General features: G+C 26.0%; 6 protein-coding genes across 7 annotated transcripts; all 6 read right to left on the bottom strand.

Moving 5' to 3' along the window:
- Positions 1-48,508: 48,508 nt before the first annotated feature.
- LOC145850037 (angiopoietin-related protein 7-like) lies at positions 48,509-57,043 on the bottom strand. The gene is made up of 8 exons (XM_082955181.1): positions 56,983-57,043; positions 56,536-56,634; positions 56,121-56,183; positions 53,599-53,717; positions 52,892-52,988; positions 52,586-52,685; positions 51,908-51,981; positions 48,509-48,768 (listed from the first exon to the last, which is right to left on the bottom strand). Exons 1-8 carry the CDS (start codon positions 57,041-57,043, stop codon positions 48,509-48,511), a joined length of 873 nt encoding a protein of 290 aa, XP_082811307.1.
- A 32,961-nt stretch (positions 57,044-90,004) lies between these two features.
- On the bottom strand, positions 90,005-112,682 carry LOC145850038 (peroxidasin homolog). The gene is made up of 16 exons (XM_082955182.1): positions 112,568-112,682; positions 112,327-112,423; positions 105,802-105,965; positions 103,378-103,555; positions 102,908-103,045; positions 101,768-102,012; positions 100,006-100,169; positions 98,517-98,682; positions 97,849-97,964; positions 97,439-97,591; positions 96,641-96,783; positions 95,537-95,669; positions 92,953-93,159; positions 91,892-92,052; positions 90,427-90,674; positions 90,005-90,186 (listed from the first exon to the last, which is right to left on the bottom strand). The coding sequence occupies exons 1-16, from the start codon at positions 112,680-112,682 to the stop codon at positions 90,005-90,007; spliced, it is 2,610 nt and encodes an 869-aa protein (XP_082811308.1).
- An 8,394-nt stretch (positions 112,683-121,076) lies between these two features.
- LOC145850039 (peroxidasin homolog) lies at positions 121,077-141,626 on the bottom strand. The gene is made up of 16 exons (XM_082955183.1): positions 141,614-141,626; positions 139,366-139,462; positions 136,102-136,265; positions 134,415-134,592; positions 133,944-134,081; positions 132,805-133,049; positions 131,036-131,199; positions 129,674-129,839; positions 129,095-129,210; positions 128,717-128,869; positions 127,927-128,069; positions 126,846-126,978; positions 124,035-124,241; positions 122,965-123,125; positions 121,543-121,790; positions 121,077-121,303 (listed from the first exon to the last, which is right to left on the bottom strand). Exons 1-16 carry the CDS (start codon positions 141,624-141,626, stop codon positions 121,116-121,118), a joined length of 2,514 nt encoding a protein of 837 aa, XP_082811309.1. The 3' UTR covers positions 121,077-121,115.
- Positions 141,627-145,652: 4,026 nt separating this feature from the next.
- On the bottom strand, positions 145,653-166,394 carry LOC145850040 (peroxidasin homolog). Its single transcript, XM_082955184.1, has 19 exons — positions 166,388-166,394; positions 166,009-166,128; positions 165,694-165,804; positions 164,498-164,614; positions 164,258-164,354; positions 160,858-161,021; positions 159,159-159,336; positions 158,688-158,825; positions 157,534-157,778; positions 155,768-155,931; positions 154,281-154,446; positions 153,614-153,729; positions 153,205-153,357; positions 152,425-152,567; positions 151,343-151,475; positions 148,574-148,780; positions 147,518-147,678; positions 146,123-146,367; positions 145,653-145,840 (listed from the first exon to the last, which is right to left on the bottom strand). Exons 1-19 carry the CDS (start codon positions 166,392-166,394, stop codon positions 145,653-145,655), a joined length of 2,853 nt encoding a protein of 950 aa, XP_082811310.1.
- Positions 166,395-174,158: 7,764 nt separating this feature from the next.
- On the bottom strand, positions 174,159-232,544 carry LOC145849913 (peroxidasin homolog). 2 transcript variants are annotated; one of them, XM_082955018.1, is made up of 35 exons: positions 232,276-232,544; positions 223,939-224,010; positions 220,574-220,645; positions 219,689-219,760; positions 219,279-219,350; positions 218,854-218,925; positions 215,835-216,010; positions 215,354-215,471; positions 214,753-214,835; positions 210,810-210,928; positions 208,831-208,957; positions 204,404-204,514; positions 203,940-204,101; positions 201,991-202,101; positions 201,530-201,646; positions 200,707-200,884; positions 195,734-195,864; positions 194,761-194,880; positions 194,447-194,557; positions 193,267-193,368; positions 193,007-193,103; positions 189,758-189,921; positions 188,045-188,222; positions 187,574-187,711; positions 186,434-186,678; positions 184,665-184,828; positions 183,175-183,340; positions 182,505-182,620; positions 182,093-182,245; positions 181,301-181,443; positions 180,221-180,353; positions 177,627-177,833; positions 176,519-176,679; positions 175,074-175,318; positions 174,159-174,812 (listed from the first exon to the last, which is right to left on the bottom strand). In XM_082955018.1, the coding sequence occupies exons 1-35, from the start codon at positions 232,470-232,472 to the stop codon at positions 174,643-174,645; spliced, it is 4,803 nt and encodes a 1,600-aa protein (XP_082811144.1). In that variant the 5' UTR covers positions 232,473-232,544; the 3' UTR covers positions 174,159-174,642. The 2 variants fall into 2 exon arrangements, with proteins under 2 accessions (XP_082811144.1, XP_082811143.1); XM_082955017.1 differs by having other exon boundaries at positions 193,252-193,368.
- A 36,806-nt stretch (positions 232,545-269,350) lies between these two features.
- On the bottom strand, positions 269,351-276,722 carry LOC145850041 (fibrinogen-like protein A). The gene is made up of 8 exons (XM_082955185.1): positions 276,662-276,722; positions 275,668-275,766; positions 275,226-275,333; positions 273,262-273,380; positions 272,320-272,416; positions 272,026-272,125; positions 271,379-271,452; positions 269,351-269,610 (listed from the first exon to the last, which is right to left on the bottom strand). The coding sequence occupies exons 1-8, from the start codon at positions 276,720-276,722 to the stop codon at positions 269,351-269,353; spliced, it is 918 nt and encodes a 305-aa protein (XP_082811311.1).
- Positions 276,723-288,358: the final 11,636 nt, after the last annotated feature.

Raw genomic sequence — 288,358 nt, forward strand, 5'->3', positions numbered from 1 at the left:
AAAGGTAGCCTATATAATGTATTTTATTTTATGAAAAAGAAAGATTTTTCTTTTCAAAAAAGTATGCAGGCTAAATTTAGGAATTTTCTTTAAATATTTATCAATTTAAAATATTTAAACATCTAACACTACAGTATTTGCTTTATCAATCTAGTATCTTTAAAAATTAGTTGTTCCCATTTTTGAACGCTTTATAACTTATTCTTGAGTAAATCTAACATGGTATGAGTAGGAATACTTTATAGCTAATTTCAATGTGTTGTTAAATTTTAACACAAATTTTAGATGCTACTTATACTTTTAAACTTTACTAACGTTAGGAAATTATTTTTTTACAATATATTACAATTTTAAACCTATAAAATTTAGCAATAAAATGTTACCATGATCGAGATAGCAAACAAAATTACAGCTTATTAGTTGCGACACAAGGTTATTCTAAAGCATAACAGTTTAGTTCATAGAAGCAAACAATATATTATCTTTTACAATGTAAAAAGATTAAAATTATACTAATAGAGCAACTATGCAGAACACAGGCTAAGGTCCGTACTATGCACTTTTAAATTAAACCCTTTGATACCCAATAGTGAAAACATATTTTTATTTATACAAACTAAGTACACTTTGTTTTATTTTTCAAAAAATATTTGTTGTAAAATTGCATTAGTTATATTGAAATCATGTTTTTGTTCGTTTAACTTCATTCGTTTACTAAATTTTCATACCGTTTATACTCTATCCACTAGGATGTGTTTCTCTGAAAAAATTCTATCGATGTTTATACTTAACTTATATTTATAAATAGACCTGAGTGATAAACACAGATAAAAGTTTTGCTTATTTGAAATTATAAATTCTTATAAGTATACAAAAAATCTCTAAAAACATTATAGACCAGAGTTTTCAAAATAGGCAATATTACCCCTTTAAAACTATTTTTGCTATCAGAGGGCAATAGTTATTAAATAGGCGAAAGTTTTGTATAATAATAAAGTAGTTAAACAATATGTTTGAAACTGGGTCAGATTTAATTCGAGGCAATGATGATGAGCTAGGAAAACCCTGGTATAGGTATGTATAATACTAGACAAAACAAAGATTTTAATTGTAATTTTTTACACAGTTTCTGTACTGATGAACCTAAAGTTTCAAAACCCTCAACTTAGCGCAAAAAAAAACGTAAGAATTAATCTTCTAAAATTATAGTAACCGCAATAGAAGCATTTAATGATAATAAGGTAATTAAAATGAAACGAATTATAAGTACAGTTTTTTGATAAAAGTTTTTATAAACTGGTCACCAAAAAATAATTTAAAACTATTTAATTTACTAAATAAGTAAAATTTTAAACCCATTTGTTTTAAACTTTCTTTTTTATATAAACATAAGGATAACATAAAAACGATATGACAATATGTTTATAGATTAATTTTATTTTTTAATTAAATGGTCTACAAAGGGTATTTGATTTTCTAGTTTATTTTTGATTTTGTTAGATTAATTTTGGGATTTATCACATTGCAAGAAGGAAGAAAAAAACTAACGTTTGAGAAAACAAAAGTTAATTTTTACCTCAAATATAACTAGAAATAATTTTCTACACTTCAACAGCTATGTTATTGAAAAGGGGGTGTCCAGCGAACGGTCTGCAAACCGTATTCAGCCTGCGTAACGAAAATAACAAATGTTTACAAAACTTAAGTGGAATAAACCTGCGGGCATGTAAATATAGTTCGCTGAATAAATTTTTGAATTTTATATTAAGTAATATGATTTTTAAAACGAAAAGTGAAAATAGTCTTAGGTACAATTTAGAAGAAATTTTAACTTTACTATATGTTGTAAAAAACCACATATATTAATATTATTTCAAAATGCATTAAAATTTAATTATTTTTTGTGAATTTAATGAGACTTGAATGCTCCGCTCCGACAACAGTTGTTTGTTTTATTTTTTTACCATCAAGTAAATATTGCCCAACAATATTGTAGAGTACATTTTGTGATACATTTTTGATTATGTCTTAGTTTTAAAATGTATAATATTACATTTACAAAACTATTAGAAATGAAATGATTTTACTGTAAAGTTTGAAAGTTAGTTTAAAATAATACATAACTTATACATTAGTTGATACTCATATAAATAATGTGCAAACTATATAATTTTGGTTTGAAATTATGGTTAGGTAGAAAATTGAAAACTTTAATGTGTATTTCTGGAGAAAAATCTAATGAAGTTTTCCTGAAATATACATTTAACCTAACTTCTTTACATAGATACACAAATTATAAAACTGGAAACTTGGAAAATAATCTAAAACAAATGCTAAATAATCAAACATAGAGTGACCTTTTGCTAAAAGTTTGACAGTGTTAAAAAAATTAACACAGTTTCCTGAAAAACCTGAAAAATAAATGATTTTTAAATAATTTAGAATTGACAGACACTATATATTACTGTGAAAAGTTTTCAAGTATTACTAAACGTATTTTGTTTTTCATATTGTTTGATACGTTAAATTACTGAATACTATAGCTAATATGTAAATATATACTAGTTTAATTAAATAATATTTTGTTTCTTCAATCTTGAGATTAAAAACAATAACTTATATTAAAAACTAAAATAGTTACCGGCTTGAGAAAATTTTGCTTTTACGAGCAATTTATTAAAATTTAAAGTTTTCACATTTAAAGCAAACAACTTTGATTTATCAAATCGTAACAAAACTAACAACGTGTATAGTTCGTGCTAAAAAAAATTGAAAATTGAAATTTTCAACGACCTTAGGTCACACTTTGTAAATTTGAACTAAGTAGTTGTATTAAAATTCTTTTGTTAGCTCTAAATTTTACGTAACTTCGAATAATTTCTTTGATGTAGTAAGTACTGATATGACTTTATATATACTAGAAAATGAATTTGAAAAAATTTTAAAAACCACTTTGATATGGTAAGCGTTAAAAAACTGGCACACATTACTTGTACAAGATAATGATTGCTCATTACTAATTTTTAATGATCACTTTTGAAAAAAAAAAGAATTAAAAAAACTTTCTTGTTTGTTTTCAAAAAAAATATTTCAAAGTATTTGATGATTACTGATTGAAAAAATATTTTCATAAGAACTATTATCTATTTAAAATTTTTAAATCAAACAAGTTATAACAATGCTTTTCAATAAAAGTATAGTTAAAATGTTAAACTTAATAGACTTAAACTGTACTGTTTTTAACTTATAATTTATTTATTTTCCAGTGAATGGTACATTAACAAAATCCTAGATTAACTTTCTTTTTCAATAAGTTGTTCCTAACTTGAGACAATACTTGATATTTTTAATATTTTTTGGTAAAAAGCAGAACTAGACAGAGTGTTCAATATATATATTTTTAAAATGCAATCAAGTGGTTTGAACATATAAGTGTGGTAATTTATTAAACTATACACATTTTTACAAAATAATCAATAGTTCAAAAAACTTGTTTAAACTTTTATCCATTGCACTTAATAAAATAATTAAACAACATTACTATTACCATTAAGGTTAAATATGCTGTTTATACTACTTGCTGAAAAGTTTGTAGAATATTAACTATTTAAAGTAGAATAAATAAAAAAAGACTAGATGCAACTTTTTTAGTATACAATACCCAAATAATAAAAAAATATAAAACTAATAATAAAGTCAATATCAATCAAACAGGTTTAATTCTAAGACTTTTTTAAAGCATCAAAAGTTAAATTAAAACAAGAAAATTTCAATTTAAAATCGATAATTGTTAAGGTTTGAATTGTTTAAAAATATAACAATCTGAACAGTAAGGGTATGTACTTTGTATTTTAAAAGCTTATATAATTTTATAGTGTATTTGAATAATTTAGAATAAAAATCTACACGTCAACTAAATCTACTATAATTTTAAATAATGAAAAAAAACTCCAACAAGCTTCATTAAGTTCTTTGCTTAAAATCTTAGATTATAAAATTGATTCACTATAGTAAAAAAAAAATTATAAAGTGTTTATTAAAAAAGTTTTCTAAATAGCATTTAAACATTCTACACTTCATAAAAGGTAAAATTAAACATTTAATATTCAGTTTAAACATTAGTTATATATACACAAACACCTTGTTTTTTATAAGATGATAGTATTTATTAATAAAACTGCAAATTAAACATGTTTTTAACAACATAAATCGAAATATATTTGCATTTCATTTTAAATAACAAACAAACATTTACTTTATTTCAAACTAAACTTTGTAATAAATTAAGTTCAAACTTTAAACTTAGTAATTGTGCTTAAACGTCCAATATAAAGAATCCAAATGTTTAAATATACATACTTTACCTTAAACATGACTTTAAAATATACACGATTTTGACATCAAGTCTTAGAAGCTTGACTAACAACTTATTCACAAGTTTGCCAAATAAACCAATAAAGTAAAAATATTGAACAAAATATACATGTCCACTAAAACAGTTAATACGTTTTATTTAACTATAGATTGCCAGCCAACAAATATGTTTTAAATCCAATAAAATTACTAAGATTTTATACTATCTAGATATTATAACCTACAATTCGAGTAAAAACGCTCATATATACACACATACAACAACACTTATGCACAAAATAATCGCTTTGGTAAATGAATACAACATCACGTGCACAAAGCACTCAACCAACTACAGGCGAGTTCTCACAATGTGCCCAGAACCTCCAACAACTCAGTGTGTTTCCTCATGCTTGAATGCGCACCATTGAGGGCGTAAGCCTCTACGTAGAATTCAGGTAGAACTCAGGTAGAATTCAGGTAGAATTCAGGTAAAATTCCAGGTAGAAGACTTGGCGCGCGGCTCGCATCACTCTGCAGGTAAACAAAACCTCACGCCTGCAAGTTAATAATGATTTTAATAAGGTAACAACAAAAAAGAAACCCAGAACCAACAGATCAGTTGTAATCGGACTCTCACTATTCGACATTTAATTAAATAAACAAAGGCTGACAAAGCTTTACAATTAACAATAATTAAATGCAAGAGTGCACAACATTAAATACAAAGACATAAAATATTGATATCAAAATTGGATAAATAACAAAAACTTGCCCAAGTACTTCTGCAGGATAAGTTTCACACTTTCTGATGTTTCGTTCCGCCTCGTTGAACAGTTCTCTTCCTGTTGTGTCTCACCGAACTCATGAAGGTTGGGAAATCCATGCCGTCCAAACTGATGTGAGGAATGTCTATGATCCAGCCACGTGTAGGGAATTAGAATTTTTTGTTATATAAATATAATAGCGCTTTAAAAGCTGTTAATATATACAGCGGAATAAATCTTAAATGCAATATAAGTTGTAAAACAAATAGTTGTAGCCAAATTGTTAGCTTTATTAGAATCAAGTTTCCAATTTGTTCTTAAGCTTTCGTTTTTTAACAACAAACCAGATTTTGGTGAAAATTACCAATTAAAATATTAAAGTTTATACATCTTTGAACATCTTAATAAACCAACACCTACAGCTGTTTAAACGTACACTAGTTCTTTAAACTTATTTACCAGAGCAAAGTCTTTCAAGACACCAAAAATGCTAACAATTAATCTAAGTTATTGAAAAATTTTATTAGACTTTAATTTACATACTTTTTTTACTTAATAGAAACAAGCACGATCAACACCTTGCGTTTAATAAAATATATACAGCAGGGCGAGTCTGTTGCCCCTCAAAAATTTTTTTTTATTTTGCTTAGTAAATTTTTTTGACTTTGGGAAATCACATGAATAAAAAACACAAAAAAAAAAAGCTTTTTTTTTAAGTTTACTGGAGCAAGTTACTTTTGAAAATTTAGTTCTATACTGGTATACTTGTGAAGGGGAAACAAATATTTTGTAATGAATACGTGCATTTTTCATTATTCAAAGTTGAGCTCAGAAAATATTAATAGTTAGATACGCTTCATTGCACTAGCCAATGAGAATCATCTGACGTGTTTCAAAATAATTCTGATGCAGCTAAACATCAGAACGTGACAGGCAGTTTATTTGTAAGCAGTTGGTTAGTTTTGGTGTGCAGCTGGAAGTAACAACTAGATTTAAATAGCTTGTAGTTTCTAAAAAGTTTGTCTTAGTAGTTTATAGTTTTGTATATGCTAGTATTTCTTGTTGTGTTTTATATAAAAGATTCATCATTCAAAACTGTCTGTCTGATTTATATAAAGTAGCCTAGAGTAGCATTAACTAGTGTATAGTTATTATGTCCAACTATAATAATATAAATGAGAAGTATGAACAAAAAGGTCAGGTTGACTATCTGCCCACAGAAATTCAACCTGACCCAACTGAGACTTTAGATGTTGGCCCACAATTTCACTTAAAATCTATTTTCTCCTACGTTCTATTCCTAGAGAAAGGTTCCTTGCCATATTTGGAAAATTCTGTTTCAAAAAACATTAAAATAAAAGTTATGGAAAATTTACAAAACAAATCAGTTATTCTTTTTTATATATTATTTATGTTTTATTTTTTACTCCTTTTAGAATTTTGTTATTATCACTTATTTACTTCACAAAAATTAAATTTCATACATTTTGTAGGGAAAAATAAAATTCTAAATAGAAATAAATTTTCGTTATTTTTGCATAATTTTTTTTTTTACTAGGACAGAATTTTCTAAATATGACAAGAAACATTTCCTAGTCGTTTTAGGTAGTTATCTCCAAAAACGTAAAAGAAAATATATTTTTTAGTGAAATAGTCTTCATTCCCCTTTTTAAGTATTACGGAATAAAGCTAAATTTTCAAAAGTTATTTGCTCCATTAAACTTAAAGCTCAGAAGCTAGTATTTTTATGTGCTTTCTATTCATGTGATTTCCCTACGTTAAAAAATTTTACTAAGCGAAATTCCAAAGTTGGGGCATTAGATTCACCCTAATATACAGTCAACACTCAAGTTAGTAGCTGTAACACAAAAAAATGGCTATAGTCCAAACACATTAGTTATAATAGTTATGTTTATTTTAATATTTTTTAACATGCAAATTGATCAAAAACAGTTCTGGCGTTTTAAGTATAAACATAATTAAACAAGCCGGAAAAAATAATTTAACTCTATAGCACACATTTAGCATGTTTTGTCCATTTGACTATGATGACGTCATAATGATTAGCTGTCAAATTTGCCCATATGTACAAAATTGCTTGAGAGGACAAAGTTGCACAAGGGCACAAAATTGCTCGAAGACAATTTTGCACAGAGATATTTTTGCACATATTGAAATTTTTACTTATTTTCATTTTTTACTTTTTTATTAACTTTTTTTTTTTTTACTTACACTGTTACCACTAACCGTTACCCTCGGTTGGCAGCTTCTTTTTTTACATTTTAATTAATTTATTTTTATATATTCATTTTTCTTGTATTTTTTTTGTAACAATTTTCATTACTTATTTTTAACTTTTACCATCCCTGTTGTCCCTAGCCCTTACCTTCAGTAACTTATTTTTTTAATTTAATTTAAAAATTTTATCATTTTTCTTACTTTTGTGAAAAACTGTAACTCGTGCAAAATTGACCCTTCTTGGTGCAAAACTGTTTTCGTGAAATTTATTAACCTTGTGAAGTTTTATCTTTGTGCAATTTTGACGTGTGCCCACTTATGATATTTACGTTAATTCTAATTTTTTCTAAACATTTAAATCGATCAAAAACAGTTCTGGAGTTTTAAGTATACACATAATTAAACAAGCCAATAAAAAATAATTTAACTCTATAGCACATATTAAGCATGTTTTGTCCATTTTACTATGATGATGTCATAGGTTCTAATATTGAAACAAACATACACTCTACAAACAAAAAAACATAAATTTGCATAGAGATATGCAAAAATAATGACGTCATAACATCATTTTTGTTTTTTATACAACTGTTCAATTACTATTTTAGTTAAAAACACGCATTAAAAGTTTCCAACTTTGCTTAACAATCTGGTCAAAGTATAATTATGACGTCTTACCTGGCATGTAGGGACCGTTTCTCTGCATGTAGGCAGGGTTTTCCCTGTCAAGCAACACTTTGACAATTTGCTCTTCGATGTAAAATCTCACCCTGGCCATTCTTATCCCACTACTGCTTAAATTTCTAAAAAGACCATTAAATTAATTATAAAAATATACTTCAAACATTTAGTTGAATTATTTTCAACAAAATGTTTAGTATAAAACAATTTTAATTATATCAAATTTAAGCCCATAATTTCATATTTTTTATAAACTAAAGTGCTTAAACAAACAAAAAACATTTTGCAGATTAAAAAATATATATAAAATACTTTTTAATATCTCTTTGTACTGATAATACTATACAGTTGATAAAAATGAGAAAGAGCAAATTTGTTGTTGATGTCGACATTGATATGATATAGCGGGAACTTGTACAACTGATGAAAGAACATCTTAACACTGTCTCGTAAGGAGCGATCTGTCCCACACTGATCCTTCTTTTCTGGTGCGCGTAAGAGACCTTCTCATCATCAGTGAGTAGAGAAAGTTGGGCAGGCATTGTTTAAACTAATTTTAATTACCTCTGCAAATTACAGCTGGATAGTATTTAAGTTTAACTATAGTTAGAATAGTTGTAAAGCAAAACCTTACTATACCGAATCCGAAAAGTTCTTAACTATTTTCAATAAAATTACAAATGAATCAAATACACAACTATTATATTTTACAGCTCGATTTAATTTAAACTTATTAATACACTCAAGTAAGTTAAAGTTTCGTTTATTCACTAATACGAAATAGTTATGATTCTTTTTATCAAAAAACATTAGAAGATTAGAAGATATTTATTTTAAAAATCTTAAATATTCTTATTAGTAATATAACTATGAAACTACTAAAATAAATCTTTAAAAATTCAAATAACCTATCAAAATTTAAGTAAATAAGGAGAGTTGAACTAAAATTTTTTAAAATGAATTTTAAAGTTTAAGTTTGTGTTACACAATTAGAGTGTTTACTACAAAATTTTAAGTCTTTACTAGATTAACAAAAACATAAACAATTATATTTAAAAAAGTATTTAAAGACAGCTTTTAGATAAGAACTTTAAAACATTAAGTTTCTAGTATTGTAACATATCATAATTAAGTTTGTTAAAAAAGAAATTGTGTAAAACAAATGTACACTATTAAACCAAAAAAAAATCAAGCTTTATAGTATTCTAAACATGTCATTTAAAACGTATTTTTTACGATATTAAACGATAAAGTATTTTATTTTTGTTTAGTAGTTCAATCAAAATTTAAACTTTAAAACTATAATGTTAATATAAAAAGAAGTATAAGAATTTAGAAATAAACCCTTTTACAAAACTAAATAGTTATAAAAAACAAACTACGACAAAAAGTTCTATTGTTTCCCCTGACTAAAAAATTGAACAACAAAAAATCAACTAAGCTAAAATACTTTAAATATGAATATACTTTACATAATAATATTAAGTTAAGCTCAAAACTTAATAAGTTATATTTTTATGAAAATTTAAGTGTAGAAAAACAGTTAAAAAAAAAACTTAAGTGTTGTCGTTATTTGATTTTTCACAGTCTTAATACAATTTTAAGGTATTAATGTTAAAAAGGATGTTTTTAAAATATTATTTAAATTTAATATTAAATACTGAATAGAATGTTTTTTTTTGATTACGATTTGTAAATAATATTTTTCATACAAATTTGTCCATGTAATATAATTAATTACATTTGAATTAATTTTCAAAGCAGTCTATCAATACTACAGAGGTTAGAAAAAAGAGTTTTAAAATCAATAAATTTCTATGATATCAATAAATTAGCATATTTGTATTACAAACAAAACAAACTGTTGTTTTGTATTAGGACAATCATAGAAACAGGTTTTTAATCTTTTAACAATGCCATTGTTGTAAAATAACAAAAAAAGGAAGGTTAAATTGTTTTAAAAGATAACTATGCAGCTTCTTTACTTACTATTAATAATTAAGACCGATTATTCATTACATATATGTAAAAATAGAATATTTAGCCTTCTCATTAGGGGGATTATTATTTGTCAGTTTGTTTCAATGCTTAGATTGTAATGTTAAGTCTTTAAAGTAGAACCAAAGATTTATATTTATTTTAATTATTTGTTAGTAGGTACTTTAAGTAATAATCAACTATAGCTTTACTTTTTGAAATTTCAAATTTATAACTAGATAAACATTTATTTTAAGTATATCTTAGTGAGTTCTTGAAGTAAGTATTAGTATTTTAATTAAAATAAGTTATAAAACTAAAATATTTTAAGTATCTTAAACGAATTATTGTAAAAATTATTTGTAGTCAAATTTAAATTTAGTAAAAGCTTATTAGTTTAAACTTTGCAAAATTTTTATAATATTTATTTTTCTCTGAACGACAAATGAGTTAAAATTTTATTAAAAGTAAAAAATACATCAAATAAAATAAAAAGAATATTAGTTTTAGAATCAAGATGGAATTTCATGTTAAACATTTATAATGAAGCTTAATGCCACTTATTTAGTTAAAGGCTCTTTACAATTATTTATCACATTTGAAAGTTAGTATATTTATTTTAATTTAAGCATAACAATTAATATTCATACACATGAGAGTTTTACATAATTTAAAAAACAGTTTAAGAATTAGTAGGCATTATTTAAGTTTTCATTTACAATAACTTATAATATATATCACTTTTGAAAATGTACAACAATACAAGTATAAAATAAAAAATTGGCACAATTTTCAAAAAAATTGATTATTTTAGTTTTTTTTTTTGTTTTATATTCTTTTTTTTCAAAGTTGTTAAGATACAAATAATTGGGTATAACTACCTGAAAAAATGTACAAAACTAAAACAATTACAATTTTTAAATAAATAAATATACCTGATATGAAATCCTAAAAACATTAAAATTCTTAGTGTAAACTTGATGAGAAACTTTTTAAACAAAATATACTAGGATTGTTAGTCATAAAGAAATTAATACAACCTATGATTTCTTAAATTAACAAACAACTACTTGGATTAGTATACTGTATAAATGTTTTGTTTTGTTTGAGTTTATACTTTTATGATTAAAAAAAAAAAAAATTATACAATTTTTTAATTCAATGTTAAATTAAAAGTTTTTTTCAAAAATTACGTTTTAATTCCTACTTTATCTATCAATATGTTAACATTTAAATTATTCTATGGATAAAAATCTTCTTTGTTAAATTATGAATTGCACCAAAAATAAATAATAGAAACAAACAGTTATGTTAAATTATTTTTTTTATGCAAAGATTCTGTTTGCTTGGCATCCGAGTGCTTTCATGACTGTTAGCATTTTCTTTGTTTTAAAAAATCCCTTAAATACAACACTAATTAGAAACAAAACCTAAACTATACATTATACAGGGCATAAAACACCACCGCTATTTATAAAAAACCATACATTTAACGGTCATTTGCTAGATTAATTTAGGTCGTCTTGTTTATATTTAAACTGTCAATGTAAAAAAGTATAAAGTTTTAGCTGCTATAAACCAAATTTTGTAGTTTAAATGTGCTTAAATTTACATTAAAAATTACAGCAAACTCGTTGGCAAAACGGTGGTTGTAACTCGGCAGTCGGTATTTTCAGTTTGGTAATTGTCGGTCGTGAAATATTTGAAAAAAAAACGATATTCGATGTTAACAACAACATTCTTGAAAATACCATTATTTTTATTTATTTTTAGTTACTTTTAAATTTTTTGTTTCAATTTCAAACTATATATGTGGCTCTAAGACAAATATTATTTTAAACATTGTTCTATAGTTAATTGCCTTAACTAAAAAAAAAAATATTTTTTGCTTGAAAAGGTCGCAATCTCTTGCCACCGAAACCGGTCGCGAACAAAATATACAACTTGCATAAATCTATTTAAACATTGTTCAAAACTATATAAGTTACGTTTCCGAATTTAGAAACCATAGCATTGTTTTATACACACAAATCCTAAATCGTGGTAGCTACACAGTAAGTATTGACCAGAAGCAAATTAAATGAGTTTCTTATTCTTTAGTTATTTGAATAATACTAATATAATTTTGTATTTACATTAAATTGGAAAAGTTTTTTTGTTCTTTATTTTGGAATTTTAATGCTTTTTTACCCTATGTCTACTTTTTTTAAGATTTTATTTTAAATTAATCATATGCAGTAAGGAATTTGCAAAATAAAGCCAGGCATAACAATCTAAACAGATTTACTTGACAGTTTAGTTATGGAAATTTAGTTTTAAAATAGTGTAAACCGATCACTTCTAACCTGATCACTTCTAACCCGATCACTTCTAACCTGATCACTTCTAACCCAATCACTTCTAACCCGATCATTTCTAACCCTATCACTTCTAACCCAATCACTTCTAACCCGATCACTTCTAACCCGAACACTTCTAACGTAATCACTTCTAACCCGATCACTTCTAACCTGATCACTTCTAACCCGATCACTTCTAATCCGATCATTTCTAACCCAATCATTTCTAACTTGATTACTTCTGACCCGATAATTTCTAACTCGATCATTTCTAACCTGATCACTTCTAACCCGATCACTTCTAACCCGATCGTTTCTAACCCGATCACTTCTAACCCGATCGTTTCTAACAAGATCATTTCTAACTCGATCATTTCTAACCCGACTTAACCCAATCATTTCTAACCCGATCATATGTAACCCAATCATTTCTAACCCGATCACTTCTAACCTGATCACTTCTAACCCGATCACTTCTAACCCGATCACTTCTAACCCGATCATTTCTAACCCGATCACTTCTAACCTGATCACTTCTAACCCGATCACTTCTAACCTGATCACTTCTAACCCGATCACTTCTAACCGGATCACTTCTAACCCGATCACTTCTAACCCAATCATTTATAACCCTATCACTTCTAACCCAATCACTTCTAACCCGATCACTTCTATCCTGATCACTTCTAACCCGATCACTTCTAACCTGATCACTTCTAACCCGATCACTTCTAATCCGATCATTTCTAACCCGATCATTTCTAACTTGATTACTTCTGACCCGATAATTTCTAACTCGATCATTTCTAACCTGATCACTTCTAATCCGATCACTTCTAACTCGATAATTTCTAACCCGATCACTTCTAACCCGATTGTTTCTAATAAGATCATTTCTAACTCGATCATTTCTAACCCAACTTAACCCAATCAATTCTAACCCGATCATTTCTAACCCGATCATATCTAACCCAATCATTTCTAACCTGATCATATCTAACCCGATCTTTTCTAACCTTATCTAACCCGACGATTATTAACCCGATCTGTATTAATACATTTGTTCATTGTTGTTTTAAAATAAGTATTTGTTTTAAAAACAAATTAATCTTAACAAAGTTGTTTTTTAATGAAAATTAGTTAGTTTTGTTTAAAATAAAACTTAATGTTTAGATAGCATTTGTTAAAATTTAATTTTTGACATTTATTGCTATTGGAAGTTTGTTATCCTACGCTAGACCCAGGCATCGAAATCTGGACCACTTAAATTGAATGACACTTAACAAAGAGACGCAAATTTATACACCTTAAAATCAAAAACTATAGTTTTATCTAATATTTATAGACTAACAGCAAAATAATTGAACACTTTAGTAAAATACTAATTGACTTATTTATGATTTGAAGGAGAAGGTTTTTAACAATTTTGGTTTTAACTCCATAATAAGCAAGTTAAATATCAATTCTTCCATCGATCAGTGAGTTATAATAATATTAAACACAGTTGCACAATCTTTCAATTTAGAATTAATTTCTGATTTCTTTTCAACAAAAAAACTTTCTTTTAAAATTTCAGTAACACATATTAAGATGATTTAGTAAATTATTTCAATGATCTTAGTGCAGCTATCAGCAAAATAGTTCATTAAAAGAAGGTTCATGGTTACTTTTATAAAATTCTTTTAGAACATACTAGAATGTCAGAATTCAAACAAACTACAAAATTTCATGAATAAAATTTATTCTTGTTCAAAAATCAACCGGATATACCTGACTTTAGAGTTAGGTTCTGTACATTTGTGTAACCGTTTGGTATTTCATTGTTTTTTTATCAATTATTTTTGTCGCTTTGCCAAAGCATAGTCCATATAATTAAAATAAACATTATTGAAATTAAGGTACAGACAACTAAAAAAAAAAACCAAAAAAAAATAAATGCATTGACAAACCACTAAATTTAAAGTCCAAAACACATTAGGAATACAAGTTAAAACAAGTATCTATCGAAAATATTGAAAAACTTTATATAATTTACAGAGGAAAGGCGCTGATTATAAAATCAAACTATTGAGTTACCCAAATTCTACAAATTATATCAAAGGTATATAATGGTTTATTTTCGTTAGGTTTATAATTCAATTTTTTTTCGTGGTAGTTAATTATTTAAATAAAGTAAAAAATGGATTATTAATTAACTGTAGTTAATTAGTTTTAAAAAGCATTAGGAAAATAATAAGTCTTCTGTATTCTAAAAATTAAGTATTAAGCTTTGATAGTCGTCAATGTAAGAAATATAATGAGTTTTGCAGCCGTTAAAGACTACTTCGTACTTTTTCTTTGAAGAGATTCTATACATTAATATACATTTTTTTAAGTATGGAAACCAGATTGGCAAGCTGCATTTAAATTTAAGGTGAATTTATATAAAATAAAACTGTTTAAGAATATTAATATCAGTATATATGAAACTCGAAATAATATAGTTAATAAAATTTAGTACTTGTAATTAGTATGGTGGTTTCATTTTAAACTATCATTGTTAAATTATAAGTTTTTAAAACAAAAGTGTATACTGTTTAAAAAGTCAAAAGTAGAGGTTGACGTTTTTTAATATTTAGAACCCGTCATTTACTAGAAATAAAATTTAGTTTTCTTTCTTTTAGCCAATTTAAAGATTAAATAAGATATATTATATTACAAACTTAACTATAAAAGTTAAGTGTTGAAAACTTATTATTTTGCTTATCTTCTTTCAAAATATGATGTATATAGAGCAAAATAAATTTACATTTACCAAGAAAATTTGAAAGTTTTAAAAATTAAAAATGCATTACCAGTTTCTTTTGATTATTTATAGAAGCTTCTTTAAATAACATCTTAGTATCTTTTAAAAGTTATTGTTTCACAGGTTTTCAAAAACACAAGAACTTAAGACTATTCAGCGATAATTATATATGAAATATAAGTATAAGTTTTTGATTAATTTATATATTTTCAAAATTTATAATAAAATAATAAAATTTGTTTGTATTGTGAAATTCTAATATAGGTGTCTAAAAACTTAGAGGTGCAAAAATCGTTTTTAGAAATTTAGAGGTGCAAAAAAACACCGAGAATAAAGTCAATAGACTTCAAGCTGGCTTTACTGTAATGAATAGAAAGTAGATATGTTGCGTATAACAATCGTCTGCAAAAACAGTTGGTTAACGGAAACAAAAAAATTGATGTAGTGTTTATAAACTTCTGCTCCTAGTTATACTAGTATAATTAGTTTATTACTCTATTTCAAAATGTTTTTCAGTACTTATTTCGTTTATACTTACGTTATTTTAACTGTTCATAGCAAAGTAAATTTTAAAGAAATTTTTGTCTACTAAAGTACTAATTTAAGTCATAATTAAAACATTTCGAGTATTATATATACTTAAGTTAAGGTTTTAAAGAAGATTACCTGGGCGAGATTTGATTAAACTCGGACTTGTTATACAAATAAACAAGTCTGTTTAATTGTTAGTGACTTTTTTTTGCTCTAGGACAGGGGTCGGCAGGCAGTTGGTGGTCGCGGGCCAAATTTCAAGTTTACAAAGTCTTCGCAGGCCGTAGTTTTAGTTTTAGTGGCATTTGAATAATCTTTTGGTTTTAGTTTTAGTCACACTAGAGAAAAGTTTTACTTTTATTCACCTTATCATTTTAAATAACTTTTAGCTATACATAGAACGACTATTTAAATTAAACTAAATAAAATTAGAATAAAATTTACATTGACTAATATACTTAAGGGTTAATAAACTATGAACTTCCATAAGCACTTACTAAGTTAAATTTAATACTTTTGTAGTTTTACATACAATTTAACTCTCTACAAAAACCAAACTTAAAAGACGATTTATTAGTTACTTTTATATATTTGTTATATTATCAACCCCTTTTTTCATATTTCTAAGAATATTAATTTCAAAAAAAAAATTTTTGCTTGTTAAATATTTTACATTCATTAAAAAATTTAGTAATTAGATAATTTAATAAAATTAATACCTGTTTGTGTTATAGAAAGCTAGAACAAATTCTTTAACATAATTAATTCTCGAATACTTAAATAAAATATCTTATTAGTAACTAGTCTTTTACATGGTTGTCAATTAAAAAGCAAAAATGTCTGAGTTGTATCAAACCAGCCTAAGTTCATTAAAAGTTTAAAAAGCTAGTAAATCGTTGTATATCAAGCTCAAGTACCTAGTAAAAATATCATCATCATTAAAAAGTACACAAAGTGTAAAAAAACAAGAAAAAACTACAATTAGTAAACTACACTACAGTCATAAAAACTATTCTGGGAACTCTAAGATTTATTTAAAGTGTTTGAAATAAAAGTTTCACACACATCTGAGTTTTCAAGCTTTTAAAATAGCCTGTTTGTGTAGCAACCCAGTTAAAACAAAGTTCGCAACATAAAGAAATAACGAAACTTATTAACAGTAAACAAAATACATGCCAAAAAAATATAAGTTAGCTGGAATGGACAATTAACTTTCTTGAACATTTTTAACAAAAGTATAAAACTTAATTAAGTCATTAGCGAAGAGAAAAAACTCTTTTTTATTAAGCATTACAGCAATTCTTTATCTGCAATAAGAATTTAAAATTATTAGTTGTAAAATAAAAGACGAGCAACAAAAAAAAATGTTAGTTAGGAGTTATTGCGAGAAACGATAAAAAACAAATCACCAAAGTCAGTTCCAACAAAGCACATGACTATCTTCAGTAACTACAGAATTATCAGAAAAAAGTTGCTAAGGCAAGTTATAAAGTAGCAAAATTTATTATTAATAATGAGATACCGTTTATAATTGAAAACTTTTTTAAAGAATTTTTATTGGCAGTAATGACAAACTTCTGTTTATTTTTTCAATGACAACAAGAAGTCCTATTTAGGAAATGCATTAAGGTTATAAAGTCGCATAAATCAAATTATGACTTTAATCTATATGTTAAAATGAGAGCACTGATAGAAAAACTATTGCTCATCTGAGAATTTTTATTAGAGATGTTCTTTTAACTTTGACAATTTAGTATAATTTCTTGGTTTAGTTCAAACACGAAGCACAACAATCGGTGAAATTTTACAAGTAAAGGTGCAATGCACCAAAAGTTTTTAGAAGTACAATTCCTTCTTTTATTTTTAGTATAAAGTTTAATTAAAGTTTAAAAAGTGTCTTATAAAGTATATCAATATTAGGAAACACTGTTAAGCTACTTTAGTATATTTTTTAATAAAGAAATGTTTATTTGCTAAAATTTTTGTGTCAAATCGAAATTTCACTACTTTACATGTAAAATTTGTTTGAAACTCCAGGCTTTTTCAAAAATTCTCAAATTCAAGTTTTTTCCAAAATTTTTAAGCATAAATTTTCAAGTTCAAAGCTTGAACTTGATATACTATAACATATATTATAACTGAAACTAACACTTTGGGTTGAGCAAAACTTACATTTCTTTTAAGCAAAAAAGCCAGCCTGAATTAACAAAAACATTCCTGATATTTTTGTATACAAAAAACAATTCTAGCCAAAAACTTATAAAATGACTTAGTTGGCCTGAGATTTGAAGTCTTCAAATAGTGATAGTCTGAGTGTGTGTAAATGTTTATAAACTATCCCTAAGTCTAGTTTATATTTAGTAGGTAGCTCCAAAAAACAGCAAACGTGTGTATTGATATGCAAAGCATAAAAGTTAACTTAGTTTGACAAAATCAAAGTTTGAAAAATGAAAATGTATACCTAACAAAAACTCTATTAGTTTATGTCATATATATAATATATTTTATAAATTTAGATATTACATGTATAAAAAACAAACTTAGAAAATTATGCATAAACTGAACTTAAACTAACTAAAGTATTTTATAAAAAGTGGTTTAAAATATGAGCATTTTTTTAAGTTGGTGTGCATATAAACTAGTTCAAGTGCAAAGAAAACTTCTAAAAAATTAAAATGTGTCAAAACAAAACTTAAATAAACCTTTTTTTCTTATTACTATGTTGTTTTAAATGTTTTTACACTAAAACATAACATTTACAAATAAAAAATATATAAAAGAAATTTAGGTATAAAAAATATTGGAAAGAATATCTAAGCTATAAAGAAATGACACTTTAGTTAATTACTGTGCATTACTTTTGTACAAAATGGAAAACATTTGCATTTAGTTTATTTGATAAATAGGTATAATATAACTAACTTATTAAATTCAAGCACTCTTTTTTTAGATAATTACTTGCTGTTGTAAAATAGAAGTTATTATGAAACTCAGAAAAATATCCTGTTAGAATGCTAATCTGTCTATTTCACATTTTTAAATTAAAGTAGCAACTTCTTCTAATTGTTTTTAAATGTTATACAGAGACTTAAAACAAAACTAAACAAATTAAATCGAATTACCGAAAAAAATTTTACTTGAAATATATTTTTGCTCAGCGGGCCACTTTTACATGCTCGCGGGCCACAAAATTTTCTTTTGCGGGCCGCATTTCATTAAAAAAAATAATGTGCTCGCGGGCCGCAGATTTACCTTTCGCGGGCCGCAATTGGCCCGCGGGCCGCAGTTTGCCGATCCTTGCTCTAGGACTAAGTAGGAATTTATTTATAATGTAAAATCAACGGTCAATCGACGTAATATACTTAAGCAGTTTGTTATACGACATAACTGTTTTAATATCTCGGTTATACTTAAAAATCAGATTTTTTTACTTGATATAACAAAAGTATTTAAGTTCAATTAGTGTTTATATAAATTCCCTTATCTTAATAGGCCTATGCAAGTTATATAACAATTTGTAAAAGTTATTAAAATGAAACTCTCAAATAACCTACTTTAAAGCGCAATAAAACAACATTTACAACAGACTTACATTGTAGTTTTTAGACCGTAATATAACGGTTTTTGTATCTGAATATTACAATTGTAAAGGTTTACTTTTTAAAATTTGCATATGTTAAAACTATTATAGTTACATGAATTATTATAAGATCCAACTTAAATACAGTTATAACTGCTTACTTTAAAATCCTACAAAGAATAGTTCAAAATATTGTAAAGTAAACGATTTAGTGAATTGTATATGATTAAAGAAAAACGTCTGTTAAAGTAGATTGAAAGAACAAAAATATATGAAATAATGAAAAAAAAAAAGAAATTATGTGTAGGATGAAATATCAAAAAATAAGGTGATAAAAAAAATTAAACTTATGTTTAGTTCATACTAAAGTTAAAGTGTATGCTAACAATGTTTTTAACGTAACACATTAAAATCATAATGTTTTTATAAAACTAAAAAAAATACAGTAATAATTTAATTAAGACTAGTTAGTTTTTAAAGAAATCTAGATTAAAATTAAGAAATAAAGTAAACAAGTAGAATGGGTTAGAAATGATCAAATTAGAAGTGATCGGGTTAGAAGTGATCGGGTTAGAAGTGATCGGGTTAGATACGATCGGGTTAGATATGATCGGGTTAGAAGTGATCGGGTTAGAAATGATCGGGTTAGAAGTGATCAAGTTAGAAGTGATCAGGTTAGAAGTGATCTTGTTAGAAATGATCGGGTTAGAAGTGATCGGGTTAGAAATGATCGGGTTAGAAGTGAACGGGTTAGAAATGATAGCGGGTTAGAAATGATCGGCTCCCAGCTACAACTTTTAATGTCATTATACAATGAAAAAATTCTAAAAATTTTAATGTCGTTAACTAATGAAAAAATTTTAAAAATTTCTTACATTAATACATCTAAAGTTTGTAAGGTAATAAATAACACCACTAGTGGACAGAAGAAAGCCATGCATTTTCCGGGAACAGGTCACTTTTGCACGAGCATCACTTTTGCACGAGGGGACACTTTTGCACGAGGGTCACTTTTGCACGAAGGGTCATTTTTGCACAAGGGGACACTTTTGCACGGTCGACTATTTTGCTATTTTGCACGAGCGTCACTTTAGCAGGAGGGGACACTTTTGCACGGCGTCACCTTTGCACGCAGGGTCACTTTTGCACGAGAGGAAACTTTTTCACAGCGAATTTTTTGCACGAACGTCACTTTTGCACGAGGTGACACTTTTGCCAGCGACATTTTTTTAATTTTTTTAACGTAAATAATACTCGCTTTCAAACGCAAGTTGTTGTAAATAACTAAAATGTGGTAGTTTTTTAATGAAAATTTAATTTAAAGTTTTTTTTGAAGTTTTACGTAGAACAATATATTAACGTACCACAATTTATTAATTTATATTTATTAGCTTTATTTAAATAAACTAGTTGAATACACATTTTTAGTTTTAAACAAAAACAATTTTGAATACATTAAATGAAAATATTCTGAATTTTGTTTCTTTTTAAACAGAAAGATAAACTAAATCTAGTAGGGCTTAAAACACGAATTTCGAGTATTATTTTTAGTTATTTTCTCTTAATGTTATAATTAGCATTATATAGCTGTTAAAATATATTTAAAATTTACTTTTATTTCAAACAAATGTTAAATTAAAAAAAAAATTAGTTAGTTTATAAAATGTAAAGGTATTTAATATTTTACCTGATATTTATTTTTATTTTTTAATTTAGCGTGAGAATAAAAAAAGCAATAAAATAGTGCATTTTTCATGATTTAAACTTAGATTATTTCATTACAATAATATTGCATGATCATGATAAACCAATGAGAGAGTAACACTTGGAAGTTTGAACTTATGTTCATCAAAAGTATCCAGTGATGCTTACACCAGCAATCCATGATCATGAAATAAGCCAATTAGAGCCTAACGTTAATGTCTTTGGAGCGTTAGGTTTTTATTTTTGTTGTTAGTCAATGCATTTAAATACTTGATGATGATCGTTCTACATCAAAGCGTAAATAAATATAAGTTTGTGGTTAAAATTTTGCTTTTTATGTTAACCTATAAATTTTATATAATATTTTTTTTATTTTGTTATAATAAATATGTTATTTTATTTTTTCTTAATGTGTCTTCCAGTTTAAGTGGTCTAGGTTTTGATGCCTAGGTTCATCATATGAATAATAAACTTGTAACCGTATAGTAAAATATATAAAAAGGCATAGTTGTTGATTAATATATTAAAATTCAAAATAAGCTAGAACAACTTACTTACACTTAAAGTACTTTTTATCCTAATTTCTAAATGAAATAACTTTATTGTCCCTGGTATGAATCTTTTATAAATAATTTTAATTTATCTTTTCGTTAGTTTGTTTCTAACATTAACTTATACTTTTTAAGATTTTAAATCTTTCCTTTTTTGCCTTTAATATAGGTATATTATAAAATTTTAGTTTTTAGTTTCTTTTTATGCTACAGACTTGGTAGTAGCTAAAAAACTTTTAATCGGCCTGCATGCAAAATTGATTTTTCGTCCGAAAAATTCATCATGCCAAAATGTCGCTGTGCGAAAATTTCAATGTAAAAATGTGACGTTGTGCAACAATGCTGCCGTAAAAAATTCTCATCGTGAAAAAATGTTGCCGTACAAAAGTGTCTCCTCGTGCAAAAGTGTCACCTTGGCAAAAGTGACCCTCCGTGCAAAAGTGACGCCGTGCTAAAGTGTCCCTTCGTGCAAAAGTGACGCTCGTGCAAAAGAGTCGCCGTGCAAAAATGTCCCCTCGTGCTAAATTGACGCTCGTGCAAAAGAGTCGCCTCGCAAAAGTGTCCCCTCGTGCTGAATTGACGCTCGTGCAAAAGTGACGCTCGTGCAAAAGTGACACCTACCCGCATTTTCCACATAGACTAGATGTAAATCAAAAATTTTAAATAAAACTAATTGACATGGTGAACAAACTTAACATTCATTTTTATAGCAAACATCAACACAAGATCAGAACAGTCAAGATCACATTGTGAAAAAGTGTTTTAACCCCATATGCCCTTAAACTTATCCTTACCTACACGGATGCTTACTTCTTAAAGATACTCTTTTAATGTAATAGATAAATATTTTTTTTTTAATTTTTTAGTACCTTACACGGATGCGTACTTCTTAAGGATACCCTTTAAATATAAAACATATATGTTTTAAAAATTTAGTGTGTACCTTACATGGATGTAACCCCCTGGCCTCAACTGTGATTTCATTTTGTCTTTTGGAAGTATTTCCCTTTTCTTTACTTTATGGAAGTATTATAGTTATATGAATAAAAAAAAATATGGAAGTGATTGGCTTTAGACCCCCTACACCCTTAAAAAAAGATCTTTTGGCAAATCAGAAATCTGTTGTTCAAACAATGCTTTAGATCCAAAACAAAGTTATTAAAACAATCAGAGGCATGCGTTACCCTGTGAACTTTATTTTATACACTCATATTAATTTGAACAAATTCTAAAATAAGTTAATAATCACTAATATTTTATTTAAAATTGGATAAAGTTTCACTAAGGGCATAGAACTAGGGTAAATAGTATTATTAAAAATTTAGTCTCATTTTTTACAAATTTTAAGCTACCAGATAGTTTTGCCAATTTTTTTTTTGATTAAAAGTAACTTTTAACAACCAATCGAAGTTAAAGAGTTCAATAGGTTTTTTCTAAAGTGCAAATTCAAAAGGCAAGTACAGAAGATATCACTAAAAATCTATCTTATTATTCTTATTTTCAGCAATTGTTATAAAAATATCTCAGAGTAACAATATAAATTTTGAACAACTGTAAGAAACAATTTTAATTACTAACTATAATAAAAAAAATGATTGTAATTAGAATTATGTTCATAGTTTTTTTAACAGGTTTATCAGAATTTCTTCCAGGTTGTAAAAAGTATGATTTATAAAAAGTCTTAACTTGAAGATGTTTTGCAATCTTACTCATAAACTAGACACTAATGGCATTCACTAGTGAAACTAATTATGAGCATGGTACAAAATGTGTTGACACATTTTTTATCATAAATGTTTTTAAACCCTTTAATTTATAAATTTACTATCTACAAGTTATTGCAATATTAAAAAATACTCTGAAATTTTTTAGTAAACTGCTTTAAAATGAAGGAATAAAATGTTTTTAGTAACCTTTTCTTTGAAATCTAAGAAAATTAGCCTTGGAATAATATAAATTAAATCCTAATATATACTTGTTTGCCACTCTTTGAGTCATAAAATCTTCCGTGAGTAACCTTAAACTTCCCGGAGTTTTTTTAAACCTCTAAATACTTTTAATAAACTATTTAAAGCTTTTCCTGAGGTTTTTTTAAAAATCTTAAAACTTCCCTTAAATTTAAAAAAAAATCAAAACTGCTTTGAGTTTTCCAGAGTTTTTAAAAACTTAAAATTTCGTGAGTTTTCCTGAGATTTTATAATTTGAAATTTCCCTGAGCTCATTAGTGTGTGGCAACCCTATATATATTTTATTACATAAAAGCCAATGTGAATTCGATAATTATTTAGGATGATGTTGCACCAATATCTAACTGAAATTATTTTGTATTTGATGTATTTTTAACTATAATGTTTGGCTAAAATTTTTATTTTATAGGTACATAAATTGAGTTAAATATCATAAACTAATAAAACTTAAATATTTAATTTTATTTATTAAACAAAATAAAGCAATAATAACATTTCAATTGTTTATATTGATTATGATATTGTAAAACAAAATCAATTTGAATATTAATTCATAAATAAATTTAATTCTCACTATGTATTTAAAGCTTGTTTAAATCAAAGTATACTTTTAGGTTAAATATAGTTGGTATAAAACATTGATGTTTAGCCTAAAATAATTGTTAGAAAGACATTAAATTCAATATAACTCCAGCTTAACATATTGGTGCAACTTCATCCTAGGTAATTACTGTGAATTTTTATAAAAAAATAATTGACCCAACCACTCATAACCTTATATTAGCAGTAAAAAATAATGTTCCTAAGTCAAATTATTAATTAATATTTTTTTTCTCATCCTACAGATGTAATAAATTAAATTGTATACAAATTTCTAAAACTAGTAAGGTTTAATATTTGATAACAGACTTTTGAATTTTAAACTAAGTCTTTTGCTAACTTGTAACAACTTGTGGCTCCAAAATATGATAAGTAGCATCAAAATTTACGGTTGGATAGTTTTATCTCTATGAAGTCAGATCAGCCAATCAGCGACACATGTGTAGAATATTCAGCCCTATTTAAGTACTTTATTTAAGCACTTACGAGCTCTTTGAACGAAACTTAGTTTGTAAAATAAAATCTTAAAAGAATAAATTTATAATTTTTTTACCTTAAAATTTCAATAAAAATCTACCAAATTTTATTCATTCAAAACAGCTTTCGTTTTAGAGCGAATATTATTTAAGTTGACAAAAAACAAATATCATTTAAATTTCTATATGAGAAAATAAAAATTAGAAGCGTGCAAAATGAAATTCTGTTCAAAATAAACTGTTTTTTTTAATTTTATGCAGTCATTAAGTATATCCGTGAAAATATAACGCCGTGCGAAAGTGACGCTTTGCAAAAAAGTCGCAATACAAATGTAACGTCGTGCAAAATTTTTGGTGGGTAAAAATGTCCCTGCGTGCAAAAGTGACGCCGTGCAAAAGTGTCCCTTCGTGCCCAAAAGTGACCTGTTCCGTTTTATAAGATATTTAAAGTTTAATTGACAATTGAGGATATATTAACATTTAGCGTCGAAACTACATTATTACGATAAATTATAACTGTAATTTTTAACTGTTAGCACAACTAATAATTTTTATCTAAGATAAATACATTTGATTTTTCCCATTATTTTACAATACAAGTCAAAACATTTATTACTCATAAAATACCAGACTAAACACACATTAAACTTTAAAAAGCAGTGTTTAGTTCCCCGCCTTCACAAATTTATAAGTTTGTTTTTGCTAAATTGGGACTTTTTAAAAACAGCAGACTTTAGATTAAAGTTAGTTTCATAACAAAGTGAGCTTTGCTAACAAAAGTTATTTTTTTTTATTTTTCCTTTTTTTAAATTTCAATATTTTTTTTATTTTTTAATGTGTTAGATAATTAAAAGTTTATCGCAAAAGCATGTATAAAACAGTAAGCCTACTTTTTATATCAATATTTTTATTATATGCATGCTGGAACTGATTTTCATTTGATATTATATCAAGTAACAACATTTTAATACTTGGTTATGTAATTATCACATTTATTCACCATAGTAACTTTGCAACTATTGTTAGAAATATTTCAAAGTGTTAATATAGTTCTAAAAACGTATATATAATCTTAATCTGAACATTTATAGAAAATTAAAGCTACAAAAAATTAAAGCACATAGACTACAAAAAGTATTAATTTTGTGAAAAAATTCTAGTATAATTTTTTCAGTTATAGTGAAGATAAATAATTACTTTAAATTCTTTAAAAAATATAATATTATAATATTTTATAAATAAATTATCAGATGAACAACATTTTTTACTTTTATAATTTAAAAGCAATTTTAAAAAAGTGTTAGCCATACTCAACAAGGGGTGAACAGTTTTTCAACTTCTGAAATTTAAAACTCTTATAGATGTTGTTGTTATGTTTGCAGTTTGTTATAATTTTATATGTTACTTCGATTGTTTAAAAATTAATTATAGAATTTAGTAACTAGATCATTGTTTTTTTTAGATTACATCAATTTTGTGAAATAAGAACAAAATATATTTTAAATCTCTAATGGAAATACTTTATAAAATATCTTTTTTTTTTGATAAATTAGGTCATTAGTGTATTTTACTTTAGTTTTAAACTGCAATTTTTATATTGACCCCTTTAATAATAATGTAAATAATTTAGTGTTTGGACTTTGGCTTGTAATAAATTAAGTGTTAATAAAATTGCTTCTTTTTAAGATATATGTAACAAAAGATTTAATATGGATATAAAACGTTAGTTGCCACCTTATTGTCGATTCAGATTGCATCAAGGGTTGCCATAAACACGAGTTCAGTTGATTGTTTTATTAGTTAAATCTTGTATTCTTTTGAATGATAAAATAATATCAATAAAATTTAAACTACTAGTTGCTAGATCAGCATTAAATCTTTTATTCTTTTGAATGATAAAATAATATAAATAAAAAATAAGCTACTAGTTGCTAGATCAGCATTAAATCTTTTATTCTTTTGAATGATAAAATAATATCAATAAAAAATAAACTACTAGGTGCTAGATCAGCATTAAATCTTTTATTCTTTTGAATCATAAAACAATATCAATAAAAAATAAACTACTAGTTGCTTTATCAACATTAAATTTTGTATTCTTTTAAATGATAAAACAATATCAATAAAAAATAAGCTACTATTTGCTGTATAAAGATTAAATCTTGTATTCTTTTGAATAATAAACCAATATCAATAAAAAATAAGCTACTAGTTGCTACATCAACATCAAATCTTGTATGCATTTAAATCATTAAATAACATCAATAAAAATAAACTACTAGTTGCTATATCAACATTAAATCTTGTATGCTTTTGAATCATAAAACAATATCAATCAAAAATAAGCTACTAGTTACTATATCAACATTGCTGTTAGTCACACAACATGGTCACACATTAAATCTGAGTAGTGTCACTTCGTGCTAGTTTAAATACAATAAACTTAAAGATTTAAAAACTATAGTAGATAATAACTCAGTAGTATTAATGCTTAAAATTTTCCTATAACACATTCGAATACTGGTAGAGTTAAATATATATACATATATATATATATATATGTAAAACAATAGTCAAACATATTTTTTAAATAACATTTTATAGTTTTAATATAATTTTTTTTTCAATTATTTTATTTTAAAAAGAAAAACTTAAAGATTTTAATAATCAACACTATGAGTAAACTTTATTAGAATGCTGGTACGTTTAGTGTGACTATTGGCAATCCAAATATACTTTGCGATCATTCTAATTTTAATATTTAAGTACTAGAACTGCATTTGTAGCAACTAATTTATATAAATTTTTTTTTTTTAATATCTACAAAGTGTTTTGTAAAATATAATATACTTAAACTCGTTATTTTTCTTACATACTTGTTATGTCTCTATTAATAAAAAAAATATTACGAAATGAAAAACTTGTTTATAATCTAAAGATGTCTTTAAAAATTAATTAATTTTTAACAAATAATTAATAATAATGTTTTCAACTTCTTACGAATGTTTTTATCTAAACATAGTTCTTAGACTTACCTTAAAAATATGTTAGTAAATTATATTTTATCAAAAAAATTAAAAATTAAGTATGACTCATATGATTATACCAAAATTATGCATTCATTTTTTATCAAAAAAAAATCATCCTTTCGATTTGTCTTCATACTTAAGCTTAGTTTAAGTAAAACATAACTTTTTTTTAGATTATAATTAAGTTTAGCAATGTTTAAAAAAGTCATTCTGAAAATTGTGGGTTTACAGTGGTTTCTCTATCATTTTATTTTTTATGTTGTGATTGTGTGATATATTTCTATAAATGTTTTTATAACTTAATTCTATAGTTTAAATTCAATTTGAATGATATGTCTATAAAAAATGTATTTTAGATCATTTGTAATTAAGTATACTAAAACTTGTATACTTATTAAAAGGGCTCCAAATTAAAAATCTATAATTTTAATCCTAGTTTTGTTAATGACAATCCTTAGTTTCTTGTCTGCTTCAATATATTTTAATTAATATTTTGTGTTTAATTAGATTTTTTAGTACAAATTTTAAAGTCTCCTATGTTAAGATGTTTTATTATAGAATAGTAAAAACACTAGATTGTTTAAAACATCTTTATGTTTTAGTGTAAAAAATTAAAGATTTTTCTCTTTTTATATTTAGATTTTCTGCTATTATGTTGTTAAATAGTTAAACCTTCTACAACAATGTTTATTTCATAATTTTTATTTACTTTACTGGTAAAACCATTTTAAAATTTTTATACACTTTAAATTACTTTACTCTGATTGAAGTAATGATTAACTTAAGCAAGTTAACAAATATTTTTTTTCTAGTTTGTAATTCAGCTTAGTATATATCTGTTTATATTAAATTGTAAGTCTCTTAATTTAGAAACTATTTTCTAATTAAGAATTAATCAATTTTACAAACTTTTTAAACTGTTCAAAGTAATTTAACTTTTAATTACTAAATAAACTATATTTGTTGGACTTAATTAAGTATATAAGTAAAATCGTATTAAACATTAGTTTAACAAAAGTAACAAGATTATTTATAATTAATTATGATTTTAAAAATATATTGTTATTTTGTTGATGAAACATCTTTTATTACATGAAAAATAAAGTTTTAATCTTTCAATGTTTAAATATAAACAATTTACTTAATAAATTTTTAGATTGTTCACAACGAAATTCGTAAATAATAACTTATTAAATGTTCAAGTAGAAAAAATATTAAACATAAGTTCAACAGTATATTTTCATTGTTTTAATTACTGATATTATTTTTTGAATTATAGAAGTATTTTCAAAATACATCACAACAGCAATGGTTCCAGCGTTTAGTTTAAACCTTTTTTTTTATTAAAAAAAAAAGTTAACGTTTCTTATAACAATAAAAATTCAAACAAAGTCAAAATAAGAGACTAATAAATACACTGTTTCTTTTCTAAAAGTTGAACACTTTTTGTAAAAGAACAAAAGCTTATTTTTTATAGAAGTGCTGTTTGGATTAATAAGTTAACTTTTTTAAGATACAGTTTATTAAATTTAATAAATTGTTTAAGTTTTACAAAACCCGTATTAGCAATAGGTCGCTGATCAATTAGTCGCCATTTTTTTCAAATTTTGTTACAAGTTAAATTATTCACAATTATTTTGCAGCAGTGAATGTTGCTTTATTAACTGATTTTCTACAAGTTTCTGTACTTTTAGTAAATTACAAAAAGTTTTGTGCAGTTATTTTTTGAATCAGTTTTTACAAGTTACAATTTCATTTAGTTTTTATGTTTTATTTCGTAGTAAATTTTAGTGACATTTCATGTTTTTTGGTAGGTGAGTCTGCTTTTTCATTTGTGTTAAATTTAAAGGTGACAAAAGGGTCAACTGAATTGCTAACAATGTTTTCATTTTAACTTTGTATTCGGCTTTTATTACCTTTTCACGTTAATTCAGCAGCTGTACATGTAACTTTTCACAAGCTGTTTTTGACATCATTTTAAAAATCACTAGCCACTAGCGTTTGCGTGAAATACTTCATGATAGGTCGCGTGAGGGTCATATTGTTGTTTCTCACGATTCGATCAAACAGTTTGAAGTTATAGCTCTTGAAATTATTACTGGTAGAAAAATTTCAAAATGTAAGTTCACAAATCGGTCAAATCTTTTATTTCAAGAAAGTTTTCGAAAGTGGAGTGTTGTTCTTGATACCAAAACTTATAAGGTCTAAAAGATTCAAAATATTTTTTAAACAAGCGACACAGAATTGAAAAGTTGATCAAAAGTAGGGCTCTAAAAATATTCACAAAAACAACCACTAACAATTTAATACCTGAATTATTTGTTTTCTTGTTTTTTTGAGTGTTTAGAAATAGCTTGTAATTAGATTCACTAACTTAAAACTTTTTAACTTTAATTAACTCCCTTATATAAAATGTTTAGTTTAATAGTTTTAGCAAAGACGACAAATTTTGTATAATTAAAGCATTTTACTCCAAAATCACCGAGATATAATCAAAAATTTTAATACTTTAGGTAACTCGTTTAAAATTCAAAAAAAGTAGTTTTTTTTATTAAATTTATTTCTATAGCTGACTATGAAATTATTTTCCTTAATAAACCTAATAAACAATGAACTTTACCGCAAGATCAACAACAACAGCATCCGAGACAATCCTACGACCGGTTTCGTCCTTATTAGGACTCACCAGGCAGGAATTGTCTCGGATGCTGTTGTTGTTGATCTTGCGGTAAAGTTCATTGTTTATTATCGATGGCATAAAACATCTCAACATTGTTAATGATGGCCGAAATAAATATTGGCTTAATAAACCTGAAATTTTTTAAAAAATTTCTATTATTTGATTAGTCACACAATATAAAATAATTTAGTAAAAATAGAAGACTTATTGTAATGTTATGAAACTTTAATAAAAAATGCTTAAAAATATATAGAAAGCGAATATTATTTGAGCTGATTTGAACTGTCCAGCAACTTATATGACGTCATCACGTATCTGTTTGCAATTTATAAAACTTCAGTCATTTCTAAGTTTCTCAGTTTTAATTATTTTGCAATTTGAACACAGTTTGCTACAAAAATGCAAACTAAAAACATACTGGTTGGTTTTACTTGTACGATGACACCAAGTTTCATACATTTTGTTTGTTGTTTCTAGTTTTGTATAAACTAGTTTATGTATGGTTGACTGACTAATTATGAAGTTTAAATATAAGATAAAGAGTAAAATTTTCTGACTTTATGTTGATACTAGGTAAAAGGTTTTTCTTTAGTTTTTTATTTACAAAACACAAATGTCATCATGAAATATCTGAAATAACACTTTATTTGGTTTAGTTGCTTAATGGTTTTATATGACGTCAACACTTTTCATTGCGTCAACACTTTCTACACGCTTCACATAGTTTGTTTGTTGTTTCTCATGTTTTGTAAACGAGTTTATGCATGGTTCACTGGTTCAATGAAAATTTGATTTTCTTGATGAGTGTTCTGATTCATTTGTTATCAACTAGATAGACAACCACAACATTTTTTTTTACTTGTCTTTTTTTTTTAGTTTATTAAACTCAATCTTAACAGTTTGCTCAATTAGAAAGTTTAGGCTCAAATTGAAGTACATAGTTATTATATATAACTAAATATTTAAAGTTTTTTTTTTTTGATAAAAGTTTAAATTTTTTAAATATGTTTTAGCCCTAAAACTTTTGAACACTTTGATAAAGCAAAGTAATGTGAATGTCTTATTTAAAACAATTAAATAAATTAGTACAGTTCTTTGAATTTAAAGTGAAGTGGATAGTAAAACATAAGAGTTAGTGCAAATTTAGAAACTGAGTGTTTGTTGTTTAATTCAAACAATATATTTTTTTAGGTTTCTAAAAAAGTTTGAAAAACCATTTTTTATAACAAGTAATTGTTGTATGAAAAAGCAACACAATGACCATTAAACTCAAAACATTCTGAACTTTAAAAACACTAAAACAGATAAAGTCTTACAAATACTATATTATAAAAAACCTTTATTTTTCAGAATTTATTAAATAGAACTACTTTCCAAAATGGCAACTTCAAACCACATGGTCCACTACGTCGATTTCACCACGTCCAGCGTAGGGCGGGTTTTTATGAACAAGCTTGAAAACCTCCCCAACGCCATCAACCGGCCGGGCGCGGTCCTCACCACCATCGAGACCCCGTCGGGCGTCCAAAAGTCCTTCCGGTTCGTGCAGGGGGGCATGAGGACCCCCGCGTTCCGCCCCGACTCCCTGGTGGTCATCTTCGCCGACGGCAAGTTCCTGGACGGGGTAGTCCCCCGGGTCCAGAACGTCGCTGGCATGGCGACGAGGAAGAACAAAGTGCTGGTCGTGGACCACGACCTGGAGTATGTGGGTTCTACAGGCTGGGTGAGGAAGAGCTGGCTGGACAAGCACTACCAGGTGTTCAGGATGAACTGCAGGGAGCTGAACGAGGCGGACATGAACGCTTTGTTGAGGACAGTGGCGGAGGTCGCCTGCAGTGGAGTGTGCTTGGACGGGTCGTACTAACGTTGACTGTGCACGGGAGCAATAAAAACTTAATGATTGTATTTATTGTATATGAGCTTTTGTGATAATGTGTTAAGCACCTGTTTTATAGTTGTATGTTATAGTAATTGTAGTTATTTTTGTATGTTAAATGTATAATGTTTGTTAATATGATTGCTCCATTACGACCGCGTCTTTTTAGATAAAACAAACAGCTAAGTTTAGTATTTTAAAATTTTAGGTTTTTCAAGTAGTTAATTTTCATAATGCAGTCCACCAAGTACACCGTCCGCTACTTAGATTTTACCGACATGGGTGTCGGTGAAATCTTCGGTTCGGGGTTGAAACTTTTACCTGGATCCTCTGGTGATGCAATGATGACCAGCGTGATGACCCCTCTCGGCATCGAAGAAAAATTTATCTTCGAGAAGAACGGGGTGCCGATGCCGACTTTCGGAAGCGAATCGCTGGTTTTGGCTTTCTGCGACGGCCGATACGTCGACGGAGTGATCGAACGTCTAGATTAAATCGCCGAGAAGGTGGCGGGGACCAACAAAGTGCTCGTGCTCGACCACGACATCAAGTGTTCGGCCCGGAAAGGATGGGTCAAAAAGTGCTTGCTGGACCGCTCGTACCAAATGTTCCGCACCAACGCCAACGATCCTGATATGGACCACATACTGAAGACGGTTGGGGACGTGGTCTACACCGGAGTTAATTTGGATGGCTCGTCGTAAGGTGGTTGGTAATAGGGACAACTTATATGTATAGTTTCGCATTAAGCGTAGACTTTAATGGTCGGTAATTAAGTTTGTTTTAGTATATCAAATAGTATTATTGCTTGTTGTTTTTTAGATAATTTGTGTACATGTAAATATATTTATAGAGTAACATATTGATTTCAATCTAATAGTTAAAGTTTTTTATTCTTATTAGGATTGCTCCAATAGACCGTATAATTTTAGATAAAGTAACATATTTTATTACGCTAAATAAAACAAGATGGTAAGTTAAAGTCGTCCAGTCAAGTTTCTTGATGCAATATAAACTCAACAAGCCATTAGATTATTAGATGAAACAGAGAAATCAACAGAAGATTAGATGATTAGATGAAACAACATGGTCTTATTCTACTAAGAAGTCTGCAGTTTAATATGTACAAAATAACTTATTTTAAAAGTATGTTGTTTTAAACTTATTATAAGTTTGTTTGTTGTTTGAAGACTGCATACTTTTTTGTTATGGCTAACTGGTAAGTTACAATAAAAACGAAACTATGTTGCAACGAAAAGGTAAAATGTCTGTTGTTTTGTTAAAGTTTTCTTATATTAAATAAAAACTTTATAAAATGTGTACTTAGAAATATCCAAATTTAAGATAAGTTGATTTGTAATTATTACATTTATAAATTGGGAAAAGTTTTATGTGGTAAGTGTTCATTTTAATAAATGTACCACAACTAAAAGTTTGAAAGTTATTTTAAGAAGTTAAGGTTTTAAGTTTGGTTCATAAACAATAAAGTAAAAGTAAAACATTAAAAAAAAATTGTTATAAAAATTATATCCCATTTCTATCTTCTGGGAATTTTCAGTCAGAATGTTAAAGAAAATCATTTAAAATAAACTGAGCCCAGATTTGTTAAATAAATAAAAAAATTTTTGAAGTTAGTAGATATTATTTTGAAAAAATATAAAAGTCTAGTTTAAATAACATATTTATGTATAACGATTCTTGTAAGCATAGAGTAACATTCTATTTTAAAGTCACTTAAATTAACAACTTAAAGTGGTTTGGTACAACTCTTTAGTTTAGAACATAGTTTATGTATTTAGCAAAAAAGGAATAGTTAAATGTGTAAGTTTTCCAGTTTTAAAGTAAAAAGTATGTGATATTTAATTATATATAATCAACATTTTCAAGGCTGAAATTTTCAATATTATTAGTAATATTTATAGCTTAGATCATTAGATTAGAAGCTAAAAGCAGTGTTAAACTTGATATATATTTGGCACAAATTTTTTTAAAGCATTCAGGAAATATACTGTAGGCAGAGATCTTTTGTTCAAGTAAAGTTAAGTTCCTTGGAAATGTCTATAACAAGATTAAAGTAATGAACTTCTATGAAAAAGTATTAGACTACCATTAGTTTAGATTCAAACGATTTTGTCTACTTTGAAATCGGTACAAAAAACTCCTTTAGCCATATAAATTTATACAATGCATAAAAAAAAGTGTGTACTAGTATTTAAATAAAAACAGCAGTGGAACGTTTTGTTCAAAAACTTTGAAAAAGCTTTATTTTTTTTATTATTTGAAAGTTGATGAAAGCTTAAAATATAAAGTTTTTCTCAAGTGACTCGTGACATTCTATTTTCCTTTCACTTCTGATGCAACTACTATCAATTAGCGTGAAATTATTTTCTTTCATTTCACTTGTTTCGTAACACCTCAAAACTAGCTTGAAATTTTTTTAAAGTTCCATTGTAGTGTGACGACTACCAATTAGCGTGAAGCTTTAATTGAGTTATACTTCAACACATCTTCTGAAAATTCTGTGCAGTTGTTTCGATTTCTGTGACAAAATATTAACTTTCCTTTTGTTTCAAACAACTTGCAAAAGTTTTACAGCAACAGCTATTTTCTTAGCAGTGGTTGTTTTTCTTGAAAACTAGTCATATTTTTACATACTCATAAAGTTTCAATTTTTATTTTTGCAGTAATTACAAAAGGTTATATCAGATTTTATGGTGGTCCATTTGGTCAGTTAAATATTTCTTAATTCTTTTCTACTTTTTACAAATTAAAAGCTTGATTTTATCTTAATGTTGTATTTAAATTTTAAAAACTGAACTTCGATAAAATGTTTGACAAAAGACAGGTTTTGTTTATTAAGTTTACCTAAATTAATTTTAAGAAAATTTATTTCGTAGGCTAGAGACTTAACTTAGTAGGTAGGTAGTTTTAACAAGATTGTTTAAATCAAAAAAAAACTATTAAAAGTAGTAAAAAACTATAGTTTAAAACATACAATTTGACAAAATCAGATGTAAGTTTTTGCCAACTCTTTTCAAATAAGAAAACTATTTAGTTTTTGTGAAAAGAAGTAAAATATCTGGTTTCAATAAGTTTTTTTCAAATGTAAGCCAAAAGTTTAAATAAAACTTAAAGTTATATATAACTACTTCTAAATGTAGCACTATAGTTTTTTTTATTTTAATAAAAAACTGGTTAACCTTTAACATGCTGGAAGTTTAAAAAAAAATCAAATTTAATTGTAAGTTTTACAAGGAAGATTTTTTAAACTTAAGATAAAGATGAAAAAGTATTAACAAGATAGAATTGAGTTATATATATGTATTTAGTTTTAAAGCCCTTCAAGTGGGCTCAGTAGAGGGTGATCAAATTTGAACATAAACCTTATTTTTTATATATGTATTTATGTATATATTGTATAGAGAACAAGTTCTATGAACCAAACATTGGGACCAGACATGTTAAAAAGCTCTGCTTTGTTTACTCAAGCGTGAAATTACTAACTTAAAACAAACCAAAAATAAAACACTTCATTGCTGAATTACCATAGTAACTTTTAGCATTTTAACATCTCTGATTGGGACCATTCCATACGTTCTTACTCAAAAATTTCACAAAACTGGCTATAACTCAAAACGGTTTATATTTTATATTTAAAAAATGTTTATACTATATACTTCAAACTTAAAAATAATACAGACTTTTAAATACAAACCTCTATCTCTAATGCTTGTTTATGGCCTATGCCTCAAAACCTTATTTTTAGCAAATCAACTGCAAGTATAATTAAAGTAGCGACTCTACAAAACTATTAAAACAAATACATGACGTTTATTTTTAACTAAAAAGTTTCACACACAGTTTTGAAAATACTAGACGTTATCGCAACTATATTTTTTTATCGGATTTACCATTACCCATAAAACCCTATTAAATCCCAAAATATAAAACTATACAACTGCAAGTATGTTTGGTACGGTCTTTAAAGTTTTTGAGTTTCATAATCATATCCATTGCCTTGTACGCTAGTTCTTACAAAATTTTTAGGTCAATTAGACATGCTTTTGTTTGGAACGGATTTAGGTGTTTAAAAAAATAGTACAAAAATAGTTAATACTTCCAATTCTTTATTAGCTAAAAAATGTTTGCGAACTCAAAAGAAAGTGTATACTTAAGAGGAAGATTGCAGTAGTGCATTATAGTGTTAGTTGCTGCCCTTTCAAAGTTTGTGTACTATTATGTTGGACACAAAAAAAATCAATGCTTTTATTACTAATTTACAAACTTACTGTAATTTAAATAGATTAAAGTTTTGTTATTTTAAAAGGGGTAAATGTAATAAGTAGACCCGAGTGTCATTATTGCATGAACTTTATAATTTAAAAAACAAGTTTTACAAAACAAATTTAATCTAAACTTTTACAAAAGTTAGAGGGTTTCAAATTTCAAGTAAATTGTATTTTTTAAAAATGAGGAAAATTTTTGTCTGCTAGGTAGCGCCATGAAGTCGCAGTTTTGTACTGAGATTTCAAAGAATTTGAATTGAAAAAAATATATATAACTGTTTTTACGTGTTTTTCATTATTCGGTGTCGCTGTTTTGGCCTTCAAATTCCAATCATCAACCAAAGTAAAACATATATTTAGGGACTTTCAAATTTTTAAAATTTTTTTATAGGGACTAATAGGAATTTTTTTGAAAATACAGTAAATTTATAGCGAATTAACGAGTTGATAGGGAACTTGGAAACCTGTATAATTAAATATTTTTAGAAATTAGCCATTTTTAGTTTTTTTTCAGTTTTTGTCTTCATTAAGGGAATTCTTACTTTATCAAAAAATTTAAAGAATTCAAGTCTAAATTTTTCAAACTAATTGTCACACCAATGCTGAGATAGAAAATCAATATTTGATAACAATCCAATTTCGACCATAATTGTAAATGTTTGCATTTGTCTTTTCATTATAAATAATATTAATTCAGTAGTTTTTAAGTGAAAGTAAGAATCGTAAAATAAATGAAATTATATTATACTAAATAAAATCAGCTCGTGTCAATAAGTTTTAATTTTCTAAAGTGATAATACCACCGTTACTACCGACAAAAATTCGTGTGTACTTCTTGGAACAACTAACATTCAAAGATACAAGACTAAATAAATCAAATACTGTAGTGTTATATATTTAAATGTTTTAAAGTGATAAAATCTATACAGTAAATTCCTAAACTCTTCACACTTTTTTGAAAATAAAAATCGTTCTGTCTTTATAAAATTAAATATCAACATAAGGCTACTTTTAAGATTAACTTAATATTAACAATAGATTTTACATCAAATAATACAGAATTTTATGATAAAATAATATAGTTTTTAAGTGTTAGTTGTGGTCACTTAAACTAGCAGTAAAAACTCAAAAGATAAAATATAAATGAATTTTAAATGATTAAGTTCTTTAAAAAAACTCAAAGATACATAGTTTGTTCTCAATACTTTAAACATGGTCAGGTTTAAGACATTGCTCAAAAATTAACTAGCTGTGCTTTGAGAATCAATTTTTTTACCATTTCTAACAAATTCTTAGATCTCTAAGTTTAAACATATTTAGAATATAATTAGAATATTTTGATACGGGAATTTTAAATAAACCACAACACAGTCTATTGTATTAACTTCAATTGATTTTTTTCTCTTTTAGTTAATATTTTTATTATTTTTTACATAAAAGTACAGTTTATTTTGTCTGTGATTATTAAATTTTTACTTTTTGCACAATTCTATGTATAAGTAAAAAATAGTGCAGTATATAGTTTATTGCATTTCTTACTCGAATCTAAATTATTTTTACTATGTGACTTGTTTTACTATGCATTGTATATGCCTTAGTTAATATTTTTCATTATACTATTTATAGTTGTATATCCATACATAAGTTATAAAAAGATATATTTTTTTTGTAAAATATGTAAAACTACTAAAACTAAGTGTTTTTTTTTTCGTTTTAAGCAGCTGCTTTTGTCCATATAACAATAAATTATGTTCTATAGGTGTATGTTTATTAATTAGTTTAAAAGGTTTTTAATTTATTCTTTTGTTATAGTATGAAAAACTACTTATTTTTTAAGCTTATTTCTTTTTAAGTAATTGCTGTAGTCTATAACAAATTCAGTCTTACATGTTTTATTTATGTTATTATACGTACAATCTTTCTCATTCAATTACTAGCTTACAACTCTAGTTGTGCCTTTATTATCAAAATTACTTATACAAAACCTTGTTTGATTAGATTTTGTTTTTCAAAGTCATTTACACAATTTTTTTTTTACTTAATGTATTTTAAAATATGCTTTAGAACTATAAGTTCAAAGCTTAACATTTCTAATAGAACGAACAGTACACTAGATATTTGGTAAATAAACTTTATTTTCGAATTTTACTTCGGTAATGTGTATTAAGATATCTTTTACTTTTACTTTAAGTTTGACTTGTTTTGACATATTAAAAGTAAAAGTTTTTACTTCGAAAATGTTTTTTATTATTTTATCTTTTTGTAGTACTATCTAAAATATATTTATAGAAACATAATGCTTTAAAATAACTATACTACCTTTTTTCTCACTATTTTTAGCAAACTGAATAAAAAAAAGATGTTGTTGAATTTTTTGTTTACTTGTAAAATAGTAGTGACTTTTGATAAATAACAACTGCTAATAAAGCAAAACTAAATTGAATGTAATAATATAACTAATCTTTTAAATATTTGTTTTTTAGTCGTTTAAATAACTTCGTAGATGTAAAAGTTACTAAGTTTTACAATTTAGCATTTGCTTAAATAAAAAATAAATACAATTTGAAACCTCGTAAAACTACATAAAGCTTTAAGTTTACAAGTAAATAATGTCGTTTAAATTATAGATCTTTATTAGACTTCATTTGAAAACTTTAACTTTTTTGTTTTACTAAGTTAAACCAATTAAAGTAACCGCATGTATATCTCTATCTTTGTTGTTTTATACGCTAAAAGCTTTGTATAAAACTTCAAAGTTAAAACTAGGAATACATTACATTTTTGAAAAGTTTAGCTCTTTAAATAATACATGTAACTTAATAATAAATTTAGTTTTTAGTTATTGTAAGTGTATTTATTTACATGTATAGAACATTTTGTTTAATTTTACCAAAAAGATAAAAAAGAATTTTTAAAACTTTCTTGAACTCAATCAGTGTTGTTTAGACTTAAGTAAAGTATTTACTTACATATAATAATATTAGTTGACCAAATTAACTAAACTTTATGTTTAGTTAATTCAAAATTTATATAAAAACACCTACCGCAGATGGAACATATTTTTAAAAACTAATATAAACAAGTGTATACAGTATACTACCGCTTAAGTACGCACTTTTTTTGGTATGCATCACGCCTTAAGTACGCACTTATCCAGAAAGACAAAGTAAAGGATGTTATACTAGAACTTATAAGAAATTCCAGTTTTTTTGCCTAAATTTTCAATCATCAAGTTTTTCAAGATTATTTTATGTTTCCAGGTAGAATGGCCAACCTGCTGAGTTAGCCTGAGACTTTCACAACTTTTAAACTAGGGTGAGTAATCCTGAGTAGTCTAAAGTAACCTGAGATTATGACAGTCCTGTTATCAAATGTTAATAAACTAAATACTTATGTAGTGGTTGCAGAAAAGTATAAAGAATAATGATATTTGAGCTGTAATGCTATAAAATAAATAAATATAGATGACAAAGTTAAAAAAAACCTACAAATACAAAATAGTTAAGTCATAAATTAATTTAATGTACATACATTGATGTTTTAAAAATGTTTGGTAAACACAATGTAGTTTGGTACTTTTCCTCTAACAAAACAAAATGTAGCTTAATACTTTTTTAAATCATTGACTGACATTGACTTTCTATATTAAATGTATGTATTAATTATGTAGAAACTTTTGATAGAAAAAATAAATCATTTTAAAATTCATTAAAAAATTTTACAAACTAGAATTATGTATTAAATGTTAATTAAATTAAAAAGACTTGTTTGTTTGGCTTAATTATTTGGTGGCTAGTTGTAATAAAGAAAACAAACAACTAAATTTCATATTATACTATGTCGTCAAAAAGTACGCACTACCCGTGCTAAGTACGCACTTTTTGGTCGGGTTCAATTTGCGTACTTAAGCGGTAGTGTACTGTATTTAGTCAATTTTAATAAAATAGTATTAATTAATAGGATTTATTGTAAAGGTTTTAAGGCATCAACATTCACTTTCAGCTTAAATAATGTTATAATTAAATAGAAACTATTGTGCTAAAGTCACTTCTAAATTTTTTAAATGTAGTTGTAAATAAAAGCTCAGATGGTTATTATATGATATACTTCAAATACTGTTTTACTTTAACAAAGTCTATAATAAGCTTTAAAACTGTTTAAAATAAAGTGTAGCAATCGTTACAAACTAAAAAGTATAATTAAGTGTTTACTTCATATTTTCTGTCAGTCGTGTCTATGACCTTTTTTCTTACATTTTGTTTATCTAGTTAAAAATTTCAGGGCCAAAAGACTCTTCATTACAAACTCTAAAACATTCAATGTAGATTTATTATTTCCATTGTTTATGAATGCGAAGTTTTGTTGTACTCTACATTATTAACCTAAAAATATAAAAAATAATATTGGCTCCGTACAGACCCTTGTTTTAATAAATTTACGAAATCTCCATATTACCCCACACTATATATTACCCCCAACTTACTTAAACTATCCAAAAAGAAGCGATGTTGGCCCTACTGGGAAAATATGGTCTATAGTAAATAGTCAAAGAGCTTAATACCATTTACGTTGGCTAAATTAAAAATGTTTCATTAACAATTTATGTATAATTTGTAGCTGTATTTTAATTGCTTGTTAATATACTTTATTTTTATCTTAAAGAAATTTACTTAGTCTTGATTTGATTGACTGGTTAGTAGCCATTGAGTATTTTTTGAAATAAGAATATGGCCGAATCCGAATTTAAAAAGTTACATTAGGCTTGATCATGAATTTCAAAAACTAAGCCGAACTTAGTTGAGCAAAATACAAATCAAAGCAGTAAAAAAAAAACTTATGAAAACAACAAAATATTTTATATAGTATAAACTAACAATAATGCTCTTTTTTTTTAATTATTTACTACCAGTACTGTATTACAGCATAATTATCATAATTTTTGTTGAAAACAGTGTAATATATTATTATTTACAATTAAAACGCTGCCGTATAATATTTTTTTATACAGAACGACTAGTGAGCAATTTTTCTTTGAATTATTAGCACGCTATTTATAAAATATTTTTAAACAAAATCTGAATTTTTAGTTTATTGTAACTCAAATAAGTGTTTTTTTAATAGTTTAAGTACTATTTTTCATGACTAGTACATAAATTTTTATTTTTTTTTATAAGCACTGACGAGGTCTTTGACCAAAATTTAGTTGCTAAACAAAATCTTGGAAGAATAGGTATATAGTTTCTCCACTAGTAGTTGAGATCTTTTTTTTATAAAATTCAAAACATGTAATACCACAATAAGAGTAGAAACATTTTATTTGTAATAACGACATTTTTAGCTTTGGCAATGTTATTCTTTAGTTTCAGTTAGTTAACAATTTTTTGAACAAAATAAGTTTCCCGCTTAACAAAGATGGTCTTAATACTTTGAAATATCAAGAATATTTTCTTTGACTGAAACTTTTAAGAAAAATGTGAGCATTGTAAAGATGTATAATAATAATGTTAAGAAGAACAAAAATAATTCATAGTTAATAATAGTCTAATTTTTATTCACAAATTATTGAAATCAATGTATAAAAACGTATTAAAAAGCACAGAGAATAGAAGTTGGAGTTTTTCTATTTAAAACTTATAATCTTAAAGATAAGTAGTTTGAGATGTTTTAAAATGACTTGCACCGTAGAAAACACATTAAAACTTTTTGTAGCTTTTATTATTGTTTAACGTTAAAGATATTTTTAAGTAAAAACAATTCTCATTAACTTTATACAAATAGTTTTACTCAACACAAAAATATGATACAATAAATAATTTTATATTAACAAAAAAATTTTGAAACTACTTTTGTTTAGACAAGCATATTCATTAATAAAAATTATAAATTATAAAACTATTTAGATTTTCTAAAAGCTTAGACTATTTTGACTAATAACATTACAAAACTTTAAGATATGTCTGTTTTTCAAAAAAAATTGAAAAAAAAAATAAAGAAAAAAAAAGTTAAATTTGTGCAAGTAGCTCTATTATAAAATATAATCTTATTACAAAACTAAAAATAAAATCAAGAAATTTTTTTTGTTCTTTGTATATATAACAATTGATTACAACAAAGCTAATATACAAATTTTTTATTATTGTTATTTCACTTTAAGGCTATCACTAAACACATAGGTTTTAAATGTCTTTTTCTAAAAACAGATCTTTTAAAAGGAGTTTTTTGTTGGTAAAACAATAACAAAATTCAGGGGATACAGCCTTTAATAAGTGGCTTGGAAATTATTTTTAGAAAAGTTGCTTACAGGCTGCAGTTTATAGAGTCTTACGGGGAACGGCTTTATCTAAAACATTTATAGCAATCATTGTAAATACACTACATTTAGGTACATTTGAAAGTGCATAATTATAGGTTTTTACCAAAACATGCTTTACCTAAGTTTTATAGTAAATGTTAATAGCTAAATAAAGTTCTTTGACCCGCTTTTAGCCTTAGTGAATTGCTTTAATATGTTTAACTTGGTTTACTATCATTTCTAACTCGCTATCATTTCTAACCTGATCATTTCTAACCCGATCACTTCTAACCCGATCATTTCTAACCCGATCACTTCTAACCCGATCACTTCTAACCCGATCACTTCTAACCCGATCACTTCTAACGCGATCACTTCTAACTCGATCATTTCTAACCCGATCACTTCTAACCCGATCACTTCTAACCCGATCACTTTTAACCCGATCACTTCTAACCCGATAATTTCTAACCCGATCACTTCTAACCCGATCACTTCTAACCCGATCATTTCTAACCTGATCACTTCTAACCCGATCACTTCTAACCTGATCACTTCTAACCCGATCAATTCTAACCCGATCACTTCTAACCCGATCATTTCTAACCCGATCACTTCTAACCCGATCATTTCTAACAAGATCATTTCTAACCCAATCACTTCTAACCCAATTAAACCCGATCATTTCTAACCCGATCATATCTAACCCGATTGTTTCTAACCCAATAATATCTAACCCGAAATTTATTTAGCCGATCTGTATTAATATATTAACTTATTTTTTTAAGATAAGAATTTGTTTTAAAAACAAATTAATCTCAACAAAATTGTTTTTTTGTGAAATTTGGTTTATTTTGTTTAAAATAAAACCTAATATAGAGATAGCTTTTGTTACATTTAATTGTTGATATTAATTGGTTTATTTATTGTTTTGACAATAAGATTTAAAATTGGATCATTAATTAAGTGTAGTTAATTAGTTTTAAAAAGCATTAGGAAAAGTATAAGTCTTTTTTATTCTAAGGATTAAATATTAAGTTTTGGTAGTCGTCAATGTAAGAAATATAATGAGTATCGCAGCGGTTAAAGTTTATTCTGTACTTTCTTTTGAAATTATTCTATATGGTTAATATATATTTTTAAGTGTAGAAACAAGATTACCATTTTGCCAATTCAGGGAGAATTTATATGAAATACAACTTTTTAAAAATATTAATATCAGCGTTTATGAAAATTTTAATAATACAGTTAATAAAATTTAGTAATTGTAATTATAATATTGGTTTCATTTAAAGTTAATATCATTAAATTCTAAGTTCTTTAAACTAAAGTGTATACTGTTTAATACAAAGCCAAAAGTAGAGGTAGAAGGTTTTTTAAATAATCAGAACTTGTCATTTACTCGAACTTTGATTTAATATTAATTCTTAAATCAACTGGTAAATTGTATATAAAGATTAACTGCAATTAAATTATAATTAATTATAATAAACTTAACTATAAAAGTTTAGTGTCGAAAACTTATTATTACGCGTTTTTCTTTTTCTTTTGAAATAAAATTTATGTAGGGCAAAATAAATTAACATTTTTCATAAAAATTTAAAAGTTTTTAAATTCTAAAATTGCAAAAACACGATTATTCTCACGATTAGTAGTAGATATTTCTAAAATAATTTTCTTGATATCTATTGAAAATTGTTGTTTTACAGGTTTTCAAAAACACAAAAACTTTGGATTATTTAGCGATCATTGATATGAAATGTAAGTATAAATTATTTGAGTAAACTATATAACTTAAAAACTTATAACAAAATAATAAAACCATTTTGTATTGTGAAACCTATTATACAGGTTTAAATTTTTAATAAAGAAAAAACTCATCATATTTATAGAAATTTAGAGGTGCAAAATACCACCGAGAATTAAGTCAATAGACTGCAAGCTGGCTTTACTGTAATGAATAAAAAATAAATATGTTTTGCGTAATAATCGTCTGGAAAAAAAATTGATTAAAAGAAACAAAGAACTTAATGTAGTTTTTATAAAATTCTGCTCCTAATTATACTTAATTTAACTATAATTAATTTATTATTCTAATTCAAAATGTTTTATTTTTAATACTTATTTTGTTTTTACTTTCGTTATTTCAATTGCTTATAATAAAGTAATTTTATAGAAATGTTTGTCAATTAGAGTATTAATTTAAGTCGCAATTAAAACATAAGCGAGATTTAATTACCCTCGAACTTGTTAAACAAATAAACTTGTCTTTTTTACTATTAGTGTTAAACAATTTTTTTTTGCTCTAAAACTAAGTAGGAATTTAATAATGATGTGAAATCTAGACGGTCAATCGACATAACAACTTTTGCAATTTAGTTATATGACATAACTGTTTTAATAGCTGGTTTCTAAAAAACCAGGCTTTTCCACTTAATATAACAAACGTTTTTAACTTCTCCTAATGTTTGTTTGAATTACATTATTTTAATAGGCCTATGCAAGTTGCATAACAATTTGAATAAGTTATTAAAATGAAACTTAAAACTATCCTACTATAAAAGGTTAAAACATTAGTAAGCAATAATAAAACATTAACATTAGATTTTTAATGTCGTTTTTAAACCGTAATATAAAAGTGTTTATGTCTGAATATTACAATTGTAAGAGTTTACTTTTAAGATTTGCTAATGTTAAAACTAATGTAGTCACGTTAATTACAATAAGATCCAATTAAAATATAATTATCACTGCTTATTTTAAAATCCTACAAAGAAGAGTTCAAAATACTTTAAAGTAAAAAATTTAGTAAATTGTATATGATTAACGAAAAACGTCTCTTAAATTGTATTGAAAAAACAAAATAAATAATAGAAAAAAACTAAAATTATATGTAGGTAAAAAAATTAAAAAGTGAGGTAAAAAAAATATATTAAGATTATGTTAAGTTAAAACTAAAATTAAAATTTATACTAAATTTACGTAACACATTAAAATCATTATGTTTTAAAGCAAATAAAAGTTTAATTTTTTTTTAAATAACTTCATTAAAACTAGTTTGTTATTCATGAAATCCAGATGATAAAAAAATTAAAACGTATCATAAGTAAATGGGTTAGAAATGATCGGGTTACAAATGATCGGGTTAGAAGTGATCAGGTTAGAAATGATCGGGTTAGAAATGATCGGGTTAGAAATGATCGGGTTTAATTGGGTTAGAAGTGATTGGGTTAGAAATGATCTTGTTAGAAATGATCGGGTTAGAAGTGATCGGGTTAGAAGTTATCGGGTTAGAAATGATCGGGTTAGAAGTGATCAGGTTAGAAGTGATTGGGTTAGAAGTGATCAGGTTAGAAGTGATCGGGTTAGAAATGATCGGGTTAGAAGTGATCGGGTTAGAAGTGATCGGGTTAGAACTGATCGGGTTAGAAGTTATCGGGGTAGAAGTGATCGGGTTAGAAGTGATCGGGTTAGAAGTGATCGGGTTAGATATGATCGGGTTAGAAGTGATCGGGTTAGAAGTGATCGGGTTAGAAGTGATCGGGTTAGAAGTGATCGGGTTAGAAATGATCGGGTTAGAAGTGATCGGGTTAGAAGTGATCGGGTTAGAAGTGATCGGGTTAGAAATGATAGCGGGTTAGAAATGATCGGCTCCCGTTTAACTTAGATATTTTAATATTAAATTTTACTTCTCTCAGATTATAACTTATTTAGATGTAAAATAATTTTCTACCTTTTTAAGTAGGAAAGTTTGATAGTTTGTACCTAGATAATATTAAATAATTTAAATTTCAACTACGTATTATGACTCTAATACTTCTGATAAACTAACTGTTGATGTTCGAATATATTAAACGTAGTTTTTTAGAGTAATTGATAAACACAAAAATAAAAATTTGTTAAACAATAATATAAAGTTTATTAACTTTTATTACAACTGTTTAAAATAATAAATAATATGTTATTAGTTCTACAGTATATCGCAGGGCATGAATTTTTTTTTGCGAACTAAATTTGGTACACGGGTCGCACGATCTCTGGTATCCAAATATAATGTTGGTTTTTTATTAATACACTTCTTTGAATTATGTTTTTATTTGTTATGATTAAAAGTATTAGTTTAGCTGTTTCGAAGAACGTTAAACTTCATTAACTTTAATTATTTTTAACTGTTAAAACCTTCTTTTAGTTAATCTGAATTTTACTTGTTTAGATGTTATGTACAATGTATTTGTTTTACAAAAACCATGCTTTTTAAGATTAAAACTTCAGTTGGATTATTTTTAATATATTTTCATCAATGTAAACTACCATTCTAAGTTAAAAAATAATGTAAAATAAAAGATTAAGTTAAGTGTTAACACATTTTTTTCATTGTTATTATTGTCGTGGCATGTAAAATTCTATTCAGTGTGAATCTATCAATTTTAAGAATTGAAACTTATAAATTTTAATAAAGCTTCAATTCATATTGTGTTCAGAACAACATAAGATACCTTACATTGTTGTTGTCCTAATAGATTATTTTGCAGTTTTAAACTACTACATGTTTGACTTAAAATATATCTATCTTAATGTGTATATAATTTTAATAAGTATTTTGTTTTTTTATAATTTTTTTTCCAGATTCTTAAAGATTATAGATTTCCTTATATAACATTTTTAGGTATAATGTAATGATACGAACAATTGTGTAAAAAAAAACATTTTTTTAAAATTTTGTACTACTTCTAATACAACAATACTTTTAAATATTGAAACTAAAAACTTAAAACTATATAATTAAAATTCTTTAGTTAGCACTTCTTGTTGAGTTTCCTCCAAATGAAGGTGACCGCATATAAAAATTGAATTGTATTATTTTATATTTTTCTAAATAACTAACCTTTTATAAAAACCAAATATTTATTAAAAATAAAATTTGCATTTTTATCGTGATAAAAAGTTTGTAATATTTTGACTATAAATCAGGTATTAAGTTTATTTTTGTATTTTTATAAAACTTTTTTTTCTTATATACTTTTAAGTTGTATATATTTACTTATAGATATAAGTTTCAAATAAAAACACCTACATTTATAACGAAAAAGTTTTTACTAAAATGAATAGTTTTAATTTGTTTTCTACCTGATCCAAAAGATCGTATCTAGCCGTAATCATACTGGGATCAATTTTTAAATTGAGTAATGGCCGAAAAATATCCGATTTTTTTTTTAATTAACAGAAACTTATATTAAGTTATTTAAATTCTATTTAAACTTTTGACAAACATTTTCTTTTAATAAAAGATTACCCGTTTTACAAATTTATATTCTGTTAAGTATAATGTAAATTTTCTGTATAGTTTAGATTAAGCATTAAAGTTATAATTTTAAGACTTATGTTAGACAATTTTGATTTATTATTAAATCTGACCGAATAAATTAGGCTAAATCTAAAAAAATCATTTTGTTTATTTAAGTATATAAAAATGATACTAATATTGCAGTAAATTTTTTATTTAAACGATTAATAGTAGTAATAATGAATAAAGTTAAAAAGAGTAAGCAATAGAACAAGCTACATTTAAAAAATCTTTTTCAACAAAAACATGTAAGTGTGCTTGAATTGTGTCATAAAGGCGTTTGTCAAAATGTGGTTTAAACCATATTTGAAAAATCAGTTATAACTAAATTATTTGAGCTTGATATTTATACTACGTTTCGTGTACTAACAGTTGAAAATAAAAACATTTTAACAAGTAACTAATTAAAGTACAAAGTGCAGCAAATACTTTAACTATCAAGTGCGATTATTTTAAACAACTTCACGCAGCATCCATCTCATGGTCTTGAGTGCCGTGAGATGATTGTTGGTGTCGAAATTCACCCAAAACATATACTCACCACCTGCGTCTCCATCTGCTCCGTAAATTCCATTCATATTTTGGTTGAGACAGGCTTGATTCCAGTTGCCTCCATTTCCACGAATAGTAGCGCAATTTCCACTGAACTTGTCGTTGTCCACGTCTAATGTGCTGAACTGCATGTTGTTGTGGAACTCGAGTGCGTCATATCCTGTTTGATAAAAACTAATTCCAAAAGTTGGACACATACAAAACTTTTTTATGTATAAAACTGAGTTATGTATGAAACGCATCAAAATCTATCTCATAGCAAACAATATTGGTTTGTTGTTTAATTGTTTAACCGTTTTAAAGTAGTACTTTACATACAATTATAAACGTTCAAAACAACACTAATTTACTTCATAACGTGTTACTATAGCTTAAAATTAGCATCTTAAAAAAACTGAATAAATTTATTTATACTTGACGACTTCGTTTAAGTTTAATTTTAAAGGGTTTTTCTCAAGATTTTTTTATATACATAATAAAAACTTTTAATCCTATTTTTCAGGCAATGAGTTTGATTAGTATAACATTGCCCTTGCAAACAACAACAAAAATGTAAATAACGGTAGACGACCTAGCAATACATTCTAACTAGCAATCATTTTAATCTTCATCATTTTAAAACATTACGATTTTAACTCGATGAAAATTCGATTGTATTCAGTTCCATCGGATCAAACTCAATCGTATCAAACTCCGTCATACTAGTGTTGATCATACCAAACTAAAGCAAATTCGATCACATTGAGTTTATCATTTTTTAAACCAATCATAACAAACTCCATTGCATCAAAATTTATCATACTAAAATAAATCATATTAGAATCGATCAATTATAACCATTTTTAGAAGTTTAGCAATTATTCATATGGTAAGGTAATAAGAAACTTTCTGAGTAAGTTGTATATGTTGTTTTATTATCTTTATAAAAGTTAGTTTACTTATTTATAGTTTTTCTCGTATTGTTACAAATAGTAAAACTGTACATAGGCATTCTAAAAACAATAACTTACTATCAAATTACAATTAGTTTTTGAGTAAGCATTTTATTACCTACTAGAATAATTTTGTTTTAAATAATACTTAAACAACTATATTTAAACTAAAACGGTCAAAGTTATTCTATGTTGTAATGAATTAAGGTATGAAAACAAAGAGTACACTAGATAATTGTATTAATGTTGCAAAAACTGATGGTATCAAATCTGTTATACATTTAGTTTATTTTTCTAAGGTAAACCGACATAAATCTAGCATTAAAAAGTGTTGCTGACTTTATAATTACACAGTTTTTTCCTCGATTCGTCAAGTTTTAACGCTGTTCAAATAACCAGAGTTTAGAAAACTATAATATTTACTTCTGCAAAGTTTAAGACATGATGAAGTTCTGGCACCTATGAATTATATTAGTAGGGACTGCTGATTTATCATCCGCAATTATTTCCTACCCGCGGTCAAATCCCAAAAACACTTGCCTACCAAGCTAAGGGTTAGGAGTAACAGTGATAGTAAATAATTAATAGATAAAAATAAAACAAGAATATTAAAAAAAAGGAACAAAAATGAAAAATGGTGGCAATTGTGCGCGGGTGGGATTTGATCTAGTGGGAAATAACTGCGGGTGGAATTGTCAGTTTATCTGTATCAGTAAAATGTTATAAAATAACGAAAAAACGGTCGACGGTGTTTTAGTCGAATAAAGAAAAATTAAACATTTATAATTTATAGCTATCGGCCGGATCTATATTCAATTCAGTTCGTTAAGTTTTTCTTTCGTTAGTTATTTTAAAAAAGCAAAAATAAAATTGGTTTAATATACAATATATACTTATGTATATTATAATATATAATAGCTATACAATGTATATAGTTACGAAATGAGAAAAATAGTAATTAAAATGATAAAACGTTAGTTGTAAATTTAAAATAAACTAAACAGTTAATATATATGAATAATTTTTCTACTAGTTAACTTCAAGTTATTGCAAAATCAAAGTAAAAAAGAAGATAAATAATAAAATGTATGTTAGAACAGACTATACCTTGTTAAAAATAAGGAATTTATAGAGACTCTAGAATTACTAAAATTTATATAAGTATGCATTTTTTCAAGCTGTGTTGTGGTTGTAATAAGTACATATAAAGTAAAATAATATTTTAGCAGTGGCGGCTACAAGTTTTGTAGGCTAGATATGATAATTTTTATTATAAAGCACTATAAAACTTTCAATAAAATACCTACTAAAATGGTTAAATCGAGTAATAAGTCCTGGTAAAACAAAAAAATCTAAAACAGTTAAAAAAAATTGGAACTAGTTATTGAATTTTATTCTAGTTTGATAATTACTAATGTTTTGTTTAAATTTTAAATGTCAATATCTAATATTTACTAAGCAATTCTGTTATTTTGTATATAAATAATTTATTAAAACTACTTGAAAACCGCTTTAAAATTTCTATTTAAACTTGTATTTGAACTTGAGTTTAACTTGAATATTTTTATTTTAGATTATGTTTAGTTTTAAGTAAAATCAGTAGCGTACTTAATATAGTTCGATAATTTTACTATTGGATGTATCAAACTTTAGAAAAGAATTAGCAATACAAAAATTTTGTTAGACTAAAAATTTAAAGAACATTTGAAATATCAATCAGTAAGTTAAAATTAGAAGGTCAGTTTCAAGTTAGCTATAACTTTTAAATTATCATGTTAAGAAACGTGCAAGGAATATTACAACTATTAAAGTACATTGAATGAAAAAGACAGTGAAGAAAAAGGTGTTAATAAAAACACCAGTCCAGAAATTTACTCAGCAAGAGTTGAGCAAGATTAATGCATTAGCTTACAACAAAGTTTCGAAATTTATTTTTATAAACAGCTACTTGAAGGAATTTAGTAAATAATCGCCCCCTCTACTAGTTTTTTATATATTTGATTTTCAGTTTTAAGTTGGCTATAACTTTTAAAATATCATGTTAAGAAAGGTGCAACGAATAGTACAATTAAATAAAAAATATTTATATGTTTTACTTTTAGAATTCAAAGTTTTACAAGTTAACAAATTAGCAGAAGCTAAACTATTGATATAATGACAAATCTAAAAAAAAACAAAAAAGTTAAAAAAAAATACTATTAAATCGTCTTTGATACAATTTAGTTTAATATGATCAAGTTTAATACGATCGAGTTAATATGAAACAGTGTAAAACAACGCCAGTAGGAGTTGTAGTATACCGTAAATGAAGTTTTAACAATGATTGATTGAACTTAGAAACATATGTTTGTTTTCAAAAGTACTAACCTACGTTACCAGAGAACGAATTCTTTTCAAAAGTAAGTCTGTAGTTGTCCGTACCATCAGCTACTTTGAAGTTTCTGAAAAAAAAATATGCAAAAAGTTCATTATATAGATATGAAACTGTTTTATGTGTTTTCTAAATAAAAAACCGGACTTAAAATAAGATTATCAAAAATGTTATCGTAAATTATCTAATCCTATCATAGAATTTTTAAGAACTAAAAGTTGACTAAAAGTTTATTTTCAATAAATTTTCTGGCTTTATCACTTCAACTCGAATTATTATTTTTATAAAAAGAGGAAAATATTACTTGAGTATTATACAAACTAAAATTTTTTTTATGATGCTTTCTAGTTTCGCATATAAAAGTTACTTTTTAAAAACTCTATTCGGTTTGACAACTAAAATATTTATTGAAAAATGTTAAATATGAAGTTTATTGTCGAAGGCATTGCATTAAATCTTATCTGAATATATGTTTGAAAATATTGAAATTTACATACAGTAAGGTGGTTGTCAACAAATAGTTAATTATATAATTTGTTAATTTTACCTGGTTTTAAATTTAACTAAATAATAAGGAAACAAAAAATATTCAAGTGCTCTATGCATTGACTTTAAATAAATGAAAACAAATTATTTTGTTTGTTGTTAAGATTTTTTTTTATAAGCAAACTAACCTATTTTCAGCATATTTTTTTTCACCTTTGTAGCTTTCCATCTCTATCCTGACTTGATAGTTTCTTCCATCGCTGGTTATTTTGCTGATTGTTTTCAAACCTGTAACGTATAGTTTAACATTAATGAAAAATAACACCTGTAATTTTTTTAATATTATATTACTATTGAACTTCATTATTTATTTGTTTTTACAATCAATTTTGTTTGAAATCAGTTAAAATTGTTAAACTTAACATTTTTATATTAATTAAATTTTTTACTTTCGAACTTTATATTGTTTTTGAAATTAACTAAAGTTATCTTACCAAGCCAGAATTCTCCATTGAAATCTCCGAAGAAATTTTCGTAAGACGTCCAGTTCCTAGCAAAATTGACAGATCCATCATATCTATTGTGCATCACCTTTAAAATGAGAAAGTGTTTTGATTTGATTACGGTAAAAAACTAAAAAAATAAGTTTTTTATGTAATGATAAATTACACATCATATATGCAATAAATTTATAAAATGTACTTGTCAATGTTAAAAATTATTCTCAAAACATTAACACCCCCAAATCACTCAAATTATTTTATTAGTCTTCTAAAATAAGTTTGATCAGCTTTAAGGTTAACACATACAAACTATAAATTCAACTATTTTACAAAAACAGTTAGATTTTTCTTACGTACGAACAAAAAGTGATATAACTGTTAGTACATTTTAAACTAAAAAATCACAAAATATTCAATAACTTTATTAGCATCTGTGAAAATAAAATTGAATTCATTTAATTATCATAAAGTTCAATTTTACAAATTTAAGTTGTTTTTATTTTATCAACAAGCAAAATTAAAATATAAAAACAATGTATATATGTACATATGTAAGTTTTTCTAACTTTAAAAATTATTTAAAACATCTGAAAGTAAATTTTCAGGTACGTAAGCTTAAAGAACAAAGTTTTTAAGCCAACTATCATATACCTTTATTTTTTTTTGAATCTAAATTAAGTAAATAATTAAATACTAACAATCCATCCTCCGTCAGCTGACCTCATTTCACAAAACAGGTTGACATGTTTCTCACCGACTAGAAATTCGTAAACTCCTGATTTTCTACTCATACCCGGTATTTGTAACGATTGACAATCTGTAAAAGTAATTTGTATATAGGTTTGGAGTTTAGCTGTATTTAATGGGTAGCTGTCAAATTTACACGAACGTACAAAATAGCACGAGTGCACAAAATTGCACGAAGAAACTTTTGCACGAATACTTTTTAGCACGAGGAGATAAAATTGCAAGAAAATACTTTTGCACATAGGGCCTTTTTTGCACGGAGACATTTTCGCACAGATTAATTTTCTTTTATTAATTTTTGATTTTTTTATTAAATAAACTATTTTTGCTTTTAGTTTTTATTTATTTTCTATCAATGTTACCCCTAAACCTTAACCTCAGTGGGTAAATTTTTTTTTTTTTTGTTTTTTATAAATTTTTTTTAGTTATTCTTTCTGAATTAATTTTTTTTACTAACACTGTTACCCTTAACCCTTAATATCGGTGGCTAACTTTTTTTATTAGTTTTAATTAATTATTTTTTTATTTATGTTTTTACTTTTAATGCTACACCTAAATATATTGGTCAGTAACTTTTATTTATTAATCTATCTTTTGTTTTATTTATCATTTTTTTATTTTAACTTTTTCTTTCTTTTTAGTTTTACTTATGTGCGTAAATGTAATCTGTGCAAAATTGACCCAAAATCGTCTTCGTTCAATTTTGTGCCCTCGTGTAAATTTGGCTGCGTGGAATGTTGTGCACTCGTTCAATTTTGTTTTCGTGCAATTGAATCCCCTCATGAAATTTAGAAACCTCGCGCAACTTTTTTTGTGCAATTTAGACCCGTCCCCTTATTTAATATACCAACGTATAAATCGTAATTGTTTTTATATCTTTAAATATCCTTAATTTAAATTCGCAAATACTGTTCAATTATCAATAGGGAAAATACATAATGTTGTTCAATTATGTTTTATTATAATACTACATCATAACAATCATTACATTGCATTAATAAAACGTAGCTTGGTTTTATTTTTATTATTAAGTTGGGAAATATAGTTTGTGTTTGTAGTTTGAGTTTTAGTATTTTTGAATAATTTCAAGTTTAGAAATAATATATTTTGTTAAATAATTAATAAATAAACAAAAAAATTTATTCTATGCATTTACAAACATTACTCAGTTTTAATGTAAATAAAAAGTAAAAGCTGTCCTTGTGAACAATTAGAAAATTCTACATTATTTGCAAAATTTTCTTAGTTTTAAAAATTATTTAAACAAAAGTCTGAATAACAGAAATGAACGCCAACAGTGCATATTTTTACTTTTTTTATTATTTATATTTTTTCTCAATTTTTTCTGAAAAACACTGATTTATTTCATCCGATAAGCTAAACTTTTATCATTATACTTATATTAATATTAGATTTTTCATGTATGATATTGTTTTATCCAAACTTCTTTTACATATATATATATTTATAAATATTCTGGTTATTTTGTATACCAGAGTTTTAAACTTGTGTAAATATATTACTTTATGGCTAGCAAACATACAATACGAAAAAAGCACAAAATTCAGGAAAACTATGGGTAAAAACATGCCGTAGATAGTAAGACTATTTTCTAACTTCAGTAAAATATAAATCATAAATTTACTTTGAGGTAAAATGAAATTTATAAGTGTATACATATATTGATAAGACAAATATAAATGAAGAAAAACTTTTTAGGACTGAGCTGAAATTTAATCTATCTATTTAGATCATTTGTGCAAATCAAATTTCTTTAAACCTTTAATTTTATACAGAATCATTAAATGTTTGAATGAGGTAAAATAACAACATTTAGTTTGTATGTATATATAAATTTGATAATTTTTGTTTGTGCATACATTATCTTTTATTTTTTATTAATTGAAAATTAAAAAATATAAAAGGTTTAATCATTTAAAATAATTAAACAAAATGTGTTTCATGAATTTATAATGAAAGATTAAGTAACTATACAAAATAAGTTTGCAAATTAACTTCTTAATTCTACGTTAAAAATGATAAATAGTCTATACTAAATAAGTATAGTATTATATATTTTCATTGATGCCCTTATTCTTTGTTATTACGTTTGATATGTCATCTGTTTAAGTGACTACGATCAATATATATACTTAAGTTTGTAATAATAACAATAATAAAAAAATAAATAATACTACTGATAAAAAGTCATACTAAACATACACTATTATAGTGTTTATGTACTGGTTTAGAACCTTTATTAGTTTTCATAACTTTAATTTATCTATAGATTTTAATTGTAAATTGATATTTAACAAACTATAAATAAAATATAAAAACATTTTATATTAATGTTTATAAACTACTTATTACTTAAGTTTATATTTAAAGTTAAATGAATGCTAGTTTCTTTCTTAAAAACTTTAAACTAACATTTCTTTTTTGGTACACATTTAGATGAGTTTCCACATACCACTGCCAAATCCATTATCTATGCAGTAATTGATGGTTAAGCAAGCATCATCTATTTCGAAACCTAATAAAAGTAATTGGTTGTTAAACTTGTGTAAATTTTGTTTTATTAAGTATTTTTCTAAGAAATTTTTAACAAACTGTAACCTCTTTAAAAAAGAAAAAGACTAAAACGACAAAACAATAAAAATTTAGATCTTTCTGCTTTAAAAAACTAAACTGTCATTATGATGTAAAAGTACTAAATGCTTTTCAATTTAAAACACACATACCGTTTATATTAAAAACTTACACTTTTTAATTATATTTAGGAAAAAATTCGGTTGAGAATTATAAAATATATCGTTTGTATTGTAACCAAATAATAAAGTTTTTAATTACTTAATTTCAAAAAATAAAAATACATGTTTAATTACCTGGAATGCAAGAATAAGTACATTCGCTACCAACTTTATTATCCTGAGTGCATTGTATGTTGCCATTAAAAATTCCATCTAAAGGCGGACAGTCGGTTACTGTTATTAATTTATTATATTAGTATTTATCATAGTTGTTTAATGATTTAAATTTTATAAGTGTGCTTTTGTTGTTAATGGTTAATGACTTACTTTACATAATTATGTAACTAAAAACTTGTATAGTAGCTTTTCTAATCGCAGCCTTATAGTTTTATATATTCATTTAGAAATGCAACTTTGATTTAAAACATTTCATAAATAACTATTTACCTTAACACATGTTCAACTAGTTTTGTAAATAGCAATTAAAAATGAAAATAAATTTTAAGAATTAAAATGTTATTAATAATTAGACTGCAAGATTTTGAATAAGCAATAGGTAAAAAAAATTATATTAAAGCTTACCTTGTACATTATCAGCTCTAACTGATAACAAAATAAAACCGTAGGTGAAGAGAAGCTTCATGGTAATAGAATAAAATTGTAAATAAAACTAAACCTACAAAGATTTTTTTTTCATTCAAAAGTTTTTTATAAGTTTTATTTTAATTTAATTAATACCACTTTGCACCTTTAATTGTTTTTGAGTATTTTAAGATACAAACCAACTAATTATTACTATTTGTAAACAGCCCTCTATGTAACAATTTTAAAGAAAAACTAATAAACATCTTAAGATAAATAATTATTTAATCATTACGTGTAAAATTAAAAAAAAAACAAAACAAAGTTTAATTTTTTCTTTTAAAAGTTCAAATGTTAAAAAATCTGCACAAGTATTTGATTAGAAAAAAATTAATAAAAACAAAACATTATTACTTACGAAACAACTAACAACACATAAAAGTAGAAATTTTTGCATTTCTGTCTAATTAAACGTGTTATTAATATATTTACGTAATTAGATGCTCTAAAAGTATATTACAGTACATAGAATTATATAGTGTTTTACCTTAATACTCAGAGCTTTTATATGTTTTTTATAAAAATATTGCTTTAAAATTTTGAATTTGAAGGTAGTTTCAGTTTTTTTACAAACAACACTACATTTTTGTTTGTTGCAAGTTTTATATGTTTAAACTATATTTTAAAAACTAATAAACAGTACGAAATATACTCATATTTCATTATATGATATTCTTCAATTAAAAGTAATTCTATTAATCCAACTCGAAAATCAGTTTATAAATGATGATATTATTTAATATATTACTATTCAAGTTAAACATTCAATTGTAATTCAAGCGAAAAACTATCAAATAAATTTGCCGAACAAAATTAAACTCAAGTAACTGAATAAATCTCATTAATAAAAGCTGAATTATTATAAATTTGTGTCTCAAAAACAATAAAAAAAACTTTTGCTGCTTGGAAAACAACCAACTATTAAAGCAACAAAGTAATTTTTTTTTTTTTTTGCAAAGCAAAGTAAATTTTACGATACAATGAGTCACAACTTCCTTGTTAAGAAAAAAAACTCAAAAATTTCGCACTAATACCTCTCTAAACGTGTTATTAATATATTTACGTAATTAGACACTCTAAAAAAAGTACTACAATACATAAAATTCAAAAAACTGTAAAACTATTTTATAATATTCAGAGCTAAAATATGTATTTATCTAAAACATTGCTTAAAACTTTTGAATTTAAAGTTAGTTTAAGTTTTTTTATAAACAACACTACATTTTTGTTTGTTGAAACTTTTTTTTAAGCTTAAACTAACTTTGTTGACTAATAAACAGTATAAAATGTACTTATATTTTTTTTAATGTGATTCTTCAATTAAAAGTTGTTCTGTTAATCAAACTTGAAAATCAGTATATAAATGATAATATTATTTAACTTATTATTATTCAAGTAAAACATTTAGTTGTAATTAAAGCAAAACTATTAAATAAATTTGCCAAAGAAAATCATACTAAGGCAAATGAATAAATCTCATCAATAAAAACTCAATTAACAAAAACTTAAATAATATAAACTTGTGTTTCAAAAATAACAAAAAAACTTTTGCTGCTTAGAAAACAACCAACTTTAAAAGCAACAAAGTAAATTTTTTTTTTGCAAAGCAAAGTAAATTTCACCATACAATGAGTCACAACTTCCTTGTTATGAAAAAAAGTCAAAAATTTCGCACTAATACCTCTCTAAACGTATTATTAATATATTTACGTAATTAGACACTCTAAAAGACGTATTACAATACATAAAGTTAAAAAACTGTAATTTTTTGTTTAAATGTTTTACTGTAATACTCAGAGCTTAAATATGTTTTTATATAAAAAAATGCTTGAAAGTTTTGAATTTAAATTAAGTTTAAGTTGTTTTATAAAAACAACACTACATTTTCGTTGATGAAAATTTTTTTATGTTTAAACTATATTTTTCAAACTAATAAACAGTATGAAGTATGAGTATATTTCATACTGTTTATTAGTTTGAAAAATATGGTTTAAATATAAAAAAAAATTTCAACAACGAAAATGTAATGTTGTTTTTATAAAACAGTATTTCATTATATGAGATTCTTCAATTAAAAGTTGTTCTATTTATCCAACTTGAAAATCAGTTAATAAATGATAATATTATTTAACTTATTGGTACTCAAGTCAAATATTAAATTGTTATTCAAGCAAAAACTATTAAATAAATTTAACGAACGAATTCATACTAAAGCAAATGAATAAATATCATCAATAAAATCTCAATTAATATAAATATTTGCTTCAAAAGCAACAAAAAAAAACTTTTGCCTCTTAGCAAACTACCAACCTTAAAAGCAACAAAGTTAAGTAAATTAGATTTTTTTTTTGCAAAGCAAAGTAAATTTCACGATGCAATGATTCACAACTTCCTTGAATAGAAACAAATAAAAAATTTCGCACTACTATCTATCTTATCGTGTTATTCATACATTTACTTTGTTAGATACTGTGCCGAGAATTTTCAAATACGATTAATAACTAATAAAATAAAAAATTAAGTTTTAAGTTTTGTTTATTTTAAAGTTTATTAATTGAATACTCAGAGCTAAATTTTTTTAAATAAAAACTATTTATCCAAAAATATAAAAGTTTAGACTAATTTAATTTTTTTTTAATAAAAAATTTTTCTGATGGTTATAAATTTGATTTTTTTTTTCGTTTAGATTAATGTTTATGATCTATCGTAGTTTTTCATAAAACAATTCATGTGTTGTTACAATTTATACTCGTTTGTACTTAAATGTGCTTCGTTTGGTTTAAGATTATATTTTTTAATATATTTTAGTCATTTATTTATGATAGTCGAAATTAGTTTTATATTGGTGTTTAAGAGTATACATAATTATAAATTTTGCAAACACTGCTATATTTAAGAAACAGGCCGAAATAAATCCTCAATAACTAAAAATTTACTATTTTAAGTTTATGGCGATTAAAATTATAATTATTACACAATAACTAACTAATAATACAAAATATATATATACATATATGTATATATTGTTTATTGAACGATAAAAGAGCGCTCAAAAAGTTTGTTCTAAGGACCTGGTGTACAAAGGAACTTTTTAGTTATCGATTCGTACTCCACATGCCTATAAAGTTTCTTACGAGCTATTACACATATTTTTTGTTATCATTTTAATATTTAAATCTTTAGTAAGGAAACAATCAATAAAACAAAATGAAAGAAAAGAAACAAAAAACTAAACTGAAATTAACTGATTTCTGTGTTTAAAAATGTGTTAAAAAACTTGTTTAGTATCATAAGAACTTAAAAAGTATATATATACCTTTAAATTAACTTATAAAAGGATATAAACTTACGAATTTTAAACATGTGAATACTTGAATGATGAGTTACAACTTCTTTAGAGAAAGAAAACATGTAAACGCTATAATATTTTTATATTAAATTTTATCAGCATGTTATGCTAAAAGTGTTTAACTTTATTTAATATTTTTTAATTTGAATAGATTAATTAACTAATTTATAATTGTTTTAACATTTTTAAAGAAGTGAATTCAACCATAACTGAACTTAACATTTATAAATGAAAATATTAAGATAAGTACTGTAAACTTATGCTTTTATTAAAAAAAACAATACTAATATTTACATCAATAAATCTCGTTCTGATTTAAAAAATACTTTTTTTTTGAATACTTGTCTAAGTCTAATTTGTAATAATAGAAAGCAAATAACATTTTCAAACATTAAAATGAAGATTTTTTTTCTTTTATTGATCAACTATCTCAACTTATTATTTAAATACTCAATTTTTTGTTAAAGTATATATATCAAAAACTACAATGGCATGCTAAAAAAAAACAAAAAAAAAAAGTTTGTTAGTATTCTGAACTCAATTCAAAATAGTAATCTTAAAAAATAATCTAAAGAATAAGCAGATAGAAAATGCTGAATTCTAGTCTGCAAACACTATTATTGTAACCAATCAAATCAACTTTTGATCAAAATAAAAACAAGATAATTAATAAATTTTGGGTATTAAATGACAAACATTATTAACTTCTTAAACAAAAGTAAATAGACGAGTAGCAATGATCATTAATGACCTTAATAATCACTATTTAAAAGACAATTTTTTAATTAATTTTGGAACTTTACAAAATAAATTATATTTTTTAAACATAATGGTTGCTTATTCCATACCTTACTTCCTTGGTAGGAGAGCGATTTATGAATTACTTCGCTGTTGAATCTAGGTAGAAAAAATTTGTTTCTGAAGACCTCGTAAGATAACTATGAACATTTTTTACACTTTTGTAGTATCTATTAAAGTTAACTGGTAACAAATTATTGTTAAACTTTAACATAAACAGACCTAAATCATATTGACACAGACTTTTAACATCTATATTTTTCCGAGTTTTTAATTCTATTACACTATCATCATATTTTTTATAATGTAAACACTTAATTGCTCTGTTTATGAGAACATTGATATCATTTATATATTTTTTATTTGATCTTTTCCAGCTCAACAAGCCATATCTAATATTACTCATAAGCAAAAAATTATAGATTAAACATAATGCTTTTTCATTTAAGAAGTGTCTAGTTTTATATAATACACTCAATGTTTGTTGTAACTTTTTTTTTATAGTTTATATAAGTTCTAACCATTTAAAATTTCTGTCTATAATTATTCTCAAACATTTATAGCTATTTGTGTTTGTTGAAACTGTTTTACCTATATTTTCATTAAGATGTATATTTTTTGAAAAACCATTTTTTGATTGATGTAGAATCATGCTTCTGGTTGTATTAAGGTTTAGTTTAAGTTTGTATCTTGTCATTTTTGCCCTTTAAAACATGGGAAATCTCTCGGAACAGATCGAATTCCAGGTTTACGTTCCTGATCAAGTCCATCTTTTGCAGTTTAAGTCTGAGTCCAGCAGCCCGAAGGAAAACCCCAAAAACGAGATGAAAGCAAAAAGCTCTCCTCTTGAAAATTCTAACAACGGTCATTATTATTAATTTTAATTTCTATGCGCTCAATTAAACTATTATACTTGTCCTACAGCTGACCGTTTATTTATTAACACAAGTGACATAAAAGTCAATACATTCAGATGACGAAGTGAATGTCTATGAAATGCAGACGGCTTCGACCAGATCAAAACTGAAAAGTGGCAACCAAGTCAGCTACACATTCAACTACGAAGTAAAAAGTGTGGAATCAAAACAGACCAACCAGTTCCTTTCAGTGACAACCCTGAAACTACCAAAATCAAGTTCAATTCGACCAACTTCGGCTTAGGGAAATACCCGGGTAGGTTCAAGCACCGCTGATTGTAAGAACTCGCGCCGTCTACTCGCTATCCATCGACGTAAAAGACGTCGACTTGGAAAAAGATCTTGACACCTTGACGGTGTATGATGTTCAGTCAAGCGGAGAGAAGAAGGTTTTGAGCGAAGTGAGCGTTACCAAGCAACTCGATACTTTTTTCAATCGTGTTCTCGCCTTCTTCAAATCCGATTGTAGCATGAGTCGTAGGGGTTTTTCTGCAGTTGTTAATGTTTCCAAAAAAAAAAGTTATTTTTGCTGTTTTGCTGATTTTTTGAAACCTTTAACGATTAGAAAAAAACAGTAATCTTAATTACTTTAATTTGAACTAAAAATTAACTGTGAAAAATAAGACGGTCTGTATAAAAAAGACCAAGTTCCGTTAGAAAAAAATATATAACGAAGTTTATCAACAGTCAATTCTTACAACACGGCATTTTTAGTTTGTTATTGCAAGACTTTGTTTTCTGGACAACACATTTACTCGCATTTATATTTTAAAAAGTTCAAACATTTCTTCTATCAACATACGATTTTACTGAACCAACAAAAAACAACCAAATAAAATATATTAAACACTTTTTAAATGCCAGCATGCGAAATTCCAGAAGACTTGAAAAACGGGTCTTTTGTTGTTTCAGACGGTGATTTAATGTTCTTTGAAACAAACCATTGTTGCTATACAATTTGTCCAACAAAAACACTTTCAACTAATAAAAATATTTTTTATAAGTTAGTAGATTGAAAGCTTTTTTAGGAAAATAAAACAAAACACACTGAAAATAATTAAAGATTCATTTTAGAAAGTAAGTTGTGATGTTTTTTTGATTTCTGAAAATTTTCTATAAAAATACAAATTTAAAACAACCTACTTATTCTTAAAAACAAAATAAAGTAATTTTCCTTAAAAATCATTGTTTAGTTTAATACTAAAATATTTTTTGAAGTACTGTAAGAAAGTTAAAGAAAATTTAAAGTTATCTTAAATTGTGTATAAAGTTTATGAATTCAATATTCTTTTAAGTTACATGTTTAAAAGTATACTTGTGTCCAGTGTACCTATCTGTAAAATGACCTCCTGTCGAATCGATAAAAGTTTTGTTTTTATTTTTATCTTTATTACTTTTATTAGTATTATCGCTGTGCGTGTGAAAAATGCAGTTTTAGCGATGACACTAATAAAAGTAATAAAAATACTAAAATTAAAAGCATGTAAGTAAAAAAAACTGCAAAAGGTTGTCAGGTTTTGACAAGTACTTTGACAGGTATGGTGCCAAACCAGAAATGGGATGGAGCATCCTTCACCACGCCAACAACAACTTTGGTGGCGCGAGCAAGATCTGCCAAATATGCAACCTTGTACGGATTGCAGCAAGATGTTAAACAAGATTAAAACGTGATTAAAACAAGACGTGATTAAAACAAGTGAGTACACAACCGACAGTTCTTTTTAAAGTGATATCTTGCGCTTTCCCACCTTTCACTTTCTCAAACATGAACTCACACACACTCACTTTAAAAATAGTAATGTATCTATATATTCAAAGTTAATAATACACAATTTTTGTTAAACTAATTATCTTTTATATGTTTGTTTTCTTACATTTATAGTACTAAACTAATTTTTAAATTTTAACATTATTTTTATTTTGTCCTTGACAAAACTTTAAACGGTATCCAAGTAGTGTGCCACTCGATAACCGAAAGCTTTTTTCGTGTACCAGGTCCTAAAATCAAATATTTTGAGCGTTTTTCTGTTGTCGTTCAGTAAACAATATATACATGTCATATTTCATTTTCAATTAGTTTTCGTATCATGCTCAACCATAAATTTCATGTTTATTCATGTGTTGAATGACACATTTATTTGGAAGCTTGTATTTACATCACAGATAAGCCGTACTTTTTTAACTACTACGCCCATTAAAAGGGCAAGAGGTTATTTTACTGCAGGCTTCTACTCAGCACATAAGTACCTTATTTGTTTGCATTTATGTTAGTCATAAAAACGTAATATACTATATATTTCAAACAACTGTAAAAGATCTAATTAGTTTTTATATCTGATTTTGATTTTTCTAAACATATTAATAAAATTACCTAATTTGTAATGTTTATGTATTTTTAGTTGTAGTTTATGCACGATTTTGTGACTTAATTAATATAAGTCAATTTTTAAATAGTTAATAACAACTTTAGTTTTGTGTTTTAATGTCTTTTGGATCTGCTTGTAAGTTTTAGTAAGTTTCTATATTAAAATCTTTTTAAGAACTTCGGTTTTCTAAGTGATGCGTTTTCAAAAAATATATCTTTAAGTAGTAACAAATTTAGAACATGGCTTAGTTTGTTAAAGTTAATTTTTATTCATTTTTTATTTGCTCTCGTTACAATTATTAGCTTGACTGTTTTGTCTAGAAGTAGTAAACTAGGTAATTGTCTACATATCATTGATTATATTTTTTTATTATTAAGACAAGTTTATTACAAATTTTAAATAGTTCTTTGTTTTAAGTATCTGAAGTAAAAAAGTTTTCATTTGACATGTTAGCTCCATAATGTAAGGATTTTTTTATACATTGTATACAGTAACAGCACAGAACATAGGTTTATATTTTAATAAAAAAAAAATTATTATTAAGATTTTACATTCTGTTTTACTGGTATTTTTAGATCATTTAAAGTTCAAAAGTTTTTATTTACTTTAGAAAATTTTATTCCTCAGTGCTTTTTATCAATTTTGTTCCAAACAAAAAATGAAGATTAATGATAATGCTCGTAAAAATTATGTTCTCAATTGTTTTATTTAACTGACTTGCAATTTTATTTTCGACAACTTCTAAAGGTTTTTTATTGATTTTTGTATTATAGAATAGATTTATTAAGTTTTTTTCTTCAAAGTTTGAAACAATGATTAATATATACTAAGACTACCTGCAAGTTTAGGTCTTTAATTGCCTATATAAGTCATATTACAAAGTTCGTTACTTTCCTTAATTAATTGAACTGTATGTATAATATATTTGTTTTAAACAACGGATTTAAATTTGATATACAATTTGTAAGTTCATAACTTTTTTCATGTTCTTTTAGTTTTTATTTATCTAAATTTAATACACTATAATAAATAAAAAAATATAATGTTTTTATATTACTACTTATATGTTTTATTTTATTTCTAAGCAGTATAAAATTCATTTTAAACTGAGTTTTTCGGCTAAATATTACGTGGTACGCACAATGCGCACATAACTGGCAGTTCATACCAAAGAAATGCGTACTTAAGCGGCAAGTTAAGAAAAAAAATTGTGAACCCCCTTTGAAAAATGTCTAGACACGCCCCTGTTATAATTTAAAATAAATCATTATTACTGTTTTATTGATTTAAATAACCTGAAGTTTCTATAATTTTAAGTATTTTAAACTTAATGATGTACCGGACTTACTATCCGGGTCCGAAGCTGGCCGGATATTGCCATTTTTGTCTGATATCCGCATCCGGCCGTATCTTGATATGAAAAAAAGACCCGGATCCGGGTTTGGCCGGATTCTAATTTAAAAAAAAAGTTCGGATCCGGGTCCGGTACATCACTACTTAAACTACAATTAAATGATAAGTGTACATCTTTTCGTATTACTGTAATTTTAGTTTATTAATTTATTAATCAATTCATTAATTAATTTCTGTTGTTTTACTTCTTTTTTGTAAAAGATAGATTTAAAATCAAGTTTTATTATGTTGTTATGTATTCAAAATGATTGTAAAAGCTATGTAAAATTAAAGGGGCGGCTATTTTTTGCTGCTTTCCTATTTGTTGAACTTGCCTGTTTGAGTACTTAAGCGTCTTAAACTTCCAAATTAAAATGTTACATGTTAGATATCAAGTTTTAAAAAATTTCGTAATATCACTTTAAAACTGTCTTTTGGAAAACTTGGGAATAAACATGGCCAGTTTTAAGTGAACTTCAAATAATTAAAGTTAAAACAAACATCATACATTAAAATAAAGTATTAATTGGAGTTATCAAACTGAAACAGCGTGTGGGAAATTTATTTAATATAATCTAATTTTAAAAATATAAATTTTCGAATTCCATAAACGACTCTACAAATAAATAAGTAGTGTCTAAACATTCAAACCCTAGCGATGAACATATTTTAATTGACTTAAGTATATAGTTTAAAAATAATACATTACCTTTGTTTGCTAGCGTATGCTAAAATCTGATAACGGGTATTGTATGTTTATTTGTTTTTAAAGGCTATCATTTGCTCCAAGCTAAATTCAGAGTAATCTTTTGATGTGCTTATAGTGCATATATGTATTTAGAGATGTTTTTAAGCTGTTTCTTATACTCTAATGATTTTATACAATTTTACCTTCTAGAAACTTGTTTAGTATTTGAAAGTTTAGTAACAATTTTGATATTTATTATTTAAAAGAGAGAATATGGGTTTTTTAACGTTTGCTGTATAACCTAACTTTCGATGTTTATTGATCACAGAAAAGTTTCAAAAATTTTTATTTTTTGATTTATTACAGAAAATAAACATAAATATCACAGTTTAACTTGAGTTTGTATAGTAGAAAATAATTTTAAAGCATTAATTAATATCAGAATAAAAGTTTATTTTATTTTGTTTTTTATTATTTAACAATTTTTAATAAAGTTTTATAAAATTTATTTTTTCTTTACAACCCTTCAAACTCATTTAACTTTATTAAAAACATATTAGACTTAAATACTTATATTTTTGTATGATTTAGATAGACAAAAATGATAAGTATTTTAATAAACAGTGTTTAAAGATAAGCATGTTTTTAAAGTATAAAGATATAAAATAGCATACAAAATAAAAAGCTAACAATTTTTTTTTGTTTTCCAAAGTTAGTAACTAGTTTGTAAGTTTGTTAATAAAACTAGTATGATGTTTATAACCATTTGTTATTTTCAAACAGGTCAGAACTATTATATTATATTTATTCATTGTTAAGTCTTAGCTAATGAAGTATTACGATTTTAAAACAGACGAAAGTGTAAAACTAATGTTTCCAAGTAATGTTGTTATTATAGACTTATTTGCTAACACATATACAGTACACACAAATTTATCTTATTACTTTATATCTTTATGAAAAGTTGTTTTTATTAATTAGACAGTTTGTTTTAACTTTTTACAAGAGTTTTTTTATTTTAAGATACAAAATCAGAACATTGTAAGTATCAACTATTTCTAAAACGAATTTTATGTAAAGTTTTTCAGAAAATAAATATGATATTTTAAAAATATAAACTGAACAATTGAAACTTGAAAAACTGTTTTAAACTATATTTAAAGAATCTACAAAGTAGATTTTAATGCAGCTACAGTTTGATTATTCACTTCATGTTTGATATCACAATTGAGTAGATTTGTTAGAGCTACTTTCTAGTTAATTTAATTGTGGACCTAATTATTATAGATCTTAATTATGTAAGCAGCATTATATATTTTACATTCATTTAAATTAATATTAAGCATGAATTAAGTTATTTTATATCTACAAATACAAAGAAGCGTTTTGTATCAACTTAGTTTATTAATTAATACGAACAAAAACATAAAGACGCCAAACAAAAAACTGCAATTAAAAAACACAAACACGAAAAAACCAACTAAATCAGATTATAAAACGTTAAGTTTCGCTGTGAAATACAAACGATTGTTTTGAGCATTAATCTTCGTCCATCGGTTTAGCATTTTTACTATTCACCCGGTCTGGATCGTCGTTTGAAGAGGAGTTTTCGGATCGGGTAACACTTTCCTCATCTTGCTTTTCAGCCACAGTTTCTTTCTTCTCTGCACTCTGAGCTTGGTTTTGATCAGCTTGCTGACTTTTCTCATCAGACATTTTCTTGGCTGATTCCTGCGGACTCTTATTCGAAGCTTCGTTCGGAACAGGTGAGCTCGGATCGCCGTCTTTCGAACGGTTGTTTTCGTTTGAAGGGTCTGGTTGGCCTTCACCTGCAGCTCGTTTTCGAAACCATTCCGAAAGAGCTTTTTCCATATTTGGAACATTTTTATTTTTTGCTACCCATTCTAGAACATCCTCTTTAGTAAAAGAGGCGGATTCGGACGTCGAGTTGGCTCTGGAAGAATTTAAAGGATCTTGCTTCTCTGCTTCAGCGTTTGTTTTCTCAGCATCCCGAGCTTGGTTTCGGTCAGCTTCCTCCCTCGAACCTTTCTTCCGCCCATCAGAAGTTTCATCAGAAGCAGCTGGTTCCTGTGGAGATTTATTTGAAACAGGCGAATTCCGATCGCCGCGTTTCGAAGGTTTGTTTTCGTTAGAAGGACCCGATTGCTCTCCACCTGCTACTGAGAGCTCCTTTTCACCTACAGCAACTTTTTGGTTGCCAACATCTGAAGTTATTTCGGGTTTGGTAACATTTCCATCATCATGATCGTTAGCTTCAGTATCTTTGTTCTTAGCATCCTGAGCTTGCTTTTGATTAGCTTCTCGGCTTGAATCGCTCTCCTGCTGATCAGCAATTTCTTCTACTTCATCAGCTGGATCTTGGGAGTTTTCGATCGGAGTTTTAATTGAAACAGGTGACTTCGGGTCGCCGTCTTTCGAATCTTTGTTTTCGTTTGGAGGACCCGGTTGCTCTTCACCTGCTGCAGATGTCTCCTTTTCACTTTCACCATCTTTTGATTGGTCATTTGACGATTTCGATTTATCTGGTGAACGTTTAAAATAGCATTCAATATCGCGGTTAACGTTTTTTTCATCGAGAATATTCGTCACCTCATCTTTCTTTTCACTACGTTTGAGCGAATCTGTTCCAGCATTGCGGCTTGGCGCTTGATCGGAACCGGAGTTTGACTTGGCCGTTGGGCCGGAAGACCCGCCAGTTGGGCTGGGCTCATGTGCAGCATTACTCTTCACTTCTGAGCTGGTGTCACGTTTTACGTTCGGAGTTTGCTTTATGTTTTCAGCGACTCCCGCCTCTCGTTCTTCCGGTTGGCTTTCAGGTTGTGCAGACTCCAAGGTTGAAACCTGGCTGGCAGGAAGGTTCGGAGTTTCGGTATTATTTTCCTGACCTTGGTTGTCAACCCCAGCGTCTTTTTTCATTTCATTCTGATTTTGATTAGCTGTTAATTTTTCATCTGCGTCAGCAGTATTTTTCTTAACTTCTCCAGCAACTGTTTTCAATTTATTTTTAATCGGAGACTTTTTCGTAAGATGGGATTCTGGATTATCGACTGTTGAACTAAGATTCGGAAAATCTGCATGAGAATTAAAATTAGGTACTGGCTGGTCAGGTTCAGTTTCAGTTTTAATCCCCTCCCATTGTCCAATATCCAGTTGACCGGACTCACCAAGAGATTCATTTGACTCCGGCGTAGTCGGTCGGTTTACAGTGGTCTGTGCAGCGCTTGCAGAATCGACAGTCACAGTTTCTGAGTTTTCGGCTTCAGCGGGTGGAGTTTTATCTTCAGGTTTGGCAGGTAGAGTGTTATTTTCACGTTTCGCGGGTGTAGTGTTATTTACAGGTTTAGCAGGTGCAGTGTTATCTTCAGGTTTCGCAGACGCAATTTTATTTTCGGGTTTTGTAGAATCAGTGTTATCTTCGTCTTTAGCGGGCGAAGAAGGTTTAGAATCTCGACTGGGCTGGTTAGATGAAGTCTTATTCTCCTTCTTCGTATTCACATTTGCTGGAGTTACGTCTTGATTTTGGTTTTCCTCAACTGTTCCAGCTTGTTCAGTCACACCTCCAGTTTTCGCAGGTTGAGTCACAACTTCAGACTTAACAGGTGTAGCAACAACTTCAGGTTTGGCAGGTTGAGTCTGAACTTTGAGTTTTTCAGGTTTATGCTTATCGTCGTTTCGACTACGCTGGTCAGATGTAATTGTTTTATCCTTTTGCAAGCTCATAGCTGCTGCTTCAGCTGTGCCCGAACTTCCTGACTGCTTTGGAACAGGAGCTTTAGGCGGGATTTTTCCTGACGGTTTCTTTGATTTAGGTAGCTCAGTAGTCGGTGGTTTAGGTGTTGCAGGTAAAGGATCTTTTACCTTCGCATTTTTATTAATACCTGACAACCCTCTAGTTGGAGTCGATGATTCGGTTTTATTTTCTTGGTCTCTGTTTTTAGAAAATTTCTTGACGGCGCCTTCAGGTGTAGTTTTAATCGCATCTGGCATCGGAGGAAAATTTACTTCATTTTTTTTAAGATTCTCAATTTTATTATAATTATCTATTTTTTTGCGTGTGATATTTTTTGGTTGAGCTGGGCCAGACTTCTTTGCATTATCAGGTCTTGCTGAATGGTCATTTGTTTGCTGAGGAGTAGTTGACTTTTTGTTTCGCAAACCAGTTTTTGATGGTCTTCGATGTGTGTTTCGGACATAATTGTTTGTGTGTTGCCTTGTACGATTAACAGGATTAGCTGGCGTTGTTGTATGTTTGGGTTTCTTAGGGCCATAATTTACTGTTTGCCAAGGCCTTGAATCTTCCTTAATTCTCTTTATATCTTCTTCATCTCCAAAATTACTAATCTTTTTTCTTTCGGGTTTTTCTTGGTTTTCTTTTACCGCCTTATTTTGACTTTCACCATCTAACTTATCGGTTTCTTTTGAGTTCGCTTCACCACTTTTTGAGTTTGACTGTGTAACGCTTAGTTTATTGATATTATCCTCTGCATCACTTTTTGTTTTATCAAGATTAGTGCTCACATCTTTGTAACGGCCAGGTTTGTTTGAAGTAGTTTGAGACTTCAAATTATTTCCTTTTTTACTTTTGCTACTGCCAGTTAAAGGGTTTTTAAACTTACCTCCTTTTTTGCTTTTAGCTTTGTTAGCTGCAGCCGCTTGCTTAACATCAAGTTCGTTTTTTTGTTCATTTTCCTGGTTAACCACTGGTTCACTTTCAGATTTATTATTGTTTAAGGACTCGTTACTTTGATTATTGCTTACAAATAGTTTAGAAGGTTGTACAGTATTTATTATACTTTGTTCTGGACTGTTACTTTTTAGTTCATTTGACCTTATATCAGAGTTATTACTTTTTGGTTCCAGAGGTTCGGTTCCATCAACTGGTTTTACAATTGGTCCTTTTATTTTACTGCTAATTTCAGCTTTTATCTTCTTCTTTGCAGAATTAGGCTGATTTTTATTTAAAACCTTATTCCTTGTCTGTCCTTGCTTATCATCATTTTTAATGGCATTAGCTTTACCACTTTTCGGTGGAACAACATCTGAAACAGGCTCATTAACAGGTCTTGCGGGAAGGTTATTTAAAATTTGCTTCGGTGCAGTTGGTTGTTTGTTGTTTGACATTTCAACTGCATATTCAGGAAGTTCTGATTTATCAGCTGAATTATTGTTTACAATAGATCCTTCTGGGGTTTTAGCTTTAGCTTTAGCCTCCTTCTTACCTAAAGTAGGTTGTTGATTGTCCGAATGTTTCTTATTCAAAGCATCATCACTTGTTTGTTCTAGCCTATCATCGTTCGTACCAGCTTGCGCTTTACCACTTTTCTGTGGAACAACATCTGAAACAGGCTCGTTAACAGGTCTCGAACCGGTAACAGGACGAGGTTTAGGAACATTCGTTGCACCGTGGAGCTTTGGTTCTGAAATCTCTCGATTGGCACCTTCAGCACCTGTTCTAGCAGTTGAGGCGTTTCTACTAGCTCCTTTTGGGTTACTATTAGCATTGTTAGCCCCATTAACCTTTTTATCGGCTCCTTTAGTTTTTTGCGGCTTTTGTGGGACCTTCGGACCAGCGTCTGAAACTTTTAACTGTCCCTGCCTCTTATCACCAGCATTCTTACAATCAGATTTTCTTTTCCGATCCTTAGCCTTCTCGCTTTTTATCGGACGCACGGGCGGTTGTGGAGAAAAGAGGGTTTCCCTGATGCTCTTCGCGCACTTTCCGTCGTTGAACTTCTCGTCGCAGTAGACGAACGCCGTGATGCCCAAGCAGCAGCCGACGATCCGCACCATTTCCCTCCCGCAAACGTCAACTTCAACGTCGAGTTCCAGCATTGTTGTCAGATGTATCAGGTATACTACAAAAACTGAAAAATAATTATTATTGTAAAATATGTACAGAAATAAAAGTAATTATGTTTAGTGTAACATTTTCAGGTATTTACTATCAAGTATCATATATATAGACTGAAAACAAATTAGGTTAGTTGTATAATTTGTCAAAATATACAACTAAACATTCCATTTAGTTCCAACATTGTTGTCAGATGTGTGTATCAGGTATACTATAAACACTGAAAATAAAAAAAAATTAAAATAAATACAAAAATAAAAGTACTTACATTTAAAGTAAAATAATCAGATATTTACTATAGTAATCAGATGCGTGTATCAGATATACAATAAAGACTGAAAACAAAATTAAGTTAATAGTATAAAATAATAATAGAGTTCCAACATTGTTGTCAGATGTGTGTATCAGATGTACAATAAAGACTGAAAGTTAAGTTACTTGTTAATTGTACAGTAAACATTAAAACCAATATATTTTAATGGAAAAATTTCTTGGATATTAACAAATTAATGATACAAATGTATTAGATTTACTACAAGCACTGAAAAATAAATATGTTGATAGTTGCACAGTTAACACTAAAACCACCATTTATTAATAGGAAGTGTGGTTGGTGATTGTCAAACAAGTTATAGAAATTTATTAGACGTACTACAAACATTGAAAACAAAACAATTATTAGTTTTTTAATAAAGTACACAAAAGGAAGTGGTAGTTACATATGCAATATTTACTGGGTAATGTTAATATTTTTGCTATAAATTTTAAAATATTACTAAAAATGTGTCACATAAATACTCTAAATTTGTAAAATATTTACTACAATTATCAAGAGTTGAAACATCAGTTGAAAATAAATGTATACTGAGAAAATTAAGTTTTAATTATAGTAAGTTAAAAGTTTTAACTGTAAGCTAGTAAACAGTAAATAGACAAGAAAATCAGATTTAACATTAATGAAAATTATTGCTTTCAACACAGCATCATTATAATTTGATACATGAAACAACCATGAGTGTAATATCAACAGGTTCAAAAAAATTATAAAATTAAGTTTTCATTTGAATTAAAACTTGATTGTTAATATGTTTACTATAGTTATGAGTTAGCACTTTCATAAATGTTCTGAAAAGCAAATTTCATAAAACAATATAACTAGCAATGCATTAAATTATAGAAATAAAATTTATAATTTTAGGTAATTCTTCTTTTAATTGTTTTGTATTAAAATAACTCAAACATAACTTTCTAGTAAGTCAAATATAGTATCCTTAAAAGAATTAATAATAAAATTTCAAAAATTGTTAAAATGAAAAACACTGCACCATTAAAACTTAACATACAGTTTAAAAAACAATCACCCAATTAACTTTTAAATAACAACCTAAACTAGTTAAGGTATAATGTAACTGTTTTATTTTAATTTTTACATAAGGAGGAACAAGTTTTAACTAAAATATCCTCAAGTTACTTTTATACAGCTAAATGTTAAAGCAAAGATAATATTTGAAGTGTTGTTTGAAACATTGTTGTGTTTTCAAATTTTAATGAACTTCAATAGTCTTGTTTTACATGTATTGCTAATTAATCTTTTGCTAGAATTACTTTTAAACAGTCAACTATAACTAATGACATGAAGTTAAGACTTTCAAAAAACTAAAACTTATTGAAAAATTCAACTATGTCTTACAGATCTAATCTAGACTCACAACTTTAATATTTTATATTAAAATTTTTAAGCTTATATATTTACTTTACATTTCCTAAAACCAGTCACTTAAGCAATAGTATCAATGAACTCAACATCATTTCATCCTAAAATGTTAACAAAATAAAATATAACATGTAAAGTTCAAAGATAAACTTTATAGAAAAATAGTTATAACTGATACATCAAAAGTTTTAATTAGGCAAGCTTAATACTATAAAAATTTCAAATAGAAGAAAACAACCATGCAACAGTTAGGTTTATATGCAAAGTAAAAACGTATAATTCCTATCAACATACACATATAAACAGATTAATTAATCAACTAAAAAAGCTGATATTAATATTTCGTTTCAAAGCTGGTTGTTTTAGTTCAAAAACAAACAATAAATTTACTACTATGGCTATATGGTTTGTTTTTAATAAAAAAAAGTTAGTTCTGTCGTATTAATCGTTAAAGCTCATACAAATAATTTAAAATTGTATATTTTTTAAAATATGAAAATGTATATAACATAAAAATATAATAAACTTTAGAAAATATTTAAATAAATCTTAACCTTCTAAAGACGCCATTAAACTTCATTGAAAATAAAAACGTTATAAAAATACTTTAAGTAGAATACCTTAAATTGTTTTAATAAATTATAAACTCAAACTAAAAAAAAACTATATTTTAACTACATGCAGTTAGTGTTTTTTTAGCTTACAAAAAATATTTGAAATTGGAATATTAATTTGTTAATTGTTCTTTAATCAGCAATACTGAAGATAGTTATATAATTACTTTATATATATATATATATATATATATATATATATATAGTACTCAAGTCTGTTTAGTTTTGTCAGTTTAACTGAGAGTAAACATCTTTAAGTCTTCATTTAATGCAAGTTTAGTTATCTGTTATTTCGGTTAAAATTGATTTGATGGAAATTTATATTTAAAGAAAAAAATATTACAAATAAAAAAGTCAAACGAACTATATTAAGATTTTAAACCTAACATTTGTACTAAATCTCCGTTAAATACATAATACATGCAAACAAACTTTTTTTAAACTTTTGATAAACTTTTATATTGTACTTACCCAAAATCAGTTGAGAAAGCAACTGAAGAAAATGTCAATAAAAAAGCTTCTAATGCTCTAAATGTTTTTAAACTGTTTTTAACTGTTAAAATAGAAAATATGTATTTAAAGAAAAGTTAAACCTTTTTTGTTACTTTCTAATGTGATTTCTACTGTTTATTTTTGTACCTTACTTTATTAACATCTTATAGATAAGAAAAAGAATGTTTATTATACCTTACAAATATTAATTGTTTTGTGTAGTGATGATTTAGTTATTACGAAGTAACTTGTAACTTTTGTAAATTGTGTAACAATAGTTTTAAACTTATAAAAACATACAGTTAATTAAAAAATATTAAATCGTTATCAAAATAATCTTGTTACACCAATATTTTTTGTTTTGAAATCGGTTGCATCTTACTAAACAATTTTTTTTGTTATTTTAGTTAACGTGATTTTGATTGTGCTGTTGGCAAAAATCTTATTTTATTTGTTAAGTTTAATAAAAGAAAAACAACATACGTGTTATAAGACAAAGGTACATTTATACTTAAATGTATGTCAATAAGATTGGTTAACTTTTTCTATATTAAAAGCTTAGTATTTGAACTATTTCATCTTTAAAAAATGTATTTTCGCATATAAAGGTTTTGAAATCTAAAGTTTTAGTAGGGATAATTCATTTGTAACTAACTTTAAGTGAACCAGACGTATTCAATAACTTGAAGTTTCTAATACTTAATTAATTTGTTTATCTTGAGGTCAAGTATGAACTAATACTTATTGTAAGACCACTTTGCTGGTTAATAGGTGATATACATAAAGTAAGCGTAACATATGTTTGTTTTTGTTAAAGTTGCAAAAGTAATAACAGCATGCGTTCATTGAAATTGTGATTTCATTAAATTCGAGTTAGGAGGAAATTTTTTATTCATTTAATGATAAACTACTTGTATGAAAATTTGAATACTTTTTGTATTTAATGTACTTAAACAAATCGTTTTTGCATAAGTTAAAAGGTTAATGATTTGATAGCCGAAAGATTTTTTCGTACACCAGGTCCTTAGACCAAACTTTTTGAGCTTTTACTTTTGTTGTTCACAAACAATAATGTGTATTATTTTCCACATAATTTTTAAAATATCACACATACAACACTTAGCCAGTAGAACTGTAAAAGTCGAAAAAAAAAGTTTTTATATAGATTTTCAGAATATAATATGTTTAAAAGAACATTTTAGTAAAAACATGTATTCATCATATAAATTAACCTACAAAATTGTTCTAAAATTTCAAGTCAAATTTATTCATGCATATTATCATTCTTGTGTGAAACTTTTTGACTTAAAATGTGTTGTAAATAAACTGACTCGTATAAAGGCATTTTTGTAACTCAAAGTGTTTTTAATCACTGTTTTTTTGTTTAATATTTGCTTTTACGTTTGTGTACATTGAAATCATTTAGAGTTGATGCCCACAAAACAAGTATAATCAAATAACATCTGTTAATTTTTTTTTAGAATTGACACTTCATGACGTTACATAAATACAAACAAAAGAACTATTTGGCGACAAATTTCTACTTTAAAGATGATTGTTGTAAAAAAATTTCAAGCTAGCTTAATAAAACAAATACCTGGAATTTTTTTCAATAGGTCGTATAATTACATTAAGTTTGTTTTTTTAAATTATGATCAAACTATTTTGATTAAAAAAATGCCTAAAACTTGTAGTTCAACTAAAGAACATTTTAGCATATTTTTACATAAATTAAGAGAAACAAGTTATGATTATTTAAATAGATTTAGATTAGAAAATTTATAAGCTTTAAACTTAATAGTGTTTTAAAAAGTAAAAGAAACTAAAACTTAAAGAAAATAAACTTAAATCTACTTAATATTATGTATAAGATTTCGTAAATAAACTGTTTTAAATGGTTTATGAATAAAATATTGCAATACAAATTTATTTGACCAAAGTAAACGCGCTATTTAAAGCTATTACAACGAGATTTCATGAATTAAATAAGTAAAACTAGTTAAGACAAACTAAAAGTAACCTGTTTTATCTAGTTCTTTTACCTTTAAAGTTAAGTCGCTGAAGTTTGTTATTATTCGATTATTTTATAAAACGTACAAAATATACACAACACTGTCAGTATTTTATTGTGTTACCTTAAGTTTAGAGTAGCCAAAGACATTAGGATATACTTAACTAACGATTAACACCTAAGTCAAAATAACATCAAAATGTAGAAAATTTAAGTTTGAAAATTAAATGCTAGCGCCTCTCAAATGTAAGTAAAGTAAAAAAAACATATTTTTTAGAATAATATTCATAAAATAACCATGTTTTTAATAGTCTATTGACTAGTTCAATATAAAATAGAATTACATCTTATATCTAGAAGTGGTGCAATGGAAATAAAGCTATTTAACATAAAAGTAAAAAAAACCTTCAATTAACATAAAATTTTCTCACAGTTTCAAAACACTACTTTTAATGTCTATGTTTTTTAATTTCCAAAAAGTGTAATAAATTCTTCAGTAACGTTTTTTTTATTACAAAATTAAGTAACGTCGATGAAATTCCGTTACAATCAATACTTTATGGCATATTGCTAAGGGATGTGGATATTGGACATAGATTATGGTTAAAATGTTTCTTTTAACATTTGTTGATCGTTTAGCTTAATCCAGAGTCTTGAAAAAATAAAACTAACTAAAAAAAAATTGACAAACTGCGAAAACAAGTATATTCAATCATTTACAACACTAAATGTTTTTTTTAATGAGTTACTAATGAGTAAACAATTAGTTTTAAACTTAAAAATATAACAGTTTCTTATTTCTTTGTAACAAACATCTTTTTACAAATAGAAAATAAACCTAAATTTTACGCTGTTCATATACTACTTATTATATTGCTAAAGGATATTTCTAACACTATATGTAGAACGTTTGCAAAGGTACGTAGACTGTTCAGTATTTAATTTTCAACAAAAATTTTTATGAAATACGTATAAAGTGTTTAGTCATTTTAATACGACAACCAAGCTTAAAGTGTGTTGTGTAAAATTTTAAAAGCTACCAGGCAACAAAGAAAATTGGCACACTAACTGTAGAACGTAAACGGTTGTTTATACAGTCTAGAGTGCAAGGACCTTTCGTTTTATGTAAATTTAAACTAAAATAATTATAACATTTTCTTTATTTCAACGTATTATTTGTTTACTTTTATTCTTGCAAGTGCACAAAAACGTCAAATTATTTGTAAAATATTTCAAACAAGACAAACTTTAACTTCTAATTTAACGTTTTCGTTTATTTATATAATAAAATTTTTGAACTTCGAATTTCGAACTTGTATAATCATATTTTTTAGAAAATTTTAAAATATATGTTTACTATTTAGTTAAGTACTTTTAGTACAATATATATTTTGCGAATACATATAAACATTTAATCACTAACAATACAATTAAGCTTGTAGTATGTTGTAGGAAGCTGTAAGAGGTACTTGACAACAAAAAAAATTGGAAGCGTTTTAATACAACGTTAATGATTGTTTATAAAGAGTGGAGTTCAAGAACCTTTCTTTTTGTGTAAATTTAAACTAAAATATTTTCAAGTGGTTATATTCTTTGTTAGAACACAAAAGCGAACTCATTTAAACTATGTAAACTATAAACCGCTGAAAACTGGATTTTTTGTTATAGGAATGAAGTTTTTAAGCACTAAAAAATAATTATGTTCTAAATTTTTTTAACTTGATTTTTATGATTTATATCAAATAACGTATATTTTTTAAATACTTTACAGTGAATAATTTATTTAGCTATAAGTTATTAACAAATATTTCATAAGTGTTCATTTGTCGGTTTTACTCATTCGACTAAAACTAATATGCTTATAAAGTAATGTATAATAAATGCATGTTATCTTTAAAGTAAATTATTTCTATTATGTATTGGTAATACTTTTTTGTTTTTCATAAGTAAAGTTTTTATAATTTTAATACGTTTATAGAAATGTTATAAATATTGTTTAACCATCATTGACAACAAGTCCATTTCTTTTGATCTATATTGCTTTATATTTGGATTGTTTAAACAAATATTAATGACTTTCTCAGTGACTGAAATTCTTTTTTTTTTCGATAATTATTTCGCTATTAGCGTTTTACCAAACTAACTTTGTTTTTCCGAAACATGTTTAAGCTAGGTTAAGATCACAGATCAATTTTTTTATTTGTTGGTTATATTTATATAACTAAACTGTTTTCCATTACATATACATGTTAGTAATTTTCCTGAAAACAATAGTGCAACAACTTTATTTTGTTTATTACATTTAACTTTCAACAACGACAACAAACACTTTTTATTTTAATAAAAGGATTTTTTATCACAGTGAAATGTAAATTTTAAAGAAATTGCTGATGTAAATAAAGCTCATAAATTAAATGTTATCTAGCTGTTGTATTTTAATTACAAAGTAATGCATTTGAATGTACATAGGTGTGCTAAATATTGCCAAAAAACATAACTAGCTTTTTCACTGTTACTGTCTTTATATCTCCAATAAAAAATTGTTCAACACTAACTAAAACTTTTTTTTTCACGATTTCGCAATAAACTAAATACTTTGATTTTTTGCACAACTTTATATAAAATTTTGAAAAAATCTTGTCAAGTTCATTTATATTTTAAATGATAACTATATCATAAAGGTTGTGGTCAAAACCAAAGTAAAACAAAAAATCATTACAAAACAAAAAAACAAAAAACATTTGTTTTATAGAACTATACCAATTATAAACAATATGAATGTATATATATGTACGTATTTACATTTGTACCACCTAGAAACACTATATGTGTGCATATATACTTACTACAATTGTACCACCTAGAACAGTTTCTGTGCCTAGACACAGTAACCACAAACCCCACAAAAGTTAATTTATAGCTGAGACGTGCGAATTTATCAGCTGCTTACTTGTAATATTCAATGTCGCAGTAAGTACGGCACGTGTATACGTTTGAATGAGACAAAGCATAATACAGCACGTGTAAGAAACTATAGTAGATATATTTTGCTTGTGTTTGGGTTTAAACTGCTGAACAAAAAAGTGTGACTATTGCCTCATCCTATGTAAACTATTTTGTGGGTGACGTCATAATTATCTGTCGACTTTTTGATTTTGACAATCGTGTAATTTCAAACGCTATTCACTCCGATGACTAAAATAATCAAACTAGTAATAAAAGAAATACTTCTAAATAAAATAAATAGTTGTTTCAGACTAAAATTCAACAAAATTTTTATTACAGTAGTGAATTTGTTTGAATTTATTTAAAATGTTTTAGAAACATATAGTTTTGTTAAATTAAAGATGTTTATAATTTTTTAAACTATTGAACAACTTTAGTTAATATCATTGATTTATTATATGATAAAAATTACGTAAACAAACTTAATCCCTTAATAAACAATCTTTAAACCATTAATCTCTGCTCTTTTTTACTTGGCTTTATAAGATCTTAAATTACGGTGAAAAGTGTATATTTGAAGCATATTGAGATTTATTACTCGATTTATCAAGTAATTTGATATAGTTTGGAATTTACTAAAATTGAAATAAATTGTATTAAAACCATCATTGGTTAAAAAAAACAAAAGCTTTTAATAAAGTGTTTGTTTATGGGTGCTTTTTTTTGTTAAACTTGTTTGTTAAATTTCTTTGTTGTAGGTAAGCTCAAACTAAATTTTTTAAAACTTTATACAAGTTATACTTTTTTGACGACTACCAGAATATTTAAATAACATAAATCTTGTGCATCGTATAAAAATATGAAGTTAAGATAATTTGAATTTTACCAAAGTTCGGAATTGGTTGTTGCATTTGTGCCGTGATATATAAAAAACTAAAACTTATTGTAAGACCACCTTGCTAGCTAGATGTGTGACATATTCTATATATAAAACAGGCGTGAAATAAAATACGATTTATATAAGACTTATGGAGGGGATAAGACAGGCGTTGGTGAAAAGTACAATTCTAACAGCAGCATATGTTAGATTGTGAGATAAATCAACTCTGATAGAAAAAAAATAATATTCAGAATAAAAACTTGCATTTTAGAACTTTTGAATGTGTTTTAAACCTGTTACTAATATGTTTTTTTCCAATATTAGCTATTTAATAAAATAAAAAATTATAGTAATTAAAGGTAACGCTACTAACAATTAAAGAAGTATTATCACAATTTTATAGTTTACAAATAAAAAAATTACTAACTTGTCATTTGAAGTACATAAAAGGTTCGATATAATATTAAAACTAGTATTTTTTAGTTTTAAAGCGAGTTTCCTCTTCTTTTAACCTCTAAAAAATATGGGTGTTAAAAATATATTTTGATCTAAAACACTAAGACAATTCGAATAACCTATTGTTTAAGAGAATTGGTGAGTTTATTGCCAATTAAAACAAACAGTAATCTCCAATTTATGTAGATTGCTTAAATAAGTAATATCCTTTACACAAAACCTACACTAGATTTTTAGTAAGGTTATAAAAAAATTTTAATATTTTCTTCATGTTTATCAAAAGTTAAAAAAACAGAATGATATATTGCAAAGTAATTACGATTGATTACTACTTTGCGTGTTTGACTTGAATATTATTGCATACATTAATAAACAACCTTTTTTATCATTGATTGCTTTTGGTTTGTAAAATATTTTTATTTGTGCTCTATAAAACCTGAGGAAGTTTTTAGAAATTATAAGCTTTCTAAATCAAAAGTATTACTGTTTAACGGCTTCAAAATAAGTTTTAACCTATTTAATCTAAACACTTACTTCTTAATGAAATCTTAAGAAGTCGATTACTATAATATATATTTTTATTTGACTTAAACTAGTCTTTAAACTTTTAATGTGATGTAAAAAAGTTATTTATACTTACCTCTAAAGTTTAGCTTCTTTCAAATAAACTTTATAAAAGTCTTAAAAAAGGTAGTTTACTATACACATACCATTTTAGATTAAGTTAATTATTGTTTAAAGTAACTTATTTATCATTGAGTGTTCATATTGTATTGTTAATTGCTCTGTTAACGACTAAATGGGCTCTTCTAACAACTGATACATGGTTATTATCGATGTAAAAAGTATTAGTTGTATAATTATTTACTATGTTGTAGTTATTATTGTGTTTTTGTTAATTTTAGTAAAAAAGCTTCAAATATCACAGTCGTAAATTTATGAACTATTTTAATCTTAATTACTTATATGTGTTTACAAACCACTTTGTTTCTTTTATCTAATATTAAATCTGTTTTCTCCAGTTGTTTCTTCTCTTATCAAATCTCTTTCGCCTAAATTGAAAAATGCATCCAGTATTAATTGATCATCAGTCATTACAAAAAGGTTTAGAACATAATGTTTTTCAAATAAGTACAGTTGCAATAGCAAAATTAATGAATAGTTACATAAAGTAAAGAGTGTAGAGATAAATTTTGGGTTTAGAAAAATGTTCAAAAGTAGCTAATAAATTAATTTAAAACTTTGAAGTCAATGATAAACATAAATGTATAATAGTTTACTAGATCAGTTTTTATGAGATTAACTTTTACTTAAAGCATTTTCTAAATAAAGTTGAGAGTTTGATTGGCAGCTTCCTATATGTAAATTCCTTATATGACCAAAACAAATATAAACCATTATTTAGTGTTTTTAAAATAAAATATCTATAAAATAAGTCAGTTCAAATCAGATTAGACGTGAATTTTTATTGGTTTATTAAATGTGCCGAATTTAGCTGAGTATTTTCTATAAATTTTTATTAATTGACAATTATAACCAAACGCTTTTTTATACTTATATAAATTAAGCATCTTGATTAAATGTCAGCATGATGAGTTACACAGCTGTAAACTTTTATGAAGATTAATTTGGTTTGCAAACAATTAATGCTGTGTTTCGCAATTTCAGTATCAGATCGATTTTCTTAAGCGAAGAATTTTAAACAAGCTTTTAAACATTTCTACTCAGCTTAATTTTTTGTAATTTAAGGTCTTGCAGTAAATGTTTAAAACGTTTTTTGTATATTTGTCATTTTATAAACAACAAATTAGACCACTAAAAGACTTAAATAATAAAATATAACATTTAAAAGCCTAACAAGCAACTAAACTCAAACTTGAAGTGTACGCAAGCAGATACATGTTTAACAAAAAACATTATTTTTAAATAAAGCGAAAATAATATATATATATATATAAACGAGCGTGTCTTATTTTTTAAAATTATTCATTTAGTGACGTAATAGTCCTTATAGTTTATGTTTTTAGTTTCATATGCATCTTAATTTATATTGTATTATATTATTATAAAAAACTGACTAAGTATCTGTTCTGTCTAATAAAACATTAAACAATTATGTAACTAAAAAGAATTTAGTGTTAAATGTACATACATATCTTTTTTTACCTTACAATTTTCTTAAGATGAGCAGCCCTTTTCAAGACATCCAAGAGGTAGAATATCCGCAAGATTGCCCGTGGAGCTACTAGTTCTTACTTTCAGTATCATAGCTGTTGACATAAAATTTTAATACCAAATAAGTAAAAAAAAAATACCATACCAACTTTAACAGTTTTAACTAAGACATAAAACTAACTTATTAACCTAAATACAGTTAGAATTTTTATATTTTGTAGATTATAATTTCAGCAAGTGTTTACTATACATAGAAAAAAATAATTGTGGTTTTCACGTTCAGTATCATTGCTGTATAAACGAGTTATTTATATTGAAACTAATTAAGTAGTACAAACCGTATTTATTGTCATCACTGTTAAGATAATATGTTAAAACTATATAATTCATATAAAACGCTTTTGAGAGTTTTAAAACGTAAACTTTAGTTAAAATTTAAAAAACTTTCAGAGCTGGTATATGTTTGTTCAAAAAGATTTAGAAAATGTTTGTTATTTAAAAAAAAATATAATACTAGTTCTAACTGTATTAATAAAAAAAAAGTAAGATTATATATAACAAATAATACTATAACACAAAAAAGCTAAAATGTGTATACTTTTAAGTAGAAATTTATTTAATAAGTTTGAATTCTTCAATTTGTTTGTATTTTAAAATACACTAAGGCTCTATTGGAAAATTTAAGTATTTTGAGCGCTTTTAAAGTTTTTATAGTATGGTTATTATAGTTATACTAATAAGAACAAAAACTGCTATTCCTAACCTTGCGTTCCTCATTTACATATCGATATTTATATATTAGTTATTATCTATATAAGACTTTACCTACAAGAAGAACTAGCGTCATGTCCACTACTAACTACTTCGTACCTCCCCTGGTCAGATTGACCGACTTTCCTGATTATCAGGAGACTAAAGGGTGCTGATAAGAAGCTGAAACTTCTTCCTGTGACGTCATGATTGTTATAAACAAATTTTGATTGATCAACAGTGTATAACAAAAGTATAAGATAGAAAATGGTTTCAAACAACATGTTAATAAAGTAGTGTTCAAAATACTTAACTACATTAGTTAATAATTTCTGTATTAAATTCATTTTGTGCAATTGGTTTGTCGTTTTTAATACTTTAATTACTACAGCTAGAGCCATCGTAAAAACGCTTTGCATTATGTTTGTATAAAATTTCTCAGATTTTTTTTTTTATTCCGCACAAAGGTAAATGTTTTTAACTACATATGACTTGTTTAAATTTTAAATTATTTATGTTTACACGAGTTACATTTTTTAAACAAATTATTTTAAACTTCGAGCATATCTAAAGTTGTGAAAATCATCTTAGTTTTTTTAATAATCTTACCATATAGTTTATGTGCTTATTATACAAGTATTTTATCAACATGAAAAGTACAAATAGAAAAAAAAATGATGTCAATCAAATAAATCGCTGTATGTATGTGATAATCTTACACTACATTTTTTGTACATTTATCTACAACATAAAACTAAACTAATTTTACAAGAATTGTATAAATTGCATTAAAATTATCAATTCTATAATTTATTTTGATTTTAATACGGTTAGCAGAAGTGATTTAGTTAACATTGACTACGGTAATAAAACCTTGGAAAAATTGATGAACTTCCTTTGCGTTTAAAATATTGTGCTGATAAATTTTAAAGAAGCTTAACAAATAAAGCTATGTTAAGTGAGTAAAATGATAAAACATTTATCTATCAATAAAACTATTTAAATATTTGAGTTCACTTAAACTTGTAAAACTTTTATTGAAGTTATCAGCACTTAAATGTATGTTAGAATGTCAGTATAGAATATTAACAGTATCTGTTTGTAGTAAAAAAGTTAGTTGCTTTAAATTGTATACGTCTTTAAAATTATACAAAAAATGTTTTTTATTTACGTTAGAGATTTATATTTTTTATTAACAATCGACTGTGTAGCGCTATTAAACTTCTTATATTATGAGAGAAACGAAAAAGAAGTTGAATTTCAAAGTAGATGTCTACAGATTAGAAAATAAATTGTATTGTAACATATGTTTAAATGGTTGTTACAATGATATGATCGTCAAGAATCTAAAGATTCATAATTGTTGATTTAATCAAGTTAGGTAAAGTAAATTCTATAAAGTTGACATTAAATGGTGTAGTCATTAAATTACTTTAGAACAAAAGACTTTTAATTTTGGAATTACTTTTGTAATACCCATTCTACAAGTTGTTTACATGAGTATTAAAGCATTACATGGTTTTAAAATGTTTCTGAGTAAATAATTAAGAAAGTTTATTGTCCGTGTTTAATCAAAATAAATACTCTGTTTTTTGTATGTAACGATCAAAATACCTTGAAATAATACTTTTTCTTGGTATTTGATAGTTTTAATCATGTTTTTTTTTCTTAATTACACTAGTTCTCTGTTGTTTTAAGCATCTAAATATATTTTAACTAACTGTGCTAAATTTAAAATAACTACCAATTAATATTCGGATGTACAAAATTTTCCATAAATCATTTATCAAAACTTAAAGATTTTCATATGCAAGTTTAGTCGTTACTTACTAAATATCTTTAAACATTTCATAGTTAAACAAAACAACTATGTAACTTAAAACAAATAAACAAATATAATTCTCTATGACTTTATGGCATGAGAATTTAAAGTTTCATAATCAAAAATTTATCTCTTAACTAATTTAAACAATTAATTGTGTATTGTATATATATATATATATATATATTACGAATGAACACAAATTTGAATACTATACATATATGTTTTTAAAGCAGTTTAATAATTTTAAATTAATTCAGCATATATTTAAAATTTAAAATAATAATTAATGTGTTTAGGTTTTTTTTGTGTTTAGATTTTTTTTGCAATAACATCCTAGATAGCAATAAAACTAGTATACTAAGCATAAAAATTAATAAATGCTTGTCAAAATTTTAAGTGACTTAAATAGTAGACTAATAATGTTGTACAGCTGTTTCTACTCAAAACAAAAACATTATTTGCCTCTAAGACCTCACAGTAACACAAATAAATTGCGCTACCTAGAAACATTATATATGTATATATATATATATATATATATATAAAAAGGTTTATTCAAAGATGAAAACTCGAAGAACTCAAGTTTCGTGATTTTATTAACAAAGCCCTCAAGGTGGGCTCAGTGTGAAAAATTTAATTTATTAAGTTAAATAATTTAATTCTATATATATATATATATATATACTTATTCACAATTGTAACACCTAGAAACAGTTTCTATGCCTAGACACAGTAACCACAAACCGAAGAAAAATTGATTGATGCATCAGAAGTGAAATGTTAACATAAAGTTTTAAGTTTTTGCAAGAAATGTAATACGTGCAAACGATTAAATGTAAAACAAAAAAATATTTTCGGCAAGTGATGTAATTTGAATTCCATTCAAACAATTGTTTATGAGGATGTAGCAACTGCATAAACATACACCAATTTTTTTAGTCATAATCATAAGTTATTTTGTTTTGTGCAATTATTATATGTTTGAAAATATACAACGTTAGAGCTTTCAAAAAGAGCCCTTTAAAATAATATTTAGGTACAATAATAACGTTTGTCTGAATTTTAAACAAACTTTATTTAAATTTGACTATGGTTTAATTGTAAAGAAGTCTAAAAAATTGTACTTAAGAATTATATAACTGTGCTAAGAACTGCTTGTTTTGAGTAGCAATAACAATACAAAACGACATCGAATAAATGAGTATTTTTAAATTTAGGATCACAGAAGAAATATAAATTAGTCAAAACTTGAAACCTAATACAAGCACATTTTTGACTCTTAACCTCTGGTGTATCTATTCGGCTTTATATGATCTTAAATTACAGTGAAAAGTTTATATTTAAAGTAACATTAAGATTTATTACTCGCTTTATCAACTAATTTAATTTAATATCGAATTTACTGAAACTAAAACACATTTTCTTGAGACATAACACCTCCAATATTAAAAAACATACTTTAAGTTTAAGTAAATTTTATGATTTCTTTTTCGATGATTAGATAGTTCTGTGAAAGAAAACTGTTGAATACATAAAAATCTACAAATTTAATTAAAAGTAGAAGTACAATTTAATATTAAATGTTTCTTACAATTAGGCTAGTAGCATAAGCTAGATTTGACCTAGCTATTAGTCTAAACACTGAAATAAAAGTAAACATTTAAAGGTATAGCATTGTGAAGTGAAAACTAAGCTTGAATTTAATAGCACATGGTCGATTATTTTTGGGCCATGAGACCAAGTTTAATTTGAAATTTATTGTAAGACCACACCTGTTAAGTAAGTGACATATTTTATATGTAATGCAGGCGTGAAATAAACACGATTTATATTAAACTTATGAGGGTATAAGTACCAGCTTATATGAACAGTGAAGCTAAACCTGAATTATTTTTGATTTTGTGTGAAAATTTTTTTTTGAAAACGTTTATTTGAAATTTTTAAGTACTGTAAATTTTTTTAAAGATAACTTTGTCTTATTAATTTTGATAAACAGTGACAAACGTAATTCGCAAATATTTTAAAAGTTAGATTGCTCAAAAAGTCTATAAAGGACATTAGTCAAAATATTTTAATTCTTTTTTTAAGTAGTTAAATCTGATACAATGTTTCTTTTTAATCAAACCTTTATTATTTTTATCACAAATTGACTTAAATATAAATTTCGTACAAATAAAAACAATTATAAATTTCAATCTCGTTTAAATATATTTTTTAGAAACATCATTTTGTTATTACTAAAGAAACAAGCTGGTTTGCAGACATTTTTATCGCTAGCACTTTTGTCGCTTGAAAGATATGCAGAATCCCGTATTTTTAAGAGTTTTGTATAGTTTAACATTTTGTATTTAGTTGAGTAATTTTTTGTTAACGACTGATTTAAACAGAATTACGTTTAAAAAATCAATTTTTCAGAGTACTTGTTAATTAGTTTTACTCGTTAACCAATAGTATGCATATCTGCAAAATATCATGAATTTATAATCTTTTGTTGGTGTTGTCAAGTTAGTAACAAAAACCTATATACGACAATGTCCTGTATAAAAACTTGATAAAATAAAATACTTTGAAGCTTATGATTTTTATAGCTAATAAGAAATAAGAAATAAGAGTTTTAGTGTTTTTGATTTTGAAATAATTGTGTTAATCTACATTAGGTTAGTATTTTTTGTTATTTTTTCATCTAACATTTTTCTTAAAGTATAAACTCAATTTACAAATAAGTTAAATTTTGATCAATAATTTGTTTATATGGTCTAAAACTTCAAATTTAAACAAATAACTTTGTTTGTCCTATTAAAAAATAAAGAATACTTGTTTTCTATGAGTAAAATAAAACTATAATAACTTACCTGTATTATAAAAATATATTAGTTATTAAACTAAAAATAAACGTTTGTAACTTAACACTGATAAACAAGTAGTTTATTATTAATAAACAACGTAACATATGACAAACTTTTAAATAAAAACACAAAGGACATAATTATTATGCTGAAAAAAAAGTAATAAAACGTATACATTAAGTCTTGTGTAAAAAATTAGCTCAAACAAATAGTAACTTTTTTTTTATAGTAATAAGGACTTGAAAATATAAAATTTAAGGCAACCTTAATGAGGCAGATAAAACAAATACCAAAAATGTTGTTTCTAATAGAAAAAAGGTAATAATTACTTATTAGACAACTTAATTAAAATGCAGTTTTGGCCAATAAACTTTGGTTTTGTTAGTCAAAAGAATAGTGTGAAAAGAAAACACTTCGTATTAAAAAATTAGTTCTAGGTTTACATTACAGATTTGAATAAATCTTGGAAAAATAAGAAGTTTACAAATGAAGTCACGGATAGAAATGATTGTGTAAAAACTTTTAAAAACATTAAAATAACTACGGATACAGAAAATTATACACAAGTTGTGAAAATAGAAACAATTTACAAGACTTTGTAATTTATTAATGCGATGTTAAAAATAGTTTTTAATAATATTTATGAGAATGTGTTTCTCTAAAAAATTTTAGATAAATTTTTTTCTAACTAATGCTTAAAGCGTTTATAATAAAACACATTGACAACCTAAGAAAAAAATTACATACACGAGCTCAAAAGACTTCTTCAATCAACTGATGTTTGTCTACATTTTTGTAATACAAACAATCTTTGTATGTTCTTCCCTCATATCAGACGATCTCTAACAATCTGGATCTTTGGGATTTTTTTTTACTGCTCTTCTTCAGTGAGCATCTTCACTTTATCTTGCAACTTCTTCATCATCACCATCATGTCTTTCAACTCTTTCTTCAGTTTTTCCACCGTCTCCTCTTTATTTTCTTTCTCTTCTTTTTTGTCTTCTTTCTTCTTTTTGTCTTCTTTCGATCGTCGAGATCTCGATCTCAGATGACCTGGAGTAACATATAACTAATAATACAAACTACAATAAATGTAAAAGCTTTGACAGCTTGATTTTAAGTTTACTAAACGAGGGTTTATGTTATTATAGTCTGTAGAGATACTTAAAATTTTCTGTATTATATTAGATTCTTTAAAGTTGAGTTTATTTTTTTCAACTTAACAGGTTTAAAACCCACATAAACAACTGTAGTTATATACCAAACGTAGATGTTTATAAATATATGACAAACCAGATAAAGTCTCAGTATGATCACTTTCATCATCATCAGAACAAAATCCGTCGCATTCTTTCCACGGCGACAAATCGACCTGAGGTATCTGGTCACATGACACGAACTCCGACGATGATTGGACCAACAAGAACACGTCACGCGGAACGTTTGTGACTTCATCGGTGTTGCGGCATATGACGTCAGCTAATGAAGTTTGCTTGAGTGACGTCAGCTGGGCCGGACTAAATATTCCCGGGTTTTCGTACCTTGAGAAAGTTGTTTACAACAAAAACTTTTAATATAGTAATTTTATGTTTTAAAGATTTTTCAAAACTTTCAATTTTATGACTTATTTATGGGTTTTGTGCCCATATATATTTGCCAATTCATTGTATTGTAAATTATATGATTTACTTTTACTAGTTTTAAATATATAAGTTAGTTACTTTAAACACCTATGTTCAACATATAACAAGGTTTCATACAAAGCTTTAGCTTACTAGTGTTTTTAAGATTTTTAATAAAGATTTAATAAACTAACTTATTAATTATATAATTAGTTTGTAAAACTTGTAAGAACATAGTAATTAAGCTTGGTTGAGAAACCATGAAAATTTAACTTAAGTATTTCGAAATAAAAAAAAAATGGTACCCACTCCCTTTTAACAATTCTTTGAAAACAAGCAATGATAAAAATTTCATGAACTAAATATTAACTTAAATAAACGCAGTTCTTATATTTTTTCTAACAAACAAGGTATAAAAAAGTTTTTAGTGTATTGAAAATTCAAAAGAAGATCATTAACAAAAACAAACAAATAAGACAAAAATTTTTCCGAATTAACTAAACTTTTACTTTTGCTTAGCATTAAAATAATTCGCTATTTTAAATTATTATTTTAATAGTCGTTGTATGCAACTTAAACGTCGCTGTGTCACGGGTAATTGTCCAATAAAGAGGTAATATTTTTCACAAATTAAAATAGTTTTGAGTGATACACTTCACTGACAATAGTGACATTTGTAAATGGTTGAAATAAATCATAAATTTGACATTTAATATTGTCTATGAATATCTTGAATATTATCATTCCGTAACGGATTTTCCCTTGACTTAAGCTTTGTTCATTTAAGTTTTTGAAATTATGTCAAAGTTCAAAGTTTCAGACAACTTTTACATAACAAACGAGAACTTGTTAATATTAAGCATTTTATTTTTAAACTAGCTTTCCTGAACATATTTAAACGTTTCTTTAAGTTTCGTAAAAGTAATTCAAAATATGAATGTAAAATAACTATAAAAACACTTTAAAAGTTTTTTTGATGCTATGCCACTTATATTTAAAAATATAGTTCAATAAAAAAATTACTGTTACTCACTTTTACCCCAAAAAAGTATGTCATTTATTGGTGGTGAAACTAAGTAAAATTGTTATATAAGAATTCAAAACTAAGTTTCAAAGCAAAATTAAATAAAACAAACCAGAATCTGTCTCCGTCCCTCGTCCTACTGAACTGTTCTTTCAACAGACATCTAAGAGTGGGTCCTACTCTGGATCCTTCCAAAATGTCTTCGAGGATCATTCCAACAAAAGGATCGATGTTGTGCGGAGTTTTGTACAGCTCTTGAAGTTTGTTGCGTACCTAAATGTTTATTATATTTTAAAATAAATTTTATGAATTATGTTTGTATGTATATATTATACTGTGCGGGGTTCTGTACAACTCTGCTAGTTTGTTGCGCATCAAAATCACAAGATACCAGTATATCTATTTTAATCTGTCGTTCATAAAATTTGTTTTATGTACAAAAGAATCAATAAAATTTCTTTATACTTCATTTAGTTCGTCTTGTAAACTTTCTAAAAGTTTTAAAAAAACACTTCTAGTTTAGTACGTACTTAAGTTATTTGTTGTTTAGTTTAAAGAAAAATTAAAAACAATTAAAAAATCTTTTACTTAATATCGAAAAATAATTTTTATATTAAATATCAATAACCGAATACAAGTAGCATTTTATTGAATTTTATTTTATGAATAAGTTTTAGTTTTTTGTGCACCTTTAAAAAATAAACTGTATTTTATTTTTCAGTTGAAAAAAAGGTAAATATTTTACGAATTTATAACGCCTAAACTTTAATTTAATTTGTTATGCCTTTGTGAAAGTGTTTTCTGAACAAGCGTAAAAGTTGTCAAATTCTTAGCAAACTTTCTTAGTTGTGTTTATTGAGTAACTAATATTGTAAAAAAGCTTAAAAGTTTGACAAAATTAAACACATATAAAAGTTCATATATACATTAAAGTATTCATACAAACAAAAAATTTATTAAAATTTTAGGAACTACAAAGGTTTTCAGATTTAATAATGTCATACAGAATAAAATAATGCATTTTGTTAAAAGCTAACAAATTATTAATATCAAGGTATTGAAATAAATTTCAAAATGATAACTACATTTTTTAAAGCTACAAAAAGCAATTAAGGTATCATGGATAATGATACAACTCACAAAACCTATTCAAATAAAGTTGTAAACACAAACCTGTTCGCTTTTAATTTCTTCTCTAAGATCATCGAAAGTGTTGGCGAATGTGAGGTTGCAGTACTGTCTCCACTGATTGTAGAAGGGAAGAGCGTGATCCCTACCTCTCTGCACGTTCAATGCTCCCAAGTCTAATGCAACACTCTCCGCCAAAGCGAACAACCTCTCGATCAGTTCAGCGTTCATCGAAGAATCCGTATCTCGTTTCTAAAGAATAAAGAAATTTTTTTACTTGTATGGTTTACATTAATTAATTAGTTCATCAGTTTCTATTTTCTCGTTAGTAGGTTTAGATAGACTAATCTTTACCTAATTAAAGTATTAAGTTAACTATTTCTGAAAGAATTGTGTTTATTTTACTTAGGATGTACACCAACAGCTAGATACTTTATTGTTAGCTTGAGTTATCCAAAAGCTTTATATACTTAATGTGTAAGCTTTGCCAACAAAAGCTATATTTAAATTCTATAATCTAATGGAAACTAATTTAAGAATTATCTATTTTTCATAACTATGACCTGTAACAGTAGTTATATAAGTTTGTAGCGAATTGTTCTCAAGAAAAACAATGAAACTTTATTTAGACTGTCATCAAACTACCAAAACAATAAACTACTGGTAAAAACTACCAAACAATAAACTTGTAGACAGAAAAAATAAGTATAATACATAGCTTTATTGTGATATAACAGGCAAGATAAAATTGTTGATAAACATTTAAAACTGTTTGATCGTTAGAATTATATAACAAACTTAAATATTTGACATTTTACTGTATTATTAAGTTTACTAAAGGCTACGTAATTTACATTTACTTAAAAACCTATCACTAAAAGACTCAAAAAATTCTAAGTGATTTATAACAAAACTTTTAGCTTAAAAAACTTAAACATAGATGACAGACCTTGGAAACTTTTAAATAAGTTCAAAAAACAACTGTATTTGTTAAAATATTTGTTGTTAAACACTTTTTTGTGTTCAAGTTATGCACAAATAAAAACACGTGTCTTTTTAAGTCATATGGATTTGTTAAGATAACAAAGGCACATGTTTTTAGACATTGTTTAAAAATATGATTTTCTGTAGACAGTATTTTCGTGATTATTTATCTATTTGTGTGTAAAGTGATGCATTTTTTCACTTAGATCTTGCGGGTATTACTTATTAAATTTATGAAATATAATAACTGCGCCAAAGTTTATGTTGATTTACTGATGTTGTTTTAGGGCTTTTACCTTACAAGTTTAGTTACTATGTCAGAATACGTTCATACCTAATAACTTTTTAGAAAACAATATTTAATTTAGTAGCTTACTTATTGTAAAACTTTTTTTATAGAACTTTTTAGTTTATTAATTTTTTAAGCTACATTTGTTTTTTTTTATTTAAACATAAAACAGAGAATATATTAAGTTTAATTAACAATATATTTCAAATATTTTGTTGAGTTCCCTAAATGTACTTGTTCTAGATATTTGTTTACACAGTTTTCCTAACAAAAAAAACTTCAAGTTTTTAAAACTAGTCCTACATTTCTTATTTAGTCATTTTAAATTTAACTAGTTTACAACACCCTTAGGTTTTAAGCTGTCAGAATACTATGCAAAATTTATTTTTTTATATTTATCAAGATAATTTGGGGATAAAGTGAAAAAATAAATATTACTAGCCTGTTACAAAAGTTTTACTTAAAGTTTTGTTTAGATTCAGTAAAAAAGTTGTTGATCATTATTATATCAAAAAATTAACTCCAAAAAAGAAATGACTTCCAAAAAAATTCAAATATGTCGATTATGACGTATTAAGAACCGATTGTAAATGTTAGTGGTGAATTTACAATAGAGCCATTGATAATAGTAAACTCATACAAGTGAAATAAAGTCGATTGATAATAAGTATCAGGATAATTGAAGCTTTTAAAACAATGGTAAAACATACTAACGAAAATAGTTTAATTTACTTTATTTGTTATAGAAAAGTTATTTATATTTGAATGTTTAGTAATAAAACTAAATTCCCAAGGTAAAAAATGTGCTAAGTTCGTCTAATTATTCTAAAATTACGACTTTCAGCTGTGTTTTTACAACAAAAATTTTCGCGGTTATTTTATTCCCCGCACTGGTGATTAATACTAATGATGACGTAATTGTTTTAAACGTTCACAAATTGAAATAAAATTTTTTTTTAGAACTTTGGACAGCGGCTTTGCTAAAGTGCTGCAATTAATATTAAATTATTAAAAATAAAGTTAGTACTTATAATTGATCAGGTGGTCGCTTAAAGCTATAAACAACATTTTTAAGTGCTTACTAAATATAGTAATGGCAAAATTAAATTAAGTAATTATAGAGTAAAAAAACTATAAAAAAAGTTCAGTCTTTTTTCTCTACCATACGGATATGCATTTTAAGCTATAGGACTTAATGATAAAAATAGCAATACATTTTAAGTTAAGTGGTAAAGTTTAATACATAAGTTTTTTTAAACTTGTAACTTTTATCAAAATCTTTAAATTTAATTGTTTTCAATAAGTCAAGGTACGTTCGTTTAAAATATTTTGTAACAACACTACTCAAACACCAACTTTCATGGGTTTAGCGATGAGACCCCTCAACAGAGGTTCAATTCCCCCCTCATGAACGATTCTGAAGGGTGCGAAGAACGCGTGGTGTAGTTGTAAGTGACCCAATGGGTGTTCCTGCCATGTTGAGTTTAACCTAAATAAATCATTGATAGTTTAATAAACAACTTTTACATATCTGTATGGTGTTTTTATTTATCTTATATCAGACATTTTTTTAATGTTTTAACATTTTTTGAGCAATAAGCACTACATGTAAATATTCCTCAAATATTCCTCAAATATTTACATGTAGTGTTTATTGGTCGACAAAGCTTTCATCACGTGTTAGTTTAAGAATTTAAAGTTTTTTATTAGTTTTTCTACCGAAGTCATGAGAATATAGATGTAAATTCAAAAAAGCATAACTTAAATAAAAACTCGTAAGCAGTAGTAAAATATTGTTAAAAAATACAAAATATATAGATTTTTGAACATAAAAATCTATACAAAATTACAAATAAGTTTTCTGTTTGAACTGCTATTAAAATTGATTCAACCGACAAAACTGTTATTCAATTTCATGTCAAAATGGATTACTGTTCACGCTCATAATCACTCATGTGTGAACTTATTTGACGTTCGTTACTCAAACAATAAGCAAGTAAACTGACTCATATGAAAGCAAAATAACAGTGATGTTTTGAAAATCAAAGTGCTTTGATATACTGTTTATTTTTCTTTCAATCTTTGTTTTTATGTTTGTTTACATTAAGATCATTCAGAGTTTAGCTGTCGACTAAGTTAATACGATTATATATCACTAAACTAAGTCTTTGTTCTTCACATAATTTTTTGCTTAAAAGGTGTGAATGTTTGTGTTAAAACAAAAACTTATTTTTTTTATTTGATCTTATCACCACTATAAAGATTATCATTTTTTTATTTATAGTTAAATTTTGTAACAAAAAATATCTCGAAAGAAGTTTGAGTTACCCTTTCTGTACAATAAAATCTTTATACTATATCTAGCTGAAAATCTAACAAGTTTTTGTAACAGGTATTTTAACAATGTAAATAAACACATAAGTTAACGCAAAAAAACTGTAGTTAGAATAATTTACAAACCTGTACAGTATTGGGTTGATCATTGTGTGTCCGAATCTGTAAGCAGCAGTGGCAAACACATTAACAATCGAGGATGGTTGGTTCGGGTTGTAGCCCCCATAACTTTCCATTGCATCGTTACCTAGCAACTTGGGTAGCCAGTGCTGTTTTGAATATGTTTGTTAATTCTTTTTTTACATAATAATATGTTTGGTTTGAAAATTAGAAAAAATTATTTTTCAGAAAATAAAACTATATTAAGTTTACATTGTAAAAATTGTTTACGTTTATTGTAGTCTTATTTGTACGCTTTTGGTTTTTTTACTTATTTAATTTTAAGTGTTCACAAAATACTTATATCCATTATTTTTATAGTGTTTAATAACCAATTTTGCTAAATTTAAATGTGTTTTTAACTTAATGAAAAAACCCAAACTGGTTTCAGACTTTGGAATTCTCGAAAACACATCTCTTTTTAAAAGTTTGGTTTCCTACAATCTACATTTAAAAAGCTTCTAATTTAGTGATATATCAGGTTTACAAAAGACTTAGTTTGATCCTATGATTGAAAAGAACTGCGGTTTGAATAATAAATTGACTAAAATTTTTCAAAGTTCCCTTATTCAATTTTACATGCTAATCTAGTATTATTCTTCATTTAATGATAAACTTGTTTTCGATCAAAGTTATACAAAAAGTAAACTAAGTATCTCAAAAATAAACATTAGTTTCTATTAACTAATTAAAAGCTTAAATGTAATCAAATTATAAAAATAGGGATGTTACAAATTAAAACAAAGTAAATACAAAGTAACAAACATTGTAAGTGATGTGCTGCATTTTGGCGCCAACAATTTTCCTTGCTTCCGAGTAAATTACATCACCTTCCCAATGAGGGTTGAGTCTTTTCAGGTACCTCGCAATCCTGTTGTGTTCCCGCATAAACAATGTGTGCATGGTCGTTAGCCCCACCTAGTTGATATTTTATTTTTTTTCGATCCAATAAAAAGATCATTTTGTAAATACATAAAACAAATGAAGCTAGTTTCTATACATAATTTAAATAGACTGATAGTATCTAAAACTAATTATTTTTCTTTAAAAAGTCGTTGCTAAAGCTCGCTTTTGTATATTATAATCTTAAAAGTAGTTTATGGAACATTTATACACTCTTAGCAGTCGTAAAAAAAAAATTAGTTAAAATAAAGATACGGTATTTTTTTACTCACATGTTCATTAGCTCTGAGGTCACCAGCAAGAAAGCACGGAACACTTCTCTGTCTTGCTGTTTCACTATCTCCTCTTCTGCACTCTATAGGAGCAACTGGACGAATTACTGAGATCTCTGAAAGTAATATTCATAAATTAAGTTTTGAAATTATTTTTGAGAACATTATACAAGTTGTATATAATTTGAGAAAATCTTTATAAACTACTTGTTTTAAAATTTACTGAAATTGACTTTAACTTTTAATTATGTGCACTTGATTTGTAAAGTTGTTTTACTCTTTTTGATACAGAATGTATAATGAATGAGTCAAAATTTATTTGTTACTCACAAGCTTCTTTTACTGTTAATTCCGATAAATTAAAAGTACAGTAAACAAATTTAAAAGTACCACAAGGACCAAGGTCGCTGTATTTATTATATGGTAGGAGTGGTTGGTGTTAATTAAATAACATTTAAAAGTTTCATATATACATATACTCTAACTATAATATATATAAATTGCGTCAGAGTGTTTTTTGTTTTTTTGTATAACTTGTGTATCATTGTTTGACAAAGTACTATTTATTTCAAACCGTACTAGCTAATTACTAAGGAGTTTAGCTTTATGAAGCATATATTCTGTTTTTTTAACTACTTTTCTAAATAAACTATATAAATGAAACATACCAGGACCAAGGTCGCTGTATATGTTATAAGGTAGAAGTGGTTTATGTCCTGTCTCAAGAGCTTGCCCCTCCTTCAAAAGTCCCTCCTCATTTGTAAGCTCCCTCAAATTTCTACCTTCCTCTTCAGTGTTTCCGTAAACGTTTGACGCATCCAGGTACGATGTGATCTATAAAATATATATATATATAACTCCCAAGTCTTGATTTTATTTAAGCACATGAAAAAGTATAACGAAAATACAATGTTACATATAAAAGTTTGTTGAAAAAGTTTCATAGTACTTTGATAATGATCAGGTATTTACTTTTAAATAAATATACAAAAAACTAAAGAATAAAGTTTTTACAATCTAGTTGCACCAAAAAGCTTATTTATTATAAACTACTGTAAGTTTTTTTTAAATCGAAACATAACTAATATTGTTCGAAAGTTTTTAAATTCCTAAAGAGCGTTTAACTCGTTTATAAGCGATTATCGCTGCTTTAATGTGTTTATACGAAAACAACAATTACTTAACTTAATGACACATTACATGGTGTGTAAATACTTCATGTATAAAATGTTTCTTTATGCTTTAATTTATTTCTTTATGACATGCCAAGTATTAACTCATCTTGCTCACAATTTAAATTTTAGAACGTGCTGGGTAGTACTTTAAATAAAGTTTTATTTAAAAAAAAGAATGATAAGTGTCTAATTATCTATTCAGTTGAGACTTTAAAAGATAATGATGACATAATCTTTTGAGTTGTGAATTTTGATCAATTTAATATGTCACGAACTAAAAATTACTTGAAATTTTGCAAGCATGACTAATTGTATCTAGAGTTTAGATTTTATGTTGCACTTATTTTTTTTTAAAAACTAAAATAAGCAATAAGTATATCAATATTTAATGTATATATGAACTTAACTTTAGTGGAAATAGATGAATTCTAAAGTTAAATTACTAAATATTTCTTAAAGATAGGCATATTTTCTTTAATTACTTTAATTTATAGTTTTAAAATAAATAACAGACTTTCTTTTTAGGAATACTTATAGGAATACTAATGTAAATTATTTTAATGAGTTTTGTCTGGTACTAACTTTTGAATTTTTCCATTACAAAAAGTTCTAAGTGAACTTTTAAAAATAATAAGCTTTAAAATTTACAGTAAATGTTCGAAAATTGTTTATAATCTAAACGATAAAATACCTATAATATTTTATAGCCGAATTCATGAAAAAATAGCCAATGAAATTAATGAAGTAATGTATCACAGTTTCTAACTAAATCACAGTATTTTGTTATCATCTTCGTAAACGCCACCTTGTCAGATTAAAAAAAAAAACAAAGTAGCACTCTTGTATTGCTCCTTAAGTATTTAATTTATTATCTTGTTTGACAACTAAAAAAATAACGCTTCCTGATAGCCAAAACTATTTAAAGAGGCAACCAACTTTGGTACACTCTTGCTTAAATGCACAAGTTTCATGTTTTTCTTACCTGATTGATTTGTTCCCTCCTACTCAGCACGTTAAAGAAGACGGATGTGATCCCACTTCCACAGACCGCGGACGATCTGGTGAACTCCATGCACCCTCCCCCGTTGCCATGGTTACCGTGGTGACCGTGGTGGAACCTCCCGTGATGGGGGTTTTCCCCGTCCACTGTTGAGAAATAAAACTATATAAGGTCTAAGATTCAAAGTGTTTAAACTGATAAAACAAACTAGTTTGTTGATTTTAAGCTTACTGTTATGAAAAGTACAGGTAGCGTTTATTAGAATATGCAAAACTTAATTATTAAAAATTGACTTAATTATCTATGTTATACAACTAATGTTTCATTTTCCTTGTACGTTAAGTTTAAACATTCTAACAATTTAATAAACTACCTCTTAATTTCAATCTTTTTCAACCAAAACTTGTAATAAATACTTTATTAATGTATATTTCATTACAAAATTAAGTAATTTCGATAAAATTTTATTTAAATTTAATACTTTCAGGTATATTGGTAACGGATGTGGTCACTGGTTAATGTTTTTAGTTACAAATTGTTCTTACTACATTCTTTTTGCTCAGAGTTTAATGAAAAGAAAGCGTTTGAAGAAATAAAAATTTTAAACAACCGGCGCAAAAAAAGTATTTTGAATAGTCTACAACACAAAATTTATAGTTTATAATCAATTACTTTTCATTTTTAGATTATTCTTCGAATTCTTGTCCAACATTTTACTACTTATTCGAAATACAAAATATTTATAGAAAAAAACTATTTTTCAGTAGTTTTAATTTTTTATGATGTTTTCATTACAACGAATACTTAAAATCATTATTTTAGAACGATTTAAACTATACGTTTACTAATAATTTTTTAAATTTATCAGAAATATATTAAATAAATATAAATAATTATTCACTAACAATAAAATTAAGCTTGTAGTATGTTGTAGGAAACCGTAAGAGGTACTTGACAACAAAGAAAATTGGCAGCGTTTTAATACAACTTAATGATTGTTTATAAAGAGTGGAGTTCAAGAACCTTTCTTTTTGTTTAAACTTAAACTAAAATATTTTCAAGTGGATATATTCTTTGTTAGAACACAATAGCGAACTCATTTAAACTGTATGAACTATTAACTGCTTAAAACTTGAATTGATGTTTTTATATAAGTTCAAGTTATAATTATTTCTAAAATTAAGTACAAAGTTATTATGATTAATTTTGTACTAAGCAATGATCGTAAAAAGAATAAAAAAGGGTTAATAGCCAAAAACTTCTTAACATTACCTACGATATGTTTACAAAAATCTAAATAGCTTTGATTTTGTTATTTTATTCGATTGTTTAATACCGTATACAGATGTTGTGGTAAAATCAAAATATTCATAAACTTAAGTCTTACAGAATGAAATGTCAACTTTTAAATAGTTATTTTTTATAACAATTTAGTAGTTCAACATTTTTAATTAAAAAAATTACTTAAGATATATGCTTGTAAATACAAATTAAAAAGAAGCCTAATATATTTTTGAAGTTTTTTTTTGAAATTAAAGCACGATGCACAGTAATGCATAGTTACCAACCATAAATAGGTTAACAAGGTGCCTCTTTGTCAAAAGAAACTTCACAAGCCGTAATAAGTAAATATTATATGAAGTAGTATCATTATCTAACCATGAATGGAAACAAGGAGCTTACTCTCACATAAGTCCTTGCAAGCCCTAACAAATAAATATAATTTGTTGTTTTGTTATCTTACCGTGAATAGGAAAGCACGGAGCTTCTCTCTCGCACGAATCCTTGCAAGCAGTTCCGGGATCGGAGAACCTCTGAATGCTGGGTGCCATGGCAGTGAAATCGAGGTCGTGATCCAGGAACTGTCCCCACTGCATGACCATGTGTGTGAGTTGCTGGTCACTAGAGGCGCTCTTTCCCATCTCTCCGTTCGACATCAGCACCCCGTACGACACTGACCTTGGCGAGGGTAGCGGGTGGGAGTTGTACCTTTTTGTTATTATTCAAAATAAAAAATTAATTATATAAAAAGTGTATTTTAAAGGTTTTTTTTGTTTATACTTAAGGTTTACTACTACTTATTTAGGGATGTGAGTTTGTTATCAGAGATATTGAAACTCAACATAATTAGAAAGTGTATATTAAATAGTACTGCATACGATTCTTATCAACTATAAAAACTGTTTTTTCTTGTGCCAAAGATAAAACTAACTTTAAAACATTTTAAGTTTGTTGGTCATAGGTATTTTTTTTATGAATAAATTTGACGAAAATTTATCTTAAAGTTTTACAAAGTTTTAGTTTTGTTTAATATAATTAGTATAATCTTATAGTTCATTAAAATAGTTACGCAAAGACAAAAATCTGTTTTAGATCTTTTGACGTCAGAAACTTTTAAGAACAAAGGAGTTTTTGTCTGCTTTACATGTAACCAGACGTTTGAGCTTGAGAGTTGTGTTAAATGTGTCATTTAATCAAAAACAGATGTCTGGCTAAAAACCTTTAAGAATCTATAAAAATAAAGTCTAAATTTTTAATTATTGTTATCACTTATGAAGTTTGTTTTTGTATTCGAATAATAACTATTAGTCAACATAAATACGTTTAGAGTGTTTTTTAAAGTTAACTTTATGGCTGTAAAATATAGTTTTACGTAACATTCATATAATCGCATACTTTGAAAATGAAATCGCTTGAAAGTATGTCACCTAACATCGCAAAGTATTTGAAATGGGTAAAATATTAATATACTGCAAAACAGTTTAAACATATTAACGCCTTGTTGTACAACTACTCAGTTTTAAGTTGATTGAAATAAAGTAAAAAGTATAAGCTAACAATTTACAACAAACAAAAATTAACAGACAAATTAAGAAATACTTACGTTTTGTTAGGATTCCAAGCGATAGGATTATTGAAACCATTTTCATAAATGGGTTGCAGGACTCTGTGAAACGGGGTCAAAGATGCTCCCCACATCGGGTGTTGTAAATTGTTGCAGGTTCCATCTAGTGTTCGGTACCTAAGTTTTTATATTAATTTTACTTATAAATAAAAAATAGTTTGTATAACTTTGTATGCAATAATGTATTAAAATACAAGATATTATGTGTATTAGGTTAATATTTGTTTAGTTTAATACGCTGTACACTTTCAAAAGTCTATATGTATCTGATGTCCATAAAACATAGTGGTTATTAAACAAAAAAATAATGAAAACAATTTAGTACAATTTTATACGCAAACATAGCATGTTAATAAAATTAAGTTTTTAATAATAGAAAGTTTAATATACATATAACTAATAGCTAACTTATTAAAATGTATAACAACTAACTAAAAAAAACAACTAACTTTCTGTGATAGCAGAAATTTTTCGAACAGTTTGGTTGTGTCCGATACGTGGAACATCCAGATAAATTTGCTACTAATTCGATAACTTCCGGCCGGATAAACGAAATTACGTCATTGTCCTGTGACGTGATTATTGTTTCTGTTTCTGCTGTTGTTTCGTCATCAACTTGGTTGAAATCTTTAATTCATTTAAGTTGTTATTAGAGCATAGTAAGTCCCTACTTTTTTATTAAAAACTAGTTGTTGTTGAATAACTGTTAAAAATACAGACTATGTTTGCATTTTCGATAAATTATTAATGGATTGTAGTATAATTATTTTTTAAAATTGTTAAAATAAATGTTTCAAATTACCCATGACATCTACAAAAAAATTGTTTTGCAATACATTTATGAGACAAAATTATAGAAATTATATTTGTAGAATTTTTCTAGAAACTAAAGTTTCATTTATAAAAACTACATAATGACATATACACTTGAATAGAATGTTTTGTTACGCTCTAATTTTATAATATTATTATGAACTTAGTTGTACATTCAACGTTTTTACACATATATTTTGCAATGAATTAAAGTTTAAAGTGTAGTAATACAAAACTTTTATGAATACTACATAAATATAAGTTTAAGCTAATGAAACTATGTATACAATTTTTATATAATGCTTACGTTTAAAGTGTGACAAATGTTGAAGTCATATACGAATTGACTAAATGTTGTACTGATATATTAAAGTAACAGAATAATATACCATTTATTTGTGTCACTCATAAACTATCTTTCTGAATTTAACTAATTCACTGCTTCCACACAGAACACTACATGTTAGTATTAAAAAGATCACTTTAATCGGCTATAGCTTAGTTTGAGTGGATTTTCGGTATTAAGCGGATTTAAAATGTCGCTTTCAAGGAAAACCTTTAATTGGTCATTAGTTGATTCTTCGATGCAGAATAATGTTGTAATTGACCTATTTTAAACACAATGTAGGCAAAAATTACTTATGTTCACATTTTCTTTTTTATAGTATTTAAGCTTTACTAACACTTACTCTGAGTTATATCAACACTAAACTTTCGTAACTTGTATAAAAAAAAAGTATGGAATTTTTTAGGTGTATAATACTTGCAATAAAATTAAATCTTAAAGTAACCACATTATTTTTACAGTTGTATAAGAACCATAGCCTTTGTAAAAAAATATATATTTAAAGTTTTTGTTAAACAAATATTTTAACTCTTAATTAAGGCTGTCTCATTCGACAAAAAAAAAACAACTAATTTGGTCAATACAGTGCTTCCTCGCTAATCCGGTCCTCGCTAATCCGGTTCCTCGCTAATCCGGCCGGTTTTAGTCAAGAAGTCGACTTTATTTACTTTAGCGTTTAATTTCATTTTACTTCGAAAAAGTATTCAATTTACGTTTTATAAGTATGCAAATAATATATTGTTACGTCATAATAAAGTATCATTTGTATAATCTTAAGTTTTTTTTCATACTTTCCCGCTCAGTTGTAACAAACTTGTTTATTATTCATTTGCAATTTTTCTGTCTTTGCTAAGCAAGTTACACTTTAATATACTACAATCAACATATCTGGTTAAAAAATGGATAAGACAGCAAAGAAACGAAAACGCGTTCAACTAACAATTGAAAACAAGTTATAAGTTTGCGAAATGGCAAACAATAATGTGCCTAAAGCTGTTATAATGAGCCAGTTTAACATTGGTAAGTCAACTTTAAATGACATTTTGAGAGGCGAAGAAAAGTTCAAGTTCGAAGAAAATATTGAACTTATAAAATTTTGTTTCGTTTAGTTTTGTCTATTTTAATTCTTTTTTCTTTGAATAAAGTAAAATAGATTAAATTAACAGAAATTTTATAGTACGTTTTGTTATATACATTCATGATATAACTAAGGTAGATAATTTGTAAAAAAAGCGATATTTTGATCTTATCCGGCCAAAGGCAAATCCGGCCGTATTTTCAAAAAAATCTTGCCCAATTTGGCCGGATTAGCGAGGAAGCACTGTACTATAAAAAATATTTCAGACTTTTTGTTTTACTTTTGTAAAGTTTTTATTGAAATTAAAGGAATAAGACTTATATAGAATCTAGATCAGGGTTTTCAAAAGTGGGCTATAAGCATTAAAGAGGCCAAAGGGGGGAGGATCGTGTAAGTAGTAAAAAGGCCACAGGGGGACTATGAAGTCATAATTTAAAACTTAAATTAGATATTTAGGAGTTAATGATGAGAAGCAAAAATAAAAACTTAGGAGTATATGGTGTTAGTTTATGAGAATTTTTGTCAAAGGGTACCATAGCTAATTTATTTCTTTAAAGGGAGCCTTATGAAAAAAGTTTGGTAAACCCTGATCTAGATGCTATACTTTTTTTTTACGAATTAACATTCAAAACTAACCAACGACTGCTTGAGGAGTGTCCCTCCTAGCCCTTCTAACGCAACACTCGATTACTCGAAGTGAAACATCGAAGACTTCCGCAGCTTTTGCCATATCAACAGCTAAGTTTGAGGAGGGAAATCTCATCAAGGATAGTAGATCACCTGCTGTTTGCTTGTGTTTCCTGTTTGTATTGTGGGTATATGTTTATATTTTTTCAAAATAAAGTTTTTATAAAGTTTAGATGTTTATTGAATTGTACCAAATAAGTTTAACAATGATTAGCAACAAGTCTACTGCTGCTTGCTTGTGCATGTTGTTGTATGTTGTTTTAATAATTCAATTGTTTTGAAATGCTCAATCATTTATTAGCAACTTAAATGTGTATTTCTTGTTTTCCTTAAACATTGTTTCATTGTCATAGTTTTAGTGCACTGAATTTATTTTATGTTTAACTTAGTATACTGTCTTTGATTTAGTTCGATCTCTTGTAAGTTGTGTTTATATATTTGAATTCTTTTTCATTGCATATATAGGTTAGTGATGTTCTTAAAAGATTATAGTGCAACAACTATGTTTTGCTAAGTAAATTTGAGTTTTTTCAACGATAAAAAATACTTTTTTCTTAAAATGATAGGACTGTTTATAACACAGTAAATTAGATTGCTTTTTCGTAATTTGCTGATTTACATAAAACTAATCAATAAATTTTATATAGTTTAGAAGTATAATTACAAGGTAATGCATTTAAATGTACATAAATGTGATAAAGTTAACTAATAAACAATATCAAACTTGTTAACTGTTTTTGAATTTAAATTTACAATAAAGAAATGTTTAACACTATTTGAGAATTAAAACCTTTGTACTTTTTTAAAAATTTTGTATTATACTAAAACTTTAAGCACAATTTACTAAACTACAACTTTATTTTGTCAAGTTTATTTATTTTTTAGATGATAACTATAACATTTTTTTGTGGTCAAAACCAAAACAGCAACAAAAAATATCATTAGACCTCACAGTAGAACACACATAAGTTTTTGAAAATTGTACCACCTAGAAACATTATGTGTATATATATATATACTTATTCACAATTGTACCACCTAGAAACAGTTTCAGTGCCTAGACACAGTAACCACAAACCCCACAAAAGTTGATTTATTGCTGAAATGTGCGAATTTATCAGCTGCTTACTTGTAATATTTAATGTCGCAGTAAGTACGGCACATGTATACGTTTGAATGAGACAAAGCATAATACAGCACGTGTAAGAAATTGATTGTAGATATATTATGATTGTGTTTGGGTTTAAACTGTTAAACAAAAAAGTCTGACTATTGCCTCATCCTATGTAAACTATTTTTTTGTATGACGTCATGATTAACTGTCAACTATTTTGTTTGTGAATATCGTGTAATTTAAACGCTTTGCACTCGGATGACTAAAGACTTGTAAAAAAAAAGAAAAAACCCTTAAAGTTATTTAGACTTGAAACAATTTTAAACATATGTTCTAAAAGTAAACTCGTTTGAATTATTTCTAAATATTTTAAAATCATATAATTTTGTCAAGTGAAAGATACTTATAACTTTTATTATTTTTAAAATAACTTTAAGTTAAATGACTTATTTATGATATGATGGAAATAAAAACTAAACCCCTCAAAAAACAACCTTAAAACTATTAAGCTTTGCTATTTTTACTCGGCTTTATAAGATCTTAAATTACGGTGAAAAGTGTATATTTGAAGTATATTGAGATTTATTAGTCGCTTTATCAAGTAATTCGATATAGTTTGGGATTTACTGAAATTGAAATAAATTGTATTAAGACCACCATCGGTTAAAAAAAACAAAAGCGTTTGATCAAGTTTTTATTTATGGGTACTACTTTTGTTAAGTTTGTATGTTTAAATATTACTGTTGTATATAAGGTGAAACAAAATATTTTAGAATTTTATTTAAGTTATACTTTTTTGGCGAGTACCATAAAAATTAAATAACATTAAAGAAGTATTATAAACATTAAAAAGCAAATCACTTACGTACTTACACTACTATAATAAAAAACAAGAAATGATAATTCGAATTTTATCAAAGTTGAATATTGGTTATTACATTTGCGCTGTGATGTCATATAAAAACTGAAACTTATTGTAAGACCACCTTGCTTGCTAGATGTGTGACATATTTTATATATGAAACAGGCGTGAAATAAATACGATTTATTTTATACTTACGAGGGAATAAGACAGGCGTTGGTGAAAAATATAATTCTAACAGCAGCATATGTTATATTGTGATATAAATCAACTAGATAGAAAATAAGCTAATGTTCAGTATAAAAACTTGCATTTTAGAACTTATGAATATGTTTCAAACCTGTTTTAAAAATACTTTTTTTCAAATATTAGCTAATTAATAAAACAAATAGTTATAGTAACTTTTAAGTACACTAGTATTTTTGAGTTTTAAAGCTAATTTCCTAGTTTATCTAATTTTTTTAGATATTTGTTTTATAAATATATTTCTATCTAAAACAATAAGACAATTTATTTCATTAAACTATTTTTTTTTAAGAATTAGTGAGTATATTGCAAACTAAAACAAACAGTAATCTCCAGTTTATCTATTTCTTTTTAAAATAATTAAAATCTTTTACACAAAACCTGGTTAAGATTCGTAAAAAGATAATAAAAAATTATAAATATTTTGTTCATATTTATCAAAATTTTACATCACAGAATGATTTATTGCAAACTAATTACGATTGATTACTGATTTGCGTGTTTGACTTGAATATTATTGTATACATTAAATATATATAGTTTTTTTATCATTGATAGCTTTTGATTTGTAAAAAAAAATATTTTTGCTCAATAAAATCTGAAAAATTTTTTGTAAATTATAAACTTAATAAATTATAAGAATTAGTGTTTAATTGCTTTTAACAAGTTTAAATCTAACTAATCTAAACATTTACTTCTTGATGAAAACTTAAGAAACTGATCCCTATAGTATATATTGAAATTTCACTTGCTCTAGTCTTTAAGCTTTAATGTGATGTAAAAACATTTTTTAGACTTACTTCTAAAGTTAAATTTCATTCAAAAAATGTTTTAAAACTTTTTAAAATAGTAGTTTACTATATACTTGTAAGTTTTAAATTAAGTTAATTATTGTTTAAAGCAGGGTTTCCCAAACTCATTTACTAAATCGCCCCCTTTTCAGTAATTTGAAAAAAAATCGCCCCCCCCCCCCCTGATTTCACAAAATAGTTTTTCTTTTGAGTACAAACTTTTGAGCTAAAAAAAGTTGTGTTCGAAAAGTATTTTAATCTGGTACTTCTTATGCACGCACTTTTGTGTTCAAAGTAGTTTACAGGGCTTGAAAAAATAATTTACAGTTATTTTTTTAGAAGCCCAGTAAAGTGTATTACAATACTTAATTATTAAAAAGCCTTGTGTTATCTGTAATCAATCCTGTTTAAATATGAACTGTTTTGAAACTAATGAAACTTTTAGGTCAGTGGTGGACAATTTTTTTAGTCAGCGATTCATATTTACTAAAAAATGTTTTCTATTTTCAACTCGTTAAAAAAATGTAATTGCGGGCTGCATGATTATAAAAAAATAACAAATAAGAAAATTAAAAAACTCGAGCAAAATTGTAATAAACTCATGTACTACTATTGTGATCTAGGAAATAATATTGTGAACTGAAAGCGAAACGAAAGCGTATTTCAAAATATTAAGTATCAAAAAACTAAATTTTATTTATTATGCACAAGTAGTTTTCAATTTACTTAGCGAGTCGAAATTCGACTGGATCTGCGACTGGAACTAACCTTACGTTACCCATCTGAAATCTTAACTGTAACCTGACATTACAATAATATCTCATTTAACAAATTTCGGAAATTAAGAAGTTAATACTAAGTAACTTATTTAAGCCGCACAAAACTCTTAAATTATTTTATAAATAAGCATATTTTAAAATAACTATACCAGAGATTAAAAAAACTAAAAAAATGAACAGTTTATTATACACATAAATTCTAGTTTGAGGAAGTTTGACCGACTGGTTGATTTTCAGACATGAAAAGTGGTTTCATCAACAGCTTCAGTTAATGCAGTAAATTTATTAATTTCAATACAAGATATATTGTAAGCAAGTTAGTTGTAAAATTAAAAATTTGATTTTAAACTTTTTAAACTGTTTGTTTCGTAGTAGAATACCATGAAATAGTACTTGATTTGGAATAATATTTAGGAAACTAAACCTTAATTCTAACAATTTTTTTTCTTTATTTTAATTAAAAAAAATCCAATGTTTTACACTTAATTCTGTGAACAGAAAGTAATCAATTAAAAAAAACTTTTAACTAGGCTAAAATTTTGTTTTGTAACTGTAGCAGTCTTTTTGATGGCTTATTTAATTCTGTTTAAAAAGTTTTATTTTTCTAGCTATTAGCCTATAATAATTTAACAGAGGAAAATAGTGAAAAACTAAAAGCTAGTGGTGAAGTATTAAAATAAACTAAGTATATTCCAATTGCTAATATAATTGAATTTAGAAAAAACAAATAACAGTTGTATTAATAGTCTAAAACTCCTTATATAATAATACTTTTTCAACAATAAATCAAGTTAGAAAATAAAATTGAGTTTAAGAAACTTTTAAATGAAAGAGTAGAAGTCATTTAAAATAGAAACCTCAAATTTATAATCTTTTAAAATAAAAAAATTCTTTTTAGAATTTAAACTTTAATGGTTATCAAAATTTTACAATCAGATAATAGTTATATAGTTATATAAGTTATATACAGATTAAACAAGTAATAACAAAAACCTGTCAAATAAAGGTCTTTCAAACAAACATTTTAATTTTATCACTATGCTATAAAAACTTTTAGTGTAATGTAAAACGACGAATATGAACTACAAAATTAACCAGGTCAAAATAAAACTATTAACAACTTTAAAACATAAACCATTTAATAAACATAGCAGACTTCCGCTTAAGTTTGCACTTTGAAAAAAATTAAAAAGTGCAAACTAAAAATATTTTTACCATATTTATTTTTACAAAATGACAAATTTCAATATGCTATATGCAATAATGTTATGAATAAACATGAAATCCACTAAAACATAAAACAAACTTTCATTAAAATAAAACAGATCTATTGAGCTAACAAATACTATATATATTTTGTTTTATTAATATTTGGTTAGTAATAGACTTTACTTTAGTTATATATTAGAAAATATAAATTTGCTCTTTTTATTTGGGTAAAAAGTGCAAACTAAACAGGAAGTCCACCGTAATTAATATTTATTAGGCATTATGCAAACCTGTTGTAGAACAAATAACTTAATAAGGTTGTTATTATAAAAAGACTACTTAACTACAATACAAACCAGGTTAAATAAGAAGTTTTCAAAAGATCAAATCAAATTAAAAAACTTTCATAAAATAATGTCTGCTACTGAAGTCTAATATAATGTGAAGGATAAGGTTCATGACTGCTTGCAAGTTTTTCTAATATGATTCTAAATCAGTAAAATAGAGCCTTAAGTCACCTCCTTTATAAATATCTAGATTAGATCTTTTGCTCAAGATGTTGATAACTGAACTGAAAGCCTTCTCAACAACATAGCTAGAAGAAAAAGCTATAAACAACAATCTAAATTCCTCTTAAATGATTGGATACTTTTGCCTTAGTTTTTGTTGAGTCCAAAAGCTTTCATATCGTTCTTTGGAAGAATTTACTTTAAGTTTAAGGTCAGTTTGTAAGTCAGAGAAGGTTTCCTGTATGTCATTTATTTCAAAAGTATCTGCCTCAAGGGGATCCATATTTTTATCTATATGATAGCTTTTTTGTGTCAAAATTAATTGTACTACTTAATATGTTAAAATCGTTAAAAATTCCAGATTTTTTCCAGGTTTTTTTTTGCCGAACTTGTCAAGTTCCAGGTTTTTCCAGGTTTCTAGGTAAATTGGCAACCATGTATAGTTTTATTTCATAGTCTAACTTGGTGACTTTTCAAAAAACAACTGGATATATCATGAGGTGATAGTTAATAAAAAATGACATAAATTTTTACAAACCATTTATGATCCCAAATAACATATATGTAAGGTTATAAAATAGTGAGAGAGATTTCAATCATCTATGATATATGTAATTGTTAAACAAGGAAATATATGAATGAAAATGTAGTATTTACGTGAAAGTAGGAGTCATAAGCACTTGATTTTTTTTTCTATTTTTTACATAATTAAAATTATCTTTTTTGTTTAAGTTTTACCTCGGGGTCAAATAATTGATAGCAAGCTAAAATTAGTAAAATAGCAAGAAAAAAAGTAAAAATCTCATGACAGCCCAAAATTTTAAAATCGCCCCCTTTTCGCCCCCTTACTAGTTATCGCCCACCCTTTCGCCCCCTTACTAATTATCGCCCCCCAGATTACTAAAATCGCCCCTAGGGGGGCGGTATCGCCCACTTTGAGAAACCCTGGCATAAAGTAACTTACTTATCGTTGAGTGTTGATATTGTATTGTTGATTGCTCTGTTCACGACTAAATGGGCTCTTCTCATAGCATGGTTCAACGAATCAATTGTTACTATCGCTGTAATAAGTATTGATTGTAATATTATTTATTATGTAGTAGATTCTTTTATTCTTTTTTTGCATTTGATAAAAATGCTGTAAAGATCACAGTCGTAAATTTGAAAATTAAACTTATCTATGTTACTTATATTTGTTTACAAACCACTTTGTCTCTTGTTTCTGATATTAAATCTGTTTTCTCCAGTTGTTTCTTCTCTGATCAAATCTCTTTCGCCTTCGTTGAAAAATGCATCCAGTATTATTTCATCATCAGTCATAACTAAAATGTTTATAATATAATGTATTTAAAATAAATACAGTTTTAATACCAAAGTTAATAAATAATTACATTGAGAGTATATAGCTTAAAGTTTTGTTTTAGAGAAATTTTCAAAACAAGCCTATAAAGTAGTTTCAAAACTTGAAGTCAATAACAAACATAAAAACAAATATACAATAGTTTACTAGTTTACTAGGTCAGTTTTTATGAGAATAACTTGTACTTAAAGCATGTTCTAAATATAGTTGCTAGTTTGATTGACAACTACCTATATGTAAATTCCTTTTATGACCAAAACAAATGTAAACCACTATTTAATATTTTACAAAAAAATATTTCTAAAATAAGTCAGTTCAATTCAGATTAGACGTGAATTTTTATTGGTTTATTAAAAGTGCCGAATTTAGCTGAGTATTTTCTACAGATTTTTATTAATTGACAATTATTACCAAACGCATTTTTTATAGTTAAAATAAATTAAGCATTTTGATTATATGTCAGCATGATAAGTTACACAGCTGTAAAATTTTATGAAGATTAATTTGTTTTGCAAACAGTCATTGCTGTGTTTCGCAATTTTTAGCATACCTACTATTGTTTTTAAACTGTCAGTGCAATTCAATGTGAACTACAGCAGAAGATTATTTAATAGTTTACCATTTTAATGAAACAAATGTACTGTTCGTTTTAAGTCCACATATTCGCAATCAACTATTTAAAAGCCCTTCCTGTAGGCTTTGTGGAAGATTATTTAAAAATCATATTATTTTCTATATAAGTAAAAAATATATAAAGAAAAGAAGAGAAACTAAACAACCTTTCAAATAGCTCACTTAGAGGGTTTTAAATTTTCAAGTTCAACAAACAATACAATAGTGTAATACAAACTATTGCTTATAATCTTTAGTTGTTTAAGTTTGAAATTAATTTATTTTACATTAGTTAAATACACAAATTACACAGGAAAACAAAAACGTTGTGACGTAATTTTTAAATTTCGTTAACGACGAACTAAAACAGTATTTCTATATATATATATATATATATATATATAGTTGGAAGTGTATATTTTAGTGTTAACTAACAATTTTCTTCAGATGAGCAGCCCTCTTCAAGACATCCAGGAGGTAGAATGTCCGCAAGACTGTCTACAATCTGCTCCGTGGAGCTACGAGTCCTTACTTTCAGTGTCATTGCTTTTAAATAATAAAAGTTTTATTTTTATATGTTAAAAATATATATTTACAAAATTACAGCTAAAACATTAACTGATACTTTCAAGCTTTTTAAACAGCTTACATTTATTTAATGGTTTAATGGTTAGTATTTAAAACACTCATATAAAACATATCACTTATTATAAATTTACATTAATAATTTATATGTAACTTATACTTACAAGAAGAAATAGCGTCATGCCCACTCCTAACTCGGCATTCATACCTCCTTTGGTCAGATTGACCAACTTGCCTGATCGTCAGCACACTAGATGGCGGTGATGAGATGCTGAACCTTCCTCTTGTGACGTCATAATATATTAAGCAAGTTTTACAATTATCAAAGTTTTGGAATACATCTTATTTTATAATATAAATCAATGTATGTTATAAGTGGAAAATACATATTTATGTATAAAAATAGTTTCTAAACTACTTCAGCTAAAACAGTGAACATCTTTACAACACTTTTATTTATCAAATTCAACTTGTGCAATCGGTTTCTTGTTTAAATGATTTAATTTATAGTATGTATATTATAAGTTATAACTAAGACAGCCGTAAAAACGATTTGCATCATAGTTTTTTAGTCTTTTCCAAAAACTGTTTTCAACTCTTCACAAAGGTAAATGTTTGATCTAAACTACATATGACGTATTTAAATTTTTTGTTTTAATATTTACACGATTTACTCGTAAATTTTGGTTTATAAAAGCGCGTAAATCATTAAAAACTTGTTTATAAAATTTAATTGCTTGTCAGATTACTAAACTTAAAATGAATTATTTTTAAGCACAACTATTAATAACAAGTAGATATTAAATTCTCTCTATATGTTTTAAACTTCTATCAACATCTAACTTCACAGTATTATATTTTACAATACAAAGTTCTAATTATATTGTTTTAACAGAGTACAACTTATATAAAATTTTTACAGTACCTGGTTTTATAAATACTTTTTTCAAATTTCATTGTTAGTTTTTCAACAATTTTAAATAGAAGAAAATTGGATATATTTGTACATAAACGAACTCAATTTTCAATATTTTATAATATACAACATATTTTTTTGAACCTCTAAACCTTTTCTGTTTTTAATTTAGAAACGCAACCAACTAATAATGTTTAAGTAAATTTAAATTTAAAAAACGACTTACCATTAGTTGGGATTATTTTGACGTCATCCTTGACCCAAACTACGTTTATGACGTCATCATCTGCAGCCCCTCTGACGTCACAAAGAATTCTAACCGTGCTGCTCGCGTCGACTTCCTGATCTTCCAGAGATCTGTTGAAAATGTTTTTAAAAATACAGTTTTTAAGTTATGTTATACAGTTCATATAAACATTCTACAATTTAAGGATATTCTTATTTATACAAAGTCTAAAATTTTAGACTTAGCTATCTATTTGATTGCTAAAAGAACAATGTTTATGACGTCATCATCTACAGCCCCTCTGACGTCGTAAGAGACCGTGCTGCTCGCGTCAACTTCTTGATCTTCTACAGATCTGTAGAAAATTATTAAAATTAGCTTTCGGATTTTTCAGTTATGATGTATTGCGCACATAAGTACTAACATGCTGAATATTATCCACAGAAGTAACTTTTAATGTAAGGATTTTATCTTTTTTCAGAAAATATAACTTCCAGACTTAGTTAATTATTTCATTGTTTAATGAATTCTATCTTCCCCAATGTCATTTAATTACACACCTAAATTGAAATAGTTAGTCTTAACTCTTTTTACTGTTTTATTACAAGGATTAACAATCTCAGCACTTATTTCAAATCGTGTTTGAAAACTCTCCTTTTTTCTCCTACAAACGACTACGTTGACTTGGTTATTGTAGTTAATGTATAAATTTTAAATTAATATATTAAGCAAATTATTTTAAACTTCGAGCATATATAAAGTTGTAAAAATCATATAATTTTTTTTTAATAATCTTATCATATAGTTTATGTGCTTATTATATGAGTATTTTATCAACATGAAAAGTACAAATAAATGAAAAACTGATGTCAATCAAACAAATGGCTGTATGTTATAAAAATCTTACACAACACTTTTGTACATGTATCTACAACATAAAACTAAAATAATTTTACAGAAATTGTACAAATTACATTAAAATTATCAATTAATTTTGATTTTAATACATTTAGCAGAAGTGATTTAATTAACGTTGTCTACAGTAATAAAACCTTAGCAAAAAAGATGAAAATCCTTTGCGTTTAAAGTATTGTGTAAATTTTAAAGAAGCTTAACAAATAAAACTTTGTTAGGTAAGTAAAATTATTAAAGTCTTATATATAAATTATATTATTTATCTATTTGAGTTTAAGTAAACTTGGAAAACTTTTATTAAAGTTATTAGCACTTAAACTTATGTTAAAACGTCAGTATAAAATATTAACAGTACCTGTTTGTAGTAAAAAAAATACTTGCTTAAAGTTCTACACGTCATTTTAAGTACAAAAATTATTTTTAATTTTCGTTAAAAATTTGTAATTTTTATTAACTATCGACGGTTTGGCGATATTAAACCTCAAGTTATGAGAGAAGAAAAAAAGAAGTTGAATTGCAAAGTAGATATCTACAGCTTATAAAATAAATTGTATTGTAACATATGTTTAAATGATGGTTGCAATGATATAATCGTCACTAATCTAAAGATTCATAATTGTTAATTTAATTAAGTCAGATAGAGTGAATTCTCTAAAGTTGACATTAAATGGTGTAGATATTTAATTACTTTACAACAAAAATCTTCGAATTTTGGAATTATTTTTGTAATAACTATTCTACAAGTTGTATACATGAGTATTAAAGTATTACATGGTTTTAACATGTTTCTGAGTAAACAATTGAGAAAGTTTTTTATCTGTGTTGAATCAAATAAATACTTTGTTTTTCGTATGTAAATATTAAAATACCTTTAAATAATCTAATCCTTTTTCTTGATATTTCATTGTTTTAATCATGTATTTTTATTTTTTTTTAATGATACTAGTTCTCTGTTATTTTAAGCATCTAAATATATTTTAACTAACTGTGCTACATTTAAAATAACTACCAATAAATATCGTATTCTGGTGTACAAAACTTTTCTAAAATTATACATTAAAACTTAGAAGTTTTTCATTATCAAATTTAATCGTTGCTCACTAAATATCTTCAAAAATTTCATAGCTAAATAAGAAAACTATATAACCTTTAACAAATAAACAAATAGAATTCTATGACTTTATGGCATGAAAATTTAAAGTTTTATAATCAAAAAGTTATCTCTTAATTAATGTACACATTTAATAATATACTTTTAATTAACAAATGAACACAAATGTGAATATTATTTGTACTAAAAGTTTTTTAAGCAGTTTTATAACTTTAAGTTAATTCAGCATATACGTAAAAATTAAAATGAAAAATAATATTTTTAGGTTTTTTTTGCAAGAAAAACCTAGATTAAAATAATTAAATGCTTGTCAAAAACTTTAAGTGACTTACATAGTAGACAAATAATGTTGTAAAGCTATTTCTACTCAAAACAAAAACATTATTTGTTTCTAAGACCTCACAGTAACACAAATAAGTTGCGCTACCTAGAAACATTATATATATATGTATACTTATTCACAATTGTACCACCTAGAAACAGTTGTTTCTATGCCTAGACACAGTAATCACAAACCCGAGAAAAATTGATTGATGCATAACAAGTGAAAAGTTTACATAAAGTTTTAAGTTTTTGCAAGAAATGTAATACGTGCAAACGATTAAATGTAAAACAAAAAAATATTTTCGAAAGTGATGTAATTTGAATTCCATTTAAAGAGTTGTTTATGAAGATGTAGCGACTGCATAAACGTACACTAAATTTTTTAGTCATAATCATAAGTTTTTTTTTGTTTTGGGCGATTATTATATGTTTGAAAATATACAACGTTAGAGCTTTCAAAAAGAGCCCTTTAAAAAAAAATATCTAGGTACAATAATAACGTTTGTCTGAATTTTTAACAAACTTTTTTTAAATTTGATTATCGTTTAATTGTAAAGAAGTCTAAAAAATTGTACTTAAAAGTTATATAACTGTGCTAAGGACTGCTGGTTTTGAGTAGCAATAACAATACAAAACGACATCGAATAGATAAGTATTTTTTAAATTTAGGATCACAGAAGAAATATACGCGTATAAATAAATCAAAATTTGAAACCTAATATAAGCAGATTTATAACTCTTAACCTCTGGTGTATCTATTCGCCTTCATAAGATCTTAGATTACAATGAAAAGTTTATATATGAAGTAACATTGAGATTTACTTCTCGCTTTATCAACTATTTTAATTTAATATCGAATTTACTGAAACTAAAACTCATTTTCTTGAGACATAACACCTTCAATATTAAATAAAAGTACTTTAAGTTTAAGTAAATTTTATGATTTCTTTTTCGATGATTAGATAGTTTTGTGAAAGAAAACTGTTTAATACATAAAAATCTACAAATTTAATTAAAAGTTCAAGTACAATTTAATTTTAAATGTTCCTTACAACTAGGCTAGTAGCATAAGCTAGATTTGACCTAGCTATTAGTCTAAACACTGAAATAAAAGTAAACATTTAAAGGTATAGCATTGTGAAGTGAAAACTAAGCTTGAATTTAATAGCATATGGTCGATTATTTTTGGGCCATGAGACCAAGTTTAATTTGAAATTTATTGTAAAACCACACCTGTTAAGTAAATGACATATATTATGTATGAAGCAGGCGTGAAATAAACACGATTTATATTAGACTTATGAGGGGATAAGTACAAGCTTGTTTGAAGTGTAAAACTAAATCTCCACTATTTTTTATTTTCTGTGATAAGTTTGTTTTTTTCGTTTACGTTTACTTCAAATTTATACATATTATACGTATATTTAAGTATCTTTGTCTTAATAATTTTAATAAATAGTAACAAAGGTAATTCGCAAAGATTTTAAAAGTTAGATTGCTTTTAGCATTAAATTTTGTACAAATTAAAATAATTGAAAACTTTAATCTCGTTTAAATATTTTTTTATTGTTTTATATTCAAAGGTAGCATGTAAACCAAACGAAAATCCAAAGTAATTAGTATAAAATCATTGCAAAAAGTTTAAACTAAAGGTTTATTTTTAAGTTACAGGTTTAAAATAAGTTTATCATGTACAAAAATATGTTTTAAAACGATTAAATGTTAGATTGATAGTTGACTATTTAAAAGCATTTAATATACAATAAAATTTTAAATATTTTAAAAGAAATGACTGAACAGACTAACTTAAAACAAAATATTTGTACAAAACAAAGAGTCTAATAAAATTTGCAATTATTTCTTTTATTGCTTTATTATTTGCGTATACACACATTTTGCCTCGGATAAATTTTCTAAGGAATTTATTAATTGACAATTAAAGAAAAGTGTTAGCATTTTATGAATTAAAACAAACTATTAAAATTTTATTGAAATAAATAAAAAATCTTGATTGAATGTCAGCATGATAAGTTACACAGCTATAAAATTTTATGAAGATTAATTTGTTTTGCAAACAATCATTGCTGTGTTTCGCAATCCTGTTAATTTATCTTCAGTTTTATAATGTTATGACCACTACAATCAGTTCATAACATTTTTTGTTAGCTTTATTTGTTTTACTTTATTCGTCAAAGCCTTTTAACTCAGCTTAACGCAAACTTTAATAACTATAATATATTTTTAGAAATATAATTTATTGTTACTATTGAAACATACATATACGTCTATGGGTCTGCAGACAATTTTATTGTATCTAATTTTGTCACTTGAAAGCTTTGTAGAGATCCGCAGCGTCCCTTGTTTATACGAGTTTTGTTTAATTTAACATTTTTCGTTTAGTTGAGTAGTTTTTGTTAACGATTGATTCAAACAAAATTTATAATTTAAAAAAATTAATTTTTCAAACTATTTGTCAATCATTTTTACTCGTTAACCAGAATAGTATGCTTATCTGCAAAATATCATGGATTAATGTTTTTTTATTCGTATTATACAGTTAGTAAGAAATAATCTGTACATGAATATGTACTGAATAAAACTTTGATAAAATAAAAACTGCTTTTAAGTTTATCGTTTAAAAAGATTATAAAAATAAATGTGTTAATCTATATCAGGTTTGTATCTTTGAGTTTCACCTAAAATTCTTTCTAATATAAACTCAATTTACAAATAAGTTAAACTTTGATCAATGATTTACTTAATTTTAAATAAATAACTTTCTTTGTCTTATTGAAAAAAAATATTTGTTTTCTATGAGTAAAGTAAAACAATAATAACTTATATATACTATAAAAATGTATAAGTTATTAAACTAAATACAAACTTTAAAAATATAACACTGGTAAACAAGTAGTTTATTATTAATAAACAACGTAACATACGACAAACTTTTAAATAAAAACACAAAGGACATAATTATTATGCTGAAAAAAAAGTAATAAAACGTATACAGTAAGTCTTGTGTAAAAAATTAGCTCAAACAAATAGTAACTTTTTTTCTAGTAATAAGGACTTGAAAATATAAAATTTAAGGCAACCCTAATGAGGCAGATAAAACAAATACCAAAAATATTATTTCTAATTGAAAAAGGTAATAATTACTTATTAGAAAACTTAATTAAAATGCAGTTTTGGCCAATTAACTTTGGTTTTGTAAGTCAAAAGAATAGTGTGAAAAGTAAACACTTTGTGTTGAAAAATTAGTTCTAGGTTTACATTACAGATTTAAATAAATCTTGGAAAAATAAGAAGTTTACAAATGAAGTCACGGATAGAAATGATTGTGTAAAAACTTTTAAAGAACATTAAAATAACTACGGATACAGAAAATTACAGACAAGTTGTCAAAAATAGAAACAACCTACAAGACTTTATTAGTTGCTGATGCTATTTTCAAATCAAATTTCAATATATTTAATGTGAACTTATTTTTCTAAGTGATTTCAGATAGACACTTTTTAAGTTTTGCTCAAAACGTTGTTTCAAAAAAAAAAACAGATTGACAACCGAGGAAAAATTTAAATGCACGAGTTCAAAATAGTTCTAACTAATCGATTATTTTCCGAATGGTTTTTATTACAAACTACCCTAGTGTTCTTCCCTCATATCAGACGATCTCTAACAATCTCGATCTTGGGGATTTTTTACTGATCTTCTTCAGTGAGCATCTTTACTTTGTCCTGCAACTTCTTCATCATCGCCATCATATCTTTCATCTCTTTCTTCAGTTTTTCCACCGTCTCCTCCTTATTTTCCGTCTCTTTCTCTTCTTTTTTGTCTTCTCTTTTCTTTTTATCTTCTTTCGATCGTCGAGACCTCGATCTCAGATGACCTGGAGTAACGCATAACTAATAACAAAACTACAATAAATGTATAAGCTTTGACAGCTTGATTTTAATTTTACTAAAAAAGGGTTTATGTTATTATAGTCTGTAGAGATACTTAAAATGTTCTGTATAATATTAGGTTCTTTAAAGTTAAGTTTTGTTTTTTCAACTTAACAGGTTTAAAAACTACATAAACAACTGTAGTTATATACCAAACATAGATATTTATAAATGTATGACAAACCAGATAAAGTCTCAGTATGATCATCTTCATCACCTTCAGAACAAAATCCGTCGCATTCTTTCCACGGCGACAAATCAACTTGGGGTATCTGGTCACATGACACGAACTCCGACGATGATTGGACCAACAAGAACACGTCACGCGGAACGTTTGTGACGTCATCGGTGTTGCGGCATATGACGTCAGCTAATGACGTTTGCTTGAGTGACGTCAGCTGGGCCGGACTAAATATTCCCGGGTTTTCGTACCTGGAAAAAATTATATACAATTAAAAACTTCTAACAATATATTTAAACTTTTTCAAGCTATTTTGAAACTTCTAACTTTATGATTTATTTATGGGTTCTCGTACCCATAAATATTTGCGAATTCATTGCATTGTGAATTATATGATTTACTTTTACTAGTTTTCAATATTTAAACTCAATACTTTAAACACCTTTGTTCAACATATAACAAGGTTCCATACAAAGCTTTAGCTTACTAGTGTTTTTAAGATTTTTATTAAAGATTTAATGAACTAACTTATTAATTACATAATTAGTTTGTAAAAGTTGTCAGAACGTAGTAATTAAGCTTAGTTGAGAAACCATGAAAATTTAACTTAAGTATTTCGAAACAAAAAAAATGGTACTAACTTCCTTTTAACAATTCTGTGAAAACAAGCAATAGTTAAAATGTCTTAAACTATGTATTAACTTAAATAAACGCAGTTCTTATAATTTTCTAACAAAAAAGGAATAAAAAATTTATTAGTGTATTGAACATTCAAAGAAGATCATTAACAAAAACAAACAAAAAAGACAAAAAACTTTTCCGAAGTAACTAAACTTTTATTTTTGTTTCGCATTAAAATTATTCGCTATTTTAATGGTCGTTATATGCAACTTAAACGTCGCTGTGTCATGGGTAATTGTCCAATAAAGAGTTAATATTTTTCACAAATTAAAATAGTTTTAAGTTATACACTTCACTGACAATAGTGACATTTGTAAACGGTAGAAATATATCAAAAACTTGATATTTAATATTGTTTATGAATATCTTGAATAATATCATTCCGTAAAGGATTTTACCTTGACTTAAGCTTTGTTCATTTAAATTTTCGTAATTCTGTTAAATTTCAAAGTTTCAAACAACTGTTACATAACAAACGAGAACTTGTTTCTATTAAGCATTTCAATTTTGTATTAGCTATCCTGAACATATTTAACGTTTCTTTAAGTTTCATAAAAGTAATTAAAATATAAATGTGAAATAACTAAATACATATTAAATCTTGAAAATATAATTTAACAAAATAAACTACTGTTACTCACTTTCACCCCAAAAAAATATGTCATTTATTTGTGGTGAAACTGAGTAAAATTGTTATTTAAAAATTCAAAACTAAGTTTCAAAGCAAAATTAAATGAAACAAACCAGAATCTGTCTCCGTCCCTTGTCCTACTAAACTGTTCTTTCAGAAGACATTTTAAAGTGGGTCCTACTCTGGACCCCTCCAAAATGTCTTCAAGGATCATTCCAACAAAAGGATCGATGTTGTGCGGAGTTTTGTACAGCTCTTGAAGTTTGTTACGTACCTAAATGTTTATTATATTTTCAAATGAAAATTATGAATTATATTTGTATGTATATATTATACTGTGCGGGGTTCTGAACAACTCTGCTAGTTTGTTGCGAATCAAAATTACAAGATAACAGTATATATATTTTAATCTGTCGTTAATAAAATTTGCTTTATGTACAAAAGATCAAAAATAACTGCTTAATACTTTAAATAATTCGCCTTGTAAACTTTCTAAAAGTTTAAGAAAAATCATTTCAAGTTTAGTACGTACTTGAGTTATTTGTTGTTTAGTTTAAGAAAAGTTAAGAACTATCATAAAAACTTATACTTAACATCGAAAGTTAATTTTTTTATTAGATATCAATAACCTAATATATAGTAGCATGTTATTTAAATAGCGTCGTTTTTCTTTTATAAATAAGTTTTAGCATTTTTGTGCACCTTAAAAAAATTAAACTGTATTTTCTTTTCAGTTAAAAAAAATAGTTTATAAATTAAGAAATTATAAAACCTAAGCTTTAATTTTATTTGTTATGACTTTGTGAAAGTGTTTTCTGAACAAGCGTGTAAGTTGTAAAATTTTTAGCAAACTTTCTTAGTTATGTTTATTGATAATTAATATTGTAAAGTAGCTTAAATATTTAACAAAATTAAACACATATAAAAGTTCATAAATACATTAGAATATTCAAAACAAACAACAAAAGTGTTATTGAAAACATTTTTATTAAAGTTTTAAGAACTAGAAAGGTTTTCAGATTTAGTAATGACATACAGAATAAAATAATGCATTTTGTTAAAAGCTAATAAATAACTAATAACAAGATAAACTACATTTTTTAAAACTACAAAAAGCAATTAAGGTACCATGGGTAATGATACAACTAACAAAACCTATTCAAATAAAGTTGTAAACACAAACCTGTTCGCTTTTAATTTCTTCTCTAAGATCATCGAAAGTGTTGGCGAATGTGAGGTTGCAGTACTGTCTCCACTGATTGTAGAAGGGAAGAGCGTGATCCCTACCTCTCTGCACGTTCAACGCTCCCAAGTCTAATGCAACGCTCTCCGCCAAAGCGAACAACCTCTCGATCAGTTCAGCGTTCATCGATGAATCCGTGTCTCGTTTCTGAAGGAATATGTAAATTAAGTAGCTCATTGTTAAATAAACTATCTTTATTAATGGTAATTTGGAGGAACAAACGGTAATAAGTTTAGTCTAAATACAAGGTTAAAGATTATCTCAGTTATAAAGTATATATGGTTTTTTTTTATGGTTTGGTTGAACATTATATTTTATGATATTTTTTAGTTATCATACAGTAGATGATCGCCTAGTCTAGTTTTTAAACTCAATCGTTTTACCTTGAATGTTATTTTAAAACTTTGTATTTTGTATTTGTATGATTTACATAAATTAACTTATTTATCAATTTGTATTTTCTTGTTTATAGGTTTATAGAGACTAAGTTTGTACTCGTCAAAGTATTAAGTTAACTATTTTTGAAGAAATTGTGTTTGTTAAGCTTAGGATGTACATCAACAGCTAAATATTTTATTGTTAGTTTGAATTATCCAAAATCCTTGTATAGTTAGTGCGTAAGTGTTGCCAACAAAAGCTTAGTATTTTTTTAATTTAATTTTTATAGTATAATGAGAACCAAATTAAGAAATAGCTATTTTTCATAACTATGACCTGTAACAGTAGTTATATAAGTTTGTAGCGAACTATTCTCAAGAAAAACAATCTAACTTTAATTTTACTGCCATTACTGGGTAAAAACTACCAAACAATAAACTTGTAGACAGAAAAATTAATAGCTTTATTGTGGTATTACAGGCCAGATAAAAATTTAGATAAACATCTAAAAACATTTAACATCTATTTATATAACAAATCTAAACATTTGACAGCTTACTATATTATTAAATTTACCAACGGTTACGTAAATTACATTTACTTAATAAACTATTACAAAAACTACTAGAAAAATTCATAAAGTGATTTAGAATAAAAATTCTAGCTCAAAATAGTCAAGAATAGATGACAGAACTTGTAAAATTTAAAATAAACTTAGTAAACAACCGTATATATAAAAATGTGTGTTGTTAAACACTCTTTTGTGTTCAAGTTATGTACAAATAAAAACACCTGTCTTTTTTAAGCCATATGGATTTGTTAAGATAACAAAGGCACATGTTTTTAGACATTGTTTAAAAATATGATTTTCTGTAGACAGTATTTTCGTGATGATAAAACTATTTGCTTGCAAAGTGATGCATTATTTCTTTTGCTTAGACGAGTATTACTTATTACACTTAAGAAATATACTTACTGCGCTAAAGTTTATGTTGATTTACTGATATTGTTTTAGGGCTTCTAGCTTACAAGTTTTGTTACGGTGTCATAATACGTTCATACCTGATGACTTATTAGAAAACAGTATATAGTTTAGTAGCTCACTAATTGTAAAACTATTTGTAAAGAATTTTTTAGTTTACTACTTATTAAGCCACCTTTGTTGTTTTAGTTTAAATAATAAACATAGAGTATGTTAAGTTTAATTAAAAAAAAAAGTTCAAATATTTTGTTGAAATTCCTAAGATGTACTTGATATAAATAATTGTTTATCTAGGTTTTTTAATAAAAAACACATCAAGTTTTTAAAATTACTCCTACATTTTCTCATCTAGTAATTTCAAATTTAACTAGTTTATAACATCATTAGGTTTCAAGCTGTTAAAATACTATGCAAAAGTTTTGTTTTTTTTAATTATTAAGTTATTCGGTTATTAAACGAAAAAATAAACATTACTGGCCTGTTACAGAAACCAAATTTTACTTTAAGTTTTGATTAGATTCAATAAAAAAGTTGTTGATCATTGTTAAATCAAAAAGTTAATATACAAGAAAAGACTTTTAAAAAATTTCAATGATGTCGATTATCACGTATTTACAACCGATTTTAAATGTTAGTTGTGAATTTAAAATAGAGCTATTGATAATAGTAAACTCGTACAAGTGAAATAAAGTCGATTGATAATAAGTATCAGGATAAGTAAAGCTTTTAAAACAATGGTAAAACATACTAACGAAAATAGTTGAATTTACTTTGTTTTGTTGTATAAAAGTTATTTTTATTTTAATGTTTATGATAAAACAAAATTCCAAGAAAAAAATGTGCTAAGTACGTCTAATTATTCTAAAATTACGAATTTCAGCTGTGTTTTTACAACAAAATTTTTCGCGGTTATTTTATTCCCCGCACTGGTGATTAATACTAATGATGACGTAATTGTTTTAATCGTTCACAAATTGGAATAATTTGTTTTAGAACTTTGAACAGCTGTTTTGCTAAACTGCTGCAATTAATATTAAATTATTAAAAATAAAGTTAGTACTTATAATTGATCAGGTGGTCGCTTAAAGCAATAAACAACATTTTTAAGTACTCACTAAATATAGTAATGGCAATATTAAATTAAGTAATTATAGAGTAAAAAAATTATAAAAAAAAGTTCAATTTTTTTTCTTTACCATACAAGCATGCATTTTATGTTATAGGACTTAATGATAAAGATAGCAATACATTTTGAATTAACTGGTAAAGTTTCGTACATAAATTATTATTAAACTTGTAACTTTTATCAAACTCTTTAAATTTACTTGTTCTTAATAAGTCAAGGTACGTTCGTTTAAAATATTTTGTAACAACACTACTCAAACACCAACTTTCATGGGTTTAGCGATGAGACCCCTCAACAGAGGTTCAATTCCCCCCTCATGAACGATTCTGAAGGGTGCGAAGAACGCGTGGTGCAGTTGTAAGTGACCCAATGGGTGTTCCTGCCATGTTGAATTTAACCTGAATAAAACATTGATAGATTAATCAAATATATTTATATTTCTTTATGGTGTTTTTATGACTTTATCTAACATCAGACATTTTTTTTAATGTTGTAACATTTATTGAGCAATAAGCACTACATGTAAATCTTTCTTTAAAACAACAAAGCTATTATCATCAGGTGTTAATTTAAGAATTTAAAGTTTTTTATAAGTTTTTCTACCGGGGTCATGAACATGTAGATGGAATTAAAAAAAAAGAAAACTTCGTAAAAAAATTGGAAGCAATAATAAAAAAACTATTAATAAGTATACAATATATACATTTTTCGACATAAAAATCTATACAAAATTACAAATAAGTTTTCTGTTTGAACTGCTATTAAATTTGATTCAACCGACAAAACTGTTATTCAATTTCATGTCAAAATGGATTACTGTTCACGCTCATAATCACTCATGTGTGAAATTATTTGACGTTCGTTACTCAAACAATAAGCAAGTAAACTGACTCATATGAAAGCAAAATAACAGTGATGTTTTGAAAATCAAAGTGCTTTGATATACTGTTTATTTTTCTTTCAATCTTTGTTTTTATGTTTGTTTACATTAAGATCATTCAGAGTTTAGCTTTCGACTAAGTTAATACGATTATATATCACTAAACAAAGTCTTTGTTCTTCACATTACTTTTCGCTGAAAAGGTGTGAATGTTTGTGTTAAAACAAAAAATTTATTTTTTTTTATTTGATTTTATCACCACTATAAAGATTATCATTTTGTTATTTATAGATACACTTTGTCAAAAAAAAATCTCGAAAGAAGTTTGAGCAACCCTTTCTGTACAATAAATTTTTTATACTATATCTAGCTGAAAATCTAATAAGTTTTTGTAACAAGTATTTTCACAATGTAAACAAACACATAAGTTAACACAAAATAATTGTAGTTATAAAAATTTACAAACCTGTACAGTATTGGGTTGATCATTGTGTGTCCGAATCTGTAAGCAGCAGTGGCAAACACATTAACAATCGAGGATGGTTGATTCGGGTTGTAGCCCCCATAACTTTCCATTGCATCGTTACCTAGCAACTTGGGTAGCCAGTGCTGTTTTGAATATGTTTGTTAGTTCTTTTTTTACATAATAATATGTTTGGTTTGAAAATTAGAAAAAAATATTTTTCAGAAAATAAAATTATATTAAGTTTACATTGTAAAAATTGTTTACGTTTATTGTAGTCTTATTTGTACGCTTTTCGTTTTTTTACTTATTTAATTTTAAGTGTTCACAAAATACTTATATCCATTATTTTTATAGTGTTTAATAACCAAATTTGCTAAATTTAAATGTGTTTTAAACTTAATGAAAAAACACAAACTGGTTTCAGACTTTGGAATTCTCGAAAACACATCTCTTTTTAAAAGTTTGGTTTCCTACATTTAAAAAGCTTCTAATTTAGTGATATATCAGGTTTACAAAAGACTTAGTTTGATCCTATGATTGAAAAGAACTGCGGTTTGAATAATAAATTGACTAAAAAATTTTAAAGTTCCCTTATTCAATTTTACATGCTAAACTAGTATTATTCTTCATTTAATGATAAACTTGTTTCGATCAAAGTTATACAAAAAGTAAACTAAGTATCTAAAAATAAACTTTAGTTTCTCTTAACTAATTAAAAGCTTAAATGTAATCAAATTAATAAAATAAGTGATAATACAAATGAAAACAAAATAAATACTAAGTAATAAACATTATAAGTGATGTGCTGCATTTTGGCGCCAACAATTTTCCTGGCTTCCGAGTAGATTACATCACCTTCCCAATGTGGGTTGAGTTTTTTCAGGTACCTCGCAATCCTGTTGTGTTCCCGCATAAATAACGTGTGCATTGTTGTTAGTCCCACCTAATGGATAGAAGTTTTCTAGTTAAAACATTAAATCTTTTAAATTTTATTTAAACGTGAAAAAGTGTCAAGAACACGCAAAGCTATGTAGTTGATATAAAAACTTAAAAATGTAAATTTTGTTGAAAAAGTAACCTTAAAATTGTTTGTATTTCATTTTTCTTTAGTAGCACAATCCAAAAAAAAAAACGAAAACATATATAATAGTGATTAATTTTTACTAACATGTTCATTAGCTCTGAGGTCACCAGCAAGAAAGCACGGAACACTTCTCTGTCTTGCTGTTTCACTATCTCCTCTTCTACACTCTATAGGAGCAACTGGACGAATTACTGAGATCTCTGTCATTACAAAAAACATTTTTTAATCAACTTTTTTAACTTCTTTTTTTCAAAAACATTTAATTATTTTTGTTTATTTTTAAAAACTACTGTCTTGGAAATTAGCAGATACTCACATTTACACCTCATTATGATAAATAGGTAAAAATTCAATTGAATTGTTGTAAACTTTTTGGTAAACAATATATTATGATAAAAACATCTTATGATGAAAAAAGATCTATAAATGAATTAAAATCAATTTGTTTCAAGCACAAATTCAGATAAATTAAATGTTCAAAAACAAATAAAAAATATATTTTAAAGTTATCAAAATTAAGACAGATATAAGTAATTAATATTACAAATTAAAAATACTTACTAGGACCAAGATCGCTATAAGGTAGAAGTGATTTATGTTAGTTATCGATTTTTAAAAATTATAAAGATATTATACTTTGTATAAAATCATTTAAAATCATACCAGGACCAAGATCGCTGTATATGTTATAAGGTAAAAGTGGTTTGTGTCCTGTCTCAAGAGCTTGCCCCTCCTTCAAAAGTCCCTCCTCATTTGTAAGCTCCCTCAAATTTCTACCTTCCTCTTCAGTGTTTCCATAAACGTTTGATGCATCCAGGTACGATGTGATCTACAAAAATCGTGTTTATATTTTCAAGCCTTTTACCATTGAATGTCAAAGAAATATTACACGTAGAACCAAGTCGAGGAAAAAGTAATATGCGTTTTCATTTACATTGCTTCGTTGTTACTAAAATGCATATTTGTGAGTGAATAAAGACAAGTAAAAACATGTAAAGTTTATATAAAAACTTTAGAACTAAAAAACAGTTTTATGATGATTCACTTTTCTAGTTAAATTAACGTAAATTTTTTCTAATTAATACAAACATAACTTTATATTGTTTGAACGTTTTTTAATTCCTAAACAGCGGTTAACTCGTTTATAAGCGATTATCGCTAATGTAATGTGTTTATATGAAAACAACAATTACTTAACTTAATGACACATTACATGGTATGTAAATATTTCATGTATAAAATGTTTCTTTATGTTTCGATTTTTAATCGCAAACCAAGTTTTATAAACTCAAATAACTCACAATTTAAATATCAAAACGTGCAGGTTAAGACTTTAAACAATGATCTTTTTTTTATAAAAATTTGAGTTCTTAGTGTCTAATTATCTATTTAAGTGAGACTTTAAAAAATAGTAATGACATAATCTTTTGAGTTGTGAACTTAGATCAATTTAATATGTCTCGAACTAATAATTACTTAAAAGCTTGCATGTATGTGTGACGCATTTTATTTACAATTTAGAAGTTACTTTTGAGTAGACTAAAACATGCAACATATATAGTATATACAAATAATAAAATTGTGAACTTAATAAAAAACAGTTAAAATAAATTGTAAGAATGATTATGATTAACATTTTATCATGCTGAAAACTTTCTTACAGTGAGGCATTTTTTTTTATTTATGATATTGCCAGAAAATACTAAAACTTGCTAAAGTTTAACACTTTTAAACGAACTAAGTACTTTCTAGTTATGAATACTAATGTAAATTATTAAAAAAAAAATTTTTTGTAACAAATATCAAACTTTTGTTTTACACAAAGTTCTAAATGAGCTTTAAAAATCAATTAGCTTAAAAATTTATAATTAAATTACTTAAAAATCATTTTATTTTTTTAAACGAACAAATATCTCTGCTTTTTTTTACCTCACTAATTAATACCCTCTGATAGCCAATAACGCCCCTAAAAGTTCAATATTGCCCTGTTTGGTATATTAAGTACAAGTTTCATGTTTTTCTCACCTGATTGATTTGTTCCCTCCTACTCAGCACGTTGAAGAAGACGGATGTGATCCCACTCCCACATACTGCAGATGATCTGGTGAACTCCATGCACCCTCCTCCGTTGCCATGGTTACCGTGGTGACCGTGGTGATACCTCCCGTGATGGGGGTTTTCCCCGTCCACTGTTGAGAAAGAAAGATGTAAAAGGTCTAAAATTCAAAGTGTTTAAACTGATAAAACAAACTAGTTTGTCGATTTTAAGCTTACTGTTATGAAAAGTACAGGTAGCGTTTATTAGAATTTGCAAAACTTAATTATTAAAATTTAATTTAATTATCTATGTTATACAACTAATGTTTCATTTTCCTTGTACGTTAAGTTTAAACATTCTAACAATTTAATAAACTACCTCTTAATTTCAATCTTTTTTAACCAAAACTTGTAATAAGTACTTTATTAATGTATATTTCATTACAAAATTAAGTAATTTCGATAAAATTTTATTTAAATTTAATACTTTCAGGTATATTGGTAACGGATGTGGTCACTGGTTAAAGTTTTTAGTTACAAATTGTTCTTACTTCATTCTTTTTGCTCAGAGTTTAATGAAAAGAAAGCGTTTTAAGAAATAAAAATTTTAAACAACCGGCGCAAAAAAAGTATTTTGAATAGTCTACAACACAAAATTTATAGTTTATAATCAATTACTTTTCATTTTTAGATTATTCTTCGAATTCTTGTCCAACATTTTACTACTTATTCGAAATACGAATTATTTATAGAAAAAAACTATTTTTCAGTAGTTTTAATTTTTTATGATGTTTTCATTACAACGAATACTTAAAATCATTATTTTAGAACGATTTAAACTATACGTTTACTAATAATTTTTTAAATTTATCAGAAATATATTTTAGGAAATAAATATAAATAGTTATTCACTAACAATAAAATTAAGCTTGTAGTATGTTGTAGGAAGCTGTAAGAGGTACTTGACAACAAAGCAAATTGGCAGCGTTTTAATACAACGTTAATGATTGTTTATAAAGAGTGGAGTTCAAGAACCTTTCTTTTTGTTTAAGCTTAAACTAAAATATTTTCAAGTGGATATATTCTTTGTTAGAACACAATAGCGAACTCATTTAAACTGTATGAACTATTAACTGCTTAAAACTTGAATTGATGTTTTTATATAAGTTCAAGTTATAATTATTTCTAAAATTAAGTACAAAGTTATTATGATTAATTTTGTACTAAGCAATGATCGTAAAAAGAATAAAAAAGGGTTAATAGCCAAAAACTTCTTAACATTACCTACGATGTGTTTACAAAAATCTAAATAGCTTTGATTTTGTTATTTTATTCGATTGTTTAATACCGTATACAGATGTTGTGGTAAAAGCAAAATATTCATAAACTTAAGCCTTACAGAATGAAATGTCATTTTTTAAATAGTTATTTTTTATAATAATTTAGTAGTTCAACATTTTTAATTAAAAAAATTACTTAAGATATATGCTTGTAAATACAAATTAAAAAGAAGCCTAATATATTTTTGAAGTTTTTTTTTTGAAATTAAAGCACGATGCACAGTAATGCATAGTTACCAACCATAAATAGGTTAACAAGGTGCCTCTTTGTCAAAAGAAACTTCACAAGCCGTAATAAGTAAATATTATATGAAGTAGTATCATTATCTAACCATGAATGGAAACAAGGAGCTTACTCTCACATAAGTCCTTGCAAACCCTAACAAATAAATATAATTTGTTGTTTTGTTATCTTACCGTGAATAGGAAAGCACGGAGCTTCTCTCTCGCACGAATCTTTGCAAGCCGTACCGGGATCGGAGAACCTCTGAATGCTGGGAGCCATGGCTGTGAAATCGAGGTCGTGATCCAGGAACTGTCCCCACTGCATGACCATGTGTGTGAGTTGCTGGTCACTAGAGGCGCTCTTTCCCATCTCTCCGTTCGACATCAGTACCCCGTACGACACTGACCTTGGCGAGGGTAGGGGGTGGGAGTTGTATCTGTTTGTTATACGTCATGGTAAAAAAATATATCTAAAAAGTGTATTTTAAAGGTTTATCTTTATTAATACCTAAGGTTTACTACTACTTATTTAGGGATGTGAGTTTGTTATCAGAGATATTGAATCTCAACATAATTAGAAAGTGTATATTAAATAGTACTGCATAGGATTCTTATCAACTATAAAAACTGTTTTTTCTTGTGCCAAAGATAAAACTAACTTTAAAACATTTTAAGTTTGTTGGTCATAGGTATGTTTTTTATGAATAAATTTGACGAAATTTTATCTTAAAGTTTTACAAAGTTTTAGTTTTGTTTAATATAATTAGTATAATCTTATAGTTCATTAAAATAGTTACGCAAAGACAAAAATCTGTTTTAGATCTTTTGACGTCAGAAACTTTTAAGAACAAAGGAGTTTTTGTCTGCTTTACATGTAACCAGACGTTTGAGCTTGAGAGTTGTGTTAAATGTGTCATGTAATCAAAAACAGATGTCTGGCTAAAAACCTTTAAGAATCTATAAAAATAAAATTTAAGTTTTTAATTATTGTTATCACTTATGAAGTTTGTTTTTGTATTCGAATAATAACTATTAGTCAACATAAATATGTTTAGAGTGTTTTTTAAAGTTAACTTTATGGCTGTAAAATATAGTTTTACGTAACATTCATATAATCGCATACTTTGAAAAAGAAATCGCTTGAAAGTATGTCACCTAACATCGCAAAGTATTTGAAATGGGTAAAATATTAATATACTGCAAAACAGTTTAAACATATTTACGCCTTGTTGTACAACTACTCAGTTTTAATTTGATTGAAATAAAGTAAAAAGTATAAGCTAACAATTTACAACAAACAAAAATTAACAGACAAATTAAGAAATACTTACGTTTTGTTAGGATTCCAAGCGATAGGATTATTGAAACCATTTTCATAAATGGGTTGCAGGACTCTGTGAAACGGGGTCAAAGATGCTCCCCACATCGGGTGTTGTAAATTGTTGCAGGTTCCATCTAGTGTTCGGTACCTAAGTTTTTATATTAATTTTACTTATAAATAAAAAAATAGTTTGTATAACTTTGTATGCAATAATGTATTAAAATACAAGATATTATGTGTATTAGGTTAATATTTGTTTAGTTTAATACGCTGTACACTTTCAAAAGTCTATATGTATCTGATATCCATAAAACATAGTGGTTATTAAACAAAAAAATAATGAAAACAATTTAGTACAATTTTATACGCAAACATAGCATGTTAATAAAATTAAGTCTTTAATAATAGAAAGTTTAATATACATATAACTAATAGCTAACTTATTAAAATGTATAACAACTAACTAAAAAAAACAACTAACTTTCTGTGATAGCAGAAATCTTTCGAACAGTTTGGTTGTGTCCGATACGTGGAACAACCAGATAAATTCGCTACTAGCTCGATAACTTCCGGCCGGATAAACGAAATTACGTCATTGTCCTGTGACGTGATTATTGTTTCTGTTTCTGCTGTTGTTTCGTCATCAACTTGGTTGAAATCTTTAATTTATTTGAATTGTTATTAGAGCATAGTAAGTCCCTACTTTTTTATTAAAAACTAGTTGTTGTTGAATAACTGTTAAAAATACAGACTATATTTGCATTTTCGATAAATTATTAATGGATCGTAGTATGATTATTTTTTAAAATTGTTAAAATAAATGTTTCAAATTACCCATGACATCTACAAAAAAATTGTTTTGCAATACATTTATGTGACAAAATTATAGAAACTATATTTGTAGAATTTTTCTAGAAACTAAAGTTTCATTTATAAAAACTACATAATGACATATATACTTGAATAGAATGTTTTGTTACGCTCTAATTTTATTATATTATTATGAACTTAGTTGTACATTTTACGTTTTTACACAAACGTTTTGCAATGAATTAAAGTTTAAAGTGTAGTAATACAAAACTTTTATGAATACTACATAAATATAAGTTTAAGCTAATGAAACTATGTATACAATTTTTATATAATGCTTACGTTTAAAGTGTGACAAATGTTGAAGTCATATACGAATTGACTAAATGGTGTACTTATGAATTTAAGCAACAAAATAATATACTATTTATTTGTGTCACTCATAAACTATCTTTTTTAATCAAAGTCATTCACTGCTTCCACACAGAACACTACATGTTAGTATTAAAAAGATCACTTTAATCGGCTATAGCTTAGTTTGAGTGGATTTTCGGTATTAAGCGGATTTAAAATGTCGCTTTCAAGGAAAACCTTTAATTGGTCATTAGTTGATTTTTCGATGCAGAATAATGTTGTAATTGACCTATTTTAAACACAATGTAGGCAAAAATTACTTATGTTCACATTTTCTTTTTTATAGTATTTAAGCTTTACTAACACTTACTCTGAGTTTTATCAACACTAAACTTTCGTAACTTGTATAAAAAAAAGTATAGAATTTTTTAGGTGTATAATACTTGCAATAAAATTAAATCTTAAAGTAACCACATTATTTTTACAGTTGTATAAGAACCATAGCCTTTGTAAAAAAATATATATTTAAAGTTTTTGTTAAACAAATATTTTAACTCTTAATAAAGGCTGTCTCATTCGACAAAAAAAAACAACTAATTTGGTCAATACTTTAAAAAATATTTCAGACTTTTTGTTTTACTTTTGTAAAGTTTTTATTTAAATTAAAGGAATAAGACTTATATAGAATCTAGATCAGGGTTTTCAAAAGTGGGCAATATGCATTAAAGTGGCCTATAAGCATTAAAGAGGCCAAAGGGGGAGGATCGTGTAAGTAGTAAAAAGGCCACAGGGGGACTATGAAGTCATAATTTAAAACTTAAATTAGATATTTAGGAGTTAATGATGAGAAGCAAAAATAAAAACTTAGTGTTAGTTTATGAGAATTTTTGTCAAAGGGTACCATAGCTAATTTATTTCTTTAAAGGGAGCCCTATGAAAAAAGTTTGGTAAGCCCTGATCTGGATGCTATACTTTTTTTTTACGAATTAACATTCAAAACTAACCAACGACTGCTTGAGGAGTGTCCCTCCTAGCCCTTCTGACGCAACACTCGATTACTCGAAGTGAAACATCGAAGACTTCCGCAGCTTTTGCCATATCAACAGCTAAGTTTGAGGAGGGAAATCTCATCAAGGATAGTAGATCACCAGCTGTTTGCTTGTGTTTCCTGTTTGTATTGTGTTTATACGTTTGTATTTTTTTAAAGTGAAGTTCTTATAAGTATAATGTTTATTGAATTGTACCAAATAAAGTTTAACATTTATTGGCAACAAGTCTACTGCTGCTTGCTTGTGCATGTTGTTGTATATTGATTCTATAATTTAATTGTTTTAAAAATGCTTAATCATTTATTAGCAACTTAAATGTGTATTTCTTGTTTTCCTTAAACATTGTTTCATTGTCATAGTTTTAGTGCACTGACTTTATTTTATGTTTAAGTTAGTATACTGTCTTTGATTTAGTTCGATCTCTTGTAAGTTGTGTATATATATTCGAATTCTTTTTCATTGCATATATAGGTAAGTGATGTTCTTAAAAGGTTATAGTGCAACAACTATGTTTTGCTTAGTAGATTTGACTTTGCCCAACGATAAAAAATATTTTTTTTCTTGAAATGATAGGATTGTTTATAACAAAGTAATTTAGATTTTTTTTTTTGTAATTTGCTGATGTACATAAAGCTAATCAATTAATTTTACGTAGTTTTAGAAAAATAGTTACAAGGTAATGCTTTTAAATGTACATAAATGTGCTAAATTTAACTTATAAACAATATCAAACTTGTTACTGTTTTTGAATTTAAATTTACAATAAAGAAATGATAAACACTAACTGAGGCTTAAAACCTTTGTACTTTTCTTAAGAATTTGCATTATACTAAAACTTCCAATTTTTGCACAATTTACTAAACTACAACTATATTTGTCAAGTTCATTTATTTTTTAGATGATAACTATAATAATTGTTTTGTGGTCAAAACCAAAATAGCAACTAAAAATATCATTAGACCTCACAGTAGAACACACAAAAGTTTTTGAAAATTGTACCACCTAGAAACATTATATGTCCATATATATAAATATATATATAATTATTCACAATTGTACCACCTAGAAATAGTTTCTGTGCCTTGACACAGTAACCACAAAGTTGATTTATAGCTGAGACGTGCAAATTTATTAGCTGCTTACTTAGAATATTCAATGTCACAGTAAGTACGGCACGTGTATAAGCATAAATAAAATAAAGCATGAAAACAGCACGAGTAAGAAACTAATTGTAGATATATTCTACTCGTGTTTGGGTTTAAACAAAAAATTGTGACTATTGCCTCATCCTATGTAAACTATTTTTTGTGTGACGTCATGATTATCTCCCAACTATTTTGTTTGTGAATATCGTGGTTTTTTAAACGCCCGCACTCGGTTGACTAAAGACTTGTAAAAAAAGTGAAAAAAAATTAAAGTTATTTAGACTTGAAATAATTTTAAATATATGTTCTAAAAGTAAACTCGTTTTAATTGTTTCTAAATATTTTAAAGTCATATAATTTTGTCAAGTTTAAGATATTTATGACTTTTATAAGTTTTAAATTAACTTTAAGTTAAATGATTCATTTATTATATGATTGAAATAAAAACTAAAACCCTCAATAAACAACCTTAAAATCATTAAACTCTGCTTTTTTTACTTGGCTATATAAATCTTAAATTACGGTTAAAAGTGTATATTTGAAGTATATTGAGATTTATTACTCGCTTTATCAAGTAATTTGATATAGTTTGGGATTTACTGAAATTGAAATAAATTGTATTAAGACCACCATCGGTAAAAAAAAAACAAAAGCGTTTGATCAAGTTTTTATTTATGGGTACTACTTTTGTTAAATTTGTATATTTAAATATTACTGTTGTAGATAAGGTGAGACAAAATATTTAAAAATTTTATTTAAATTAAATTTTTTTTTGGCGAGTACCATAAAATTTAAATAACATTAAAGAAGTATTATAAACATTAAAAAGCAAATCACTTACGTACTTACACTTCTATAATAAAAAACAAGAAATGATAATTTGAACTTTTCTAAGTTTGAAATTGGTTGTTACATTTGCGTCGTAATGTCAAAAAAAAAAAACTGAAACTTATTGTAAGACCACCTTGCTTGCTAGATGTGTGACATATTTTATATATGAAACAGGCGTGAAATAAATACTATTTATATTAGACTTATGAGGGGATAAAACAGGCGTTGGTGAAAAATATAATTCTAACAGCAGCATATGTTAGATTGTAAGATAAATCAACTAGATAGAAAATTAGCTAATGTTCAGTATAAAAACTTGCCTTTTAAACCTTTTGAAACTATATTAAACCTGTTTCTAAAATAATTTTATTCAAATAATAGCTAACTTATAAAAGAAATGATTATAGTAGTTGAATGTTACGCTACTAAGCATTTAAGAAGTATTCTCACAGTTTTATTATTAATTAAAAGAAAAAGCACTAACTTTTTTGTAGAACATAAAAAATTTGATGCAATACAAAAACTAGTATTTTTGAGTTATAAAGCTAACTTTATCGTTTATTAAACTTTTAAAGATATTTATTTTTAAATTTTATTTTATCTAAAATAATATAACAATTCGAATTACCTAACATTTTAAAGAATTGGTGAGTTTATTACCTATTAACACAAACAGTAATCTCCAGTTTGTCTAATTTTTTTTCAAATAAGTAATATCTTTTATACAAAACCTGATTTAGATTCATACAAAGATGATAAGAAATTGTTAATATTTTGATCATGTTTATCAAAATTTTAAATCACAGAATGATTTATTGCAAACTGATTACGATTGATTACTGATTTGCGTATTTGACTTGAATATCATTGCATACATTAAATATATAGCCTTTTTTTATCATTGATAGCTTTTGCTTTGTAAAAGATTTTTATTTTTTCTCAATAAAATCTGAAAAAATTTTTAGAAATCTTAAACTTACTTCATTAAAAGTATAACTGTTTAATGGCGTTAAAATAAGTTTCAGTCTACTTAATATAAACACTTACTTGTTGACGTTATCTTAAGAAACTGATTACTATAATGAATGTTTAAATTTCTTTTAATCTGATGTAAAACATTAATCTAGACTTACTTCTTGAAGTTTATTTTCTTTCAAGAAATGTTAAAAAATCTTTAAAAAATTAGTATACTATATACTTATCAAATTTTAAATCAAGTTACTTGTTGTTTATAGTAACTTACTTATCGTTGAGTGTTGATATTGTATTGTTGATTGCTCTGTTCACGACTAAATGGGCTCTTCTCATAGCGTGGTTCAACGAATCAATGGTTACTATTGCTGTAATAAGTATTGATTGTATTATTATTAAATATATTTTAGTAATTTTTTATTTTTCTTTGCTTTTAGTAAAAAATAGTTCAAAAATCACAATCGTAAATTTAAACAACATGTTAAAAAAATAGTGTCTACAGTATTTAAGTACATTAGTTAATAGAGTTCAAATTTTTGCATTAAATTCATTTTGTGTAACTAGTTGGATGTTTATAATACTTTGAATACTACAGTTTTTAAGAAAATACAGCATTAACCACTGTAAAAACACTTTGTATCGTATTTGTATAATGTTTCCCAAGACTGTTTTTTATTTCGCATAAAGGTAGACGTTTGAAATACTTTAAACACAAGGATTAACAATATCAGCCTTTATTTCAATTCGTGTTTGAAAACTCTTAATTTTTTTCCTACAAACTACTACGTTGACTTGGTTAGCGTAGTAAATGTATAAATTTTAAAACAATATAATAAGAAAATTATTTTAAACTTCGAGCACATCTAAAGTTGTAAAAATCAAATAAGTTTTTTTAATTAATCTTACCATATAGTTTATGTGCTTATTATACGAGTAATTCATCAACATGAAAATTACAAATAGAAAAAAAAAATGATGTCAATCAAATAAATCGCTGTATGTATGTAACAATCTTGCACTACACTTTTGTACATGTATCTACAAGATAAAACTAAAATAACTTTATAAAAGATGTATAAACTATATTGGAATTATCTATTCTACAATTTATTTTGATTTCAAACATTTAGCAAAAGTGATTTTAATAGCATTGTCTACGGTAATAAAACCTTTGCAAAATTGATAAAATCCCTTTGCGTTTAAAATATTGTGTTGTATAAAACTTTTAGCAGCTTAATAAATAAAACTTTTTTAGGTGAGTAAAATGATAAAACATTTATCTATCAATAAAAATATTTAAATATTTGAGTTCGCTTAAACTTGGAAACTTTTATTGAAGTTATCAGCACTTAAATTTAAGTTAAAACGTCAGTATAGAATATTAACAGTATCTGTTTGTAGTAAAAAAGTTAGTTGCTTTAAGTTATATATGTCGTTAAAAGTAAAAAAAATATTTTTGATTTACGTTATAGATTTATATTTTTTATCAACAATCGACTGTTCGGCGATATTAAACCTCAAGTTATGAGAGAAGCAAAAAAGAAGTTGAATTGCAAAGTAGATATCTACAGCTTAGAAAATAAATTGTATTGTAAAATATGTTTAAATGGTTGTTACATTGATATAAACGTCAGAAATCTAAAATAATTGTTAGTTTAATCAAGTTAAGTAAAGTAAATTCTATAAAGTTGACATTAAACGGTGTAGTCATTAAATTACTTCAGAACAAAATACTTTTAATTTTGGAATTACTTTTGTAATAACTATTCGACAAGTTGTATACATGAGTATTAAAGTATTACATGGTTTTAACCTATTTCTGACTAAACAATTGAGAAAGTATTTAATCCGTGTTGAATCAAATTTAAATAATCTGTTTTTCGTATGTAAAAATCAAAAATACCTTTAAATAATCTTATTTCTTAGTATTTCATTGCTTGAAACATGTTTTTTTTTAATGACACTAGTTCTCTGTTGTTTTAAGCATTTAAATATATTTAAAATAACTATGCTACATTCAAAATATCGTATTCTGATGTACAAAATTTTTTAAAGTTATTTATTAAAACTTAGAAGTTTTTCATATGCAAATTTAATCGTTGCTCACTAAATATATTTGAATAAGACAACTATATAACCTAAAACAAATAAACGAATAGAATTCTATGACTTTATGGCAAGAGAATTTAAAGTTTTATAATCAAAAAGTTATATTTTAATAAAAAAAGTGTAATTAACAAATGAACACAAGTTTAAATATCATTTATACTGTATGTTTTTTTACGTAGTTTAATAATTTTAAATTAATTCAGCATATACGTAAAATTCAAAATAATAATTAATTTGTTTAAGTTTTTTTTGCAATAAAAAACAAGATAGCAACAATAACTGTATACTAAGCACAAAAAACTAATAAATACTTGTCAAAAACTTTAAGCGACTTCAACACTAGACTAATAATGTTGTACAGCTACTTCTACTTAAAACAAAAAAAAAACTGCCTCTAAGACCTCACAGACCACAGTAACACATATGGATTGTACCACCTAAAACTATTGTATATATACATATATATTTATTCAAAGTTGTACCATCTAGAAACAATGTTTGTGCTGAGACAAAGTAACCACATGTCTCACAAGAACTGATTGATGCTTGTTAAGTGAAAAGATAACATAAACATTTGAGTTTAAACAAAAGTAACAGGTGTAAACGATTAAAAAACTAGTTTCGGCGCGTTACTAGAATTTAACTTCGCGCGCATTAACACAATTATTTACGAAAGTGTGACAATTACGTAAGTTTTTCAATTATATTTTGTGACGTAATAATTATAGATTAAGTTTTTTATACGTGGCGATAAATATAAGTTTTAACCTTTATAATGTATGTACTTTCATAAAGAGCCTTTTAAAACAATATTTAGGTACAATCTTAATGTTTATCTGAATTTGAGTTAAGCATTAATTAAACTTGATTATAATTTAGTTGCAAAAAGTCTAAAAATTATAAAATTGTACTAAGGGCTGTTTGTTTTGTTTAGCAATGACACGACAAAGCTACATCGAATAGAGTGTGTCAATTTTTGAAGCCAGGAGTACAAACTTAGTTATACGCATATGAATCAATCAAAACTTGAACCACAAGAGCAAATAATCCAAAAATAAACAAATTTATAACTCTTAATCTCTGCTATTTTTACTCGGCTTTATAAAATCTTAAATTACGGTAAAAAGTATATATTTAAAGTTTCATTGAGATATATTGCTTGATTTATCAAATAATTTGATATAACTTCGGATTTACTGAAATTAAAGTTCATTTTACTAAGACAGACCACCTTTGGTTTTTAAATGAAATAAAAGAGCGGGATTTTAGTTTAAATAAAGTTTTATTAGAGGTTTTATCTCTACGACGTTTAGAAAATAAAAATATTATATAAAAACCTACAAATTTTAAGAAAAAATTAAAGTACAAAATAAATTCATATGTTCCTTACAGTTAGGTTAGTAGCATAAGCTTTATTTGTTTCAAGATGTTAGTCTAAACATAAAAAAAGATTAAACTTTTAAAATAAAGCAGTTTGTAGTAAAAACTTAACTTTAATCTAATAGCCCATGTTCGATTATTTTTTGCACCATGAAACCAATTATAAACTGAAATTTATTTTAAGACTACCTTGCTTGCTAGATGTGTGATATATTTTATACATGAAGCAGGCGTGAAATAATTTTGATTTATATTAGACTTATGAGGGGATAAGTACAAGCTTGTTTGAAGTGTAAAACTAAATTTCAAGTATTTGTGATTTTGTGTAATAAAGTTGTTTATTTTTAAAAACGTTTATTTGATATTTATGCATACTGTAAATTTTGTTTTAAGTAACTTTGTCTCAATAATTCTAATAAATAGTAACAAACCTAATTCGCATAGATTTTATAAGTTAGATTGCTCAAAAAAATCTATAAAGGAGGTTAGTCAAAGTATTTCAATTATGTTTTTAATTAGTTACATCTGATACAATGTTTCTTTTTATTTAAACCTACATCTTTTTGGTCATAAGTTGACTTGAATATAAATTTTGTGCAAATTAAAATAATTATAATTTTAATCTCGTTTAAATACTTTTTTAATATTCAAAGGTAGCATGTTAACCAAACAAAAATTCAAAGTAGATAGTACTAAAACATTGTAAAAATTTTAATTTTAGGTTTATTTTTAGGTTACAGGTTTAAACTAATTCATTCTATTATGTACATAAAGCATGATTTAAAACAATTAAATCTTTGATTGACAGCTGGTTATATAAAAACATTTGTAAATACAATAAAATTCAAAATATAAGATAATTGATAGTTTGAAAGAATTGACTAAACTAATTAACTTATAATAAAGTTTTTGTACAAAACAAAGAGTATAATAACATTTGAAATAAAATCTTTTATTGCTTTATTTTTTGCGTATACACACATATTCCATCAGATAAATTCTTAAGGAAATTCAAAACTGAGAATTAAATAAAAGTGTGAGCATTTTATGAATAAAAACAAACTAAATAAAAACATGTTATACGGTAATCTTCCTTTATTGTACCAACATATGTTTCTAAGTGTTAAAGAATCAACACACTTCAACTGGGTTTCAATGAAAAAAATAATTCAGTGATTCGTTAAAACACAGAAACATATGTTGGTACAATAAAGTAAGATTACTGTATAACTTGTTTTTATTTAGTTTGTTTTTATTTATATTTCAGTTAACTTGTTTCACTAGGATCTTTTGTTAGCAACCGATTAATTCTATATTTTTAACAGTAAAAACAAACTAATAAATTTTTATACAATAATTTAACATCTTGATTAAGTATCAGCATGATAATTATAATAAAATTAAATTTTATGAAGATTAATTTGTTAACAATTTTTCAAACGTTTCCCAATTTGATTGCCAGTCTATTAATATTTTTATAATTTTATAAACACTACAATCAGTTCATAACATTTGCTGTTAGCTTTACTTATTTTTCTATGTTCGTCAAAGTCTTTCAACTCAGCTTAAAGCAAAAAAAAAGTCAACTTAGATATATTTTTTAGAAACATCATTAATCGTCACTACAGATACAAATTGGTTTGCAAACAGTTTTATGGTATGCAATTTTGCAACTTGAAAGCTCTGTAGAGATCTGAATGTTTATAATTTTTGAATAGTTTAACATTTTTCATTTAGTTGAGTAGTTTTTGTTAACGATTGGTTCAAAAAAAAAATTATAACTTAAAAATTAATTTTCAAACTATTTGTTAATCATTTTCACTCGTTAACAAATAGTATGCTTGTCTGCAAAATATCATGAATTAAAATTCTTTTATTCGTATTATACAGTTAGTAAGAAATAACCTGTACATGAATATGTACTGTATAAAACTTTGATAAAATGAAAATATTTTAAAGTTTATCGTTTAACAATGATCTAAATCATAAATGTGTTAATCTATATCAGGTTTGTATTTTTGAATTTCACCTAAAATTTTATTTTAAGTATAAACTCAGTTCACAAATAATTTAAACTTTGATCAATGATTTATTTCTATGGTCTAAATTTTTAAGTTTGAATAAATAAAGTTTGTTTGTCCTATTGAAAAAAAGAGAATACTTGTTTTATATGAGTAAAGTAAGACTATAATAACTTACATGTATTATAAAAGTATATAAGTTATTAAACTAAAAACAAACTTTAGTAACTTAACACTGGTAAACAAATAGTTTATTATTAATAAACAACGTAACATATGACAAACTTTTAAATAAAAACACAAAGGACATAATTATTATGCTGAAAAATAATTTAAAGTAATAAAACGTATACAGTAAGTCTTGTGTAAAAAAATTAGCTCAAACAAATAGTAACTTTTTTTAAAGTAATAAGGAGTTAAAAAATATAAGATTTAAGGCAACCCTAATGAGGCAGATAAAACAGATACCAAAAATGTTATTTCTATTGAAAAAAGGTAATAATTACTTATTAGAAAACTTAATTAAAATGCAGTTTTGGCCAATAAACTTTGGTTTTGTGAGTTAAAAGAATAGTGTGAAAAGAAAACACTTTGTGTTATAGAATTAGTTCTAAGTTTACATTACAGGATTAAATAAATCTTGGAAAAATAAGAAGTTTATAAATGAAGTCACGGATAGAAATGATTGTGTAAAAACTTTTAAAAACAGGAGAATAACTACGGATACAGAAAATTTAGACTAATTGTCAAAAATAGAAACAACTTACAAGACGTTGTAATTTATTAATGCGATGAAAAAATAGTTTTTAATATTTTAATTTATGAAAATGTACTTTTCTTAATAATTTTAGATAGATTTTTTTAAACTTTTCCTTAAAACGTTGTTAAAAAAAAGCAGATTGACAACCTAAGAAAAAAATTACATACTTATATTCAAAAGACTTCTTCAATCAACTGATGTTTGTCTATATTATTGTAATACAAACGATCTTTGTATGTTCCACCCTCATATCAGACGATCTCTAACAATCTCGATCTTGGGGATTTTTTACTGATCTTCTTCAGTTAGCATCTTCATTTTGTCTTGCAACTTTTTCATCATCACCATCATATCTTCCATCTCTTTCTTCAGTTTTTCCACCGTCTCCTCCTTACTTTCCGTCTCTTTATCTTCTTTTTTGTCTTTTTTATTCTTTTTGTCTTCTTTCGATCGTCTAGACCTTGATCTCAGATGACCTGAGGTAACATAAAGCTTATAACTCATAACAAAAACTACAATATATACATAACAAATTCACTGCTTATTGTTGAGGAGGTATACTGAAAAATGATTTACGATTTTATGACCTAAAGAGATGGTTAATGTACAAGTACCTAAAATGTACTGTATTATGTACTTAAAAAATTTCTTTTTAAGTTTTACAGGTTTAAAAACCACATAAACAACTGTAGTAAGATACTAAATATGTATATATATAAACATATATTTATTTATTTATTTATGAATGTATGACAAACCAGATAAAGTTTCAGTATGATCATCCTCATCATCAGAACAAAACCCGTCGCATTCTTTCCACGGCGACAAATCGACCTGAGGTATCTGGTCACATGACACGAACTCCGACGATGATTGGACCAACAAGAACACGTCACGCGGAACGTTTGTGACGTCATCGGTGTTGCGGCATATGACGTCAGCTAATGACGTTTGCTTTAGTGACGTCAGCTGAGCAGGACTGAATATTCCCGGATTCTCGTACCTGGAGAAAATTGTTTAGAACTAAAAACTTCTAATTTTGTATTTTTATTTTTTCAAAATTTTTTGAAACTTTAAATTTTATGATATGGTTATGGGTTTTCGTACTCATATATATTTTCTAATTCATTATACTGTTAATAATATGATTTATTTTTACCGGTTTTGTATAATTTAGCTTATCACTTTAAACACCTATGTTTAACATATAACAAGGTTCAATACAAAGCTTTAGCTTACTAGTGTTTTTAAGATTTTCAATGAAGTTTTAATAAACTAACTTATTAATTATATTTTTATTAAGAATGTAGTAATTAAGCTTGGTTGAGAAACCATGAAAATTTAACTTAAGTATTTCGAAACAAACGAAAAAGGTACTAACTCCCTTTTAAAAATTCTGTGAAAACAAGCAATGGTAAAAATGTTATAAATTAAGTATTAACTTAAATAAACGCAGTTCTTATATTATTTCTAACAAACAAGGTATAAAAATTTTTTAGTAATTTCAAAGAAGATCATTAAGAATACAAACAAAAAAAACAAAAAACTTTTTCGAAGTAACTGAGATTTTACTTTTGTTTCGCATTAAAATTATTCGCTATTTTAATGGTCGTTATATGCAACTTAAACGTCGCTGTGGCACGGGTAATTGTCCAATAAAGAGGTAATATTTTTCACAAGTTAAAATATTTTTAAGTGATACACTTCACTGACAATAGTGACATTTGTAAATGGTTGAAATATATAAAAAATTTGACTTTTAATATTGTCATTGAATTTTTTGAGTATTATCATTCCGCAACGGATTTTCCCTTGACTTAAGCTTTGTTGATTTAAGTTTTCGTAATTATGTCAAAGTTTAAAGTTTCAGACAAGTGTTACATCACAAACGAGAACTTGTTAATATTAAGCATTTTATTTTTAAATTAGCTTTCCTGAACACATTTTAACGTATCTTTAAGTTTTATAAAAGTAATTCAAAATATATATGTGAAATAACTAGATACACTTAAAAATTTGCAAACATAATTTAAAAAAAAAACTACTGTTACTCTTTTTCACCCCAAAAAAATATATCATTTATTTTGGTGAAACTGAGTAAAATTGTTTTGTAAAAATTCAAAACAAAGTTTTAAAGCAAAATTAAAACAAACCAGAATCTGTCTCCGTCCCTCGTCCTACTGAACTGTTCTTTCAGAAGACATTTTAAAGTGGGTCCTACTCTGGATCCTTCCAAAATGTCTTCAAGGATCATTCCAACAAAAGGATCGATGTTGAGCGGAGTCTTGTACAGCTCTTGAAGTTTGTTACGTACCTAAATATATTTCATTACATTGTAAATATGAAAACTTTTTAATGTACAAGAGAGTTTTACAATTTTTCTGAACTTTGACCAATTTATTTTTCTAGCATTTATACAACCCTATTAGTTTATTTCGTACCACTACTGTTTGTATATAATTTTTTTTATATATTTGTATCAATTTTGCAGCTTAGTAGTATTAAAATAAAATAAATAAAATAGTTTATAGTTTAGGTAAATTTATTTTGTTTTATACAAACTGTTTACTAAGCAAACTAGAATGTTTTTTTAGGTAAAGCAAACATTCTGAGCTTTGTTTATTCAGTATTTATAGTAGCCTGGAAAAATGACTAGAAAGAAGTAAAATATTTAAACAAATAAAAACAAAAGTTACTCGTTACTTTTTCTTTAAAAAGTTGTTTATTTTTTTACTGCTTTCTTATTAGTAAAAGTTTATATAGTAATAAAAATAAATGAACAACTATAAAACAAGAATGTAAAACAAAATACAATATAATTAAAATCTTGTATTTGTTTAACAAGCATAGCACTAACGACCACACATTATTTAAAATGACTTCTACATTACAATAGTTAACAAAATGCTGTGTTGTTTTTTGATATTTAAATGAGATGATAATCATAAAACAAAAGATTAGCATTAGTGCAGCTTTATCTGATTAACAAACATAGTACTTAAGATAGCATAAAGGATGCAGCTAAAAATATTTGATAACAGAAAAAAAAACATTTTGTTAAGAGTCGATAACTCATTAAAAACAAAATATTAAATCAAGTTTTAAAAATACTAAACTAAATTTTTAAAAGACTTAATAAGCGTTTTAAGGTAGCTTATAGTATCATTCAAATTACTTAATATATTCAAACAAAGTTTAGAATTACCAACCTGTTCGCTTTTAATTTCTTCTCTAAGATCATTGAAAGTGTTGGCGAATGTGAGGTTGCAGTACTGTCTCCACTGATTGTAGAAGGGAAGAGCGTGATCCCTACCTCTCTGCACGTTCAGCGCTCCCAAGTCTAATGCAACGCTCTCCGCCAAAGCGAACAACCTCTCGATCAGTTCAGCGTTCATCGAAGAATCCGTGTCTCGTTTCTGAAGGAATATGTAAATTAAGCATCTCATTGTTAAATAAACTATTTTTATTAATGGTAATTTGGAGTCTTATAACAAACGGTAATAAGTTTAGTCTAAATATAAGGTTAAAATTATCTCGTTTCTGAATAAAATAAGTATTCCTTTATGGTTTGGTTGAATATTATATCTTATGATATTTTTTAGTTATGCAGCAGTAGATGACAGCCTAGCCTAGTTTTTAAACTCAATCGTTTTACCTTGAATGTTGTTTTAAATTTTGTGCGAGGTACAAAGTTATAAGTTTAATTGTACTATTGGTAATAGAGCCACATGTTTTATATATGTTACTTTGAGCTAATTGATATACATTGATCATGTATAAGAATGATTGTATAGTTTAAGTTAGGTTCCAAAACAACAATATACATTTTGCCTCTCACGTCTAGTTTTTATCAGAATGTTGAAGTAACACAGTTTTTTAAAGGACAGAGTTCGTTCAGTGTAATTCACCTTAGTAGCTATATATTTTATAGTTGGTTTTACACTGCCTTTAATTGTTTAAGCGTTGCCTAAAAAGGCTAGATATGATTTTAATTATAATTCTATAAACAAATTGTAACACTGGGTAAAAACTACTGAATAGCAAATTTGGAAACAGATAGATACAAAAAAGCATAGTGAATAGCTTTATTGTCATGTTAAAAACCCAATAATATTGTTTATGATTATATACAAGTATTTGATTGTTAGATTTATAAAAACTTTGACAACAAATCTCAACCTTGATAGTGTAATATAAATTTGAATGTTATAACAGTTACGTAATTTTATTGAAAACAAAAATAAAATAATTTACAAAAGAATGTAAAGTAAAACTTAGCTGAATTCTAACATATTAAAAAATAGAATACAAAACATAAACATTGTTTTGTAAGCTGAGAAAACAACTGTATATATAAAAATATGTGTTCTTTAATTTTCTTTTGTATTCAAATTAAGCACAAATAAAAACACGTGACATTTTTAAGTCATATGGATTTGTTAAGAAAACAATGGCTCATGTTATTTAGACACTTTTTAAAACTCACGATTTTATCTAGACAATATTTTCGTGATGATAAAAACACTTGTATGTAAAATAATACATGTTCACTTTTCTTTGACAATTATTGTTTATTACACTTGATAATCAAACTTTGCCAACTTTTTCTTTAGTTTTAGTTTGTTAAAAAAAAATCTTAAAGGTCTAGCTTACATGTGTTGTTATTATAACACTTTAAATTCATACATACTGACTTTTTAGAAATAAAAGATTATATAATAGACACGTTGTAAAGCTGCTTTTGATAAAGAGTTGATAGTTTATTATTACCTTAAGCAACCTTATTTATTTCTTTTTCTTGTAATGAGTAGATATATGAAAGTAAAAGAAAGAAAAAGTTCAAATACTTTGTTGAATTCCCAAGTGTGCTTTTTACAGTACATTTGTTTGTCACTTTTTTCTGTTATTGAACACTTCAAATTTTTTAAAACGAATGGTACACTTTCTTACACAGCCTTTTTAAGTTTAACTAGGCTTTTTAAATTCATAGAACACTATTTAAAATAATTGCAGTTTTAATAGGATATAACATTATTACTAGCCTGATAAAATGTCTAGAAAATTTTATTTATCTTTGTTTAGAGTTGATTAAAAAAATTACAATAGTTGTCTAACTAGAACTTCAATGTATCAATAGTGTTAAAATCATTAGAAAAAATCCAAATAGATGCAAATATGTCGATTATGACGTTTTAACAACCGATTGTAAACGTTAGTGGTGAATTTACAATAAAACCATTGATAACAGTAAACGCATGTAAGCGACCTGATACCGATAGTTAACAAGTATTTAATATAGGTGAAGCCTTTGAAACAATGGTAAAAACGTATTTACTTAAATGTTTAAAAAATGTTCTGTTTTGATGCTATAAAAATTATTTTTATTTGAATGTTTAGTGATAAAACAAAATTACCAAAGAAAAATGTGCTAAGTATGTCTAATTATTATAAAATTACGACTTTCAGCTGTGTTTTTACAACAAAAATTTTCGCGGTTATTTTATTCCCCGCACTGGTGATTAATACTAATGATGACGTAATTGTTTTAAACGTTCACAAATTGGAATAATTTGTTTTAGAACTTTGTACAGCTGCTTTGCTAAACTGCTGCAATTAATATTAAATTATTAAAAATAAAGTTAGTACTTATAATTGATCAGGTGGTCGTTTAAAGCAATAAACAACATTTTTAAGTACTTACTAAATATAGTAATGGCAAAACTAAATTAAGCAACTAAAGAGTAAAAAAATCTATAAAAAAAGTACAATTTTTTTTCTTTACCATACTGACATGCATTTTATGTTATAGGAGTTAATAATAAAGATAGCAATACATTTTAAGTTAACTGGTAAAGTTTAGTACATAAATTATTATAATACCTTGTAAATTTTATCAAACTCTTTAAATTTACTTGTTTTTAATAAATCAAGGTACGTTCGTTTAAAATATTTTGTAACAATACTACTAAAACACCAACTTTCATGGGTTTAGCGATGAGACCTCTCAACAGAGGTTCAATTCCCCCCTCATGAACGATTCTAAAGGGTGCGAAGAACGCGTGGTGCAGTTGTAAGTGACCCAATGGGTGTTCCTGCCATGTTGAATTTAACCTGAATAAAACATTGATAGATTAATAAACTACTTTTACATATCTGTATGGTGTTTTTATGACTTTATCTTACATCAGACATTTTTTTTAATGTTGTAACATTTATTAAGCAATAAGCACTACATGTAAATCTTTCTTTAAAACAACAAAGCTATTATCATCAGGTGCTAATTTAAGAATTTAAAGTTTTTTATAAGCTTTTCTACCGAGGTCATGAACATGTAGATGGAATTTCAAAAAAAAGAAAACTTAGTAAAAAAATTGGAAGCAATAATAAAAAACTATTAATAAGTATACAATATATACATTTTTCGACATAAAAATCTATACAAAATTACAAATAAGTTTTCTGTTTGAACTGCTATTAAATTTGATTCAACCGACAAAACTGTTATTCAATTTCATGTCAAAATGGATTACTGTTCACGCTCATAATCACTCATGTGTGAAATTATTTGACGTTCGTTACTCAAACAATAAGCAAGTAAACTGACTCATATAAAAGCAAAATAACAGTGATGTTTTGAAAATCAAAGTGCTTTGATATACTGTTTATTTTTCTTTCAATCTTTGTTTTTATGTTTGTTTACATTAAGATCATTCAGAGTTTAGCTTTCGACTAAGTTAATACGATTATATATCACTAAACAAAGTCTTTGTTCTTCACATTACTTTTCGCTTAAAAGGTGTGAATTTTTGTGTTAAAACAAAAAATTATTTTTTTTTTATTTGATCTTATCACCACTATAAAAATTATCATTTTGTTATTTATAGGTACACTTTGTCAAAAAAAAAATCTCGAAAGAAGTTTGAGTTACCCTTTCTGTACAATAAAATTGTTATACTATATCTAGCTGAAAATCTAGTAAGTTTTTGTAACAAGTATTTTCACAATGTAAACAAACACATAAGTTAACATCAAATAATTGTAGTTATAAAAATTTACAAACCTGTACAGTATTGGGTTGATCATTGTGTGTCCGAATCTGTAAGCAGCAGTGGCAAACACATTAACAATCGAGGATGGTTGATTCGGGTTGTAGCCCCCATAACTTTCCATTGCATCGTTACCTAGCAACTTGGGTAGCCAGTGCTGTTTTGAATATGTTTGTTAATTCTTTTTTTACATAATAATATGTTTGGTTTGAAAATTAGAAAAAATTATTTTTCAGAAAATAAAACTATATTAAGTTTACATTGTAAAAATTGTTTACGTTTATTGTAGTCTTATTTGTACGCTTTTCGTTTTTTTACTTATTTAATTTTAAGTGTTCACAAAATACTTATATCCGTTATTTTTATAGTGTTTAATAACCAAATTTGCTAAATTTAAATGTGTTTTAAACTTAATGAAAAAACACAAACTGGTTTCAGACTTTGGAATTCTCGAAAACACATCTCTTTTTAAAAGTTTGGTTTCCTACATTTAAAAAGCTTCTAATTTAGTGATATATCAGGTTTACAAAAGACTTAGTTTGATCCTATGATTGAAAAGAACTGCAGTTTGAATAAAATTTTTCAAAGTTCCCTTATTCAATTTAACATGCTAATCTAGTATTATTCTTCATTTAATGATAAACTTGTTTTTGATCAAAGTTATACAAAAAGTAAACTAAGTATCTCAAAAATAAACATTAGTTTCTATTAACTAATTAAAAGCTTAAATGTAATCAAATTATAAAAATAAGGGATGTTACAAATTAAAACAAAGTAAATACAAAGTAACAAACATTGTAAGTGATGTGCTGCATTTTGGCGCCAACAATTTTCCTGGCTTCCGAGTAAATTACATCACCTTCCCAATGTGGGTTGAGTTTTTTCAGGTACCTCGCAATCCTGTTGTGTTCCCGCATAAACAATGTGTGCATCGTCGTTAGCCCCACCTAGTTGATTTTTATTATTTTTTCGATTCAATAAAAAGATCATTTTGTAAATACATAAAACAAATGAAGCTAGTTTCTATACATAATTTAAATAGACTGATAGTATCTAAAACTATTTATTTTTCTTTAAAAAGTCGTTGCTAAAGCTCGCTTTTGTATATTATAATCTTAAAAGTAGTTTATGGAACATTTATACACTCTTAGCAGTCGTAAAAAAAAATTAGTTAAAATAAAGATACGGTATTTTTTTACTCACATGTTCATTAGCTCTGAGGTCACCAGCAAGAAAGCACGGAACACTTCTCTGTCTTGCTGTTTCACTATCTCCTCTTCTGCACTCTATAGGAGCAACTGGACGAATTACTGAGATCTCTGAAAGTAATATTCATAAATTAAGTTTTGAAATTATTTTTGAGAACATTATACAAGTTGTATATAATTTGAGAAGATCTTTATAAACTACTTGTTTTAAAATTTACTCAAATTGACATTAACTTTTAATTATGTGCACTTGATTTGTAAAGTTGTTTTACTCTTTTTGATACAGAATGTATAATGAATGAGTCAAAATTTATTTGTTACTCACAAGCTTCTTTTACTGTTACTTCCGATAAATTAAAAGTACAGTAAACAAATTTAAAAGTACCACAAGGACCAAGGTCGCTGTATTTATTATATGGTAGGAGTGGTTGGTGTTAATTAAATAACATTTAAAAGTTTCATATATACATATACTCTAACTATAATATATATAAATTGCGTCAGAGTGTTTTTTGTTTTTTTGTATAACTTGTGTATCATTGTTTGACAAAGTACTATTTATTTCAAACCGTACTAGCTAATTACTAAGGAGTTTAGCTTTATGAAGCATATATTCTGTTTTTTAACTACTTTTCTAAATAAACTATATAAATGAAACATACCAGGACCAAGGTCGCTGTATATGTTATAAGGTAGAAGTGGTTTATGTCCTGTCTCAAGAGCTTGCCCCTCCTTCAAAAGTCCCTCCTCATTTGTAAGCTCCCTCAAATTTCTACCTTCCTCTTCAGTGTTTCCGTAAACGTTTGACGCATCCAGGTACGATGTGATCTAAAAAAACTATATATAACTCTCAAGTCTTGATTTTGTTCAAGCACATGAAAAAGTATAACGAAAATACAATGTTACATATAAAAGTTTGATGGAAAAGTTTCATAGTACTTTGATAATGATCAGGTATTTACTTTTAAATAAATATACAAAAAACTAAAGAACAAAGTTTTTACAAACTAGTTGCACTAAAAAGCTTATTTATTATAAACTACTGTAAGTTTTTTTTAAATCGAAACATAACTAATATTGTTCGAAAGTTTTTAAATTCCTAAAGAGCGTTTAACTCGTTTATAAGCGATTATCGCTGCTTTAATGTGTTTATATAAAAGCAACAATTACTTAACTTAATGACACATTACATGGTGTGTAAATACTTCATGTATAAAATGTTTCTTTATGCTTTAATTTATTTCTTTATGACAAGCCAAGTATTAACTCATCTTGCTCACAATTTAAATTTTAGAACATGCTGGGTAATACTTTAAATAATGTTTTATTTAAAAAAAAGAATGATAAGTGTCTAATTATCTATTCAGTTGAGACTTTAAGAGATAATGATGACATAATCTTTTGAGTTGTGAATTTTGATTAATTTAATATGTCACGAATTAATAATTACTTCAAATTTTGCAAGAATGCCTAATTGTATCTAGAGTTTAGAATTTATGTTGCACTTATTTTTTTTAAAAACTAAAATAAGCAATAAGTATATCAATATTTAATGTATATATGAACTTAACTTTAGTGGAAATAGATAAATTCTAAAGTTAATGTACTAAATATTTCTTACAGATAGGCATATTTTCTTTAATTACTTTAATTTATAGTTTTAAAATAAATAACAAACTTTCTTTTTAGGAATACTTATAGGAATACTAATGTAAATTATTTTAATGAGTTTTGTCTGGTACTAACTTTTGAATTTTTCCATTACAAAAAGTTCTAAGTGAACTTTTAAAAATAATAAGCTTTAAAATTTATAGTAAATGTTCGAAAATTGTTTATATATCTAAACGATAAAATACCTATAATATTTTATAGCCGAATTCATGAAAAAATAGCCAATGAAATTAATGAAGTATTGTATCACAGTTTATAACTAAATCACAGTATTTTGTTATCATCTTCGTAAACACCACCTTGTCAGATTAAAAAAAAAAACAAAGTAGCACTCTTGTATTGCTCCTTAACTATTTAATTTATTATCTTGTTTGACAACTAAAAAAATAACGCTTCCTGATAGCCAAAACTATCCCTAAAGAGGCAACCAACTTTGGTACACTCTTGCTTAAATACACAAGTTTCATGTTTATCTCACCTGATTGATTTGTTCCCTCCTACTCAGCACGTTGAAGAAGACTGATGTGATCCCACTCCCACATACTGCGGATGATCTGGTGAACTCCATGCACCCTCCCCCGTTGCCATGGTTACCGTGGTGACCGTGGTGAAACCTCCCGTGATGGGTGTTTTCCCCGTCCACTGTTGAGAAAGAAAGATGTAAAATGTCTAAAAATCATAGTGTTTAAACTGATAAAACAAACTAGTTTGTCGATTTTAAGCTTACTGTTATGAAAAGTACAGGTAGCGTTTATTAGAATATACAAAACTTAATCATTAAAAATTAATTTAATTATTATGTTATACAACTAATGTTTCATTTTCCTTGTACGTTAAGTTTAAACATTCTAACAATTTAATAAACTATCTCTTAATTTCAATCTTTTTCAACCAAAACTTGTAATAAATACTTTATTAATGTATATTTCATTACAAAATTAAGTAATTTCGATAAAATTTTATTTAAATTTAATACTTTCAGGTATATTGGTAACGGATGTGGTCACTGGTTAAAGTTTTTAGTTACAAATTGTTCTTACTACATTCTTTTTGCTCAGAGTTTAATGAAAAGAAAGCGTTTTAAGAAATTTAAACTTTAAACAACCGGCGCAAAAAAAGTATTTTGAATAGTCTACAACACAAAATTTATAGTTTATAATCAATTACTTTTCATTTTTAGATTATTCTTCGAATTCTTGTCCAACATTTTACTACTTATTCGAAATACGAATTATTTATAGAAAAAAACTATTTTTCAGTAGTTTTAATTTTTTATGATGTTTTCATTACAACGAATACTTAAAATCATTATTTTAGAACGATTTAAACTATACGTTTACTAATAATTTTTTAAATTTATCAGAAATATATTTTAGGAAATAAATATAAATAATTATTCACTAACAATAAAATTAAGCTTGTAGTATGTTGTAGGAAGCCGTAAGAGGTACTTGACAACAAAGAAAATTGGCAGCGTTTTAATACAACGTTAATGATTGTTTATAAAGAGTGGAGTTAAGAACCTTTCTTTTTGTTTAAACTTAAACTAAAATATTTTCAAGTGGATATATTCTTTGTTAGAACACAATAGCGAACTCATTTAAACTGTATGAACTATTAACTGCTTAAAACTTGAATTGATGTTTTTATATAAGTTCAAGTTATAATTATTTCTAAAATTAAGTACAAAGTTATTATGATTAATTTTGTACTAAGCAATGATCGTAAAAAGAATAAAAAAGGGTTAATAGCCAAAAACTTCTTAACATTACCTACGATGTGTTTACAAAAATCTAAATAGCTTTGATTTTGTTATTTTATTCGATTGTTTAATACCGTATACAGATGTTGTGGTAAAAGCAAAATATTCATAAACTTAAGCCTTACAGAATGAAATGTCAACTTTTAAATAGTTATTTTTTATAACAATTTAGTAGTTCAACATTTTTAATTAAAAAAATTACTTAAGATATATGCTTGTAAATACAAATTAAAAAGAAGCCTAATATATTTTTGAAGTTTTTTTTTGAAATTAAAGCACGATGCACAGTAATGCATAGTTACCAACCATAAATAGGTTAACAAGGTGCCTCTTTGTCAAAAGAAACTTCACAAGCCGTAATAAGTAAATATTATATGAAGTAGTATCATTATCTAACCATGAATGGAAACAAGGAGCTTACTCTCACATAAGTCCTTGCAAGCCCTAACAAATAAATATAATTTGTTGTTTTGTTTTCTTACCGTGAATAGGAAAGCACGGAGCTTCTCTCTCGCACGAATCCTTGCAAGCCGTACCGGGATCGGAGAACCTCTGAATGCTGGGAGCCATGGCTGTGAAATCGAGGTCGTGATCCAGGAACTGTCCCCACTGCATGACCATGTGTGTGAGTTGCTGGTCACTAGAGGCGCTCTTTCCCATCTCTCCGTTCGACATCAGCACCCCGTACGACACTGACCTTGGCGAGGGTAGCGGGTGGGAGTTGTACCTTTTTGTTATTATTTAAAGTAAAAAATTAATTATATAAAAAGTGTATTTTAAAGGTTTTTTTGTTTTATACTTAAGGTTTACTACTACTTATTTAGGGATGTGAGTTTGTTATCAGAGATATTGAATCTCAACATAATTAGAAAGTGTATATTAAATAGTACTGCATAGGATTCTTATCAACTATAAAAACTGTTTTTTCTTGTGCCAAAGATAAAACTAACTTTAAAACATTTTAAGTTTGTTGGTCATAGGTATGTTTTTTATGAATAAATTTGACGAAAATTTATCTTAAAGTTTTACAAAGTTTTAGTTTTGTTTAATATAATTAGTATAATCTTATAGTTCATTAAAATAGTTACGCAAAGACAAAAATCTGTTTTAGATCTTTTGACGTCAGAAACTTTTAAGAACAAAGGAGTTTTTGTCTGCTTTACATGTAACCAGACGTTTGAGCTTGAGAGTTGTGTTAAATGTGTCATTTAATCAAAAACAGATGTCTGGCTAAAAACCTTTATAGTAATTATTAGTAATATCTATAAAAATAAAGTTTAAGTTTTTAATTATTGTTATCACTTATGAAGTTTGTTTTTGTATTCGAATAATAACTATTAGTCAACATAAATATGTTTAGAGTGTTTTTTAAAGTTAACTTTATGGCTGTAAAATATAGTTTTACGTAACATTCATATAATCGCATACTTTGAAAAAGAAATCGCTTGAAAGTATATCACCTAACATCGCAAAGTATTTGAAATGGGTAAAATATTAATGTACTGCAAAACAGTTTAAACATATTTACGCCTTGTTGTATAACTACTCAGTTTTAAGTTGATTGAAATAAAGTAAAAAGTATAAGCTAACAATTTACAACAAACAAAAATTAACAGACAAATTAAGAAATACTTACGTTTTGTTAGGATTCCAAGCGATAGGATTATTGAAACCATTTTCATAAATGGGTTGCAGGACTCTGTGAAACGGGGTCAAAGATGCTCCCCACATCGGGTGTTGTAAATTGTTGCAGGTTCCATCTAGTGTTCGGTACCTAAGTTTTTATATTAATTTTACTTATAAATAAAAAAATAGTTTGTATAACTTTGTATGCAATAATGTATTAAAATACAAGATATTATGTGTATTAGGTTAATATTTGTTTAGTTTAATACGCTGTACACTTTCAAAAGTCTATATGTATCTGATATCCATAAAACATAGTGGTTATTAAACAAAAAAATAATGAAAACAATTTAGTACAATTTTATACGCAAACATAGCATGTTAATAAAATTAAGTTTTTAATAATAGAAAGTTTAATATACATATAACTAATAGCTAACTTATTAAAATGTATAACAACTAACTAAAAAAAACAACTAACTTTCTGTGATAGCAGAAATCTTTCGAACAGTTTGGTTGTGTCCGATACGTGGAACAACCAGATAAATTCGCTACTAGCTCGATAACTTCCGGCCGGATAAACGAGATTACGTCATTGTCCTGTGACGTGATTATTGTTTCTGTTTCTGCTGTTGTTTCGTCATCAACTTGGTTGAAATCTTGAATTTATTCAAGTTGTTATTAGAGCATAGTAAGTCCCTACTTTTTTATTAAAAACTAGTTGTTGTTGAATAACTGTTAAAAATACAGACTGTATTTGCATTTTCGATAAATTATTAATGGATCGTAGTATAATTATTTTTTAAAATTGTTAAAATAAATGTTTCAAATTACCCATGACATCTACAAAAAAATTGTTTTGCAATACATTTATGAGACAAAATTATAGAAATTATATTTGTAGAATTTTTCTAGAAACTAAAGTTTCATTTATAAAAACTACATAATGACATATACACTTGAATAGAATGTTTTGTTACGCTCTAATTTTATTATATTATTATGAACTTAGTTGTACATTTTACGTTTTTACACAAACGTTTTGCAATGAATTAAAGTTTAAAGTGTAGTAATACAAAACTTTTATGAATACTACATAAATATAAGTTTAAGCTAATGAAACTATTTATACAATTTTTATATAATGCTTACGTTTAACGTGTGACAAATGTTGAAGTCATATACGAATTGACTAAATGTTGTACTGTTAGCATTAAGTAACAGAATAATATACCATTGATTTGTGTCACTCATAAACTATCTTTCTGAATTTAACTAATTCACTGCTTCCACACAGAACACTACATGTTAGTATTAAAAAGATCACTTTAATCGGCTATAGCTTAGTTTGAGTGGATTTTCGGTATTAAGCGGATTTAAAATGTCGCTTTTAAGGAAAACCTTTAATTGGTCATTAGTTGATTTTTCGATGCAGAATAATGTTGTAATTGACCTATTTTAAACACAATGTAGGCAAAAATTACTTATGTTCACATTTTCTTTTTTATAGTATTTAAGCTTTACTAACACTTACTCTGAGTTTTATCAACACTGAACTTTCGTAACTTGTATAAAAAAAAGTTTGGAATTTTTTAGGTGTATAATACTTGCAATAAAATTAAATCTTAAAGTAACCACATTATTTTTACAGTTGAATAAGTACCATAGCCTTTGTGAAAAAATATATATTTAAAGTTTTTGTTAAACAAATATTTTAACTCTTAAAATAGGCTGTCTCATTCGACAAAAAAAAAACAACTAATTTGGTCAATACTATAAAAAATATTTCAGACTTTTTGTTTTACTTTTGTAAAGTTTTTATTGAAATTAAAGGAATAAGACTTATATAGAATCTAGATCAGGGTTTTCAAAAGTGGGCTATAAGCATTAAAGTGGCCTATAAGCATTAAAGAGGCCAAAGGGGGAGGATCGTGTAAGTATTAAAAAGGCCATAGGGGGACTATGAAGTCATAATTTAAAACTTAAATTAGATATTTAGGACTTAATGATGAGAAGCAAAAATAAAAACTTAGGAGTATATGATGTTAGTTTATGAGAATTTTTGTCAGAGGGTACCATAGCTATTTTTATTTCTTTAAAAGGAGCCCTATGAAAAAAGTTAGGTAAGCCCTGACCTAGATGCTATACTTTTTTTTTACGAATTAACATTCAAAACTAACCAACGACTGCTTGAGGAGTGTCCCTCCTAGCCCTTCTGACGCAACACTCGATTACTCGAAGTGAAACGTCGAATACTTCCGCAGCTTTCGCCATATCAACAGCTAAGTTTGAGGAGGGAAATCTCATCAAGGATAGTAGATCACCAGCTGTTTGCTTGTGTTTCCTGTTTGTATTGTGTTTATACGTTTGTATTTTTTTAAAGTGAAGTTCTTATAAGTATAATGTTAATTGAATTGTACCAAATAAAGTTTAACATTTATTTGCAATAAGTCTCCCGCTGTTTGCTTGTGTTTGCTGTTGTATAGTGGTTATATGTTTAAATTTTTTCAAAAAAAAGTTTTTATAAAGTTTAGATGTTTATTGAGTTGTAGCAAGTAAAGTTTAACTATCATTAGCAACAAGTCCACTGCTGCTTGCTTGTGCATGTTGTTGTATGTAGTTTTTATAATTAAATTGTTTTTAAATTTCATTAATACTTTCTTAGATACTTAAATGTGTATTTTCTGATTTCCTTAAACATTATTTTATTATCGTAGTTTTGGGTCACTAACTTTATTTTATGTTTAAGTTAGTATACTGTCTTTGATTTAGTTCGATCTCTTGTAAGTTGTGTTTATATATTTAAATTCTTTTTCATTGCATATATAGGTAAGTGATGTTCTAAAAAGGTTATAGTGCAACAACTATGTTTTGCTTAGTAGATTTGAGTTTGCCCAACGATAAAAAATACTTTTTTCTTGAAATGATAGGACTGTTTATAACACAGTAAATTAGATTGTTTTTTTTCGAAATTTCCTGATGTACATAAAGCTAAACAATTAATTTTATATAGTTTTAGAAGTATAATTACAAGGTAATGCATTTAAATGTACATAAATGTGCTAAAGTTAACTAATAAACAATATAAAATTTGTTAACTGTTTTTGAATTTAAATTTACAATAAAGAAAAGTTTAACACTATTTGAGGCTTAACACTTTTTTAAATGTTTTGTATTATGTTAAAACTTTCGATTTTTGAACAACTTACTAAACTACAACTATATTTTGTCAAGTTCATTTATTTTTAAATGATAACTATAATAAAAGTAGGAACAAAAAATATCATTAGACCTAACAGTAGAACACACATAAGCTTTTGAAATTTGTACCACCTTGAAACATTATATGTGTATATATATATATATATACATATATATGTATATATATATATATATATATATATATATATATATATACTTTTTCACAATTGTACCACCTAGAAACAGTTTCTGTGCCTAGACACAGTAACCACAAACCCCACAAAGTTGATTTATAGCTGAGACGTGCAAATTTATCAGCTGCTTACTTAAAATATTCAATGTCACAGTAAGTACGGCACGTGTATACGTTTGAATGAAACAAAGCATAATACAGCACGTGTAAGAAATTAATTGTAGATATGTTCTGCTTTTGTTTGGGTTTAAACTGTTGAACAAAAAAGTGTCACTATTGCATATCCTATGTAAATTTTTTTTTGTGTGACGTCATGATTATCTGTCAACTATTTTGCTTGTGACTATCGGGTTATTTTAAACGCTTCGCACTCGGATAACTAAAGACTTGTTGAAAATTTAAAAATAATTATAGTTATTTATACTTGCAATTGTTTAAATAAATGTTGTAAAAGTAAACCCGATTGAATTGTTTTTAAGCATTTAAAAACATGAAATTTTGTGAATATAAAGATTTTTATGATTTTTTCAACTTTAGAATAATTTTAGTTTAACTGACTGATTTATGCTATGATTGAAATAAACTTAACCCCTCAATAAAAAAATTTAAAGCCATTAAGCTTTGCTATTTTTACTCGGCTTTATAAAATCTTAAATTACGGTGAAAAGTGTATATTTGAAGTATATTAAGATTTATTACTCGCTTTATCAAGTAATTCGATATAGTTGGGGATTTACTGAAAATGAAATAAACTGTTATAAGACCACCATCGGTTAAAAATAAAAACAAAAGCGTTTGATAATATGCTAGTTTATCGGTGCTATTTTTTGTTAAAGTTTTATTTTTAAATATCGCTGTTTAGATAAACTAATACAAAATATTTTAAAATTTTATTTAAGATTATAGAAATATTTAAAACATTGAAAAATTAAAAAGAAAATCACTTAAATGTAATACACTGCTTATGCACCGTATAAAAAAGCAAGAAATGATAATTTGAACTTATCTAAGTTTGTAATTCGTTATTACATTTGCGTTGTGATGTCATATAAAAAGCTAAAACTTATTGTAAGACCACCTTGCTTGCTAGATGTGTGACATATTTTTTATATGAAACAGGCGTGAAATAAATACAGTTTATATTAGACTTACGAGAGGATAAGACAGACGTTGGTGAAAAATATAATTCTAACAGCAGCATATGTTAGATTGTGAGATAAATCAACTCTGATAGAAAATAAGCAAATGTTCAGTATAAAAACTTACATTTTAATACTTTTGAATGTGTTTTAAACCTGTTACTAAGATACTTTTTTTTCAAAATTAACAAAAAATAAAACAAATATTTATTTTAATTGAAGTTTACGCTACTAAGCAGTTAAACGAAGTATTTCAAACTTTATTGTTTGTTTATAAAAAGAGTAATATTTTTTTGTACTGCATAAAATATTTGATACAATACTAACACTAGTATTTTTGAGTTCGAAAGGTAATTTCCTCGGTTATTAAACTTTTAAAAATATTGGTTTTAAAAATAAAAATGTATCTAAACAATAGAAAAAGTTAAATAACCTATTATTTTAAAGTAGTGTGAGTTTATTGCTAATTAAAACAAACAGTTATCTCCAATTTATCTAGACTTTTTCAACAAGTAATATATTTTACATAAAATCCGCTTTAGATTCATAGCAAGATTATTAAAAATTATAAATATTTTATTCATATTTATCAGAAGTTTAAATCACAGAATGATTTATCGCAAACTAATTACGATTGATTACTAGTTTGCGTGTTTGACTTGAATATCATTGCATACATTAAGTATATAGCCTTTTTTTATCATTAATAGCTTTTGATTTGTGAAAGATTTTTATTTTTACTCAAAAAAATCTAAGAAAGATTTTTGAAATCTTAAACTTATTAATTCATAAAAATTACTGTTTATTGGCCTCAAAATAAGTTTCAAATTACTTAATCTAAACTTTTACATCTTGATGATATCTTTGAAAACTTGATTACTATTATATATATTCAAATTTAATTTTACCTAATGTAATAAAGTAATTTAGACTTACTTCTAAAGTTTAGCTTCTTTTAAAAAAATGTTTTAAAACTCTTTGAAATAGTAGTTTATTTTATACTTAGTAATTTTTAAATTAAGTTAGTTATTGTTTATAGTAACCTACTTATCGTTGAGTGTTGATATTGTATTGTTGATTGCTCTGTTCACGACTAAATGGGCTCTTCTCATAGCGTGGTTCAACGAATCAATGGTTACTATCGCTGTAATAAGTATTGATTGTAATATTACTTTTTATGTAGTAGTCTTAATTTTTTTTTTTGGCTTTTAATGTAAATGTTTCAAAGATCAAAGTCGTACATTTAAAAATTATATTAATCTAAACTACTTTTATATGTTTACTAACCACTTTGTCTCTTGTTTCTTATATTGAATCGGTTTTCTCCAGTTGTTTCTTCTCTTATCAAATCTCTTTCGCCTTCGTTGAAAAATGCATCCAGTATTACTTCATCATCAGTCATAACTAACAAGTTTAGAATATAATGTTTTTCAAATAAATACACTCGTAATAGCGAGGTTAATAAATAATTATAAAGAGAGTATATAGTTTAAAGTTTTGTTTTAGAGAAATGTTCGAAAGAAGCCTATAAAGTAGTTTCAAAACTTGAAGTCAATGATAAACAAAAAAACAAATATATCATAGATTACTAGGTCAGTTTTTATGAGATTAACTTTTACTTAAAGCATGTTCTAAATATAGTTGTATATTTGATTGACAACCACCTATATGTAAATTCCTTATATTACCAAAACAAATGTATACCATTATTTAATATTTTTACAATAAAATAATTCTAAAATAAGTCATTTCAATTCAGATTAGACGTGAACTTTTTTTGGTTTATTAAAAGTACCGAATTCTCAGTTGAGTATTTTTTACAATTTTTTATTAATTGACAATTATAACCAAACGCATTCTTTATACTTAAAATAAATTAAGTATCTTAATTGAATGTCTGCATGATAAGTTACACAGCTGTAAATTTTTATGAAGATTAATTTATTTTGCAAACAATTGTTGCTATGTTTCGCAATTCGTTAGCAAACCTAGTATTGTTTTTATACTGTCAGTGCAATTCAATTTGAACTACAGCTGAGATTTCAAAACTATTTTATTGTTTTAATGAAACATATGTACTGTTCGTTTTAAAACTAAATATTCGCAATCAACTATTCAAAAGTGCTTCCTGTAGGCTTTGTGGAATGTTATTTTAAAACTTTCTAACCATATTATTTTCTATATAAGTAAAAAAATATATAAACAAAAGAAGAGGAACTAAACAACCGTTCACATAGCTCACTTAGAGGGCTTTAAATTTTCAAGTTCAACAAGCAATAAAACTGTGTAACACAAGCTATTGTTTATAATCTTTAGTTGTTTAAGTTTGAAATGAATTGATTTTACATTAGTTTAATACACAAATTACACAGGTAAACAAAAAACGTAGCGACGTAATTGTTAAATTTCGTATTGGACGAACTAAAACAGTATGTTTATATATATATATATAGTTGCAAGTGTTTATTTTAGTTTTAACTAACAGTTTCCTTCTGATGAGCAGCCCTCTTCCAGACATCCGGGAGGTAAAATGTCCGCAAGACTGTCTACAATCTGCTCCGTGGAGCTCCTAGTCCTTACTTTCAGTGTCATTGCTGTTAAAAAAAAAAGAAATTATTTTTATATATTAACAAGATATATTTAGAAAATTACAGCTAAAATATTAACTGATATCTTCAAGCTTTTTAAACAGCTTAAATTTATTATATGGGTTCAAGTTAAGTGTTTAAAAAAACCAATACAAAATGTATCATTTATTATAGATAATATAATATAACTTTTTTGTAATTCATACTTACAAGAAGAAATAGCGTCATGTCCACTCCTAACTCCGCATTCGTATCTCCCCTGGTCAGATTGACCAACTTGCCTGATCGTCAGCACACTAGATGGCGGTGATGAAATGCTAAACCTTCCTCCTGTGACGTCATAATATATTAAGCAAGTTTTACAAATATCAAAGTTTTAGAATACATCTTATTTTTTTAAATAAAACAAAATATTTTAAAAGTGTAAAATACATATTGATGTATAAAAATGGTTTCTAAACTACTTCAGCTAAAACAGTGAATATCTGTAAAATACTTTTATTTATTAAATTCAATTGGTGTAATCGGTTTTTTGTTTAAATGATTTAATTTATGATGTATATACCAAGTAAGTTACAACTAAAACTACTTTGCATTATATTCTTACAATGTTTCCAAATTACGTTTTTGTTTTGGCACAAAGGTAAATGTTTGAAATACTTATAACTATATATGACGTATTTAAATTTTTAGTGATTTATGTTTACACGACTTACTCGTAATTTTTTTTGTATAAAAAATCATTAATCATTAAAAACTTGTTTATAAAATTTAATTGCTTGCCAGACTACAAAACTTAAAATAAATCGTTTTTCGAGAAAACTATTTATAAGAAATAGATACTACATTCTGTATCTGCCCAACTTCTAGCAACATAATACTTTACAAATAAAAGTTTTGTTTGTAATGATACTAAATTTGCACAACATATATAAAAGATAATAAAGATACTAGTTTTTATAAAAGGTTATTTTAAACTAAATTTTTATTGTTTTTTTTTAAGAAGGAGAATAGAATGTTGTTGCAAGTAAATGATTTCAAACTACATTATTTGGCGAAGTATTGCAGATATTTTTGAGTTTTAAAGTTTTTTTCGAAACAACAACCAACTGTTTTAATACATTTAAACTAACACAAACAACCTATTATTAGTTGGGATGATTCTGACGTCATCCTTGACCCAAACTACGTAAATGACGTCATCATCTGCAGCCCCTCTGACGTCACAAAGAATTCTAACCGTGCTGCTCGCGTCGACTTCCTGATCTGTTGGAAATTATTAAAAGTAGCTTTCGGGTTTTTTAGTTATGATATTTTGCGCGCATAAGTATTAATATACTACATTATGTAACTTAAAAACAACTTATAATGTAAAGGTTTCGTCTTTTTAAAAGTATATTAACTTCTAGACTTGGTCAATTATTTTATGGTTTAATGAAGTTTATCTTCTCCAATATCACTTAATTATACACCTAAATTGAAATAGTTAGGTTAACTCATTTTTACTGTTTTATTACAAGGATTAACATCTCAGCACTTATTTCAAATCGTGTTTGAAAACTTTTCTTTTTTTTCTTACAAACGACTACGTTGACTTGGTTAGTGTAGTAAATGTATAAGGTTTTAAATTAAAATATTAAGCAAATTATTTTAAACTTCGAGCGTATCTAATGTTGTGAAAATCATATAAGTTTTTTTAAGGATCTTATCATATAATTTATGCACTTATTATACGAGTATTTTATCAACATGAAAATTACAAATAGATGAAAAACTGATGTCAATCAAATAAATCGCTGTATGTATGTAACAATCTTACACTACATTTTTGTACATGTATCTACAACTTAAAATTAAATAATTTTATAAAAATTGTATAAATTGCATTAAAATTATCAATGCTAAAATGTATTTTGATTTTAATACGGTTAGCAAAAATGATTTTAATAACATTGTCTACGGTAATAAAACCTTTGCAAAATTGATGAAATTACTTTGCGTTTAACAAATTGTGTTGTATAAATTTTAAAGAAGCTTAACAAATAAAACTTTTTTAGGTGAGTAAAATTTATCTATCAATAAAACTGTTTAAATATTTGAGTTCATTTAAACTTTTATAAGTTTTATTGAAGTTTTCAGCACTTAAATTTATGTAAATACTTCAATATATTAGAATATTAACAGTATCTGTTTGTAGAAACAAAGTTAATTGCTTTAATCTCTATACGTCGTTAAAAGTACAAAAAACATTTTTAATTTACGTTAAAAATTTGTAGTTTTCATTAACAATCGACTGATTGGCGCTGTTAAACTTCAAATAATGAGAGAAGCGAAAAAGAAGTTGAATTTCAAACTAGAAGTCTACAGCTTCGAAAATAAATTGTATTGTAGCATATGTTTAAATGGTTGTTACAATGATGTAATCGTCACGAACCTAAAGATTCATAACTGTTAGTTTAATCAAGTTAGGTAAAAGAAATTCCATAAAGTTAACATTAAATGGTGTAGTCATTAAAAAACTTCAGAACAAAAGACGTCTAATTTTGGAATTACTTTTGTAATAATTATTCTACAAGTTGTATACATAAGTATTAAAGTATTACATGGTTTTAACCTATTTCTGAGTACACAATTGAAAAAGTTTTTATCCATGTTGAATCAAAATAACTACTCTGTTTTTCGTGTGTAAACATCAAAATACCTTTAAATACATCTTTTTCTTGGTATTTCGTTGCTTAAAACATGTTTTTTTTTTCTTAATGACACTAGTTATTTGTTGTTTTAAGCATCTAAATATACTTTAACTAACTGTGCTACATTTAAAATATCGTATTCTGATGTACAAAATTTTTCAAAAGTTATTCATCGAAATTAAAAGTTTTTCATATGCAAATTTAATCGTTGCTGACTAAATATCTTTAAACATTTCATAGTTAAATAAGACAACTATATAACCTAAAACTAATAAACAAATAAATTCCATGAATTTATTATATTATTTTTATGAGAATTTAAAGTTTTATAATCAAAAAATTATCTCTTAATTAAAAAAAGTGTAATTAACAAATGAAGACGAATTTAAATATTATTTATACTATACATTTTTTTAGGCAGCTTAATAATTTTAAATTAATTCAGCTTGTACGTGCAATGTATAATAATAATTAATATATATTTTTTTTTAATACAAACCAAAATAGAAACAAAACAAGTATACTAAGCACAGAAAATTAATAAATACTTGTCATAAACTTTGATTGAATTAACTAGTAGACAAATAATGTTGTGTAGTTATTTTTACTTAAAACAAAAAAAAAAGCCTCTAAGACAGTGGTTCCCAACCTTTTTGATGCCCTGCACCCCTAAAGTCACTTAATTTGATCTCGCACCCCAAACACTATATGCTATAATTATTTATTAGTAATTTGATAAAAAAATCATTGATTTCATTAACTATAAATTGTATTTTAATTTTTATGATAGTGTACTATATTAACAAAAATAAAATACTTTGAAACTTAAAAACATAATAAACTATATTTGAACAAGCTTTATCTATTTTTTATAAGGTAGAAAACATCAGAACTCACTCTTACCTCTACTGTTTCTTCTGCAACGATAAATATTTTCTGAAGCAAGTGATTTTGGAGCTCATCACTTGTAAATATACATGCTCATTTTTAAACTAACTAAAAAAATTAATTACTATTCAATTAAACGAAAAAAAAAAACAAACCTATACTTATAAAAAAAAATAATTCTTTTTTTCAATTAACATTAGCAAAAACTAAATTAATATCATATATTTAATAAAAACATCCTAAATGACTTGTCGTTATACTCACAAGGTATTTAACAAATTATTAAAACTCTATTCATGCAATATTATTTTGAAAATATTAAGAACTTAATTTTAAATCTACTCTAAAGTTAATGACTTTTTTGTTCCTGTTTATTGCACAAAACTTTCTGAAAACGTGGCATTTTGTTGCTGATGGCAATTCGCATGTCTGCCTGTGTATTCAAACTGTTTCTTGATTTAGTTTTTATTGGTAAAACAGTACTAAATCCAGACTCACACAAGTAAGTCGTTGCGAATAGAATGAGAGTACTAAGTGCTTTTTCACCAAGTTTTAGAAACATATTCGTTGAACAACACCAATATTGTTTAAGAGTTTTGCTTTCAAACTGCATTTTGAGAAAACGGTTCATGATCTATAAAATTAGTTTCACAGTAGCTAAAAACAAGTTTTCTTAAATGGTATAACATACAGTAATTGCTGTGAACTGTACAATTTACTGATGTTAAATCTTTAAGCATCACTTTCTGCACAACTAAGCTTAATAAAAGATTACATTATAAATGTAATAGACTTAACAGAGCCCGTTCTTAACAGCTAATATAAAACCTGCTGAAGATACTAATTTTTATCTATGTATTTCAATTAAAATAGAAGCTAGTTCATAAACTGTTTTATATAATTAATGGCCAGTTAATAAAATAAAATATTTAATGAATAGATGATTAAAATTCGCAGGTGTAAAGCTCTAAGAAGGCTTTACTCAAATGTTAATTCTAAACTAACAACTATTAAATGAAATTAGTAAAATGAATTTACTTCTAGAAAAGCGCTCTTGCTCTATGACGTATTAAAAAATTAATATATTAAGAAAAATAGCACCAACTTTTTTTTATAACAAAATGTACTTTTTACTTTATAAACTTTATCAGAGAGTGAAAATCTCCTTATTTATCATACAAAAATAAATAGCCATCTCGCACCCCCTGGAATGCTGCCTCGCACCCCCAAGGGGTGCGAGTACCTTTGGTTGTGAACCCCTGCTCTAAGACATCACAGTAACACATATGAGTTGTACCACCTATAAATATTGTGTATATACGTATAAATTTATTTAATATTGTACCACCTATAAACAGTGTTTGTGCTGAGAGAAAGTAACCACATGTCTCACAAGAATTGATTGATGCTTGTAGAGTGAAAAGATAACTAAAAATTTTAGTTTAAACAAAAGTAACACGTGTAAACGATTAAATGTAAAACAAAAACAGGTTTTGGCACGTTAGTAGAATTTAAATTCGCGCGCATTGAAACAGTTATTTACGAAAGTGTTACAATTACGTAAACTTTTTAGATTATGTTTTGTGAGGTTATAAATATAGGTTAAGTTTTTATTTGTGGCGACACACATAAGTTTAAACCTATTTAAAGTATGTATTTTCATAAAATAAAGAGCCTTTTAAAACAATATCTAAGTAGAATATTAATGATTATCTAAACTTGAGTCTAGCATTGATTAAACTTGATTATAATTTAGTTGCAAAAATAAAATTGTACTAAGGGCTGTTTGTTTTGTGTAGCAATGACACGACAAAGCTAAATCAAATAATACATGTCAATTTTAAAATTTAGGAATAGAAACTTAGTTGTACGCATATAAATCAATCAAAACTTGAACCCCAAGAGCAAATAATTCAAAAATAAACAAACTTATAACTCTTAATCTCTGCTACTTTTACTCGGTTTTATAAGGTCTTAAATTACGGTGAAAAGTGTATATTTGAAGTAACATTGAGATATATTGCTTGATTTATCAAGTAATTTGATACAACTTCGGATTTACTGCAATTAAAGTTCATTTTCCCAAAACAGACCACCTTCGGTTTTTAAAATGAAAATTTGAATAAGGATTTTAGTTTAAATAAAGTTTTGTGAAAGATTTTTTTGCGACGTTCAGACAGTTCTGTGAAATAATTTTTTTTATTACATTAAACCTATAAGTTCGAGAACAAGTTAAATTAAATATTTTTTATAGTTAGGTTAGTAGCATAGGCTATATTAGTATCTATATTTTAGTCTAAAATAAATAAAAAAAACTTTTAAAATAAAGTAGTTTGTAGTAAAAACTTAACTTGAATCTAATAGCCTATGGTCGATTGTTTTAAGCGCTATGAGACCAAGTTTAAATTGAAATTTATGATAAGACGACCTGTTAGATGTGTGATATATTTTATATATGAAACAGGCGTGAAATAAATACGATTTATATTAGACTTATAAGGGGATAAGTACAAGCTTGTTTGAAGTGTGAAACTAAATTTCAAATATTTGTGATTTTGTGTTATAAAATTGTTTATTTTTAAAAACGTATATTTGAAATTTATGCATACTGTAAATTTTTTTAAAAGTAACTTTGTCTTAATAATTTTAATAAATAGTAACAAACGTAATTCGCATAGATTTTAAAAGTTAGATTGCTCAAAAAAATCTATAAAGGAGGTTCGTCAAAATATTTAAATTATGTTTTTAAGTAGTTATATCTGATATAATGTTTTTTTTAATTAAACCTACATCTTATTTTTTCATAAATTGATTTAAATATAAATTTTGTGCAAATTAAAATAGTTATAAATTTTAACCTCGTTTAAATATTTTTTTAATTTAAAGGTAGAATGTTAACCAAACAAAAATCCAAAGTAAAAAGTACTAAATCATTATAAAAAGTTTAAATTTTAGGTTTATTTTTAGGTTACAGGTTTGAACTAATTCATTCTATCATGTACATAAAACATGGTTTAAAACAAATCTTTGATTGACAGCTGGTTATATAAAAACATTTGTAAATAGAATAAAAATTAAAATATAAGATAATTGATAGTTTGAAAGAGTTGACTAAACTAATAAACTTATTACAAAATATTTGTACAAAACGATGAGTATAATAACACTTGCAATTATTTATTTTATTGCTTTATTATTTGCGTATACACACATATTGCCTCAGACAAATTTTTAAAGAAATTCTAAACTGAGAATTAAAAAAATTGTAAGCATTTTATGAATAAAAACAAACTAAATAAAAACAAGTTATACAGTAGTCTTCCTTTATTGTACCAAAATATGTTTCTTTGTGTTAAAGAATCAACACACTTAAAACTGTGTTTTTAATGGAAAGAATAACTCAGTGATTCGTTAACACACAGAAACATATGTTGGTACAATAAAGAAAAATTACTGCATAACTTGTTTTTATTTATATTACAGTGAACTTGTTTCACTAGAATCTTTTGTTAGCATCCGATTGTTTCTATATTTTGATCAGTAAAAACAAACTAATAAATTTTTATACAATAATTTAACATCTTGATTAAGTACAAGCATGATAAGTATAATAGAATTAAATTTTATAAAGATTAATTTATTTCGCAAACAATTTTTCAAACGTTTCCCAATCTGATTGCCAATCTAGCAATATTTTATAATTTTATAAACACTACAATCAGTTCATAAACATTTGCTGTTAGCTTTACTTATTTTTCTATGTTCGACGAAGTCTTTCAACTCAGGTTTATGTAGAAAAAATCAGCTTATCTATATTTTTTAGAAACATCATTTATCGTCACTACAAATTGGTTTGCAGACAGTTTTATGGTATTCAACTTTGTCACTTGAAATTTCCGTAGAGATCCTCCGAATCCCGTATTTATACGAGTTTTCTATAATTTAACATTTTTGTGTCTAGTTGAGTAGTTTTTGTTAACGGTTGATTCAAACAAAATTTATAATTTAAAAATTAATTTTTCAAAACTTTTTGTTAATCAGTTTTACTCGTTAACCAATAGTATGCTTATCTGCAAAATATAATGAATTAATAATCTTTTATTGGTGTTGTCCAGTTAGTAAGAAATTTATTATATAAATATGAATATGTCCTGTATGAAACTTTTATAAAATAAAAACTGCTTTTATGTTTATCGTTTAACAAAGATTATAAACATAAACGTGTTAATCTATATAAGGTTTGTATCTTTGAATTTCACCTAAAATTTTTCTTTAAGTATAAACTCAATTTACAAATAAGTTAAACTTTGATCAATGATTTATATAAATTAAAAAAAATAACTTTGTTTGTCTTATTGAAAACAAAAGAACATTTGATTTCTATGAGTAAAGTAAGACTATAATAATTTACATGTATTATAAAAATATATTAGTTATTAAACTAAAAACAAACTTTAGTAACTTAACACTGGTAAACAAGTAGTTTATTATTAATAAACAACGTAACATATGACAAACTTTTAAATAAAAACACTAAGGACTTAATATTATGCTGAAATAAGTAATAAAACGTATACAGTAAGTTTTGTGTAAAAAATTTACCTCAAACAAATAGTAACTTTTTAAAAAATATTAAGGACTTCAAAAATTTAAGGCAACCCTAATGAGGCAGATAAAACAAATACCAGAAATGTTATTTCTAATTGAAAAAAGGTAATAATAACTTATTAGAAAACTTTATTAAAATGCAGTTTTGGCCAATAAACTTTGGTTTTGTGAGTCAAAAGAATAGTGTTAAAAGAAAACACTTCGTGCTAAAAAATTAGTTCTAGGTTTACATTACAGATTTGAATAAATCTTGAAAAAATAAGAAGTTTATAAATGAAGTCACGGATAGAAATGATTGTGTAAAAACTTTTAAAAACAGGAAAACACTACGGATACAGAATGTTATAGACTAATTGTGAAAAATTAAAATAACCTACAAGACTTTATTAGTTGTTAATGTTATGTTTTAAATAGTTTTAATTATATTTTATGAGAATGTATTTTTTTAAGTGATTTTAGATAGATTTTTTCTAACTTTTGCTTAAAGCGTTTAAAATAAAACAGATTTACAACCTAAGAAAAAAATTACATAAACAAGTTCAAAAGACTTCTTCAATCAACTGACGTTTGTCTATATTATTGCAATACAAACGATCTTTGTATGTTCTTCCCTCATATCAGACGATCTCTAACAATCTCGATCTTGGGAATTTTTTTACTGATCTTCTTCAGAGAGCATCTTAACTTTGTCCTGCAACTTCTTCATCATCACCATCATGTCCTCCATCTCTTTCTTCAGTTTTTCCACCGTCTCCTCCTTATTTTTTGTCTCTTTCTCTTCTTTTTTGTCTTCTTTCGATCTTCGAGACCTCGATCTCAAATGACCTGGAGTAACATAAAGCTTATAACAAATAACACAAACTACAATATATACACAATCATTACACTGCTTAGTGTTAAGGAGGTATACTGAAAAATGATTTACGATTTTATGATCTAAAGAGATGGTTAATGTACAAATACCTAAAATGTACTGTATTATATACTTAACAAAAATTTTTTTTTAGTTTTTCTGGTTTAAAAACCACATAAACAACTGTAGTTAGATACCAAACATAGATAAATATTTATAAATGTATGACAAACCAGATAGAGTCTCAGTATGGTCATCCTCATCATCAGAACAAAACCCGTCGCATTCTTTCCACGGCGACAAATCGACTTGGGGTATTTGATCACATGACACGAACTCCGACGATGATTGGACCAACAAGAAAACGTCACGTGGAACGTTTGTGACGTCATCGGTGTTGCGGCATATGACGTCAGCTAATGAAGTTTGCTTGAGTGACGTCAGCTGGGCCGGACTAAATATTCCCGGGTTTTCGTACCTGGAGAAAGTTGTTTACAACTAAAACTTCTAATTTTATATTTTCATTTATTCAAGCTGTTTAAAACTTTCAATTTTATGATTTAGTTGTGGATTTTCGTACCCATATATATTTGTCAATTCATTATACTGCTAATTATATGATTTACTTTTATTAGTTTTAAATATTTAAGCTAATCACTTTAAAAACCTATGTTAAACATATAACAAGGTTCCATACAAAGCTTTAGCTTACTAGTGTTTTTAAGATTTTCATTAAAGATCTAATGAACTAACTTATTAATTATATAATTAGTTTGTGAAACTTGTAAGAACATAGTAATTAAGCTTGGTTGAGAAACCATGAAAATTTAACTTAAGTATTTCGAAACAAAAAAAAATGGTACCAACTCCCTTTTAAAAATTCTGTGAAAACAAATAATGGTAAAAAGTGATAAATTATGTATTATTTTAACTAAATGAAGTTATTCTATTAAAAAAAAAATCAGACAGAAGGTTTTTGTGTATTTTATATTTTAAGAAGATCATTATTGAATACAAACAAAAAAGACAAAAAACTTTTCCGAAGTAACTAAAATTTTACTTTTTTTTGTACAAAAATTATTCGCTATTTTAATGGTCGTTATATGCAACTTAAACGTCGCTGTGTCACGGGTAATTGTCAAATAAAGAGGTAATATTTTTCACAAATTAAAATAGTTTTAAGTTATACACTTCACTGACAATAGTGACATTTGTAAATGTTGAAATATATAAAAAACTTGACATTTAATATTTTCTATGAATATCTTGAATATTATCATTCCGTAACGGATTTTCCCTTGATTTAAGCTTTGTTAATTTAAGTTTTCGTAATTATGTCAAAGTTCAAAGTTTCAAACAACTGTTACATAACAAATTTACTAATCATAAGCTTTTTGTTTTTTATCTAAGTTTCCTAAACACATTTAAAAGTTTTTTAAGTTTTATAAAAATGATTTAAAGTTTAAATGTGAAAAAACTAAATATATTTTGAAGGTTGTTTTGATGCTATGTCAGTTATATTTAAAAATATAATTCATTATAAAATTTACAGTTACTCAGTTCCATCATAATTAAGTGGAGTTAAATATGTCATTAGTTTGTGGTGAAATTAAGTAACTGTAAATTGCTATACCAAAATTCAAAACTAGGTTTCAAAGCAAAATTAAATAAAACAAACCAGAATCTGTCTCCGTCCCTCGTCCTACTGAACTGTTCTTTCAACAGGCACCTAAGAGTGGGTCCTACTCTGGATCCTTCTAAAATGTCTTCAAGGATCATTCCAACAAAAGGATCGATGTTGTGCGGAGTCTTGTACAGCTCTTGAAGTTTGTTACGTACCTAGATGTTTTTTATTTAAAAAAAATTGTGAATTGTTTATGTATAATGTTGTATACAACTTTTAAATTTTGATGCGTAAATAAAACATATTCAAAAAGTAAATCGTAGAAAGTATATATATATTTTTGTTATATTGTGCGGGTTTTGTTCAATTTTGCGAACTTGTTGCGTATCTATATATCGTATATAAAAAAATTTATGAAGAAGAGTTTTTATTAATTTCTAACACGTAACTAAAGTACAAGATAAAAATATTTTCTACTTTTATCTATCGTTGATAAAAACTGTTTTATGTACAAGAGTTTAAAATAATTTTTGATTTAATTCGTCTTGTAAAATTTCCAAAACACTGGTATCTCGTTACGCACCTGAGATATTTGTTGTTAGGTAGAAAAAAACATTTAAGATCTATTATTACATCTGTCACTTAAAATCAAATAAAAATGTTTATATTGAATATCAATTAACAACTAAGTACTAAACAGCATAGTTTTTAACATGCTTTGTTTTGCTTTTATCGAATACACGTTTACTTTTAGGTGCACCTTCGATTAAAACAAAGAATATCAATTTTTAATCTTCAGTTTACAAAAATTATTTATTAATATTTATTAAAAAAGGTACTTTGTCTGTTATCTAACTAAAAATTTTTTTTTTCATTTATTAGTTTTGTTTGCTGAGCGACCTAAAAACTTTAAATTGAAAACTAACAATCTGAGTTGTGTATTTAGTATTTAAAGTTTTAAATTGATTTAAAATAAGACAAAAGTAAACAAATATAAATTCAAAATTACCTTAAAATACTTCCACAAACAAAACAATTTTACTCAAGACTTTTTGATAAAACTTTTAGTTACTTTAAAGTTTATTTTTAGACTTACTAATGACATAGCATATAGAATCATACAAATTAGTAAATATTAAGAATTAAAGTTTTACACACAAACCTGTTCGCTTTTGATTTCTTCTCTAAGATCATCGAAAGTGTTGGCGAATGTGAGGTTGCAGTACTGTCTCCACTGATTGTAGAAGGGAAGAGCGTGATCCCTACCTCTCTGCACGTTCAATGCTCCCAAGTCTAATGCGACGCTCTCCGCCAAAGCGAACAACCTCTCGATCAGTTCAGCGTTCATAGAAGAATCCGTATCTCGTTTCTGAATAATAAAAGTAATTTTTGTACTTGTATGGTTTACATAAATTAATTAGTTGATCAGTTTCTATTTTCTCTGTAGTAGGTTTATGGAGACTAAGTTTGTACTTATAAAAGTATTAAATTAACTACTTTTGAAAAAAATTGTGTTTGTTAAGCTTAGGATGTACATCAACAGCTAAATATTTTATTGCTAGTTTGAATTAATCGAAAATCCTTGTATAGTTAGTGCGTAAGTGTTGCCAACAAAAGCTTGGAATTTTCCAAATTTAATTTTTATAATCTAATGGAAACCAAATTAAGAGTTAGCTATTTTACATAACTATGACCTGTAACAGTAGTTATATAAGTTTGTAGCGAACTGTTCTCAAGAAAAACAATCAAACTTTATTTAGACTGTCATCACTGGGTAAAAACTACCAAACAATAAACTTGTAGACAGAAAATATAAGTATAATGAATAGCTTTATTGTGGTATAACAGGCAAGATAAAAATTTTGATAAACATCTAAAATTTTTGATTGTTAGAATTATATAACAAACTTAAACATTTGGCATTTTACTAAATTATTAAATTTACCAACGGTTACGTAATTTACATTTACTTAATAACCTATCACTAAAAAACTCAAAAAATTCTAAATGATTTAAAACAAAACTTTTAGCTCAAAAAACTTAAAAATAGATGACAGAACTTGGAAACTTTGAAATAAATTCAGAAAACAACTGTTTTTATTAAAATATGTGTTGTTAAACACTTTTTTGTGTTCAAGTTATGCACAAATAAAAACACGTGTCTTTTTAAGTCATATGAATTTGTTAAGATAACAAAGGCACATGTTTTTAGACATTGTTTAAAAATATGATCTTCTGTAGACAATATTTTCGTGATGATAAAACTGTTTGCTTACAAAGTGATGCATTATTCCTTTTGCTTACACGAGTATTACTTTATTACTTATTACACTTAAGAAGTATACTAACTGCGTCAAAGTTTATGTTGGTCTACTGATATTATTTTGGGGCTTCTAGCTTACAAGTTTTGTTACTATGTCAGAATACGTTCATACTTGATGACTTGTTAGAAAACAGTATATAGTTTAGTAGCTCACTAACTGTAAAACTATTTGTAAATAATTTTATAGTTTACTACTTATTAAGCCACCTTTGTTGTTTTAGTTTAAATAAAAAACATAGAATAAGTTAATTTTAAATAACAAAATATTTCAAATATTTTGTTGGGATCCCTAAATGTTCTTGTTATAGATATTTGTTATAGATATAAGATTTTGATAATTCCTAACAAAAAAAAATCAAGTTTTTAAAACTAGTCCAACATTTTTCTTATTTAGCAATTTCAAATTTAATAAGTTTATAATATCCTTATGTTTTAAGCTGTCAGAATACTATGCAAAAATTTTGTTTATTTATATTTATCAAGATAATTTAGGGATAAAGTGAAAAAAATAAACATTACTAGCCTGTTACAAAAGTTTTACTTAAAGTTTTGTTTAGATTAAGTAAAAAAGTTGTTGATCATTATTATATAAAAAATTAACTCATAAGATATGACTTCCAAAAAAAATCAAATATGTCGATTATGACGTATTAACAACCGATTTTAAATGTTAGTGGTGAATTTACAATAGAGCCATTAGATAATAGTAAACGCATACAAGTGAAATAAAGTCGATTGATAACAAGTATCAGGATAAGTGAAGCTTTTAAAACAACGATAAAACATACTAACGAAAATAGTTGAATTTTTTTGATTTTGTAATTAAAAAGTTATTTTTGTTTGAATGTTTACTGATAAAACAAAATTCCCAAGGAAAAAATGTGCTCAGTACGTCTAATTATTCTAAAACTACGACTTTCAGCTGTGTTTTTACAACAAAAATTTTCGCGGTTATTTTATTCCCCGCACTGGTGATTAATACTAATGATGACGTAATTGTTTTAAACGTTCACAAATTGGAATAATTTGTTTTAGAACTTTGGACAGCCGCTTTGCTAAACTGCTGCAATTAATATTAAATTATTGAAAATAAAGTTAGTACTTATAATTGATCAGGTGGTCGCTTAAAGCAATAAACAACATTTTTAAGTACTTACTAAATAAAGTAATGGCAAAACTAAATTAAGTAATTATAGAGTAAAAAAAAACTATAAAAAAAGTTCAATTTTTTTTCTTTACCATACGGACATGCATTTTATGTTATAGGACTTAATGATAAAAATAGCAATACATTTCAAGTTAACTGGTAAAGTTTAGTACATAAATTATTATAAAAACTTGCAACTTTTATCAAACTCTTTAAATTTACTTGTTTTTAAAATCAAGGTACGTTTGTTTAAAATATTTTGTAACAACACTACTAAAACACCAACTTTCATGGGTTTAGCGATGAGACCCCTCAACAGAGGTTCAATTCCGCCCTCATGAACGATTCTGAAGGGTGCGAAGAACGCGTGGTGTAGTTGTAAGTGACCCAATGGGTGTTCCTGCCATGTTGAGTTTAACCTGAATAAAACATTGATAGATTAATAAACTAGTTTTACATTTCTTTATAGTGTTTTTATAACTTTATCTTGTAGCAGACATTTCTTTAATTATTGTAATATTTGTTGAGCAATAAGCACTACATGTAAATCTTTCTTTAAAACAACAAAGCTATTATGATCAGGTGTTAATTTAAGAATTTAAAGTTTTTTATAAGTTTTTCTACCGAGGTCATGAACATGTAGATGGAATTTCAAAAAAAAGAAAACTTAGTAAAAAAATTGGAAGCAATAACAAAAAACTATTAATAAGTATACAATATATACATTTTCGACATAAAAATCTATACAAAATTACATATAAGTTTTCTGTTTGAACTGCTATTAAATTTGATTCAACCGACAAAACTGTTATTCAATTTCATGTCAAAATGGATTACTGTTCACGCTCATAATAACTCATGTGTGAAATTATTTGACGTTCGTTACTCAAACAATAAGCAAGTAAACTGACTCATATAAAAGCAAAATAACAGTGATGTTTTGAAAATCAAAGTCCTTTGATATACTGTTTATTTTTCTTTCAATCTTTGTTTTTATGTTTGTTTACATTAAGATCATTCAGAGTATAGCTTTCGACTAAGTTAATACTATTATATATCACTAAACAAAGTCTTTGTTCTTCACATTACTTTTCGCTTAAAAGGTATGAATGTTTGTGTTAAAACAAAAAATTATTTTTTTTTTATTTGATCTTATCACCACTATAAAGATTATCATTTTGTTATTTATAGGTACACTTTGTCAAAAAAAAATCTCGAAAGAAGTTTGAGTTACCCTTTCTGTACAATAAAATTTTTATACTATATCTAGCTGAAAATCTAATTAGTTTTTGTAACAAGTATTTTCACATTGTAAACAAACACATAAGTTAACACAAAATAGTTGTAGTTATAAAAATTTACAAACCTGTACAGTATTGGGTTGATCATTGTGTGTCCGAATCTGTAAGCAGCAGTGGCAAACACATTAACAATTGAGGATGGTTGATTCGGGTTGTAGCCCCCATAACTTTCCATTGCATCGTTACCTAGCAACTTGGGTAGCCAGTGCTGTTTTGAATATGTTTGTTAATTCTTTTTTTACATAATAATATGTTTGGTTTGAAAATTTGAAAATATTATTTTTCAGAAAATAAAACTATATTAAGTTTACATTGTAAAAATTGTTTACGTTTATTGTAGTATTATTTGTACGCTTTTCGTTTTTTTACTTATTTAATTTTAAGTGTTCACAAAATACTTATATCCATTATTTTTAAAGTGTTTAATAACCAAATTTGCTAATTTTAAATGTGTTTTAAACTTAATGAAAAAATACAAACTGGTTTCAGACTTTGGAATTCTCGAAAACACATCTCTTTTTAAAAGTTTGGTTTCCTACATTTAAAAAGCTTCTAGTTTAGTGATATATCAGGTTTACAAAAGACTTAGTTTGATCCTATGATTGAAAAGAACTGCGGTTTGATTAATAAATTGACTAAAATTTTTCAAAGTTCCCTTATTCAATTTTACATGCTAAACTAGTATTATTCTTCATTTAATGATAAACTTGTTTTCGATTAAAGTTATACAAAAAGTAAACTAAGTATCTCAAAAATAAACATTAGTTTCTATTAACTAATTAAAAGCTTAAATGTAATCAAATTATAAAAATAAGGGATGTTACAAATTAAAACAAAGTAAATGCAAAGTAACAAACATTGTAAGTGATGTGCTGCATTTTGGCGCCAACAATTTTCCTGGCTTCCGAGTAAATTACATCACCTTCCCAATGTGGGTTGAGTTTTTTCAGGTACCTCGCAATCCTGTTGTGTTCCCGCATAAACAATGTGTGCATGGTCGTTAGCCCCACCTAGTTGATAATTTTATTCTTTTTTCGATTCAATTAAAAATTAATTTTGTAAATACATAAAACAAATAAAGCTAGTTTCTATACATAATTTAAATAGACTGATAGTATCTAAAACTAATTATTTTTCTTTAAAAAGTCGTTGCTAAAGCTCGCTTTTGTATATTATAATCTTAAAAGTAGTTTATGGAACATTTATACACTCTTAGCAGTCGTAAAAAAAAAATTAGTTAAAATAAAGATACGGTATTTTTTTACTCACATGTTCATTAGCTCTAAGGTCACCAGCAAGAAAACACGGAACACTTCTCTGTCTTGCTGTTTCACTATCTCCTCTTCTGCATTCTATAGGAGCAACTGGACGAATCACTGAGATCTCTGTTAGTAATATTCATAAATTAAGTTTTGACATTAGTTTTTAGAACATTATACAAGTTGTATATAAATTGAGAACATCTTTATAAACTACTTGTTTTAAAATTTACTCAAATTGACATTAACTTTTAATTATGTGCACTTGATTTGTAAAGTTGTTTTACTCTTTTTGATACAGAATGTATAATGAATGAGTCAAAATTTATTTGTTACTCACAAGCTTCTTTTACTGTTAATTCCGATAAATTAAAAGTACAGTAAACAAATTTAAAAGTACCACAAGGACCAAGGTCGCTGTATTTATTTTATGGTAGGAGTGGTTGGTGTCAATTAAATAACATTTAAAAGTTTCATATATACATCTACTCTAACTATAATATATATAAATTGCGTCAGAGTGTTTTTTGTTTTTTTGTATAACTTGTGTATCATTGTTTGACAAAGTACTATTTATTTCAAACCGTACTAGCTAATCACTTAGAAGTTTAGCTTTATGAAGCATATATTCTATTTTTTTTTAACTACTTTTCTAAATAGATTATATATGTAAAACGTACCAGTACCAAGGTCGCTGTATATGTTGTAAGGTAAAAGAGGTTTGTGTCCTGTCTCAAGAGCTTGCCCCTCCTTCAAAAGTCCCTCCTCATTTGTAAGCTCCCTTAAATTTCTACCTTCCTCTTCAGTGTTTCCGTAAACGTTTGACGCATCCAGGTACGATGTGATCTATAAAATATATATATATATAACTCCCAAGTCTTGATTTTATTTAAGCACATGAAAACGTACATCAAAAAGACAATGTTACATATAAAAGTTTGATGGAAAAGTTTCATAGTACTTTGATAATGTTCAGGTATTTACTTTTAAATAAATATACAAAAAACTAAAGAATAAAGTTTTTACAAACTAGTTGCACCAAAAAGCTTATTTGTTATAAACTACTGTAAGTTTTTTTTAAATCGAAACATAACTAATATTGTTCAAAAGTTTTTAAATTCCTAAAGAGCGTTTAACTCGTTTATAAGCGATTATCGCTGCTTTAATGTGTTTATATGAAAACAACAATTACTTAACTTAATGACACATTACATGGTGTGTAAATACTTCATGTATAAAATGTTTCTTTATGCTTTAATTTATTTTTTATGACAAGCCAAGTATTAACTCATCTTGCTCACAATTTAAATTTTAGAACGTGCTGGTTAATACTTTAAATAATGTTTTATTTAAAAAAAAGAATGATAAGTGTCTAATTATCTATTCAGTTGAGACTTTAAGAGATAATGATGACATAATCTTTTGAGTTGTGAATTTTGATCAATTTAATATGTCACGAACTAATAATTACTTGAAATTTTGCAAGCATGACTAATTGTATCTAGAGTTTAGATTTTATGTTGCACTTATTTTTTTTTAAAAACTAAAATAAGCAATAAGTATATGAATATTTAATGTATATATGAACTTAACTTTAGTGGAAATAGATGAATTCTAAAGTTAATTTACTAAATATTTCTACAGATAGGCATATTTTCTTTAATTACTTTAATTTATAGTTTTAAAATAAATAACAAACTTTCTTTTTAGGAATACTTATAGGAATACTAATGTAAATTATTTTAATGATTTTTGTCTGGTACTAACTTTTGAATTTTTCCATTACAAAAAGTTCTAAGTGAACTTTTAAAAATAATAAGCTTTAAAATTTACAGTAAATGTTCGAAAATTGTTTATATATTTAAACGATAAAATACCTATAGTATTTTTTATAGCCTAATTCATGGAAAAATAGCCAATGAAATTAATGAAGTATTGTATCACAGTTTATAACTAAATCACAGTATTTTGTTATCATCTTCGTAAACGCCACCTTGTCAGATTAAAAAAAAAAACAAAGTAGCACTCTTGTATTGCTCCTTAAGTATTTAATTTATTATCTTGTTTGACAACTAAAAATTAAGGCTTCTTGATAGTCAAAACTATCCCTAAAGAGGCAACCAACTTTGGTTCACTCTTGCTTAAATACACAATATCATGTTTATCTCACCTGATTGATTTGTTCCCTCCTACTCAGCACGTTGAAGAAGACGGATGTGATCCCACTCCCACATACTGCGGAGGATCTGGTGAACTCCATGCACCCTCCCCCGTTGCCATGGTTACCGTGGTGACCGTGGTGAAACCTCCCGTGATGGGGGTTTTCCCCGTCCACTGTTTAGAAATAAAGTTATTAAAGGTCTAAGATTCATAGTGTTTAAACTGATAAAACAAACTAGTTTGTCGATTTTAAACTTATTGTTATAAAAAGTACATGTAGCGTTTATTAGAATATACAAAACTTAATTATTAAAAATTAATTTAATTATTTATGTTATACAACTAATGTTTCATTTTCCTTGTACGTTAAGTTTAAACATTCTAACAATTTAATAAACTACCTCTTAATTTCAATCTTTTTCAACCAAAACTTGTAATAAATACTTTATTAATGTATATTTCATTACAAAATTAAGTAATTTCGATAAAATATTTCATTTACATTCAATATTTTTAGGTATATCACTAACGGATGTGGTCACTGGTTAAAGTTTTTAGTTACAAATACTTCTAACTACATTCTTTTTGCTTAAAGTTTAATGCAAACAAAGCTTTTTAAGAAAAGAATTAATTAAACAACCGGCGCAAATAAGTATTTTGAATAATCCAAAACACAAAATTTATAGTTTTTAACCAATTACTTTTTATTTTCAAAATATTTCATTGAATTCCTTTTAAAGCATTTTACTACTTGTTCGAAATACGTACTGTTTTTAAAATTGAACTGCTTTTAAATAGTTTTAATTTTTTATGATGTTTTTATTACAACGAATACTTAAAATCATTATTTTAGAACGATTTAAACTGTACGTTTATTAAAAAGTTTTGTCATTTTATAGAAATATAATTACCCAATAAATATAAATAATTATTCACTAACAATAAAATTAAGCTTGTAGTATGTTGTAGGAAGTTGTAGAAGGTTCTTGACAACAAAGAAAATTGGCAGCGTTTTAATACAACGTTAATGATTGTTTATAAAGAGTGGAGTTCAAGAACCTTTCTTTTTGTTTAAACTTAAACTAAAATATTTTCAAGTGGATATATTCTTTGTTAGAACACAATAGCGAACTCATTTAAACTGTATGAACTATTAACTGCTTAAAACTTGAATTGATGTTTTTATATAAGTTCAAGTTATTATTATTTCTAAAATTAAGTACAAAGTTATTATGATTAATTTTGTACTAAGCAATGATCGTAAAAAGAATAAAAAAGGGTTAATAGCCAAAAACTTCTTAACATTACCTACGATGTGTTTACAAAAGTCTAAATAGCTTTGATTTTGTTATTTTATTCGATTGTTTAATACCGTATACAGATGTTGTGGTAAAATCAAAATATTCATAAACTTAAGCCTTACAGAATGAAATGTCAACTTTTAAATAGTTATTTTTTATAACAATTTAGTAGTTCAACATTTTTAATTAAAAAAATTACTTAAGATATATGCTTGTAAATACAAATTAAAAAGAAGCCTAATATATTTTTGAAGTTTTTTTTGAAATTAAAGCACGATGCACAGTAATGCATAGTTACCAACCATAAATAGGTTAACAAGGTGCCTCTTTGTCAAAAGAAACTTCACAAGCCGTAATAAGTAAATATTATATGAAGTAGTATCATTATCTAACCATGAATGGAAACAAGGAGCTTACTCTCACATAAGTCCTTGCAAGCCCTAACAAATAAATATAATTTGTTGTTTTGTTATCTTACCGTGAATAGGAAAGCACGGAGCTTCTCTCTCGCACGAATCCTTGCAAGCCGTACCGGGATCGGAGAACCTCTGAATGCTGGGAGCCATTGCTGTGAAATCGAGGTCGTGATCCAGGAACTGTCCCCACTGCATGACCATGTGTGTAAGTTGCTGGTCACTAGAGGCGCTCTTTCCCATCTCTCCGTTCGACATCAGCACCCCGTACGACACTGACCTTGGCGAGGGTAGCGGGTGGGAGTTGTACCTGTTTGTTATTATTCAAAGTAAAAAGTTAATTATATAAAAAGTGTATTTTAAAGGTTTTTTTTGTTTATACTTAGGGTTTACTACTACTTATTTAGGGATGTGAGTTTGTTATCAGAGATATTGAATCTCAACATAATTAGATAGTGTATATTAAATAGTACTGCATAGGATTCTTATCAACTATAAAAACTGTTTTTTCTTGTGCCAAAGATAAAACTAACTTTAAAACATTTTAAGTTTGTTGGTCATAGGTATGTTTTTTATGAATAAATTTGACGAAAATTTATCTTAAAGTTTTACAAAGTTTTAGTTTTGTTTAATATAATTAGTATAATCTTATAGTTCATTAAAATAGTTACGCAAAGACAAAAATCTGTTTTAGATCTTTTGACGTCAGAAACTTTTAAGAACAAAGGAGTTTTTGTCTGCTTTACATGTAACCAGACGTTTGAGCTTGAGAGTTGTGTTAAATGTGTCATTTAATCAAAAACAGATGTCTGGCTAAAAACCTTTAAGAATCTATAAAAATAAAATTTAAGTTTTTAATTATTGTTATCACTTATGAAGTTTGTTTTTGTATTCGAATAATAACTATTAGTCAACATAAATATGTTTAGAATGTTTTTTAAACTTAACTTTATGGCTGTAAAATATAGTTTTACGTAACATTCATATAATCGCATACTTTGAAAAAGAAATCGCTTGAAAGTATGTCACCTAACATCGCAAAGTATTTGAAATGGGTAAAATATTAATATACTGCAAAACAGCTTAAACATATTTACGCCTTGTTGTACAACTATTCAGTTTTAAGTTGATTGAAATAAAGTAAAAAATATAAGCTAACAATTTACAACAAACAAAAATTAACAGACAAATTAAGAAATACTTACGTTTTGTTAGGATTCCAAGCGATAGGATTATTGAAACCATTTTCATAAATGGGTTGCAGGACTCTGTGAAACGGGGTCAAAGATGCTCCCCACATCGGGTGTTGTAAATTGTTGCAGGTTCCATCTAGTGTTCGGTACCTAAGTTTTTATATTAATTTTACTTATAAATAAAAAAATATTTTGTATAACTTTGTATGCAATAATGTATTAAAATACAAGATATTATGTGTATTAGGTTAATATTTGTTTAGTTTAATACGCTGTACACTTTCAAAAGTCTATATGTATCTGATATCCATAAAACATAGTGGTTATTAAACAAAAAAATAATGAAAACAATTTAGTAAAATTTTATACGCAAACATAGCATGTTAATAAAATTAAGTTTTTAATAATAGAAAGTTTAATATACATATAACTAATAGCTAACTTATTAAAATGTATAACAACTAACTAAAAAAAACAACTAACTTTCTGTGATAGCAGAAATCTTTCGAACAGTTTGGTTGTGTCCGATACGTGGAACAACCAGATAAATTCGCTACTAGCTCGATAACTTCCGGCCGGATAAACGAAATTACGTCATTGTCCTGTGACGTGATTATTGTTTCTGTTTCTGCTGTTGTTTCGTCATCAACTTGGTTGAAATCTTGAATTTATTTAACTTGTTATTAGAGCATAGTAAGTCCCTACTTTTTTATTAAAAACTAGTTGTTGTTGAATAACTGTTAAAAATACATACTATATTTGCATTTTCGATAAATTATTAATGGATCGTAGTATAATTATTTTTTAAAATTGTTAAAATAAATGTTTCAAATTACCTATGACATCTACAAAAAAATTGTTTTGCAATACATTTATGAGACAAAATTATAGAAATTATATTTGTAGAATTTTTCTAGAAACTAAAGTTTCATTTATAAAAACTACATAATGACATAACACTTGAATAGAATGTTTTGTTACGCTCTAATTTTATTATATTATTATGAACTTAGTTGTACATTTTACGTTTTTACACAAACGTTTTGCAAGAATTAAAGTTTAAAGTGTAGTAATACAAAACTTTTATGAATACTACATAAATATAAATTTAAGTTAATGAATCTATGTATACAATTTTTATATAATGCTTACGTTTAATGTGTGACAAATGTTGAAGTCATATACGAATTGACTAAATGGTGTACTGATAAATTTAAATAACAAAATAATATACTATTTATTTGTGTCACTCATAAACTATCTTTCTGAATTTAACTAATTCACTGCTTCCACACAGAACACTACATATTAGTACTAAAAAGATCACTTTAATCGGCTATAGCTTAGTTTGAGTGGATTTTCGGTATTAAGCGGATTTAAAATGTCGCTTTCAAGGAAAACCTTTAATTGGTCATTAGTTGATTTTTCGATGCAGAATAATGTTGTAATTGACCTATTTTAAACACAATGTAGGCAAAAATTACTTATGTTCACATTTTCTTTTTTATAGTATTTAAGCTTTACTAACACTTACTCTGAGTTTTATCAACACTAAACTTTCGTAACTTGTATAAAAAAAGTATGGAATTTTTTAGGTGTATGATACTTGCAATAAAATTAAATCTTAAAGTAACCACATTATTTTTACAGTTGTATAAGAACCATAGCCTTTGTAAAAAAATATATATTTAAAGTTTTTGTTAAACAAATATTTTAACTCTTAATTAAGGCTGTCTCATTCGACAAAAAAAAACAACTAATTTGGTCAATACTATAAAAAATATTTCAGACTTTTTGTTTTACTTTTGTAAAGTTTTTATTGAAATTAAAGGAATAAGACTTATATAGAATCTAGATCAGGGTTTTCAAAAGTGGGCTATAAGCATTAAAGTGGCCTATAAGCATTAAAGAGGCCTATAAGCATTAAAGAGGCCAAAGGGGGAGGATCGTGTAAGTAATAAAAAGGCCACAGGGGGACTATGAAGTCATAATTTAAAACTTAAATTAGATATTTAGGAGTTAATGATGAGAAGCAAAAATAAAAACTTAGGAGTATATGATGCTAGTTTATGAGAATTTTTGTCAAAGGGTACCATAGCTAATTTATTTCTTTAAAGGGAGCCCTATGAAAAAAGTTTGGTAAGCCCTGATCTAGATGCTATACTTTTTGTTTACGAATTAACATTCAAAACTAACCAACAACAGCTTGTGGAGAGTCCCTCCTAGCCCTCCTGACGCAACACTCGATCACTCGGAGTGAAACGTCGAAGACTTCCGCAGCTTTTGCCATATCAACAGCTAAGTTTGAGGAGGGAAATCTCATCAAGGATAGTAGATCACCAGCTGTTTGCTTGTGTTTCCTGTTTGTATTGTGTTTATACGTTTGTATTTTTTTAAAGTGAAGTTCTTATAAGTATAATGTTTATTGAATTGTACCAAATAAAGTTTAACATTTATTGGCAACAAGTCTACTGCTGCTTGCTTGTGCATGCAGTTGTATATTGATTCTATAATTTAATTGTTTTAAAAATGCTCAATCATTTATTAGCAACTTAAATGTGTATTTCTTGTTTTCCTTTAACATTGTCTCATTGTCATAGTTTTAGTGCACTGACTTTATTTTATGTTTAAGTTAGTATACTGTCTTTGATTTAGTTCGATCTCTTGTAAGTTGTGTATATATATTTGAATTCTTTTTCATTGCATATATAGGTAAGTGATGTTCTTGAAAGGTTATAGTGCAACAAATATGTTTTGCTTTGTAGATTTGAGTTTGCCCAACGATAAAAAATACTTTTTTCTTTAAATGATAGGACTGTTTATAACACAGTAAATTAGATTGCTTTTTCGTAATTTGCTGATTTACATAAAGCTAATCAATTAATTTTATATAGTTTAGAAGTATAATTACAAGGTAATGCATTTAAATGTACATAAATGTGATAAAGTTAACTAATAAACAATGTCAAACTTTTTAACTGTTTTTGAATTTAAATTTACAATAAAGAAATGTTTAACACTATTTGAGAATTAAAACCTTTGTACTTTTCTAAAGAATTTGCGTTATACTAAAACTTTAAGCACAATTTACTAAACTACAACTATATTTTGTCAAGTTTATTAATTTTTTAGATGATAACTATAACATTTTTTTGTGGTCAAAACCAAAATAGGAACAAAAAATATCATTAGACCTCACAGTAGGACACACATAAGTTTTTGAAAATTTACCACCTAGAAACATTATGTGTGTATATATATATATATATACTTATTCACAATTGTACCACCTAGAAACAGTTTCTGTGCCTAGACACAATAACCACAAACCTCACAAAAGTTGATTTATAGCTGAGACGTGCGAATTTATCAGCTGCTTACTTGTAATATTCAATGTCGCAGTAAGTACGGCACGTGTATACGTTTGAATGAGACAAAGCATAATACAGCACGTGTAAGAAACTATAGTAGATATATTTTGCTTGTGTTTGGGTTTAAACTGTTGAACAAAAAATTGTGACTATTGCCTCATCCTATGTAAACTATTTGTGTGTGACGTCATGATTATTTGTCAACTATTTTGTTTGTGAATATCGTGTTATTTTAAATGCATCGCACTCGGATGACTAAAGACTTGTAAAAAAGTAAAAAACACTTAAAAATATTTAGACTTGAAATAATTTTAAATATATGTTCTAAAAGTAAACTCGTTTGAATTATTTCTAAATATTTCAAAATCATATAATTTTGTCAAGTTAAAGATATTTATGACTTTTATCATTTTTTAAACAACTTTAAGTTAAACGATTCATTTATGATATGATTGAAATAAACTTAATCCCTCAATGAACAATTTTAAAATCATTAAGCTTTGCTATTTTTACTCGGCTTTATAAAATCTTAAATTACGGTGAAAAGTGTATATTTGAAGTATATTGAGATTTTTTAGTCGCTTTATCAAGTAATTCGATATAGTTTGGGATTTACTGAAATTGAAACAAATTGTATTAAGACCACCATCGGTTAAAAAAAACAAAAGCGTTTGATCAAGTTTTTATTTATGGGTACTACTTTTGTTAAGTTTGTATGTTTAAATATTACTGTTGTATATAAGGTGAAACAAAATATTTTAGAATTTTATTTAAGTTATACTTTTTTTTTGGCGAGTACCATAAAATTAAATAACATTAAAGAAGTATTATAGACATTAAAAAGCAAATCACTTACGTACTTACACTACTATAATAAAAAACAAGAAATGATAATTCGAATTTTATCAAAATTGAATATTGGTTGTTACATTTGCGCTGTGATGTCATATAAAAACTGAAACTTATTGTAAGACCACCTTGCTTGCTAGATGTGTGACATATTTTATATATGAAACAGGCGTGAAATAAATACTATTTATATTAGACTTATGAGGGAATAAGACAGGCGTTGGTGAAAAATATAATTTTAACAGCAGCATATGTTAGATTGTGAGATAAATCAACTAGATAGAAAATTAGCTAATGTTCTGTATAAAAACTTGCCTTTTAAACCTTTTGAAACTATATTAAACCTGTTTCTAAAATAATTTTTTTCGAACAATAGCTAACTTTTAAAAGAAATGATTATAGTAATTGAAGGTTACGCTACTAAGCAGTTAAGAAGTATTCTCACAGATTATTATTAATTAAAAGAAAAAATACTAACTTGTATTTTTTTTGTAGAACATAAAAAAACTGATGCAATACGAAAACTAGTATTTTTGAGTTATAAAGCTAACTTTATCGTTTATTAAACTTTTAAATATATTTATTTTATCTTAAATAATAAGACAATTCGAATTACCTAACATTTTAAAGAATTGGTGAGTTTATTGCCTATGAACACAAACAGTAATCTCGCGTTTGTCTAAATTTTTTTCAAATAAGTAAAATCTTTTACACAAAACCTGGTTAAGATTCATATAAAGATAATAAAAAATTATAAATATTTTATTCATATTTATCAAAAGTTAAAGATACAGAATGATTTATCGCAAACTAATTACGATTGATTACTGATTTGCATGTTTGACTTGAATATCATTGCATACATTAAATATATAGCCTTTTTTATCATTGATAGCTTTTGATTTGTAAAAGATTTTTATTTTTGCTCATTAAATGAAAATAAATACAAATCTTAAACTTACTTCATTAAAAGTATTACTGTTTAATGGCGTTAAAAAAAGTTTTAGTCTACTTAATATAAACACTTACTTCTTGATGTTATCTTAAGTAACTGAGAACTATAATATATGTTTAAATTTCATTAAATCTGATTTAAAACATTAATCTAGACTTACTTCTTGAAGTTTAACTTCTTTCAAGAAACGTTAAAAAATCTTTAAAAAATTAGTTTACTATATACTTAACAAATTTTAAATTAAGTTATTTGTTGTTTAAAGTATCTTACTTATCGTTGAGTGTTGATATTGTATTGTTAATTGCTCTGTTCACGACTAAATGGGCTCTTCTCATAGCGTGGTTCAACGAATCAATGGTTACTATCGCTGTAAAAAGTATTAATTATAATTTTACTTTTATGTAGTAATCTTTTTTTTTTTCTTTTTTTTTTTTGCTTTTAATGTAAATGTTTCAAAGATCAAAGTCAAACATCTAAAAGTATATTAATCTAATTACTTTTATATGTTTACTAACCACTTTGTCTCTTACTTCTGATATTAAATCTGTTTTCTCCAGTTGTTTCTTCTCTTATCAAATCTCTTTCGCCTTCGTTGAAAAATGCATCCAGTATTACTTCATCATCAGTCATAACTAAAATGTTTATAATATAATGGTTTTAAAATAAATACAGTTTTAATATCAAAGTTAAAAAATAATTACATAGAGAGTATATAGTTTAAAGTTTTGTTTTAGAGAAATGTTCGAAAGAAGCCTATAAAGTAGTTTCAAAACTTGAAGTCAATAATAAACAAAAAAATTAATATATTATAGATTACTAGGTCAGTTTTTATGAGATTAACTTGTACTTAAAGTATGTTCTAAATATAGTTGCTAGTTTGATTGACAACTACCTATATGTAAATTCCTAATATGACCAAAACAAATGTAAACCATTATTTAATATTTTTAAAATAAATTATTTCTAAAATAAGTCATTTCATTTCAGATTAGACGTAAATTTTTATTGGTTTATTAAAAGTGCCAAATTTAGCTGAGTATTTTAAATAAATTTTTATTAATTGACAATTATAACCAAATGCATTCTTTATACTTGAAATAAATTAAGCGTCTTGATTAAATGTCAGCATGATAAGTTACACAGCTGTATAATTTTCATGAAGATTAATTTGTTTTGCAAACAATTGTTGCTGTGTTTCGCAATTTGTTAGCAAACTTAGTATTGTTTTTATACTGTCAGTGCAATTTAATGTGAACTACAGCTGAGGATTAAAAACTATTTTATTGTTTCAAAAAACATATGTTCTGTTCATTTTAAATCCAAATATTCGCAATCAACTATTTTAAAGCCTTTCCTGTAGGGTTTGTGGAAGGTTATTTAAAAATTTTTTAACCATATTATTTTCTATTTAAGTAAAAAATATATATACATAAAGAAAAGAAGAGAAACTAAACAACCTTTCACATAGCTCACATAGAGGGCTTTAAATTTTCAAGTTCAACATACAATACAATAGTGTAATACAAGCTATTGCTTATAATCTTTAGTTGTTTAAGTTAGAAATGAATTATCTTTACATAACTTTAGTACACAAATTACACAGGAAAACAAATTACGTTGTGACGTAATTGTAAAATTTTGTATTGGACGAACTAAAACAGTATGTTTTTACATATATAGTTGTAAATGGATATTTTATTTCAAACTTACAATTTCCTTCCGATGAGCAACCCTCTTCAAGACATCCGGGAGGTAGAATGTCCGCAAGACTGTCTACAATCTGCTCCGTGGAGCTACGAGTCCTTACTTTTAGTGTCATTGCTGTTAAAAAACAAACAATTTATTTTTATATATTAACAAGATATATTTACGAAACTACAGCTAAAACATTAACTGATATCTTCAAGCTTTTTAAACAGCTTATATTTATTTAATGGTTTAATGGTTAGTATTTAAAACACTCATATAAAATATATCACTTATTATAAATTTACACTTATAATTTATATGTAATTTATACTTACAAGAAGAAATAGCGTCATGTCTACTCCTAACTCGGCATTCGTACCTTCCCTGATCAGATTGACCAACTTGCCTGATCGTCAGCACACTAGATGGCGGTGATGAGATGCTGAACCTTCCTCCTGTGACGTCATACTATATTAAGCAAGTTTAACAGTTATCAAAATTTTAAAACAAATCTTATTTTTTTAAATAAATCAAAATATGTTAAAAGTGTAAAGTGCATATTTATGTATAAAAATGGTTTCTAAACTACTTCAGCTAAAACAGTTAATATCTGTACAGTACTTTTATTTATTAAATTCAATTGGTGTAATCGGTTTTTTTTTTAATGATTTAATTTATGATGTATATACCAAGTAAATTACATCTAAAATAATCGTAGAAACACTTTGCATTATATTTTTATAATATTTCCAAATTACGTTTTTTTTTGGCACAAAGGTAAATGTTTAAAATACTTTTAACTACATATGACGTATTTAAATTTTTAGTGACTTATATTTACACGACTTAATCGTAAATTTTGGTGTATAAAAACTCGTTAATCATTAAAATCTTGTTTATAAAATTTAATTGCTTGTTAGATTACTAAACTTGAAATGATTTTTTTTCAAACAAAATTATTAATAACAAGTAGATACTTAACTCTCTATGTGTTAAACTTAAAAGTATTATATTTTAAAATACGAAGTTATAATTACAGTGATTGTTTTAACAGAGCATAATTTACATAAAAGATATTACCCGTAACTGGATTTTATAGAAACTACTTTTTGATTTTATTGTTAGTTTTTTAACAGTTTTTAAAAAAGAAGTAAAAAAGGATATTGTTGTACATAAACGAAGTCAAACCTCATTAATTTGTAATATACAACAGATTTTTATAAGCCTAAAAAAATTTTTTGTTCTTAATTTAGAAACGCAAATAACTATTATTGTTTTAGTACACGTAATTTTAAGAATACAACTTACCGTTAGTAGGGATGATTCTGACGTCATCCTTGACCCAAACCATGTTTATGACGTCATCATCTGCAGCCCCTCTGACGTCACAAAGAATTCTAACCGTACTGCTCGCGTCGACTTCCTGATCTTCCAGTGATCTATTGAAAATTATTAAAAGTAAATATATATCCAAATTAAGAGTTAGATAAACTTTTTGACTATTAGATTTAATTATCTTAGCACTTCTTGCAAACAGCGTTTCAATTTTTTTTTCACAAACGCGTACGTTGAATTAGTAAGTTATAATTTAAATTTTTATATTAGCAAGTCATCTTTAAAATTCGACCAAATCTAAATTTTGACTGGCTTATAAGTTATTTTATTGATCATATCATGAAATTTATGTGCTTAAAGTACAGGTATGTTATTACCATGAAAAACATATAGCAAAATTGATATCAATCAACTAATCGCCCATAAAAAGTGTTTATGTTTGTAAATTACAAAGCATATTCTGTGCATGTATCTACAATATTAAAATAAAATACCTTTACGATAAACTATATAATTAAATCTGAAATTTTTTTAAATACTTATAAGTTTACTATAAGTAATTTAATTAATACTTTATACATCAATAAAACCTTAGCAAGTTGATAATATTCCATCGCATTTAAAAATCTTTGTTGTATGAATATAAAAACAAGCGAACAAATAAAACATTGTTAACTAAGTAAAATGATAAAATACTTTATATGTCAATAAAGCTACTTAAAATTTGAGTTCACTTAAACTTGTAAAATTTTATTCAATTTGTTAGTACCGAAAGCTATATTTAAACATAAATTTAAAATATTAACAGTATTTTTGTAGTAAAAAAGTAAACTGCTAAAAACTCTTTGGGTCATTGAAAGTACCATAAAAAGTTTTTTAAATTTACGATAGAGTTTTGCAGTTTTTATAAATAAAATAAAACTAAATTCTTACAAGTATTACTAAATCTAAAGGTTATCATGGTGTTTATAATTATGATAAAAACTATGATTTTCTTTTTAACTCAAATATTTTCTTAACTTTTAGTACTTGAAAATAATACTCAAATTTTTATCTTTAAAATATTTCACATTTTTACGGTGATCTTTTTTGAAATCACTACTGAACTTATGAGTCAATTAAGTTCATTTAGAACAGGGATCGGCAAACTGCGGCCCGCGGGCCAAATGCGGCCCGCAAAGGGTAAATCTGTGGCCCGCGAGCACGTTAATTTTTTGAACGGAATGCGGCCCGCGAAAGAAAATTTTCTGGCCCGCGAGCATGAAAATGTGGCCCGCTGAGCAAAAATTTATTTTAACTTTTTTAATAATATTTTTTATTTAATATATAAATTTGTTTAATTGATTTAGTAATAAGTCCCTGTATAACATTATAATATAATTAAAAGACTTTACTGATTTAGCTTAAAAATGTGAAAAAGACAGGTTAGCATTGCACAAGGTTATTTTTCTCAATTTCATAATGATTTTATTTTTACAACAGCAAATTAATTTCTGTAGAAAGAATGTAAAAAGTGCTTTGAATTAGTAAGATAGTTATATAATACCTTTTTAGTAAATAAACTAAATGCAAATATTTTCGTTTTGTACAAAAGTAATGCACAGTAATTAACTAAAACCTCATTTCTTTACAAATTAAGTATTTAGTTTATAATGTAATTTATACCTTTGTTTCTCTCATAGATGTTTTATAACTATATGTTATATTTAAATGTGCACGAACACATTAAAAATTACATAATAATAAAAACTTAGGTTTGTTATACTTTGGTTTCGACACATTTTGATTTTTTATAAGTTTTCTGTGTACATTAAATTAGTTTCTATGCACACAAATGAACTCAGATACTCATTTTTGAACCACTTTTTTATTTAGTACTAAGTTAGAATGAGTTAAGTTTAAAAACAATGTATTATTAGTATTATTATTTCCATAAGTGTGTATAGACATGCTTAAAATGATATATATATAACAAAAACTAAAGTAGTTTTTGTTAGGTATATATTTTCAATTTTCTAACAATATTTTTTGGCAAATTTTTGTTTCTTTTGCCATTTTTTCGCTTTTTTTAATAAGCTATGGTACTCCATAATTTACAAAATAAGAAAAAAATTCAATCAAGCTATTGCATGTATTAAACTTTGGTTGTAAATGTGCGCTACACTTTAAGAAAATAAATTTTTGTGGAAGTTTTATAGGATCTGAATTTTATTTAATAGTTGATGGTCAGAAAGTCAGTTTGAAAATTCGTCTGATAAGTTAATAATTGCATTGAAAATGTCAACATCTGTTGTTAGTTTGATGCTTTTAAAGGTTGTGGAATTTTGTATAGTTTTTTTTCTTTTATCTGAAACTCCTATAGTCTAACTTTGTTACTCCTAGTTTTTTTTTCTGGTAAAACCAAGTTAGGTTTTTAAGTTGCGATGTACAAAATACCAGAAATGCTAAAAATAGTATCAAGTTTTTATCTTTATAAGCAGTATTATTCATATGCTTACTTTTAAGAAAAGATAAAATTTCATTTCTAAACTCATAGACTAATTATAACATCAAACGAAATCTTAACCAAAGAACAAGCAAAAAGTAAACAGGTCAACGTATTGACTTTTCGTTTTTCTACTATTTTTTGAAACTGTCGGTGGTAAAGTTTGTTTGACAAAATTGTGTTCACTACTTAAGTTATTAATTTCATAACTTCTTATGCTTGTTATCTTCGCTCATAATGCTTCCTGGTTTATTACTAAATGAAGTAATGATAAACAACATAAGTTCAAGATCTGGTTTTAAACAAAATCATATTACCATTATGTATCTAGCAATAATTGCAGTAGTAACATTGTTTACAAAAACTTAAAATCAACACCCATTATACTGGTGCACTGCACCTTTGCTATTAAACTAACTTTATCTATTTTTGTGCTTTGCATTGGAATTAAACCTAGAAATTCTTCTAAAATTTCAAAGCTAGTTTAAACACCTCTTATAAAACTTCTCTAATGAGCAGGATCTGTTGTATCAGTGGTCTTATCTTAACAAATTGATTAAATTCTTAATTTGATTATTATTACTTTATAATCTTCAGAAATCTTCTAAACAAGATTTTTTTTTGTTATTGAACAAATAAACAAAAGTGTTTTACTATCGCCAAAACATTTTCTTTAAAAAAGTTTTCAATTCTTAACGGTATCTTCTTTTTAGTAATCACTTTTGCTACTTTATAACTTGCCTTAACATTTTTTTCTACTAATTCTGTAACTACAAGAAGATAATCATGTGCTTTGTTGAAACTGACTTAGGTAGTTTGTTTTTTTTATTTCGTTTCTCGCAATAACTCCTAACTAACGTTTTTTTAATTCTTATTGCTCGTTTTATATTTCACATTTACTCTTTTAAAACCCAATACTTTATTGCAGATAACAAATTGCAGTAATGCTCAATAATAAAATAGTTTTTCTACTTCTTTAATGGCTTAATGAATTGTATACTTTAGTTAAAACAATTTAAGAAAGTTAATTGTCTATTCAAGCTGACTTATAATATACTTTTTTTAATATATTCGATGAATAGTTGGTAAAAATTTTTATCTCTTTATTTTGTAAACTTTATTCTAAACAGGGCTTCCAAACAAACAGGCTAGTTTAAAAATTTGAAAAACTCATACTAGGTTAAAACTGTTTAAGACATCTTTAAAACTCGGGTGTGTGTCAAATTTTTATATTTGAATAAATTTTTGAATTCTCATAACAGTTTTTATGATTATAGTGTAGTTTATTGATTATTATTTTATTCTAGCCTACTTACATATTATGTACTTTGTTTAATGATGATATTTTAGTTAGGTATTTAAGTTTGATTAGCAGCAAGTTTTTAGCTTTTTCAACTTGTAATAAAATAAGAATGGTTTGATATAACTCAGTCATGTTTGCTTTTTAAGTGGTGATCATGTAAAAGACTAATTTATTGTCAAAAAGTTATTTTATTAAAGTATTTGAATATCAATTTTGTTAAAATATTTTTAAAGTGTCTTTACCTTGTAAAAAGTTATAAATATATTTAGTTAACTTATTACTGAATTTTTAAAGAGTAAAAACTATTTAAAACGCAAAAGTCATTTTTAAAGGTTAATGTTTTACAAAATATGAAAAAGCGGTTCATTATATAAAAAATGTGTTAAAGTACCGCCCCAAAAATGTTTTTAAAGCTCGGTTTTCATAGAGAAATAGATTGTAAGTAAAAAGTAAAAGCTTTAAATTAAATTTATATAGTCGTAAAGACAGTACGTAAATTTTTAAGACTTAAGTTTTATTTTAGTCATTGTAAATTTTATTTCGATAAGTATGTATAACTTAAATAGACGGTTTATGTGTAGCTAAAAGTCAATTAAAATTTAAACTTAATAAAAGTAAAACTTTCTTTAGTGTGACTAAAACTAAAACCAAAAGTTTATTTAAAGTTCACTAAAACTAAAACTGTGGCCCGCGAAGATTTTGGAAATTTTCAATTTGGCCCGCGAGCACCAACTGCCTGCCGACCCCTGATTTAGAAGAAGCTAAAAAACCGTTGTTTAGCAAACTAAATTTACTTTAAAACAAAATTTCATATTCATTTAAGTTTTTCTGACTACTACTAAGCTAGAAAGTTTTTATTCGTATTTAAAAATTAAGTAAAAACAAGTAATATATATAAAATATGATAATTTTTTACTAAATTTGCAACTCATAAATCTACCATCGGTTAACTTCCTTCGCCGGAACAAGCCAAGTTTAACCTATTAACATGTCTATTTAAGTTGATCTGACTACTATTAAGCTAGAAAGTTTTTATTCGTATTTTTAAACCTAGTAAAGACAAGTAATATATTTAAAATATCTTAATTTTTTACTATATATCAACCTCATAAATCTACCATCGGTTACTTTTTATAAACAAATCACTATCTAACAAACCTAGCGAAAGCAAGAGGAGTTCTTTCAACAACCTCCAACACAGCAGTGGTTTCAACAGATCCCACAGAATTGGCTGCCTCGCATTTGTAATCACCGCTGTCACTGGGGAGCGCTCTTGAGATCCTCAGTGTCCCAGATGGGAGAAGGGAGAATCTCCTCTCGTCGGGTATCGCACGGCCTATTAGTTACTTTTTTTAAATATTTTGCTTTAATTTATACATATTTTTAAAATAAGGTATGCTTTGAAAAGTAATTTAAAACTTTTCATAAATCTTCCACATACCAAGTTATATAGTTGCTATACTCGACTCACTCATCATTTTGGGTAGCTGTGAAGTTTTAAAATTTGCACGAGCATACAAAATTTCACAAAGACATGGGTTGATTTTTTTTTTAGTATTTTTAATTCTTTTTTTTTTTTGATTATTTTATTTACTTTCACTGTTACCCCAAACCCTCGGTCGGTAGCTTTTTTTTCTCTTTGTTTTTTTATCTCTTTATTTATTAATTTTTCTGTTTTAATTCTTACTCTCGTGCAAAATTGACCCTTGGTGCAACTTTGTCTTCGTGCAATTTTGACCCGTTTCCAATTATCTTATATTGCAAAAAATGCTTTAGCATAAATTTTTATTTTCAAATACTATTTTTTGAATTAACTTTTCACCAATCACTGGTTTCACTATAAAAAACATCTAATTTTTGCTGTTTTTATCGTTAAATATTTTTTTACTGTTTTCAATAATGATAATTTGAATTAAACAGTATATAGTTTGATTTAGTAGTTAATGTAGTTAAGTTAGTGTAATATAAAACTACTTCTTACCATTAATAGTCCACACAATATGGGGTTGGGGTCTCCCAGTGACCTGACAGTTGAAATCCACCGAGGACTCCTGAAAAACTCTCCTGTTTTGCGGCCTCAGTGTGAATGTGGGTGGTACTGTTGAATAAAAACGGTTTTAAAATTCTTTTTAAAGGTTCAAATATCAAAAGACATATAGTGTGCTTTGATTAACTATTTTATAGTTGACTTTAATAAAAATGCTAAAACTGCATTAAAACAAAAATCGACAGCACTGTTTTAAAAAAAGTTATAAACAAAAAAACAGTTAAATGATAAATACCGAGTTATAAAAAAGTTTATAAAACGTGTTAAGTTTGTTTATGTTAATTCTAAAAACATTATGAAAATTTGAACATTTTTTGTTGCTGTTTAGTGTATACTTATTTTATTGTAGTATTAACTTACATAAGTTATCAATGAACTTTAACTATCTTTTTAACCTGTAATTCTCAGACTAGCTTGCACAGTGGTTTTACCTCCTTCGTTATTTGTAGCTGTACACTGGTAAATACCCTCATCTGTAACTCGCACTTGCCTTATTAGCAGGGATCCTGTTGTTGTGTAGCTATTTTAAAAGATAAATTAAGAAGAGATTTTTTTCGTATAAGGTTTCCTGATTTTAGAAAGTAGGCTGTGGTTTATTAAAACTCTAAAAGTTTTAACAAAAATTCCTGAGAATTTAAGTGCCAAGAAACTTGTAAAGTCGTGTTTTTAATGATAGATATTCTTTGTTAAACAAATATTCTAGTTTTTTTGTTCTATTTTAGTACATATTTACAAAGCTTTTGGCGAGGTATTGTGATGACAATTTTTAATTAAGCTGTCAAAAACGTCCATCGTTCAATATGTATTTTTGCCATACATTAAAAAAAATGCGCGCTAAACACCGAATAAACATTTCAATTGATCTTTCTGGTCGCTTTTTAATTAAACCATCAAGCTGGTATGTGTGAAAGCGTTTAATTTGAGATGTCTGTGTGGTGTCAGAACCCCACTTTGAACTTCAGACCACAGCTTTGTACTTAATACTTCGCCGGCCACTACAAAGCGGTACCCCATGTTTACTGAAAACTCTTATCTGCTGTTTGCCCAATATGTGAGCTTTTATTTATATTGTGTGAAGTTTAATTGACGTGCGAATTTGTTGTTTGCTATCATTTTTTATTAAAAGGTTTGCAAAAGGTATTTTATTGACTTTTTACTAATTTTTATCTATGAAGTTTGTGTACTTGCTTTTCTAGTTATTTTTTTAATTAACTTTTAACAATAAAACTATTTTGCTTGTGTTTCGTTTCAAACAACTTTTAGTATTTTTAAACTGTTTAAAATATATCATGATTTTTTAGTGCTGTGTTATAAAACATGAAGTTCTACTATTTATTTAAAGTAAAACTAAGTATCACCTAGTAACACAGTTTGTAATAAATTTAAAGCTAATTTTTTAAATGTTGCCAGAAAAATTGATAAATTGCACCTTAAAATTGTATCATTAATAGCTTTTTAAAATTTTCCAAATTAAAGTTTTCTAACAAACCCCGGATATAATAAAACCCATTGTTAAATATTTGACAATTTTTTATGGCTAGACGTAAAAACTCTATAAATAAAGCTAATATTCATACGCTATTACACTAGTGAAACCGGAAAAAGAATATTCTATTTCTAAATTACTGCAATTACTCTGTATAGATTTAAGTGACATTTGTAAATTGTTACTTTCATGAAACTTTGACAGATTGTTTATTAAAATTTAAATTTTGTACCATCCTAAATTAAGCAAAATCAACTCCGACAGAAAAAATTTAAGTAAAAGTTTATGTAAATTGATAGTGTTATTCTAATTTAAATATCTTTAGCATATGTTTCTCTTCTTATTGATTTATAATGGAATTATATTTATACTCCCTTACCCGTTTATAAAAAATGAAAGTAAATTAGCGTTTAATCAAACAAACCATTAGAAAGTAGAAAATGCATCTGAAACTAAATGACAGTAAATTATCAAAAATTTATCAAAGAGTTTTATATTATTATCTAACTTTTAAAGTTATAATTTCTTGCAAAACAATAGGGTTTTTGTAAAACTGGTATGTAGCAGTATGCTTACAGATGCTTTGCAATTAAATTCTTCAACTCTTCTTTTAAATAAAACTTCATACAAAAATTCCAACGATTCTTCGTTGTTAAGACTCATTTTAAATTTTTAGTTTGAAATTTTATATAAAATATTTAAGCTAATGGACAATCTCCTCTGCGAACATTCGATTTTCTCATAAAATCAATAAATTAAATTTAAAGTTAAGATTAAGTTAAAAGTTTAATACAAAGAACCGAAACAAATCGTCTTTTATTGAATTACAACATAAAAAAAATCCAAATAATAAATTACCTGAACTGATAATCAGTCTCCGCTGCGAAGACTCGACCTCCTCTTCCCCAAACTTCCACGTGATCCTTGGTTGGGGATTACCCGATGCCCGGCACTCCATGGTTACCGAGGAGCCCTCCTGAATCACTTGGTTGCCAGGCGCCGTTGTTATGCGCGGTGGGTCTGAAAATATAAAACTTTTCAGTTGTTTTTTATATAGTTTTAGTTTAAAATCAGACTTTTTGAAAATTTCCATAAACTAAATAAAATTTAGATAGATGTTTAAAAAAAAAAAATCATGTAATGTTATAAAAACTGTTTTAAAGTTTTTTTTAATAAAAACCTATAGTCAAAAATTAGGCTTGTAAAATTATAACTTATTTTTTCTATAAAAAAATAAATTTGGAGCTAATTATCACTTCTTTATTTTTTGCCAAGAAAGAATTATTCAGTATTGATAAAAAACATGGTTATTATATGCTTACTTCTAACGGTAACAACGGCAGAGGCTTCCACGCTTCCAAGTGAATTTGCTGCCATGCAAGTGTAAGTTCCATTATCAAGAAGAGAAATACTCCTGAAGTGAAGGTTTCCAGCTGAAATATTTTATAATGAATATTAAATTAATTTGTTACTTTAGTTTGAAAAAAAATTATGAATAGTGGTAACAAAATACTATAAACCTTTTAAGTTTATGATTTGTCAACTGGAATAAAAATAATCAATTAAAAAAAAAAAAAGTTTAACCAGTGTTTTTAAAACACCATGGTTTACAAGTGTTATTTATTTTTATGCAAGTTAATATTTGTAAGCCGTTAAGAAACTTCGCAATTAAATCACTATTCTCATCATAAAAAATTATAAGATAACAAAAATATTTTTGCTCAGAATTTACCTTATAACTTTAAAACATTTAAGCTTGTTTAAAAAGTTTACCTTTCATGTTTGCAGCTAGTATTTAGAGCAAAAAGTATTTCAAAATGTTATCCATTAGCACTTAAAATAGCTATAGCATTGAATATTAAGTCGGGAAGGCTTAGAATTCTCCAATTATTTTTTTCAATTTTGTAATGTCACATTTTTACGAAATTAAAATAAAGTAGCAGTCAAAAACGCATCATTAGTTTTATTTTTCTTGGAAATCTTTCTGAGTAATAAGTCATTCCTTTTCAAGCAATACAAAAACTATGTTGACCCCTGAAGGCTTACAAAAACAAAATAGTTTAACAAACAAACAGATTAGTCAGGTGGCAAGCATTTTCACACAAAAACAATGGAGGCACTTGTGATAAGAACCAGAATTTAATCCCGTCACTTAGACAGCTGCAAGTTAAGCAGGTTTACAAGCGAGTAAGTGCAAAAAAATCAGGGATAATTTGCGCCGAAATTCGGCTAAATGAGGCGTAATTCGGCTGAAACGATATCTGCAACTTCCACCTATTAAATAACCATCTCGCCCACTTACGGTAGCGAATTCATCACTTATCAGGGCCGAATTGAATTACTGCCGCTTAATCCCCGCTACAAATAATTTTCTGGCACCAATCTATATTGGTTCAATACGCTTGTTTATGTTTCCTCTTTTAAAAACAACAAAAATACTTAAACCAGCCAATAATTAAACAGTTTTAAGGCGCTAAAAGGTGAATTTTGTTCAAAAGTTTTGTTTGCTTAAAATCTTAAAATTTGAACTTCAACTTTTTAATGGCTAGTAATTTAATTAAGGTTGTTTATTTTTGCTAAAAGCAACCCTAAGTTGCATTGCCCCTAAAAGAAAAACAAATTAAGTTACGAAAATAAAAGCTTAAATTGTAATAAGATAAATTTAGTAATTTTTATGTTTTACTAGTTTTAAGTCCTACGGTAGGTAGCGAAAACTAAATTGGTATCTATAAATTAAATTACCAAAATTTATAACAAATTTGGACCCAATAATAAAAAGGTTAAACTGTTAGAGAAGTTTTATTTACGGTTAACATCTAGATTAAAATTTTTTGTGCAAGTATTTAGACATTTGGTATGTTGCTTAGTAATTTGATTAAGTTTACTATTTCCGCAAATTTTGATTATTAATTTTAAATACAACACAAATAAGTACCTGTTATATTAGTAGCTGTTAGTTTTTTAGCAAACACAATATTGACCGATCGGTAACTTTTTTGAGTTCTAGCAATTTACAGAGGCTTTCTCTATATATTTAAAATTTGTGTATTACGTTTTACCAATTGTTAAATACATTAGCTAATAAAAAAGTATATGGACTAAATAAAGTCTTTATTTTTCTACTTTAGTTTCTTACCCCAGAGTACAAAAAACATTTTAAATAAACAAAAGTAAAGTTTGTATTTTGATATAAATCGATTTAGACTAACTAAATGTTGAACAAGTTTTGTAAGTCATTTGCAAAGGTTAAATATTTTAAGAGTTTTGTTTGTGTAAAGTTTGAAGTGTGAACCTTAATACAAGTTTGATGAGCCAATTAAGTTTGTTTGACTTAAACAGACTCAATCTTAGTTAAGATCTTAAGATACAGATAATTGAAATCTTTTAAAAGCATAAAGAATTTGTTTGTTTTATAAAAAACAACCATAAGATTGTTATTTGTGTAAAGCCTTTAAAAATTTGATATGACAGTTAAGTTCGTTTGATTTTAAAAGAACAATCTCGAAAAACAGCTATTTAAAGCCCGTATTAAGCCTTAAATAAGGGCAAGGTCTTTTATAAACAAACTCCGTAAAAAAAGTTTGTTTGTCCAAAGTTTTAGTAATGAACTTCACCTCGTAGAGTCTTATAAGTCAATTAGGTTCACATATTTGTAAGATTCGGTCTCGAAAAACAACAGATTTAAAGTTTTTAAATATTTGAACACTTGTTCAAATCTCTTAAAAGGTGAGACGCTGTTTGTATAACAAAGTGATGATTTAAATCCTTCAGATGGTATTGAACTTTACAATAAGCCAATTAAGTTCAAATTAATCGCGAGATTCAGTTTCAAAATAACACTGGAGCCGTTGATAGGTTAAATACTTGAACAAATCCTTTAAAAGGTTAGCTCTTTGAAAAATCCTGTTCGTGTTGACTTTAGTGATTTCAATCTCTCAACTGAAATTGAACTTTGCAATTAAAGTTTGATAAGCCAATCAAGTTTAAATATTTTGTGAGATTCAAAGTGCAAACACGTTTGTTTGCTCTTGCTAAAGATCGAAGTGCGAAGACTTTTGCAAACTGTGAAGACGATTTTAATTTAAAACAAATATTAACTCAGCTGCAATGTGAATGTGCGAATTTATCATACAACAAAAGGATTGCGTATCTGACGTTTAACTTTTGTGTTACGAAAAAAATCAAGAAAATTTGTTTGCATACATTGATGGTCGAAGAATATGTTTAAAAACAAATTATTGTAATTTTGTATATGTTATACATAAAATCTTAATTTTTCTACCATTAATAATTGGTAAAAACTTTGTGGGTCGCAGACAAAATCATGTACAGTAGACTACCGCTTAAGTACGCAAATTGAACCCGACCAAAAAGTTCATACTTAGCACGGGTAGTGCGTACTTTTTGGCGACATAGTATAATATGAAATTTAGTTATTTTTCTTCTTTCTTACAACTAGCCACCATATACTTAAACCAAATAAACAAGTCTTTTTATTTTAAATAAAATTTAACACATAATTCTAATCTGCAAAATTTTTTAATAGATTTTGAAATGATTTATTTTTTCTATAAAAGTTTCTACATAATTAATACATACATTTAATATAGAAAGTCAATGTCAGTCAACGATATAAAAAGAATATTAAGCCATATTTTTCATATTTTGTTTTGTTAGAGGGAAAGTACCAAACTACATTCTGTTTACCAAACATTTTCAAAACATCAACATTTAAATTAAATTATGACTTAACTGTGTTGTATTTGTAGGTTTTTTTTAACATTGTCATCTAGATTTATTTGTTTTATGGCATATATATTTATATTAATATATAAACAATTTATAAAAAAAAATAAAAAAAAATTAGAATTGTTTTATCTTTCTGGATAAGTGCGTACTTAAGGCGGGGTGCGTACCAAAAAAGTGCGTACTTAAGCGGTAGTCTACTGTATTTTTTAACAGTTTTTTTTAATGTTTAGGCTTTTTATAGTTGTTAGATATGAGCCATATATTTTACGCCTATCAGAAAATTTGGAGAATCAACTTAAAAGACTTTAACATATTTTTTAAACAAATAAAGTCATTTTAAAACCGTTTAATGCTAACTCAGTGTAAAATTGATTAGTTTATACAAACAAATAGGTTGATAACACAACGGAAAACCGATAACAGTAATGCGTAAAAACTAATCTATTTTTTAAATTTAATCGCATTATACTTTGATAACCATAAGCTGCATAATGCAGATTATAACTAAAAAACAGATTAACTGATATTTTTAATTGAAACAAAAATTTATAACAACCAACTATTCGTTTTGTCTAAAGTATTTAAAGGAATAAAATACAAAGATTCAAATAGGCAACTCAATACTTACACTGGTACAATACAAGCATGATGTTTTATACACAAATAGCTTATTGTATACTAGAAAGTATCGAGAAAAATAATACTTGTAATTGTACATTAATACATTCTAATAAATTAAAATAAAATTGAACTGAAGAAAGTTTACATCAGCGACAATACTTTTTTTTTATTATTTAATAAATACACCAATTACTAAAAATTTACTTTTGCAGCATACTTTATTGAACTAAACTTTGAGTTGTTATCTTACGTTTGTGTATAAGTGAAACAATACTTATATATTATGACGTCATAGAAACGAATCTAACATATCATGACGAAGTAGTTGGGATCACAAAACGATAATTACATATTATGATGTCATAAAAACGAAACTAACAGATCATGACGAAGTAGTTGGGATCGTGGGTCGGCGGGAACCTCTCCGTGTTCCTGTACCACTGAATAACGGGTTCGGGGGATCCGTTCGTCCGGCACGGTATCGAAATCTCGTCTCCTGAGTGGACCTGAGTAAAAAAGTTTAAACATTAGATTATCAAAAAAAAATCAAAAGTTAAAAGTAAGAAAAGTTAAATTACTTATATTAAACAATTGAAGTAATAAAACTTTGAAGGGTCTCGTCTCCTGAGTGGACCTTGGTGAGATAACAAGTATAAATACTGACAAGTTTTTGGATCAGCAACATAAAAGTATAAACGTAGACATTTAATTTGAGTAAGTATAAACATATATTTAAGTTGATATTTATGGTGATTTTTTATGTTACTTTTTAAGTTGTTTATGTAAATAAATAGTGTTAAAAAAAAACAGAAAATCTTTATACACAAAAGCTAAAGTTCGGATTTCACCTTAGGCAAGCTTGGTTAAACGTGTATTTTAATTCACAAAACTTTATTTCTTTTTTAATTTATATAGGACACACGTAAAAACAAACAACAGTTTTAGAAATTCACTTAAAATTCCGCAGTTGTAATCGTAAAGTTTTTATAGTGTTTGTCTTTTACATAAACAGTTGAAAAGTAAGTTTGTATGTCAAAAACTTACACAACAATACATGTGCTGATAAATACGCAGGTGTACTGTCTTAAGTTTATTGAGGATAAAAGTCAAGTTTGACAATTGCAGACTAATTGTTTGCTGTAAGTCGTTTAACTTTACGGTGGGTTGCAATAAACTAAGAAAACAGGGTGTAGCTTTTTTGTTAAATGTTTGCGCATTGTTTTAACCTAGGAAGTGCTTAAATTTAACCTTACTAAACAAACATTCACATTGAAAGTTTAATTTAATTTTCGAAAGTATTTTAAAAGCCATTTTGAGCACCTTGTTTCCGGTGAGCTTTGCCAAACATGACAGTTTAAAATAAAATTTACGCAATAAAAATAGAAGCGTACTTAAAGTTTTTCTAAAAATACAATTTTTGTCATTTGTTTAATTGAAAACATTAGTGCAACGAGTAACAATAAAAAAAAAACAGAAAAAATAATATATATTTACTATAATAAGAATATTAAAATTAGTCAATATAAGAACTTAAGAAAAGTGTAACAAACATATATAAAAAACCTTAATTTAAAAATATCAAGAAATACTTTAAATAACTTCATTACAGCATGTTTTAGTGTTCGCGTGTTTTTCATACACAGATACGAACTGATAGGAGTGATAAGAAAAATCATGGCAATAACTCGGCTATTACAGCATAATTTCTGATAATTTCAGATCATTAGACCTCATGTGAGTGACATCACTAATTCAATTACTTTCCTGATCGTTCCTCAGATGCCCAATTCGATGAAAACCGCGAAATTTTATTTTTCACCGCACAGAGTGATGAATTAACTTTTGGGTGCAAAATTAACGATTTAGTGCAACTTTAACGTATTTACTACAAAATTAGACTGAAGTTTGTAATCTCTTTATATCTGAACATTTTAAACGTTTTTAGGGTTAATAGTCGTACTTAAGATATATTTTTTATTGAGGTTTGCTGAACAAGTTTAACTCATAACAAAGGAATTGATGATAAAAAACATTATGACGTAAATACTTTTATTAATAAGATAAATATACAAGTAGTAATTTTAAAAGCTTTTAAACTGTTTGACAGCTAACTTAGAACATTTAGTTTAACAAGTTTAACATTTTTAACTATTCAAACCTCTAGATTAAAACAATTAAACAAGCTAAGATAGTTTGAAATTTTTTTATAAGTTGATCATAACAAGTTTTAGTTTGAAGCAAATTTAACCGAAACAATCGCTGTTTTGAAACTTCACTAAAAGTATGTTCAAACTAAGAAAAGCAAACTATTAAATATAAAACTGTAGCTTAAAAATAAAATAGAATTTATTTACTCACCAGTATGTCTTGCGGCCTCTCGATGAACTCCGGTTTCCCGTCCGGACCCTTGTAGTCCAGCGACACCTGCCTGCTAGTGGCCGACCCCAGGGAATTCGTCGCCACGCACTGGTACTCACCTGCAACATTGTGACGTCATAATACAGTGTGACGTCATAACGAGTCCCGTGAGACGCCAACGGACGTTTCTCACGGGTGGTAATGTAGAGTGACGGTTTATTAAAATTTGAATGGTGTGAGAATGTTTTCTTATAAAGAGTCGAGTATTCATTTTTATAAAGTTTCTGTTGGACAAGAAACTGTTGGCGGAATTTTAATATTATTTCGGTTTTAAAGCTATAAAAAGTTAATTTGTGTTAATGCGACTGTTTATTGAAAATGCTTTCCAAGAAAGAGTCAATGTGTATTCATTGCAGTAAGTTGTTTGGTGGTATTTTTATATTTAAATCTTGCTGTTTTTGTTCAACTTGATTTTCTATAATGCCATGATGGTTGAAACTAAATTCTAGCTGACTAGTGTGAAATCTTAATTTCGACAGCAACTTTTTTATTTTAATGTTATAATAAAAGTTGCTACAATTTTAATACTTGTTTTGCAATCGTTTTTATAATTTTTTATAAACGAAAATGTGACGTTTTATTAAAACTGACTCTTTTGTATTGGTGGACAACTTTCCATTCAATAAAAAATCCGTGGTATACGTAAAATTTACACAGGTTTACAAAAAAAAAATAAAGAAATATTTCACTGTATTTGTTTATTTTTTGCATGCTAGAGCTATATTTTTTATTAAATTTACTTACGACATGATGAAAACTGACTCTTTGTTGGTAGTGGGAAAATTTTACTTTAGTTGAGAGTATCACACTGAAAATTTATTAGGTTTTATTACTATTCTCTCATTGCATTTATTTATAGCCTTTCGATGATGTAGGGATAGTTGTTTCGCACGTTAATGTTGGAATTTTTCAATATTAGTCATATGTGGTAAAGTGAATTTTTATTAAAACTTATTCAATAACGATGAGGGAATGTTTAATACTTTACTAACAGTCATTGTTTAACGTTTTTGATAACTAATTAGATTATTAAGGTTAGTTTTTTGTGGTAAATTTTGTCGTTCTAATTTTATACCCTTCATTAGCTGACAGTTTTTCACTATTGACTCAATAAAATAAAGGAAGATTAACTCTTTAGAAACAATCTAGTTCTTAAGTCTTTTATTTTGTTTTGGTTTAGCACATGAATCTATTTTTAACGTTAACAGCACTAAGTTTAAACTTTAAAGTTGTAATAATTACAATGTGTCTCAGAGTGAAAATTAGTTAAAAATGATTTAGTAAGAGTAAGATAAAACAACAAATACATTTCTTAAGTTTTATAAAATAAACTTTTTGTAAGTGGTATTGTCTTTTGAATGTTACAACGTCAGGAAAAAATATTATACAGACAACAGGTAATTATTAATTAAGTTTTGTTCTGAACTCTACATTTAATTTTGTTTTTGGCTTATCCACTAAAAGCTCATTGTAGAATTTACTATGTTTCGTTATTGTGATGGTTTATTTAAATAAAGGCAATTACAGTGAAGAAAATTAGTATGCAAACAAGTTCACATATTGATTCCGCTATGACGTTTTATCTATAATGCTGGTAGAAGTTTTTGAATTAAGCATTATTTTTAGAATTTAAATCTATTTATTATGGTTAAGTCGAATAACTTGTTGACGGCTGTAAATTTTAGCTTTATTAAATAATCTATAATTAAGTGTTTATTACTTAAAAGTTTATTTTGATACCACAGTGGTATTTAAGGCTTGTTTTTCTTATATTTATTTGATGGGTTTTTGAAAACTTCTAAACTTTTGCTTTTAAAATTTGTGTTGAAGTTAGTTTAAAACAAAAAAAAAAAAATACATAAACTTTACTAGTGTTTAAACAATCAACGTAAATAAAATAAAACTTATCACAGCATTTATGAACAACACATTAGTACTCGATAAAAATGTAATTGACTTTAAATTAATGTCTAAAAGTCAATGCTGTGTTTTGAGAATTGTTTTTATTTCAACGATTCAAGTTTTTTGTCAACACGTTAACAAAGTTTCATTTCCTGATTAGAATTTATTAAAATCTATAGTAAAATGATATGTTCCCACGAAACTACCACCGACAAACAAGAAATACTAATAACAACAAAAACTCTTGCTGCAATTAATTACTGTCAATTAATTACATTTGTAACTATGCCTTTTCATTTGAAAATTAGAAAATTATTTATTTTAAAAAGAAGTATGTTTTAAATCGAAGGCATGAAATTAGTTTATATGTTTTGTTTAAGGGTGTACTAGGTAGTATAAACTTAAAACCCTTGTAATATTTTGAGTCGAAAACAAAAACATTTATTAACAAAGTTTATAAATGTTAAATATGCCTAAGTATTTACAATATTCGAAAATATCTTGTAAACTTGTTTACCATTGACCTGAGCTACATGTAAATTAACTTCATTTGAAAAATTTCACATCAACAGTTTTGCTTCTAAAATGTTTTTCATAATCAATCACTATATTGTTAACAGAAAATCTCGTCAAACACAAAATTAAATTGCAACTTGTTTTTATCAACTTGAAGTTGTCAACATGACACTTTAGAGTTTTCTCGTTAAAATTAATCACTATTCACATTTGCATCTTACACCGTACCATAAATTAAAACTTTGACTTTTATAGATTACAACCTTTATGCTAAAAACATCTACCAGAAAAGAAGTTTGTATAAAAGATAGCATGCATTGTTATCATAATTGCATTCGGTATTATAAGCGTATAACTGTACTTTAACTACTTTCCTTTAACTAAGATAAGCAATAACAATAGTCTAATCTATTTATAATAAAGCGTTTTAATTTTGACAAGATAGGCTGATAGATTTACCTCCCATATAAATTTTAAAACTTATTATTTGTTAGAAAAGCTAAAGGACCTGATTAAACTTTTTTAACTAGTCAAGAAAGTCTTATTCAACATAAATTAATCTTAACTTACGCTTGTAAAGCCTAGATTTTAATTTAAACCATTATGATATCTAAAACTTAATATATAAAAAAATTAAAGAAATTACAAACTACAAAGAGAATGATCATCTTGAATGTCAAAACATATTAATGAGTAGTATCAGAGTTTTGTAAAATTAATACAAATTTAAATCTAATCAAAATTTTTGAAAAATTTTCATCAACATTGATTTTTTTTTCGATGAAAAGTGTAAACAAGGACAGATAAATCTAGTTACAATCAGTCATTATTAACTTATCAGTACTTGAACCTTGTCAATTTTGTCACAATTTATACCTTGACTTAAAATTGGTATCTTTTTACTTTAGGTCGTAATATTTACAAAGTTTCAATCAATCATCGTTGTTTTATCTCAATCTTTATTATAGAGATGTATCAAAAAACATAATTAATAACTTTTTTAAACTTAAAAAAATAGACTGAATTTATTTAGTTGTTTTTTTAAGCATCTTATAGTATACAAACCAATCTATCACTACTATTTATCGTAGAATCTTGTCAAAACAAAAGTTATTTACATAATAACTCGTCAACCTAGCATTGTTGAAGTCAACTTTTACAAAGTTCTACCGTCTAAGATAGTGTTCTATATCTATATATTTACGATCAATCACTTAAGTGGTAAGAAATAAAGCCTACTACGTTTACTAACTGCTTAATGTTATTCATCAGTTTTCTAAATCATTTTATACTATTTCATTGAATAATTAATCATTGTATTTATTTTAAGAATCTAACTCTCTAGTTGAATTAATCATTTTTATCTTATCAATAAGAATATTTTTTAATCTTCATACAATGTAATTTTTGCAACTTTTTTTTTGTATGATTTGTTCGAAAAGATGTAGATATGATAAATCATTACCTGCATCGGCCTCCCTGGCTGATTGTATCAGTAATGTCCCGTCGGCCAAAACTCGAACCCTACCGTCCAACTGAATCGATGCCCTGATAGTTAGTATCATTTAAAGTTACAACAATCGCAATTTATAACTTTGTTGATATCACAAAAGTACATTTAGCTATTATTTAATTATTTTAAGATTATAAAGTTGTTTGTTCTCATAATGTTGTAGTAATAACAGCAGTTTAAATATACTAAGTAAAAGTTTTATCTTTCAATATTTAACCATAATTTATCTTTTATTTAAAAAAATTAGTTTATTCGTATTTGTTACAAATTGCTGTAAAAACAGTGTGTCACCTAATATAATACGAGGTATTGAGATTCTACTTAATTTTCACTTTATAATGTAAACTTTATAACTTTTCAGGTAAAAAATTCACAATTTGAAAAGTTTGTCAATTTTTATTATAAATATCTTACCCATTAGATTTCCAAATAGTTTTGAGAGTTGGGGTGTAAAATACTTTTTAATTTTTTAGGTTATATAAAAACCAAATACTTTATTCTTAATGGTAAACATCGTTCATATTATTTTATTATTCATTATAAATAAACATACCCGTTAAAATTCCAGGTAATTTCGGGTGTTGGGGACCCGCTCGCCTGACACTTGAACCTGATTATATGGCCTTGTGCGACTTCTGCATTGTGGGGAGGGACTTCTATTGAGGGTTCGACTGAAAAAATTAACTTCTAGTTTAAATTTAATTAGGTACTTTTTACTTTGCTTTGACTTGAAACTTTGAATTCGTTAAAGCTAAATAAGATAAAGTGGAGTGTATAGATAAATGAAACAAAAATAACTTATTTATCTTTAATATTTTGTAAAATAAAGCTGCAGACGTTTTTTATTTGTTTGCAACAGTAACAACCGACATTGTAATAACTTTAAAGTGTCAAGAAAAAAAAAAATTGTGAGCTATTTCAAAATACAAAATAAAAACGAATTATTTTATTCATATGATTATTTTTTTTTTATTGTTTTTAATGTTTTGTGATGTAACACTTAAGTTTATAAATATTTCTATGACGCAACAAACCATCGGAACTTCCGTCGCATGTGAACTGCTCGAGCGGAACGTCCGCCAGCTCGTGATTGGTCACGTGACGCGGGGTGACGCACTTTGCAAGCAGTATGACGTCATCGTGAACTTCTCCCCACTGACGCAACCACGCCAGGTTGCAGTCGCACTGAAGGGGATTCCCTCCCAGTTGGCTGTAGGTAAGTTTTAGTTTAAAAAATAAGAAGTTTAGAAAAACTTATTACATATAGGGGTTGGATTGATCAACATTTTAAGCTAAAATAACCTTTGTATAGCTGGTGTAAAGTTGTTTCACTTTAAAACATTATTATTTTTTTTTATTTCTTAAAATAGTTTTCCTCACTAATACTATTTAACACAGAAAAATGGTTAAAAAGGTAAATTAAATTTAAAAAAAATAAACCTGTTAGATTAGGGGCTAGAACTATAGTCTTTTTTAAGTTAAAGTAACGACTAAACACTTTCCCATTTGCCTGAACAGTTATTTGGTTTCAAAGTAATGTTTGATTTTTATTAAAACTTTCATAAATTTTCTACTCTTATGTTGATACTCAAGATTGTCAACTTTAGTTGTCTGAGAAGTAGAAGGATGATTTTTAGATACATGAAATATAAGTATATAGTTATCATCATAAACATTTATTAGCTGCGTGACTCAGCTGCCTGAGGAGGTGTTGATGATATTAAGCTGTATTTATTAAGCATATGTGCACTAAACAAGTTATTTATACTGCATAACTTGGCTTAACTGTTTTGCTTAATAATTGAGAAACAAAAAAATTCTTTCTCTAAAAAACGTTAATACTTAACACTCAACAGTATAAAAGCAGTTGTTGTAAGTAGAAATCATCACGCTTTTTATTTTATTTTTGATCATTTTAATTGTTTTTAAGTCTATTATTTAAAGAAAGTTTTTTTTTTACAAGAAGCTTTACATAAAATTAAGAAAACCAAAAATAGCATTGAACGAGTTTATTGTTTCGAAAGGGTTTACAAAGTATTTTTGACATTAAATCACTAAACAACTCACGTTTTTGTAAAATGAATTAAACATCGAATTACGTATTACACGAAAATCTAATTTGTAGTAGGTCTTATTTGTTTGCAAAAAATCAAAAAGTACAAAAATTTGTGTGTAGGTATTAAAACTTACATTGAATATTTAAACACAAAATATTTTTTAACTGGTTAAGATACTTAAGTTACAAAGGGATTAAGTAATTATGGTAGGAAATAGAACAATAAAATCCAATAATTTTTACAATTATATTGAGCTTAAAACAAATAAACACAGTTATGTCGTTACAAAAATAACTTCAATTCCCTTAAGAGCGTAGATTAATTTAAAAAAAAACGTTAACAATACAACGTTCAGAAAGAACATGGCACGATTTACATTATAGTTACGTAATAACCGACTATGCCTTAAACAATTATCTGGATATTTTGAATGTTGAACTTTCCACTAGTTGATTGACATGGATAATCTGACATGGATTAGTAGAAGTGAAGTTCTACAGATGAACGGAAAATAATAAAAATCAGTGTGAGAATATCTTTAATTAATAAATTTTGGGTTGTTTTTAAATATTTATCTGTTGCGGTTTTTTTTTTATATTACGTCCTAACAGTGAGTTGTTTCTAAAGAACTATCGCTATGTAAATTTTAATTTTAAATAATATTTAAATATGCTAATATTGGTTAGTATTGTCCTAAATTTGGATTCAGCTATACTATTTTTAAAAGCCACATTTATATATATATACCTAACTGGTTTACTTAACTTCGGTTATTTTTATTTTAAGCATTTTTGATTTAAAACTATCTATTCATGCCAAAACTAGCTAATATTTTGTAAGTTCAAATTAAGTTCAGCATATATTTTTTTTTAAACATTGACAAAAACCGTTGAGACACAAACAAACATTTAGGTTGGAATTCGCTCACGAGTTTGGATTAAATTTTTGTAAACAAAATAATTTCACGTACGATTTTGCACGTGTATTTGTGTGTACATTAATAATTATCTATTTGTTGACAAATGATGTAATGTTGTGCAGAAATGCGTAATTGCATGAACTAGCTCAAGTGGGTTTATAAATGCTTAAAGCGACAAACATTACAAAACCTTTTAAAACGTTTATGAAATTTTTTTCTGTGATTTGTATTAGAATTAAGATAAAAGTTGTCAGCAAAAAGACAGATGTTTTATGAAATTTCGAGCAAAAATTTTTACGTAGTTTTTTTTATAAAAATATGTGTAAATAAAGAACGAAAAGAATAAGAAAGTTCTAAAACATAACATTTTTTGCAGAAAATTAACTTTAGTAAATTTTGAAGCAAATATTTTACAAGGTTTTAAAGATAAAAATGTACAAATCAAAGTAAAAAGAATAAAAAAGCTCTAAAACACAAAATTTTAAAACTTTCACAGCATCTAAACCACATTAAAGCTCAACTTCAAAAAAGTCGAAATAATCGTGTTAGCAGAGGCTCAGAAAACCCAATTTAATTTCTGTGATTTCAGCTGAAGATTACAACTGTTCGGATTACAAAACTGATTACAACTTTCTCAATACTTTTGTAGCTATAAGCCTGGCTGTTTTACCGCTTAATTATCTCATTTTCTACAAATTGCGCCCATGCAAATTGGCTACCAAATTACTTATTTGTGTGTCTCAATAAGTAATGATGATTTACTGTTTTGTTTTTGAGATGAAAATTGAAACTTTAATCTAATTTAGTGCTTTTGGATGATTACAATGTCTTAGAGGAAAGAAAAGTTTTGAGCTAACGTATAGCAGAAAGTTTCACACTAAATTTTTTAAATTAAGAAACATTTTCAAATAATAAGAAGTAGATGGTATTTGTTTGTCATATTTTTATTTTAGTTTTTAAATTAAATTATATCTAAACACCCAGATTTAAGTTGATCGCGTGTCTAAAAGCAGAAAGGTATAGTTTTTTAAGATATTTCATTATTTTTTATTTATTTTATTTTTTTCCAAAACTTACACTTTGTGTATGCTTTCCAGTCTTGAAAAAATTCGAGTTGGCAAAGTTGTCAGTCGGTTGTTTGAAAGAAACCTGAAAAAAAAAAAGTTTTGATAACAATACACTGTAAACAGTGTGCTGAATTTGTAAGCTTAAAACTTATATTGTGAATACATACGTTGTAAAAGTGTTTAGATTCTGGTGTAAGCTTTTGCATAAGTTTCAGGTAAATATCCAAGTTGAGCTTAATAACTTTTAAACTCGATTTCAAACAAAAGTTAAAAGATCTAAAGTAAAAAAAACAAGTTACACAGAAAACATTTATTTAGCTTCTTAGATGTAACTTTGTCTAAAACTAATAAAAATTAAAACCTTAAATCATATACTAGTAAAAACAAAATGATAAGTAAGTAAAAAATTTTTAAGTCTACAAATACATTACTTACAATCTTTCTAATTTGTTCAATGGCCAGAAAGTCGTAGGAGCTATTGAAACTATCTCATTGGCGTGCAGATATCTGAAAAAATTATAACGTTGCTAAAAACTTAAGTGTAACATGAACTTTAATGCAACAAAACTATTAGCAAACTGGCAAATGTTTGTTTTGTTCATACTTAGATTCTTAAATTCATTTAGGAGAACAGAGATACATTAAGTTTAGTTTTTATTTTACACCATATGCACAAAAAGAACATCAAAAACAAACAAAAAACATAATCGAATTAGCTCGTTAAATTTTTAAAACTGGAATTTTGATAATAAGAGAGTTAAAATTTAATAAAATTAAACCAGTGTCACTATCTTTTAAGGTCTTTAATATTTTTCTTTAATATTCAAGTTAAAAACAAAACTCACAGTTGTTTTAGCGAAGTGAGACTTCTTAAGCTGCGCTTGTGAATTGACTTAATTCTGTTTTCGTACAAGTACCTGTAAAATTAAAAGTTTGGAAATTACGTGTTTGTGTTGGGATTAGGCGAATTTAGGGTGCGGTGACCCCATTACAAAGTCGCTCGCTTTTAAAATTAGAACTCCCCTTTCATCATGTCTTTTGTGCCCAGCTATTAAATCTTTGATGCAAGACAAAGGCGTAAGAGTTCACGCATTCGGAAATTATTTTTTACTTAAAGCTTTTTTTTGAGCTGTTTACTGGTTTTATTGACCTTTTGAACTAAGTGAAACGCTTTTGTTCGGCTTAGAGTTTAATCTGCTCGATTTTAGTTTTGCGCAGAAATGTTTTTGATGTGCAAAATTTATACTTATAAGCATAAAGTAAGTTGTAATTTAGTTTTTAGTTAAGCTTAAGATAACTTGTTTCGAATAAAAAATCTTTAAAAAAAATTTTACCGTGAATAACTATATAAAATTTATAAAGTACAGTTAGTTTCCAAAATTAATGCAAAAAAACTAAATTTTTCAACAACAACTAAAAATATTAATTATGTGTTTCAATAAATTTTACACACAAATTCAACTATAAATCCAAGCTTACTTAAACACAGCTTAAATTAAAGATAAAGACAGAATTTAATAATTATTAATTAGTTTAGCAAAAACAAAACACTACTTGTTTATAATTACTTTTTATATATCGTTTTAACTTATTAAAAGTTTAAACTACGTTATCATTTATTTTAACAAACTGAAGTATTTAAGATGTATAATTTAGTCTTTACTGTTTCCAAAAAAGAAATTAATCATATTGAAAGTTTAAGATATAGATAAAAAAAACATTAAACTTACAAGTATTGCAGGTTGTTTAGTCCGTCGAAGGAAAGTTCTCCAATTCCCCTTATTTCGTTGTGGTCAAGAAGTCTGTAAAATGTTTAATTTTGTGAGAAAGTTTGTGTGATTGAGACGTAAACACAATCCACAGCTCAGTCGGCTGTACAACCGCAATTTCAGAATACACACAATGTGGTTGCATACAGAAATATTTGAAAAACAAAACGTGCTTAGCAAATAAAGACATTTCATAAAAAAGTTTAAGTTTTACAAACTTATGTGTGATCATTGACAAAAAAGTATGAAAAATATAAAAATAACTGAAAAAAAAGCCTAGTCTAAGATAAGCAAGTTTAAAACAATTTTAATAAAAAGACAAACAACTCTTAATAAATGATAACATATCTAAAAGGCTAAATATAAGTTCAACTTCAGAATACACATAACATTGGTTACATTACAAACAGGAAAAACGTCTTACAAATAAAAAGTGCCGGATAAAAAAAGTTTATTATCATTAAGCTTATAAGTTTCATAGAACTATGTACAAACAACAGTAAAAATATGTTTGAAAATAAGAAAAAAAAACCATTAAAAAAATAGTTTGAGATAAGCAAGTTTTGAAAAGTTGATAAAAAGATAAATAACTTTTAAATATTGATAGTGTTTCAAATTACTAAATATAAATTAAAGTGTACTAATATAACATCATCTCTTTCAAAGTTAAAAGTCAAAGCATCTAATTTACAAAACTAAAAGAAATCTACATGCGTATATACATAATCAATGAAATTGAAAAGTTACAAGTTGTTACTCTTCATTGAGACAAACTCTACTGTCACGACAAGAGAATGTTTTTAAGAGGCTTCGTCTAGACATAAATTCTACTTGGTAGCAACGAAATAAACTATTTAAAACGCTTCAAGTTTGTTCAGTTATACTGGAGGTTCTATTGTTTGTTTTTGTTTATTCATGCGCAGTCAAGACAGCGGGTTTGTAAACAAACAGAAGCTGATACGCACTGTTGCATATTAAAAAATAAATCCTTTTATGGCTTTGTTTATTTGAAAGTTTCAGAAAGCTTGATTTGGTAAGTTGCTTTGTGTATTGCAAAGTAACGCACTTACATTTCATGGTTGGGTTTGTAACTAAATCTTAAAGTTGAAATTTGATAGAATTTTTCGTTTAAAATAAAAACAAATTTTAAGTAGTGTGCTTTTACAAGTCTCTAAACTATATAAATTAGCTTAAATTTTTTTTTCATTGAAATAATTAAGTTGCAAAAAATCAAAAAAACATTTTAAATTTTGACAGTTATAATACTTTTTTATTTGTTTTAAAACTAAATAAGCTTTTAACAAAATATCAGCAGTAAATTATTTGATGTTAACGAGATTGACAGGTGAGTATTGCTGTGAGTTACTACAAAAAAGTTTTTAAAGATCAGTGGGCAGATTATCTGGGAGATTAACCAAGATTGTGTGAATTCCACAACTTGCCAGAAGAATGTTAATTGTGCCAAGTTTTACATAAAAACTGAAGATTGTTTACATTGCAGCTGTCAGTAAGCGCCAAATAAAAATTTAACGTAAACATTACGAACTTTTAAACTATTTCAAATTATATATTAGGCTTGTTAAGTAGTTTCAAGCGCTAAATAGTTTACAGTGAATATTTAAGGAATTCATACTTGCGGTTATTAAGAAATATTTTCACACTTGTTGACGTTTGCAAGGCTTATTGCTGCATTTATTGGTATTTTTACGAGCCTGCCTTAAAACTTTTACTTTATTTAGAGCAACTATTTATTATTTTTGCTGAATAGTGTTTTGTTTAAATTATTACCATAATTTAATATTGCAGCTTATATTAATGTTTTAATATTTCCTGAATTTTGATATGATGTTAACAAAAATGTTCTTTATAAACAAACAACAAAATAGGGTGAGTTTGTTACACTACCATCAAGTAAACACTGAAGTATTTTAATTAGTTTCACGACTCTCGAGCTAACTTGAAAAAAAACTGGACTTCAATAAAACTTAATATAGTGTAGTTATAACCAGGCAAGATGTGGTTTTAATGCGAACTGCAACCGCAACTTCCTACTTTGAAAATCTCCGGTGCCCGGGATTAAAGAAACCATTTGTTTGAATGCGGGGCGGAAAATATATATTTAATAGGATTATTTAGCTGGAAAATTCTTAATTTGCAGACTGTATCAAACCAAAAACATTTAAGTTGCTTACTAAAGCTACAGGCAAACTTTTGTGCCTGGCCATGACAATTGTCAATGAAGGTATTTTTCTCCACCAAACTAAATAAATTAGCCCAATGGCACTGTTGAGTTACATTGTTTAAAATAAAATTCTTGTAATTGAAGCTGCTGCAAAAAACTAAAATTAGCAAAAAAATTTGCACTTGTAAATTAGTTTCGAAATGTTACCTTTCTTTACTTTCCATTAATTATAAACAGATTAAAGAAACAAAATAAACTTATAAGTTTTTTAAATGACTATTTAAAAAACAAAAACTGTTTGTGAATATTTGTATCAAACATTAAACATTTTTCAAAACGGTCTGAACACGTAAGTTGAGATATATAATAAAATAAAGACTGATAAAATAGAAAGAAAAGGCTGAAAAGATAACAAATACGTGTAATACCTTTTTAGTTTTACCTAATCAGCAAATTTTATTTGTTAAATCATTTTTTATCAACGTTTCAAAGAAGTGCTTTAATGTGGATAACTTGTAAATTAGCAATCAATCAATTACTGAATAGTTATCTTTATGCTGCTTTAATCAAATTAATCTTTCGGCAGGAAACAAGCTAATTTTGTTAACTTGTGCTAAAATCACAAAAAAAAGGTCAAATGAGAAAAATTAAGTTGAAAATAACTAAACAAGGGCAAAAACTGATTATAAAACGTACTTTAAAACAAGTATTTAAATCTTTTTTAAAATAAAACAAAAATAAGTTGGATTTTTTTATTTTTTTGCTTTATTCCTTTTAAGCATAAGGTTGTTGATTTATAAACGTCCTAGTTTTTTTTAAGTTGTCACATTTCAAATCGTTATAACTAAAAAAAATAAATATCTAATAAAAGAATAGAACAAACTTCTTACTCTAAATGGTATAAATTTCAAATAGTAATGAATAAAATAAAGAAAAATTTGGAGAGTTCTTTTAATAACGTTTGATGAGGCTACCTTAAAAAATTCTTTTAACAAACTTAAATAAAATATAGATTTTAGCTACATGCTATAAGATCTTAAATTGCAAAAAAAAAACTTTTAAAACTTATAAGAATCAAACTGAGAAGAAAGTAAGTTGTAGAATGTTGAACAACTTTATTTATATATATAATTAACAAACTAACAAAGATGTGAGATTGTAGAATGGTGAAAAGTGTCTTGGTGGAAGCTGCCTAATATTGTTGTTCCTCAAGTCACTGAAAATTAAATTAAATTTGTAAATTATTAACATAACTTTTTTAAACGTGTACTTAGTTTTTAGTCTTTTATAGTTAACTGTTTATAGATTACTGTTGGTTTAATTTATTTTTAAATTTTTGTTACTCCCTTCAGAAAATTCATTCAACATTTCTCTTAACTAAAGTTTAATACTAATTTCTTACCTAACCTCTATTTTTTTGTATATTATATAGTCAGAACTTTATAAATTCCTAAATTCATTTAACTGTTGCACAAACTCAATATCAGCAAACAGTTCATTCAGTTCAAAGCATGTTGTATATTGAATTATTTCATTGTTGTTTTAATAATTCCCTTTATGACAACTTCATCTTGATAAGGCAAAAACCTTTTAATCTTTTCAGTAATAACAGCTTTCACATCTTTTAAAAGATCTTTTAAAAACACAAAACAACTTTGAAGTCTGAAAGCGTCAAAAGCTTCATTGTACTGTAAAGACAACAAACTCAACAAATATTGAAAGTATTTACTAACTAAACGCCATCGCTCAATTAAATTTCAATTAAGCCATTGAAAAGTGAATCTTTATACTTCCAGGTGCAAAACTCGCTTCAGATGTGGTAGTTATCTTGTTTGTGATAAACAGCCAAGGTAATGATGATTTCTTTTAAAACTAAAAGGTATGCACTTTAATTTTATTTTAATTAAGAACAGAGCCTCAGTTGTGGTAGTTACCTTGTTTGTGGTGAAAATAAAAAGGCTGCTGTAGAAAGTACAAAGTCAATGTAAAAAGCTTGATGGTTCAGAAAACGATTTATGCTACTTTGCAGCTTAAACGTGGGATTATACCGTTCAAGGTAAATAAAAAAGGCTACTGTGAAAATGATTTAAATGTGAATGTAATGACTGCGCTTTTAAAGCTGCCCTTTTCGAAAAATTGCCTTTTAAACTTTTATAGAAACCTTTGATGTGGCTTGTTAATGTTTACGGTAAAATAAAAAGTTAGGTTTGAAGATTATTTAGTTTCTAAAGTTTATACTTTGAAACAATACGAGCGTTTAGTATTTTTTTGTTTTGTGTACACAAGATCACATCAAAACGGTTTAAAATCTCTCACGACCAAGATAGATTAAGAACATTTAGGTCAGCGTGGATTATAAGCAAGATATTAATTGATAAGAGTCCATCTAACGAGATAACGAATGACACTAATCAAACATTCTATGATCCGCAAACAAGAGTTAAATTTTGAAGTTTTGTTTTTGAGACGTTGTCACATGTAATCTTTAAATGAGCCGAAATGTTTGTATAAAGCAATTGTGTCGTCTAATTTTAAGTAAGTTTGACAAAAGATTATACAAACAAAAACTAAGTTCGAAAAATATAATTTTTATTTTGAAAAAGCAATGAATTTTAAATAACTAATTTATTAAAAAAAATTGATAGAAAATATAATTTTTTTGTTACTCTTGATTTAATATATTTCAACAATTTTTTTTTATTATCATAAAAATTAAGACTTTTATAAAGAAACAGCTGGTTCTATAGAAGCTAAACCAATAATTACGCACAAACTCAATGTTTAAATTTCGTGTTAATACATATATTCCTAGCTTTTAGTTGTACGTGGCAAAAAATCCCACAACTTCCAAGACTGGGAACAACTTGTAAAACTTTTAAATTAAATTAACTAACAATCGCATTTTCAAATTAACGCAAGCTCAGTTGTGTTTGCAAAAATGTTAATGAATTAGCAGACAAATTCAGCTAGTTTAAAATTGACCAGAAATATTTTAAAGTACACGGAAAATACACGATTTCATTCCAAATTTCCCAGACACAACTACACCTACTGGTACAGCTAGCAGAATTTTTATTTTGTCAGAAGCTTTTATTATTTTTAAAGCTTCCTGTATGGAAAGGGCACTTAAAAGCAAATATAACTCATTGTGTTTTATAATAAAGCTACTGAATCTTTTCAACAAAGTGCTTTTTTTATTGTTAACAAAACGCCAGCACAAGCCAATTAAACATTATAACAGCAAAGCAAATAGTCCTGATCAAATAACTGATTTTTACAATCAGCTTTTTTAATATTGTAATTGTAGTAATAATGTTTGCCAATTTTGTCATAAAAACATATTTAAAAAAAACTTTGTACGCACTACATATTAATATCAAATGCAATTTCTTTGAATAAACCAAAGTACAAATAAGTGTCAAAAGATCATTTATTTGAATCAATTTGCAGCTAAATTACACGCCAGAAGAGAGCATATATAATTTTAAATTGCACACATTCTTATGTGCAATATAACAATTTTAAAATTTTCTTGGTAATTGATAACAATCTTCATTTTAATAAAACTTAAAAGTGATTTTTTTTTAACTTATTTCAATAAATTTCAAAGAAAACAAACTATTTTAACTGTTTTAGAGTGCTTAAAACAACTCAACTTACTATAAAAAAACAATAAAGTATTTTCGCTTATTTATTGAAAATCAAACTTATTTTCCTTACATAGTGGCAGGCCTTCTTTTCAAGTTGGCCACGGCCTTCAGACCGTACCTGAGGCATTTGACCCTGGCCCCGTAACAATCGCAGTTTTGGGGGCAGTTTCTGTGGGGACCCCTCCGGTGCAGGTGGGGCCTGTGGCGACGCTGGCAGTTGCCTAGCAACAGCAACGTTGCCAACACGACAAATGTTAATAATCTCATCTGAACAAATTAGATTGCTGAAAGAAATATGTTTATCTATACATGTTTTTTTTAATAATACCAAAACTGAAGTTTTTTTTTTCACTAGAACAAAGTATTTTTATAAACAAATAATTTTTATGTGTTGTACTCAAAAGTTTATAACTCTACATAACAAAAACGTATGAAATATTTTAAAGTTAATACTTGTTTTTAAGCTTATTTTTCAAAAGTAATAAAACACTTGCTAGAAACAAACACTTTCAACAACTGGCGTTAAATTACGTTAATAAAAACGTTGAAAATTTCTTTTTTTCTCAGCATTTAAAGCTGACAGATGTTTCAGTTTATAATCTCTCATAACTTTGCATCAACAAAAAGCAAATTACTTGTCTAATTTGAAGTGAATGTCTGCCTTTTCGAATGCAAACAAAGCTCTTCACTTTGAAACTTTGCTCTGTATTTCTTTAACTAAGTAAACAAAACAAAACGCAAACAATGAAAATTTTCATAAAAACTAGCAGACAACTGTGAAACGAACAAATGTGTTAGCAAATAAAACGTATGTATTTGTTCTATGACATTAAAACTAAAATAATGCAAATAAAAAGTTTAAAAAAGCACTGCTTCAACCTAATACGTGGTACAAACATTATCACTTTGAACTTTAAGCAAAGTGCACTAAAGTTTAATAACTGAAAAAACACTTTCTTTTCACAAAAACTCAAACTTAATACGAAAGAAAAATATCATTTTTTTATCAAAATGCCAGATTTTTTTCTAACTGAAACTGATACTGCAGCATCACAGTTGCCACGCAACCTACTTTTATTTATCAGCACGCAGTATTAATTCTTGTCACTTACACACAGGAAAACATAAAACTTTTTCGCCAACAAACGAGAGGTGTTTTAATTTCGCCCCTCTTCAACGCAATCACTTAAAAGCTTCTTTTCTTTCCCCTTTTTTGTTCTTTTTTTTTATTTGCACTTCCTGGCTTTTCGGCTCCAGCACCCTGTGGCCGCTTAAAACACCAATACATACTTGGTTGGATGCGCCGAACAATTAAAATTTTGAGGGCCTATTTCGGCACTCGACTTATTTATAATCTGCTGAAACGTCTGCAATCACTTTTTTGCACACACAAAAATGATTGCAGATATTTTAATCTGGAAAAAAAATCTTTTAAATACTTTCAATAAAACACTAAAAGTCTAATACTTTCACTCCTGCTAGATAATTATAAAAAAAAACATCAAATCTGTCTGAACGACAGCGAGCCGCGAGCCGCAAAAAAACTTGTTGAAAAAAAAGTTCAGTCTACCGGCGTCGAAGCACTGAAGCGAGTTTTCGTGAAACCATCGAAGCATGACGACTTCCCTCGCTGCCCTTCTCGCTTTCCTGCTCGTCGGCCGCCTCCTACACAACGCTACATGTCGCGCACCTCCCCCGACGAATTTCTCCTCGAAAACGAGATGTTTGCATTCGTGCGCTGCTGCTTGTCAGCATTGATGCTTTTGTTCGGTTTGCTTGTTGAGATTTTTCGTACAAAGAAAATGACAGCCAGAAGATTTGAACTTTCTGTTTATTGCTCACTAGGCCATACAAAACAAACTTGGTTTTATCTGTCTGCAAAACTAAAATAAGGCTTTTTTGTTGCGTTAAAATACATATAAACTTAAAACAAAAAGCTTCTTTTCTTACAACAAATGAACGCGCTAATTTTTGGTAAAACAAGAAACTTTTGCCTCTCCTTAAATTTATACCCTCAAAAGTTGCTCTTTTTTCTTCGGTTTTTTTGGTGGTTTTTCAGCCGCTAATTAGAGGGAAACGTAAACAACAATTCCATTGTATTTCGGTTAACCGGCTTTAAATCAACTTGTTTGTCTTTGCACTTAAACTAAGTTGATCTTTTAGGTTTTCTTGGACGCGAAACAATAAAATTTAAGTGATGGCATGAAACGTAATTAAAAAGTTGTCAGGTTATGCTCGCCATACTTTGACGGATCTGAGAATTGCAGTTTGTTAATTGCATTGATGTGAGAATGAACTTTTTACGAGCAATCGGATACAAATAATACGATTGTTATATACTTTTCAGACCTCTTTTACAATATAATTGAATTATTAGTTGATTACTTATTCAACTGATTCTATGAACATTTTATGATTTCAATGTTTGATATACTAGCCTATGTTGTTTTGCGGTAATAATTAATAAAACATGTTTGTTATCCAATATTCCTTACTTGTTAACCACATATACGTAATTAAATAATTTAATTTATTCCGGTAGCTGTAATTGTGATTAAGTAAGATTTAGCTAAATTATTAGCTTTGATCTTACAAACGAGCTTTTACGAGAACAAAATATAAACTTAAAAGAATTATCTGTTGTTAAATGTTAAAAAATTTTAATTTTAATTTGTTCAAAATAGTTCATTGGTACATAACTGTTTATAATTGCTAGTGGTAAGCAGAACATTTTTCGTTTAAAATTTATTATGACGTAGTAAAAAACTGCTAATTTTTAAAGTCGTTTGATTTTTTACCATCAAAATATAGAAAAACTTATCAACTCAAACTGAAAATAAAATAAAAAAACTTCTAACACACAGCAAAATTATGAAACAACCTTTAACTGAGTAAAATAAATTCAACAACAATTTTACATAGCATACTTCTAAACAAAACAACATTGTTTTTTAATAACTTGTTGTATTGTATGAAAATACATGTTTTGCAGTCCAATGTTTAATAATTTGAATACAAACTTTTTTCTACCTTCATACCTTTCAGTTTCAATAAATTCAGCTTAAGTGGATTTTAAAGTAATCTCTGGAGAATAGAACTTAACTCTAAGAATTAAACTGCTAACTTTGAGATTATCGGTAAATTACTAACTACTTAACCGTCAGGTCACACAGTTCACATATTCTTCTAAAAAATTTCATTCGTAAATATTAAAATTTAAATACGTTAACGAGTTTAAGAAATACTTCCAGGAAGTATGTACTAATTGTAGTGTTAAAGTATCCATTACAGTGTTAAATTATGTAAGTTTTATTTTGCAAGCAATTACAACTTGGTGCTTTACCAAATAATTGCTATTTATGTTTGATATAACAACAACAATAATATTTTCAAACAATGTTTTTTTTGGATCAAGTAAAAAAAATAAGCATTAATTTACGTTACTTATATTGTTCTGACTTTATTAAAACGACAAAAAATAATAACAAATTCGTCAACGTTTTTTAAGACGTAAGTAGAAACAAAAGCTTTTTAAATTATACATCTATCTAGAAGATTTATGTAAACATATATAATAAACTTATATAAAATATAAATCTTTTTTAGAAGCTGTGAATATATGAATATAGTGCAATAAATGTTTCATAACTAGTTTTTCAAAAAATTGTCAGCTTTTGAAACATTTTAAAAATAGTAACTTTTTATAAAAAGAACTTTAACAAAATAGCAATATATTTTGTTTGCTGTATAGAAGACTTTTGTACTCTATTCAAAATAAAAGTATAAGGTTTTTGGTACAAAAACACTATTCCGCAGTAATTTTTTTTTTCAAACTTATTTTATCCAGCTGGTTTAACGAACTTTTGAAGTACTAAGCACTCGCATAAATTAAAGTCTCAAGCATACTTTGAGCAAAAACATTATTTTATGAAAAATTACTCATCTAAAAGATCTACGATTTTTTTTAAATGTCTATTTATTATTTTTCTAAAACAATCTGTAAAAGTTTTATATTATGTATACAAAACATAAAGGGATTAAACTATTCTAAGTATCTGATTTTCTTAATAATTATTTTCTTGTAAGATTTTTAAATAAGCATGAAGCTGCTATGATATTTAAACATGTATACTTGAACAAAATTAAACCATAGCTATAAAAAAAAGGCATTTTTGAACTTTAAAGCATATTTTATAAATAGTTTTTAAGTTCTTGATTACAAATTAGTTATAAAACTTTAAATAAAAAGACAAGTGTTACTTATTTCAGTAACATTATTTTATATAAATATATTAGCCGTTAAACTTTGAAGAAAATATAGTTTAATTTCATTAATTAAAGTATACTTATGTCAAGTATTAAATATTTATTAGGTGGTAAATCAACACAAAAGTATGCAATATACAAATAATTTTCAAATATTTTTGTTTACCGAGACAAATAAGCCGCTTATTCCAAGAACAAGCTCAATCAATCATTTTCATAGCTAGCTTTGATCGCGCCGACAAAACTTATAGCAAAGTTTTTAGACTTTAATCTTTTTACTTTAAAATTTACGTAAACAACTTTTGCTACAATACATCAAACATTATTTTAGATATCCTTAAGTAATGTTGTTCATACGTTTTAAGGTTAAAAAAGTTTATAACTTTGACTGTCAGATATTTTAATACTAAACTGAAGTTAAAAGTTTTTAGTTATAAAAAAAGTCAATCTGTTAAAATTACTATTTCGAACAGCGTCTTAAAAGCGATAAAATAAAAGTCTAAAAATACAATTTAGCATCAAAGAATTTCCTTTATATTTCCAATGTTGGATTACTGCTAATCTTGCGAACATTGTCAAAGTTTGATCAATCGACCAGAAGAGATAAAATTTACTAAATATTTTGCCAAAGATAAAACTTCACATTAAAGTCTAGACTAGAAAATAAAATGACCAGTAATAATTGCTTCATTTGTCATTCATTATTATTTAAAATTGTTGGAATTTAACTGAAAATTAGACATGCAATTCTGACGTTTGTTTTAAAAAGCTTTTTTTGTCTAAAAGTTCAGTGTTTTTGTCAAAATATAAAACTTAAATGATACACTACTTTAGAAACAACATAAAAATGGGTGTTTTCACTACACACAAAGGTTAAATTCCAACACATAAACAACATATTTTAAAAGTATATAGCGTGTTCGACATACAGCAAGTTTAATTTGTCCATTAATATCTTGTTTTTAGTTTTTGACTATTGTTATCACACTTTAGCTTCTAATTTTTAAAGCAAACACCAAATGTTATCAGCATACTAAACAAAATAACTTCAAAGAGCAAATAAAAGCACATATTTTAAATGTTTGCTTCCACTTAATCCAGCCAATAGAAAGGCTTCGAAAAACTTTTGTGTGTTTGCACAAGTATATTGCTTTGCAAAATATTCAGCACAAGTTGAAAGCGCGGTAATTTTTCTTGCAAATATGATAAGTCGACAAATTATTTTTAAATTTGCACGCTCAATAACTCAATCAGGTTATTTTCAATTTTTACTTTTCTGACTGGTAGATATAAGGCTACTTATCTTTTTGATAAACTACGTAATGCTCATTACGGCAAGTGCTCAGGGTGAAAAGTGTAGAGGCAATTTACATTTTTCAAAAGCAATTTCAGTTTTTTTTTAGTGCAAACTAGACCAAACCAAATATCCACTTGATTATTTTATTAGTTATTAGATTAAAATTTTGTTGCTTAATTTATTCACTTTTGAGGCTTTTGGTGTTTCAAAAAAAAGTACAATCACAAAAACCCTAAAATTAACAAAAAATCACGATCAACAAACTAACATGGTACTCGGTCGGAACCTGAGGTAGGATATAAGGTGCATGCCGTTCCTGGAACACCTGACGGTGGATCCCCTGTAGCAGGAGCAGTACCTGGGGCAGCGGTGCCTGTGCGCCCTATACCTTCTGTTTTGCGCCTCATTGCAGGTAATTAACGTTGTGGCGATGATAAGTAGCAGTTGAAAGGTGGACGGCTTCATTGCATGGCAGTATCAGGTGGAGATTGTTTGACTTTTTTTTTAATATTTAATTAAACAGTTTGTATGCTTAGAAACTCTGGATAAACAGTTACTATAATACTAATCAGCTTTTAAAAAACTTTCTTAAAATATTTGATCTCAACTAAAGTCTAATTTTTTATGTGCATTGTATATTTTTTCAGGTTTATAAAAAAAGAATAGTCTAAAAATAATGTTTAACTAAAATTAATATCAAACCTTTTAGTTAAACGAGTTTTTGTTAATGTTCTATTAAACCTGTTGTTAAGTAGCAAATTAACAAAACTACTCATCAAAAAATCTTAAACACAAAAACTTTTTAAATTGACCGTATTCTTCCGCTTATTTGATTTTACTTTGCCTGTGACGTAATTTTAAAAGTTATTTATAACTCAAAATACCTTGCGCTTGAAATGCAACAGTCAATCAACTAAATCCACGTTAACTTTCTAAATTATCACTAAATCAAAACTGCTAGAAACTTTACATCTTAAAAACTATCTTATTTGTAAAAAAAAACTCTAACAACGGCTGCAACCGGTCAAAATAATCTCTTAAAAAACGTTTGTCTTTAACGATGTATTTGCACAGCTAAGCTTTTGTTTGCGAAATAGAACTGGGCAAAAAAAATGCTGTCTTACAATCTTGTAATGAAAAGCTACACTGCTCAACGCGGGAAAAATTCGCCTCACCACTAAAGCTGGCTACTTTACAGTTGAGCAACTAAACTAATTAGCATAAGAAAGTCTTTCGAGTCTTGAAAGCTTTATCGACTGTTACAAGATGTTGTCTTATCCAAGCTGAGCAGTCTTGTGCGAAATTCAACTTCTTTTTCACATCGCTTCTCTCGTAACGGAAAGCTGAATAGCGCCACATAGCGGATTGATTTTTCTTTATGTTAGTTGAGGTGTAGATAAAGCTATGTTTGAAACAAATCAGTAGAACAACACTCACGAAAAACTTCAACTAACGGTAAACTTTGTTCAGCTTACAGTTAGTATGTATGTATTCTTAAATTCACAAAATTTTAAAAGTTTTAATTGCCTTTTTTAAAATTTTTAGTTTATTTATTGTAAATTTAAAATACAAAAATGTTTTTTTTTGTGTTGAACAGGTATAATATTTTTTCTAAACTTCGTTTTTTAATTCTTAAATTATAATACAAACTTTAAAAAGAAACTTATACACTGGTATTTTTTTATTAAAACGTACTTTTTTGTGATTTATTAATAAATTTATGACTAATTAATTTCATAATTAGTAGTTTTCTTACAGCAAAAAATACTGCAAATTTTTACAGTAAGAGTTATAGAAACTTTTTAGTTTTCAAACTTTTCTGAAGTTGTTTTGTGTGTCAGCATTATAAAATGTTAATTATCTAAAATAAGTACGTTTTTTTTTATTTTTTGTTTTAATTGAAACTTACGTGAAAAATTCCTGTTAAGTGAGTTTGTAAAACAGAAGTCATTAATTTGGAATTTTGTACCTGTATAACCTTTAGTTAAAATTTAAATTATACTTAATAAACTTGGCAATAATTTTTTTTAGTTTCTTTATGTAACTATTAAAGGTCTTTTACACCTATTGTTCGATAAAGAAATAAAAACAAATTATTTTTGTTAGATAAAATCTTAACCTAGGTTATCTCATATAACTTATAAAAGAGATCTATTAGTATTTTACTGTCTAATATATTGTGTTTATGTTTTAGATACTTTTGTATAAATAAACTAAATATATAAATTAGATTAATTTACTGAAAGATTGTAGGGAAAAGTTTAAAACAGTTCTAAACTGATTAATAGTTGGTAAAAAAAATCAAAATGTTATATTACGAACTTTTTTTTACGAATTACATGATACTGTTTTAAATTAAAGTATTTACTTTTTATTACACATATGTTAGTTTTTGGATGTGAAAAAAAACTAATTTGAATTTTTTTGTTTTATTTTCAAATAATATCAAAATTAATTAAAAACTTGGATTAGTTTCTTAAAGATATTGACAAATTTGTTTTTTTAAAACTTGAAGGTTATAATTATTTATTAGGACATGATTGTAAAAAAACTTTTTTTGATCAGTGCAAAAAAAAATAGACATGCAAATGATTTAATGCTCACCAAGTTTAAATTTTCTTTAAACAAAGTAAATAAAAGTTTTAAAAGTTCAACTTAAATTAAATATATGTTATAGATGACCAAGTTTGCGTCAATAGAAACAAGATACACTTTACCAAAAAAGTAATTAATACAAAAATACTTTTTATACGTTTAGTTTAAAATTTTACAAGTAACAACTAGTTATAGCTCTTACAAACTTAAACAAAAAACTAAAAAGTAAATTATAAAAAACATATAAAATTAGATAATCGCAAAATTAAAAAAAAAACAACGCACTTTGCAAACTGATTAATATTGTTTTTGATTTAGCCTATTGAAGCTTAAACTATTTTACCTACCTACATAAATTTGAACGCAGAATTAAATTCATTCTTTCAAAAGACTTAAGCAAAACTTAAATTGTTTTGTAAAATTAGTGTTATATAAAGTAATAAAAATTTCTTTTGTATGATAGGCATTCGTAAACATTTAAGTTTTTAAACTCAAACAAACAATAAAAACGAGTAAAGTGTTTACTATTATTTGTGTGTAAACAAAATGGCAAACAAAACATTATTTGATTGAAAAAATGCCTAACACAGCAGTAATTGTTTGCAAAACTGATTAATCATCATGAAATTTTACAGCTGTGTTAGTTTATATGCTAAAAGTATTTCATAAGCTGCTGAAAAATCATTTATATAAATTTTGAAATCATTTTGCTTTTATTAAGTTTAATGCGATCAAATATTAAAATAAAGTTTAGCTTTACCGTATTATTTGATTCTGTCAAAACAGCAGTGTAACTTGTAATGTTAGAAAATATCTGTTTTAAAGTAATTCGCATTAAGTGGTATATATCGAATAAAAATCTTAACTTAAAAACGAAAAGTTGTTTTTATAAACCAATTAATTCTGTCAACACGTCACTCTAATTTAAAGCACTTGATATATATTTGTTTAATTATATTACAGCATTAAAAAAAAACCTTTAGTACAGATGTTTAGTTAAACTCGTTTAGTTGTAGTATAACAAAAGGTTTAACTTATAACTATTCACCGAATTAAGAACAAAACTAGATATCAACAAACAATACTTTAAACACCAGAGCTTATGTTTAATTGAGGCTAAAAGTTCATTAAACTTTATTAAACCTTTCATAAAACAGCTTACTATTGTTTACATTACGAACAGTGCGTGAAATTTGAAAAATTTCGATTAAAGAGTTAAGTTTATATTTGAGCTGTTAACTACGTGTGTGTTCTAAAATAAACAAAAGTTACTGAGGTTTTGAATTCACATAGCACTTTAAATGCTAATAAAAAGAAACTTATTATAAGATTAAGTTATTTATTTTCTAGTCAATTGTGATATAAATAAATAAATAAAAATATTTGAAGACTAACTGTTGCTTACATAATATAACGTTTTTAAAAACTTTTGGTATCAAAAGTTTACCATAATTTTTCAAAGATACATTAGAATTATGAAGGTTTGAGTAACTCGTAAGCAATCTAAATTAGTCAGTATTAAAAAAAATTACTTAGTATGATAGAGTTTTTAATATTACAAAAACCTCTGTGGCCTTCTACGAAACACCATAAAAAAAATTAATATAAAGTATCTGTCACAGATTCAACAAGCTATGTGGTCTTACAATAAGTTTCAACTTATACTTCACTTAAGGGGGCAAAAAATAGTTAATCATCTGTTTTATAAGAGTTTTTTTAGAATATTTGTTTAAAAAATTTACCAATGATATACTTTTTTGTATTTAGGTCCTGTGATACAATTATAAGTTTAACAAACAACTTTTAGCTCTTAAAGTTTTATATACAATTTTTAGAATATATTTTGACTTTAACAACTTCATAAACATACATTTATTTAGGTTCGGCAACTTCTAAAAATTAAAAGGTTTTATATAAATTCAAGTTTAAAACTATTTTAAGGTTACATGAAAACTCAAATTCAGACTTCTCGAACTCTGAAAATTCAAATTCTAATAAAAAATATTTAAAAGACTATATATTGAAAAGTACTATAAATTTGAAAAAAATTAAAATTGCGTATATAAATCTTATTAATATCTACAAGCCACCTTTATCTATTTTTGAAAAATCTAAAATATTTTAAAGATATTTTAAAATTAATAAAAATAACTATATTACTTTAACATATTTAAAAATTACTTTAATAAAGCCATATTAAAAAATATTTAGTTTTTATCATACACATTTCTTTATTATTTTTATCACAATTTTTTATTAAGGGTTTGAATTGTCGGCATTTGAATTTCCGATTTTTTATAGTGGTGCAGCCTATTAATATGCTAAGGTTTTGATTTTTAATCAAGTTTACAAAGTAAACTAAAAAGCCGAAAATTATTAAATGATTCAAACCTTACAACTTGTACTACATACATAAATGTCGTTTTAAAACTCAAGCTATGACTTTTTTTCATTTAATGATAGCTCAAAGGTGGTCTAGATTTAAATTTCTACTGAGCTGAATAATACTGAATTACTTTATGTAGAGAGTAATAAATCTCAATATAGATTCAAATAAACACTGTTCACCGTAAATTGAGATGTTTCTATGTCGAGTAAGAATAGCCGAGATTAAAGGTTTAAAAAGCTTTTACTGAGGGTTTTTCTCTTAACAAGTTAGATTTTTAGGTGCCGAGCTTATTTAATCGTTTTGTTTTTGCTTTTCTAGAAAGTAGTCATTATATTTTTTTTTCAGTTTTAACACTTTACTTTTGAACAAAATTGTCTAATATTTTTATAAGTTTTGATAGTGAAATTTTTTATTAAAGGTATAGTTTTTTGTTTAAATGTTGTTAATCTTCAAGGTCATAAAAGTCTTAAACTCTAAAATTAAAACTTTATTTAACATTTAGTATTGTTTATTTTTGCACAAAGACTCTTACTACTTTTTAGTAAGCAACCCATTAATTATCAAAACATCATTTTAATTTGAAAATAAACTTAGTAAACGTTTACTAAACATGTTATATAAAAAAGCTTTAATTGTACCAAGTAGAAGTATAGTATAGCTATATATTGAAAATTTGGACTATAATAAAACTTAAGCTAAGATTACAACATAATTGAGTATCATAAGAAAATGTATTTTTAACTCAAAATTAATAGTTAGTCCAATAGTATACAAAGTTAGTATTAAATTAAATTTACTTTAATCTTAAATTTAAAAAATTAAAGCTTACTTTAGTTTAAAAAAGATTAAAAATGTTCTAATTTAAATACACTAAAATAGTATAAAACCATTTAATGCTTTACAATGCATGTGAACAGAATTTTCTGAGAAGATTAAGTAGTTTCAACAAATACTATGAAGAAATAATTTAAGTGTATTTAGGGTTAAATGTCAACCCAGTTAAACCGATATGGGATTAATTTTTCATGTGACAATTAGTTTGTAACGAATTTTTTAAAGCAGATTAAGACAGCTTTGAAATTATAGCTTTTAAGAACATATATAACACAAAGTAAAAAAATACATTTTTGTGTAAACCAAACTTCACGTACCATAAAAAATGTTCAAGTTTTGCTAATACTTTACAGCTAAAGTTTTTAGCTTTATCATGACATTATTGTTAAAAAATTCCCTAAATAGTTATTAACAAACTATTTAAATTTTGATTTAGTAATTTTAATTTTGAAGTTTCTTAAATTAAGAACTACTGCTGAATAATGTTCTATTGAAATAAAAAACTAAAGTGTTACTTTTTTAAAACACTTCCAAATAGAACTATTTTTTTTAACTTGAATACTTTGCGTGTTAAATAACAAACCAAATAATCTGCTATTTTTATACTGTAATGCTAAAAAAGCGTGTGAATATTTAGTAAACAATTTCTAATAGAAGAGTTTTTCTTTTTGTATACACTCAGCAACTCAAATTATTTAAACAAGTTCGTTATTGTGCTATTAAGAACAAAAATATTTACTCAAGTACTTTTAAACTTAACGACTTAAACTTTTCTTGCTGTAAAAGTTTATTTCCCTTCTATTGATAACTTTAAGTTTCTTTTGTTTTTAACTACTATTTATAGTACAATAAAACGTAATTTAAGGCATATTTTTTACTTACTTTAGTTTTTAATTTAGTATTCGCTACTTATTTGTGTTGGCTAGAAGTAAAGACTTAAAAACCTAAAAACTTAATTTTAAAAGACGTTATCAAATCTATATGTTTCAAAAACTATTTCAAATATACCCTAACGAAATGTTTTTTTTGTATTTGTCAAATAAAACCAACAAAATTTGCTAAGCTTGTGTCTAATATTGTTTTACATATTTTTTAAATGTAAAAAGCTTTTAACGACAAAACTGTCGTGTTTTCAATTAAGGTGTTTAAATAAATTCTGTAAAACATTTTGATTAAAATATTTTTAGTTTCCTAGCTAAAAACTTAAATAAGATATTAGTTTATTTCATTAAATTTCAAAGTATTTATTGTTATATTTTAAACTAAGCTGGTTAATTCTTTAAATTCATTATTTTGCTTTTAGTCAAAAGGATTAGTAAGTTTAATAATACAATAAAACTTGGTTTTGAATTATATAACTTGTTACAAAACCAATTATTCGTGGCAAAGTACAGCGATTGATTTCAATAAGTATAATAAACAAATTTAAAACTATTACATTTAGTCTTTTCTTAACTAAATTATTAATTTTTAGTTGTATTTGTTGTTAAAACAGTTTTTTGATCTATTGTAAGCATTACGTTAGGGTCATAACTATATATATTGTTATAAAAGCTGTTCTAGACAAGACGTTAAAAGGAATCCGTAGTATGCGATTCAACAACCGATAGGTTTGTTCCTAGGATCCACCAGGTCCTAGGATCAAATATTTTGAGCTTATTTGTTGTCGTTCATATAGTTGATAACACTTTCAAGACTCGAAAGAATTTCTTGTGCTAGTTAGTCAAGTTGCTCAACTTTTAAGTAGCCAGGCTTACTGTTTAGGTTTAATATCAAAGTTTAAAAAATCATTTTTAAACTTTAGACACTGTTCACATCCTTTATACAAGATATTGGAATAAGGTCGTGAACTATTTTATCCAATGTTTATTTGGCGTAATTAGCTGCATAAAGTAGTGTAACAGATCTATTCCGGTTGAAATATTTGGGCTGTGTCCAAAGTGTGTATAAAAAAGAAACAACTAAAATTTAAATTTTTAATTTTAAAATCATCTTACTGCGTATGCAAGCAAGATGAAGCAAAAAAAAATTAAATATTACAAAAATAATTCTTCAGAAATATATGAAACTGAAATATTTTAAAGCCTTTAACAAATTTTACCCGATATCACAGCATCATAAACTAAAATATTTTTCTTTATAAAATTAAAATTTGAAGCTACGAATGATACTATTTATAAAATTGTTTTTACTATACTTTAAATATTATACAATTTAATTCTCATATACATTACCGAGATTAGTCCGTAACTATACTTTAATTTTTTTTTTAATTTCTATAGATCGTCTACCGGTTGGTAAAAAAGCAACTATCATGTAATGTGTTTATATAAAAACGATAGTTACTTAACGTAATAAAGATTTTAACTAAAATTAAACACAATACAATTTTTCATTAGTTTATTTAATGTATATGACATTTTATTACTATAGTCTAAGTTTAAAGTTTTATATCATAATGCGCTTTTGTGTAAATCAAGTGTAAAGTTGTTTTGTAAACGTTTAATTTTTGTAGTTTTTTCATTATAATAAAAGTTTTAATTTTTTTTATATATTAATAACACCGCATATTAATAACTTATTTTTTTTGCGAGTTTGTTAGTTTTTATCAATATAATTTAAAATAAGTTTTATTTTAGTTCCTCCTAAAGTTTAAATTTTAGTTGGTAACCTTGACAATTTAACATCATAAATAAGTTTTCAGTTTTTGATAGTTTTAAATTAATTTTTTTAGTTTATTATAAAATTTAGTAATTTAAAACTTTCTGAATTTATTTTATGTGCCGTCAGCATTATACAATGTTAATTATGTAAAATGAGTAATTTTTTTTAACTTCTGTTAGTTTTATTTTACGTACAAAGTCTTTTTTTTCCTGTTAATTGAGTTTGTAAAATAAAAGTCATTAAATTTTGTACCTGTTTAAACTATACCTGAAATTTACGTTGTATTCAATAAAAAATATAAATACTTTACAACCTTTTTTTAATTTTCTTTTTCTGATAGTTTTAGGTATTTTACGCCTACTACCTCAAACATAAATAAATAATTTTTTAGATTAAATTTTTTCATATATTTTCTAACATTGCTTATATAAAATATTAATTTTTAAATGCTTATAATTTTGTTTATACTTTTAAAATACTTTTCATAATTAAACTAGATATTTAGATTAAGAAAATATACTAATAAGAAAAAAAAATTAAGATTACAGCAAAGCGTATGAAATAGTACTAAATTAACTTTTTGTCGTAAAAAAAATATAAAAATTATGTTATCAACATTATTCGTGTTAAACAATTAGATAATAATGCATGAGTTTATAGTGTTATAAATTGAAATATTTTTATTAAACATATGCTAGATTTGTATATAAAACAAATTAATTTGAATTATTCTTTTTCCTTCAAACTTCATTTATATAAATTAAAAACTTGGCTTAGTAACTTAAAGATATTGATAAACTTGTGTTTTAAAACTTAAAAGTTATACTTATTTATTAGGACATAATGGTAAACAAATGTTATAGATTCCAGCCAGAAAAATAAAACATATAAACGTTGTAATGCATTTTAGCTAAGTTTAAAAATTTCAATTCAAATTTTAGAAAAACTATATTTCACCAAGTTTGCATCAATAAAAACAGAAATAATTATTAAAAAAAGTCCTTGATATATAAAAAAAGTATGTGTTTAATTTAAAGTTTTCAAATAACAGCTAATTATTACTTTTATAAACTGTAAAAAAGTACATACTAATTATAAAAAATACATAAAAAAGTTTTATCGTATAAACTAAAAAAAAGACGTTTAATTTAAACTACTCAATATTTTTTTAGACTTAGTTTAATGTAGCTTCAACAATTTTACTGAATTAAGATATCAATTTAGAAACACAATTGAATAATTTTTTTAAAAAGACTTAAACTAAAATTTAATTCGTTTTATAAAATTAGTGACTGGTAGAGTAGTAAAAACTGCTCTTGCATCTTAGATATAAATACTGATGTAAATAAGCTTTGGAATCAAACAATAAGTTAAAAACAAGTAAAGTGTTTACCGTTATTTTTATGCAAGCAAAATAGCGAACAAAACATTATTTGATTGAAAAATGCCTAACACAGCAGTAACTGTTTACAAAATAAATTAATCATCATGAAGTTTTACAGCTGTGTAACTTGTGATGCTAAAAATATTTCATAATTTGCTGAAGATCATTTAAGTTTAATCATTGTTTTGCATATATTATATTGAAAGCAGTGAAAGTGCAGATTAAATTTTATAACAAACTGTTGTTACAATGAATAAATTTATTCTGTCAAGACAGTTAGGTAAGTTGTAATATTGAAAATTATCAAGCTGTTTTTAAATAACTTGCATTAAGTCTAAAAAACATTTATCGAGTGAAAAGTTAAAGCAAAAGAAAAAAAAGCTTTTATAAACTAGCTAATTCTGTCTAGACATCATTTAAATTAAAATTATTTTATTGATTGGTTTCAAATATTTTATAACCTTTTTTCTAAAATAATTTTTAGTACAGATGTTTATTAAACTCGTTAAATTAAAGTATAATAAAAAGTTTTAACTTATAACTCATCCCCAAGTAAACACCAAAACTAGATAATAAAATACACTACTTTTGACATCAAAAATTTTTGTTTGGTCGAGGTTAAAAGTTCATTAAATTGTACTAAACCTTCAATAAACCAACTCATTTTTGTTTACATTACGGGTAGTGCGTAAAATTTGAAAAATTTCAATTACAGAGTTTAGTTTATACTTGAGCTTTTAACTATGTGTGTGTTCTAAAATAAACAAAAGTTAGTGATATTTCAAGTAGATGTTGTACTGTAAATGCTGATAAGTAGAAAGCTATTAGAAGCTTAAGTTTTACAAGTAATAATCAAACACAATATAAAGCAAATAAGTTACTTATTATATAGAATAACTGTATCTTACATTACATAAATTTTATTTTAACTGTTTTTTAATACCATTTTACTTTTATTTTTCTTGAACACTTTAGTTTAGGTGAACTATTAAGTAACTTGTTAACAATCTAAATTAGTCAACATTTAAAAAATTACTTAGTATGGTAGAATCGTTAACATTACAAAAACCTCTATGACCTTTTACGAAACACCATAAAAAAAATTTAATGCAATGTATCTGTCACAGATTCAACAAGCTAGGTGGTCTTACAATAAGATTCAACTTTTATTTCACGAACAGTTAAGCTTCTGTTTTGTCTGAATTTTTTTAATGATATTAGTTTAAAGAATTTATTGATGGTTTACATTTTTGTATTTAGGTTCTGAGATGCATTTATAAATCTAAAAAACAATTTTAAGTTCTTAAATTTTTATACTTATTTTTTAGAATACATTTTGACTTAAACAAGTTCATAAACATACGTCTATTTAGGTTTGGCAGCTCTTAAAAATATAAAGAATTTATAAAAACTCAAACCTATAACTGTTTTAAGTAGTTATTGGTTGATTTTTAATCAAGTTTTTAAAGTAGTTTTTTAAACTTTCAGTTGAGCCAAAAATATTAAAATAATGCAAAGTTTACAACTTAAATAAAATTATAAAATTTTCGTTTAAAAATCTCAAGTTATGATTTTCTTTAATTTTATTTATAGTTCAAAGGTGATCTATTTTCAATTTTTACTGAGCAGAACAATATTAAATTACTTTTTTTAGAAAGTAATAAATCTCAATATGGTTTTAAATATACACTTTTTAATGTAATTTGAGATTTTATTAAGTCGAGTAAGAATAGCCGAGATAAAGGTTTTAAAAACTGTGATTGAGGGATTTTTTTCATTTGGGTAGTTTTTTAGGTTTCAAAATTTAGTTATTCGTGTTGTTTATTTCTACAGAAAGTAGTTAATATTTTTTTTTTTAGTTTTCATACTCTAATTTTGAATAAAAGTATCTAATGTTTTTATAAGTTCAGATAGCAAAATTTAAATACTTATACACTTGTAACAAATCATTAAATTTTTACGTATTTTTCTTAAAACTATTTTTGGTTATTTTTGTAGCTTTGTTTTTACAGTTTTCTTATAAATGTTTTAATTAACTTTCAAAAAAAAAAATTAAATTTTCAAAAAGATAACAACTTTACAATTGTAAAGTTTCTAAATAAATAAACTACAAACGGATATATAAAATCAGCTTTTTTTATACAATTGGCAAAATGTTTGTTTTAACTTTTACGTACTCTATTCTTTTATTGACATCAATGTTTTCAATTGCCAAAAATTTTACAATGTTCTTAGAAATTACTGATCACAATTCGTTTGGCTAGTTGTTTTGTGTTTCGGCACAGACACTGTTTCTAGGTGGTAAAAATTTAGATACGTGTTTTTATATTATGTTTCTAGGTAGTACAACCCATACGTTTTACTGTGATGTATTTAAAGGCAACTTGTTTTTTTTTTGTTGAGTAGCAATAACCTCACAAGCTTTATTCATCTACTATATATGTCACTTACACTGTTTATAAAATTTTTGATAAATATAGCTTATTTTCTATGCTCAGTGAACTAATTTTGTTATTGTTTCGGTTTTTATTGCATAAAAAATTCAAACAAATTTATTGGTATTAAAAAATTATTATTTTAAAAGAATCATATTTTTATAAATCTATGTTTAATTAATGTATAGTTTTTAAATTGCTCTGAAGACAAAGTATGAAAATATTTTGTTTTAATTTGTCGATATTACAACTTTATTTTACAGGCTATAGTTTTTCGATTATAAAACTGTAAATTATCACGCTGCACAAGTTTTAGAGTTTCAATTATTTGTGTCAAACAAGTTTAATCATTCTCGTAGCTTATTTAATTATAAAGTACTTGAAAGTATTGAGTGAGCAACAACTAAACTTGCATACGAAAACCTTCAAAGACAGTTTTGATAAACAATTTTTGAAAAGACCGTACAATAGTTACGATGATTAAGAAACAGCATAGTGGTTATCGTATATGTGTAGCATTATTAACAAAAATACAATTTAAGCAACGAAACACAAACAAGTATGTAATTAAACTTAATTTTTCCTAAACAAGTTCAAAATACACAGATTAATTTCATAACACTGATAAAAAACTTTCCCGTTTATTTACTCATAAATAGTTTAAAACGTTGTAATGCTTTAATACTCATGTAAACAAGTTTTAGAGTGAGAACTACAAGAGTAATTTCAAAACAAGATAAAAAAACTTGTTTAAGTTTTTTTTAGGTTAACTGACAAAACAGTTTAAATCTTTTGATGTGCTATGTATCCACTAGTGAACAGGTGAAGACAGTATTACAAATACAGCAGTAAAATATGAGCTTTGTTTTAAAGTATACATTCTAATGCTGTGTGTTTAGTTTTACGAAATATTTTTGAAGCTTAAACTAACATGCTTTACAACTTTTATATCAAAATGATACAAACAAATGATATTAATAAAACTGAAAACAGTTTATAAAGTTAATATTTATTTTACAATGATTTTTCACTATAATAAAATAATGTTAGTTTAGTAAAAGAAGTTTTAGTTAAACCATCAAAAAAAAACAGTTTTGCACTAAAATATTCAGTAAAAAACTAAAACGAGTAAAATTATTGTAAGTCGTAAATTATAGTTTTTCTATCACAATCAAATTCTTTTAAATAGGTAAAATAAATGTAAAACACTTTTTAAAATATATTAAGTATTATCCGATAATGTAAGAACTATATTTTAATCAGTGTAATGATTAAAAAAAGCATCACATTGTTTAATAAAAGTTGCAAAAGTTTTATTTTAAAACTACTTTTTGTATTACTAATTTAAAATTGTTTAAACAATAAGGTTTTCGAGTAATTTCTTAATTAACTTAAATAACTTTTTTAAATACTAGCAATCATTGATTTAAAGAAGTGCCGACCTAATGGGTTTCAATTTGAAGTAGGAAAGTTCTAAATATTTGTATAACTTTCAGTGTTTGATAAAAACAAAACAATTTATTGTATAAGTTTATAACAAAAAAGCGCGGTAGAAAATAAAAAAAAATATTTTTGAACTTTATTTTATTATTTATTAACATAATTTATATTTTGAAAGGAAATTCGCTGCTGTGCATACAAAATGTTTAATTAGTTACTTTATATGCTTAACCTTTTTTTTAATTCAAGTTTTAAAAGTTAAAATATCTTTACTTTTAATATTTCAACTACTGCTTTTTTTAAGTAATACTTAAGATCAAAAAAAACATTATGGCTTTTTAAACATTAACGCAATCCTTTTAGATTAAAAGTGTAAAACACATCTGTTTTTTTTCAATTTTATATTTCTGTCACTTACAAATAAACTTATTTTAAGTTCATTATGATAATGTTTTAATTCTTGTTACATATTTTTTTATAAATCATTGTAACATAACATATTTTAATATCTTTGTAAAACATTTTGTGCAAGAGTCTACAACTCTTACACTTGATAAATTTGTAAATACTTTTGCTCTTTTTTTCAAGTCGAATAATCTTACGTCAAACAAAACTGTTAATCAGTTTTATGTTGTTTTTAGACAGCACAAAAATAAACTAAACTCCTTTCAGTAAAGTTTTAAGGATTATGTTGTAATGTATGTAACTTTTACATAATGGTTTTACATAATTTCGTGACAAATTGACTTAACTATAATCAAAAGTTGAAAGAAGTAAATTTACTATATTTTACAGTTAGTCTTTGCTGACCAGTTAATAAGCTGCCTAGCTATGATTAAACATAAAAAAACTAAATGCTTTTTACAACACGTTTTAGTCACAAATCCGAATGATATAACTGTTTATTATTAATTACTATTTAACACTACGGTATATGTTTTTACTTAGTATGACGTATATGCTGTTTTCATATTTAAAATTTTTTTATAATAGATATTTTTGATAACTAATAATTAATTTAATAGTTTAAATATTTAATTACTAATTAAATACTTTTTAAAAGTTTAAGCGTTGTATTAAAAAGCATGGTTGCATACAAATTTTAACTAAGCATTTTCAAAACAAAAACAAGTTCAAATAAGTTATAGGTCTCATTTTTTACAAAATTTTGTAAGTTTATGATTTACAAACAAACGTTATAGAACTCAAAATAATGTTATGTTTTATAACTGTAGTAATCTGTATAATATTTATTGTACATTGGTACTACAAAAATTAATCTTATAATAAATTGGTTTACTTTTTAAAATATTTACTATAAGCTATAAGTTTTCCGAATATAATTAATATTAAACTAAATTTTAAGAATAGAATGTAAAATTAATTAGTAGAAACGTAAGTTCTAGACATAGATAGTAAACAACAAAGTTATAATATAAATATTAAGTCTAAAATTTTAATAAAATGCTGGCGGAAAGATGAAACAAATTTACAAACGGATAAATGTTAAAAACCATTCATTTATTTGTTTTTTTATTGTCTAGTTTTAAAACCTTGCAAACTTTAAGTCTCTTTACTTCCACATTGTTCAATAGTTACATTGTAACTTCAACTGGAACATTTAAGACGGGTTTTTATGACGACATAATTGACGTATTTGCTTCTTAAAATTCTTGAACTGATACTAAAATTTTTATTGTTAGTAAACCAAAATTTTTTATTTAATCAATTTTTTTGTTTCACTGTAATTCTAAAAAGAAGTGTTAAATGATACTTAATTACTAATAATAAAATAATTTATCTAGAGAAACAAAAAATAAAAACTATATTGAATACTATAGACAGTACTATACTAAATAGCAAGCTAGTTTTAAACTTTTTACCATAGGTTTTCAGTAGATGCTTATAAAAACAAAATACCAGCTAATTAATGTAAAGCAGGGTTTCCCAATAAAAGGCAAAATGCCCTTTTAGAGGCGGTTTGGCTAACAGCGGACTTAAACTGGTACAGCTAAAATGTAATTGATACATTGACTGTTAAAAACGATTCCTTTTCTAACTTCTATCACGGAAGTATTTTTTAAAACAAGTTTGGGAAACACTGATTTAAAGTAATAGTTTTGCCTTAGCTGCAATGTAAGTTAATCTTTTCAAATTTTTTTTTTTTTTTGAAATAACAATTTATCTTTTTTTAATCATTTAGTTATTATTTAGTTTTTCAAACATATTAGCATACAAATGTTTTTAGAGTTTTGACGGTTATAACAACTATTACAATACAATCTCAAGCTAACAAGCTAAGCAGACTTTTAACTAAATTCTAATAAAATTCATAACTTTTACATCATTTCTCTTCATAATTCGAGACTGAATAGCGCCACACAGTGAATTGTTTTTTGATAATTCGTTAACTTAGCTGCACAAAATATTTTCTGCAAATAAAAAAGAGTATGTTTTAGGCAACACTTTGACTTTTGGGAACAAATTTTATACATTCAAACTTAGTATGAACAAAAGTAATTCAATTACTAGTTGTTTATTTTGTTTTTTATATCTTTCAAAATAACACAGGTATTTCAAACCAAAAATGTTTTTTACCAGTTTTAAGTTGAATGGTCAAAACATTGTAAACAGATTTAATTTGACCCGGCAAAAAAAAATAAAACAATGTAATGCATTTAAACTGAGATTGGTAGATAATTAAGCTGTGTTAAAAACTTTCAATTTAAAAATAAAAAAAAGTAAAAAGCTTAGCAATCAAACTTAGTGTTAGAAATTAAAAACAATATTAATTTCTTAGACAAAAATACATATATGTTTACTTACAAATTCTTCAATTAATACCTTATTACCACTCTAAAGTACTAAATTAAAAATGTGAAAACTCAATTATGAAAAACTTATAAATATTTTTTTTCGTATTTACTTCAAAAAAACTAATTTATTCAATGTATGTTTTTATATTTAGTCTATTGTAACTTCAAGTTTATTACTAAACTATAGTAGAATATTTAAAAATGGATCTAAACTAGTTACAAAAGAAGTTAATCAAAACTAAACACATTTTGTATAAGTTTTGTATAAGTTTTGAATTAAAAAAAAATTAACTGTATGCTTTATATGCAGTCATAAATATTTTAGTTTTTAATATCAAACAAACATTAAAAATACAAACTCTTTCAACAATCTTTATGCATACAAAACTGCTAACACAATAGTTTTTGATTTATAAAACAAAAAATGCCTTACACAGCAATAGTTGTTCGCAAAATAAACTTATCTTTATGAAATTTTACATCTGTGTAACTTGTAGTGCTATAAAAATATCAAACTAATAATTTGTATACCGTGTTAAAATCATTTGACTTTATTGCATTAACAGCTACTAAATTTAAAATTTAAATTTAAAATATTTCAGTTGTTATTGTAAACTAATTAATTTTTTCATACCTCTATAAAAGTTTAATTTTTGATTTGTTGGTTTTATAAAACTTAACGTCATTTTTAAACCTAAAATATCTTTATTATACATTTTATTTAAACTTTTTGAAGTTAGCAAAAAAACAAAATCCAGTTTACGTTTTTTTTTAGCTAACAATAAAACTAGTGATAAAAATTACTAGCCTTATCACTAAAATTATTTCATACTTAGCATAAACCAACTTACTTTTGTTCACATTACGAGTAGTGCGTAAAATTTGAAAAATTTCGATTACAGAGTTTAGTTATATTTGAGCTGTTAACTATGTGTGTGTTTCATAATAAACAAAAAGTTAGTGATGTTTTAATATACATTATACCTTTAAGCTTAATTATTAGAGTTCTTTTAAGATTAATGTTATAATTATTAGATTAGAATCAAAATAATAACCATTTTTATAATTGGTTAAATGTTAAAACATTGAATTTATTCTTTCTAATTATTTCTCATCCAGTAGTTAAGATCTCTATTTGTTTTCTTAAAACCAAAACATAAAATAGTAAAAGTTAAAACTATAATATTACATTTGTTTAAAACTTTTCTTTATAGTTAAAAAAAACTAAGAATTTTCAAAAGTACACCAATATGAAAAATTTTTAGCAATTTAATAATAGTTTAAAGTTGACCTGTTATATATAAAAACTGTTCACATTAATTGTATTTCAAACATTAAAAATTCATTATTTTTGTTTACACAAAGTAACATAGCAATTTGTTTTTTTCCATACGTAGGAAATATGGAACTATAGTTATTCAAAGTCTATTTTTATTAAAGTTAATTAATTTTTGAAATTGGATACAAAACAAAGTAAATATTTCGTTTACCATTAAAATATCTTTCTAAGACACAACAGGCTAGGTGATCTTATACTATAGTTTATTGAACGAAAAAAGAAGACACTCAAAATACTCGGTCCTAGGACCGAATGCACAAAGAACCTTTTGGTTATCGAGTCGCACACCACGGATACCTTTTAACGTCTTGTCCAGGAATTATAATGAGTTAAAACTTATATTTTAAACTATTCGAGTAGAAAATTGATGCCTAATAGTTTTACCTGAAGTTTATAAGTTTATTTGGTGTATTAAAGCAAATTACCAATAGTTTTCTTTTTAGTATTAAAAATTTTAGATGCATTTACAAACTTGGAAAACTTTTTTTTTAATTTAATACTTTATATTTATTGTGTACAATAAAGTTTAATCTATAAAAGTCTATAAAATACTTTTTAGCTTTGTTTTGTAGGAACATATAGAATCTAGTTCAAATATTTTAGAAGATTTATCTATAAGAATATTTTTAAATTGAATTAGTTATTAATTTCCAACTATATTACTAAGTTGGTATTATTATAAACATAATGTTAGGCAAACAATTTTATACTACTATATCTTAGTTATAAAGCTTAAACTAGAAACTTTAACATCGTTTAACCAATTCAAAACATTATATTCTTTGACTTAATTCAATTTCAAAAAGTGGTCTTATTTTGATTTTTTATTAAATGAAAAAAATTAAAATAACTTGATGTAGAGAGTTACAAATCTGAGTATTATTTCAAATATACAATTTTCGTTGTAACTTTAGCTTTTATAGAACTAAGTAAAAATAGCAAAAACTAAAATTGAGACTATTTATTTAAGAAGATAGTTTTTAATTTTCAAAATTGAAATTGACAATTATTTTTCTTAGTTTTATTAATTAAAATTTCTTCTAGTTTTAACACTTGAACTTAAAAAAAGACACTAAAAGTCTTAAAAGTTCTAATAATAAAACTTGATTTCTTTAACCATTCCCAGTTTCAACTTATACATATAAATGTAATTTTATGTACATTTTTCATCAATAAGTTCTTATGTTTGCCTTATATAATTATATTTTGTAACAAAAACAGTCACTTGAAAACTATTTTATTACCAAAAACTAATATTATTAATGATAGTTCACAATAATCAAAGTATAACTTCTTCAAAAAGTACAAAACTATACCTAAAATTTTTTTACAAGTGAATTAATAATTACTTTTAGTTTCTACACCCATCATACTTCAATTGAAATTATAAATTTTAAATTATTAGGTGGGGAATTTTACTTTTTCAGTATAAATGACAACTTTGTAAAGTTTGTGGTTTATATTTTTCGGCATACCACTGTTTCTAAGTGGTACTATTGTTAATATATATGTGTTTTTATAACGTGGTAAATACAATTCTATTGTTGCTGTTTTAGTTAAGACTTAAAATAAAATATGAAATTGCATGTTTTTAAGATAATACTTGAATTTTAAAAGTGTTATGTATTGATGTTCGGATTTTATTTGTAAAAAACCACAAAACTACAAACTTGAACTATTTATAACTGATATCATTTGTCAAACAGTTTAATTTAGTTTGCTTTCTTATTTTCACACTGTCAGCTTTATTAGTCAAAATAGTATAGAGTCTAAGTCTTAGTTTTATAACAAGTTGTCTTAGATTGACTTAATTTTGACAATATCTAAATGCAACTTATTGTAAATCAAAAATGAACATTTATAAGTTTTTATTGCATCAATAAAATTTACAGCGTTTACATAAAACGCTGTAAAATAGGTCAAAAAAAAATCAAGTTGTTGTAAAAAAATGTACTTTAACAAAATGTGTAAAAACTTACTCAAGTTAATTGTAGCTTGTTTGTGCTTTTTAACTTGTGAAATATTTTAAGATAAAAAGTTATATGTATGTTAATCTACTTTTTTTAGTTTTTTTTTAATTAATCTAGGTATTTTAAGTTAAGCTTTTCAAAAATGTCTTTTAGTTTGTAGTTTTGTACTTGTCTTTTCTGTGACAGTTGACGTTTCTTCTGTTGAAGCAATGACACGCCACGTCAATGCTTCCATGTGATTAACTGAAAGTTTTTAGTACTTAATACCAATTACTACAAAGAGTTGTAGAAAGAATATTTTAGCTTTCAAAAAGTGTTGCATAAAAAGAAGTGTAAATGTCTTAATACTTAACTGCGTAGCACGTTTAGTTTATTTATTATTTTTAGTAAAAGTATTTTTTTTGCTGGAAAACGAGATTAAAAGACAATATAACTCATTTTAAACATTTTTTGTCTTAATTTTATTAATTTTAAATTACCTAACAAAATAAGTAGAATATTACAACACTATCACCACTGTTTATCAAAGACCATCGAATATGTTTACCAGTCGTCAATACAAGTATGTAAAAAATGTTCTGTCAAAGCAAAAACCATAATTTTCTAAATTTATATTTTGTTAGGCTATAAACATAATAAGATAAAGTATTTTTTAGATTCTAATAGTTACATATACATTGAAATTAAATCAAAATAATATTATGTTGTTAACACAGTATAACATTTCTCAATCGTTTAGAAAAAAACTGTGTTAACTAACAATTATTGTTTTTCAAACACTAAACCGAAAGAAATTAAAAAAAAAACAGACTTAGTTTAACTTAACAATATTTTTGTTTTGCTTACCTCTTGAGTTTATAACTTTCTTATTTATTAATTAGTGTCGTCTGTTCCGTTTGATCATTTGTGCTAAGCTAATTATACATACACTCTTACAAAAATTTCTATACGCTGCATATACAATTTAACCTGTTAGCTTCATTATTAATTTGATTTAGTCAAGTTAATCTTATCATTAAAAGCTAAACACATACGAATTCATAAAGTTTACAGTTAGAAATAAACATGTACTCAACAACTTTATATAAAGTTATAGTAAATGTATGATATATCTACTGTTTATATCTCCTACCAATATAGTAAGTTTGTCATATATTTTAAGTATTAATTGATACATGTGTTATACATATTTGTTACATTTAAAGTATAAATCTAACAACATTTTACCTGAAAAAACTCGTAGTAAATATATACTAATATATTACATGTCTGATTTACTTGTAATGAATGTTTGATACACATATAACATGTACCTGACAGTTTGAGGTAATTACCCCGTACATTCATTAATATCTGACGACATGGTAAATTTACTTTTAAGTGTTTGTAAATATGTCAAAAAAGTTAATACTCAACCCTGATGACTCTGAGGAGCAGAAGGGAGCAGCAGCTCTTGAATTTTTCGAGAACGAGTTCAAGAAAACTCGGCAAGGCTTCGACGAACTCCGCGACTCCTGGAATAAGGCCTTCGACTACCTTGTGCCTAAAAAAATCAGCGAAGGTGCCGAGGTGAACAATGTCCCGGGTATTAGAACGGACGGTAAAAAAGTGCCTGGAGCAGCTCAAAAAACTACGACTAAGCACGCAAAACCTAAAGTTGTGACCAAACATACAGAATCTGAAGTTGTGACTAAATCTGTAACACCTGAAGTTAGGAATACAACTACAAATCCTGAAGTTGTGGCTGAATCTGCGAAACCTGATATTGTTGCTGTACCTGCGAAATCTGAAATCTTAACAGAATTTGCGAAACCTGAAGCTCCGATTACACCTGCAAATCCTGATGTTAAGAAAATAACTACGAAAACTGAGGTTAAAACTGCACCTGTAGAAGGTGACGATTCAACTTCTGTCAAGGTAGTTTCTACAAGCGCTGTGCGGACTGCTGTGGACCGGCCACCTGCATCAAACTGTGATTTATCCTTTGATGATGGCGTTGTTGCATTGCATGAAACGGTGAATGATACAAAGACTGAAGCACCAAGTTTTAAAGGTCATATGCGTGTTCCAGATCAATCTGTTGAAGTAGTGGAAAATACTGTTGAGCAGGTGAAAGATCAAACCGATGTAGCTAACCAAAACCAAACTCAGTATGCTGAGAAAACAGACACTGAAGCAAAAATCCAAGATGAAGAGTAAAACTGACAGACAATCTGATGGATAAAGAGTAATGCTTGAAATAAATGATAATATTTTACAGTAAAACTAAATGTTTTATAATCTTGTTTAGTTGTTTCATGTTTGTGTTTTTCAATTGCAGTTTTTCGTTTAGCGTCTTTATGTTTGTGTTCGTATTGATTAATAAACTAAGTTGACACAAAATGTCCTCTTTTTAATTTTCAATTGGTTAATTAGCTTAAAAGTTCATCCTTTTTAGTATTTGAAAGAATGAAAAGTGTGTTTTGCGGCTTATATAAAACTAATGATCAACAAACAGCTACATAACTAGATTAATTCAAAAAAACTTAAAGATAGTTTCAAGAAGTTTGAAAAATTCATTAAGTAGTGTTTTTAAACCAAACTAAGACCGAAAAATGTGAATCTTTGAACTAAACTTTTAAATGTATTTGATTTCTTAAAAATTACATAATGCTTCCCTAGACTTTAGTTTTGGTCACTTCATAGAAGCCTTAATCTAATTCAGCTTATTTTAAAAGTAACAATTAGTTTACTACCTAACCAAGTTTTGAATTTTTAAAAAATATAAAATATTGTATCACTTCAACATTTAAAAATAGAGTTAAGAAAAAAGAGGCAAAAAATTAAGAGTAGAAAAAAAGGTGGTAGCAAGTTGATAAATAGCAAAAAAACAAATTTTAAGTTCTTATATGACATTTTTCTTGAATTTGATAAATTTTTAAGTAAAATTCTGAAAATTAGTTCGAAAATAGATTGTTGATGTTTTTACGAAGAGTTTTAAACTTATGTTTAGACAATTCTTTGTAACAAATAGTTTATAAATATCATTCTTGAGAAATGTAAGAAGTTCAATAAATGTTTATTTTGTGTTATGAGCTAAAATTAAATTCCGAAATTTGATTTTGTAATTAAATATAGTGGTAAAATTTATCTTTTGTATAATTTCTTGATTTAGTGACGCATTAAGACTTAAAAGTGTAATAAAAGAGTTCAATGTAAAAACGAGTTTAAACTATTTGTTTTTTTATTTGAAACTAAATTATTTAAATGATTGAGTTGAAATCGTTTAATACCTACACAATAGTTTATTGCGCTAAAGACAAAAAATACAACAAAAAAGTGAACAAGAAGTTGGAAAATTGTCTTGAAAACTTTGTGGTTTAATTTTATTATAAATATTAAATGGAAAAATGAAAAAATTACAAAATTTTATAAATGCTTATTTTAATTAAGTAAAAATATTTTTAATTGGCTGCCATATTTTATTGAGTAAGTCTAATAAGCTAATTACGAATATATCACTAAATAAATTGTTTTTTAGAATAGAATTCTCTAAGTGTTCGCATTCAATATAACTTGTCGTGTATTTTAAGATTTTTTAAATTTATATGGTTATTTTTCATTTTCATTTTTTTTTAATACTTTTACTTCTGTTTATCAGGAGCGATTTCTCCCAATGTTCAGTGTCTTGCGGGGACGGCGTGAAAGCGAGGACGAGGTCCAACACCTGCAATCCGGGGGAAATCGAATCCCAAACTGTCAAGTGCTCCAGCAGGGTTTGCAGCAAGAACTGCGAAGTCAAGTGGACGGACTGGACAGACTGCAATGATCAGTGTCAAGGTTTTAAAAATAAAATAATATAAATAAATAAGTTGGTGGTTTTATGAGATATTTGGACTGACTCTAACGATCAGTGTCAAGGTTTGGAAGATAAAATTATATAAATAAATAAGTTGGTGGTTTTATGAGATATTTGGGCTGAATCTAACGACCAGTGTCAAGGTTCGAACAGAAAAAAATGTATAAACAAGTTTTATTGTTGGTGGTTTTCTAAAATATTTGGATTGACTCTAACGATTAGTGTCAAGGTTTGGAAGATAAAATAAAATGTATCAATAATTTTTAATGTTGGTGACTTTCTAAACTATTTGGACTGATTGAAATAACTAATATCAACTAAAAAATGATGTAGACATACTAAGTCAAGTTTTATAGCAGTAGAAATATTATTTTACATCAACTTTTAACTTTGAAGTATTTCATAGTTTTAATTTTAGTTGCACTGATAATTTTTGTTGTATTAAACTTTTAGTGTTTAGTTTATGAATCAAACAAGCCAATTGTATAAAATAAACACTTTTTAGTTTTGAAATTCATCAGATAAATATTACTATACCGATATTTACAGTATCTTTTCAATGTTGTTATACTACTTAACACAGCTTTTTACTTTAAATTTAAAATAAAAATTTAACTAAATACGTGTACTTACTAAACCCTGGCACTTGGATGGAAAAAAAATTAGAAAACCTGGATAAAATGTGCCTAAAAGCAATGGCAACCCTGCTAACCAAATCTTTTAGAATTAAAAAAAAACTATAAAACCAAATATCTCTTTATAAAATTTAAATATTATAAATTCAAGCTTTATATTGCATATATATATGTATATATATATATATATATATATTGTTTTTTCACAGGCGAAAGAGTTAGAAGATAGTAAGTTCTTGTAACGGGAATGTTATCATGGAGCAAAAACAAGAGTTCTCTGAAATAAGTAAGCAAATATTTTAGTTCTAAAATAGTTATGATACAACCAACTGTGTAAATTTTGTTTTGTTTTTAAGGTAGAAAAAATTTCTCGATAACTTTAATACTGTTGAATCAGTAAAAACTATCTAAATTAGACACTGACAGAAAATTCTAAAAAAAACAACTTCTGTATATCAACATACGAGTGCCAACTATTATATCCTTCTGTACAAACTTATAAATTTCAAACCTTTTTACATAAATATATATATATTTAACTGTTTAAAATCTAATTTACTAAAAGTTTTACAAAAAACCATTGATATTTTCTAAAAGATAGTTTTGCGTATATGTATTGTTAACTATTAATATTTTTTAATACTTTTCTTCACAGACACATCTGAATTGACAAATTGGACTCCTTGGTCGAGTTGTTCATCCGTTTGTTACTCAGGAACTCAGAAAAGAAGCAGAAAACAAATTTGTCCCGCTTTGACTCAAGTGAGAAGCGTTTTTGTATTATTTTTTTTACGTTTATCTGAAGCGAAGTTGTGGTAAAGAGAAAAATATTTAACTCAATATAAGAAGCATTTTTAGTACGTCTTGGAGTTTTTAAAACAGTTGAAAGCAAAAACTACTTTGTTGATAACGGCAACAAAAAAAACATACCCGTGTTTAATCAATAAAATACATTTTAAGTATATCGTAAACGTTTAACTATCTGTACAATATATCAGTATATATAACGTTTTTATACCTTTCGAGATACTTTAGAGTTTTGTGTGAAATTGATCTCAGTTGAAAGATTTTTAGCTAATAATTTTTTTTTTAAAACCCAAAAAATCAAACCGTTTTCGGTTTAAAAATATAAAGTATAACAACAATGGGTTTATTTAATTTACTAAACAGGTTTTATTTACAATTTTACAACTCAAGTACAACAATTAACAGCAACAAAAGTAGAAAGTCAACTAATGTGTAAACTGTCAAAAACAGTACTGTGGAAGCACTTATGTTAAACCTTTTTTCGTAGTTTGAAAAAAACTTTAGTATTGTAGCACTTATAACAAATACTATTTAGTAAAACTAAGAACAGTACTATAGAAGCACTTTTAACAAATACTATTTCGTAGCACCAAGAACAGTACTGCGGCAGCGGAGCAGGTTGGGGCGAGTACTCGAAGTGGTCAGTTTGTTCGGTGAGCTGCGGGCAAGGAGTCAGAAAGAGAACGAGAACACATCCCTGCCGTGAGTAACTACCTTAATATGCTAATATGTGTTTATGACGTATGGTATAATGAATTACTTTTATGTAGTAAATAATTTTCAACTGTAAGTGACATTTTATAAAAGCGTAGAAGTTTCTTAAATAATATTTTTTAAAAACTCAAAGTTCAGCTCAAAGTGTCATTTGACAAAATTAAAGTTTTTTTATCACACATTAATAAATCAACTTCAACAAAAATTGAAAATTTAACTTCACGCTCGAATGAACAGCCGATGACGTCATGGGGAGCGGTGCCGAGGATCAAACAGAAATTTGCCGAGGCGAATGCCGAACTTCATCGGACGTTCAGGCGCTCCCCTCCGTCATCAGCTTCGACCCCAAAAAAGATGACGTCACAATGCATCATCACCATCACGACGGATCGGGACATCACCACGGGGACGAGGCGGGTCACAGCGGCAGCGAGATGGATCGCCATGACAACGGGGCGTTGGGGGCGGCGGAGAAGGTTTTGGGGTCGAAAGTCGAGGACACGAGCGTGCAGGACGTTTTGAAAATAATACAAGCCCAGTTGGTCGGGTGAAAATAAATAAAATATAATCAAGTATTTTTGTTTATTTGTTTTTGTTGTAACGCTTTCGATGTGCCCATTTCAAATGCTAACAGTTCTCTAAAAATCTAGCTTTTAAGTCAGATGGTATTAAGTTTAACATTTTCGAATTTCTTTTGTAGTTCATTTGAAAGTATTTGTTTTTATAACACTAGACCAATAAATTAATTTTAAACGTTTCTATTTATCGTTTTTTCAAAATTTTCTGTTTTCCTTTACTTTTTTCAATATTCTTTAATTAAGCTAAAAAGAGAATAAAATGGTTAGACATCTATGTTTAATAACTAAAGTTTTTTTACTAGAGCCAAAAACAAAACTAAAAATGTAGTATCTATTAATTCACTTAAGCATACACAAATAACACCAATTTTCAGTAAAATTTTTATTTACATGATTAATAGAAATAATGAATAAAATGTAAATGAGTATGCAGTAAATTGAGCTACAATTAAATAATCAGTTTCAATAAAATTCTGTAAGTCAATTGTGTCATAAAGGCGTTGTCAAAATGTAGTTTAAATCGTTTCCGAAAAATCAGTTGTAACTAAATTATTTGAGCTAAGTATTTCTACTATGTTTAGTGAACTAACTGTTAAAAATAAAAACATTTTAACAAGTAACTAATCAAAGTTCAAAATGCAGCAAATACTTTATTACTAAATTCAATTATCAAATGTCAAGTGTGATTGTTTTAAACAACTTCGCGCACCATCCATCTCATTGCCTTGAGTGCCATGACGTAATTGCTGGCGTCGAAATAATCCCAGTGCATAAACTCACCACCTGCATCTCCATCTGCTCCGTAAACCCCATTCATGTTTTGTGAAAGACAGGCGTTGAACCAGTTGCCTCCATTTCCCCACGAAGTAGCGCAATTTCCATTACTCCACCCGTCGTTGTCCACGTCGTACGAACTGAATTGCATGTTGTTGTGGCCCTCGAGTGCGTCATATCCTGTTTGATAAAGTTTTATTTCTAAAGTTGAACACAAACAAAACTTTTATATAAAAAACTGAGTTATATATAAAACGCATCAAAATCTGTCTTATAGCAAGTATTATTGGTTTACTGTTTAACCGTTTTTAATAACTATTGAACATACTATAATAAACTTTAAAAACAGTACTAAGTTGCAGTAGTCCTCCGGAGGAACTCTTGCTCCCGGACTTTTGCACAAATAACGAAAGCCGTCCTTTAGGCCAGGTCCTTATGCTGGTCGGCACCTAATTAGTTTTTTGTTTGATGTACGAGTAAGTGTGCATCTTAGTCAAAACTAAATTTAACTATCACTTAACTAAAAGTTGAATTATTCATTATAACTATACTATAACATATAAATAAGTTAATGTAATACACTGCATTGTTAACAATACAAATCATATACTTTTGTAAGTTGTATCTTTTGTGTAGAAGGTTTATACCTTGTTAGATAGAAACAAAGCTAAATTTACATTTTCAATTTAAAAATTTAATACTTAGGTCTTAATTTGTATAAATAAAGTTTGTCCATTTTTGAAAATTAGAAACTAACGAAATACAGTTTTTGTCCACAATTTTTCAAGTAATCTGTTATTTTCAATTATTACGTCATCCGGTAGTCTCAAGTAATTTTTGCTGCATCTTATGTATTGAATTATAAGTTATCAAGTTTTCTTTTAAATTGCTCTATATTTTTAATTTAAGTAGTGCAAATTTTATATTGATTAATACAGTCATTAATAGCACTAATTATATGTACATAATAAGTATTGGATAAGGTGTATCTTAATTAAATTAATATTTATAAATATGTATGGCAATTAACCCTCAAATATTCTATTGCTGCGTAAAACTTAAACTAATTTTAAAGTTACAATTAACTCTTAATCATTAACTATTAACTTCTTGCGCTGGATTATATGATTATTTCTAGTTTTATGTCTCAAACACTGTATGTATTTATCTATACATTTAAAACATTGTCTCTTTTAAGTAATAATTACACTTTAATTATACATCCCATTTAGAGGCTTTATGAGTTTTAAGGTATTTTTAACATCAACCATTGTATAAAACTTTATTTATCATTAAACGTGTTTAGCAAAATTAATAATGGTAGTTACTAGCTCTGTACTTTTGATATTATAAATCAAATACCGTTACTCCAACTAACTCTTATTTTGAGGTTATTATATTTAGTAACTTTCTACTTTTAGCAAATTTTTTTCAATTAAAGTAATTAATTTTTTTTTACTTATTGGTATAGAATAGAACAAAATTGTGGGATAAGTTGTCAATTATGTCTTAATCGTTATTAAACATACCTTATTCTAACAATATTGAAAATAGATGAAATTTTGTAATTTAGTTGGTAGTTCATTATTTTGTTCGTATTGTTGTAAAGTTAATTAAAAGTTTATTTAATAAATATTCTCTCTCGTATATTAATAGCGTTTTTTATATTTCTAGAACGTTATTACATTTCAATTTTGTTGCTTCGTAACTTAGTTCTATTTCTAACTAAATACAGTCAATTATTACTATTTTGTTATCAGTCGTCATGTTGCTCTGGTTTGTATGATCATTTCTTTATGTCTTAAACAATACTTATTTAACCTTTTAGTAATGATTACACTTAAATTATAGTTGTTATTTAAAAGCTTTAAGAGTTATTCAGTCCAGTTTCAAGGTCTACATCAAATCTATTAAGTTGTTCAACCGTTATACATGACTTGCTTAATACTGATTTCGTATCTTTATCTAAAAATAAATAGTTTTTAAAAGACAGCTAGCTTAAATTAAGTTTTGTTTTTTAATTTTAATAAATTCTCAATCCAGAAGCCATTTTAGTTTTGAGGTTTAGTTTTGTTACCTTTTACAGTAGTTTTGTAGTGCCATTTAGTAATTAAATATATTTTCAGTTTCTAGTGATTCCTTGCTTTGCTTAAATTAGACTTTTATTAAAAATAACTATCAATATCCTAATTATTATTTTATTGCGCTGTTTTATATGATTATTTCCAATGTTATGTCTTAAAAAAGTTGTGTTTAACTTTAAATTTTCAAGATTAAACTGTCCACAAAAGCGCGTATCTAGGAAATTTCGATCTTTAACTACCTACAACTCAACCTAATACAAACATGTTTATTATGTTTGTATATTTAATAAAATAATGTTTAAACAGTACTCTTTCTTCATTAAATTAATACATGTTTCTGTGAAATGATAAAAGAAAGTAAAAAAGTAGTACTGGTTGAATTGGTTTTTTATTATATTTTCCATGGAACTTGTTTCGCTAGGCTCTTTATTAGTGAACTTAAAACTTTTAATAGTTTATACATTTTCAAACGTTATACACCAGGTCGTGTTTAGTTCTTTTTAGTGCCTTTTAAGTCTATAAGGTTGTGTATATTATACATAATAGTATTATTTACTGGCAATAAGAAGAAAATTTCCTTAGTTTTGCACGTTTTAAAGCGCGTCTACTAAGTTTAAACTTTTTTTAGTACCTTTTTTTTCTTGGTTGGCCTTAATACAGTTCTGTTTTTGAAATCTATTTGAAAAGAAAGGTTATAAAACTGTAATGAGGACTTATGTAGCCTTATTTTCTTTACTTTTAATTTGTTTATGGGTCAATTCAAGTTTTATTAACCAAAATACCAGTTAAAATTAAAGCAAAGTTCACTTATTTTTAAACTCTGCAACATGCTTGTCAACCTACTTAACTCACAAATTAATTACTTAAGCGTGAAATATTATGTTTGAAACAAACAAACGTTATTTCTACATCTTTTGCTTGTATTTCTATTTCAGTATCATAAGTATGTTTTTAGGGTCCTTGGCTGAGTTTTAATGCGGATTTTAAAGGTCTTTTAGATTATTTTATACTTATTGTTATCTAGAACTTGATTTTAGCTCTTCAGTCTTATTTGTTTAAAGTTAATTCTTTTTTACTCTCTTATTTAGTTCTTTATCTAAGCAACAAGATATTAGAGTTACAGCTTTCCACTATACTAATGAAATTAAAATACGCCTTCAATAGCAATACTTAATTAGTAGTTATTTGTTTGCACTGTTTTCCACCTTAATGAAACAAATTGATTTGCAGTAAAAAATTCAAAAGCTTTTAAAGAGTTAAATAATGTTTTATTGAAATCTATTTAGTTATATGAGCTTGCTAATTATTACGCCATCAGTTTGATTTGGACTAAAAAAATTTTACTTATACGTAAGGCCGTAGAAGTAAATTTACAGTATATTTTTTACACAATATTGTTAATAACAGATTTAAATTACAAGTAAAGTTTTATGTTTTATAGTATGAATCCTGGCTGTCGTACTACAAATAATACAGTTTTGTTGTAGACAGTCTGGTATTATTCTATAATAAACACTTCAACTTACTTTGTAATTCCATCGGCTTCAAAAAGTACCACGTCGACCACCACAGGTTTGTGTTTAGTTTTACTTGCTAGACTTTGAAACATGTATTTATTTGAACTTGTTCACACATCATAAGTTGAACTTTTCTTTCAAAATGTTTTACTAACCAAAAGTTTTTCAAATTTGTTTAACATACACCACTTGATAATGAAACTCGTATAGTTTTAAAAACGTTTGTGAAATGAAATATAAAACAAAAATGTAATTTTTATACACTTAGTTGCAAATGGTATATTATCTTACGTTATTTTTTATTTACATATTTTGTTTTTCTGTTTGAATTAGAGTTAAGACACCTACAAGGCGAATCGTTGTTTAATAAAAGAGTTCTTTGAAACCTTTAATTTTTGTTTTTATACAGCGCAAAGTTGGTATTTTATTCGATAATTTGTTTATTTTCAAAATAATTTTTTGTACTCACATGCGTAAGTTAGGTGTTTTTAAAATACTTTTTTTTATTATAGACCACTGCAGGGTTTTGTGTTAGAGGCTGATAGTATTCAGCAATGAAAGTTATTATTTTTGTTATTGGTATTTCCATGTATTCAAACTTGATTTATAGTATTTTTATTCAGTCTTCGACTTTTTTAATAGTTTTCTCGTCCTTAAAGTTAATACTTAGGTCTAAATTTGCATAAATAAATTTTGGCCATCTTTGAAAATTAGACACTAACGAAAGACAGTTTTTGTCCACAATTTTTCAAGTTATTTATTATTTTCACTTACTTTCAATTATTACGTCATAATGTAGTCTCGTACAGTTTAAAATTAGTAATTTTGCTGCATTTTTATTTCAAAGTTATTCGAAAAGTTCAAGTGATAAAAAAATTAAAGTGTATTTTGTTTTTGCGAGTTTTTTTATCATTAAAAGTCAGAAAAAACGCATTAATCATTGGTAAATGGCCACGGATTTACGATAACAAAAGAGTACATGTGTTTTTATAAACCTTTAAAAATTTGCTGTTTTTAAAAGGTTTGGATTAGTGCATTGCAATAAAACTCACTAACTAGATTAAACTTACTTTCTTTTTCTTTTTTTTAATCACGTGCACACACTTAAACTTTCATTTTTTAAAAATAATTTTGTTAAGACGTTCACTGTGGAGAGTTTAAATTCTAGTGCAAACACATTACATCATTCTTAAATTTAAGTTAAATGTCACTAAATAAACTTGACACTAGTAAACAGTAATTCGTAAAGTTATAGCGTGTATTTACTTTAAATAGGTATGAATGCTGTTTTTTCTAATGGTTATATAACTTTACACTTTTTGTATCCTAACAAACGATTTTACCAAACCAAAGCGCATTTATTATGAGAAAACACAGTACTGTTAAAAACTTGTTGTCCTGTTCACTTTAATATGGTTTTTGTATCTTTTTGCATACAGTTTTTACTAAACTTTTTAAAACCCATCGTACCTTAAAAAATAAAAATAAATGTGATTGAAACTTTTTTCAATTTGAACTGTTGTACTAAATTACAATAATAGACAGTTTCAGGGTTTTCGGTATGTTTTGAACAGCTGCATTTTAGATATTTTTCAAATATATTATTTGCGATTAATTTTGTTATTCAATATTTCTAGTATGTGTTTATTTGTAAGCAAGTTACCATAAAAATGAAAAGATTCATAGAAAACTAGATGGCAAAAAGTTAAAGTTCATTAAAAAAATTTAATAAAAAATAACAATGCCATGGTGGAAGCCTGTATGGTAGCAAACTGAAACTACTCAAAACATTTAAACTCAAATACCATTCAACGCAGGTACCTGGGCGGGGACAAGTTGGACGTGGACCTGCCAACGGAGCTGGAAGGTTACCTGTTCAGCAACTCGTTCACCAAAATATTATGGCTCTTCCTCAACCCGCTCTTCTACACGTTGCGACCCATGGCCGTCAACCCCAAGCCCGTCACTGGTTGGTGATTGGTTGACTGTAGTTTTGGTTTGTTACGAGTTTTCTCAGCTTTGGTTATTTTTCTGCGCATTGAAAACTGCAAGTTCAAAAGAATAAAGTTTATTTTTTGTATTGTGTTACTTATTTATAAAAAAGTTCTTGGGAAAAATGTATTTATAAAATATTTATATAAAGGAAAATAATTAAGATTATTGCTTAGTTTATAATATGTGTATTCGGAATTTGTTAAAAATTTTACAAATTGTTTGTTTTCCTTGTAACGTCTTCAGCTTTTGATTTACATCAATAGCAATAAAGTTTGTTTAATTTTGTCTTTATACATAACTTTTTGGTACACCTTCAAATTAACTCCATTGTGCTTATTCCAATAAAATATTTTGAGTTCGAGTTTAATTGATAGTTGCCAAACTTTATATTCAATTTTTGGCATAAGCACTATAAATAGTGAACAATTTGATAATATAATAAACTAATTAAGTTATACGCACTTAAGCATTGTTTTGTAACTGAAGATGTTCTGTATAAATAAACATTGTACAATAGCTATAATTAAAAACATAAAACGTTTAAAACTTTTCAGAAATGTTTATAATGATTAGTTTATATTGATAAGTATATTTTTATCAAAAATATGTGCTTAAAGTTTATTTTGTTATACTTAATAATGGAGTATCTTATAATTTCTTAAACTTGAGGTCTAAATTAAACTTTATATTTTTAATGATTAGTATGTTTTTATTTAATGAATCTCGTTTGTAATTTAATTTAAATTTCAAGTATATTTTGTTATACTTGATAATGGAGTATCTTATAATTTCTTAAGCTTGAGGTCTAAATTAAACTTTATATTTTTAATGATTAGTATGTTTTTATTTAATGAATCTCGTTTGTAATTTAATTTAAATTTCAAGTATATTTTGTGATGCTTTATAATGGAGCATCTTATAATTTCTTTAACTTGAGGTCTAAATAAAACTTTATATTTATAATGAATAGTATATATTAGTATAGTATTTATAACATTTTTAAGTATAAGAAAAAAAAAACAGATTATTGCTTAGTTTGTAATATGTGTATTCCGAATATGCAAAAAGTTTTCTTGTAACGTCTTAAGCTTTTTATTTACATCAATAACGTATAGGGTTTTGTATTATTTAAAACAACAATTCGGTCAAAGAAAATGAGTACGTATTTATATGAAAGCGTTGAAAATCCTCATAAATAATTGATAGTTTGTAAGTTGAGGCAGAACAACTTAGAATAAAGAATTTTGACTTTGTGGACCGATATTGTAATGTATTGAAATTTCTTTAAACCTGGAAAAAAATTACATTTGTGTAACCGAGATTAAGCATTTATAAAGAATCAGCTTGGACTGTAAACAATGTTAATAACCGAAGAATTCTCCTATAAAACTGAATGGTAAACGTGATATGTTTTAATTACCGAGATTAATTAAACAAAACAAAAGACCTAAAATCGATTCAACTGTCTTTTTCATACCAATCAGAAATTATATTAAATTGAATGAATTCTTGAAGTTTGCTATTTATTTACTCAAGCCCAATTATACACCTATTTTTATATGTTTTATCGATCACAGACTTTTAAGTATACCTCAAAACTATTCTATCAATACATTCTGAACAAAATCAGTTATTCAAATATACATTAATTTTTTTTAAATCATATAATCATATGATCTAACAAACGCATAACAATACAGTTAAAAGCAATGATTATTTAAAAGTTGAATAATCTTTAAACAAATTAAAAATAACATTTTTTACTATTATTGTTTTAATGCCACTCCCACGTTACTTGCAAATTAACTTACAAATACAAAATTTATAGTTATATAAAAACTTGACATATAAATAGAGTCTAAAAGTAATATATAGTTAGCTTAATTAACTTTGTTATCTACAGTATTACCTTAAATATATGTTTTTTACAGTTTAAAAACCAAAGTAGTTTCTAAACAACAGTAATATTTTAATAACTTTAAAGACATGTAAAATTTTTCAAAGAAAATAAAACAGCTTGTAGATTTAGTTTTCATTTAAATATATATTACTTATTGAAAAATAATAAAAAACTACATTAATCAGAATTGTAGGAATTTGAATTAATGTGAACTTCATTTAATTAGTGAATGTAAGAAAGAACTCGATAGATAAAACTTCTGTATATCAACATACGAATGCCAACTACTATATCCTTCTGTACAAACTTATAAATTTCAAACCTTTTTACATACATATGTTTAAATATTAAACTGTTTAAAATCTAATTTACTATTTTACAAAATTGATTTTACAAAAAAAAAACCATTAATATTTTTTATGGATAGTTTTGCGTAAATGCATTGTGAATTTTTAAAATTTTTATTGTTTTTCTTCACAGACACATCTGAATTGACAAATTGGACTCCTTGGTCGAGTTGATCATCCGTTTGTTACTCAGGAAATCAGAAAAGAAACAGAAAACAAATTTGTCCCGCCCTGACACAAGTGAGAAGAGTTTTAATTTGTTAATTATCCTGCTTAATAATAATTTGTTTTACGCTTAACTGAAGCGAAGTTTTGGTAAGTAGAACTAAACGTTTAACTTATTATAAGAAAAATTTTGAGTAAGTCTTGTAGTTTTAAAAGCTAATGGTTTAAAAACTTACTTTGTTTATCTTATTACCTGCATAACGGCAACATAAAATAACATACCCGTGTTTAATCAATAAAATATACTTTAAGAATATCGTAAACGTTTGACTATCTGTTCAATATATTAGTATAAGTAAAAAGTTTTTATCGCCTTTTAAGTTCTTTTGAGTTTCTGTGTAATATTGATAACATTTGAAAGTTTTTGTAGCTAATAATTTGTTAAACAAATCCATAACAAAACTTTTTTGGTTTCAACATGTAATGTAAACAACAATGTTTTCATTTAACTGACTAAACAGGTTTTACTTACAATTTTCAACCCAAGTACAACAATTAACAGCAACAAAAGTAGAAAGTCAACTAATGTGTAAACTGTCAAAAACAGTACTGTGGAAGCATTTATGATAAACCTTTTTCCGTAGTTTAAAAAAAACTTTAGTGTTGTAGCACTTATAACAAATACTATTTAGTAACTGTAGTGTTGTAATACTTATAACAAACAATTTTTTGTAGCACCAAGAACAGTACTGCGGAAGCGGAGCAGGTTGGGGCGAGTACTTGAACTAGTCAGTTTGTTCAGTGAGCTGCGGGCAAGGAGTCAGAAAGAGAACGAGAACACATCCCTGCCGTGAGTAACTACCTTAAGATGCTAATATGTGTTTATGACGTATGATGTAATGAATTACTTTTATGGAATAAATAGTTTTTAATTGTAAGATAACATTTTATAAAAGCGTAGAAGTTTCAATTTAATTTTTTTAAATAATATTTTCGAAAAACTCAAAGTTCAGCTCAAAGTGTCATTTGACAAAATCAAAGTTTTCGTATCACACATTAATAAATCAACTTAAACAAAAATTAAAAATTTAATTTCACGCTCGAATGAACAGCCGATGACGTCATTGGGAGCGGTGCCGAGGATCAAACAGAAGTTTGCCGAGTCGAATGCCGAACTTCATCGGACGTTCAGGCGCTCCCCTCCGTCATCAGCTTCGACTCCAAAGAAGATGACGTCACAATGCATCATCACCGTCACGACGGATCGGGACATCACCATGGAGACGAACTGGGTCACAGCGGCAGCGAGATGGATCGCCATGACAACGGGGGGTTGGGGGCGGCGGAGAAGGTTTTGGGGTCGAAAGTCGAGGACACGAGCGTGCAGGACGTTTTGAAAATAATACAAGCCAAGTTGGTCGGGTGAAAACAAATAAAATATAATCAAGTATTTTTGTTTATTAAATTTCGTAGAAATGCATTTTTTTGCTCATTTCAAATGCTAACAGTTCTCTAAAAACCTAGCTTTTATGTCAGATGGTATTAACTTTAACCATTTTGAATTTCTTTTGTAGTTCATTTAAAATGTTTTGTTTTTACAACACTAGACCAATAAATTACTTTTAAAAGCTTCTATTTATTGTTGTTTCAAAATTTTCTGTTTTCTTTTACTTTTTTCAATGTCTTTAATTACGCAAAATAGAGAATAAAAAGGTTGGACATCTATGTTTAATAACTAAAGTTTTTTTATTAGAGCCAAAAAACAAAACTAAAAATTTAGAATCTATTCATTCACTTAAGTATACACAAATGACACCAATTTTCAGTAAAATTTTTATTTACATGATTAAGAGTAATAATGAATAAAATGTAAATGAATATGCAGTAAATCGAGCTACAATTAAAGAATCAGTTTCAACAAAATTCTGTAAGTCAATTGTGTCATAAAAGCGTTGTCAATTGTAGTTTAAATCGTTTCCGAAAAATCAGTTGTAACTAAATTATTTGAGCTAAGTTTTTCTACTATGTTTAGTGAACTAACTGTTGAAAATAAAAATATTTTAACAAGTAACTAATCAAAGTACAAAATGCAGCAAATACTTTAACTATCAAGTGTGATTGTTTTAAACAACTTCACGCAGCATCCATCTCATTGTCTTGAGTGCCATGAAAGCATTGTTGGTGTCGAAATTCCTCCAAAGCATATACTCAGCACCTGCGTCTCCATCTGCTCCGTACTTTCCATTCATATTTTGGTTGTAACAGGCTCGATACCAGTTGCCTCCATTTCCCCAGTTAGTAGCGCAATTTCCCCCGATCTTGTCGTTGTCCACGTCGAATGTAGAGAATTGCATGTTGTTGTGGCCCTCGAGTGCGTCATATCCTGTTTGATAAAGTTTTATTTCTAAAGTTGAACACAAACAAAACTTTTTATATAAAAAACTGAGTTATATATAAAACGCATCAAAATCTGTCTTATAGCAAATATTATTGGTTTACTGTTTATCCGTTTTTAAGAACTAATGAACACACTGTAATAAACTTTAAAAACAGTACTAAGTTAGTTTATAACGTTGTACTAGTGATAAAAATGAGCATTCAAACAAATATGAAGAAAATTATTTATCTTTGACGATTTAGTTTAAATATTTTTATATTTAACTTAAAACTTTTTTTTTCGACTTATTTAACATAAATAATAAAAACTTTGAATCTATTTTTCAATTAATGGGTGTGATTGGTAGAACACTGCCCTTAAAAACAACAATAAAAATGTAAATAATGGTAGACGATCATTTCTAACTAGCGATCATTTAAAACTTCATCATTTTAAAAGATCAATGTTAAAAATAATTGGTTGTATTTAACTCCATAATATCAAGCTCAATCTTATCAAACTCCATCATAATAAACGTAACTTATATAACTTGTAACTTGATCGTACTTAGTAACTTGTACATGTTATTTTATTATCAGTATAAAAGTTGGATTACTTATTTATAGTTTTCTTGTATTGTTAAAAGAAACGAAAGTGTACATAGGCATTATAAAAACAATGAATTGCTATCAAATCAAATGAGCCGTTAAGTAAGCATATTATTACCTACTCGAACATTTTTAATTTAAATTAATGTCTAAAAGTTTTTTTTCTTTCGTTAGTTCTTTTATTGTACCAGTTTTTTGATAACGCAAAGACAAAAGTACTGTTCTAACATAATAGCTAGCTATATTACGTTTATTTAAAGAAAAATAGTAATAAATACAATAAAACGTAAGTTGTAAAAATCAAAGTAAACTAAGCAGTAAATATATTTGAATATATTTATTAATAATAAACTTTAAGTCAATGTAAACTTAAAATAAAAAAGGAGGAGATAAAGAATAGAATTTATGTGAGAACAGACTATAGCTTGTTACAATAACAAATTTATAAATACTTTAGAATTACTAAAAACAATTCAAATTTAATTTTCTTCAATCTGTATTATGGATATAAGAACTACATATAAAATAAAATAATGTTTTAGCAGAGACGAATATAAGTTTTCTCGATTGAATATCATAAATTCTTTCTTATAAAGAACTAAATAACTTTCAATAAAATACCTAATAAAATGGTTAAATCGATACTGTAAAGTAATAAGGCCTCTTCTTAAAATAAAAACAAAAAAATAAATAAACATCTGATTAGTTATTAACTTTTGTTCTAGTGAGATAGATATTAATGATTTGTTTAACATATATATCAATATTTGGTATTTACTAAACAATTGCTATAGAGTAAATTAAAATGAGAAGGTCAGTTGTAAATAAGCTATAACTTTTAAAATATCATGTTAAGAAGCGTGCATGAAATAAAACAACTTTCAAAATATATTAAGTAAAAAAATATTTTATGTTAACTTTAACATTCAAAACTTTGAAAGTTAGCAAACTAGAAGAAGCTAAACTGTTAATATATGGACAAATCTAAAAATAAATTAAAACAAATTAAAAATTCATTATCACAACGAGTTTGAAATGATGAAATTTAATATTTTCGAATTTGATATGACCAAAAGTAAAATAATCGCGAATTAAAAAGGTAGTAAGCCGTAAAAAAAAATTTTAACAATGATTGATAAAATAAAAATGTTATAAGAAATACTAACCTACGTTACCAGAGAACGAGTTCTTTTCAAAAGTAAGTCTGTAGTTGTCTGTACCATCAGCTACTTTGAAGTTTCTAAATAAATATTCATATACAAAAAGTTCATTAAATATTTGTTTTAAAAGTGATATCTAAATAAAAAACTAGGATTCATATAAAGTTATCAAAAAAACTCTTTCAAAGAATTCTTAAGAACTAGAAGTTGACTATGAACAAAGTTATATTAAATTATCTAGCTTTATTAGTTAAACTAAAAGTATTCTTTCTTTTAAGAAAAATGGCAAACACTACTTGAGTATAATACAAACCATATTGCTGTTTCAAAGATGCTATTTAGTTCCGCATATAAAGTTAGTTTTTAAAAACTGTGTTCGTTTTAAAAAACAAATGTCTTAATGAAAGTTGTTAAATATAAAGTATATTATCCAAGACATTGCATTGAACGTTATCCGAATGTATGTTTGAAAATATTAAAATTTACCGTCAGTAAGATGGTTGTGAACAAACAGTTTATTATATAATTTGTTAAATTATAAGGTTTTAAACGCAACAAAACAATAGGAAAAAAAATATTCAAGTGTTTTATGCATTGACTTTAAATAAAAAAAATATATTGTATGTGGTGAGGATTTTTTCAAACAGACTAACCTATATTCAGCATATTTTTTTTCACCTTTGTAGCTTTCCATCTCTATTCTGACTTGATAGTTTCTTCCATCGCTGGTTATATTGCTGATTGTTTTCAAACCTGTTACATATAGTTTGACATTAGTGAAAAGCGTTACTTGTAACTTTTTATCATCATAATACTGTTCAACTTCATTATTTATTAGTTTTTACAATCAATTGTAGTATAACATTAAGAGTAATCCTCGCAATGTTTATATATTAAATTTTTGTTTTACTTTCATACTTAACATATTGCTATTCATACTTTCTTACCAAGCCAGAATTCTCCATTTATATCTCCGAAGAAGTTTTCGTAAGTCGTCCAACTCCTATTAAATTCGACAGATCCGTCATATCTGTTGTGAAAAACCTGCAAACAAAAAATCTAGTTATTTAACAACTTAAGTCTGGTATAAATTACTTAATAATGTTAGAAGATACACTTGTATTTAAATTTGCTGTAAAAACGTCGAACCTGTTTTGTTTCATCTTAAAAATCAAGTTTTAAATAAACAAGAAAACCATAAACAATTAGAAAAGATGTTCAAAAGAATTGTTTATACAACTTATTTCATGCTTATGTAAATTGTGATTTTATATAATGTACATTTTATCAAACCTACTATGCATCACCTTCAAAATTAAATGTTTGTTGTTTATATTACATACTAATAAAAACTGTAATTTTATTTCTGTACTGTTAAATTAAATATTATATGTGCAATAAACTATTCAAAGGTATATTTTAATGCTTAATATATCACTTTTAAAGTAAACACAAGGAAAAATCTGACTAAACTATTTAATTAAAAGTAGTGTGATTTTTTTAGTTACAAATATCTTAATATAATTGTCAGTTTATAATAAGTTTTCATAAAAAATTAAAAATATCTATTAGCTCTATGTAAGTTAAAATTTTGTAGGTTTTAGATGTAACACAAAGCTTATTTTACCAATTTTACTTGTTTTCTTTTTGTACAACTTTGCTGTTTAATAGAATATAAACAAGTAAAATTGGTAAATAAGCTTTGTATATATATATATATATTTGTTTATCTTGAAATTACTTCTAATTATTGTGTAAGAAAATTATTCAAAACATCTGACTGTAATTGTTTAGGTACTTAAACTTAAAAAAACCTAATTTTTTAAGTCATTACTCCTATACTTAGATATTTTTATAAAATTTAATAAACTTATTAATGAAATACTAACAATCCATCCTCCGTCAGCTGACCTCATTTCACAAAACAGGTTGACGTGTTTCTCACCAACTAGAAATTCGTAAACTCCTGATTTTCTACTCATACCCGGTATTTGTAACGATTGACAATCTGTAAAATAACTTGTATATAGTTTTTTAGTTGAATTTTGCTATACTGAAAATATAACTATGAAAAAAAACTTCTATTTCTCTATTGAACTATCGTTAATTTATATTTGCATATATTGTTTAATTATCACTTAAAGAAAAACATTGCATATATTTACATATGTTTTTCAAGTATATATTTCATTGTAAAATTGACAATTTGTTACAATAGTTACATGTATTAATAAAACGTGGCTTGGTTATATTTTAATTATCAAGTTGTAAAATAAAGTTTTTGAGTTTTGGAATATTTTTAAAGTTTAAAAATAATATTTAATGTTCAATAATCAACAAATAAAGAAATTTATATAATAAATGAATATAATTTATAAATAAAAGCTATTGTAAGCATTCACAAACACTATTCAGTTTACATCTAATTGAAAAGTAAAAGCTGTTCTTTTCAGTCATTAGATTTTTTTTACATTATTTGAAAAGTTAACTTAAAGTTGAAAAAACTGAACAAATTATTTAGAAACCTTAAATAACTGAATTGCAGCAGTGCATATTTTTATTTATTTTTATTATTTATATTTTCTCTAAGTTTCCTTTCCGAAAAACAATTAATTATTTTATTAGTTTTACTAAAACTTTTTGCCTTAACACTTAAAGTAATAATTGATTTTTACTATATACGGTATCATTTTTACCAAATTTCTTATGCACGTATATTTTTATTGACATTATGCTTGTTTCATATAATAACTTTTTATATATTTACATATATTTATATAAAATTCTTTATAAATATTCAGACTTATAATACGACGTAAGCAAAATTTTCTATAAAGATAGATGTGTTTACTTAAAATGGCTAAAAAGCATACCATTAATATTAGAGCAGTTTTTTAAGTTCATTAAAATACGAAAACATCAGATTAATTATAATTATAATCAAATTGAACAGAAATAAAAGTTTAAACAATATACATTGGTACGACGAATAACAATAAGTAAAAATTCGAATGTGGCTGAGGTGATATTCAGATAAGCTCTTAAGATTATTTGTGTTATAATAGGTTTTTTAATCATTAAGTTAATAATAACTCATAAAGTTTTCGAATGAGATAAATTAAAAGCTTTACATTTTAATTACATATAAATTTCACAATGTTTATATATGATTACAACAATTTTTAATTGTTGATAATTTAAAATTAAACACTGTTTGTTATTCTTATAAAATAAAAAAGTTTAACAATTCGAAATTGAAACACAAAATAAGTTTCATAACTTTATGAAGTTTAATTACTAACAAGTAAATATTTCACTTAATAACACGTTTACTTTTACCTGTAGAAGGATAAAAAGTCATTACTTTTGGTTTTGTAAATTTTACGTTTAAATGTTTATTTGTTATTATCTTTTTTAACATGTCTTCTGTTAAAAAAAGATTATTATATATACTCGGGTGCAATTTTAACATAAATATTAAAAGTAAAATAACTGATAAAAAAAATTACTGATAATATACTATAAAAGTGTTTATTAACTGTTGGAACCTTTATTTACTGTTATGACTTTATTCACTTTAAAATTTACAATTGTAACTTTGTAAACTAAAAACTATACATATAACTATATGTTATATTAGTTTTTATGAAATTGTTTTTATTTACTTTTATTATTTAAATTTTAGTTTAAAGTTACAATAAGTTGTATTTTTTATCCAACAAAACTATATACAAAAGTATAAATATATTTCGTATGAACGTTTATGAGCTAAACTGCATTTATTGTTATTACATAAGCTTATTTTTTAAGTAAAATAAGTTATAATTCTTTATTCAAACAACTTAGCACTAACATTTCTTGTCTGGTACACATTTCGGAGCGATGAGTTTCCACATACCACTGCCAAATCCATCATCTATACAGTAATTGATGGTTAAGCAAGCATCATCTATTTCGAAACCTAATAAAAGTAATTGATTGTTAAAAATGTACAATATTTGTTTTCAAAAAATGTTTTCATATTATTTTCAACAAATTGTAACGCCCTTTTTCTAAAAAACAACAATAAAAGTTTAGAGTTTGCTTTTTTCTAACGCAAACTGTCATTAGGGTGTACAAACACTTTATGGTTTTCAATTTAAAACACATACTATTTATTTTAAAAACACACTTACTGGTTATATTTAGGTAAAAGTTCGGTAGAAAGTTTCAAAATATTTGGTTTGTAACGATTTTGTTACCAAGTTATGAAGTATTTCATTACATAATAATTTCAATAAAAAATGTTTACTTACCCTTATTGCAAGAATAAGTACATTCGCTACCCACTTTATTATCAAGAGTGCATTCTATATTGCCATTAGAAATTCCTTTTAATCGCGGACAGTCGGTTACTGTTATTAATTTATTATATTAGCTTTAATAAGCGTTGCTTTATGATTAAACATTGATTTGGTGAAGAAGTTTTGATCTTTAGGCATTGCATGAAAGTTAAGGAAATTAAACATATATCTATTCAAGTTCATAATTACTGATTATTATCAGGAGCGAATAAACTTTAATTGTTAATAGTTTATGAAAATTTAACTTTTCGTCTTAATTAAAATAGAAGTATCAAAAATAAACGTTTTCAGGATTCAAAGTATGTACTGAGTATTTTTTATTTGCTTTTATATTATAGCTATAAGAATTATTAAAATCGGAATTTGTAAAGCTTATCATTTAATGCATATATTCAGTATTATTTTTTTAACGCTAACTCTAAAGCAAGGTTAGTACAAGTTTGAAACGTTGAGAGTAAATACCCATGAATTACTTCTTAAAATGATATACTTTTTGTCTCCTAGTTATAGTTATATTATAATTTATTAATTAACAAAATACTTTTAGCATATAATTCAAACTTAAGCACTACTCTAAAGACTATCAAATATAAAAATAATGCTGTAAAATTATAATCTTTTAATTAATTAATTGTTCAAAATTTCTTTTTTATCTAAATGCTAAAAGAAAAAATAAAGAATATGAATTTATAAGTACTTGCTGTGTATAATGTGTTCAAAAACATAAGTCTTCAGTTAAAATGTAATAGCTAAGTCTTAGTTTAGTTTCTTTTCAATTAACTAATAAAAAATCTTGATGGTGATTATTTGTAGGAAAACGAACCTATAAAATAAATTTCATTAGAAAAGTATAGAATCAGAAAACGATAATTTTACTATTCTTGTAATTATTTAAAAAGAAATTTAATAAACAAATAAACCATTTAAAATATTTCTCTTAGCTTACCTTGTACATTTTCAGCTCTAATTTTTAAGAACATGAATGCGAAGATGAGTAGAAATTTCATGTTTATAGAATAAAGTTGTAGAATAAACTAAATCTGTATAAAAAATTACTTATTTTTTCAACTGGTTGTATAATTAAACTTTTTTGCTTATCAACTTAAAATATATATTATTTTCTTTTATGTTATGAAAGGCAAATAAGTTAACTTGATAGTTTTTAAAGTTTAAGAAACTTGACTAAAAACTTTACGTCTTCTTCGAAAGCATTAACAAAATATAAAGTCTTATTAATAAACCCTAATCCTTTTTTCGTGATATAAATACTAAAAAAATGTTCAAAGAATACAAAATAAGTAAACTAAAATACATTCAAACAGTGCGAGTAGCCCGTCACACGACAAATCTTGTGCAAGTTAAATTTTTAGAGGAAACTGAACAGCTTAACTTTGTTTTTTGTATTTATAATCGTTAAGTACATTATACTCACAGGAAAACTAGCTAATGAGACAACAAACTAAAGCAAATGATAAACCAGCATTTTAAGTAAACTTTAAGCTCATAATATTTACTTCTAGGTTAAACTTTGAACGTTATACAAGATCATCAAAAGCAAAATCGTGATATTAACTTGATTAAATAAATTCAGTAACTTTTTAATTAAAAAAAAATTAAGCACTTTTGTAAGGTCAAAGGTTACGACTAAAGTTTACACTTTCTAGCTTTACTATTTTATTTGCGTATTTAAAATTAAAAATACTATCTTTGTCCACTATAACTATTCAGATGATTTGAAAGATTAATATTTTGCAAATACAACATAATTGAACTAATTTTTTTTGATAAATTTAATCAATTACTGTTGTAAAATCCATGTTTATAGAAAAAAATATTTTTGCTAAATTTGTTCTAAGTTCTAAAATTTTTATTACATAAAAATTTAGGTATTTTATTTATACATTTAAAACTCTTATTGAAAATAAATTCTTTATTCTAACTTAATTACAAAGTTAAAATTATTTTTAGGTTATTTTATTAGTAATCTTAGAATAAACTATAAAACATCATAATTTTTTTTTATGAATAAAAGATACTAGTCATTACTTTTTAAATCTAGCACATAAAATTTAATATAAACTTTTAAATAAACTCTATTATAATTTTGATTCAGTTAAATTTTGATTAAAGTATTGACAAAAGAATAAATATTAAACACAACATTACCAACTTCTCACTAACAAAGAAAAGTAAACACTAATTTGGTTAATTATGCAAAGTTGTAAAAGCGAAATTAAAGGTCACAATTTAATTTAAGTTTAAATTTTAAGTTTGTGCACGACTATCTAACTAAACGTGTGATTACAAATTTTACTAAGGTAAATACTGTTACAAAGTATACAGTATGTTGTTTTTGAACTTTTATAGGATTAAAAGTCTAAGTTTAAATTTAACTTTTAAATTGTTTTTAATAAATAGTTAATAAGCACAAAAATTATTATAAATAATTATAACTGTAATAGTTTTAATATACAGTAAAATTAGCGCATTTAAGGTTAAAATATTTGTAAAAGTTTAATTTGCATTATAATTGCTTTTATGTACAGCTTTATAATATAAGAGTAAGCTAATTTTAATTATAATGAAAAAGATTAGTTATAAGTAAAGCAAGTAGTAAGCGTTAATTAGCACAACTTATAGTAGAAAGATAACTAAATAACTATATTTAAAATTTTACTGGACCTGATTGTGAAAAAAAATAAAACATACAAATAGTATCAAAAATACTATTTTATTATAAAGAAGCAAAAAACTAATCCTTAAAAATTAATCTACCTTACAAACTGTTTTTTCTTGAATATTTTATAATCTATTATGTACTTATCATGTTTTTCAATAAATTGTAAAAATAAAGCTTACTAACAAATTAAAATGATAAATATTAGTTAAGCAAATATTAACTCAGTTATTACAAAAATGTTAAAAAACAGTCAGTGGTTTGACATAATTTCTCATGTAGGTTAAATACTAAATTTTGTTCACGGCCATTTAAGAAACGTTTTTTTTTTATGTTTGCTAGTATAAATGTCCTATGCAGTTTTGTTACTATTGTATAACTAAATGTCCGTATCAATCTGCAAAATGTTTGGCTTTAAAAGTATAGTATTTACTTTTATAGTTATAGTTATTTATTAACTTTCTTATTTAAAACTTAAATAAAAAGTTTTTTTATACATTCTAACAACTACTAATCAATATTTTGTAAGTCCACCACATAATTTTGTTTTAAGCTTTTGAAAAAACTTTATTTAAATTTTGATTTTTTTTTTATTAAAACATTTATTAAAACAAAAAATAAGAAAACCATTATATAACCAACTTGCAAATAAAATAAAGTCAATAATAGTTTTGTCTTTTCAAGCAAAGTTGTAAAAGCGAAATTAAAGGCCACGATTTTAATTTTAGGTTAATATTTTAAATTTGTGCACGACTATCTAACTAAACGTGTAATTACAATTTTTACTATGTTTAATACTGTTACAAAGTATACAGTATGTTGTTTTTGAACTTTCATAGGATTAAAAGTCAAAGTTTAAACTTTCTAAGTTTATTTTTTTAGTAATAAATACTTAGACCTGAGTTAATGTATTTTAAAACTGATATTCCTTTAACCGCTTTAAATGTTTTATACTAATGTTATATATATACTCAAAATTGCTAAATTACCTAAATAAAATTTTCAAACATTATTTTATTTTTATTGTTTTTTACTAGCTTGTTAATTTGATTTTAATAGAATTGAATAGACGTTTTTTATTCTACTCTTTTATAAATAATTTCGGTTTACATTTCTTTTTCGATAAATGCGTTACGTCTAAAAAAATATACTGGTAAATGTATCTTAGTCGATAACATTAAATGTTAACTATATTTGGGGTATTTAAAATCAGTATTCAATTATATTTGAATCAAAAATAATCTAATTGTTCCCTTAATCTCTCTCAAAAACTGTTTTTCAATTCTTAAACAACTGATTTGCTTTTGTTTAAAAATTTTTTGGAAGTTATAACTATCATACTAAAAAACAAAGAATTCTTAATATAAAAAAGTGAAAAATAACTTGGTCGTTTCAAAAAAGTGATAACTTTACAGAACAAAATTTCATATCTTCTTTTCTAAATTAAAAAGCTGAAAGTTTTCCACGACTTTCTCAATAAATGTGTAATTACTAGTCTAAGTTATGCTGTTTACAGTTTTAAACGTTTAATTTAATACTTTTTAAAGCTAAAGGTCATCTTTAAAATTTTTGTTGATATAGATTTTTGTGTTTAGTTAGTACGAGTTTGACTATAAAATTGTTATTTTAATTAACAAGATAAGTATAAAGACTTTAAATTAAAGTTATTCCCTTTGGCTCCTTTGCTGCCGACGGCCCACTTTGAAAAGCCCTGCTGTAAACTGAAGTCATTTAGTTTTTATCACTGTAAGGCTTTATTATACTTTTGAAAATGATTGTATTTAAATTATATTTTATTTAGTTAAAAGAAGAAAAAACAAACGTCTATCTTTTTGTATGGTTCTTAAGCAGTACAAAATATAAAACAAATATGTTTTTTTTACAATATTGAACCAGTAAGTAAAGTATAAACCCTTTTAGGTTAAAATATGCAAAGTTATAAATTAAAAACTATTAAATGTTTACCACTGAGTTGTTATTAACTGAATTTTTTCAGATATATTTATATTAAGTATAAGCAAAAATTGTAGAAAAGCTGTGAGTGTTGTGACATATAGTATAACGATCCGAATTTAGTTTGTCACTTTAAATTTCAAAGCAAAATCCACGTTTAATGAAACTGCATTTAATTACCAATGGAAAACAGATGATGAACATTATATTATTCTTTTAGATTCTTAGTATTTTTTATCAAGAAGGCTGCATTTAAGCATGATACAATTTTAATTTTAGTAAAACTAGACTTAAATATTTTTTTTGGTGAGTAAACTCTCTCAAAAACTTTTTTTTTATTTTTAATCAACTGATTAGTTTTTGTTTTAAAAATTCTTGGAAGTTATAACTATCTTACTTAAAAAACAATCCACTGTTAATATTAAAAGTGAATAATATCTATAATAGTTGTAAAAGCAAGATTAAAGGTCACAATTTTAGTTTTAGGTTCAAATTTTAAGTTTGTGCACGACTATCTAACTAAACGTGTGATTACAAATTTTTACTATGTTTAATACTGTTATAAAGTATGTTGTTTTTGAACTTTTATAGGATTAAAAGTCAAAGTTTAATGTTGCTAAGTTTATGTTTTTGTATGCAAATGCAAAGACCAAGAATTTATATAATTTATAATTAATACTTTCATAACCGCTTTAAATGTCTTAAATTTAAGTTCACAATTGAAAACAATATTGACTACTCAAATATAGTCTTAAAATATTTTTTTTACTATTTACTAGCTTGTTTTTATGTCTAAATAAAATTTTGAATTAAAGTCTTTTTTGTTGTTTTATTTTAAACTTGTTTCCAATTTATACTTCTATTTCGATAACTGTGTCTAAATATAAATCTAAACTTGTTATATATCTTAGTCAATAACTTTAGACAATAAACAAAGTTTGCAGTTGTTAAAAACTATATTTAATTACAATTAAAGCAAAAACTAATATTATGTTTCTTGACCTTTCTAAATAAATCATTCAAACAATTTTTAAATAGAAATAAATTAATTTTACAACTTTTGAAATAAAGAAATATATGACATTAAGTTAACAATTTTTAAAAACAATTAACTATTAAATTAAGAAAGTTAAGTAAATATTAACTAGATCACTATAAGCAAAGTGTGATATAAAAAATAATATGTCTACGCCCCTTTCTAGATTAAAAAGAATAAACTTTTCCACGGCTATCTTAATAATTTGATTTATGTTTAAAACAGTTTTTTAAAACATTTTTTTTAGTAAACTTGTAGAATTAGAGGTCATCTTTGAAACCTTTGATAATATAGATTTTAGTTTTTAGTTCGTGTTAGTTTTATTTACAAAATTGTTTTATCATATAAACAAATAAGTATAAAGAAATAAAACTAAAGTTATTGCGTTTTCATCACTGTAATACTTTACCATACTTTTTAAAAAGATCGTAACTAGTTTGATATTTTTCTTATTCAACGGAAAAAAACACAAATGTTTATCTTTTTGTATTTTTTCTGCAGTACTTATTACAAATTAAATAATTGTTTTTAACAAATAGTGAATAGGCACAAAAAAATTATAAATAATTATAACTGTAATAGTAAATAGACATACAGTAAAGTTAGCACATTTCAGGTTAAAATAATTGTAAAAGTTTAATTTGCGATATAATTGCTTTTGTGTACAGCTTTATAATGTAAGAGTATTATAATTTTAATTACAACGAAAAAGATTAGTTATAAATAAGCAAGTAGTACGCATTAATTAGCACAACTTATAATAGAAAGATAACTAAATAATTATATCAAAAACTTTACTGGATCTGATTGTAAAGAAAGATATAAAACTTATAAATAGTATCAAAAGACTATTTAGTTTCGAAAAAACAAATAACTAATCTTATGAATCTAGTCTCCCAATAAAAATTGGTTTGAATATTTTAATTATATTATATTCTATTATGAACTTATCATGTTTTTCAATAAATTGTTAAAATAAAGCATACTAACAAATTAAATGATAAATTTTAGTTAAGCAAATGATAGCTCAGTTATTACAAAAAAAGTTAAAAATGACACAACTTCTAATGTAGGTTAGTAACTAAATTTTGTTCACGGCTATCTAAAAAAACGTTTTTTTCTATGTTTGCTAGTATAAATGTTCTAAGCAGTTTTTTTTACTATTGTAGAACTAAATGTCCGTACCAAACTGCAAAATTTTTAGCTTTAAAAGTATAATATTTACTTTTATAGTTATAGTTATTCACTAACTTGCTTATTTAAAACTTTAATAAAAAAAGTTTTTTATACATTCTAACAACTACTAATAGCTATTTTGTAAATCCTTCACATAATTTTGTTTTAAGCTTTTGAAAAAACTTTATTCAAGTTTAGATTCTGTTTTTTTTATTAAAACATTGATAAACAAAAAATAAGAAAAACATTATATAACCAACTTACAAACAAAATAAAGGATATAATGGTTTTGTCTTTTCAAGCAAAGTTGTAAAAGTGAAGTTAAAGGTCATAATTTCTTATCTAAGGTGAAAATTTTAAGTTTGTGCACGACTATCCAACTAAACGTGAAATTACAAATTTACTATGTTTAATACTGTTACAAAGTTACAGTATGTTGTTTTTGAACTTTTATAGGATTAAAAGTCAAAGTTTAAATTTGCTAAGTTTATATTTTTTAGTTAAATACTTAGACCTAAAGTTAATGTATTTTAAAACTGATATTCCTTTGACCGCTTTAAATGTTTTATACTATTGTTATATTTATTTTTAAAATTGCTTACCTAAAAATAGTTTAAAAAGATGTTACTATTTTAATTGTTTTTTACTAGCTTAAAATTTTATTTTAAAAGATTTGAATAGACGTTTTTTATTCTACCCTTTTATAAACAATTTCAATTTATATTTCTTTTTCGATAAATGCGTTACGTCAAAAAAAAAAAAATACTGGTAAATGTATCTTAGTCGATAACATTAAATGTTGACTATATTAGGAGCATTTAAATTCAATATTCAATTATAACTGAAGCAAAAATATTGTTTCCTTAATCTCTCTCAAAAACTGTTTTTTAATTCTTAATCAACTGATTTGTTTTTGTTTTAAAAATTCTTGGAAGTTATAACTATCTTATTTAAAAAACAATCAACTGTTAATATAAAAAAGTGAATAATATCTCGGTCGTTTCAAAAAAAAAAAAAAACTTTACAGAAAAAAAAGTCATATCTTCTTCTCTAAATTAAAAAGCTGAAAGTATTCCACGACTTTCTCAATAAATGTGTAATTACTAGTCTAAGTTATGCTATTTACTATTTTAAACGTTTTACTTAATACTTTTTAAAGCTAAAGGTCATCTTTATCATTTTTGGTGATATAAATTTTTGTGTTTAGTTAGTACTAGTTTCACTTAAAATTGTTATTTTAATTAACAAAATAAGTACAAAGACTTTAAACTAAAGTTATTCCCTTTAGCCCCTTTGCTGCCTGAGGCCCACTTTGAAAAGCCCTGCTTTAAACTGAAGTTATTTAATACCAATAAAAAAAATTATACTTTTCATAATGAATGTATTTAAATTATATCTTATTTAGTTAAAAGAAAAAAAAAACAAACTTCTATCTTTTTGTATGGTTCTTAAGCAGTACAAAATCTAAAACAAATATTTTTTTTACAATAGTGAACCAGTAAATAAAGTATAAAACCTTTTAGGTTAAAAATATGCATTCAGTTAGTAAAGTTTAATTTGCAGTATATTTACCTTTGTATAATATTTATAATATAAATTTATCAAGTTTTAACTCACATAGAAACAAAACTTTTATTTTAAGTTGAAGTAAATAGAAAGTGTTATTTTGCACAAAACATAAAATAAAGCAACCTAAACTAACTAATATAAAAAATCATTCATGATATACTGTAAACGTAAAAAAACTAAACTAAAATAAACTGTAATAATAAAATTTATAAAGTTAAAACTTCTTATACTTACAACTAACCATTAACACGACACAGTTGATCTTATCCCAAACGTTAGAAGTAAAGTTTTAAAACACGAGTATTAAAAGAAAAAAAAAGCTTCGTTTCTAGGTTAAAGAGCTAAAACATGCATTTGATGATTTAATTAAACGTTTTATTAACAATTTAAGTGATCTTAATCACAATTTTTAAGTTTTTAAAATATTGTTTCAGTACTTTGTAAAGTTAAAGGTCATAGTTAAAACACTTAAGCTTTTTTTCAGATTTTTTTCGTAATTTTAGAATTACATATTACCTGTTTTCGTTTGCTAGGTACGTTGAATACATAATTTATTGGGTTTTTATTATTGTAAATTTATCATTAATAGTGAGTAAGTAAGTACAAAGACTTGAAGCTAAATTTATTGTACTTTTATAATTTTAAGAATATAATACACTCCTTAAAAAACCGTTATTACTGTAGTACGTTTTTGGTTCAAAGAAAAACTACACAGATGTTTACCGTTTTTTTTTATGGATATAGCAGTGCGCAATGAAAAAATATTTACAATCAGTACAATAAAGTATAAACCCTCTTAGGTAAAAATATACATTCAGTTAGTAAAGTTTAGTTTGCAGTAATGTTTATAATATAAAACTAGCAAACCATAACTTACAAAGAAACTATACTTTTTATAATTGAAGAAAATTAAAAACTTTACTTTAAACATAACAACCTAAACAAACTGATCGAAGAAATTAGTCAATATAGCTGTAAAGAGTATGAACTTAGATAAATTAAATTAACAAAATTTATAAAAATAAAACTTCTTATACTTACAACTAACTACTAACACAACACATTTAATCTCAATTCAAATATTATGAGTAAAGTAATAACACAAGAAAAAAAAGAAAAAAAAATCGTTTCTAGGTTAAAGAGCTAAAACATGAACTAGATAATTTGAATAAACGTGTAGTTATTAATCTAAGTAAAGTTAATCACCGTTTTAAACATTTTAATATATTCTTTTAGTATTTTTCAAGATAAAAGGTCATAGTTAAAGCGTTTATAACTAATTTCTTTTCAGATTTTCAGATTACTTTGAAGTTACATATAGTTCTTTTTGTTTGCTAGGTACGTTTAATACTTAAGTTGTTATGTTTTTATGATTGTAAAATTTTATATACTGCTTAAGATACTACTCATTGGTTACTTACTTCAGTAATTAAAACAAGTCTGAAAGGTTTTATCTTTCATTTATCAATATACATACCACAAAATATAAAATGATTACTAACTTATTTTAAGTAAGTTTAAATGTACAATATGATCAACCCATACTATTTGTAATGGTTTTCAAACTCGGTCAAAAAGTAAAAGTGTTTAAAATGGCAGATTGGTTTACTTAGGTTTGTTTTTCATTTAAAAGCAGTCAAAGAAAAAATCACAAACTTCTAGTTATATGTGATGCAAAAGTTACAAGTATTTATTACATAACAATTAAAAAAACGCTATCTAAACAAGCTGATACGTATTAGTATGGTTGTTTCAATTGCTCTATGTAAGGAAGATAACTTCAAGTTAAAAAACAAAAACTATTAAATGATTACCACTGAGTTGTTAACAACTGAATTTTTTCAGATATATTTATATTAAGTATAAGCAAAAATTATAGAAAAGCTGTGAGTGTTGTGACATATAGTATAACAATCCGAATTTAGTTTGTCACTTAAAATTTCAAAGCAAAATCCACGTTTAATGAAACTGCATTTAATTACCAATGTAAAACAGATGATAAACATTTTATTATACTTTTAGAACCTTAGTATTTTTTATCAAGAAGGCTGCTTTAGCATGATACAATTTTAATTTTAGTAAAACTAGACTTGAATATTTTTTTTGGTGAGTAAACTCTCTCAAAAACTTTTTTTTTATTTTTAATCAACTGATTAGTTTTTGTTTTAAAAATTCTTGGAAGTTATAACTATCTTACTTAAAAAACAATCCACTGTTAAAATAAAAAAGTGAATAATATCTCGGTCGTTTCAAAAAAAAAAGATAACTTTACAGAAGAAAATGTCATATCTTCTTTTCTAAATTAAAAAGCATAAAGTTTTCCACGACTTTCTCAATAAATGTGTAATTACTAGTCTAAGTCATGCTATTTACCATTTTAAAACGTTTAACTTAATACTTATTAAAGATAAAGGTCATCTTTAAAATTTTTGGTGATATAGGTTTTTGTGTTTAGTTAGTAATAGTTTCACTATAAAATTTTTATTTTAATTAACAAGATAAGTACAAAGACTTTAAACTAAAGTTATTCCCTTTAGCCCCTTTGCTGCCTGAGGCCCACTTTGAAAAGCCCTGCTTTAAACTGAAGTTATTTAATACCAATAAAAAAAATTATACTTTTCATAATGAATGTATTTAAATTATATCTTATTTAGTTAAAAGAAGAAAAAAACAAACTTCTATCTTTTTGTATGGTTCTTAAGCAGTACAAAATCTAAAACAAATATTTTTTTTACAATAGTGAACCAGTAAATAAAGTATAAAACCTTTTAGGTTAAAAATATGCATTCAGTTAGTAAAGTTTAATTTGCAGTATATTTACCTTTGTATAATATTTATAATATAAATTTATCAAGTTTTAACTCACATAGAAACAAAACTTTTATTTTAAGTTGAAGTAAATAGAAAGTGTTATTTTGCACAAAACATAAAATAAAGCAACCTAAACTAACTAATATAAAAAATCATTCATGATATACTGTAAACGTAAAAAAACTAAACTAAAATAAACTGTAATAATAAAATTTATAAAGTTAAAACTTCTTATACTTACAACTAACCATTAACACAACACAGTTAATCTTATCCCAAACGTTAGAAGTAAAGTTTTAAAACACGAATATTAAAAGAAAAAAAGCTTCGTTTCTAGGTTAAAAAGCTAAAACATGCATTTGATAATTTGAATAAACGTGTTATTAACAATTTAAGTGATCTTAATCACAGTTTTTAAGTTTTTAAAATATTGTTTTAGTACTTTGTAAAGTTAAAGGTCATAGTTAAAGCACTTATGCTTTTTTCAGATTTTTTCGTAATTTTAGAATTACATATTACCTGTTTTCGTTTGCTAGGTACCTATACGTTGAATACATAAGTTATTGGGTTGTTATGAATGTAAATTTATCATTAATAGTAAGAAAATTGTTTAGTTATTAAAAAATGATAAGTACAAAGACTTGAAACTAAAGTTATTGTACTTTTATATTTTTAAGGATATAATACACTCCCTAAAAAACCGTAGTTACTGTATTAAGTTTTTAGTTTAAAGAAGAAATACACAGATGTTTATCGTTTTTGTATGGATGTAACAATACATAATAAATAAAAAAATATTTACAATCAGTCCAGTAAAGTATAAACCTTCTTAGGTAAAAATATACATTCAGTTAGTAAAGTTTAGTTTGCAGTAATGTTTATAATATAAAATTAGCATACCATAACTTACAAATAAACTATACTTTTTATAATTGCAGAAAATTAAAAACGTTACTTTGCACAAAAGATTAAACAAATCAACCTAAACAATCTGATCGAAGAAATTAGTCAATATAGCTGTAAAGAGTATGAATTAAGATAAATTAAATTAACAAAATTTATAGAAATAAAACTTCTTATACTTACAACTAACTACTAACACAACACATCTAATCTTAATTCAAATATTATGAGTAAAGTAATAACACAAGAAAAAAAAGAAAAAAAATCGTTTCTAGGTCAGAGCTAAAACATGAACTCGATAATTTGAATAAACGTGTAATTATTAATCTAAGTAAGTTAATCACCGTTTTAAACATTTTAAAATATTCTTTTAGTATTTTTCAAAATAAAAGGTCATAGTTAAAGCGTTTATAACTAATTTCTTTTCAGATTTTCAGATTACTTTGAAGTTACATATAGTTCTTTTTGTTTGCTAGGTACGTTTAATACTTAAGTTGTTATGTTTTTATGATTGTAAA

Source organism: Thalia democratica, chromosome 2, assembly GCF_965202585.1.
Source record: "Thalia democratica chromosome 2, ktThaDemo2.hap1.1, whole genome shotgun sequence".
In the NCBI taxonomy this organism is placed as follows: Eukaryota; Metazoa; Chordata; class Thaliacea; order Salpida; family Salpidae; genus Thalia; species Thalia democratica.

Excerpts from the sequence above, each read along its gene's own strand:
- LOC145850041 (XM_082955185.1), bottom strand. The coding sequence starts at position 276,722 with ATGAAATTTCTACTCATCTTCGCATTCATGTTCTTAAAAATTAGAGCT. Across the intron at positions 272,417-273,261 it reads CAGCTGACGGAGGATGGATT|GTTTTTCACAACAGATATGA; the intron begins GTTAGTATTTCA and ends TTTTGTTTGCAG. Across the intron at positions 269,611-271,378 it reads CTCGTTCTCTGGTAACGTAG|GATATGACGCACTCGAGGGC; the intron begins GTTAGTATTTCT and ends TTTATCAAACAG.
- LOC145850037 (XM_082955181.1), bottom strand. The coding sequence starts at position 57,043 with ATGAAGCTTCTCTTCACCTACGGTTTTATTTTGTTATCAGTTAGAGCT. Across the intron at positions 56,635-56,982 it reads TAGAGCTGATAATGTACAAG|TAACCGACTGTCCGCCTTTA; the intron begins GTAAGCTTTAAT and ends AATTAATAACAG. Across the intron at positions 52,686-52,891 it reads CAATGGAGAATTCTGGCTTG|GTTTGAAAACAATCAGCAAA; the intron begins GTAAGATAACTT and ends TATACGTTACAG.
- LOC145849913 (XM_082955017.1), bottom strand. The coding sequence starts at position 232,472 with ATGAAGCCGTCCACCTTTCAACTGCTACTTATCATCGCCACAACGTTA. Across the intron at positions 202,102-203,939 it reads GAGACTGATTATCAGTTCAG|GATCCCTGCTAATAAGGCAA; the intron begins GTAATTTATTAT and ends ACACAACAACAG. Across the intron at positions 180,354-181,300 it reads ATCAACCCAATACTGTACAG|GTTAAACTCAACATGGCAGG; the intron begins GTTTGTAAATTT and ends TGTTTTATTCAG.
- LOC145850039 (XM_082955183.1), bottom strand. Across the intron at positions 133,050-133,943 it reads GCTTGGAATCCTAACAAAAC|ATACAACTCCCACCCCCTAC; the intron begins GTAAGTATTTCT and ends TATAACAAACAG. Across the intron at positions 128,870-129,094 it reads ACCTCAGAGCTAATGAACAT|GTGGGACTAACAACAATGCA; the intron begins GTTAGTAAAAAT and ends TCTATCCATTAG.
- LOC145850040 (XM_082955184.1), bottom strand. Across the intron at positions 161,022-164,257 it reads ATATCAACACTCAACGATAA|GAAACACAAGCAAACAGCTG; the intron begins GTAGGTTACTAT and ends CAATACAAACAG. Across the intron at positions 151,476-152,424 it reads ATCAACCCAATACTGTACAG|GTTAAATTCAACATGGCAGG; the intron begins GTTTGTAAATTT and ends TGTTTTATTCAG.
- LOC145850038 (XM_082955182.1), bottom strand. The coding sequence starts at position 112,682 with ATGACTGATGATGAAATAATACTGGATGCATTTTTCAACGAAGGCGAA. Across the intron at positions 105,966-112,326 it reads ATATCAACACTCAACGATAA|GAAACACAAGCAAACAGCAG; the intron begins GTAAGTTACTTT and ends CAATACAAACAG. Across the intron at positions 90,675-91,891 it reads AGGGACGGAGACAGATTCTG|GTACGAAAACCCGGGAATAT; the intron begins GTTTGTTTTATT and ends AACTTTCTCAAG.